General features: G+C 35.1%; 2 pseudogenes; both read right to left on the bottom strand.

Annotated features, from left to right (window-relative positions):
• Positions 1-90,343: 90,343 nt before the first annotated feature.
• Positions 90,344-241,991, bottom strand: LOC149533246 (G-type lectin S-receptor-like serine/threonine-protein kinase LECRK4; annotated as a pseudogene).
• Positions 241,992-242,645, bottom strand: LOC149533245 (G-type lectin S-receptor-like serine/threonine-protein kinase LECRK2; annotated as a pseudogene).
• Between the last annotated feature and the right edge of the window lie 45,713 nt (positions 242,646-288,358).

Here is a 288,358-nt window from a genome sequence, read left to right as displayed (position 1 = left end):
ATTGCTACATGCTACCTTGCATGAACAACAAAGAAGGGTTTCACAAGTCTGGGAACACAAATTTGTAATATGAATCACATATAATATCTACAACCCATGCTCTAACAATCACCAATAGATCAAACCTTCACTCTAATACTGCCTATTTTAGTGATATGCCAAGCGTATCTCCAAAGGAGATGACCTAACCCACAACAAAATATAAACAATAACACAAAGATTTAGATTTAAACAAAACCAATTCTCATAATAGAAGCATAAGATTTATATCCAAAATGTCTAGCTATAAGGCATTTTGACTTATGACAAATACAAAGAATAATACAACTAAATCCTCATATGAAGCTACATCTCCTAGCTATCATCACTCAAGATGCCCCTAGCTACTCCATACTCTAGCAATTCATCCCCAACCAATTAAATGAATCTAGACATTAGAAAAACCTCTAGCTATACTAAACCAAGCCACATGTCAACCTAGAAAGCTACATTTAATAAACACTCATATTAAATAATTACTCAAGACACAAGTTGGCCTAATAGATTACATAAAACTTTGGACATGCCCCAAGTTTACAATGCATAACTAACTCATAAGATAAAACAAGTCTACACAACCTTAGACATAGACCCACATGCCACCCAACAATCCACATCTAAGATAACATAAGATAAATCCCATATATCAAAGGTCACAAAAATAATCTCTAAAGTCCACCTAATAAATAAGGAACACATTACCAACAACCATCAAAAGAGGTCATCTAAATCCAATATGATCACTCTAATAATTATGCTCACATAGGACAAGGTCCACTAATATGCCTTGAATATAACCCTAACCACATGAAACATAGGGTCCACAAAATCCAAGCTCAATGCTCATGCATCACTTTATATGTGTAGTTCAATGCCAACATAATGGGACTGATAAAGGATTTGAATCCTGGTGAGCTTCTTCATGAGAAAAAGTGTTTTGATTGTTGTTCTAAATGTATCATCTTTAGCTAAAAAATAAATTTTATTTGAAGAAGAATGAAAAAACATTTTTAGTTTAAATGCAAGAAGTATTATTTTTTGAGAAAAACCAATAATTAATTTATTATAAATCTTTTCTTGTTACTTGTTTGAAAAAATTAATAAAATTGTATAAACAAACAATTCAATACTTTATTCTTCCTATAGTTGAAAATAAATACCATTTATAATAAAAATTTCATGATAAATCAAAAGGTAGTATTTACAATTTTTTTCACACATTTAAACTAGATATGTGTTTTTTTTTCTTGTTAGTCTTGCTTATATAGGTATAAACTTATGTTCTCACATCCCTTTTCACCAATCAATAGATGCTAGCATTACACCAATTAGTAGATGCTTTGAAATTGTACACTTTTCTTTTAATTTGTGGTCTCTTCTAAATTTATTATATTAATATTATTTTTAGACGCTTCTTTCTAATTTGTGATTGGCCACAATTATTTCAACTAGTGGTTTAATTAATTTTTAAGTGTATAAATTGTGATTTTTTTTTTTTGGTTGTTTAGATAGTTTTCATTGGTTTTTTAATTTTTCATTTAAAAAACATATGAATAAAATTTTAATTTTTATTAAAAAATTATCTCACTAAGAATGAATGTAGACATTTCAAAATCATTGTAGTCATAGATGTGTCTCATACATTGAACTCATTTTACCATTTGTGTAACTAGGCAACAAGTGTACAGGGCAGATGACATTCTTTTAGTCTTATGCTCAATTTTTGTTTTGCCCTCATTGTGATGGACTCTATGCTAGGTCTTATCTCCATTGATGTTAGAGTCTAACAATAATAGATTTTTTCAATCCTGATGTTGTAAGTTATATTCTCCTTTGGACAAGGCATTTTTTGAAATTGTATTAAATATATAAATTTAATTAGTTTTAATCTTCTATTCAATAGATAATACATATGGCTTTCACAATATTTGATGTTAATAATATGCACATAGGAAATCACAAAAGGAAAATGAGATTTTTTTATATTCCAATATAAAGGAAAACTAGATTGCAAATCTTATTATTGCACACTTTGATATATAAGGCATTCCTATATATAGATTTTGTAGCAACATAATTACTTAAAGAGTATTTTTTATTTACAATTCTTAATGCCAGCTCATAAATCATAAAGGAACCATTTAAATTTATAGAAAATATTTCCATAGAAATACTCTCTCTTTAGTGTAAGCTATCTTAGAGATGATGGTGTCACTGAGTTGTTTCATTTTTCAACATTTTCTCTTTAGTGTATTATCATTACAATGAAACATAGCTCCCCCTAGTCCCCTATTATGGAAGTCATGTTTCAAGATAAGTCATGTTTCAAGATTTGTGTAGTAAGCATTACTAGGGAGAATATCTCCCTATAGTCCAAGCTTGTTGCAGACATGTTGTATGAAAATTTCTAAATCCTATTCAACAAATAATATATGTATTCAAGACACAAAACTCATGGGAAAAGGGTATATGTGCAAAGATGGACATCTACCAAATATATTAAGCTATGTTAAAAGAAAAATATTTATGGTATGAAGGCATTAAAAAAGGAAAAAAATATAGAGCCCACGTTCCCATTAGGAAACTCCCAAATGAAACATTATAAGCAATAATTGAACATTTGAAAAAATTCATGCACATGATCACCTACAGATGTAATATAATAAAATTTTAGAAATATTCACAATGTGTATCATTAATACAAATATTTTGGAGAATCCTTTCAAAATGAATTTATTCCCTAGCATGTGATTATTACAATCCATGAGTTTACACATCTTGGCTGCAACTTTATTGAAAGGAAAATCTTATCCCTAGAGAGCCTGATAAAGGGATATGTGTGTCATGGTTATAAACAATAGTATGAGCTATTAGTTTAATTTTTCAAGTGATTCTTGCATTCCTTGTACAATATACACTTCTACATAGTAGTTAAGAATAACAACTATTCTCAAATCAATTTTTATTAATATTTTTCCTTCTATTTTGTTTATGGGTTAAATTCATTTGTTTAAATTTATCTATTTCTAAATAGTACAAGGATCCCCATTTTCATGTTTGATAGTGACCAAATAGTGGAATGGCTATTAGTAGACAAAATAGAGATTAATTTTAAATTTTTATATTAGTTTAATTGTTAAATAGAAAATAAATTTTTAATTATAACCATTATGCAATATTGATAGACATGACTAACCAAAATGTGGGATAAAAAATTTGAGTAGTTAGAAGAAAGTTCCATAAAAAGAATATGTAATCAAGTAATATAAATTCATTTCAATGCTATTTATAAGATTTAATTACATCTTATATCATTTTTTCATCTCATTATATTAAGGCGATTTAACTAACATAATTAAGAAAAAAAATTAGATTGTTAAGGTCAAGTTCTCTTTATTGATCCTATATTGAATTTACTTAAAAATATTAGGCAAATGAGTAAAAGGTAGAATGCACAAACCTATAGAAAAATTATATGATTTGAATAGGATGTTTTATAAATTGTAAACTAAAATATTTTCAAAATAAAAGATTATTATTTGACCATTTGAAGTAATTCAATAGTGATTATCTTGCAATGTAATGCTCAAGCTAAAAATGACTACGAAAAAGAGGTGGCTAAGTAAGAATCAGAATTTGGAAAAAAAAATGGGCAGACAACCCTACACATTTAGAGTTGACCTACAATAGGGAAGTGATATTTTTGAGGGAGATGACTAAATGTATTAAAATTGATGTAAATATGGGTACAACAAGGTCAAAATAGATGGCAATGTGCACATAATGATGATGAGAGTAGATAGAGATATCAACCAATAAGATGAGTAAAAAACATTCTCCACTTCTATTCAGCCATTCTATCCAAATGAACTCTATACTAAATGTTAATTGATATAGGGATATATATCTATGTGAAATAATGATTCAAGTAGAGAGAGATATCAACTAGTAAGCCAAGGATAACATGCATTTTTCACTTGTAAAAATGTGAATATTTTGAGTTGTTATATCCAAATGAACTCTAGACTAAAAGTTAATTGATATAAGGATGTATTGTGTTGTGATGTGGAGCCTAATCAGACTTGCAAGTTTATTCAACACGATTTCTCCCTAGATTATTTCTATAGGGGTTTTGGGGGCAATGCGATCTATTATTTTATGATATTGGTTATATTTGCATGTAACTATTATTTATGTTTGCAGTTAATCATAACAATTCCTATTGGAGCTAGGCTATTGGCATTTTCATTTTAGCTAGACCATCATTGTTGTTGTTTTTTTTCCTCTACAAGAGAGTCTCATAGTTGTGTGGGATGCTCAAGGTTGAGTGGGAGCAATGGAAGATGAGGGTAAGCTGAAGGTTGACATGTTTAATGGGTGAAACTTTCAGTTATGGAAAATGTAAATGGGAGATTATCTTTATCAGAAGGATTTATGGAAGACATTAGCAGGAAAATCGAAGAAATGGGGAACTATGATAGATGAGGACTGGGAGATTTTAGAAAAAAAGGAACTTGGAAGCATTTGATAATGTTTGGCACCATTAGTGACATTTAACATTACAAAAGTGAAGACAAAAAAACAATTGATGCAAACCCTAGAAACACTGTATGAAAATCCCTCTACTTCAAACACGGTATTTCTCATGAAGCATTTGTTTAATATGAAGATGATAGAAGGTGGACCTATTACACATATTTAAATGAGTTTAATATAGTTACTAGCCAATTATATTCTATGAATATTGATTTTGATGAACAAATTAGCGCTCTCTTGATTTTGTGTTCTTTGCCTAAAAGATGGAATGGCTATGAGTAAATTTGTGTCTAGATCTAATACCCTAAAATATGATGATGTGATTGGTGTTATTCTGAGTGAGGAAAATCATATGAAAACCTTAGGTGGATCTACATTAGGAAGTGATTCGAATGCACAAAGTAGAGGCAAAATGACTGAGAGAGGAAGTAATTCTAGAAATCATGAAAAATCAAGAGGACCGAGAGATTGCTAGTATTGTGGGAAACCAGGGCATAACAAGAAAGATTGTTGGACTCAAAAGAAAAATGAAGGAGATAAGACATATGATAATGAGGAAAATGTGGTAAGTAACAAATCTGAAAAGGATACTTTGTTTCATTCTTTAGAAACTGTTGATGATTCATGGGTTTTAGATTTTGGTGCTTCATTTCATGCTACACCCCATAGAGATTATTTTATTGATTATGTCCAAGGATATTTTGAGCTTGTTTATTTGGGGGATAATGAACCCTGTCAAATTGTTGGAAAGGGAAAAGTTAAGATTAAGATGCCAAATGGGAATCATTGGCCACTACATGAGGCAAGACATGTTCCAAGGTTGAGTAGGAATTTAATTTTAGTAGGACAAATTAGAGATGAGGGTTGTGTCATTTTTTTTAATGATAAAAATTGAAAAGTTTCAAAAGGTTCCCTTGTAGTAGCAAAAGGTGTGAAAGTAGGCACCTTATATCTTTGTACAGGTCATATTGTTCCTTCTACTTTAATTATTTCAAGAAATAATGAATGTTTAGGAATAGTTGCTACATTTGAGAAGGGAGAACAAATGATTGCCATAGATTCTTATATAACACTATGGCACAAAAAACTTGGGCACATGAGTGAGAAATGTAGAAATTACTTCATTCAAATAAAGTTTTATTAGGTCTAAAATGTGTTAATATGGATTTTGTGAAAGTTGTGTATATGGAAAACAAAACGTATGGGGACTAGCTTAGGTATCTTCCCTTGGTGTCTCTCGTTATTATGTTACATTCATTAATGATGCAACTAGAAGAGTATGGGTTTATTTACTTAGAAAAAAATTTGATGTATTTCAAACTTTTAAGAAATGGAAATGCTTGGTTGAAAATGAGACTAGTAAAAGATTAAAATGTCTCATATCAAATAATGGTTGTGAATATTGTAGAAAAGAATTTCAACATTACTACTTCACTAATGGTATTCATAAACAAAAAACTATTCCAAGGACTCTACAAGAAAATGGATTGGTTGCAAACATGAATAGGATAATCATGGAGTGTGCAAGGAGCATGAGGTTGCATGTTGGGCTTCCCTTAAACATATGGGTAGAGGTTGTCAATACTATTGTATATTTGATTAGTAGAGGTCTCTCTACTCCTTTGGACTATGGTATTCTAGAGGAAGCATGAACTGGATAGAAGGTGAGTTATTTTTTTCTTAGAACCTTTGTTTGTGAATCATTTGCACATGTTGATTCTAAAAATAGAACCAAGCTAGAAGCCAAGTCAAAGAAATGTGTATTTTTTGGATATGACATTGATGAACTTGGTTATAAGATTTTTGATTTTGAAAATCATAAAATTATAAGAAGCGGGGATGTCATATTCAATGAGAAAGTATTGTACAAATATTTGTTGCAACAACATGAGAAGAAATAAAATGATTATGTAGTGTTGGATGATACACCAAAAGATGACAGTCTAGTAGTTCCTCATGGTCTAAAACAACTACAACAACAAATACCACAAACCCAAGTGAATGTTGTCGAAGGAGTATGTTGAGAATAGATTGATACAACTATGATCAATATGTTTCAATCATTATTTTGTCACTGATGTTAAACTTGCTATTTGTTGGTAAGATAACTGCTCACAAGATTTAAGTACTATCACTTATTTGATTGATGAAGAGGATTTCATCGAAAGATGTAACAATAGCACCTAGAGGAAAGGTTGAGTTATGTTATGTAAAGGAGTACAAGAACTAGCCAAGACAGTGATTATGTGATGTGTTGATAATCTACTTAAGTTTACAAAGGCTAGTTCCACTAAGAAAGTTTAGAAGAACAAGTTAAACAAAGTTTGTCTTCCAAGCTTGACCAAGTGGATAGAAGGTTCTGAACAAGGTCAATGCAAGCTGAGCAAAAATTTAGTTGGAGCCAAGTAAAAGTCTATTCTAGTGTATTTTGAACAAAATAGTGGATACCAAGTAAAGTTTAGTTGATGTCGAGCACCAATAAACTTTAGTTCGTGTTGAATGATTTTACAAAGGATGTTGAGAAATACAGTATGTGCTAAGCATCATAAGCAAGTTGATGTCGAGTGGCTACATTATCTGAAAGATTATTAATTTGATGGATTTGAGCTAAAAATTTTGTTTTCTTGGATTGTGTGAACTAGGTGGAAGACAAGATTGATGAGCTGGCGGTACAAAATTCAAGGTAAATTATTTTGAGGCAAATTCAAAAAGGATTGAAGGAGAAGTTTCAAGAAGAAATATGAAATATGTGGTAGATTCATTGAATCCTACCTAAACTATCCTAACCCTAAATTAGACAATGGAGAATGAATAGAAAAAGGTCTTAATTTCCTATTTATAGGGATGACTAGTCAGAAGCAAGGGTTTTCATGTGTGAGAACCTAAGGAAGACAAGAAGTCAAGGGTTTTTCTTCATCAAGTGACCTAAGAGAAGAGTCTGCATTGGCATGTTAAGCAAGAAGGCTTAAGGGAATGAATGCTTGAAGGGTGAACAAGCTATCAGAGGTGAAATTTGTGAAGGCCAAGTAGAAAGGAGGACTGAAATAGAGATTTGTAATCTAAAAATGGAGTTTTAAGGTGTTATCATCTCAGGCCTTATTGTTACTCTCTAATAATTGTATCAATCTAGGGTAAATCCTTTGGATTAAGGTTGACCTAATAGTCATTTGCAAATCTTTTAATTGGCTGACATTCCAAGTGAATGGTCTAAAGTCCTCTAACAAGGATCACTCCTAACAGGGTGATTGAAATCCTTTAATAGGGACACATTTAAAAATGTGTATTGTAACCTTTAACAAGGTTGACCTTTCACAAAGCATCACTTTAAATTAGTGCAAAAGAGTAGCATGTTACTAGTGGTTTTTCCTAAATTGGGTTTCCACGTAAATCGTTGTGTCAAATGTGTTGTTGAATCCATTTTTTTTCATGTTTACATTTCTACAAATTGATTTGATAGTAACCTACAAAGTTTTAAGTGACTACATAATCTTATGGATGCTTGCATGATGATAAATGTTTTATGGGTTCACTAAGCTATGAAAAGTTTTATTTATACATCTAGACCTTGGATAACTAATTCACAACACACCCCGCCACGTCCCCCCCGCCCCAATTATTCTAAAGTATTCCAACAAATAGTATTAGAGTCATCTGCTTAAGAGGACTAGTTTGAAGGTACTAGAAGAACAAAGTTCAAGATGCCAAAATGAAAAGTACCCAAGCTTAATAAAGATAACTTTCCTTCATGAAAATTTTTGATGAAGCTACACCTTGGAGGACTTGGAGATCATGCACAATCTACCATTACTACTATGCATGTTGATCCTGCTAGAGGCCCAATAGTCAAGGATATGAAAAAGAAGAAAGAACACAACCATGCAATGTTGGAAATTGGCTCTACTCTAAGCTATGCCAAATTTGATGATATCAAAGGTCTTGACAGTGCAAAGAAAATGTGGGATGCATTAACCACCATCTATGGAGGAGACACTAATCTTCTAAGAGCCAAAGTTCAAAGACTTAGAGGTAAGTTTGATGATATGAGAATGGGAGAAGGTGAAAATATTTCTCAATATGTCTCAAGGAAAAAAGAAGTTGTTAATGCAATAAGAGGAGCTACTAGCACAATAGATGATGATACTATACTAAGAAAACTTTTAAGAATACTATTGCCCATATATGTTATTAAAGTTTCTACAATTCAAGAACTGAGATGTATACCAAGGAATAATCTATCACTTGAAGGTCTGGTAGGTAGGCTCACTACTTTTGAGCTATCTAACTTTAATAATTACAAACCTAAAAATATTGAATCCACTTTCAAAGCTAAGCTATCATTGAAGCAACCTAATGAGAGGAAGAAGAAGAAAAAGAAGAAGAAAAAGAAAAAGTATGTGTCTAGTGATAGTGATACAGATGAGGAGGATGTAGAACAACTTGAAGCACTATTGGCAAGAAGATTCCATAGAAGTAAAGGAAAGTTCAAAGGTAAATTACCTATCATTTGTTTCAATTGCAATGAGGTTGGCATATTGCTACTAGATGTCCAGAGAAGAAGAACTACAAAGGTGGTGACAAGTACAAAAGTAGAAGAGATGAAGACAACATGGACTACAAAGACAAAGGAAAAAATTCATGCTACATTGTTGAAGAGGAAATGAAAGATGAATATGATGAACATGATGATGAGGTGGTGTATGTTGCAATGAATGATGAATCTAATGAAGAAAAAGCAACTACACTTGCTTTTTGTGTGAACAAGAATGATAGACGGATCATTGACAGTGGGTGTTCACATCATAGTCTAGAGACAAAAGTAAGTTCATTACCTTGAATTTTTATGATGGAAATAGTGTAAGATGTGGTAATGATGCACCATGTTTAATAAAAGGAAAAGGTTCTATCATACTCACAGATAAGATTTTATGTGACAATGCTTACTATGTTAAAAGGACTTAACTATAATCTATTGAGTGTGTCAAAACTAAATAATTTAGGATGTAAGGTTGAGTTTGAAAGAAAGATTGCTAAAATATATGACACAAATGGAAAACTGATTGGAAAGGGTGATTAGACTAGGAGTAATCTATTCTACCTTGACATAAAGAATGCTACTTGTCTAATTGTAAAGTTTGATGATGTGTGGCTATGGCACAAGAGGTTATGTTAGATTAATTTCGATAACTTGGTTAGTATCAGTAATATGAGAAAAGTTAGAGGTTTTCCTAAGTTGAAGAAACCTGATAATATAATGTGCAAACAATGTTAGTTAGGAAAAATGATAAAGTCAAGTTTTAAGAGTAAAACTCATATCTCTAAAGAAATACTAGAGATTGTTCATACTAACTTGTGTGGACCAATTGAAGTGCAAAGCTACAAAGGAGATAAGTAAATTATGTTGCTTGTTGATGACTATTATAGAATGATGACACTTATGTTTCTAAAATAGAAATATGATCCTTTCCAAATGTTTAAGTGGTACTTAGCAAGAGTTGAGAAAGAAACAAGTAAAATTCTAAAATGTTTGAGATCTAATAGAGGAGGAGAATTTATGTCAAATGTGTTCGAGATATTCTATAATGATAGAGGAATCAAAAGATAGGCATCTGCCCCTAGAACCCCTCCACAAAATGGAATTTTTGAAAGGAGGAAAAAATATGTAATGGATTGTGTTAGGACACTAATGATGGAGAAAAATGTTTCTTTAAAATACTAGAGAGAAGCTGTAAGTACAGCTGTCTATATCTTGAACTATGTACAAGTCAAGAAAGGTACTCATTCAACACCTTTTGAACTATGGTATGGATTCTCACCCAATGTAAAATATTTTAAAGTATTTGGAAGCAAATGCTATATTCTCAAAGACTTTAGGAATGGTAAACTAGATTCAAAAAGTGAAGAAGGTATATTCCTAGGATATTCTACAAGAAGTAAAGCTTAGAAGTGTTTAAATACTAACACTAATAAAGTTGTAGAAAGTGCAAATGTAAAATTTGATGAATGTACAAAAGCATATGAGGCTGAATCTATGAAAGAGCTAGAAGAATAAAAATCATTTGTATACTTCTATGAGGGTATGTCTTCTGAAGAAGATGTTACAAATCAAGCTACAAACTAACAACAAGTTTCAGTGACTGTCGAGTCACATACTATGAATGCCAAGATACATTTAGGAAAGAAACTACATTCATATGTTGAGTTAAAAAATAAAGTGGAAGCACAATTTGATTCTAAAATTAGTGTACATGAGAGAGATGTTGAACTACCTGACAGAGATGTACATAGTCACTCTAAAATTGAAAGACCAAATGAAGAAACTAGAGCTGAACCAAGATTGTCTAAATATGTTAAGAGGCATCATCCTGCTACACAAATCATTGGAGATAAAGATGCTAGACCAATAACAAGAAATAGATTGAGAAATGATACATGTTTACTGAGCATGAAAGAAATTAAATCAGTGAGAGATGCCTTAGAAGATGTAGACTGGAGTAAAGCCATAGAAGAGAAATTGAACAAATTGAGAAAAATAAAACATGGACTCTAGTTCCTAGACCAGAAGACAAAAATATGATTAGGACCAAGTGGGTATTCAGAAATAAGCTAGATGAAAATGGTGAAATCATAAGGAACAAGGCAAGGTTAGTCTGAAAAGGATATGCACAAGAAGGAATTGACTATTTAGAAAAAAAATTCTCATGTTGCTAGATTCGAAGGAGTAAGAACTCTACTTGCTTATTCTGCATACAAAGGTTATAAAGTTTATGAAATGGATGTTAAATCTACATTTCTGAATGACATATTAGAGGAAGAAGTTTATATAGAATAGCCAAAATGATTTGTTGATGTTAACAATAAGAACATGGTATGTAGATTACACAAATCTCTATATGGTTTGAAACAAGCACCAAGAGCATGGTATGAGAGACTTCATAAGTATCTTGTGAAGATTGGATTTGAAAGGACTGATGATAACAACAATCTATACATAAAGACAAAAAAAGGAAAAGGTATTTTGTTATCTAATTTTATTTTTTATGATATCATATTTAGAGGTCAAGATGCTTTATGTAAGGCTTTTGCAAATGAAATGAAATAAGAATTTGAGATGTCTATGTTTGGAGAGATCAAGTTCTTTGTGGATTTGCAAGTATATCAGTTGAAATATGGTATATACATCAATTAGTCAAAGTATATCAAGGAAATGTTGATTTTTTTTGTATTGAGGGATTTCAAAGTAGTAAGTACACCTATGGTGATAGGACACAAATTGTTAAAGAATGATGATTCAGTTGAGGTGAATCAAACATTGTACAAGTCTGTGATTAGAAAATTACAATATGTAGTACATAGAAAACTTGACATTGCATTATCTATAGGGATAGTTGTAAGATTCTCTACTAATTCCAAGGAGAATAATATGATGGTTTTAAAGAGAATAATGAGATATCTAAAAGGAACAGAGGAGTATGGTCTATACTATAAGAAAATTGAGAAATTTGAATTAAGAGCTTATGCTAATGTTGATTGGGCTAGAAACATTGATGACAGAAAGAGCATCAATGGAGGAGCATTTTTCTTAGGCAAGAGGATAGTTACATGGACTAGCAAGAAAAAAAATTGCACTTCACAATCTACTGTTGAAGTTGAATACGTTGTTGCTACTGTAAATTGTACAAACATTGTATGGATCAAACAATTACTCAAAGGTATGAATGAAGAGATCACAGAACTAGTGACACTTTACTGTGACAATAAAAGTGCTATAAACATATCAAAGAATCCTATGATGCACACAAAGACTAAGCACATTGCAATCAATTAGCATTACTTGAGATAATTAGTTCAAGATAAAGAGGTGAGGATGGAATATTTTAACACAAAAGAAGAAAATGCTAATATCTTCACAAAACCACTACCTAAGGATGCTCATGAGTATCTAAGAGGTAAACTAGGGGTGATACCCCTATAAAAGGCTATCTAAGTAACAAAAGGAATTCCTTGCATCAAACAATTTGAATGTCATGTGTTACAAATCGATGCAATGGATCTTACTATAGGAACTGCCTAAAGTAATTATAGAACTAAAACTACAAATCAGTCACAAAGCAAGGTGATAGAGGGAGAAACTGAAGAACTTTATGTTGGAAATGAGAATAGAGTAACTGAGAGGGGGAGGGGGTGAATCAGTTATTCCAAAAACTTTCCACAGTCCCTAAGATATCTGAATATACCCTTGATCTGATTAATAAAATGCTGAAACTTGATAATGCAGCAAATGACAAATATTAAGAACTGATATGTTATCATGCACAAAGCAATTTAGCAACTAAGAATGCAGGAGACACAAGATTTAATGTGGAAACCCAATATGGGAAAAACCACCAATGTAACTAGGTACTATTTTTCACTCTTCTGAAGTGAGCCCTGTTAGGAGCCAACCCTGTTAAAGGTTACAAAAACACACTGTTAGGTGTGACCCTGTTAAAGGATTTAATCACCCTGTTAGGAGTGGCCTTGCTAGAGGTCTTTAGAAAAATTCAACTGAACTGTCACCTTGTTAGAGGATTTATTGAATGGCTGTTAAACCAACTCAGTTAAGAGATTTTGAATACATTGTTACAATGGTTAGAAAGCAACAATGAAGTGACCTGACATAAGGTACAACTTATCTTTGCTGATTGCAGATCTCTATTATGCTTGACTGAATCCTTACTGATCAAATACAACTTTGTAGCTCCTTCAACACATCTGATCCTTCATTAGACTTTTCTCAATATTCGCCTCTTCATACTATAATTTGCATTCATAAGTTCCCTTTTTTAATTTTTCAATCACACTCTTTAATTCATAACTTGAATGACCATATGTATCTTTCAGATTATCTTAGTCGGCTTAAATCATTGACTAAAATAAACAATTACAATAGTCGGCTAAAAGTAATTAATTAGCAAATCCCTATACTGGCTGACCCTGCATGGTGAACTTTGTTCAGAAAATAATTCCTGTGTTAACCAACTGAGCTCGGTTGATACAATGAACTTTGTGACAATCCTTCAATCGTTGGGAGAACTTGGTAAGTATTGAGTTTCCTGAGATAACCGAGTGAGCTTGGTTGAAAACTAACCTTTGGAGACCGAGTGAAGCTCGATTAACATTGACTTTTCCATGATTCATTTGATGACCGAGTGAGCTCGGTGGAAACTAACCTTTGGAGACCAAGTGAAGCTCGGTTAACACTGACTTTTCATATTTCCTTTGTTGGCCGAGTTAGCTCGGTTAACACTATTTTTCCACATTTCCTTCGATGACTGAGTGAGCTCAGTTGGAATTATAAATTGTATTGCAGACTGTCTGAGCTCGATGAACTTGAGACTAATGACTGATATGACATTTGTGTGACATTAAGGACAACATTATTCAACAATCTCCCTCTTTGGCATTGATGGCAACACAACATGTCATAACAGAAATGAAATTTTGAAAACAAGTTCATGAAAACAAGTTCAACAACATAACAGACTTCTCCCTCTTACAATAGTCTCCCTCTATTAAGGGACTTCATGGCAAACTTTTCAAAACTTCACAAATTTCAGAAGGATATGACAGTAAAATCTCTCCCTCTTTGACAACACATGCCAAAGACAATAGAAGTTATGTGATTTATAATGTGCCTTTAGTACTAATTCATATGCAATGATTTTTGATGAAAGTGCATCAACAGATAGATCTTCAATCTTGTATGCGTTGATGCATTACTAGAACTTATTTCTAGTGGACTTCAGATAGGGGATTGATCCCTAACTTACCTTTGAGATACAAAAATGCATCCTTAGGTAAAGGCTTTGTGAATATGTTAGCAATTTGTTCTTTTGTATGGACATATTCCAATCTGATCTCCTTGTCTTTTACCAACTCTTTGACAAACTGATATTTTATTGCAATATGCTTGGTCTTGGAATGCATCACTGGATTCTTAGATATGTTGATTGCACTAGTATTGTCACAGAACATGACGATTGGTTCATTGATTTCCATCTTCATTCCTTGCAATAACTGCTTAAACCAAACAATATTTGAACAATTTACTGACGCAGCAACATACTCTGCCTCTACTGTAGATTGGGATGTACAATTCTGCTTTTTGCTTGTCCAGGAAACCAATCTTTTTCCAAGAAAGAATGCTCCTCCACTTGTGCTTTTTCTGTCATCAAGGTTTCCTGCCCAATCAACATCAATAAAAACTTTCAAATCAAATTTATACCATAAGCCATAATCTTCAGTTCCTTTCAAATATCTCATTATTCTTTTGATTGCCATCAAGTGAGTTTCTCTTGGCTTTGCTGAAAATCTTGCAACAATACCACTTGCAAGGGCAATATCTGGCCTGATATGAACTACGTATTGCAATTTTCCAATCATAGATATATACAATGTTTGATCTACTTCTTTGGATTCATCATCTTTGGTAAGTTTCAATCCAGTACACATTGGAGTTCCAACAGGTTTATAGTCCTCCATACCAAACTTTTTCAATATCTCCTTGATGTATTTTGATTGAGTGATGTAGATGCCATTCTTATTTTGTTGAATTTGAAGACCAACAAAGAATTTTATTTCACCAAACATAGAAATTTCAAATTCCTTGTTCATTTGTTCTGAAAATTCTTTGCAAAGATCATCATGTCCTGTGAAAACAGTATCGTCTACAAATATTTCTGCTAGGACAATCTTATTATCTGGTCCTTCCTTTATATATAAGCTACTATTATCATTAGTTCTTTGAAAACCAATCTGAATAATATAGTTATGCAATCTTTCATACCATGCTCTAGGGGTGTTTTTCAGACCATAAAGTGCCTTGTGTAATTTGCAGACCATGTTCCTTTTATCTGGATCAACAAAGCCTACGGGTTGTTCAATGTAAACCTCTTCATCTTGTATTCCATTGAGGAATGCTGACTTGACATCCATCTGATAAACTTTGAATCCTTTGTGAGCAGCATATGCAAGTAAGGTTCTAACTCCTTCCAATCTTGCAACAGGAGAAAAGGTTTCTCCATAATCTATGCCTTCTTCTTGAGAGTATCCTTTGCATACTAATCTAGTTTTGTTTCTAGATACCTTACCATCTTCAATCATCTTGTTTCTAAATACCCACTTGGTTCCAATTACATTCTTATTTTTAGGCCTGGGTACAAGAGTCCATGTCTTGTTCTTCTCTATTTGTTCTATTTCCTCGTTCATTGCCTCAATCCAACTATCATTTGCCAATGCATATTTAGTGCTTCTAGGTTCAAAATCAGCAAGTAAACAAGTATTTTTCTTGCTTCTTGTCAAGGTTCCTTCAGATTTGTCTCCAATGATCTGATCTGGTGCATGATGTCTTCTGACATATTTGGCTAATACAGGTTCTTTTCCTCTTGAATGTGTTTCATTGCTATCTCCTTGTGTTTCAATTTCATGTTCAGGCTGTTCTGGCTTGGTAAGAATTGGCTCGGGTGCTTTAGACTCTGTAGACACTTGCTCGGTAATGTCTGAATGTTGTTGTGGCTCGGTTAGAACTTTTTGCAACTCGGTTACTGATGACTCGGGAGTTGAGGAGTCTTGAGTGAACTGTATGCTTGGTATAGTATCTGGTTCAATGTAAACAAATCTTCTGTAATTTTCAGGTACCTTTTTGCTTTCTTCCTCAGATTTTTCTGCAAACTCATCAACTTTTACATGTGCACTTTCTATGACTTTGTGAGTGGATAGATTTAAACATCTATATGCTTTGCTTTTGCACGAATATCTTAAAAATATTCCTTCATCACCTTTTACATCAAATTTTCCTTTTCTAGATTCTTTCAAAATATAACATTTACTTAAAAATATTTTCAGATAATTTACATTGGGCTTGTAGCCATACCATAATTCATAGGGAGTTTTGAATGAGTCCTTCTTCAACTGTACTCAGTTTAAGGTATGAACTGTTGTGCTAATGGCTTCCTTCCAGTATTTGATAGCAATGTTCTTTTCTATCATCAGGGTTCTTACACAATCCATGATGGATCTATTTCTTCTTTCAGCTATTCCATTTTGTTCAGGAGTTCCTGGTGCTGAGACTTGTCTTTTAATACCTTTAGTTTGGGTGCCCGATCCTATCAGCTTTTCTTGCTCATTCAACAGTCTTGCCTTTCCATGCATGAATTCCACCTTGAATCCAGTATTGAGTAACTGTGCCACACTTAGAAAATTATGTTTAAGACCTTCAACCCAATAGGCATTATTACATACAAGTTCTTTGGTTAGACAGATTCTTCCTCTTCCTTTTATGAAACAAGGTTCATTATTACCAAACCTTACACTGCCACCATCATAGTCTTGAAATTGATCAAAATTAGTTTTATCACTAGTCATATGATGTGAGCAACCACTGTCTATAATCCATGTATCATTCTTACTTATATGAGAGACAAGTGCCATTTTATCTTCCTCATCACTGTCAGAATCATCTTTAATAGCAATATAAACAATTTCATCCTCACTATTATCAGAATCTTTAGAATTTTCAGCCATGAAGCATGATTTCTTACCTTTGTTCTTGGATGATTTGAAGTCTTTCTTGCCATTCCATTTGTAATCTTTCTTTTCATCATTGTTTTGCTTGTTTGGACACCTTGCTGCAATATGACCAATTTCTTCACAAGAAAAATAGATTAGAGGAACTTTACCTTTGTATTTTCCTCTGCCTCTAGAATATTTCCTTGCTAGTAGAGCTTCAATCACTTCGAGGTCACTGTCTGAAATTTGGCTTGATTCATCTTCACTTTCTGACTGAGATTCCTTCTCCCTTTTGTTTTTCGCTTTGAGTGAGAGCTTGGCTTGAAATGTTGATTCAATGTTTTTGGAGGCTGGAACATAGTTATGAAAGTTATCTAGTTCAAATGTAGTTAGTCTTCCAACTATGGCCTCAAGATTTATCTGATGATTTGTTTCACACCTTCTTTCCTGAATTGCAGAAACTCTGATTGCATAAATAGGAAGTAAGGTTCTGAGAACTTTTCTTATAATTGTTTCTCCTTTGCTATCACCTCCAGATGCTCTGATTGCACTCACACATGCTTTAACTCTTTCAACATACCTTGCAATGTTTTCATCCTCTTTCATCCTCATTTGATCAAATTGTCCTCTTAGACTTTTTGCTTTTGCTCTTCTTACATTATCATCTCCTACATAGATCTCTTTTAGCTTGCTCCACATCTCAAAAGTAGTTGTGCAATCCTTAATGTCATCAAATTTTTCATAACTAAGAGCGGATGCTATGTCTATCATCATATTGTTGTGAGTCTTCTTTTCAGCAATGTCATTGACAGACAATGTGCCAGGAGGTTCTTCATATTTTTCTTCAAGGTATTTTAGTCTAGTATCACCAACAGTAGCTAGATGAAGTCTCATCAATCCTTTCCATGTGGAGAAGTTATCTCTGTTGAGTTTTGGAATTTCTCTTTTGTAAGACATCTTGATCTTTGACTTAGATCTTTGAAATCTTTTCTTGCAAGCACCAAAAGCTATGATACCAATTGTTGGAAATGAGAATAGAGTAATTGAGAGGGGGAGGGGGTGAATCAGTTATTCCAAAAACTTTCCACAGTCCCTAAGATGTCTGAATATACCCTTGATCTAATTAATAAAATGCTAAAACTTGATAATACAGCAAATGACAAATATTAAGAACTGATATGTTATCATGCACAAAGCAATTTAGCAATTAAGAACGCATGAGACACCAAATTTAACGTGAAAACCCAATATGGGAAAAACCACCAATGTAACTAGGTACTATTTTTCACTCTTCTGAAGTGAGCCCTATTAGGAGCCAACCCTGTTAAAGGTTACAAAAACACACTGTTAGGTGTGACCCTGTTAAAGGATTTAATCACCCTATTAGGAGTGGCTTTGCTAGAGGTCTTTAGAACAATTCAACTGAACTGTCACCTTGTTAGAGGATTTATTGAATGGCTGTTAAACCAACTCAGTTAAGATATTTTGAATACACTGTTACAATGGTTAGAAAGCAACAATGAAGTGACCTGACATAAGGTACAACTTATCTTTGCTGATTGCAAATCTCTGTTATGCTTGACTGAATCCTTACTAATCAAATACAACTTTGCATCTCCTTCAACACATCTGATCCTTCATTAGACTTTTCTCAATATTCGCCTCTTCATACTATAATTCACATTCATAACTTCCCTTTTTTTCTTTTTCAATCACACTCTTTAATTCATAACTTGAATGACCATATATACCTTTCAGATTATCTTAGTCTGCTTAAATCACTGACTAAAACAAACAATTACAATAGTCGGCTAAAAGTAAATAATTAGCAAATCCCTATACTAGCCGACCCTGCACGGTGAACTTTGTTCAAAAAATAATTCCTGTGTTAATCGACTAAGCTCGGTTGATACAGTGAACTTCATGACAATCCTTCAATCATCGGGAGAACTCGATAAGTACTAAGTTTCCTGAGATAACCGAGTGAGCTCAGTTGAAAACTAACCTTTGGAGACCGAGTGAAGCTCAATTAACACTGAATTTTCCATGATTCATTTGATGACCGAGTGAGCTTGGTGGAAACTAACCTTTGGAGACCGAGTGAAGCTCGGTTAAAACTGACTTTTCACATTTCCTTCGTTGACCAAGTTAGCTCGGTTAACACTATTTTTCCACATTTCCTTCGATGACCAAGTGAGCTCAGTTGGCACTGTAAATTGTATTGCAGACTATCTGAGCTCGGTGAGCTTGAGACTAATGACTGATATGACATTTGTGTGACATTAAGGACAACATTATTCAACAGTTTATATCTATATGTTAAGATGACAAGTCTTTGGCCTTGTTTTCAAAGAGGGAGAAATACAAGAATCAATTAAACTAATCCTAGAGGGAGAGATTTACTAAAAAATAACAAGAAAGAAATACAAGAGATTGGAGATTGAACAAAAAGGGAGATAATTGTAGAAGGGAAATATAAGAAGTAATTTAGAGGGAGTTATAAGGATGACACAAAGGAGTTTTGTATCCTATTTAGAAGATGAAAGTTGTTGATAGAGGGAGAGATTTCAATACAAGGAACTACTTTTTTTTTTGGTATTTTATTGGTCTTACTATTTTAACCTAGTTAGTTTGGTTGATCAGTTTGGTTTGCCATCAATGCCAAAGAGGGATATTGTTGAAGAAGGAGACTGTTGAGAACAAATTGATTCAAGTATGATCAATATGTTTCAATTATTGTTTTGTCACTAATGTCAAACCTACTATTTGTTGGTAAGACAATTGCTTACAAGATTTAAGTACTATGACTTATTTGATTGATGAAGAGGATTTGATCAAAAGATGTAACTATAGCACCTAGAGGAAAGGTTGAGTTATGCTATGTAAAGGAGTACAAGAATTAGCTAAGACAATGATAACATGATGTGTTGATAATCTATGTAAGGTTACAAAGGGTGGTTACACTAAGAAAGTTTAGAAGAATAAGTTAAACAAAGTTTGTCTACCAAGCTTGACCAAGTGGATAGAAGGTGTTGAGAAAAGTTAGTGCAAGCCAAGAAGAAATTCAGTTGGAGCTCAGTAAAAGACTTTTCTAGTGTATGCTAAGAAAAAATGTGGATGCCGAGTAAATTTTAGTTGATGTCAAGCAGCAGTAAACTTTAGTTCATGCCAAATGATTTTACAGAGGATGTTGAGCAACGTAGTATGTGTTGAGCATCAGAAGCAAGTTAATGCCAAGTAGCTACATTATTTGAAAGATCATGAATTTGATGGATCTGAGCTGACAAGTTTATTTTCTTGGATTGTGTGAACCAGGTGGAAGATAAGATTGATGAGTCGGTGGCACATAAATCAAGATAAACTATTTTGAGGCAACTTCAAAAAGGATTGAAGGAGAAGTTTTTAGAAGAAATATGAAATATGGGGTAGATTTATTGAATTCTACCTAATTTGACCTAACCTTAAATTGGATGATGGAGAATGAACAACAAAAAATCTTAATTTCCTATTTATAGAGATGGTTGGTCAGAAGCAAGGGTTGTCATGTGCAAGAATCTAAGGAAGAAAAGAACTCAAGGGTTTTGCTTCATCAAGTGACCTAAGAGAAGAGTCTTAATTGGCATGATAAGCAAGAAGGCTTAAGGGTATGAATGCTTAAAGGGTGAACAAGCTATCAAAGCTGAATGTGTCAAGGCCAAGTAGAAAAGAGGACTATAATAGAGATCTGTAATCTAAAAATGAAGTTGTAAGCTATTATCAGATCAAGCCTTACTATTACTCTCTAATAATTGTATCAGCCTAGGGTAAATCCTTTGGATTAAGGTTGACCTAACAATCATTTGTAAATCCTTTAACCGAGTGACATTCCAAGTGAATGATCTAAAGTCCTTTAACAAGGCTCACTCCTAACAGGGTGATTGAGATCCTTTAATAGGGTCACATTTAACAGTGTGTATTGTAACCTTTAATGGGGTTGGCCTTTCATAGGGCATCACTTTAAAAGAGTGAAAAAGAGTAGCATGTTACTAATGGTTTCTCCCAAATTGGGTTTCCACATAAATCATTGCGTCAAATGTGTTGCTGAATCTATTATGTTTCATGTTTACATTTTTGCAAATTGATTTTATAGTAACCTACAAAGTTTTAAGTGACTACATAATCTTATGGATGCATTCATGATGATAAATGTTTTATGGGTTCACTAAGCTATGAAAAGTTTTATTTATATATCTAGACCTTGGATAACTAATTCACCCCACCCCACACACCCCCCCCCCCCCCCCCCCCCCCCCCGCCCCCCCTCACCCCCCCTTGCCACTCTCAGTTATTCTAAAGTATTCCAACAAACGTTAGACAGTCAAAGAGACTAAGTAGACCTCCAAAAATATTTTCTCCTTCTTTGTATTCTATTTTAATTACTGATGTCGGTGAACCTAAATGTTATGATGAAGTTGTGCAGGTGGATACAAAGGTTCAGGAGTCTGCAATGAAAGAAGAAATGGACTCTTTGTTGAAAAATTAGACATGGGATTTATGCAAGTTGCCTGTAGGTAAAAGGGCTTTACAAAATAAATGGTTTTATAGGTTGAAAGAAGAGGATGGAGGTAAGAAAATATTTAAAGATAGATTAGTGGTAAAAGGATTTGCATAGAAAAAGGGTATTGATTTTGATGAGATATTTTCTCATATTGTTAAAATGACTTCTATCCATACTATTTTAAGTATTGTGGCTACTAAAGATTTGCATTTGGAGAAGTTTGATGTTCACACAACCTTTCTTCATGGTGATTTGGATGAAGAGATATATATGGCATAACCATATGGATTTGAGTTCAAAGGTAAGGAGAACTTAGTGTGTAGATTGTAGAAAAGTTTATATGGCTTGAAGCAAGAACCTCAGCAATGGTATCTAAAATTTGGCAATTTTATGCATGAGCATGGATATAGTAGGTGTCATTCAGATCATTATGTTTACTTTAAGAAGTTAGATGATAAAGTCTACATTATTTCATGCTTATATGTTGATGATATGCTTGAAGTTGGGTTTAACATGCATCACATTAAGGGGTTCAAAGAATAGTTAGTACATTAACTTGCTATTAAGGATTTGGGGGGAGAAAAAAAAATCCTTGTATGAAGATTTGTAGAGATAGAAAGAACCAAAAATTGATGTTATCTTAGGCTCATTATATTGTGAAGGTGTTGTAACATTTCACCATGGAGAATGCTAAAGCTATCAGCACACCTTTACCTAGTCATTTGAAGTTGACAAAGGAGATGTGTCGAAATACACAAGAAGAGGAGGATAAGATGACCAAGGTACCCTATGATTCAGCTGTAGGATGCTTGATGTATGCTATGTTATGTACTAGGCTCGATATTGCACATGCAATGGTAGTTGTTAGTAGGTATATGAGTCATCCAAGGCTTTATAAAATGAATGCAATCGAATGGATTCATAGATATTTGAGAGGAACATACAGTAAATATTTACATTTTGGGGGCTCTACTATTGATTTATAGGGCTATGTTGACTAAGATTCAGTAGGGTATATTGATATCAGGTGGAGTACTATAGGTTATGTATTTATTGTTGGTGGGATAATAGTGAGTTGGATTTCTTGGTTGTAGAAGGTTAATGCTTTATCCACTACAAAGGCAAAGTATGTAGCCAAGGAGATGATATGGCTTTAGTTCTTCATGGAAGAATTGGGACACCTAGACAAGGATAATTATTTGTTCACAGATAGCTAGAGTGTCATTCATCTTGTAAAGAATTATGCTCTACATTCAAAGACAAAACACATATAGTTGTGGTATCATTTCATTTGGTCAATTTTGGATGATGGACAGTTAAAGCTAGAGAATATACATATAGATGATAATCCAGTAGATATGTTTAACAAGGTAGTAATAACAAAGACACTAAATTCCTCTTTAGGTTTAGTTGGTCTTGTAGTCTAAATAGAATAAAAGAACAATAGAGTCCAAGGTGGGTTGATATTCCAGTGGGAGCTACAGGTTTAGCAATACTATGATCAATCTCCAAGTGAGAGATTTTTGTGATGTGGAGCCTAATTAGACTCGGAGGTTTATTTAGCATGGTTTCTCCCCAAATTATTTGTATGGGGGTTTGGGGGCAGTGCCTCCAAGATAAGGTCCTAGGGTAGCACCCTAGGTGTGCTCCCTATTGTAGTATAAGGTGGGGTTGAGGGGAATCACCCCCATGGGAGTTTTCAAGGGTACTGACCCCAAAGCCAAAAATGACTTTATATTGTTAAATGAATTGACTACTATTTTTCTACTATTTTAGCCCTTATTTTGTAAGTGACAAAAAGCTTGTATAAAAAGGCTTAGGGTTAGGGATTCGATAATGTAATGGTGACATTGTAGCTTCTTGTGGCAATATTTAGCTATAAGGGATTGTGGATTATAATCACTAGATAATAATAGCATTGGACTTCTTGTTGGTGGACGTAGCCTAGGGATTGGGTGAATTATGCTAAATCTTTGTGTCTTGTGTTCTCTTCTTTGCAATCTATTACTTTTTGGTATTGGTTATATTTGCATGTAATTGTTATTTATGTTTGTGGTTAATCCTAACATATTGCTTATTAATAATAAAAGAAAAATTAGTTTATGCTTAAGATTAAGGATCATTTGATATTATTTTTTGATAGTATACGATAATAATCTTAACAAAGTTGTGTGTGCATGTGTGTGTGTGTGTCATGACACCATATCCCACCTCTCCTAAGTTGACAAGAATACACTTGTCACAAATGAAAAATATATTTTATTAAAAAATAGAAATGGTTTACTATTCAAGTTTATTTGGATGCAAGTTGGTGGTGCAAGAGCACTTGGGTAAGGCTACATGGTAACCTAGGGTTCGTAGTCAAGTTTTGGCTTGTGTTGGCCTTAGCCAAGCCACAAGTGCAATAAGGGGGCTAGTGAGTCACTTACCTCATGTCATTATTTTTGTCATTCTAAGTCTTCATTAACCATCAAGGTTAAATCATTAGCCTCCATACTCTCTATCATAGGGGTACTCTCTTCCATTGTACCCTTCTCCTCACTCAAAGGACTCGTCATTATCCCAAATACCTCTAACTCATCATACTCAAGCCTCATAGGATTTGCTTCATTTCTATCCTCACTAGCACCTTTGTCTTCCAATCTACTTCAACAGCTTGAACCTCTTTACAACTAATTTTTTCATCTTCTTCACCATCCATCACTAAAACATCTTGAAACAACTCATTTTCATTTTTTTCGTCATTTTGTTGCTTCAATACCATCTTCCTCTCTATGGCATCAAGCCTCATTATCTATCTCTTTCTTAGTAGTATAGCTCTACCTCCTTTCTTCATACAATTTTTCCTCTTCTTGTCATGCTCTCTTTTCTTCTTTCCATTACTCAATGATCCCTTCAATTCTTTGTGTGCTTCAAACATATTTCTTTCTAATTTTATCAAACCCATATTTTTCTTTCCTAGACTTTCCTCTTAACTATCACCATCTTGCAAGGATCTAATCCCTTGCTCTAATTCCACCATGATGCAAATCATAGTGGTTCAACATAGTTTTCCCATGTACAAGGAAAAATTCTTTAATTATTCTAGTGAGGTACAACTTCTCACATCAAACATATAATCTTAAACCACTAAATTGATTAAACCAACACCAAGTCCCTTAACTAATCATCCAATTTCTTAATGACTCTATTAAGACCTATTAATGGTTAGAGCCTATTAAAAACAACTTCATCCTAGCACCATGCTCCACATATTGGTTTTCCATCAATCTTGATCACATCTAAGTACTGATCACGTAACAAGCTAGTTATTCTCACCCCTTGCTTCTTATCACAACTTCATCCTTCAAATGTGTCCTAATTCCACAAACTAGGACTCTAGGACCTTGACAATTATTTCTCTACAAACAAATATCATTCAGGGGCATTCGCCATGCTTTCATCCACAAACAAATATGATTTAGGTACTAACAGATCAACCATGTAAGAACCATTTTAAAGCATTGTTATATCATTCAAAACATATAAATATGCAAAAACTTGCCCTTAATTGATGCTCAAAACTCATTAGATCATTACTCTTATCATTAGGCTTTGACATCATTTATAGACCAATACAATCTACTGAAACCAACCTCCACCTTTGTAACTACCCTACAAACATAATGAACTGGTTTTGTTTCTTCATCCCTTACGTTGTGAATTTGACAAATTAAATCATTTTTTCAATTTTAACATGTATTTCTTATTCCATTATATCAAATAGCCCCTTATTACCCCATTTAGACTCAAACATAAATTGAACTCTAAATCTATCCTTGAACCCATCTATTAGCCCTTGTTAGACCTATTTTTCTCCTATTTGTAATCTTTAACATTTTGACATTTTTTTATATTCAAAATTCATTCAGATGGCTCTAATGGCCATGATTACTTTGTTTTATGACCTTAAAGTCCTTATCAACTTTCATGTTGCTTTTTGGAACACCTTGTGACCCTAGTGTTCCTCTGAACGCCCTGCACCAAACCTTCATACATATATGTCCTTAAATTTGACATATTGGAGTGTAAATATATCAATACCCTCTCAATCAATTGAAATTTGAACCATCTAGCCAATTAGAGAGGTATGTGATGAGATTTTTTAAGGAGATTGCATTTAGATGTTGATAATGTTATCAAGCAACATTGAAAACCTTTTGCATTTTGCAATGAATTACACCAAACCATTTTAAACCTCATACAGTAGGTGCAATATGACTTGGAAATTTTCCCAACAACAAAGAACACCAAATTCTACCCTTACCTCCTTGACCAATTTGACTCTGATGGATTATATATGCAACTCAAGCCAATGGTTTTACAATTTGGGTCATTATTACATATCACTTATTCCATAAACCTGTATTTTGGATTAAATCTATATTTTGGATTAATTTGTTTCATCTATCTTGGTTTCAAGAAATGCAGAAAGAGGCCCTAGTTCGATATGCAATCTCAATTGATATGCATAGGACATCAAGTGGAGCTGAAAAATTCAATATGTTTGTATTTTTGATATAGGTCATTAATGTAAATGTCGTGTGTTTTTTCATCTCCACCTATTATCAATGCATATGGAATGTTGTTGCACATGGATTTTTGATTCAAAGTGGTTGAAACTTATTTTTGATGGGAGGGAGAGAAACCAAAGACATATGGATGCTTAAGTGGCTATAGACAACGATTCTTCACTATTTGCATTGTAGTTATATCGCTGAGTTTCTATTTCTAACTATTGTTACATTCACCATTTTGATGTTATTAAAATTAATGTTTTGTTTCCTTTGTTGAAACATGTCATGCTTTCATTCACTAAAATTGATCTCTACTAATTGCAACCATATTGGTAACATGTTGATCTTATTCTTCTTAAAGTTATTTTTATAACACTAATTGATCATGATTTGATTGTATTTGGTTGTATGGTACTAAGCAGCAGAATTGAATGAGAAATTTAGGTTGTAGGGTAAACAAAGCATCTCTCCATCATTTGAGGGTAATTCTAGGTAAGGACTTAATCTATTTATGGTTTGAATTTAGAAGAAAAGTATAAATGATAATGTTTTTTTAAGATTCCTACATAATGTTGTTCTATTACACGTTTAGTGCTGAAAGAAGGATGTCAATTGATGATCTTCTCTTTCTTATTCAAATTGGATAGAATGTTATTAAGGCTACTCTAATTGTAGTAATTTGTAAAGATTAATATATGGCTGATCCCCCCTTGAAAAGAGTTTGAATCTCATCTTATATCTTGCAAGGATGCAAAGAGACAATATTTGATACTAAACCCCCAATAGCATCCTTAACTTTGGAAAACTTACGACAAACAACTGAACATCTAAAACATCACTCACCTATTAAACTAGAAAATGTATTCCCCTACTCTTAAATCAATAGGGACACTTACTCCCCATAGACTGATAATTTCCTTACCTTCGATCATCAAATAAATAGGATTCTTATACTCCTAATGCTACTAGCATGACAATCACCAATTACCTTGCATTACCAGAAAAATAGGATTCATATGAATTCTTATTTACTTAAAAAACTAGGCTTTTGTCAAAGTTTTGACAAATATTAGTCGATGTTTCCACACAACCTGTCGTTAATTGCATGGCAAAGTCATCGATAACAATCTCCTAACCATCGATGTCTAAATACAACCTATCATCAAGGGCATGGAAAACTCATTGATAACAATCTCCTAAACATCAAATTTTTGATGATGCTTTGGGATAAATTTTGATGGAGTTGTCTGTCGATATATTAATAGTCCTAGATTGTGTCAAAATTTTGATGAAATTATAGCAACAAATTTTTTTGACCATTTTCCATCAAAATATTGACCAACACTCATCAAAAATAAGGTCCAAATTTACTAGTGTTTAAAGGAAATCTCTTAGTTTTTCTAGTTAGGTACTATTCTTGGAATCAATTATTCAGTTGTATATTGTCATTGATGTTTACACAAATATCAATATTAACCAAACAATATAGAGTTTGTAGTAGTAACCTTGTATATCTTAGTATTGATTGAACAGTTAGTGTAGACACCTAAATCCTTTAGAAAATAAAGTATTTTTATTTTCTGAAATAATTCCTGATGACATCATCATTAATTAATTAATTAATTAATTTTTATGCTATTAAATCCCTTTATCTTAATTAAAAATATTAAATTAAGGAATCCCTCCCAAAAATGTTTAAATCTTATTTAAACATTATTTCCTCATTTATTAATTATTTAATTAATAAATTGACCAAAAAACCCAAAATAAATAAAAAATTTATTTTTTGCCCAAAACTTGGCCAATTTCCTTAAGACCACTAACCTCTTCCAAAATCTTCTAATCCTTCTTTAATTTTGATTAAAGGCTAATCCCATCATTTCCTACCCTTAATCCCAACTCAAAATATTTAATTAAGATTAAATATTAATCCTCATGTTTATTAAAAAAGTTGTAATAAATATCTCCTCAACCCAAACCCTTGAAATAAATAGAACTTTATTTATTTCCTAAAATCTATTTTTTCCTCATCCTAAGAAGTTCTAGACTCTTCTAGAAAGTCTTCATCCTCATCCGAGGAAGTTCTAGACTATTCTAAAAAGTCTTTATCCTCATCCAAAGTCTAGACTCTTCTAGAAGATGTCTTTAAACCTAATCCTAATCCCCTCCTAACCTTGTCACATTCCCTAAAAATGGGTTAAGACTTACTAACCCAAGCCAAAGTTAACAAATATCTCCTCCTTCACCCACCCTCATTAAATGCCATCCACTTGCCTATCCCTAAGCTAATCCTAAACCATCCTAATCCATCCTCTAATCATTTGCACAATCCTAAGCAAGCTTAAAACCTTCCTAATCAAGCCCAAGTCAAAATTCCTCTCATCTCCCTCAAAATATCCCAACCATAAAACTTTATGAAGCCCACTAGGCCATAAATGACTCTTCCAAAGCCCTTTCATTGCTCTTAAAAGCCATTATGAGGGTCTTTATGAAAATTTTATCCCTTGAGCCTCCTTTGTTGACTCATCCTTCCCCTTTCCTCCATCCTCTCACCCTATGATATGTGTCACTCCCTGATTGGCTGTAAGGAAGCACAATCTGTGTGCTCTCCTCTCACACAATTCGAGCCTTCCATAAGCTTTTTCCCATCCTTGCATCCTAGCCCTTGATCCCTCAAGCCCTTTGCCTATTTAAGGAATCCTCTCCCAAGCCATTTTAACACAATCCATGAAGTAAAGTCATAATGCCATTTTAAGAAGCCATTTTACATAAAAACCATACACTCACACCCAAATTCCAACTCTATTTGAAGCTCTTTTTGAAGCATAAGCTTGAGCATACATCCTATCTATTTAGATAAAGCCACTCAACAAGAGAGCTTCTCATTGAGAGAGCCCATTAATGGCTCATATTCTCAATTGAGATCTCATCTTAGTCTATCTTGAATTTTATGAATTTTATTTAGTTTGTAGAAGCTTTATTTAAATTTGGTTTCTATTAGCATACTAACATTGCTCATATACATTTTGGCATGCTCGGTGGGACCCCGCATGGGTCATCTTCATTAGCTTTTTTAGTCAAGTTTTGTATGTCATTTGCTAATTTTGGCTAATTTTGCTTGTTTTTTGTGATTGGCAGGATTGTATAAATTGGTTTTGTAGGTCCACATGAGCATGAAGAAGACAAAGGAACTCATAGTATATCTCATAGTGTTTGCATATTTTTCAAGCTTGTAGGTGGACAAAGCACTTGGAATTCTTCTTCCTCTTCTTGTCTATATTCTTCTTATTCCATCTATTGTTTGTAGATCTCTCAAAGCCAAGCAGATTCAAGAATTTATGTCAGAACAACCCAAACCCAAACAGAAGTTTCACAAAGCCAAACTCAAGCCATCTCAGGCATACCAAGAACTTTCAGCCAAGAGAAAGGAAATAACACCAAGCCCTCGAATTTCCAAACTCCAAAAAGTAGAGGACAAAGTTGCTGACGAAGCCCTTCAAGACGCCTAGTTAGATCACACTATCCAACTTAACTAACATCCAGGAGTTAACCCTGATTATGCATTACCAACTAGGCATGATTTCTATGATTAGACCCCCTTGTTTCTCCACATCTTCTTTCATAAGCTTCACTTTAGAGTCATCTTTGTAGGAAAGCCATCCATCTTTAGTCCTCCCCTTAAGCATTTTAGCTCATCCATCTCATTTAGAACCAAACCATCTAGCTAGCAATACAAAACTTCACATCCAAGCCTTCAAAATTGTTGTCACCTTGCCGAAAGTTTGCAATTCCTAACATCTTCCAAATCCACCAATCTCACCAAGGTTATCCCTTTGACAGAGCTTTTGTCTAGGGTAATCTAGCTTTGTCACTTGTTATCCCTCATTGCCTTGAGCTAAAGGTTGGGATCCACAAGTGGTCAATCTCATGTTCTTCCTAAAGGATCATCAATCTATCCTTAAGTTGACACAATCACCACCAAGGTTGCACATAGGAAAGCAGACCTTTCATGCTTTGACAACATATCTTTGAAGTTAGAATTCCCAACCCAATCCTCCTTAGGTTTTGTCATTTAGCTTTGCCTCAACCTAGGAAATCACTTGCATAGAAAAGCCTTCCCCTTTTGCATCCATTAGAATTGTTGCATCTCATCCCTAGGAACATTTTACATTTTCATGCCACCCGTCACTCACTTAGCCAAGAAAAAGAAGGAAACAATGGAGCCCTATCATTTGGATCAAACAGCTTTGCTCCCCTTGAGTACCCAACCATCCTTTAGCCTAGAGAAAGCTATATTATCACCTACTGACATTGAAGCTTTCATGAACCAACCAGGAAATGTAGTATTGGTGAATGCCATTATAGACAAGAACAAAGAAACAATCATGGATAAGTTCAAAGGGACAACATCGGAGCCTTCAACTTTGGAAGACCTCCTCCCTTATCAGATCAATCTCATCCCTTGTTTGAGAAACTCCCACCACCCCTAGACTCTTATGATTTGAATTATTCTCAATATGCACCAAAAGAAGAGCCTCAAGCCAATCCATATGATCCAACAAACCCAAACATACCATCCTCCACCCAAGTTGAAATCTCCATTCCGCAAGCTAATCCATCCACCACCACTCCACCATTGGTCCATACCACTCCATCCCAAACCCCCTTTGCCCAAAACACCTCACCATTCACTCTCTTTACTATTGCTTCTGCTGCTCTCCAATCTAGCCTTCCAAAACCACCCATCTCCCAAATCAGTGCTAGCATATTTGGCCAACCACAGTAATATACAACTGGGATGCCACCCATGGGGCCAAGTAATGAACCTTTTATCACCCCCAACCTATTTTCCTTAGCTTAGGACACAATTCCATCATTTCCACTAGGTCCTTTGAGCTCAGTGCCACCAACCACAAATCCACAAGCTACTACCCTCATTCCACAAAGCCATCAAACCCCACAAGCTATTACCAATGTCCTGCCAAGCTCTCAAGTGACCCAAGCTCCTGCCACCACTCTACCAAGCTTTCAAATCTAGCCACCAAGCTATCAAACCCCATCAGTTCCATTCCCAAGCTTTCAATTCCCACCACCTCCACCACCAACTAATCCATTACCTCTTATTACTAACTATTTTTCTATGCCACTTCTAGGAGGAAATCCACCACTACAAACCACCAATTACTTGGCCTCTTTTACTATGCAGATACCTTCCCAAATGGGGGCACAACCCACATATATTGGTCAAACTCCTCAAATCCAAAGTCAAGTTCCACAAGCTCTCTGATCCTTTCCCCAAGCTTCACACCCATCTTATACCTTACCTCCACAAAGAAATCCATTTATCCCATAGCTAGCTTATGTTTCTCAATCCCAACCTCAAATCCAATATCAGTAGCAAGCCTCACAACACATGCAGCAATATGTGCCACCTCCACCTCAGCAATCCATCATCCACCATTCAGTTGCCCAAGCCATGTACAATCCTTACCAGCCCATACCCCAAAGCCATCCATATTCCATTGCCCCATCTAGCACATACCTACCTTAGGGCACTCCTACATTGGGGGCACCCCAGCCATCACCCATTAGTTCAAAATGGGAAGCCATGAAGATAGCTTTGAAGAACATCCAGGAGGGAACGATCCAAAAAACTTCAAGTTTGAGAATGTGTGTCCTTACCCATTTGACAGAGTCATTACCATGACACCATTTCCCAAACACTTTGAGGTACCCAAGTTTGACAAATTTAGAGGAAAAGGAGACCCTGTCACACATATCAAAGAATTTTACATGCACTGCCAAGAAGTGGCATACAATGATGTCTTCCTCTTGCACCTTTTTCCCAAAAGCTTGGCCGGACCAGCTCTTGAATGGTTTTATAGAATCCCATATGGCACAATTAGAAACTTTGCTGAATTGTCTAAGGCATTTGTAGCCCAATATGCCCATCTTGTTGAAACAGAGCTATCAGTAGTTGATCTTGTCCACACTAAGCAAAAAGGTGGAGAAAGCCTTCTCGAATATCTGCAAAGATGGCAAACCCTTACCACCTACATATCTTGCACCTTGCCAGAGCACCATTTGGTGAAAATGTTTATTGATAATGCCCATCCCAGCTTGGCTCACCATATGACCATGAACTGTTTGTAGACCTACAAAGATATCAAATAGAAAGGAATGATCCTTGAACAAGGACTCATTAAAGATGGTGTGGTCAATATTTACAAGGAAGCCAACCAAAATCAAACACATTCAAATGAAAAGTCTAGTTATTGGAAAAAAAACAAGCACATTGCAACAGATGGCGTCACTAACACCAGACATGTGAATATTGTTGGTCCTTCTCAAAACTAGTCCAACCCACTTTATCAACCAAACAATCAACAAGCTATCAACTACCAATAATAGAATAACCAAAGCTATCAAAACCACAATCCAAGACCCAACTTTTAAGGGTCTAGCAATCAAGCTAATGCCATCAATGTAGCTGCAAGGTAAAAGCCCAGATTCCAACCTGCACCTAGAAACTATACACCCCTTGGTGAGCCACTGGATGTCATTTTTGAAAAATTAGTCAAGGAAAACCTCATCAAATTTCCTCCTACCCAAAAAATTGACCCAAGCCAATCCAAAGCTGCATGGTACAAAGACAATGAGTACTGCAAATTTCATAGGGTAAAAGGTCACACTACCCTCAGATGCATGAAACTGAAAGATTATGTGCAAGACCTCATTGATCAGAAAGAAATCACCATTGGTGCCCAAACCTCTCCTAATGTAGGCTTATAGATCTATCAAAATGCTTTTCCTCCTCACAAAAACCAAAATCTTGGAAAATAACCTATCCAAACTAACAACAACAACACCAACAACTGCCAGCCAAACCAACAGCATGGGAAGAACAATGACCACACTTCATCCTACATAGACTATGGTAGCCTCATTAGTTGTATATCTGAAAAAGAGCCTTCTATCAATGTTATCAATATCCAAGGACCAAACAATGAGTTTGCAGTCACTACTCAAAGAGCACGATTTAACATCACAGGCCCACCAGTTCCACCAGCACCATCAGCTCCATCAAAAAGCCAATACAATATCTTGGAACACCTTGGGAACATGCCAGTCCAAATCTCCATTTTAGACCTTCTCCACACCAGTCCTGCGTATAAAAGCATCCTTGACAATGCTCTCATAGAATCTCATGTCCCTTCAGATATCAATGCTACTAATTTTTGTAATCTTGTTGGACACCTTTCATCCTCATGTGTCTTATCTTTCAAACCCATCGACATACCCATGGTCAAGCTAGATCACACCCTTCCGCTTCGCATAGCCATCATGGTATCCAATTTTGCCATGAAAAGAGTAATGATAGATAATGGATCAGCCTTGAATATTTGCACCCTAAAATTCATAAAACAAGTTGGGTACATTGAAGCAGATATCATCAGTGAGGTTATCATCATCAAAGCTTATGACAACTTGGAAAGAACCACAGAAGCAATTATTTTGCTACCAATCAAGGTTGGGCCAGTCATCCAAGAAACACTCTGCCATGTTATTGATCTAAACCTACCATTTAACATCCTCCTCGATCGCCCATGGATTCATGCCATGAAAGCCATTCCATCCACTTACCATTAGTGCGTCAAATTTCTGCATTAGGGCACTGAGGTAACCATCCATGCCGATCTAAAACCCTTTGCTTACCGCAATGTGGTTGAAGCTTCATATGCAAACCATTGCCCTGGAATTGATATTAGCATAGCCATCGCTAGTTCATCCCATACTTGTAATGACCCAGAAACCATCCTTGCCTCCACCCTATATACCGTGAAGATCAATAACAAAGGCTATGGAGAGTATAGTCTGTCAGATACATTTGTTGTCGAGGCACTCCCACTTGATCCACATGCCCATGGACGATCGACATATCACAAAGCTAAGGAGACTCGTCCTCCTCGATACAAACAGTTTGGATCAACAACCTTTGTATCCTCAAAAATCCCTCTTCATGAGGAGCTCACTCCAGATATCAACAATTGGTTACATAAGGATGCACCTCCAAGAAATCAAGCATGCCTTGATCACTTTAGCCAGAAGTATCCTCAAGAACATAAGCTCATCACTGACAAATGGAACTATCAAGGTGGTGCTCTAGGACTAGAAGAAAGAGGCATGCAGTGCCCCATCGAAGCACACTAGTGGGAAACGAAGTCAGGTCTTGGCTTTGGCATACCCACAACTGGGGGCACCAATGAGAACGGTCACGCTTTTTTGAACATTCACTGTGACCTTGTTGAAATCAAAGACATTCCTAAGAAAGTTGAAAAGAGAGCCTACGACAATATTCCAAACCAAATCTCCCTAGGAGACTCTGTTCTCCAAGAACTATCCATCCATTTCATCGACCTACCACTTGCCCATCCACAACTCATAGATTGGGACCAACCAAGCATCATACACATTGATGAGTTCACATCAGAGGAAGCGCTTCTGAAATTCATGGGAGCCGAAACTCCTCACAAGAAAATAAAGCCAGATTCTGCCTATATCTATAAGCTAGATCCCAAGAGGTATTTTGGAGAAAATCCCCAACCTAGTTCTGATACACCCAAAACTGGAATAAAGGTGAATCTAGGACTAGCTAAGGAAGTGAAGAGAGCCCCTCAACAAGAAAATCTAGAGTCACAAGCAGAACATGAGGATTTAGCATTGCCTCCTTAAGATAATCGACCAGAGGTGTCTTCTATTCTAATTGAGGATACTAGAGAAGTCAACATCGGTTCTTCAAAGATCCCTAGACTTGTTCACATTGCTGCATCCCTATCACAAGACCAAGTTGATCTCCTCTTTGAGGTCTTAAGAGAGAACATTCACTGATTTGCATGGTCATATTAGGACATGCCAGGGCTGGATCCAAAGCTTGTAGTTCATCATCTTGCACTCGATCCAAAGATCAAGCCCATCAGACAAAAGCTTAGAAAAATGCACCCCAAGGTGGCTTTACTGGTCAAAGCTGAATTAGAAAGAATGTTAGCTGCTAAGGTTATCTAACCTATCGACTACTCAGAGTGGATCTCCAACATGGTCCCCATCACTAAACCTTCCGGTGACATCAAAATCTACACTGATTTCAGAGATCTTAACAAAGCTTGTCCAAAAGATGATTTTCCCTTGCCCAACATAGATATGATTGTAGATCTTATAGCTAGACATGAAATTTTTTCCCTCATGGATGGATTTTTTGGGTATAATCAAATCAAGATTGTAGAAGAGGATCAACATAAGACAACATTCACTACCCCTTGGGGAACCTTTTGTTACAACATGATGCCTTTTGGCCTAAAGAATGCAGGGGCTACCTATTAAAGAGCTATGACAACCATTTTCCATGATCTTATCCATAGCATTTTAGAGGATTATGTGGATGATATCTTGGTTAAATCTCACACCTTCATGGATCATCTTGCTAACCTAGAGAAATTCTTTGATAGGTTAGCCAAATATCATCTCATGCTAAATCCCAAGAAGTGTGTCTTTGGGGTCACATCTGGCAAGCTTCTAGGCTTTATAGTTTCCAAACGAGGTATAGAGATCAACCCCAAGAAGGGCAGGGCTATCTTAGACATGCCTCCTCCACAGACACTATGACAACTTCACTCTCTTTAGGGAAAGCTCCAATCTATTCTATGCTTCATCTCCCATCTTGCAGATAAGTGTACGCCATTTACACATTTACTAAAGAAGGATGAAAACTTCAAGTGGGATCCTTTATGTCAATGCGGCTTCGATCAGCTCAAGTAGTATCTCGCCAATCCCCCTATCTTGGTTCCACAAGTTCCTAGTCGTCCCTTGATCTTGTACATATCAGCAACGCCTACTGCTCTAGGGGCACTTCTAGCACAGCTCGATGACTATGGAGAGAAAGAGCCATCTACTACATCAGTAGAACCCTAGTTGGTTACGAACTCAATTATACTCCTATGGAAAAAGCTTTTTTGGCAGTTGTTTTCTCAACTCAAAAGCTTCGTCACTACATGCTAAGTCATACCATCCAACTAGTCTCCAAGATCGACCCTCTCAAGTATATGCTCTCCAAAATAGCACTTACAAGCTGTTTGGCCAAATGGGTTATGCTCCTTAGCAAATTTGACATCCAGTATGTGGATGGAAAGGCAATCAAAGGGCAAGCTATAGCAGATCACCTCGCTGATGCACCTCTAATAGAAGCATATCCTTTGATCACAGAATTTTGAGATGAGCATACTTGTTTAATTGAAGAACAACCCCCATAGAAACTTTATTTTGATGGCTCATACACATCTCATGGATCAGGGGCAAGAATATTGTTTGTCACACCTCAAGGAGATTACATTCCAAAAGCCTTCAAGCTACAATTCCGTAGCACCAACAATATAGCTAAATATGAGGCTCTCATAGCAGGATTAAAGATAGTCATAGAATGGAACATCACTGAGTTACAAATCTTTGGTGATTCTCAGCTCATCATCAAGCAAGCCCTAAATGAATATCAAACCAAAGATGAAAAGCTATTACCCTACAAAGAGCTAGTTGATCAACTAACCCAACATTTTACAATGCTTCAATTTACACAAGTGCCTCAAATGCAGAACAAAGCAGCAGATGCTATGGCTACTATTAGCTCACTCTTGGAAATTCCCCAAGTGGTTACACACTATGAGTTTTTAGTCAAGTAGCTCCTCACACCTGCCTATGCGAATGATGACTCAAACCATGTTTTTATCTTGGTTGGTCCCCAATCCCCTTGGTACCATGAGATTCACACTTACCTTAAAGATGGTATCATCTCCCCTCACCTCACATGTACCCAATTCCAAAACCTTATCCAAAAATCATACCACTATGTTATCATAGCCAATACCTTATATCATCGGGGTTATCACGATACTCTCTCTCGATGTTTAGATGAAAATAAGGCCACAATGGTGTTAAAAGAAGTACACTTTGAACTTTGCGGTGCCCACACGAGTGGCATTGTCTTAGCGTCTCAAATCCTTAAAGTAGGCTACTATTGGCCTATCATTGAAGAAGACTCCTATGACTTTGTTAGAAAATATCTCCCATGTCAGCAGCACGCAAATCTTGTGCACACTGCAGCACAGGATCTACAGCCTATTGCACCACCTTGGCCTTTTGCTTGTTGGGGCCTTGATCTTGTTGGAACTATCACACCTCTCTCATCTGATGGACATAAATGGATAATAACAGCTACAGACTATTTCACTAAGTGGGAGGAAGCAGTCCCCTTGGTCTTAACTATAGGAGTTCAGGTCTCCAAGTTCATCTTGTACCACATTGTTTGTCGCTTCAGCATCCCATCCACCATCTTCATCGACCATGGAGGTAACTTTGAAAATCTCAACATGGAAGAATTATGCACTTCCCTCCACATCCATCACCACTTTTCTAGCCCATATTTCCCACAAGGTAACGACCAGGTAGAGGCAACTAACAAAACTCTCCTCAAAATCCTAAAGAAAGTTGTCAATGATTCCGGCCGCGATTGGCATCTACAAATAAATCCATCCCTATGGGCCTATCGAACCTCCTTCCATACATCCACAAGCACAACTCCATACTCCCTAATCTATGATGCCAAAGTGGTACTACCCATCGAGGTTGAACTTCCCTCCTTGCGCATATCTTTGCAAGGGCAAATATCAAATGAAGAATACAGAGTAGCTCGACTCACCTAGCTAGATCTCTTAGACGAGAAGCGACAACAAGCCTATGATCATCTCATAGTCTATCAAAGTCATCTCAAAAGGAATTTCAACAAGAAGGTGCTTCCATGACACTTTCAATCGGGTGACATGGTCTTCAAAGAAAACATGAAAGTCCAAGCAGATCGAGAAAAGAAAGACAAGTTTGAACCTACCTGGCTTGGTCCTTATGTTGTCACTGCATCCTTTGGCTCTAGAGCCTATCATTTATCTACACCAGAAGGAGAACTCTTGAATGATTCTACAAACATCATTCATCTCAAGAAGTTCTATGCTTGAAGACCTTTGGTATACCCAGCTTTTGAAAAATACAAAAAAAAAATAGTAAAGAGAAATAAGCGTTCAATGGTGAAAACTTGGCAATTCAAGCACCTTGGATAGGTACCTTGGTGAAAACCTAATAATTTAGGTGCCTTGTGTACTAAGACTAATCCATTATCTATCACTATCCCATCCCTCATCCATTCACCCACCATCCCATAAAACACCTGCTTGTTCCCTTGGTGTTCCAACCAAATATCCAAAATCTAATGAAGCTTGTAAATACCTCCTGTACAGCTTGTAAATCCTATACCTCAGCTTGTAAATCTTGTACCTCAGCTTGTAAATCTTGTACCAAAGCTTGTAAATCTTGTATCATCCCTTATATCATAGCTTGTATATCCGAATCTTGTCCAAAGCTTGTATCTTAGTTTGTATCCTATCACATGCACACAAAGAACACCATTTTCACTTAAGCTTTTCGCAAACCATCTACCTATCCACCTATCAACTATTATAGACATCCCACCCTTCAAAAATATTTCCATCTCACAAAACCAAAACATGAAAAACCTTGTACATTTGTAACATATCTTGGTTTGTCAGCTTGTACATCCTCTTTAGCTTAGTACCATTGTATCTATCCAACTTTCGTGCTAGTTTCTCCTTAATCAGCATCTTGCACACATCGCACAATCCTTGGTTAGCTATTCCAATGCATCCTTTAGCTAGATCTCCTATCACCAAAGTGTTATCCTTCTTCGTTCAGCTTGCTGGGCACATCACTCATGCAGATCCATCAGTTTAGGTACTCTCTGATAGATCCTTGTAGGATATAGCTTTCCTCATGTTTAATCTTGGTCTGTTAGTACCTCATCCTACCCATCTCATTGGCAAATGGTTCTCTTTTGGATTTTTGCTTTCTTTTGATTTGGAATCTTCCCTTTTGGGTCTTGAAATATCTTTTCCAAGCAATCCTTTTGTTCCCTCCTCAAGGTTGCCACGATCTTCCATATCATGGCATACTGCGAATGGGGCAATCTAAGCGTAAGGTCTTGATTAGGTCTTTCATTTGTTTTTCTTTTCTGCTTGTGGGTTACCCAGTGTTGGTTCCACACTGCTTCCTATGGGATTCATGTGTGATGCTGGGGCAATCCTTGTGTGTTTGTTTTGAGTCAGTCCGTCAGTCCTCTGGACAGTTGGTGAAAAGGCCTTGATGTTCTTGGTAACCTTGGCAATTAACCAACAGTCCTATAGGAAATCTAGTGCTCAACTACATGCTGGTACTTCTCTTTGAAGTATCCCCCTGCTCAAAAAAAGCTTCAATGGTTTCCCTTCATCTCCATTATCCCCCATCCATATCTAGCATCTGTCTCTCCTACCCCAGCTTATGCATCAGTATCTCTTTGAATCAATCTACACTTTTAGCTTTAGGGATCCACAATCCTAGTCTTAGGGATCCACCAATCCAATCAATCCACCAAGCCTCATCTTTTGAGCTCCACAATCCTCATCCTAGGGATCTCCGAAACCCATCTTCCACCAATCTAACTCTTAGCTTTATCATCCCATCATCCATCTCCCTATCCTAGATTCCTTTTTATAGCGCTCCACTCCTTCATCCTCTGCAATCCCTAAGATCTTAAGCTTGCTTCCTCTTGTGCCTCTGATTCTCCCTTTATCATTCTCTCGTAGTGAGAGTTTGAGCTAACTAAACCTCTTCTCTTAAGCCAATCTAAGTCTCCTTGCTCATCTTGGATTCTTGTACTTTTCAAGAAGTCGTCAAGCCTCGCTTTCTCTCCCTGCCGCCTTCTTGATGGGGCATCTCGCAGTCCATTCTCTCCTCTTCTACTCTAGCCTTAGGCATCTTATTTTCTTACCTTTGATGCCATGCCACTTGCGGCATCACATCAAAGAGGGGAAAAATGTAGACACCTAAATCCTTTAGAAAATAAAGTATTTTTATTTTCTGAAAACATTCCTGATGACATCATCATTTATTAATTAATTAATTAATTTATTTATTTATTTATTTTTATGCCATTAAATCCCTTTATCTTAATTAAAAATATTTAATTAAGGAATCCCTCCCAAAAATGTTTAAATCTTATTGAAACATTATTTCCTCATTTATTAATTATTTAATTAATAAATTGACCAAAAAACCCAAAATAAATAAAAAATTTATTTTTAGCCCAAAACTTGGCCAATTTTCTTAAGACCACTAACCTCTTTCAAAATCTTCTAATCCTTCTTTAATTTTTATTAAAGGCTAATCCCATCATTTCCTACCCCTAATCCCAACTCAAAATATTTAATTAAGATTAAATATTAATCCTCATGTTTATTAAAAAAAGTTGTAATAAATATCTCCTCAACCCAAACCCTTGAAATAAATAAAACTTTATTTATTTTCTAAAATCTAATTTATCCTCATCCTAAGAAGTTGTAGACTCTTCTAGAAAGTCTTCATCCTCATCCTAGGAAGTTCTAGACTATTCTAGAAAGTCTTTATCCTCATCCAAAGTCTAGACTCTTCTAGAAGATGTCTTTAAACCTTATCCTAATCCCATCCTAACCTTGTCACATTCCCTAAAAATGGGTTAAGACTTACTAACCCAAGCCAAAGTTAACAAATATCTCCTCCTTCACCCACCCTCATTAAATGCCATCCACTTGCCTATCCCTAAGCTAATCCTAAACCATCCTAATCCATCCTCTAATCATTTTCACAATCCTAATCAAGCCCAAGTCGAAACTCCTCTCATCTCCCTCAAAATGTCCCAACCATAAAACTTTATGAAGCCCACTAGGCCATAAATGACTCTTCCAAAGCCCTTTCATTACTCTTACAAGCCATTATGAGGGTCTTTATGAAGATTTTATCCCTTGAGCCTCCTTTGTTGACTCATCCTTCCCTTTTCTTCCATCTTCTCACCCTGTGACATGTGTCACTCCCTAATTGGCTGTAAAGAAGCATAATCTGTGTGCTCTCCTCTCATGCAATCTGAGCCTTCCATAAGCTTTTTCCCATCCTTGCATCCTATCCCTTGATCCCTCAAGCCCTTTGCCTATTTAAGGAATCCTCTCCCAAGCCATTTTAACACAATCCATGAAGTAAAGTCATAATTCCATTTTAAGAAGCCATTTTACATCAAAACCATACACTCACACCCAAATTCCAACTCCATTTGAAGCCCTTTTTGAAGCATAAGCTTGAGCATACATCCTATCTATTTAGACAAAGCCACTCAACAAGAGAGCTTCTCATTGATAGAGCCCATTAATGGCTCATATTCTCAATTGAGAGCTCATTTTAGTCTATCTTGAAGTTTATGAATTTTCTTTAGTTTGTAGAAGCTTTATTTAAATTTGGTTTCTATTAGCATACTAGCATTGCTCATATACAGTTAGGTGATGAAGACTTTCCAATACTAACCAAGAAATTGGTTAATGAAAGGATTATTTCTTGTAGTATTGACCAAGTGGTTGGGCATTGAAAGAGTTCAGCATTGACTGAGTGATCAAGCAATGAATAAGTCACAGTGTCAACCAAGTTTTCAATTGTAGTGTTGACCAAGTGACATTGGATTGAAACTAAAAAATATTTGATTAAGTAAGGCTGACTATTTGGATGTCTATTGATATTTGAAAGGGTTTTCAAGCCAAATTTTCATAGCTTATGATATATAAGAAAGACCAAGTTGTGAGGACAAGATGAAGTCAAGTTGAATATGAAAAAGATGGATATGTGAGCAAAGGTAGGGTAGAAAAGGAAAGTGTGAAAGTTATGTTGCAAAGAAACATGTGATTGAGAAGTGTAAGGAAACTCAGGTGTGGAAATAGCTTCCCACACTAATCTCATAAGGAAAAGTATGGTGCAAATCCTTTTAAAATCTTTTACACTTATAGATTCAATATCATGTAAACAACAATATTATAGCCAACCATGCATACAGAAAATAGATAGAGAAAGAAACACATAACACAAAGATTTTCTGGTGGAGAAAAACCTTTCGGTAAAACAACCCCACCCCTCCAGAACTTGCACAATGTATTATCTTCAACACAAGGTTACAATACACTTGCAATGCAAGTTCAATAGCAACAATAGAAGACATGTGATTGAGAAGTGTAAGGAAACTCAGGTGTGGAAACGGCTTCCCACACTAATCTCATAAGGAAAGTATGGTGCAAATCCTTTTAAAATATTTTACACTTATAGATTCAATATCATGTAAACAACAATATTATAGCCAACCATGCATACAGAAAATAGATAGAGAAAGAAACACATAACACAAAGATTTGCCGGTGGAGAAAAACCTTTCGGTAAAACAACCCCACCCCTCCAGAACTTGCACAATGTATTATCTTCAACACAAGGTTACAATACACTTGCAATGCAAGTTCAATAGCAACAATAGAAGACTCCAGCAGCACCTCAGTACCTGCAAACTTTCATCTTCCTCTCTTTCTTGCAATACTCCTTTTATGAACATCTTAAGACCCAACAAAATGCCCATTGGGCATTTTTCATGGATCAACCACCAAGAAACATGCACAATGCCACATGTACATCCAATACCAAGAAAAGGGTGTCCATCCCTTGAATAGGCAATGACAGCTTGTCATAGAATCCGCCAAAAATAGCGGCCACAAGAGAAGTGTAAGAGAATCTGTCATACCAACCTATTTTTGGCATATTCTCTTACACACACCAACCACTCATTCTTGGGCACCCAAATAGGCCCCATGTCATAAGATGCTCTTACACTTGTCATAGCTCATTCCTTAAATAGCTCTTACACGTCATAGGAATCCATCATAACCATTTCAGCCATGATCTCCTTCATACACTTCAAGATGCTGACACATGTAAGTGATCAACATGCCAACTAGACATGTACACTCACATTTACATATTATTTTCAAAAATATATTTTACAAAACAAATAATAATAAGAATAGGAATTATACAAGGTTGAGACACCTTATTCCTAACAAGAAGGACCAAGAGGTCAAGCCAAAATAGAGATTTGAATTAGCAAAGCAAGTTGCATCTTAAATTAGGTCAAGTTATTATTTCTTTTTAACCATTGTAGTAGTAAAGAAATCCCTTACTAGAGTTGGTTTAACAAACATTTTGTAAATCATCTAACACTGTGACATTTGTAAATTGAAGTGTTTGAAGACCTCTAACTAGAACACTCCTATTAGGGTGAACTAAATCCTCTAACAAGGTCATACAAAACAATATGTTTTGTAACCTTTAATAGGGAGTGCTCCTAAAAGGGCTCACTTCATAAGAGTGAAAATTATTGTGACTAGTTGCAAGGTGATTTTTTCCAAATTGGGTTTCCACATTATATCTTGGTGCCATCTGTGTTCATGTTATTTACTTATGCTTTATATTTATGCAACTAAGTCACTAAAGGATTAAAAAAATTAATACATCTTAAGATTGCTTTGTTAATTGAGCTATTTAGTATTGTATGATAAGTGAAAGAATATATTGACATCTTAGGGATAGGGATTTGTTTTTTTGGTAACTGATTCACCCCTCCCCTCTTAGTTACTCCTCTTACATTTGCAACAACTATATGGTCTATTTCTACCTTTTTGTTGGTTTTAGGTTACTTTTTCCATTTTTTATCTTAAGGGTAGCATTTTTTTATTGGGCGTGGTTTTTTGCTTAACTCTAATTAGTGTGTACATTGATAATCTCTTATGCTCTTTTTGCTAAATGGTTTTAGGAATTTTCAAAACTTGACTTTAATAACATAAGTCAAATCAATGAAATTGTGTGAACTTGGACATGATATCATTGCAATTTAAGTCAAAATCACAACATAATAAGCACTATCTCATATAAGTACAAGTTTAAAAAGTAGAATATATCATTTAACATTTGAATGAAAAGATATGCACTCATAATATCTAATACCTACGACCTAAGAAAGTATGAAAACTAGAGTATAAGAGAGCACTCAATTGCCTGAAAACATAGTCATATAAATGTGAAATGTGAGAATTTATGTATAAAGCATTCATAAATGAAACAAATAGAGCTTTTTACAAAACTAAACTTACATACATGTTTAATGACCAATTTTAAATGCATAACTATTACCTAAAATTTTCTTATAGCAAAGTTTTCTTTTAGATCAATAAGAGGCCGAAGCCAAGATTAATTATTATGTATTATTATTAATTATTATTTTATTAAGCATGGGTAGATTCAAACCCAAGACCTCTTCAATAAGAGGCTCACAATTTACTGTTGTGTTGTAGGCTCTTGCCTTTCTTGTAACAAAGTTTGACTCACTATTTGAACCTTTTAAAAAAATAGTCATAATTCATAACTATTTAAACTAATTAGATATATCTAAATATTAATTATTGCTACAAAATAATTTTTATAAGTGTAGTCATGTATGTGTCAGCCCATCCCCTTATCCTACATAATATCAGCCTCCGTTCAACTCTTACTATTGCTTCCCAAAATTTCAAATGGGTTTCACTCAGTGGAGAATTCACCTTTGGATTTCACTCTATCACTCCTCTTTACTTAGTAGGTGTTTGGTTTGAAAACATATCAGACTTCAACTTTGCCAAGATAGATGACGAAGAGCTCTGAGTCGAAAAGGGGTCTACCCTGAACCTTTCTATGGTGGGGCTTCAAAATATTTTTGAATAAATTTTATGTAAGCTTTGATCAAAATGCACTACAATAGTTCAATTTCATAAACAAGTTAAAATGAAAATTGGAGTTAATTTTCTCTCGTAACATTAATGATACTAGCTATATTTCTAACACAAGAGTTGCTTGTGCAATAGTAGCCCATTCGTGACACACTTCTCTGATGATGCATCTTGATCACTACAAAATCAGTGCCTACCTAGCTCCAATGGGTGAAAACTAAAAGTAATGACACAAGTCTTAGGTGTGATACATTTCATACATATGGAACTTTCAAACCTTATTAAATTGTTCATCGCAAAATTAGTCACACATCCATTGAACATAATAATAAGACTCGTAAACTCCTTGGGATTTGTGTTGAGAAAAGGTTTGCGGTGGTCTTTTCTTAGAAGTCATCTCGTCATCCTTGACCCGACAAAAGTAGGTTGATGTAGACTTCACAATTCAATTGTAGTCAAAATGTTTTTTTTATTTAAAAAATTGTGATTTTCTCACGAGTTCTCTCGTATTTGGTGTCCTTTACATGGTGGAAGTAGGTCAGTATAGACTCTCTAAGACTAGTTGTTCAAGTTGCATTGTTATTTAAAGTCATTTTTTCAAAAGTCCATCCAATGCAAACCCCTCTACAAATCATATGCCCTTACCTTAGGATCAACACATTCATCACTATGACATATACAAACATTTGGCTAAATATTATTAGTCCCACCTATAATAGGCAAAGACTAGAGTTTTCATATCACTCTTATCTATTAATTCATTTCTTGGAATTTGTGCGCAATCCTTTTATCTTATTTTCTATAAAATACTTTATTAAAGTGAGATTTTGTTATTTAATCCTTATTTTCTAATTGGTTAGTGCTGATTTTCATGGTCTCTTTTTTTTTTTGTTGAGAAAAATAGAAAAATGTATTAAGAACATTTGTACATTTGTTTAACAATACACATAGTAGAAATTATTTACCAATTTTTTTAAAACAATTTGCATAGCCAAGTATCATGAGTAGGTGGTAACCTTGTAACACATCACATGGCTACCTTCTCTTTCACATTTTGCATGGCTTTACCATGAAAATCAATATTTTCTTTCAAGATTTCATACTTTCTTTGTCGTTTGTACTATTCTTATAGAAGCACCTGCTAAATTTCTTCTATTTTGCACTAGTTATTCTTGGCATAAATTTTCTCCTTAGCCCAAATCCAAGTTGTATGATCGACACTGACTGTAACATCAAAGATTTCCTCACTAGACATTACATCAATTCATATCATACATTTTTCCATTCTCTCAGTCATTGAACTCTATAGACAGTGTAGAACATTACAAATCCCCCTAAATTGGCAACATTCATAGAAATCTACATTCTTCCAAAGCACTGTGAAACATCAATCCCTCTATCTTGATTTGGTGTTGTCTTATGAATCCCTATTATCAAATAGGGTCATTCTTGTCAAGGCTTCTATACATGCATACTTAATTAGATACATTTATACCTAGCACAACATTTTCTAAGCATTATTTTTCTGCATTTTTATGTCTCAGAGAGCATAAAATTTAGTCTACTCATAAAATTGCATCTTCTTAATTCTATGAATTCCTCCTTGTAAAAAAAAATTTATTTCTTGTGTTGCTTCTTGTTGCATTCAAACCTTTACACTCCCTTATACTTCAATGACTTAATTTAGAGTAATGTTGTCTAAGGATAATTTATGGTTTTGAATAAAGTTGTATCATTATTAAAACCATCTTGTGAACATGTTGAATGTACAATGTTGACGTGCTCCTTCTCTTGGAGTATGCATATTCATTACTTAGGGAGGTGAATGAAGTTGTCTGTGTTCCAATATGTCCAAGACCAAACTATCAGTTTAGGAAACTTCATGGTCACTAAGCTTGTAGTCAACATATGCATTTAGGCATTGTCTATGATAATTTTGGTTCAAGTTTTTATATGACATAAACCTAATTGTTGGGCAAGGAGGATTCATAAATGATCTGGAATATGGATTGGTCTATCATAAGTTATTTTGTAGATTAATAGATTTAGAGTGACCCTTAGGTTTATGTGGGCTGAAAGATTCAAAGAAAACACACCATTCCCATATAAGGTTGAATGTAGACATATACCTAGTTAGGTGGAAAAATTGAACAAAAAATATAAAATTAAAAACTTATGAAAAAATTGAACATAAAATATAAACTATAAAACTAATTACAAAACATACTTTAAAAATACAACTCAAAAACTAGTTGAATAAATAATTTGAACTAAACCTATTTGTTTTTCATCTCTTTGCCACTTGTTTATTTCTAGAATTAATGCATCTCACTCCTATATAACCTATATAAAATCAAACCCCCATATAAACTTTACAAAATCTAAGATAATGCTCAATCACTAAAAACCCTAGATATTTATGATCAATTAATCATAAACTCTTGTAACTTACATGATATTCCTACACTTTATATGGAATTGTACCTATTCAAATTTAAAATATGATATTCTTAAAATATTTTTTAGGTTGTCTAATAAATGATTCATAGATAGTTATAAATATTATATTCATAACATCTTAACTAGAAAATAATCATACAAATATATATGGGACATTAATTACTAGCAAATAAAAATAAAATTGAAAAAAAGTTTTTTTTTGCAATGTCTAATCTCTTGCTAGAAGAAAATTACAGCAAACCACTTTTGCTAATACATGTACTTAATCACCTTTTTTAAATTTACATCCCTTATCTGTATATCAACTAGATGCATATTAATCGCTTATCTATAAATCAGTTGGATGCATATTAATTGCTTATCTATATCATCATCTATCTTTTCAATTAATACCAATCACGTAACTTAGCTAGAAGCATATTAAACAACTCTTCTTCTCATATTCACGTTTGTTGTTAGGTCTAATGGTCGGGCTCCTCTATTTGAATTCGCCTATCAATTTTGAAAGAGTTGATTGTAACTTCCTTCCATGAAATTCTTTCACATGTCATGATCTTTCACCAAGAGATTAACATACTAAGCTACAATAATCAGAAAGATTCTAATATCCATATTAAAATTTGAAAGTCACTTTAATCAAGCTCTAACCAAGAAATCTTCTTCAATCTTGCCAATTTCTCAAGATACCGGCAACCTCCTATGAAAATATGACATTTCTTCACTAGGTTGTATTTTCAAGATTGAGAAGCCCTAGTGGACATACTATTTGAAACAAACAACAAAACACTATGATCAAATGTAGGAATGCATCAAAATTTTGGAACTGCAAACCAAATGCATGAGATTATTTTAACAATGCCACTTGCCCAAAGATGCCTAGTGCTTAGCAATGCCTACATGTTTCAAATATATTTTTTAAAACTTTACTCACAATTAGGTCTAATCATCACACAATCACGATATGCAAGATTATAGAATTTCAATAATAATACAATTGAAAAGCATTCTATTTTACCATCAAAATTCATCGGATTAAAGTCAAAATCATTTGTAAACACTTATTTAATGACACCATTAAACTCCATGTGTTGTATTACCCAAGATTTTTGCTTTTCCCAATTGGATTATTCCTAAGGACCCCTCTACAATGTGAAGAACTTTCACTTGTTAGTAGAAGTTATTAGACTTTTATTTTAAGAAAGTTTAATTGATGAAACTCAACTCAGGGAAATAAGAATAGTTTTTTAGAAGGAAGATGTGTCAAATGGAACATATTCTATAATTTTTATTATTATTATACAATAATTGTGTTATAGTACAATAAATTGTGTCATAATAGTTCAACAATTAAAATTATCTAGAATTTAGAACTTTAACATTTTGACACGAGTACAAAAATAAACTTAATATGGTTTCTCTCCAACAATTCTCTGCACAAGGCTCTAAGCCTTTAGCTATAGTTCTCCTGGCATCCTACTAAAATATTTAATAAAAATATCATTTGGACCATGACATATTCTGCATGTAGGGCTAAATTTAAATCAATGTCAATCTCAAGCTTGGAATGCTTTTGGATATGGTGGCACTGATGAATATTTCATGACATAGACATTCTTTATCATCAATTTTTTTCCAACTTCTATAAACCTTGTTTTGACAACTTTGTTATAAATTTACTAAAACAAGAGGATTTTATTATGAACTTATTAAAACAAAAGTATATTAATGAAACATTGAATAATAGTGAAGTGCTTCTAATTGATCATTTTTCATAACTATTTATTATTTTGTGTACATCATAATAAAGTTAATAGTATGTAAATACACATCCCCATAGATTTATGCTAGTTATAAGTAGACAAAATTAGGTGATTCTCAATCTAAACTACCTTGTAGGATATTTTATGATGTCATTCTTAAAGTCAATATTGATTGGTTGATGAGTAATATTTATTAATCAATAGGTTATACTTTTAGACTCTCCCTTAAATTATGAATCAAATAGATATCAGGTCCTTATTTTACAATAGGTAGGACTTTAGCTACAGCAACGCAACTCTTGTTCTCATACAATTTTCTCATAACCAACTCTCATTATGTTATCTATTTGAATTTTTTCCATCATATCTTTATGTCATTCTAACATCCACCATCAAAAAGTTCAAAATTGTGTATGGATTCTCTTTTTTTCCTATTATATCATTTGTTTAGTGTTCTATGGCCACAATTATCCAAATTATGCTTATATAATATAAAATCCTCTGATTATTTTCTCTCAAATTTTAATATTTTTGGTGTTAGTGGCACTTAGAATAATGTCAAATACATCATATTTATTATCTCCTCCAAGTTAGACTAGAGTTCATGTGAACTTGACACTTGGACTATTATGAGTTATTAATGATCACAATCAACTTTACTACAATATTACTAAACATAACAATTTCCAAAATGTAAAGTATAATTGTGATAGGTTGTCTATCATTATTAATACTTTTCTTCCTTGCAAAAGATATCACACTATTATTACTATGTTCTAGTAAAACTATTATATTTCTATGAACAAAATAAGATAAAATAAATTGGTTTAATTTTAAAAATATATAATATTTAAAATTTTACCTTAACATCCAAAATGTCTCATAATTGTAATTTATATTCTAAATTATCAATCTTTATACCTTTATAATTTTATCTCTAAATACGATAAAAAAATTATTAACTTTATATGAAATTTTACAATATATTAAATATATTTTTAGGAAAAAAATCATAAACTAACAAGAGCTTTGAGTAGCATGAGTCCTTGCCTTATGCGATGGAATGCAATATAGGCAGAGGTGAAGAGTGTGATCTGAAATAGTAAACAAATAAATAGGTATTTGTTTGTAAAATGTAGTTAACTTGTTTTCATCATCAAATGCATTAATATATAGACTAGAACATGACATTTACACACAAGTGGAGGTTAAGTAAGTTAGTTCTTGCTAAATTGCAGAGTACCAACAAGGCATAGTAATTGTTTGGAATGCCTTAAGAGATTCAATGCCAAATTTGTAGCTTGAGAAACTTTCATTTTGTAGATTCATACCAAAACTTGACTTTTTACATTAATATTTGTGAAGGAGTGGCGAATGAAAAAATAACTTGAACAAACCTTTTTATTTTAAAGTAATTTGAACAAATCTAGTACATAAAGATTCTATGAAAGATCAAACAAAATTGCAAACTAGTTGTAGAATTTATAAGAATTTAGAAAATTTTGTTAGAATTTTAAGACTCTGTAAATATCAATAAGATTTCAACAAGTCACTATAAATAATGGAAATTTTATTTGATTTTTAAACAAATTTCCTTTTAAAATTTTAAAATTTTGCAAATAATTTCAGCATTTTAAAAGGCTCCAGAAATATCCCCAAAAGCTAGCTATTAACTTGCAATCATCAGTCTTCAAATTACTATAGAGATAAATCTGAATTTGTGCTAGTATTTGGTTCTCTTAATGGTATCTTAGCAGTTCATATAATTTTTATTTTCAAACTGGTAAATAATTAAAAGGCAAATGCAAGATAGTTAGAGCAACCACCACATATAATCCAATATAGATTTATGCTTAAACATAGTTCTCTTATAGCTTTAAGAATTCAATTATATGCAATATTTTTAAAAAAATAGTTATATACACAAATAAAATACAGAGGAAGAGATTGAGATAATTTGAATGTGTTCACACATTCATATTTATTGTATGTGATTTATTGAAAAATTAAGAACAAAGGATATAATCAAGACCTGGTGTAAGAAAAGAGTGCATCGTGATTTAGTAAATAAATTAGATTAAGGATCTACAAGCAACAATTTTATTTTATAGATTGTGAAGAATTGTCTTGAGAGGATTCAAAAGATAAATTATAGATTGAAAAAAAACTTAAATGATTATATATAAGAACTTGAATAAAATAAACCAGCATGGAGCTAAAGAAGATTTGAGTTAAAATAGTGTTTTTCTATAGATAGGAAAATATTAAATTGCATGTTTTAGATTACATGTTTTTGTTTATGTCTGAATATGAGAGACATATTTCCACTCGTGCAACATAATTCTATCTAAAATTTGTGTGCAAAATTTGTGTATTGGAAGTGGTGGACAACAAAAATATTATGCCTAATATAGCTACAGGTGAGTCAATGTATTCAGCCTAATGTTGTTGCTTATACCTATCTATATATACCAAAATTTTAGACTATAAGTGATGCATAAGGAAAATATTGTTGCCAGTACATCTGTAAGGTCTTCAATGTATTCAGCATGACATTATGGATTTAGGATTTCTAATGACAAAAAATATGAACTTTAGTCTAGCATGCTTAATTGATCTACAATACACCAAAAAATGGCTTTGTTAAGTGCACAAACTTAGAAGGAAAATCAATATTCATTAAAACAAAAGGAAAAGAAAGATGAATTAATTTTATCTTGCATTGCTGGTTTCTCCTATAATGGAGATGATATTGTCATTTATTGCAATGGAGAAAGTCCCTTGTATTTCAAATATTCATAGTAGGTAAATGATGGTTGACATATTCTTTTTGTAGGTCTCAAATGATATGTTTGTAAGTTGTGGCAAGCATTGTTCAAGCATTTTCCCACTCATGGTACATTCAAAAATTTTACTATCAGTTTCTATAGTGCACTATAAGAAAGGTCCATAAGCAAAGTTTGTGATTTTCCCACACATAATACATTGGCTATTTGTGGTGGTTGAGGATGGTGCCAATGAAGTTGGCTAGTTGCATTTTGTGTAGAGTAGCTAGTGTTGGTGTTTGAAAATGTTACCCATTTCCAATTACCCTGATGAGAACAAGATGCATCTAGGGGAAGCTAACTCCCATTATCAACACATCCATTCAAACACCAGGCCAACTATAAGGCTAGATCGTTCTTCTTCTTCAGGCTCTGCAAAACCTAGGCGGGTGGACCTATAGATTCTATATATGGTACCAGTTGTCAAAGCATACACTGAATCTAATACAAAGCAGATAGAAACCCTTATTTCTCCTAATAACTTATGAAATAACATATATCTACAGTAGCTAGATGCAAAACAATGAAATTCATAAGCTGAGTGAGGGCATTCTGTTTATAGCTCTTCAACATGAAAGGGAAATTCATTTGATTAAAGATGTTGATTCAACAAAACCTCAAAAATGCAATAGTATAACCAGTGATCCTATAACTGATCAGCGCTTAATCCATTGGGAAATTCCATGAATTCAAAACATACATCTGTGACATCAGGACATATCTCATATACCCAGACATCAGATCTATCCAACCATCTTGTGATTCAGACATCAGTGTTCATTCAGGTCTCATTCTCACGAAATATCCTTCTCAAACAACCAGTTACCTTGTTTAAACATATTGAGCATTTACTTGGCCCTTTGGTCCAACAACAAAATACATCAAACATAAAAACCTGAAAGGGATGCAAATGGGTCTCAAATATTTGTTCCAAAACCGCATAAGACTTACAGATTGCTGAGACAGGAGACAAGAACCAGAAAAAAACTAGTGAAATTATTGCTCATATGTATTCATTTCCTTGAAACTATACATTCAGATGCATAAAATTAAAACATGGAACAACCTAATATCTCAGAACTATCTATATTATCTCTACAATGCTGTTCACATGAGAGTTCTGCTGAAGAAAATGGTGTCACAGTCATGGAAACATGTCAAAATACTGGAACCAATGGTCTCACAATGCAAAAATTGGAATCCCTAATGGTATCATAGCAATGAACTTTTTCTTCCCAGAAACTGGAACCAAAAACTAGAACCAATAAATGACAGAAAGAAAGAAAGATATAGAAGAGAAAAATTTCTGGATCTGATCTTTACTTGACAATTGTCCAATTGAAATTCAATCTTTTGGCAACTGAAAACTTCGTCCTTCCTTCTCCATCTTGATCTGATTTGATTTCATCATTTCCTTGTAACTGATTTGCAAAATATCCCCAGCTGAATGATGAAATCCTTGATTTGCTAAACATCTGATTTGCATCAAAATGCTAATAAAACTTCATCTAACTAACTCAGAGATGCCCCTAGCTGAATTCTCCTTGTCTTTTATGCATTTTCAAGCTATTAACTTGCCAAAAATCACAACTGAACTTCCTAGTCTGAAAACGGTTGCAATTCAGGTACCTGATAGAAAACCTCGTGTAGCTCAAACAGACTAATACTTGTGCAAAAACTGACTGCAGAATCGGAAAGTTCATCTTCTCTCGATTTCGACGATATATAGCATCGCCTATTTTGCCTCTCGAAAACCTTCTAAAAGTCATTTTGAAAATGACTCCTCTGCTAGAAAGTTCAGGCTTACACTCAAGACATTTTCAAAAATTTAAAAGTTTCTAAAGTTTAAACTTTAGAAAAGAGCCTCATTTGAGTTTTAAAAAGATGCACGTCAAACTAGTCTTTTATAAAAATAATAATAAAATATTATTATTTTTCATTCTTTAATATTGCCCTCTCCTTCAATCTGGGTCAACCTTCAGTTGACTAGCTTTTCTGCCACGTGGCGACCTCTTATTGGTAGATTGGTACCACGTCAGCACTGCAGGGACCTAGTGCCACATGTCGCAATCCTGCTTTCTCGCATTATTTATCCCCCTCGCATCTCCATAATGCGGGATTACGCCAAACGTCAGATCGTGACACGTGTCACGATCTAACGCATCCTCACAAGTTGCACTTGATCTTCACCTCGCTGCCAGCTAGGACCCACTTGCCACATGTCCAAATTATGCTTTCCCGCATTTTTTAAATCGGGCGCAACTTCATATTGCGAGGAAGCGGGCACCCGTCGATTTCTGCCACATGGCATCATCTCGTGTGATCTTTGCCAAATTAGCGCGGATGTTAATTCATTTAAAATATTGTCTACGTCACCTAAGGCTATCTTCCACATTCAAGTTCGATACAGGGGCCCCACGCCTGCTCGCCTTCTCAAAAGGCCAGTCCCTTAAGACAAGTTAATGGGCACTTGAGATGGTATTTAAAGAATTTACGTTAATATTACCCAGTCAATGTGGGATTTTGCATTTTTCCTCTGCTCCGCAAATTGCTAGTGTGGCCCTCTTTCTTCATGCCTCCCCTTGTTGGCATCTACGACATTGAACCTGATGTTGATTACAGAGTTGGTTGCATGCTCAAAACTCTTATTAGCGTGATCTGCCCTAAGCTTCTTGGCTTGAAAGCCCCCCGCTATTTGATTGGTCTTTGCTCAGTCGGATTTGCTATATACATAGGCTAACTCTATTTAAAGCTACGTGGCTTGCTCTTTAAATGGTTCTCACATCTATCAACCTTTGTTCATAGTGTGGATTACTCTTGCCAGGCGTGGACTTCCTTTGTTTGGCATGGAAATCATTTTAAATGCGTGATCTTTTTACGTTTCCAGCAGCAGCTTCCTTTTGCCCAACTTGGAAGTCCTCCTATGGATATCTGCCTACTACATGTGTTTAACACTTCACAACTTCCTTGCTTCCACTCCCATTTCATAGGTGTGGAGTTTCTTTTGTAAGGTGTTGCAGGTTCTCTTGAGTGGTGCTTGCAGATTGTCATCTATGTGTTCAACTATTGATTTGTGTTTCTCATTAGCTATGTGCTCTCTTTTGTTGCATTGACTTTTTTGAATTGCGTTGGGATTTATTCCTTCACCTTCCCCATTTCTTCATTTGTTTGTGGGCTTCGCTTTGACTGCGTGAGGTTTTCTTAATGTTGGGAAGCTTCGCTATAACATGGGCGCATGTTCTGCCCCTTTTAAATGCGGAGTCTTTCCTGTTCAAACACAACGGCTTCTCTATCTTTTGCATCAGCTTTTGTCCATAGCTGCTTTGTTGCTACTACATATGGATAAGATTCCTCACACAACTTTTGCCTCAGTTTTCTTCAATGGCGTTGGTTTTTACTTGATGTGCCTGCAACTTCTTCCTTTCTTTACTATTGTATTCATGTAAGTCATAATATAATATTGATTTCTCCTCTTGAGAAAGTTTCTTAACAAATCATCAGAGGTCATAAATTTATGACTAGTTTCATAATGACCAAACTGTTCCAAGATTCGGGCAAAAATTATAAGCAGAAAGTACATATTTTTTAAATTTGAAATCTGGCGCCAAACGTGCTCATGTATACATTTTCTCCAACTCCATTTTCTTTATATCAATCCCGAAAATGTATATTTGTCACTACCACCTTCACCATATAGATTAGATTTTATGGGCAGATCAAGTCAATCACTTGATAACTAACTCGCATGTTGAGTAGATAACATTGACACATTGATCTGGCAGTAGGGGCATTGGGATATAGAGGAAAACTTATATCTTTAGGTTCTCTTTTTTAGCAACACCCAAAACATTATTATTAGCTTTTGAACTTATGTCACTTCCATTCTTGTTCCAATCAATCTACAGAAATTAGTTGGGCCCAAAGTGGGCCTGGCTAAAAAAAAATTTATTTTCGAATGACTAAACTGGCAAATTGACCCACTCATCATTTGATATTGATTGAAAACCAAGTTCGATCACTGAACCATCACTTGAAACTCATTTTTATCCCCTTTTTGCACCATGTCACTTTTGAATTCAAGAGGACTATTGACTACCTTTGAAAATTGACCCAAACACCTGATCAGGATCTGAAAATTTACATACTGAATCTTTGTTCCACATACTTTTAGCCTGTCGAATCTCGTCTCATGAAGAATTTGAGGTCAAAAGATATTGACCGTCAAAGTTGCCTTCTCAGATTCACCTGCAAGCAAACACGTCAGAAAGCAATAAACTGGGTTTGGAATTGGCCTGGAAAACTAGGCAAATGAGCACATGGGGAAATAAAAATTGGGGTGTTAATTCTCTGTCATGAGGACAGTATGAATATATGATTTGGGCTCATGAAAAATAACTGGGAAAATTTGGCAAGTGTCTGAAGTTTGCTACCTGGATTAGCAGGACAGTGATCATCAGTAAAACAACATTTTTTGCGAATGGAAAGACCCTGGAAAGGTATACAAACAGATTCGTCAAGATTTGAAAATTGGCACACTTGGAGTATTTTCAGTATAGAACACATGGAAACAAACCATTCAATCACACCTATCATAGATCAGGAGATATGACGTCTCGAACAAGGGTTACAATCAATCTGCAATTACTGACAACAGTTAAAACTTATAAATTGTGTTTGGAATCACGCTTGAAAATTGACCAAATAGATTCTTCATAAGCTGAAACTTGGAACATAACATGTATCTAATGTCTAAAATACAACACAAAAGGAATTTTCTCATTTGGGTCAACTGGTCAAAAGTTATTGCACGTCAAACAGGGCTTCCCAAAATTAGGTGCAAAGTGTAAAAGCATGAAAATAGTAACTGACCAACTTTGAGGGATTCAAAACCTATTCAAATGGACTTGAAATGACTCAAAAACTGAAACATAGGTTCTTAGATATGGATATTAGACACTCTCAAAGGGGTAAGTCATGACGCATTTCTTGGTGCGAGATATTCACTCACCCACAAGGCCTCTTATCGCTGTCTGACACGGGTGAAAAAGCAAGATTGACAATTGTTTAAAATAGGACTTCGTTGAATAGCTCAGAATGATGATTTGACCATATGGAATAGGTAGACAGGCTGAATGGAAGGTGTTAGAAACATTAAACACCTCTTAGGCCTCATACTGACAACCAGGTACATAGGCATATAAAAGCATTTATAGGGCTCAAATCTACTATGGTGCTCAAAATCAGGGCTGTGATTTTGAGTGCCAACAGTGGCTCTGTTTGGGGATGCATGCCCCTTGCGGGCATGGCAATATTTCAGATCTCTGGAAGAAGCAAACCACACATCTGAATAGAAAAACTTTCTCGAACAGCTTTATTGAAAGCAGGGAAACTACACTATTATGTACACACGATGACTCGAGCCACCGGAAAGTTTCAGAACTCCTTACCTCTGTCAAAAACCTGATTCTCATTTACATCCTTCTAAGGTAAACTAAAATTCTCATTATCATTTTGTTTCACCCAACGTATCAACATTTGCAATTAGCTCAATAGGCAAAACAAAAGTATCATCATCTTCATAGTGCGTATAAAAATCAGACATACTTTCTTCATCTTGCCCACTATGAAAAAATGGATCAGCAATTACCATAACAACTGATATCAAATTGAAACTGATCACTACTGATTGAATCATGGATTCTTTCAACTGGAAACACAAAGTGTTCATATTCAACTTTATTCAACAAGTTATATGGAGCAGATTGTAACTCACCTTGTGCCTCCGTAAATGAAGAGTATGTGAAATCTGATCGTTGCCTACTTGCAACCATGTTACTCATCAAATCAGATTTATCCTTTGCTGAAACCTCTTCACATTCAAATAACTGATTAGTCACCAAAATTGAAAACTCATTCTGACAGTACTGATCCAAACTATGTTGATCACTATCATCTTCTTCATCAAACTGAAAGTCAGAATACACCTGGAACTTATCTTCACAAGACTTATCAGTGCATGAAGAAAATCTATAACCGGATGGACAAAACTCACTATTTTCCACTTCATCATATGAAACATCAAAATAATGTTCAGCAAGATCAACATGAAAAGAATCTAAAACAACATTAAAATTCCCTTCATCAACATTCTCTACATCCAACAAATTGTCATGTGCAAAAACATTTGAAGTTTTGTTATATACACCTCCAAAGTCTAACAAAGACTGTTCAGATTCTACCTCTTTTTCCACATCAAACTTTGGGGAATTGATTTGACTGAATGAGAAAGTATTATGAGATAACATGTGAAGATCCTTAGAGATACATTCTTTTCAAACTCACGAGCCAACAAAATAGAACTCAAGAAGATTGCCTCACAAATCTTCTCCTGGTTGTGATTGTCATCTAGGTAACATGAAGAACTTGCAACAGGAAGATCATTAGTGTAACAATCTGGAAAATTAGAATTATTACAACATTCTTTCTTATCATGGCAATCACTGGATCTACTGTTGTTACAACTTTCTTCAACTTCATATGTACTGTAACTTAATTTATCTTCTCTTTTATATCTATCTTTTTCATGCTGATTGTTGTTACCTGATTCATTAACATTTGAACCCATCTCTTCACATTCGGAAGATGGATTATCTTGCTCTACGGATTCATTACATTCATTGCTACCTTGGCTTTCAGCACATTCATTATCATTAGAAGACATGTCATGAAATCTATAATCACCACTTTCCATCTCCTCAATGAATTTTTCAGTTTGCAAAATTATCTATAACCTTATAGGTGCTAGCCAATCAACTAAATTGGGTACTAGAACATCAAGGAAAACATTTGGCAGGGAAGATTCCTTAGGTCTACAATGAAAAGGCATCTTACTGATTACTGACTTAAGCCTTAAATAACATTGTTCGGCACTTAAACCTTTAGTATTTCCTACCTCAATCCTTATAAGAGTAAAAATCCTTTTGTAGACCATTGTATTCAACATAGTAATGTTATTACTCACAGTTTCTAAACTATCTGAATTTGGTAAACTAATCTCAGATCTGATATCTGACTCCATCTTACAACAAAATTTCTACCTCTTCTTACTAGTGCTAAAAATCACTGAATAGAGGCACTGATTCTAACATTTGACTTTCATGAAAAGAAAACATGAAAACCAAAATACATCAAGTGCTGATGGAAAACTTCAATCTATTGATCTAGCATAGGTGCAAGAATGAAAATCCTTTACACCACTGGTCAAAACTTTGTAGAGTCGCCACCTCTTTGCAAGAGGAATAAAATAACCACTGCTGAAATTGATTATTTTTTTACATTTCAATTTCTTTATAATAGTAGATTTCAAACAACACTTTAAAACTTATCAAGAATTTAAAAATTCTTTTCCAAGATCTATCAACAATTTCAGATCTACCCATACAACTGAAAGTCCTTCAAATTTTAGCAGTGAAATCAACTAAGAACAACTGGTACAAAGATTTGAGAGTCGCCACTCACACTTGGTGAGAAATAAAACATAATTTGTCACCTGACAAATCTGAACCAGACCTTCAATGTAGGAGAAACTTGCAGATCACTGACATCTTGAAAAGAAAATATACTTTATAAATGAATTCTTGACTCTGAAACTTTCTCAACAGTATTTGCAAAAACTGAACTGATTGAAGATAGACCCATGACAGTCATAGAACACAATTTTCATCTAGTTTCAACATACTGCTGATAATGAATAAAGCTTAACTGGGGAACATGAAACTTTAGCAAGGAAAAGGAACACATCTTGCTACATATTTTCTATATCCAATCTGTTTCATGGCAGAGATTTTTATTCTTTCTATATGCAACTCCCTAGCAGAGTCGCCATTTTGTTGGTGTTTGAAAATGTTACCCATTTCCAATTACCCTGATGAGAACAAGATGCATCTAGGGGCAGCTAACTCCCATTATTAACACATCCATTCAGACACCAGGCCAACTATAACTAGACCCTTCTTCTTCTTCAGGCTCTACAAAACCTAGGCGGGTGGACCTATAGATTCTATATATGGTACCAGTTGTCAAAGCATACACTGAATCTAATACAAAGTAGATAGAAACCCTTATTTCTCATAATAACTTATGAAATAACATATATCTGTAGTAGCTAGATGCAAAACAATGAAATTCATAAGCTGAGTGAGGGCATTCTATTTATAGCTCTTCAACATGAAAGGGAAATTCATTTGATTAAAGATGTCGATTCAACAAAACCTCAAAAATGCAACAGTATAACCAGTGATCCTATAACTGATCAGTGCCTAATCCATTGGGAAATTTCATGAATTCAAAACATACATCTGTGACATCAGGACATATCTCATATACCTAGACATCAAATCTATCCAACCACCTTGTGATTCAGACATTAGTGTTCATTTAGGTCTCATTCTCATGAAATATCCTTCTCAAACAACCAGTTGCCTTGTTTAAACATATTGAGCATTCACTTGGACCTTTGGTCCAACAACAAAATACATCAAACATACAACCTGAAAGGGATGCAAATGGGTCTCAAATCTTTGTTCCAAAACCGCATAAGACTTACAGATTGCTGAGACAGGAGACAAGAACCAGAACAAAACTAGTGAAATTATTGCTCATATGTATTCATTTCCTTGAAACTATACATTCAGATGCATAAAATTAAAACATGAAACAACCTAATATCTCAGAACTATCTATATTATCTCTACAATGTTGTTCACATGAGAGTTCTGCTGAAGAAAATGGTGTCACAGTCATGGAAACATGTCAAAATACTGGAACCAATGGACTTACAGTGCAAAAACTGGAATCCCTAATAGTATCACAGTAATGAACTTTTTCTTCCTAGAAACTAGAACCAAAAACTAGAACCAATAAATGATAGAAAGAAAGAAAGATATAGAAGAGAATTTTTTTTGGATCTAATCTTTACTTGACAAGTGTCCACTTGAAATTCAATCTTCTGGCGACTGAAAACTTCGTCCTTCCTTCTCCATCTTGATCTGATTTGATTTCATCATTGCCTTGTAAGTTATTTGCAAAATATCCCCAGCTGAATGATGAAATCCTTGATTTTCTAAACATCTTATTTGCATCAAAATGCTAATAAAACTTCATCTAACTGACTCAAAGATGCCCCTAGCTGAATTCTCCTTGTCTTTTACGCATTTTCAAGCTATTAACTTGCCAAAAATCACAACTGAACTTCCTGATCTGAAAACGGTTACAATTCAAGTACCTGATAGAAAACCTCATGTAGCTCAAACAGACTAATACTTGTGCAAAAATTGACTCCAGAATCGAAAATTTCATCTTCTCCCAATTCTGGCGATATATAACATCGCCTATCTGGCCTCTCGAAAACCTTTTGAAAGTCATTTTGAAAATGACTCCTCTGCTAGAAAGTTCAGGCTTGCACTCAAGACATTTTCAAAAATTTAAAAGTTTCTAAAGTTTAAACTTTAGAAAAGAGCATCATTGGAGTTTTAAAAAGATGCACGTCAAACTAGTCTTTTATAAAAATAATAATAAAATATTATTATTTTTTATTCTTTAATATTGCCCTCTCCTTCAATCTGGGTCAACCTTTAGTTGACCAGCCTTTCTGCCATGTGGCGGCCTTTGATTGGTCGACCGGTGCCACGTTAGCAACGCAGGGACCCAGTGCCACATGTTGCAATCCCGCTTTCCCGCATTATTTATCCCCCTCGCATCTCCATAATGTGGGATTATGCCCACCGTTGGATCGTGACATGTGTCACGATCTGACGCATCCTCACAAGTTGCACCTAATCGTCACCTCGCTGCCAGATGGGACCCACTTGCCACGTGTCCAAATTCTGCTTTCCTGCATTTTTTAAATCAGGCGCAACTTCATATTGTGGGGAAGCGGCCACCCATCGATTTCTGCCACATGGCGTCATCTCGTGCGATCTCTGCCAAATTAGTGCAGCTGTTAATTCATTTAAAATATTGTCTACGTCACCTAAGGCTATCTTCCACATTCAGGTTCGATACGGGGGCCCCACGCCTGCTCGTCTTCTCAAAAGGCCGGTCCCTTAAGACAACTTAATGGGTGCTTGAGATGGTATTTAAAGAATTTGCGTTAATATTACCAGGTCAATGTGGGATTTTGCATTTTTCCTCTGCTCCGCAAATTGCTAGTGTGGCCCTCTTTCTTCACGCCTCCCCTTGTTGGCATCTGTGGCATTGAACCTGATGTTGATTATAGAGCTGGCTGCGTGCTCAAAACTCTTATTTACGTGATCTGCCCTGAGCTTGTTGGCTTGAAACCCCCTTGCTATTTGACTGGTCTTTGCTCAGTTGGATTTTCTATATACATAGGCTAACTCTGTTTAAAGCTATGTGGCTTGCTCTTTAAATGGTTCTCACATCTATCAACCTTTGTTCGTAGTGTGGATTACTCCTGCCAGGCGTGGAGTTCCTTTGTTTGGCATGGAAATTATTTTAAATGTGTGATCTTTTTACATTTCCAGCAACAGCTTCCTTTTGCCCAACTTGGAAGTCCTCCTATGGATATCTGCCTACTACATGTGTTTAACACTTCACAACTTCCTTGCTTCCACTCCCATTTCATAAGTGTGGAGTTTCTTTTGTAAGGTGTTGCATGTTCTCTTGAGTCGTGCTTGCAGATTGTCATCTGCGTGTTCAACTATTGATTGGCGTTTCTCATTAGCTATGCGCTCTCTTTTGTTGCGTTGACTTTTTTGAACTGCCTTGCATTGCTCCTCTAAATGAATTGTGTTGGGATTTATTCCTTAACCTTCCCCATTTTTTCATTTGTTTGTGGGCTTCGCTTTGACTACGTGAGGTTTTCTTAATGTTGGGAAGCTTCGCTATAACATGGGCGCATGTTCTGCCCCTTTTAAATGTGGAGTCTTTCCTGTTCAAACACAATGGCTTCTCTATCTTTTGCATGAGATTTTTTCCATAGCTACTTTGTTGCTACTACATATGGATAAGATTCCTCACACAACTTTCGCCTCCATTTTCTTCAATGGCGCTGGTCTTTACTTGATGTGCCTGCGACTTCTTCCTTTCTTTATCGTTTAATTCATGTAAGTCATAATATAATATTGATTTCTCCTCTTTAGAAAGTTGCTTAACAAATCATCAGAGGTCATAAATTTATGACTAGTTTCATAATGACCAAACTGTTCCAAGATCCGGGCAAAAGTTATAAGCAGAAAGATACATATTTTTCAAATTTGAAATTTGGCGCCAAACGTGCTCATGTATACATTTTCTCCAACTCCATTTTCTTTATATCAATCCTGAAAATGTATATTTGTCACTACCACCTTCGCCATATAGATTAGATTTTATGGGCAGATCAAGTCAATCACTTGATAACTAACTCGCATGTTGAGTAGATAACACTGACACATTGATCTGGCAGTAGGGGCATTGGGATATAGAGGAAAACTTATATCTTTAGGTTCTCTTTTTTAGCAACACCCAAAACATTATTATTAGCTTTTGAACTTATGTCACTTCCAATCTTGTTCCAATCAATCTACAGAAATTAGTCGAGCCCAAAGTGGGCCCGGCTAAAAAAATTTTCATTTTCGAATGACTGAACTGGCAAATTGACCCACTCATCATCTGATATTGATTGAAAACCAAGTTCGATCACTAAACCATCACTTGAAACTCATTTTTATCCCCTTTTTGCACCATGTCACTTTTGAATTTAGGAGGATTGTTGACTACCTTTGAAAATTGACCCGAACACCTGATCAGGATCTGAAAACTGACACACTGAATCTCTGTTCCACATACTTTCAGCCTGTCGAATCTTGTCTCATGACGAATTTGAGGTCAAAAGATATTGACCGTCAAAGTTGCCTTCTCAGATTCACCTACAAGCAAACATGTTAGAAAGCAATAAACTGGGTTTGGAATTGGCTTGGAAAACTAGGCAAATGAGCACATGGGGAAATGAAAACTGGGGTGTTAATTCTTTGTCATGAGGACAGTATGAATATACAATCTGGGCTCATGATGAATAATTGGGCAAATTTGGCAAGTGTTTGAAGTTTTCTACCTGGATTAGCAGGACAGTGATCATCAGTAAAACAACATTTTTTGTGAATGGAAAGACCCTGGAAAAGTATACAAACGGATTCGTCAAGATTTTAAAACTGGCACACTTGGAGTATTTTTAGTATAGAACATAGGGAAACAAACCATTCAATCACACCTATCACAGATCAGGAGATATGACGTCCCAAATAGGGGTTACAATCAATCTGCAATTACTGACAACAGTTAAAACTTATAAATTGCGTTTGGAATCACGCTTGAAAACTAACCAAACGGATTCGTCATAATCTGAAACTTTGAACATAACAAGTCTCTAACATCTAAAATATAACGCAAAATGAATTTTCTCATTTGGATCAACTGGTCAAAAGTTATTGCATGTCAAACAGGGCTTCCCAGAATTAGGTGCAAAGTGCAAAAGCATGAAAACAGTAACTGGCCAACTTTGAGGGATTCAAAACCTATTCAAATGGACTCAAAACGACTCAAAATCTAAAACATAGGTTCTTAGGTATGGATATTAGACACTCTCAAAGGGGTAAGTAATGACGCATTTCTGGGTGTGAGATATTCACTCACATACAAGGCCTCTTATCGTTGTCAGACACTTGGGTGAGAAAGCAAGATTGACAATTATTTAAAATAGGACTTCGTCGAATAGCTCAGAATGATGATTTGACCATATGGAATAGGTAGACAGGCTGAATGGAAGGTGTTAGAAACATTAAACACCTCTTAGGCCTCATACTGACAGCCAGGTACATAGGCATATAAAAGCGTTTATAGGGCTCAAATCTACTACGGTGCTCAAAATCAGGGCTGCAATTTTGAGCACCAACAGCTAGTATGGTTGCAAATAAGCATTCTTTGGTCTCAAGGTACCAGTGACCTAGCATGTGAAAGAAGATTTAGTTATGAGTTTGGGATGTCTATTATCTAGAATATGATTGCACTTTAATTTGAGAGGTGTTATGGTTTTGTTGCTTACCTGGATATTGGAGGAGAGAATGTTTTGTAGAGCCTTCATTGTACTTTCATCATTAAGGCTATCAACATATGTTGATGGTGTTGTTTTAATGCTATTTTTTTGTCTTGGCCCTCAATAGACAACATTCTTGAGAAACAAGAGTGGTGTTGTGGTAGAATGTAGGATTTGATGTAGTGTTGTGTACGCTTGAGCATGGAATTTAGGAATGGTTACCTGCAAAGAAAATAAATGTGCCAGTCAATATAATAAGTAATTTTATTATGAGAAAAGCATCAATTCTAGAGTTAGATATGGAATGAGAGGATTACAATAGTTGTGTTTGATATAGAATCTCCATCCTTGACGTGGAGCCTATACTCCATTGGGGTTTGTTTGTGTGTTGCTACTATAACACCTAATGTGCCAATTGAATAATTATTAGAAGACTGGATAAGTTGACATATTCTTGTGTCAGGCATCAATTTTTGTTGGTTGTATAACTGGTCAATGGTTTCAATGGATGTTTTTATAGTGAATTGGATGTGATAATCTACATCGCCTCTTTCATACTATGTTTTTTTCTTGAGAAAGAAATATTTTATGCACACACTTGCACCAAGAAAAAGTTGTCATAAATTTGTCGATTAATTAGTTGGTAATGTTTGTTGTTATGGTCATGTAACCATCACTAGATCAACATGCACTATAGGAGCTTTTGTTGGGCTTGTCAGATTTTTTCTATAAGTGGCAAGGACATCACCTTCAAAAATAGTAGCCAATTGTAATCTATAGATATATGTGATGTTGGATACATTATTTTCCTCTATTGTGAGCTTGTGAAGAGAAGAGATTATTATTTTAGATTCTGAAATGATATGGAAATGAATTAAAATAGTTTAAGAAGTGTACAATATTTTATACCTTTTTTCTAGTTGTCTATCAGGAGAGTTGCACTGTTATCTTCCACAAGGTTTTTTTGTTGAGATGAGGATGTCAACAAAGCTCTTGAAAATGTATAGATTATATGTATGTTATATATGGAATTGGCTTGCAATGGAGGCCAAAGCTCTAAAGAGGCTAGCAGGTAATCCATTATAGGTTATGTTAATAAGTGATAACATTTCATTAAGTGAGTTTAAAGTGAATTAATAATATATTGGTACCATAGAAAGTCACTAGGTGGTCTAAAGTATTAAAAGACTACCAGGGCATCCTTAGAGCTAACTTGTTAGTATGCCTTATTTGTACGAAAGGATATTGATATCACATAGAGACACTATGGGGTCTAGAGTCTGTAGTGGTTACCAGGGAAACCTTAGAGTTGGCTTATGTGATGACACTTGCCCACTTACATAGTAGGTATCCTACATGTCTATATTGCCTCTGGGATTAGTAGATACTTGTGTCTTAGTATCCTTTGAGATAGTTTTCTTTCAGGTGATACCTTGAACCTAGATGTTAGTTTTGACTTTTGAGTTTGCTATCTTGTTTGGGACTTGAGACTATCTCCTCAATGTGGTGGGAGTCGACCCTTTTGGGTTTCACGAGGTCAGGTGGAAGTGCATTTTCTTATATCATTGAGATCTGACCATTGGATGTCATTGTTGGATGTGTTTTTGTAGATAATCCTTTCTCTATGATCTTGTATTTCTATGATGGATGGTTATATTCTAAGTGCATTTTATTTTATTTCATAGATCTTAAGAGATGTTGTAATATATTTTATGATGTATATTATTTCATGCTCTCATACCTTGTGACCTGTATAGTCGATGTTGTGCATTCTGGTTATTACCAAGTGATATCTTATATAATAGTATATTGTTTAAATGGATTGGTACTTGTGATTATTCTTTAATTTGGATGTTTTATATATTAGTTTTAGTATTAATTAAACTTAAATGTGATTCAACATCATAGAATGCTAAGGGATGTAATCTTCTTATGATGGTTGTTATGTATGTGAGTAAATGCTTCCACTATTATCTTATCTATTATTTTTATTGCTTCTTCTATGTTATCTATTGATGTTATTATCTTTTAAAAAAATGTTTGACAAACTTAGTGAAACTTTAGGTCAATTTCTTTTGAGTTCCCTGGCAGGGCATTATAGAATGTAGCATGTCAATGTTGAAGTCTTCAATAATAATGACTTTTTAATTTATTGGAAATGCTATAAAGATACTTAGTATTAGATTTGATATGTCATTGATGGGTGCACCTAGTGTAATATAAATGTTTGTGATGAGTAGAGTATGACCGATATGTAATATATCGATGGTGATTTATTCTAGACAGTCTATTTGAAAAGAATTGGTGTTTAGTACTGTAGTTGTTTTGGCACAACAAGTCAATATACCATGAATAACTAGTGAAGGATAGTAATTGTAGACTTCATTTAGCAAGGGGATGTGTGCATGTGTCTTGTCTCTTGTTTCTTATAATTATAGTACAGTTTCTTTGAGAAAATCATGGTCGTTGACAATTTCCTTTGCGTGCAATGGAATGATTTGAGTATTCAAAGAGCATATGATAATATAGACCATTGGTAGGAAAGGAAGGTTGTATTGAAGTTTCCATTATTCTTGATTTTGAAGTTGTTCCATTTCCTTGTTCACATTATGTGATACTTTGAAATTTTGATGTTGTAGTTTGTGCATCAAATATAATTTTTAAATAGTTTTTACATGAGATAGAGTTGTGTAGGTAAGACCATGCTGATATACTTTATGAGGATCAAATACAAGTCCATCCATTATCAAACCTTGTGCTCTACGAATAGTTCTTGTAGATGCTAGTTGAATAGGGAATTATTTTTGTGTAATAAATTTAGTAGTAGTTTTTATTTCCCTGGCCATTTTCATTATTGGGGTCCAAGAAGGTGGAATAGAACTTGTGTAAAAGATTTTTATTTTTTGGCATCATGATATGCCAATTGTAGGGTTATTGAATTAAATCCACACAATTTCTTCATGATGAGTTGTATGTAGTTTGAAGACTCCATCAGCACCATTGACTAGTTCATCTTGTCTGTTAAGGTTGCCAACTATTAGCTCAATTAGAATTCCTTGCTTTAGATAGATAACAATGAGCAATAATGATTTTTCAACTTGGTAGTGGACATTATCAACGTGTGAATTTATTTCATCGAGAGCTTCAAATACATAATCAGGAAAGAAGTCCAACATTCTTTTATTATGTTCAGCAATAGTTGAATTTTTGTGAAACAAGTATGGAGATTTTGGATTATTAGGAGGTGTCTTGTAACATTTTGTGTTCAAGTAGCTAAGTTCTTGATCATTTTGTTGACCAGTTCTTGCACAGTTTAGAACACAAATGAAGTATTTGTTTGTTTGTCTAATGACAATGTGTAATTGAAAGAACAACACATTTTCTATCCAAAATGTGTATGGTATTTTTTCACTATTTTCTATCCAAGTATTGCATACAAGTTGTGCTTGGTATAAGTCACCACAAAATATGATGTCAACATTGCAAAATAGTTTTATTGGTGTATGTTGGATTTGGCAAAGTCTTCTATCAATATAGTATAGCATTCTTGAACCAATTAATGACACCTCAACAATGAGCAAGACTTGCAGTTGATCCAATTTCTTTCTTAGATTGTCAAGAGTGTTTGAGTCCAATGGAAACATCTTTGAAGAGTTACATGGAAGTCTTAAAATACAATGTGTAGTGATACCACTTGCATTGAATGCAACTTTTCCTGTGGAAGCCACAATAATGCCTTTAGGCTTGTATGGGTCACTTTCTAGTTGCTTATCATAGATTTGAATCATCGCTTGAAAGAAGACATTTTTTGTAAAGGTTTAGTACCTCCTCTCAAGAACAAGTATAGTAGTTTGTCAAATGCAATCCTCTTTTTCATCAGAACATCTTTCACTATTGATTGTTTCTCTTCATTTAGCTATCTTCGCAAGCTAAAGTATTCCCAGTTGGTAAGAAGGAGTGGGTGGGAATTTTCTGAGAATAGTGAGGACCTAGTAACATGCATGTTTTTTAAGTTTTTTATATGTTTCATGTTAGTTATGATGTTGTGTTTCTCTATTTCATTCTCTTCTTCTTTTTGTGCATGGTCAGTATCAAGGTCTATTGTTGGGTGATTATCATTGTTAGCTTCTATTTCAGCTTGGTCAATGTCACCCCATCTACTATCTACTTGTGAAATAAACTTTTTTTTTAATTTTTGTGATTTGCACTTTTTGTGTTTCAAATGTTGCACTCCATGTTTCATGCCCTACCAATAACATGTTTTCACTATTTCTGAAAGGGATAAAAAGCATGAGTTTTTCTCTACAAAAAATTGCATAATCAATATGCAGATTTTATCTTACATAATGTATGACATGTGGTCTTGTTCTTTTTTGGGGCTTCGATGGGTTGTTTAAGTAGCAAGCTGTATATTCTGCTAGTGACAATTTGTCAAAGATTTTTTGCCATTATATATGTTTTTCTATTGTGAACACATACATGATGTTTTCAAAGTCATCTTTTCCTTTTTCTAATAGCTTAGAATTTCTTAGCATAAGAACTCTACTTTTTGGTGGTGAGGTATTGATGAAGATGGAACTTCTTAAGCTTTTTCATAATGGTAGAGACACAGCAATATGAAGTGCTTGATGGCTGGAAATTTGTTGGTAATTAAGCGATGCATTTCCTAGTTTTTGTATCAAATGTGACTTTTCATTGTAAGCATAAGTGCATTGTTTTTGTATCTGGTTAAATGCACGTGACAATGTTCTATCTTATTTTTTCATGTATAAACTATAGTATGATGTAGCAGCATATGCATCCAAGGTAAATTGTGTGTCTTTATTTCCATACTATAGTGTAAGCACTTTTCTAGCGAATGAATTTATCCATATGTTAGCTAGTTGCCTTTTTGGGAAGACAATTTTTCGGGTCAAAGTTGCTTGCAACATGGCAATGTAATCAGCTTCTTCAAGTTGGAATTCATAGAGGAAATTGTCAAATGTAACATCATTTGTGTAATTTTTACTTTCCAATTGTTTGAAAAAAAAAATTTCTCTATCCTTCATTGTTGTTTGTCTCATGGGAGGTAAGGGAAAGCTAAATCTGCAACTAGACATTCTATACTCTATGCATGTTTTCGTATGGCGGTATGTTTGCATTTTGACAAGATTTGGATCTAATTGTGTAGAGTCATAGGAAATGTATTTGTCAATGAAGTCATCTTTGTAATGTTTGAACATAGGTGCATCCATGATCCATAGCATGAAGTGTACATGGTTATTGCCTCGGTTTTGGAATTCTGTACCAAAAAAAAATTAGATACTTTTCTAAATAGCTCATCATTTTTTAGCATCATTTTCCTGAATGCATTGACCCTATGATTAAAATAGACGCTGTAAAGTATTGGATTTTTTCTAATTTCAAAGTCCAAGTCTTTATCCTCTAAAGTTTCATTTTGTCTGGGTTGTTGAGTGTTCGAAATATGTTGCAATGCAATGCATAATGGCTCCCAAAACTATTCACCAGTTGTTAGAGTCAAAAAAAAAGCTAGATGTTCGAGTTGATGAATCATTGCAAATATTTATTTTTTGTATTCTATAAGTAATCAGGAGATGTGCGAATACTCTTGAGTGACCTAAAACCTAATGGAGATTTCAATATGTTTTCTAGGTTTGTAGGGTTACACATGTCCTTTGCATATAGTTTTTTGTCTTTTAGTTTAGCTTTCCTTATACAGACCCATACTACTAACGATATTTTTTGGATAATTATTTTTATAGCCTTGAAAAATATGTTTGTTATATGTGTTGAAAAGTCATTGTCTTTATGCCCGAGCTCGCACTTAATTATTTTTTGGTAGGTAATTTTTTTTGTGATTTCTTCTACTCATGGGGATCCAAAAAACAATGTTGGGAAGTCCATTTCTTTTGAGTAAGTATCTTGGAAAATGCCAAGAGGTTTGAAGCCTTCAGCTAGTGTAATTTCAATAATTTTTGTACTAAGATCATTGATTGAATGTGATTCATTAAACCAATGTATGAGTGATTTAGCTTCAGGTTCCTCTTCATCTTCAAAAATACTATCATGTGCATCTATGACAGTATCTATGTCACTATTTATTTTCTATTGTGCTTTTTAATTTTCAAATAGAAGTTGCCAATCTTTATTTATCAAGATTTTTTCCTTTGTATACATTTATTAAATCAAGGAGCTTTCCATGCACAATGGCATCTACACAGTGTTTACAAATTAGTTGGCCTATTGCAATTATTATTTTTACTTGTTTCAATAGAAGGAAAAGGGAAATCATGGATAAATGCATTAGTGAGTTTGTAGATGTGTTTTTTCAAGCATGAAATTTTAGAGATTGTACATGCTTGAGTTGGTGTATCTTTGATTTCTTGTAGATATTATCTAATTGATTTCTGGTGTGTGTTGTTTAGTGTAGTTTGATATGGATAACTTGTAGCATGGTGTATTGTTTGTGGCTTGTGGAAAACATATATTTTTCTAAAAGATGTAGATTTTCCCTTCTTTGGTAACATTGTTAGTTTCAATTGATTGATTACTGGCCATGTTTGTTGAACATTTTTGTCCATTGCAAATTGTTGCTTTCAGATATCTTAGTGAACAATGAGTCTTTAAGCTTTTTGCAGGAATAGTTGTAATATTTTTAGGGTCTGAGATTTTGAAAAGAGACAGTCTTATTTTTTTTGTTGTAGTTGCAATTTCTTTATCTTGCAACAAATTGTGTTCATTTCTTTTGATTTGATTGAACATTCTTTCCTCTAGTTGGAGCAGCTTATAATGGTAATGACCTACAGCATTTTTGAAACAAATCAAGTTAATGTTTGTTCTTGGTTCAACGCTATTGCAATAGATGTCAACTTTAGATAATGGATCTAGTTGCCATATGTTTATAGCTATATGGAAATGTATGAAAGCCATAGAAAGAAAAATTCATAGCCTTCCAAGTTGCTTTTAGTATATTGTATTCCAACCTTGCTAATTAGTGTATGTGCTTGTAAGAGGAGTACATTATTTGACATTACAAATTGCCTGTACATATGGAAGAAATGCAATGCAAATTTATTATTTACTTTAAATACACTAGCCAATGACTAGGCAATAAACAATTGCAAGGTAGATCGATCAAATCATTGTCAACCAAGAAGGCAACAGTTGTGAACATGCTTTCACCACATGGAGAAGTAAATGCAGGCAATTGTTTTAGACCAACCTGGGCTAATTCTTCTTCAATTATGTCTAGAATATTTGTTATAGTGGAGGGGAAATTTGGTATTTATTGTTGCATAGTTTGTATTGTATTGTATATACTTATTCTTGAGAAGATAGGTCATAGTGCTTGACCAATAGGTTAGCATCATGGAAAGAATTGATATAGTAGGATGAGATACATCTTTTTTGAAATGGAGGTATGGTTTTTTCTATATGAATGACCAAATGCATATGGGTATGTTTATCTAGAGAGACAATGAATACAAAATGTACGTATCACCTCAAGGACCTAATTCACCTAGCATGTTGATTTTAGTTGTTGAGAGTCATGTTCTTCACAAGTATGTGGCCTTGTTAGTTACTCTATGCAAATCATAAAGCAATGAAGGGTGAAGTTCATGTTGAAAAGAGGTTGAAGCTACATCAGAAACATGGTGGAGGGAGTAGAAGAAATGGTCAACAAGTCCATTGTGGAGTTCATTAGATGTATAGAGAGAATGGAGTAACACTTGTATTGCATCAAATAAACAATCACCAACATTGAAGTTAAATGAGTTGATTCAAAAGCAATGCACATTTTCAAGAGCATCATCAATTGATTTATTCTAAAATGTGTCATTCAATTTGTATGTGTCTACTATTATTGGATGTTCTGAAGATTGGCCTAATGTACTTGATACAGCTAAAAATGTGTTTGTCATTTGATGAATGAAGCAAAAATGAAGTAGCAGTGGGTTCAAGATAAGTATAGGATACATTTCAGCAGTTGATTCTAGTCACAACCACTTTGGAAGTGCAAAGTGAAGTTGAAAGTAGATATCATCAATATTTGAGATTTTGTAAAAGTAAGATGTATTGATTACAGTAGACCTTTAATAGAAGAGATGAGAGAGTTCTTAGATTAAGTCATCATACTCAACCCCTATAAGATAGTGGACAAAACATATTGCAAACTCTAACAATGAAAGAACATCATGCAATGCAATGAATCAAAGATTTTTATCAAGGTAATATGTTGAATATTATCAACATCTTTTAAAGAAAATTGTTTTGGTGTTATTTTTTAGATAGTTCTTAGTCACTTTTATTATCAACAACAAAGTATAGAAATATTAATGCGAAACCTATTTTGGTTACATTAGCTATCTATAAAACTAGAAAGGAATATATTCCTAGTCAAAAGTCATAAGGCATTTAAAGGATGATTTGAATCAATACTAGTGGCTATAAATTGAATATGGGCATTGCGTATAAATTCAAATTTTCTCTTGGTTATATATTCTATAATAGGTCAGATTTAGAGGCATATGATTTATGGGAAAATAATTCTTTACAGCTACAAGCCAGCTATTTGACACTATGTCTAGAAACAATAAATGAATGGAATACTAAATAAAAGACACATATTTTATGTTAAAAGGTGTTCATAGCGAGACATGGTTTGAAGATTTTCATTTGAATAGAAGAAGATACATCAATCATATGCATTGGGAATAAACATATCAGAGGCTGTAAAATATGCTAGCCTCCAAGCCATATTTCATAAGTACTTATGGAAATCAAAATATATCTACCTTTATTAAAAAAATTGAAGTACAAATATATCCACGGTATATAGTTGAATTGCATTCCATACCACTAGGCTATGGTCATATGGCCATTTAGTTGTTAATTTTGCGTACTATGTTCATCCTAACTTTGTTGGAAGCAAGGTTTTTAAAGTTTTACTTGCACTAATTTTTTACCTTCAACATAGGTGTTAATTGTAAAGATATATGATATAAGTGTAATATGGTCTAATACTAGTGAGAAAACTATTAGACAATTTAATGCACAATGTTTTCATATGTATTTCGCACACTGTTTAAAGAATGCAAGAAATATTGGTAAGAGCTTAATAGGATGAAATAATTTAATAAGAACCTATCCATGTGAAGATGGTCTAAAAGGTATGCAAGACATATTTTTTCCAATGTAAAATTGATATATAATTTTAGTCCTTGCTACTTGTCTATAAGTGAAAATATTCAAATAATGAAAGAACTACAGAGATGGAAAAGATGGAATACGTTCAATTCAAATTAGAAGTTCATCACTTATGTGCTCTTTCTCTTTTCTTTTTTATTAAATATAGCTCTCTGATCTGTTCAACATACACAATTACATAATTTTGCTCAATTTTTATAAGATTGCATTAGTACTATCTACGAGAACCCTAAAATAAATGACTTGCTTCTTACATATGGTAATTAATAGACAAGTCTTTTTTATTACAAGATTGGAAAACCAAGGTTTGTATGGGAAAAGAAAATTATGAGCGAGAGACTAATGAAAAATTTATTTTGAAGATAGAAGACATTAACAAAAATAAAGCCAAATTTTCTTTTGCCTACCCATTGAGTACATGAAGAAACAAAGATGCAAACCTAATGAGTCCACCTACAATGTAATTGTAGATGGATTTTGTAAAGAAGGTATCCTCCATAGTTCTAAGTGTTAAGCATGCTAAAGTCTAAGTAATGAAGGGTCCTCCCCTTAATACCATAAACCATAATAGAAACAAAGAAACAACAACAAATACGAGAACAAAATATGGACTTCTTATTTGTGCCGCAAATACAAAATTACAAAATTTGAAAGTACAATATGCTAACCCACATGGGTGCCTTCATTACAATAATCTGCAAGACAATGTTGTGAACTATCACCCAAAGCTATCCTAGACAATGTTTGGGCCTTTCTTAAATAGGCAATTTTATGCTGCCTGGGAAGGTTCTAGACATTGAAACTCAATACCTAGGACTAAAAACCTCTAACAATACATATAGAGTTAGCCAAATATGTCTTTGATAATTATTTTAGATATTTTGGGTAGCCCAACTTTGAAAGACCATAACTCACAAACCTTTTCTCCAATTTTCTATTATAACCACTTTTTAGAAATGCTAGTTCCTGATCTATAGGCTAGAAATAGTGCAAGTGCCCTTCCAACAAGTTTTTGGACCTCCTCTGGGCACTCTAACACCTCCAACAATGAGCCTGAAGATTTTTCTACAAATTTTACCACTGAAAATCCACAATAACTTCTCATATACTTAAGTTGGAGAAATGACATTTTTATGGTAGGCTTATAACTCTAAAATGAACCTTCATGTAGAAAATGAGAACATTATGAGCTCGTATGAAAAACTCACTAAAAATAAAAAGTTCCCATAAATAGTAGCCATCTTGTCTACTAGTCCTTATTAAAATAGAAAAGACTAAAATTAAAATATTTTTTGGTGATCCAAGATTGCTCTTACACCCAGGATGCTCCTGCATTAGACAACTAGGGTTATTTGAGAAGTGACCTTATCATGTCTCAAGTGTTTAGAGGAAAACCAAGATGGTTAACCTCCTCCTTTGCTATCCATGATGAATCCTTTAATGGTCTCCCTTTCCATTTGAATAGATATTCTTCATAAGCTCTATTCTTGGTACTTTTCCCAACATGACTATCCAGTATCTCCTCAATCTCCTTTGTAGCTAAACTAGCTGCTAGAATACTCCACAGTGCTTTTGTAACTTCATCTCCATCACCTCCTTTATAATACTCTATCAAATCCAAAATATTAAATACTAGTGAAATATTCAATTTAGTAGGTAACTCCACTTCATAGGCATTTCTAGAATCATGCCTTTCACTATCTTGCACAATCCAAACTTCTTCATCTTCAGCTTATTATATGTACCCACTAGAAAACACTCCTTTCTCAAATGAACCATGACTTCATCTCCAATTTAAAATTTCTTATACCTAATTTTCACATCTATCTTAGCCTTATACTACGTATTCATCTTGATGATGTGCTTCCTTACATCCTCATGGATGTTCTTCAAATGTTCATCAAATTCTTTTGCTTCAGCACTACTTATCTCTCCATTATCTAACTACCTCAATTCAAAAGAATTTCTCGAACTACTCTTGTATACAATTTGGAATGGTGATTTACTAGTACTTTTATTGACAAAATTATTATATGCAAATTATGCCTATGGGAAAATCATATCTCATCATTTTGGTTTATCTCCAACCAAGCATCTTAGCAAGTTTCCCAAACTACGATTCACAACTTATGTCTATCCATTAGTTTGTGAATGATGTGATGAACTAAACTTAAAATCTATCTTTAACTTCTTCCACAATGTATGCTAGAAATACCCAAAAAAATTCTATCTCGATCTAAAACTATACTCTTTGAAAGGCCATATAGTCTCACCACTTCTCTGAAAAATAACTCTGCCACATGAACAACATCACTAGTCTTCTTGCAAGGAATAAAATGTGTCATCTTTGAAAACCTGTCAACCACCACAAAATAGAATCATGCCCATGCTAAGTCCTCGATAATCCAAGAACAAAATCCATGCTGACATCCTCCCACATCTTCTCTGGTACAAGCAATGGCTGATACAACCCTGCATCCTTCTTTACTCCTTTCACCATATGACATACTCTGCAACTTTGTACAAATTTCTTCACATCTTGCTACAATTGTGGCCAATAATAATTCTCAGCAATCAAAGCTATGGTTTTATCTCTACCAAAATGTCTAGCCAACCCTCCACTATGCTTCTCCTTGATGAGATTCTCTCTCATTAAAATTCTAGGAATCGACAATTAGGTTCCTTTAAACAACATACTATCCTAGATCATGAAATCCAACCACTTTTTCTTGTCAAGTGTAACAAGTTTTGTACAACCCTTCCATGCTTCACCAAAATCAAGATCATCTAGATACAAAGCACTGAGTTCCTTGAACCCAAACACCTCTATTTATATTTCTGTCAGCAAAATTTGTCTTCTACTAAGAGCATCTGCAACTTTATTAGACTTCCCACTCTTGTGTTTCAAAAAAAATGTATAACTCTACAAAAAACTCAACCCACTTCAAATGCCTTTGATTCAATTTTCCTTGACTATTCAAATATTCCAAGGCTTGATGATTAGTATACAAAACAAACTCCTTAGGAAGAAGATAGTGTCTCCACTTCTTCAATGCTTGAACTATAACATAAATTTTTTTATCATAAACATAATATTTTCTTTTTGCATCATTCAACTTCTTGCTAAAATAAGCAATAGGTCTACCTTCTTGATTCATAATAGCTCTTATTATAGTACCACTAGCATCAGAGTCTACTTGAAACACCTTGTTAAAATTAGGAAGTGCTAAAATAGGTTGCTCAATAACTTTCTATTTCAATGGATTAAAACTCTTATCTGCTCCTATAGTTCACTTAAATTCTTTCCTATCCCCTCTCATTGTTTCAGTTAGGGTTCCACAAATACTACTAAAACCTCTTAGAAACTTTTTGTAAAGTCTAGCCAATCCATGAAAATATCGTACCTTTGTCATAGTCCTTAGAGTAGGCCATTCAAGGATAGCCTTCACTTTCTCTAGGACCATTTTCAAACCTTATGTTGAGATTACAAATCCCAGCTACACCAACTCCTTTTTTACAAAACTGCACTTCTTCAGGTTTATCAGCAACTTTTCTTCCCTCAACTTATCAAACACCTTCTGAATACATATGCTCATGCTTCATACCTTTGAGAAACTGTTTTCCATCACCAAAACATATTCTAGTAGCACTACATACCTTTTCTTCTTTCTCCTTCAATGGCTTCAACTTATGTTTCACCCCTTCCTTGGTTAGAGTGTATGTATTTTCTCACCCATCATGTACATCATGTCTATCAAACTACCATGGCCTACCCAATAACATATGAGATATTTCCACGGGTATGATATCACATAGTAACTCATCATGTTAGCTTCCAATCTTGAACTTCACTGAGCACTACTCATTGACCATGACCTTGTGGTCATCTTGCACCCAAGAAACATGGTATGGACACGAGTATTTCTATCTCTTCATTTCCAACTTGGTTACCATCATTTCTGACACCAAATTATTAGTACATCCACCATCAATGATCACATCACAACACTTATCTTCACATTTGCACCTTGTGCAAAACAAGCTCCTTATTTGATTAGGTTCATTCTCACCACTCAGTAGGACTCTTCTATTAATTAGGACTTCTCCTCTTTCAACATCTTCTAAATTTGAAGATCTAACATCTTCATCAACATGTCTAACTCTATCCTAGCCTTTTTTTCTTTGATCTATCATTCATTGGCACTAGGTATATTCAAATGCTCTATGTCCTTCTTCTCTATAGTGAAAACATTTCCCACGAAAGCCTCCTCTTCCAAATCCTTGTCCTCTACCTCTTTCTCTTCGATCTCTATTTTTCTAATCATGTAAGTGATTGGAATTATTTCACATCTAGTTCTGACAACCACTCCAAGTCTCATCCATATTCTTCTGATCATCATTATAGACACCATAAGATCTTCCTCTGCATCTTCCACCATGACCTCTTCCACTATTCTTTTTGTCAAACTTCTTGCCCAATTTTTCTTTAACTCTTAAGGAAAAATAGTATACCTCCTTAATACTATTCATTCGAACTAGACTTAGCTCATCTTGAATACTTGGCCTTAATCCATCAAGATAATGGGCTACTTTCTCTTTATCAGCTTATGTGTGGTTGGTTCTAATGGGAACTCGGTAGAACTCTTCGGTATACTCTTGAACAAATTTTCTTGCTTGCTTCAACCCTTGCATCTTCTTCAACTAATCAAGCTCATAATCTACTGGAATGAATTATTGCTTTGGTTTACCTATCATTTGCTCCCATCTAATGATTTTTTTCCTTTCCCTTTCTATTTCACTCCAACTGAACCTCCTACCACCAAATCTTCACATTTTTCTTTAGTTTTGCCTTTGCAAACTTGACCTTATTAGGATCCTCAATATCTTCATACTCAAAGTACTCCTCCAGTTTATTGATCCAATTGATCAACTCCTCTAGGTTAAGATTTCTCAAAAATGTGGGAACCTCAAACTTAGGTATTTTTCCAATCTTGGAGATGGCCCTAAAAAGCCTCTCTTCCTCTGGGTTTAGAACTACCTCTACTTTGGCCTTTTCTTCTACTTCATCCTCATCATCGCTTTCATCTCTTATGGGAAGATTTATTCCTCTATGCATTTTTTTCTTCCAATGCTTTCATTTGTCCTTGGAGGGCTCTAAAATGCTCAGGTGTAACACCTACAACTCTTCCACCATGCTATTTTTGTGGAAGCATTTTTTGCATTGTCACTGAAACCCTAATGCAAACTACCTCAGAATTGGCAATTTGTTTACATTCTCAGCCCAAACCACAGTCCTAGTGTGAACTGCCTCACAATCATTGATCTGTCTACACACTCAAGAACTCTAGCTCTAATACCACTTGATGAAGGGTGCCCCCTTAATACCATAAACCATAACAGAAAAAAAGAAACAACAAAAAATGAAAGAGAAAAATATGGACTTCTTATTTGTGCCACAAATGTGGAATTAAAAATTCATAAGTACAATATGCTAACCCACATAGGTACCTTCATTGCATTAATTTGCAAGACAATGTTGTGAACTATCACCCAGAGCTATCCTAGATAATGTTTGGGCCTTTCTGAAATTGGCAATTTTATGATGCCCAAGAAGGTTCTAGACATTGAAACTTAATACCTAGGGCTAACAGACCCTAACAACACATATAGAGTCAACCAAATACATCTTTGACAATTATTTTAGATATTTTGGGTAGCCCAACTTTGAAAGACCATAACTCACAAACCATTGCTCTAATTGACTATTATAACCACTTTTTGGAAATGCCAACTCTTGATCTACATGCTTGAAACAATGCACGCACCCTTCCATCATATTTTTGGACCTCATCCAGGCACTCTAAGGCCTCCAACAGTGAGCCTAAAGATTTTTTTTGCAAATATTTCCATCAAAAATCTGCAATTACTTCTCTAATACTTAAATTGGAGAGTGAGATTTTTATGGTAGGCTTATAACTCTAAAATAAACCTTCATATAGAAAATGAGAATAATCCAAGCTTGTCTGAAAAACATATAAAAAATAGAAAGTTCACATAAATAGTAACCACCTTGTCTACTAGTCCTTATTAAAATAGAAAAGACTAAAATGAAAATATTTTTGGGTGATGCAAGATTTCTCTTATAGCTAGGATGCTCTTGCATCACTAAGCATAACACAAGTTCAAATTTTGTTTCTTATATTTTGTATTATATTTGAATATAAATGCCTATCCACAAGGTCACTGAAGTGTTTTCTCTTTCATATAAGAATGAAAATATTTAATTTTCCCTCTAGTTTATCTATCAACTTCAAAAAGGGAGGGAGGGGAATATTGTAATGAAAAACTAGTACATGCGATGGGTCAAGGTGGTACAAAAATAGTTGCAGATGGAAAAGGACCTAATAGTATGTTGCTTGTCGAGGCTAATGTTGAGGTTGTTGGATAGGAAAACACAAGTCCTAGAAACCTATAGAATGGCATCAATCTATTTGCATATTCATAAACAAATGGCATCAATGTGGAGTGAATCTAAAATGAACAAGACTTTGGTAGATTTCTAGATTTTTCTTTCAAACTAAAGAATCGAAGGCTATAGAATTCTTTGACAAAAGCCAAGGTTGCACAACATTTTTCTTACCTTGAATAGAAATTTTACTCTATGCATATCCTCCATAGTTCTAGGCATTAAGCATGCCAAAGTCTAGGCGTAACACAACATGTTTAGATTTCATTTCTTAGAATTTACATTATATTTGAATATAATTTTTTGTCACTAGGGTTGCTGAAGTGTTTTCTCTTTCATATAAGAATGAAAAATAATAATTTTCCCCCTTTTTAATCTATCAACTTCAAATAGGGAGGGAGGGGAATATTGTTTAAATAAAATGGTAGATGCAATTCAAGGTGGTACAAAAATAGCTATAGATGGAAGAGGACCTTCTCCAACAATTGGTTGTGAGGGAAGTGAAAATAATTTATTGGTAGAGCATAGTAGAAGAGGATTTCTAGAGAAAGCTAGCTGACCTTAAACTTGAAGAACTCCACATTTCATAGCACCCGAGTAAAATAACAGGTATATAAAATGCTCAGAATTAGTTATTTACTAAATAAATAAAAATAGTAATTAAAAAGGGTTATAATAGTTTAGATGCTAGCTAGCAATTGAAAATACATATAATTTCCAATATATGACTTAAGGCTTACATTAATCTAACAATTTTAGGTGCAATATATTTCTAAAATTGGTTTTAGTTTAGAAATTGTGTGAAGTTCCTGATTTCAAAACCCTTGCACTTTGTATCTAGTATTTTTATTTGATTAGTTATCATTTTTACTTTAAATTTAGTTGCTAATGTTAAGGATAGATCATCATTGGTAGCTTCTTAGTATCTTCCTGTGGTAAGGAGCTTCTAAAGATTTCTCTTTTAAATTTTGTCATTGAAAGTGCTACCAGTTTGTTTGACCAAATGGGAAGGGAAAGTCTACTTTATTAAAGCTCTTAGCATGGAGAAAGATCCTTGTGACAAAAAATATTGATATACTACTAGTTGAGCAAGAGGTTATTAGCGACACTATATTTTCCTTGGAGACTGTATTTTTTTTTTCAAACAAGGAATTGGTAGATCTGCAACTATAGGTTTAGATGTCAAGAAACTTGTCTTTGGAAGATAGGGTGGGTGATGATGATGATAGTAGTGAAAAATTGGCAAATTTGTATGAAATATTGTAAGTGGTAGAATATGATGTAGTACAAGCACAGGCGTCAAAGATCTTTTCTGGTTTAGATTTCAAAAAAGATATGCTAATCTATCCTACCAAATCTTAGTGGAGGATGGTGTATGAGAATCTCTTTGGAAAGAGCTTTGTTTGTTCAACCTACCCATCTTTTACTTGATGAACCTACCAATCATTTGGATTTTAAAGTTGTTCTCTAGTTAGAAGAATACAAGGTAGGTGATGATTAATAATATCATTATGGGAAAATAACATGATAGATGAGAGTTAACAATATGCATTGGTCACTGCCACTACTACTACCCTAGCTGTGAAGGTCACTGTCGCTGCCCTGGCTATGGCCCAGGTTGGCTCTCGTAGCCCTTGCGATGGCCACTGGCCCATTTTGCATGCTCTTCACTAGTTTGAGATTGTAGGATGCTTCTGTCACTAGTCACTAGTTGGTTTCCTTTGTGCTTGTGATCCAGTACACCTGGGTGCTTCACCTCTCTATGTCGTGGCCACTGGTTGTTGGTTGCTACACGTTGGTTGATGTTCTAGATGTGGGAGTTCTATGCCTTCTACTATTGTTACTAGTTCTGGCTCAGCTTCTCCTATGCCTTCAGGGGGTAGATCTACCTCCTATGCCGATGTGGCCGCATTTGAGGTGGGTCTTCATGGTGCTACTCGAGTTGCTCATTTTGAACCTTCTTGTCCCCATTGAGCTTCCCTTATATTTGTTTAAAACCCTATAAGCGTACTCTTGAACTTTGAAATAGTTAATAATATTTTAGGTATGGTAGATGAGCTCTCTTCCTTTACTGCTATCTTTAGATTTTAGGGTTTTTGGACCTCACTTTCTAATCTTCATGCTTGAATTTATAAGCATTGGGAGCCAATTTTAGATAGTTAGATGCACATTTTTTCGGTGGCTAAAGGATTTTTCATAGTAAATTTTAATTTTGTTAAAGATAGGAATACTATTTTGTACAATAGCAATTTTTCATTGGAGGACATATATCCTCTTATGGCCAAACTGTGCCATATGGATTTCCATCTGCTTACTGAATCCTTTAGCAAGGTTCCTATCTGGGTCTAGATTCTAAATCTCCTGATGCATCTCTAGCTAGATTTAGTTTATGAAGCTATTGGGGCTGCCATTGGTGATTTTTTATATGTGGACTCAAACACTTTAGATAACTTTCATTCGATATATGCTCAATTTCTTGTAGAGATGGATATTTCTAAGGGTCTTCCTAAGAAGGTTTGTTTGGATTCCTCAAGAGGCTCTTGGACCCAAGTATTGGATTATGAAGGTATCCCTTTTTCACTGTAGAAAATTTCATAAGACCGGTCACATTGCTGCTCATTGTGTTGTTGTGAAGAGTAAATCTAGATGACCATCTTCTTGGTGGTCAGGGGCCTCTTTGAACACTATATGGTGGTTAAGTCTAGGGATGCACCTTTGGATTCAGTGATTGTATCTATGAATGATTCCTCTATTGATGATTTTTTGGTGCCGGTGTTAGAGGAGGTTATCCTTGTTCCTTCTCCTACCCCTGTGCTATATTTTCTTCTTGATCTTGTTGGGGGCCAGGACCTTCCTGTCCCTGCCCCTAGTTTGAACCTACCTCCTAGTTTTGTGGGGGGCTAGTTAGCTTCGGACTCTTCTATGAAAATTCTTGGTGTTTAGGATTTCCCTGGGCTTCATTATTCTATTTCTTCTGGGGATTGGATTGCTAAGGTAGCTAAGGTGGAGGATGGTTGGACTGTAGTAAAAAGAAAGAATACAAGACCATCTGCTCCTCCTTTAGAAATGCACCTTTTATTGTGCAAGGGAGGCTTTAAATCAAAGGGAAAATCATGAAATATCTAGCTCTTCCCCCTTGTTGGATCTTTACTTTTGGTTGGTGATAAGCTTTTTGTCACCTAGGTTACCCTTTGTTTGGGGGGTGACCAGTTCTACTTTTGTTTTCTATATTTTTGTTTCTACACTTATTGAAAATATTTAGAGTTGTACATGGTTTTAGGAACCCTTCAAAATCTATTATTCTTAATCAAAAACAATATGATTATGGAAAGTTAAATAATCTAAGAACTAAAAACATCAAAATTGTGCAAGAGACAAAGAAGAAAAGGAAAAAAAGAACTATAGCTCTTGTCAACAAGTGATATAATATGGCTCATAAAAGAGTGAAAATAATATAGAAATAAATAAAAAAATTATTTTTATAATGGAAGAATCATCAGATGACAAAGCATTGAAGTCTTGGCAACTAGTGATACACAATGATGACATGTAAAGAAATTATAACAATAAATATGTGAGAACCTAAGAGAGAATTGAAAATACAATCTTATAATGCAACTAGGAATGACAACTAGTCAATACATTCCACTTTGGACATACTATGAACAACTATAAATACCAATACAATAATAGAGAAGAATATAAGTCATAAATGAATATAAATACATATTAGCCAATAAAAAAACATATTCATTCATCCTACATGACACATATAGTGGGAAAAAAATAGATATTATATCACTAAAGTGTTGGAAGAGGCATTAAGTCAACAAGGAAGGAAAATATATAATGTTTACTATACTAACTATAATATATTAAAAAAATAGATATTTGTAATTGTAGTGGTATACATGGATTAGACAACTAATAACTGATAAAAATATACAAATCTATGAAAAAAGTATAGATAAGTAAACTCAGTCACCATATAAAATGCATATAAATCTATCATCACCAATGTGAGTCATACAAACATGAAGTGAAAATTGATACCCATTTTAAAGAACTATGCAATCTGAAGGTCTAATGTTCAAAGTTGGCAAGATGATACCTTACCTATAACAATTAGAATATTAATTGCAGATTCAAGTTTTTGAGTCTAGTGAGTCAAAAGTTACAAAAATATATATAAGTCACTCATCATTTAGTCTAGATAAGGATAATGACCGCTATATTATTCTAAAACTCTACTTTGTACTAGAAATTACATAAATTGAAGGCAATCTACACAAAGGGCTCACACTTGATTCATTTTCTTGAGAAATTGATAGCTATTGTATGGAATGAGGTATTGGTGGTAGAGGTATGTTTAAGAAAAGGTCATAGTACAGATCATAGATCTGCATGTATTGGAAGCTAATGAAAAAAAACATCCTAGCCAAATCACTCAACCATCATCAATAGTCTATCTCCAAACAATGTTTTTTCCTAATCAACAGAATTGTAATGTTTTTGAAACTCTTTTCTAAGAACTTCCAAGAAAATTCAAGAATTATAAAAACCCTAAAATGTGTTTTCTATGTGTGGCTGCATGGGAGAGTCGGTGGCCAGGATACAAAATACTTTTTTAGGACATGAACTCGATTTGTATATTATTTTTACACTTCATGGAAAACTTGATTTGTAGAGATTGTGTTAGATATTGTGTACAAATCTATATGAAAAACCCCTGTTAGGTTTTTGTGCAGATGAGATTTAGAGGCAATACATGGTGTTGATGATATCATGTCAATCGGAACATGGGTTATTGTCAAAAGACCAGACCAAAGACAAATAGTCGGATTGTTTATTATATTCTTTTTTTTTTCAAATTCTTAAAGATGGGAAAACAAATTTCAAAGAGCTATTTTTGGATCAATTTCTTTCAATCTTTTTTTCACCTAATTTCACCTATTTTTTCCTTGCCATCTTGACAAGTGGGTTGATTTTTTGTATTTGTCTATTTAATTCTAAAAAATTCTCTTATCAAAATGTCAGCAAAGATGAACTCAATCTTAATGATCCAAGTATATGAAGGGAAAAAATAGATATATGCTTAGTTATATAAAATACAAAAACAAAATTCAGTACGATTTGAGGAATACTATAGAAAGAAAATCTGTGAAAAAATGGTATGTGCACCCATTGTAAGCACAAAGGACTCTATGCAAAAATACATCAATTATGTCCTAGGAACATTGTAACCCTTATCACATTTTAGATGCACAATTTGTGCCTCCAATCTTTTCAGAATTTCTTCCTACTAGCACTAAGTTGGAGAAAAAATCCAACCCCCTAGCCCATTTGTACAACATGCCTATTCCATGACATTCACATATTTATTTAGTATATCCTCTAACCCTAAATCACAATCCATCTACATTTTACCCAACTCTACCCATTTTGTAAGCAAGTAACAAAAAGAAGAAAAAAAGGTTTTAGAAATTCCAAATTAGAAGCAACAAAGAATTGTAACGTGTAGGGTAATTATTGATCGTGGGCATTTATTGTTCTATTGAAATCAAGCAGGCCCTTTTTCCAAACATTTGTATCTAGAAAAATCCTAAATTTGAGGGCATTCATAAGGATTATTTATGAGGACATCCATTTGGAAAAAGTGCTAAATTCGAAGCCCTTTTCTCAACATTATCAACTAGATAATATGAGTTCAACTTTAACACCCGACTGAGTGCACAACAATGGTTGGTGTAGCCATGGACTAGAGCATATGAAAGAGGTTGAAGAGAGCTGACGGAGGTGTTTAGTCCCATTTATATATCTTTTTCAAATATATCTATATTGTACATGTACAATTTTACATGGTGTACAAGCCTTATTGAAGAATGCTTCTCAATGCATAGGTGGTTGGAGAGACTTTCTACAAAATACAATTCTTGTTAGCCTGTGTCCAAGCAATGGCAGAAGATTTGACAAAGAATGAAATATTTATACAACCTAATAATGTAAAACTAAAGCCAACAATTCCTAAATAATGCCTTAATTTTCAGATAAAATCAATCTATAGTTACCTCTATAACCAAAAAATTTGTAGGAAACAAAATTTAAGAAAAGAGAGCTCGAATTGGAAAATCTATACTGTACAATGAATGAGTTTGATTGTTTTATGAGGAGAAGCTTTGAAGGATTTTGGAAAACCAATTTCTTAGCTTCCAACTCCCACAAATAGAAATGCCCCTATTTTAAGAGAACACCATAGTGAAACTTGAACAAGTTAAAATTTTGCACTGTCTATTTTGAAAATTTAAAAGCTTGAAAAGTTTACAAATCTGCACAGTTTGCTCTAGAATTTGCAAATAGGAATTGAACCTAGTTGTATTATTTTATTCTTTCTTTAACATTACACTCACCCAAGACAATTGTAGGTTTTAATGCAACATTTAACATTAATAATAATAATAAATAGTTAAGTGTGTAAGTTGTCAACTATCCAAAATGTGCTCAATGCTCCTATTTGCATATGATATTAGGAAAAAGTTTGGAACTATTTTAATTTTTGAAATATTTGCTCCTAGTTGGCCATTAATTAATTTTTTATTTAATAGAAACAAGACTAATAAAACCACTAGGAAAATCAGAGCAAACAAATAGGAAAATAGTGAAAATTGAATAAAATAGAAATTAGAAATATTAAAGTAGTATGAACCATAGGATTTTTTTTCTATGATTGGAGAAGTTTGAAAGCAAGATTAATGGTTTTTAATTGATATGAAAACATTAGCCTCTGACTTTAAAAGATAGGGACTAATAATTGAACATAAAACTGCAAATTCCATCTAATTCTAAGTTTAAATAACTATCTTAATAACTTAATACATTACATCTTTATTTGAAAATTGGGATGAAAATAAACTAAATCCACCAATCTAAGAAGAAAGCATATTCAAAATTTTCCTTGCCATCTTGATAGGTGGGTAGATTTTTTGTATTTGTCTATTTAATTTTGAACAATTCTCTTATAAAAAATTCAGCAAAGATGAACTCAATCTTAATGATCCAAGTATATAAAGGGAAAAAATACATATATGCTTAGTTATATAAAATTCAAAAAAAAAATTTAGTACGATTTGAGGAATACTATAGAAAGAAAATCTGTGAAAAAGTGGTATGTGCACCCCTTGTAAGCACAAAGGACTCTGTACAAAAATACATCAATTATGTCGTAAGAACATTGTAACCCTTATCGCATTTTAGATGCACAATTTGTGCCTCCAATATTTTTAGAATGTCTTCCTACCAACACTAAGTTGGAGAAATAATCCAACCCCCTAGCCCATTTGTACAAAATGCCTATTCCATGAAATTCACATATTTATTTAGTATATACTCTAACCCTAAATTATAAGCCATCTACATTTTACCCAACTCTACCCATTCAGAAAGAAAGTAACAAAAAGAAGAAAAAGCGTTCTAGAAATTGCAAATTAGAAGCAATAAAGAATTGTAGTTTGTAGGGTAATTATTGATTGTGGCATTTATTGTTAAATTGAAAGCAAGTAGGGCATTTTTCCAAACATTTGTATTTGGAAAACTCCTAAATTTGAGGGCATTCATAAGGATTATTTACAAGGGCGTGCATCTGGAAAAAGCCCTAAATTCAAAGCCCTTTTCTTAACATTATCAGCTAGATAATATGAGTTCAAAATATGGAATTTTAACACCTAACTTAGTGCTCAACAATGGTTGGTGTAGCCATTGATTAGAGCATATGAAAGAGGTTGAAGAGAATCGATAGAGGTGTATAGTCCCATTTATATATCTTTTTCTAATATATCTATATTGTACATGTACAATTTTACATGGTGTGCGAGCCTCAGATGAAGAATGCTTAGCAATGCATAGGTGGTTGGAGAGGCTTGCTACAAAATGCAATTCTTGTTAGCCTATGTCCAAACAATGGTAGAAGATTTGACAAAGAATGAAATATTTGTACAACCTAATAATGGAAAACTAAAGCCAATAATGCCTAAATAATTCCTTAATTTGTAGATAACATCAATATGTAGTTACCTCTATAACCAAAAAATTTGTAGGAAACAAAATTTAAGAAAAGAGAGGTTGAATTGGAAAATCTATACTATACAATGAATGAGTTTAATTGTTTTAATAGGAGAGGCTTTGAAGGATTTTGGCAAACCAATTTCTTAGCTTCCAACTCTCACAAATGGAAATGCCCCTCTTTTTAGAGAGCACCATAGTGAAACTTGAACAGATTAAATCTACACTGTCTATTTTGAATATTTAAAAGCTTGAAAAGTATACAAATTTGTACAATTTTCTCTAGAAACTGCAAACACGAATTGAACCTAGTTGTATTATTTTATTCTTGCTTTAACATTGCACTCTCCCGATCCAATTGTAGGGTTTAATGCAACATTTAACATTAATAATAACAATACTAAATATTTAAGCATGTAAGTTGTCAACTATCCAAAACGTGCTCAACGCTTCTCTTCACATATGATATTAGGAAAAAGGTTGGAACTATTTTAAGTTTTGAAATAGTCACTCTTGGTTGGCCATTAATTATTATTTTTATTTAATAGAAACAAGACTAATAAAACCACCAGGAAAATCAAAGCAGACGAATAGGAAAATAGTGAAATTTGAATAAAATAGAAATTAGAAATATTAAAATAGTATGAATCATAGGAGTTTTTTTCTATGATTGAAGAAGTTTGAAAGCAAGATTAATGGTTTTTAATTGATATGAAAACATTAGTCTCTAAGTTTAAAAGATAGGGATTAATAATTGAACATAAAACTGCAAATTCCATCTAATTCTAAATTTAAATAACTATCTTAATAACTTAACACATTACATCTTTATTTGAAAATTGGGATGAAAATAAACTAAATCCACCAATTTAAGAAGAAAACGTATTCAAAATTGGGATAAAATTAATATTAAATTATTGATGTTAAGAAGAGCTAGCAAAATAGCATGTTGAACATGGTAGTTAAGAAAAGCTATTTATCGCATACTCTACTACTACTTGTATAGTTGATGAATGGACACTTCTAATATTACTTTTGAGAAGAAAGAGGGAGGGCTCAAGTATTGCAAGCAAAAAAATCAATCTTTATACTTTATAATTTTATCTATAAATATGATCAACTTTTATTAACTTTATAAAACTATTTATAATATATTAAATATTTTTTTTAAGTCTAAATTCATAAATTAATAATTGAACATACAACTACAAAATTCCATCTAATGATAAATTTAAATAACTATCTCAATAACTTAATACATTACATCTTTATTTGAAATTTGGGATGAAAATAAACTAAATCCCGTTATGTAAGAAGAAAGTATATTCAAAACTAGGACAAAATTAATATTAAATTATAGATGTTAAGAAGAGCTATCAAAATTGCACGCTGAGCTAAGAAACCCTATTTATCCAATACTCAAATACTACTACGTACAATAGTTGATGAATGGACACAAATGCTATTACTTTTGAGAAGAAAGAGAGAGGGCTCAAATATCTCAGGGCAAATAGTTTAATAAGTAATCAGAATAAACTAATGAAATATTGTAGAGAAGGTGGTAGTGCAATCTGAATTGTTCCTTCCAACATCTGAGCAACCTTCTTTATTGATGGCCTCTATAATGGGTTCTCTTGAATAAACTGAAGACCCACCAAAACCATTTTTTCTAGCTAATAGGAATCAATTATGGTTGCCCCTGATCACTGCTTCTCTACTAATTTCTCAAGCAAGTTGTGTTTCAAGCAATCATAAACCCACTAAAAAAAGAAACATTTCTTTTTTGGGGCATCTAACTTGATGGTTTTCCTAGAATAAATGATTTACAATAACATCATACCAAAGTTGTAGACATCCACTTTGATAGTGATTGCCATGTTTTTGTGCCACTTTGACGCTATGTAGCCCTTTGATCCCCAACCTCCTATAAACATTTGTGTCTACTCCACCTTCATCAATTACACCAACCCAAAATTTGCATCTTTAGATTGATGTTGTTGTCCAACAAGATGTTCTTGGGCTTTATATCATAGTGCACAATTTTTGTTGTGCATTCTTTGTGTAGATACAGGATGCCCTACATTGTCCCATTGGTGACTTTGTTGATATGTTGAAAGTCAATGGTCATTATTTGTTTTCCCTCTAATTATGTGTCTCTTGGTTTTATGAGACCTTTCATATGTAATTTAATTGGATCTTATTTATATGTTGCTCCTATTCATTTGTAAACATACAATGATACATTTAATACAATACTTTGTGGTCTAGACATAGCAACTATTGTGGTGAAATAGGATCTAGATATTGTGTTATTTTTTCTTCTAATCTATTCTACTTATATTTGTTGTTCTCTTTTCATATTCAAAATTTTCAATTGCTATCAGAGCATAAGTTGTGCAGATTGGAAATCAATGTTTAACTTCCAGGAAAATGGAGTATGCAAAAATAGAGAAATTCATAGGCAAAAACTTTAGCCTGTAGAAAGTGTAGATGTGATTCTTGTTGATCAAGCAAGACCTATCAATTATAATTGAAGGGAAAAGTAAGAAACCAACTTCAATGATGGATAAAGATTGGATAAAGGCTATTGAGAAAGTGATGGCATTGATCTTTCTCTCACTATCACAAAATATCTTGTTCAATATTTTGAATGAAAAACAACAAAAGAAATTTGGGATGAACTTCAAAACATGTATGAGATGACATCAGCTACAAAAAAAAATTCATTATGAAGAAGCTCTACCAGCTGAAAATGAAGGAAGGGACTTAAATGTCAAATCATATAAATGATTTGAATGCTTTATTATGTCAAGAAACTTCAATTGGTATGACTCAAGGTGATGAAGCCAAAGTCATCATCTTGTTGTGTTTCTTACCTAACACTTGGGATCCCATAGTTACAATAGTAAGCACTTCAAACTCCACAAAGAGAAAGTTGGTCTATGAATTTTTTGCCACTTTACTTAGTGAAGACATGAGAATGAGTAACAAATAATTCTCATCCATTTATGCTCTTACCATGGTCAACACCAAGCGAAGGGGAAGAAGCCATCATGTTGGGTGATGCGACGCGCTCCCGTGCCCACAGGTGGTTAAAATATGTGGTGTTCCATGTTCACTAACAGTCATGGTTTTTGGTGCAACGGTAAATGGGCCCTACGATAATGGGTGTTGCACACATTGCATAATATTGTTATATTTTATTATTTTATTTTATTATGTAATGTTGTACCTAGATGGACGTGCAACATGTAAAGATTTCCATGGAATATTCTTGATGAGTTGTATTGTAACATTGTGATAATATTTTATATAATTATTTAATATTGGGGAAAAGAATTAAATGCCCAATATTAAATGTGAGGTCAGTGGGTTAGGTAGCACATGGTTTTAGCACATAGTTTATGTAATACCACTTGGTGATTTTGTGGGACTTGCTACTATATTAGCAGCCACAAGGGTAGTTGTTGTAGAAAGAGAGAGACAAGAAGAAGACAAAAGGCAAGAGTTGAGCGGGACAAGGCTTGACAGGTTAGCCAAGGGAGCATTTGTGAAGGTTGAAAGCATGACATGGGATGTGTGGATTCATGCTTGTTCACATAGTTTTCTCGGTTGTGGCTATGGCCATGAAGGCTTCCATGGTTGTATGGCAATGGTATTTTTTGCTGAATAATACATGGTGATGGATGCTTTTGGAGGCTGGGTTTTTCCCTCAATGAGGGTTTCCCAAGGTATATCTTGTGTCACATTTTGTGGGTATGTTGTCTATTCTCTTGCATGTGGATTTTAATTCTGTATTTATTTCAGATCTATTATGGGTTATGTGGAAACGGTTATATTCTTTGTTGCCAAGTTTCCTTACAAGTGGTATCAGAGCTATGGTTTTATTATTGTAACCCTAGATTGAATCCATGGGAATGCATGAGAGGATAAAAGAAAAGGGCAAGATATATGAATGATTTATTGCAGATCTGAGGGTTTTGGGTTTGCTATTATGATGGGATGTTAAAAGATTTGAGCATGAGAAATTGTTGGACAAAAAGATTTTTTTGGATGTTTCATTTAAATGAGGGTTTTGGGGGGTAGCTTGCAGAAATGACCTCCTGGGTAAAAATAGACCTCACCATTGGATCTGGGTCGACATTTCCATAAAATTTGATATATAATATGCCCTAGTTTGGCCATGTTCAGAGGAAATGAAAGAGTTTTTTGGTTTCAGCCCATGATGGCCGTCAAATTTAATCCCATCGGAATTTTCGTCACTGAAAAAATTAAAAATGAAAAAATCGTACTAAAAATGGTAAAAAGACTATCTTAGTAAAATGGCCATAACTTTCTCTCAGTATATCAGATTTCAAAGTTCTTATAGGCGTTGGAAAGGTAATTCAGAGAACTACAACATGGTGTAGGTTTGGTTCTATGATTTTGATATTTTTTTAGGTTTTAAGAGCCCTAAAGTCAGATGTTATTTATTTTGAGCACGGATTAGGGCATAACTTGGGCATACAGAGTCAAATTTTGGACTTCGAGTAGTCAACGAAAAGCTCTTGGAGAGCTCTACACAATGGTTCAGATTTGGTGCAGGTTTGCCATGATTTATTTGTTGATATATTGATCTGAATAGTTTATGGTATATATTTTGACTATGGTAACATTGTGAGTTTATGGCATTGGAGATTTAAGATTTTGATGTCATTGTATACTCAAGTTTGGTCTCATGATGATATGGTTATCAGTGTTTGGTTTGGATATGCATGATGACTTGTTGGATCTACAAGTTGTGTAGTGTTGTAAGCAGTCTATACTTACAGGTTGCATTTATAGCTTGGTTATGGGTTGTCTTTGCCCATTGATCTTTCATTATTGATGCATATTCAGATTGGTGGCTTGGATTTGGGTTGTCTATGCCCTAAGTCACATGATTTACTATTTTCTTCATGTAGAAGGGATGAGATGTTGTTACCAGGTACAGTCATGGTGGAGGATTGTGGTTGACTATTTTATGCTGACAGGTTGGATACTTTGAGAGCCAGATGCTCGGTTCATGGATGTGATCAAGGTGTCATGGATTTTGGCATGACATGATTGGTTATACAGGTACATCCTTGATGTTTATTAGCTTGGATTTTTTGATTCAGTTATGGTGGTATATCTTCTTGGTTGAGGAACATGGTTATTTGGTTTCTTTTGAGGAGCTCATGATGTGCACTTTGAGTTCTTTGATGGTTTGATGCCTTGGTTGATTCTCATGGTTAGAAGATGGTTTTTCATCATGATGTCATGGATAGCTCGGATACATGGTTTAGTGGGAGCTTGTGACAGCGATGGGGTGACAGTGTAGGATTAGTTCCTAGTTTGGTTTATATCTTCTTGGTTTGGAGAGGATGGATTTTATGGTGCCATAGGTGACTTGGTACCACGGTTGAGTGGGAGTTGTTGGCATTGATATATTTATTGAGTGTTTGCAGATGTTGGACGTTTGTCTTAGATCCTATTGTTGCAGAAGCGTCTTTGACATTTGCATGGTGCACTTGTTATCTTCATGGTGTATGAAGATGGTTAGATCTTGAGGACTCATGGAGTTCTTGGTTATCTTCATGGTATGTGGAGATGGTTCTTCCTGGTATGTGGAGATGGTTTTCTTCATGGTGTATGGAGATGGTTACATCTTGAGGACTTATAGGGTTCTTGGTAAAGGTGTGGTTTATGCTTTTATTTGGCATGTTATCCTTGATGTGAGGATGGTTTCATTATTATGTCATGGTATACTCTTGATACACATTTAGAGTTGTGACATATTATGGTATGTTCATATGGAGCATGTTATCTCTTTAGTTGAGATGGTAAGATCATGTTGTCATGTTTATGTTCCTGAGGCCATGGTTGGAACTTTGACATTGATCTTGGTTTAGTTTCTTGGTATTGAGTACACTGATCATAAGTTGGATACTTCATGATATTGCTATGTTGCATTTGGAGTTGGCATGGATTGATTGGTTACATGTGCTCATGGATACTTAGAGACGGTGGTGATGCTGATTTCTCTTAGATTAGAGAAGTATTTGTTGGGATGGTTGATGGTTTCAGCAGGAAGTCCGAGGGGCAGTCACCTGATATGGACTTGAGAGGAGATTTTTCTTAGATGAGTCTTGGTTGGAGACTTGGGTATCTTGATGAGCATTCTCATTCCCCACTCTTGGTCTACTCGGCGGTTTGCTACTTGAGAGGTATAGCCCATTGTTTCTCTCAGTTGCATTATATTTATTCTTGTCTTTCATGGATATGGATCTTGAGCTATGGTACATGAGTTAGTTCTGGAGGGTTCATTTAAGAGATGGTTTTAGCATTGGTTATCTCCATGCGCATATGTTTTTATGCTGGTTGAGTTTGGGAGATGGTTTTATATTGGGCATTTTCCTTGGATTAGGAATGGTTATTCCTTGGTTTAGGAATGGTTTATTGATTTTGATCTTCTTGTGAGAGGCTTACATCCATAATTAGTTATATGGTACGGTTTGGGTGTTGTTGAGGCTTCTTGTTGGGGTTTTATGGAGGAGATCATACTTGCACAGTTTACATCTAGAGGTGTGTGTAGAAGGACATGACACAGGTTATGATTTGCATGGTTTCTCTAGTCTTGGTTATCTTCCTAGATGTTCAGTTTTGACTACATTGGATTTGAGATTGGTTGGAGATTGTGATCACTGGTTTGTGCTCATGTATGTCATGTGAGAGATGACATGGTTATTCCTTTATCTCTTTCCTCTATTAGTTGTGGAGAATTTGGGAGACTATTGGAGACTTGTTATGAGAGTTGTTCTTGCAAGATATTGGATTATGTATTGTGGATGTCCTTGATACTACATGGATTCACTTCTTTGAGATGTGGTGAGTGGATTGGTTATAGATTTGACATTATCTTTTGCAGTGGGAGCTTCTTGGTATATATGTGGCAGGTATTGCTCTTGAGGCTTGTGATTGCAGGTTGCAGATTGGATATGTCGGTGATATGAGATTCACTTGTTATACCTTTGAGGTATGGATAGTTGGATGGGTTTGGCACTTGTTGTGGGTGCTATTTCAGCTATGGATATTTTGACAACTATGGATACATGTGATTACCTTTGGATCAGGTTATTTGTGCTTGGAATTTCAGTTGGTATAGGATTTTATGATCTTCTAATGCGACAGGTTGGGTGGTTTTCTCTTTGGATGGCTTCTATGTATGTCCAATGGGAGTGGCATAATAGGAGGTGAGATCATTCATGTTTGAGATGCTGGATACTTTGATTTTGTTGCGGGTACCAGGATGGAGCACTTGGTGTATTTTGATCCATGATGGTGGATGTGTTGGGAGGGATTGTTCCCTTGTTCATTTATGTGGCTACGGATTGACCCTATGCAATGTATACAACAAGTGGGAGATTGTTGAGATAATGGGTGTTGCACACATTGCATAATATTGTTATATTTTATTATTTTATTTTATTATGTAATGTTGTACCTAGATGGACGTGCAACATGTAAAGATTCCCATGGAATATTCTTGATGAGTTGTATTGTAACATTGTGATAATATTTTATGTAATTATTTAATATTGGGGAAAAGAATTAAATGCCCAATATTAAATGTGGGGTCAGTGGGTTAGGTAGCACATAGTTTTAGCACATAGTTTATGTAATACCACTTGGTGGTTTTGTGGGACTTGCTACTATATTAGCAGCCACAAGGGTAGTTGTTGTAGAAAGAGAGAGACAAGAAGAAGACAAAAGGCAAGAGTCGAGCAGGACAAGGCTTGATAGGTTAGCCAAGGGAGCATTTGTGAAGGTTGAAAGCATGGCATGGGATGTGTGGATTCATGCTTGTTCACATAGTTTGCTCGGTTGTGGCTATGGCCATGAAGGCTTCCATGGTTGTATGGCAATGGTATTTTTTGCTGAATAATACATGGTGATGGATGCTTTTGGAGGCTAGGATTTTCCCTCAATGAGGGTTTCCCAGGGTATATCTTGTGTCACATTTTGTGAGTATGTTGTCTATTCTCTTGCATGTGGATTTTAATTCCGTATTTATTTCAAATCTATTATGGGTTATGTGGAAATGGTTATATTCTTTGTTGCCAAGTTTCCTTACACATCATAGAGGTAACAATCATTACAATAAAAGGAAAGCTAGATCACCTAATCAATCAAAGTCAAGATGTAGGAATGGAGAGTGTTGGTTTTGTGGTAAGCTTGGCCACTCAAAGAAAAATTGTCAGGATTACAAGAAATCACAAGAAAAAGTAAGGAATATTGAAGCAAATACAACCTATGAGAAAGATGAAATTGTTTTAATTCTTAATACAAGTGACACAAAATTAAATTCTAGGGTGATAGATTTAGGAACCTCCTTTCATGCTACTTCATGTATGGATTGCTTCAAAAATTACCATGAATGAAAATTTGAAGAAGTATTTCTTGGAGACAATAAATCTTGTGAAATAGTTGGTGCAATGGTTACATTATTTTACAATTGGGAGATAGAGGCCAATGGTTGTTAAAGGATGTTCATCATGTCCCCACATTGAGATGAAATTTGATTTATGTTAGTTAGCTTGTTGCATAAGTATATAATCCATTGTTTCATCCGGATACTTGGAAAGTCACCAAGGGTTCAAGGATCATTGCCAATGGAAATAAAGTTGGTAGGACCTTTATCTCTTTGAAAAGCCTACCAAAGTAGGTGTTGTTCTAGAAGTCATGGATGATGATGTCACACTTTGGCATCAAAGATTAGGCCACATGAGGAAGAAAGACCTTAAGGTAATTCTCAAAAGGGATCAAGTACTAGATCCCCAATTAGTAAACTTCAAGTTTTGTGAAAATTGTCTTTACAGAAAGAAAAAGAAAGTCAACTTCTTGAAAGATGGGCATCACATAAAGATGAGTCCATAGGAACCTATGCACTTGGATGTCTTTGGTGCTACTGAGGTAAGTTATTTAGGAGGTGCAGATTTTTTGGTTAGTTTCCTTAATGATTGTACTAGGAAAAATTCAATATATATATATATATATATATATATATATATATATATATATATATATATATATATATATATATATATATATATATATATATATATATATATATATATATATATATATATATATATATATATATATATATATATATATATGATGACTAATAAATATGAAGTCTTTTCTCAATTCAAAGTTTTCAAAGCTCTTGTTGAAAACCAAAGAGGCCACAAGATTAAATGTTTGAAAATAGATAATGGAGGTGAGTTTTATTTGCTGGAGTCTGATAGCTCTTGTGTAGATAATGGTATTCTAAGGGTGAAATTTGTTCCCTAGACCTATCAAGAAAATGGTGTAGCAGAAAGGCTCAATAGGACTATATTTGAGAAAGCTCGATGTATGATTTCAAATGTACATTTGGGAAAAGATTTTTGGGCTGAATTATGTAATACAATAGTGTATCTAATTAATCAAAGTCCTTCTTCAAGGTTGAATTTCAGAATTCAGGAAGAGGAATGGCAAGGAAGAAGAGTTTCATACTCTCATCTTTGGGTCTTTGGATGTGAAGCCTATGTGCATGTGCCCAAAGAAAACAGAACCAAGTTGGATTTCAAATCACAAAAGGAAATTTTTGTTGGTCACAAGGAGGACTGATTTGGGTTTAGAATTTGGGATCTAGTGGAGGAGAAGGTTATTCAAAGCAAGGACAATGTTTTCAATGAGAAAACATTCCCAGCTTTGCATACACAAGAAATATCATAAAAAGAACTTGTGCCAATTTCTGCACAAAATAATATTGGAATGAACCTATAGAGAGTTTCTAATATGATTTCCTACAGTCCTAGCAACATTCTAGCTCCAATACCCTCAATGTCATCTTCCTCATTTACCTCTATAATTCACATGAAAATAGCATATGACATGAGACACTCATAGAATCCATATTTGATTAATAAGATAATGCATACTCTGCAAGAATAGACCACACTATCAAAAATAATGCCTCTTATGGAGGTCAATCAGATTTTTCACACACTACATATGACTGGAAGTGTGCTATAGTCATATCCAGATATAGTGAACCCCAAGCTCAAACCAACATAGACTATTCTCCAACGCACCATGTCAAAGCTACTAAAATGCAAACTAACACTTCATCATGTAATGCCCCACCATGTGACACAAAAGAAGTTAGCCTAAAATTTTACTAGGTTTTCCAAACTTTTTTTTAAAGATAAAGATAATAACTTAACAACAGATATAAATATAGTAAAAGCAATAATATACATTCATACACAAGCAACACATAAACATATTGCGTTCCTTAAAGATCCCATGACATTGAATCACATTTAAATTTAATTAATATTAAATCCAATATATAACACATCTATACTAAATAATAACTACAAGTACAAATTCTATTTAAATAATATACAATTGTATATGATGCCACTTGGCAATAAATAGAATGCACAGTCATCCATTGTATAGGTCATAGGGTATGAAAGGCTAAAATAATATACATCAGTAAATAAATTGCATCATCTTGTAAGATCTATGAAATCAAATACAATGCACTAAGTCTAACCATCCATCATATAAATACAGGAATAGATAGAAAGGAACATCTACACAAACACATTTAGCAATGGCATCTGATAGTTGAATCTCAATGGTATAAGGGAAAGCACTACCACCTGACCTCATGGAACCTAAAAAGACCCACTCCCACCACACTGAGGAGATAAACTCAAGTCCCAAATAGGATAACAAACTCAAGAGTCAAAAACCAACATCTAGGTTCAAGGAATCACCTAAAGAAAACTATCTAAAAGGGTACCAAGACAGTAAGACACAAGTATCAACTAATCCTAGAGGCAATATAAAAAAATAGGAAATCTATTATGCATGTGGGAAAGTGTCATTACATGAACCAACTCTAGGGTTATCCAGCTAGTCTTTCAATCCTCTACCCCCCTAGTGACTCTATGTGGCACTAGTATCCTTTTATACTGACAAGGCATACTAATGAGTCAGCTCTAAGGTTACTTGGCTAGTCTTTTAATCTTCCACCCCCCTAGTGACTTTCTATAGTACCAATATCTTATTAATTCATTTTAAACCCATTTAATGAAATGTTATCACTTATTAAACAACCTACAATGAGTTACCCATTAGCCTCTTTAGGGCCTCAGCCTCCATTGCAAGCCACTTCCCAACATGACATACCAATAACCTATCCTAAGCTTAGTAAAATCAAAATATCTCAAAAGACCACATATCATACATCAATTCTTAAACAAGCAACTAATAAGTACCAAAAATCACTGATCATAATCATGGATTCCACCAAAATGATCATTCTAATAAGATTGATCCCAAAAATTATACAAACACCTCAATCCTATACAAGTGACTGGAAAGAAATCCATATGCAACTGATCGAAGACTCAAAGGTTATGTCAAATAGGTCACACCATCATCTCAATTTCACACAAGAGCATTGGAAAGCAACAATAATCAATAGATCAAAACACCTCATAGAGCATACAAGACACATTACCATGGTTGAGTATAAAAGATTGTATATAATGCATCATCGTGACCACAAACAAAACTCCCAAGCCTCTGGTAAACATCGTGATTGGTCAAAGCTAAGTCAACCCAACACCCAATAGTAAAATCACACATCATAAAAAAAGTGCATACAAAAGTGAATTTCATAATTCATTAGGTTTTGAAAACCTTAAAGTTCAATATTTACTAAAGGTTTTTAGATTAAATCACAAACAATTCTATAATGGAAATCAATTTTCTCAGATAAGGGTTTCAACCTAGAGAAATTTTGAAAATAGAAACACAACAAACATGGAGAAGATAGGAATTTGATGAACGAGCAACTACTACATAAACCCACAATATCCTACTTGGATCTTATTCTAAAACAATAAATGCACAAACATGCAAGAATCTTCCTTTTCCTTCAAAAACCCTCTTTTCAAAAATTGGTTCTTCCAAACCTGTGTGTCTAGAAATGAGCTCTAATTTCTTTAATAAAGAGTTTTTTTCCCCCTCCCAAATAAGTGCTTTGATCAATAAATCATGTGAAAAGTCTTTATCTTTAATTATTATATTTTAATTTTCATGCACACACTTTATCAATTTAATTAAAATAAACTTTATTAAATTAAAGCTTTCTCTCCCTTATTAATTTTTGAAGAATTTTTAATAATCTATTTATTAATTTAATTAATAACATTATTTAGAATTTATTATTAAAATAAAACTTCTAAATAATTATCATTAAATTAAATAAATATAACTACGCCATAATTAGAACCATAACTTTATCTTTAAATTTTCATTCTTTTATTTAAATAAATTTACGAGACATTTTTTTACTAATATATTTATTAACTCAATTAATAACATTATTTAGATTTTAGTATTAAAATAAACCCCTAAATAATTATCGTTAAATTAAATAAATATAAATATGTCAAAAATAGAACTTTAATATAGTCTTTTAAATTTAATTTTTTCATGCACATTTAAAGAACTTTTTAATTAAAATATTCTTTTATATTTTATTTTCCTCCACTTTATTAATTAGTACAAGCACTATTTAAAGCATAGCTTAGTATTTAAATTAATAAGAATATTAAAGCTCATTTTTTAAATGCAACTCTAATCTAATAATTGTTAATTAAACAATCATAATAAAACAATACTAAATCTTTAATCTTTTAATCTTTTAATTCTATTTTTATTCAACTCCTTAAATTAGACTTTTAAAATAAATATTTTAAAGTGAAGTACATATTTAATAATGTAATTAAATAACATCATATTCTAATCTTTCTTTAACAAATTTTATAAATTTAGACTTCCAAATTTAGACCTCTAATTTTAGACCTCTAATTTTATACTTCTGATTTTAGACTTTTTATTTAAAGCATAAATTTAATTAGTTTTTAATTATTCAAATATTCACATATTTTAATATTTTCTTTTTAATCAAATAATATTTATTACTCAACTAATATTATTATTTAATGTTTTATTAAAATAAAACTCTTAAATAATAATTAATAAATTAAATAAATATAAATTTATTAAAATTATAACTTTAATTAAATTTTTTAAATTTAATTCTTTGATTTTATTAATTTATCAATTAATTAAATATTAAATTTTCTTTATAAAATTTTCATTAAATTATCTTTTAATTTGATTTAATTAAAATAGAAAAACATCATAGACCCACAAAACAGAAAATGACAACTAAACTGAAGACAAAGGACAATATCAATTCTAGGGTTAAAATCATGAATTCATGTCACTTGATGAATTTGAAAAGGTGAAACTAACTTAGATACTTGTCCTATTTTCTAGGACAATTGGCTTAGGTTAGGATTTGGACTCAAGAGTTATCTCCCCATTTATACCATTGAAATACTACAATAGGGTATGCTGATCCTGGCAATTTAGGAAAGTTGATACTTGGTACCTATAAAATCCATGCATGTACAAAGACAATATTCTAAACTAAATAGGCAATGGTAGGAAGTGGTGCATTGTGTAGATCTTGACTAGTAGGTGACTACAACTCCCTTCCTCAACCACATTAGAAACATCAAACATAAAGAAAACATACACGCACATCATACACATACAAGTATGGGGTAAGTATCCATAAAAATCACATAAAAAATCATTAGTCTAACTAACATCATTAAATAACTAAAAGTCACTAAATGAACATATATATCATCATTGAAACAATCATGAAATAACTAAAATACCTAGTACTAAAGTAACTCAACACATATATTAATTGAATATGAAATACAATTAATCAATTCTGGTAACCCAACATTGCTAAAAATAAAATGAAATTAGAAAACTAGCCTAAAAGAATTTGATCACAACAAATCATAAAAGTCAAGTAGGGGTAGGCATTACACATCGTGGTTCAAACTTTGAAGTATTTGGGTTCTCATATCAATGGATTAATTTAATATAAAAATGTATCTCAACATGTAAAACATCCTTACTTATTAATGAGACCTGTGAAGGTTTATTCAATATATCAAGAGGTATTAGGAAAGTGAACCCAATCTCATCTTTTCTTTTAATAATCTTGGCGAAAGTCTTTGTTAAAGATATTAAATTCCATAATTAACTAGAAATTTTAAAGGAATCCTAATCACTAAGGGAATTCTGAGTATTACTCATCAACAATTCATAGAAGATACAATCCTTCCAAGGTAAAGCACTTTGGAAAAGGCCCAAAACTTCAAATAAGTAAATAAAACCTACATGGAAGCTTTAGGACAAAAAGGAAACATAGCCTGATCAAAAAAATTATTTCTTAATACACCCCATAAATTAGAAAATAACATTTGTAATTTAATAGGATATAGAAAAGGATCATTTCCTTGTAGATACATTTGTATCCAATAAAAAAATGGTATTCGTAATAGATTCTTAGAATCCAATCACAAACAAAATAGACAAAAAAAAGTGAGAGTTGGAAAGGAAAATGGTAAATCCACTATGATAAAGGAAGTATTAACTACTATACCCACATTTCACTTCCTAAAGGATTTAAAAGTAAGCTATACAAAAAACTAAGAAACCTTTTTTGGAAAGGTACAATAGAAAAGAAGAAACAAGCCTTAATTAAATGGGATCAGATTTGTAGAAAAACAAACTTTGAGGATTAGGAATCAAAATTTTGAGTTAGAAAATAAAGGTTTTAGGAGCTAAATTAATATGGAGAATATACCAAGAAAGTGAAAGCGAATAAGCTAAAGCCTTATTTCATAAATATTTTAAGAGCATTAATCCCTTCTCCTTCTTTCAAACAAGGAATCCTCCAAATTGATCCAAAATTTGGAACTTTATGATGAATTGTTTCCCTCTTATAACACATAATCTTAGTTGGAACATTGGATTAGGCAAGGAGGCATTATTTTGGGAAAATTCTTGAGATGGACTCCCTCCCTCAGATAGATTTAACCTACTAGCTAACATTAAAGATATCCTAAAAATTTCTTGGGGGACAAGAGTCAAATATTATAAATTTAAATTGGATGACCTTTAGTACAAATGTTGTTAGTAGAAATCCATGGAAGATGCTCCCCTTTCAAATGTAGAAAGGTGTATGTTTGAACAATTTATAGGAAAAAGGTTTTTCAATCATAAGGAAAGAGAGGGTAAGCTAATTTGGGAAGCCTCAAAATGGGATAAGATTAGTGTCCGCCTTAACTCAAGTGTTGGAATTCAATTCGTTTCCCAAAATTTTGTATCTTTCTCTGGTTGGCCCTTTAGAAGAGAATCTCAATTGTGGATCAATTTACCAAAACGGGTTTTGAGGGACCATCTAGGTGCTCCCTCTATAAAAACATATCTATCACTTATTATTTAAATGTACTTTTTCTCAGCAATGTTGGTATTGGTTATGCCAAAAACTGGATTGGAAAACAACACTACTTGATAACCTTTTGGATTTTTTCAAAGGCAAGCCTAAAAATTGGAACTCTATGGTTTGCAACAATCTTTAGAAAATCTCCCCATCTATTCTATTATGGGGATTACAAAAAGAAAGTAATGGAAGAATTTTTAAAACTAAAAGATTAAAAATCCACCCATTTCTAAATAAATTAGATGTATTGTACAAGTAGCCTACAATAATCTTAGAAACTCATACAATGAAGAAGGATCCTTTTTAGAATGAGATTCTAAAATGCGCAATAACTAGCATAGTTTATTTAACTAACCCTTAGATGAATTACCCAAAATCAAACGAAGTGGCCTAAGTAGCATGCAGATGGATATCACCTCAAGGAGGTTGGGCAAAGCTAAACTTTGATGGGGCTCCTAGAGGTAACCCCAACCAATAAGATCTAGGGCATAGAATTTGTACCGATAAAGAAATTTCATCATTATAAGAGTTAATCCATTAGGGGTAATATCTAATAATTTAGCAAAACTATAGGCCTTAATAGAAGGATTAAGTCTTATCCTTGAAATGGGCATCAGAAAGTTAGTTATTGAAGGAGATTCACAAATAATATTGAATGCACTTAGGAAAATAAGTACTCCAAATCCATAGTTTTAAACTCCAAACTTGAGTATGCATTAACATTATTAGATGAATTTGAAGAAACCTCCATTACTCACATCTATTGTGAAGCCAACAAAGGTGTTTATGGGAAAATAATCTTAGAATGTTTTATTTAATATTATCACCTTCTCAATTATATAACACTTTAAAACCATTCAACTCTTTAGGACCTAGATCCCCTTAGTTCTACAAATCCTATTAGAAGACTTTAGTTATAGTATAAACTCAGTAGCTTGTGATTCTCACTTTTTTCATGCTACCATTTTCTTTTCTTTTTTTCCCCCTTATTTGTTTAGTCCTTGGTTATAGCTTGGTCTCCCTTAATTTATTTTTTCTTTTTAATTTTCTTTATTCCTCATCCCTCCTAGCTTTTGTTCATTTATAGTTTTTATATTTCTTGTGTTTTCCTTTCTCCCTATTTGGGTTTGTTTGTTTGGCCCTCTTATTTTTATTATGTGTTCAACCTTCCCTCAATAATTGTCTAGTATTCAGGTTCTCTCTTCTCTCATATTGTAGCCATGTTTCATCATTATCTTTTTTCAAGCTCTCATTTTTTTCACTCATCTTTGCTAGCTCTTTCTATATTTTTTGAGATCCCGCTTCCCCTCCTTTATCTAGCTATGCAAATTTTACTCTCTGGTCTCTTCCTATGTGTTCATGGTGTTTCCTTAATTACATATTTCTATATGTTGTGCCCTTATTTATGTCCCCATGGAATCAAATGTGATCCCTTATCATGAGATGGAAGATAGAAATATGTCTTTTAGAGGTTCTATCAAACCTCAAGAGGTGGAGTAAGATTCTTAGGAATGTTGACAACCTCACTAGATTAGTTCTTGAGAGAGATTTGGGTGAAAACTACTTTGATTATGAGTTTACCTAGATAACCAATAGCAATGTCATCGAAACTCTTATAACTTTTCTTATTAGGGCTAAGATTTCATATTGGGATATATTTCATATCTATACCAATATTTTTTATGGAATTTGGATGAAAAGGCTTCATCAACTAGTTCTTAACATTAATTAGAATGCAGATATTCCTTAACTAGAAGAATACATTAAATCCCATGTTGGTAGTTTGTTTTATAAGAAGAGATGTTGGAGACCCACAATGAGGATTGGAGATTAGGTTCATTTTGATAAAATTTGGCCAGAAATGGAATAAAATATTCACTTCCTACTATGTTATGGTATCATCATTGACCCTAGTCACGAATGGTTAGAAGCCTACTTCAATTCCTCTAGCTATTGGATCTCATCACATTTGAATCTCAATGATTTATATGACGTTACCTTCATATGCCTTAACTTGAAGAAATTTAGCAAAAGGAAGACAACCATGTTAGAGTGGAGTTTACATTATACCAAAAGACTAATCTATAAATGCTTAATACAACCACTCAACTTATAGTATAGAGGAGGCTATTAAGCCACTTTCAAGAATCCTAAGATGAGCATTGAATTTTTTTCCAAAAATCTCTCCCTCGACATTACCTAAGGGTCTAAGGATTCAAACTTGTGACCAAGCTCTGGTATCACTTATTAGAGTCGGGTTGTTGTTGTACAAAAAAACTGATCTGTTAATGTCTGATACAACCATTCAACTTATAGTATAAATGAGGTGGTTATGCCCTTGTCATGAATCTTGAGGGGACCGTTGAACAAATTTCCAACAAGTCATTCTCTAGTATTTTGATTAGGAATATGCAAGTGCTATAGACCTTAAAGATGAATTCAAAGGTGGTATAATAGTAGGATGCCTATCGTCAGGAGGTTTGAATTACAAATATTTTGTTTGCCCACTATCTTTATATTACTTATTTTTTAGTGTGTATTTCTCTAGGTAGTCCATCTCTATAATTTATATCACTAGTAGCTTGTGCTCAAATTTAGTTCAAATTTTGGTATATAGAAGGCACAAAGATCTTGTCAAAAATACAAAAGGTGTAGTATGTAGTCAGCTTCATTTAGTTTCATGCTTTAAGTTCTCTAAGAATAGTCCAAGTGTAGGTTTTCAGATAACCAATTTTGAATGAAATGTAATCTCTATGTACAACTTATTATATACTTATGGTTGAAATCCTTCTCTTACATAAAATAAAGATAATATCATTATATATGAATGTAAATGAGTAATAAAATATTTTTTTGAATTCTATTACATTATTATTTTGGTAATGATTATTTGAAAATCAATCAATTGTAAAGTCAAATGTAAAAATTAAAAGGATATATTGGTTATCAAATATAGATAGAGTTAGATTGATAGCCAAGGCAATTGGAAACCTTGACAGAAGTATAAATTATTTAATCATTTAAAAAAACTATTGCCTCCATATAGCTTTAATTAAATGTTAAATAACCTTGTTATATTCAAAATTCTTGTTTAAATAGGGGAAATCAATTGTTAGGTTTTGTTTGAAACATCACTAACAGATTGCATTCTCTATTATAGTCAATGATTTCTATGACCTTACCTTCACATGCACTAACTTGAAGAAATTTAGAAAAAGGAAGGCAATCACATTAGAGTGGGGTTTTCATTGCACCAAAAGACTAATCTATAAATGCTTGATACAACCACTCAAAATATAGTATAGAGGAGGCTATTGAGCCCTTTTAGGAATCTTGAGATGAGCATTGAAATAATTTCCAACAATCTCTCCCTCAGCGTTACCTGAGGGTCTAAGGATTTAAATCTGTGACCAATCTCTAGTATCACTTGTGAGAGTGGGGTTGTTATTGTACCAAAAGACTAATCTATCAATGTCTGATACAATCACTCAACTTATAGTACATAGGAGGCAGTTAATCCCTTGTCACAAATCCTAAGGAGGGCACTAAACAAATTTTCAACAAGTCATTCTCTAGTATTTTGATTAGAAATACACAAGAGCTATAGCCTTAACGATGAATTCAAAGGTGATATAATAGTAGCATGCCTTCCACCAAGAGGTTTGAATTACAAATATTTAGGTTTCCCACTATCTTTATATTACTTATTTTGTAGTATGTCTTTCTCTAGACAGTCTATCTCTATATTTTATATCACTAGTAGCTAGTGCTCAAATTTAGTTGAAATTTTGGTATATAGAAGGCACAAAGATCTTGTCAAAATACAAAATGTGTAGTATGTAGTTAGCTTCATTTAGTTTCATGCTCTAAGTTCTCTGAGATTAGTCCAAGTGTAGATTTTCAGATTACCAATTTTGAATGAAATGTAAACTATATACAACTTATTATACAATTATGGTTGAAATCCTTCTCTTACATAAAACAAAGATAATATTATTGTATATAAATATAAACGAGTAATAAAATATTGGGTTAAACTATATTATATTATTGTTTGTATTTTTTATTATTTGAAAATTAATAAATTAAAAGGTGAGGAATGGCATGCGATGGGCATCTAAGATGCTTCTCGAGCTAGGGCACCTATGCCCTAGCTCTGTTTGGTCTCTTCTTGCACTGTGGAGGTGGGTGATTTGTGGTGGCAGGTTTTGAAGTGGGTGGATCTGCTATCGGGTCGTGGATTGGGCCAGATTTCCAATGGTCGACCATTCATTTTGGTGCGGGTGGAGTTTCGTGCATGTTGGTTTTTTCCTATTTCATGCTGTGTGTAGAAAGGTCAGTCTGTGGCATGGTGATCTGTTGGGCCAAGGCATTGGTCTGCTCTCCTTTGCATTGTTTGGGTGGATTGCTAGTGCGGGTGGATTTAGGGTGGGTGAAGGACCTTTCCCCATTCTTTCTTTGTAAGAATGGAGGATGCCAAGGGTGAGATGGCTAGGAGAAGCTCCCAATTGGATTTTCAGGTGGCTATAGGCCCTAAGGTTTCAAATCAAGGGATGAAGACCTTTGACAACAATCTGTTTGTTTCAAAATATGGTACTACTAATTTTGGGGTATCGAATACCTCAAGGATTACAAAGACTAATGTATGCCTTGAGAGGTGTGAAGAGAATCTGAAGCTAGTTATTCCAGTTGAAATGATTGTTGAAGATGTGGAGTATTATTCACAATACTCCTTATACTGTAAGATTTTGGGGATGAGAGTCTCTTTGCAATTTTTGGAGGTTTGGGCTCGAAGGACTTGGGAGCTGGAAGGGGAAACAGAGATAATTTTGTTGGCAAATAGCTATTTCATGGTTACTTTTAATTGCATAGAAGATCGCAACTAGGTATTTGAGGGAGGCCCTTATTTTCATAATAAGGTCAGGTTGTTTATTAAGCCATGGCATGATGGTTTCAATCCCATAGAGGAGCTTCCAAATTGTGTCCCAGTGTGGGTTCACTTGCCGATATTTCTAGTAGAATGCTTTTGAGAGGATGTGCTACACCTTTTGGCCTCAGTGCTTGGAAATCATGTCGGGACTTCATCCCAGACCTTGGGTAAAATGGTAATGCCTTTCACATGCATTTGTGTTGAAATTGACCTAAGTAGGCCTTTACCAAATGCAATAGAGATGTGTGTGGGTTCTTATTCTTGGGTGCAACATTTATACTATGAAACTTTTCCTTTTCACTGTCGATTGTGTTGAGAATATGGTCATTTGCAGAGGTGATGCCCGAGAAACATGCCTCGGGAATCCTAGCCTTCACAACCTGTGAGAAACCCTCCTAAGATAGATAAATGAAAGCATATTTCTCATGATGAGGTAGGTACTTCTAATGGATTTGCTCCGATTAGGGCTCACAATAGGAATAGGGGTCAAAAGAGGTCATTTAAAGAAAGGCAAGAGGATAATACCTTCAATAGATTTGAGATTTTGGATGAGCTTAGCCAATAGGAAGTTAACCCAAGTTTGGTCAATTTGGATCAAGGGCTGGTGGACTTAACCCAAGAGGATCTTGTTCTTAATTCCTCTATGGATCCACTGGGGGAGGATTGTTGGCAATGGTAGTAGATCAAAAAAAGGGGATTTTTGAGGTGTAGGAACCCTTGGCCATTGTTTCTACAGTTGGAGTTGATTCCCCATCTATTGGGTAGAATAGTGGATCAGATTTGGTAGCAAAGCCTAAGCCTCCTCCCAAATTGGGCATTTTGCAAAAAGATATCAAGAAGGGGGGGGCAGAGAAATTTGTTAAACCTGGCAAGTAAAAGGATATGGAAAAGATTAAATTGGCTGGTGAAAATTTTTTGGAGTCAGGGGTAGTCAAACCTCTGGATTCTATTTTTTCAAGCCCCTTGAAATGATTGTTATATCCTAGAATGTACGAGGCTTGAACAGTGGCCCTAGAAAAAAAGCTATTCTTGAGTTAATTAGAAGGCAAGGTCCTGATGTTGTATTTTTACAGGAAACTAAGTTATCTATTGAGAGTATGCAAGGTTTGATGCCTAGGTTTTGGAGCAATGGGGAGTGTCAGTGCATTGGAGCTCTAGGAGCTTCGGGGGGGCTGGCATGCTTATGGAATCCTCAAAAAATCTAGCCTCTTTGATGGATTTCCTCTAAAGCCTCTATGTCTATGATTGCTACTTGCCTAGAGATAGGGGACGTCATATTATTTTCCAATATTTATGCTCCTACATATCTTCAAGGTAAACAAGTTTTGTGGTCTCACATCAGGTTGATCCATAGCATGTTGACTTTTCATCCTTGGATTTTGGCTGGAGATTTCAATGCTATTTGTGAGTTAGCTGAGAAGCACAGAGGAACTAGGAGGTTGGATCCTTCTGCACTATTTTTTGAGATAATATCAATGCCTTGAATCTTGTGGATGTCAAACCTAACAATGGTTAGTTTACCTAGAAAAATCATCGGGTTGGAGATTTTTATGTTGTAGAAAGGTTAGATCGATTTTTAGTCTCTTGTTACTGGATTGGAGGAATGTGGACTTCTTACTCTGAAATCCTTGATTGGAGAGGTTTAGATCATTGGCCTATTAAATTCTTTATGAAGTCATCTTAGATGCTTCAGAAACCTTCTTTTAGGTTCTAGATTATGTGGTTATGGGACTCATCTTTGTAGGACTTGGTCTCTGAGTGGTGGAAGAAAGGTAGACCAGCTTACAAAACCTCAATTTATGTCTTTGCTAAGCTACTTCAATATGTTAAATTTGATCTCAAATAGTGGAATCGTTTACATTTTGGGAATATCTTCTATGAAAAGGCTTTGGCTCAAGCAGATTTGGATGGTGTCATGAGAAGGATAAGGGAGGAAGGGCTAATAGTTGAATTGCTTCAAGATGAGGCTTAGGCTAACAAACTATTAGAAGATTGGGAGCTATGAGAGGAATTGTATTGGAAATAGAAGGAACGTATTGAATAGCTTCAAGAGAGGGACAAAAACACATCTTTCTTCACCAACTTTGTGAAAGCCAGGCACCATGGTAACTCTATCTCTGGATTGGTGAATGATAGGGGAGATCATCTTTCTTCCTTTTCAAATATGTCTAGGGAAGCGGTTTAGTACTTTGAATCTCTCTTTCAAGAGGATTCACAGGGGGGGTCTCCTAAGGAAGTGCAGATTCTTTCTTGTATCTAAAGATTTGAATTAGCAACTCATGAGAGATATCTCACTGGAAGAGCTTGAAGGGGTTGTGTTTAATATAAAGAAATGGAAAGCGCTACGGTCAGATGATTTCCCAATAGAGTTTTTTCAAGAATTTTGGGATATAATCAAACTTGATCTTCTAGCCCTTATTCCCAAGAATGAGGGGGTTGATAAGTTAAGCCAATTTTGGCCCATCTCTTTATGCAATGTCATCTATTAAATTATTGCTAAAATTATAGTAGATAGGTTGAAGAAGGGGCTTGTGGAATTGATCTGTGAAGAGCAAGGTGGTTTTGTTGCAGGTAGGCAAATTCTGGATGGAATTTTTATTACAACTGAGGTTATCCATTCTATGGCTAATTCAAAAGAAAAAGTGATGTTTATCAAGCTTGACATGGCTAAGGCTTATGACAGGGTGAGGTGATCCTTCCTTCAGCAGATTTTGAGTGCTTTTGGCTTTACAGAGCAATGGATTTAGTGGGTTTGGAACTGTGTAACTTTAGTATCCTTTTCGATGCTTATTAATGGAAGCCATTCTAAGATTTTTGGAGCTTTTAGAGGGCTTCATTAAGGAGATCCTCTTTCCCCTTATTTGTTCATTCTTTTGGCAAAAGGCTTGGGGAGATGGATTAAGCAAAATGTGGAGGATGGTTTCATTCAAGGTTGGAGATGGGGTGGCACCTTACCTACGCAAACCCATCTACAATTTGTAGATGATACTCCTTTGATGAGGATGGCTACTATGCAGGAGGCCTTTAAGCTACAAAGGGTCTTGGATGCTTATTTGGTTGCTTCTAGGCAGCAGGTTAATGAAGGAAAATCTTCCATCTTTTTTAATACTCTTGGCCACATTCAGGAAAGGAGTGAAAGTACTCTAAGATTTTAGATCAACAACCTCCCTTTGACTTACCTTGGTATTCTCATCTCGGTGAGGAGACTTCCCAAGGAGTCTTGGCAGATAAGTTTGGATAAGTTTCAGGCTAAATTTAATCATTGGACTCATTGTTGGCTATCCTTTGATGGTCGGGTCCAGTTGATTAAGTCAATTGTGCAGGATTTTCCAATTTATAGATGCATGCTTCAGGTTTCCCTTGTAGGATTCCTAAAAGATTTTGATTATGTGGTAAGACAATTTTTATGGGCGGGTTGCTTGGAGTCTTCCAAATGGAGCTTGGTAAGATGGGAAGTTGTCTATAGCCTGAAACAATATGGTGGATTAGGTCTGAGGCAATCAGTTCTGATTGGGGAGGCCTTGGTTGTTAAACTATACTAGAGGTGGTGTAATGAGCGAGATAAGGGTTGGTCCAAGATTCTCTCCCAGAAGTATCTCCCAGGGATCCCTCAACTTGAAATTTTTAGGTACCCCATTGTAGGTAAGGGATCTGTGATATGGGATACCCTTAAGAAAGGGGCTATTCTTATTAAGGATAGATTATTCTGGATCTATAAGAGGGGGTCAGAGGCCCAATTCTGGTTTGATTCTTGGGATGGTTTTCCTCCCATTATCTCTCAGTTTCCCAACTTAGAGGCTCTTTGTTAGAGATTCCTGGAGGCTAGTTTGTCACAGGTGAGCGACTTCAAATCTTTTGTCCCCTTGTGGTTAGTTGGTGTTGGCTAGTTGGAAGTCCCAGGATGAGTGGCTGGTTGGAGGTTTGTAGGAGGAATGTGCTATGTTGTAGAACATCCTCTCCAATAGAAGATGTTGCTCTCTCACAGAAGATGATGTGCTTGCCTGGTCCCCCAATCCCAAGGGGATCTATACTTTAACATCTAGCTATGATAGTTTATTATCTTAGAAGTTGGTTGGGCCTAAAATTCAGTGGTGGAAGAAGGTATGGAACAAGCTTTCTTGGCCAAAATGTAATTATTTTGCTTGGATGTTGGCTTGGAATAAGTGTTTGACTTGGGATAATATTTAGAAGAGATGATTTCTTAGGCCTTCTATTTGTGTTATGTGTAAGGCTAGTGAGGAGGATTCTTCTCATTTGTTCTTCCATTGCTCCTTTTCCCTACAACTTTGGCATTTTTGGTGGGATGTTTGGATAGTGCCTTGTGTTCATGCTTCTTCATTGATTGAGTTTTGGTAGGGGATGGGCTAAACTCCTTCTATAGCACCTTTTTTGTAGGAGGTTTGGTTTGCGGGTCATATTTTCCTATTGTGGCAAATTTGGCTAGAATGTAACCAAAGGATTTTCCAAGGAGAATAAAGACTAGTGTAGAAAATTTGGTAGAGGTTATTAGGTATGGTTCAAGAGACAGTGGGAGCTAGATGGAAAGTGGACTTCCCTTTGGGGAAAAGGGACATAGAGTTGGTGGAGAGATTAGGGATTATGGGGTCTTCCTTGGCCTTGTCTAGTGCTAAGAGAAGGGGTTGGGAGAAACAAAATATTGATAGGAATGGTAAATGGAAACTTCCTCCCTATGGCATTTTGAAGATCAATAATGATGGTTCTTCTAAGGGCAATCTGGGTTCAGCTGGTACTAGTGGGATAGGTAGGGATTCCTTGGGCTCAGTGATCTTTCTCTTTTTGATATATGAAGGAATACAGACTATCAACCTAGTGGAAGGGTTGGCTATCTTGATCGCTCTTGAGAGAGCTCATACTTTGGGGTGGTAGAGAGTTTTTTGTGAATCTGCTTCATAGGTTTTGATCAATTTTCTTATTGAGTAGAAAGTAGCTAATGTGAGCTGGCAGTTGGCTAGTGTGGTGCAACAAATTTTATAGGTTAGTTCTTTCATGTAAATGGTGACATTTGTCCATATCCCTAGATAATGGAATAGGGCAGCTGATTGTTTGGCAAAATGGGCTTCAGAGCATGCTGAGGGTTGGAGAGTTGAGGAGTGAGAATTGGTTCCCTAGGAGGTCTGCCTAGATTTAATGAATATTCTTGATGAAGGTAAGGTTGTGAATGGAAACAGTTGATGTTGTAGGTCTTTTGCTTTCACTTTTATTTGGGACCTCTGTCCCTTGCTATTTTTGTAATGTTGTTCTCTGATCTTCAATAAAGTTTTTACCCCTTTTCTCAAAAAATCAATAAATTATAAAGTAAAGCCAAATGTAGAAAATTAAAAGGACATATCAGTTATTAAATATAGATAAAGTTAGATCGATAGCCAAGGAAATTGGAAACCTCAGTAGAAGTATAAATTATTTAATGAATTTTAAAAAAGATTGCCTCCATATAGCTTTAGTTAAATTTTAAATAAGCTCATTATATTCAAGATTATTTTTTAAACATGGGACATCAATTTTTAGTTGTTGTTTGAAACATCACTAACACATTTCATTCTTTAATATAGTCACTCTCTAAGATTTTCATTTTTCTCATCTCTTTATACCATATTTTAATTAGATTGTTTCATTTTGTAGTTTTGCATATAGGAATTGCTTGGTAAGGAAATTTTAGGCCTTTCTTTCGCTTGCTCTGTTGGATCCCATTTGATCTCTTTCAAATCCACCCTCTTGGTCTCTTTCAAATCTACCCTTTCATAAATATATATTCTTGTGAGTGTAGGGGAAAGCTAAGAATGGTTTATATTAGTTGGATAAACACTTTGTATTGAAAATCAATCACTTATTTCTCTATTTATGTTCATACTAATGCAATTGTGCTACATTATTAACCATAAGAGGAAAGCCATCTTATTACATTTATAATCTTAGGAGTAATGATATTTCCAAAAAATTTGATCTATCTTGAATCGGTATATCCAATTAGCTAGAAAGGGTCAAAATTAAACTATTTGCAAATTCATTGAGAGTAATCAAGGAAATAAGAAATGATTATGGATTAACAAACTAACCACATTTCTATTGTTTAAAAATATCAAATTAACCAAGGTGTCCAAATGGATATAAATCTACCTAGGCATAGAATTTGTTTTAAGTTCACATTATCATCTTAAGATTCAATTGATTTGGATAAGTAGAAGTTTAATTACCCTGTTAATACTTTTGAAGGCTCAAACTTGGTTGATGGAATCACATAAATAGATCCATAGTTTGCAACAAGAGTTTATCCAAGGCAAGAATAAAATAGGATTGTCACAAAATATCAACAAATCAGTTTATAAACATAAGTTACAAACCACAAGATCACTTTAAAGCTAACACTTTTGACAACATACAAATTTCTAAGTAAAAAGGTAAATGGATATAACTTTGAAGATACACATATTTCACAAGTTTCTATAAACAACTATGCATACTTTCTAATCACCCTTAAATATCATGCACTAAGGAAAAAACTAGGCTTGAAAAAATAAGTTAACTTTGACTATTTAACATTTTTAGCCTAGGAATGAAGCTTTAGTTTGTGATGTTTAAGTTGTCCAATACTTTCCATCCTCAAAAAATTTCTGTGTAACATCATTAAAAGAGCCCCATGAAGATGCAAGGACAACCAAGAGTACTTAAAGTTAGAATAACATATATTTACATCTCAATGTAAATGATCAAATTATTAGGTTATCAATTTTTCTAGAAGGATCAGTTAATTAGTTACTCTAAACTAAAGCTAACAATTTTCAAAACTAATATTAATATTACACTTACAATATATTCTTGATTGCACAAATCATTATTTTCCAATAATCATCTATACGATTCACCTCGCTGAATCCAAATTTATAAAGTTAATCTATAGTGTTATATCATAACATCTAGATAGGTTCTCACAATTTAGTGTTGATTGAATACAATAGAAAGGTTTAGATTAATGATCAACTTACTCATTTGTAATGTTTATGAAATATAATAGTTAAAACAAACTAATTTTTGGGATTAGATTATACTCCATTTATCAATATGTTGGTTTATATGGCATAGGAAGATAAAGTGTTAATATCCAATTTTTCATTGTTTAATCCTAACAAGAATCTTGGTCAAGAAGTAATTTTATGTATACTGTACAAAATAGAATTCAAACAAGGAGGCAAAGTGACAAGAAGAACATTTAGTGAAAGGAAACTATAGGAAGTGTCAAAAGAAGAAAGATCAAGATTTTGATTTTTTTGTAAATTGAGGAATAACCCTTACAATTTCACTATTTCTAAATAGGGGTAATACCCCTATATTATTGTATGTATCTTTAGTGAATGCAAGTCTTCGGGCAAGACTAGAGGTTTTCTTGACCCTATTCTTTCCTACCAGTGCCAGTTTGAACAAAGGAACCTTGCAAAACATTATTAATTAATCAATATTAAGTATTGGCTTTGTCATTTTACTTATTAAATAATAATAATAATAATTAACCAACTCAAAATGAATTTGTACATTGACATGCTTTTTTCATATTGTAGGTAGTTAGATACAAATGGTATACTTTTTTAAAAGAACTTAATATTTGTTTTAAAACTAGGCCAGGTTCTACAATAGAAGGTAAATTGTGTTGGGTTTGAGTCTAGTCAAGACTCATAAATAATAGTATTAATTAATCACAAAAGTATGAAAACAAAAGTTTATGAGCAAAACTCTTATTATTGTCTAAATTTAAATTTTATATTATAAGAATAAATTTAAGAATTGTCAAAGCCCAAATATACATTTTCTAAACTAAACAAGAGACACAATGTGTCATAGTTCCTGCCTAATGCATAATGGTTGTAGAGGTGCAGATGAGTGAGAATTTAAATTAACATTGTGAATGCATTAATTTTTGCCTAGAAATACACTTGTGATCTAATAGGATTGCTCATATTTTGTTGTTAAATTCTTGTCTTAGAAATGCACTTGTGATCTAATATGATGACTCATATTTTTTTGTTAAGTTCTCGTGCTACATTATTATATCTTTGGGCATTTAAGCCCAAGAATAAGAGGCCAAAGTCCCCAATATGGCTCTAAGTACTTAATATCATACTATGATCAATACATATGCTTTAGACAAATTTGCACCTTCTACATGACAACTTAAATTATGTGTAACAAGGAAAGTTATCCATATCAATATTTGAATTATAGAACTTGAAGAAGTGATGAAGCATTTGGAGTATCACATTATATATTTAAGCATACCATGCATGCTACTAGAGAACCATAAGTCGTTGGAAAAACTCCCCCAACTATGTATTATTATCATCTTGATTATCAAATGGAACTCACACTATTTTTAATCATTAGCACTGGAAAAAAACTAGGATAGAGATATAGATAGAGATAAATAGTAGTATAGAGCAATAACAACATAAACATATATGCAAAGGAAAAAATGATAGATAATATAGAGGAGGAAGAGGAAGAGAGATAAAATAGTAAGATAGAGTGATACCAACATAAGTTGTGTGTTTGAGAGAGAAAGAGAATTAAATATAATTATTTTTCTTAATAAAACAAATAGTCAAAATAAAATCATGGTTATAATAAATAATTAAAATATAATATATTTTAATTAATGAAACTAAGAATTTAATTTTTATATTAAAAGTCACATTTCTATAAGAAAAAATGAAATGTATCAAAATATAAAAATATTTTATAAGTAAAACTAATTGTTTAATTTTACACAATTAGAGAAGGTTTACTATTTAATGTTTTGTATTTCCAATTTTTTCATAAAATTAAGTAATTTTTAATTATGAAATAATATCTATATAATTTAATATATACATTTCTAAATAACAAATAGAATACATATAAATTTGATGTTAATGAATAAATATGATGTAATAAATTAAAAATAGAATATAACTATTTAATTTTAATACATAGTTTATAAAAACTTAATAATAATTTATATATCTTTTAGAATTGAATTATTTCTTTTTTGTGGTTATTTCTTAGTATGTTTTTTTTATATAAACTATAATTATTAATTTAATATTAAAATATATATTTAAGTTTTAAATTTATTTAAACTAAATGATAAATTGTTTAAATAAAAAATAATAATAATAATAAATGATATAAATTTTAAATTGTAACACTTATCAATTATGCATATTAAAAACACTATTATAAAATATAATTAAAAAATAATATTTTTTAATTTATTTTTATAAAAGTAAAATAATAGTAATAATTTAACTACTTTTATTAAAAAAGAAAAGTTTTTAAAAAAAAAATTCAAATACAAAGATCTAACATATTGAAATTATAGTATTCCTCTTCAAAATAATTTGTGGGATCTTTTTCAAGCTTGGCCAGTCCTTTATCCCAAATCATTATTTGCAAACCTTTGGAAATGTATCCCGACATTGGTTGTTTGGGCTATTTGGTGGGAACATAAGAAACACATTTTTAGAAAAGAGAGTCATACCTTAGAAATTGTTTTGGAGGGAATTGAAAGATCTATCTCAAAGGTGACAAATTCAAGTTTGAAAAAGACAAAATTTAATCCTATTGTTACTTCTTGGGACTCTCAAATTATTCAAAGATGGAAACATTTATTCATTCTAGATGGTGGGAAAATTGGTAATTCTTCCACTTCTTCATTATCCCGTAAGCAAACAGGATGGAGGCCACCAAATGAGGGATATTGGAAATTGAATCTTGATGGTGCATCAAGAGGTAATCCTGGCCCTTCTGGTTTTGGTGCATGTATCAGAAATTTAGATGGAGATGTTGTGGCAATTACAGTATCCTCTTTGCCTATTAATACAAATAACATGATAGAGGCACAAGCTCTGTTAGCTGGTCTTATTTTAGCAAAACAAGGTAATTTTTGGTTGCTACATATTGAAGGGGACTCCTTTGTCATTATTAATGCCTGTATTCATAGGACTATCTTCTCTTGGAAGTTAAAATATACTCTTATTCAAATTTGGAGGCTCCTAGATGAGTGCTTGGATGTTTGTATTACACATACCTATAGGGAAGGAAACCATGTTGCCGATATTCTTTCGAATTTGGGTTGTGATGGGCTGTTGGTTTCATCACTTCACCCTTTATCCATAATTGAGAAACATGTTGCCCTCAAAAAATTAATTTAGGAAGATAAGTTTGTTGGATCGTGCTCACGTATACCAGTTTGAAGGAATGTGATATTCAATTCTAGATATACTGATGGGTGGTACTTGATTCACCCTTTGTAATTATTTGTTCAAAATATCTAAAACTATGTATACATTAGGGACGATGTTAGGTTTTCTTCACTGATTCTTTCCCAATTGACCTCGTTGAATCAGATTAATAAAATATTACAGTGGCTTGTCACTTTTGCCTGAAGAAAAAAAAACGTATTGAAATTATATTAAAAAGACATTTGTGTGTGTGTGTGTGTGTGTGTGTGTGTGTGTGTGTGTGTGTGTGTGAGAGAGAGAGAGAGAGAGAGAGGTATAATTTGAATCTATGCATTACATGAAGTTTTAGAGACAAGTCATATCAAGTAGTCAAAAATAAACATCAATGTAAAACTAATAATAAATATATTTAAAATAAGAAATTAAAAATATTTAATAGATTGTGATAATTAATATTGATTAGAACATTGTGTGAGGTGGAAGATAAAATGATTGAAAAAAAAATCTTATCAACTTGTCACAAATGTGGAAAAGATAAAGTTGTAATTAATACATTCATTAATACAAGATGAAGTTGTTTGAAAATATTTGTATTTTTTGTGGAAGAAAAATAATTTTCTTCCCCACCAAAATAGTATGGACTAATAAAATAGATAAAAAATGTGATTTATAAAATAATGGAAAATTAGAAAAAGATATAAACATTTGAAATTTCATATAATCTTTTAAATTTTTTGATTTGACCGGTTAGTGTTAATGTCATATTAGCATTGAAATGAATGTATAAATATTCTACCATGGGCAGGAACTAAAAATCCACTCACTTTTTAAATAAAAATACATCTTCAAAGATTCTTTTAAATATATTTTACCTACATCTAAAACAACCAAAATACTTATAGAATGTTTAATTTCAATATCATAGATGTTCCCCATCCTCCCACTCAAATCATTGATTAAAAAGAATTTTCCCCATCTTCCCACTCAAATCATTGATTAAAAATTATAGAAGGTTGCTTAAAAGTATAATAGAAAAGTCAGATGACTCGGATGATGCGTCATCTTCTGCATCTTGATCGATTCCAGATGATCACTACTTGGCCAGAATGGGTGAAAACTAAAAGCAATGACACGACTCTTAGGTGAGATACATTTCATAACCTTATTAATTGTTCATCCGTGGAATATAATAATAAGACTCGTAGACTCCATGGGATTTGTGTTGAGCAAAGATTTGCGGTGGTCTTTTCTCAGAAGTCATCTCGTCGTCCTTGACCCGGCGAAAGTAGGTTGATGTCGACTTTACAATTCAATCGTTCCACTTACGTTGGAATTTTACTAATTTTTTAAGCCCGTCCAACATGAAGGAAACATCCCCGCAATTCATAACGAAGACTTGGACCCGCCATATGAGTGTTGTCGAATGTAGTTTTTGTTGTAGTTTGTAGTCTGTGAATGGTAGTTTAGGTGTGACTGATGTTTTAAAAGATGACTGATAGTTCTAGATTAATTATGGCTATATAACATGAGATAAATAGATGTCATTATCAAAAATTTGTGTTAGGTTTGATTTGTTAGTTTATAAATAAAAAAATTGTGTTGGGTTTGATTTATTAGTTTATAAATAATGTTATTTGTTGATAGATAAAGTGGGAGAGGTATATATGTAAGGAGATGGAATAATAATAAATATGCAAAGAGTTAAAGAGAGACTACAATTCACTTGTACACTATAGTAGATGATGTATGATCTTACTTCGCTTATATGTTGTTTTAGAATCAACACATTCATCACTGTGACATATATAAACATTTAGATAAATTTTTTTCTCACTCAATTTTCTCATAACCATTTCTGATCATTATGTTATCTATTCGAAATTTGTCCTATCATATCTTTACATGACGCTCACATCAACCATCAAAAAGTTTAAAATTGTGTATGATTTTTTCTTTCTTTCTATTGTATAATTTGTTTAATGTTATATGGACACAATTACCCAAATTATTCTTATATAATATAAACTCTTTAATTATTTTCTCTTAATCCTTTTGGTGTTGGTGGCACTACATCATATTTATTATCTCCTCCATGTTAGGCTAGAGCTCATTTGAATTTGACACTTGGACTACTATGAGTTATTAATGATCACAATCAACTTTACTACAATATCACTAAACAAAACAATTTCCAAATCATAAAGTAGAATCGTTATAGGTTGTCAACCATTATTAATACATTTCTTCCTTGCAAATAATAAAATACTAGATACTATTGTGAAAAAATATCACACTATTGACACTATGTCCTAGTAAAACTATTGTATTTATATGAAAAAATAAGATAAAATGAATCGGTTTAATTTTAAAACTATTTAAGATTTAAACTTCTTCATTAATATCCCAAATGTGTCATAATTATAATTTATATTCTAAACTATCAATCTTTATACTTTATAATTTTATCTGTAAATACAATAAAGTTTTTATTAACTTCATACAAATATTTACAATATATTAAAAAATTAAAGTTTAAATTCATAAATTAATAATTGAACATAAAACTATAGAATTCCATCTAATTCTAAATTTAAATAACTATCTCAATAACTTAATACATTACATCTTTATTTGAAAATTGGGATGAAAATAAACTAAATCCCCTTATGTAAGAAGAAATCATATTCAAAACTAGGACAAAATTAATATTAAATTATAGATGTTAAGAAGAGCTACAAAATTGCATGTTGAGCTAGGAAACCTTATTTATCCCATACTCAAATACTACTACTTACAACAATTGACGAATGGACACTAATGATATTACTTTTGAGAAAAAATTGGGAGGGCTCAAATATCTCAGGGAAAATAGTTTAATAAGTAATCACAATAAGCTGATGAAAGATTCTAGAGAAGACAACATTGCAATTTGAATTGTTCCTTCCAACATCTGAACAACCTTCTTTATTGATGGCCTCAATGATGGGTTCTCTTGAATACACAAAAGATGATGCAGGAGCATCCTAGTCTTTCTTGCAATCTTGTATGTTGGAGCCGAGTGCCAGTGGTTTCCAATTTTTTGTTCCTGTCAAGCTATTTAGTGGATGTTGAATTATTATAGCTTATAGTGGAGGTCGAGTTACTATAGCTCCTAGTGGGTGTTGAGTTACTGTAACTCTTAGTGGATGTCAAATTATTGTAGCTCCTAGTGGATGCCAAGTTACTCTAGATCCTAGTGGGCGTTGAGTTACTGTAGCTCCTAGTGGATGCCGAGTTACTCTAGCTCTTAGTGGATGCTGAGTGAAGCTATTGGTACCAAGTGTTCCTATTGGTGTCGAGTGTTCTTGTATGTGTTGAGTGCTAGTATTGGTTGTCGTTATGTTCATGACAAGTTGTCTGTGAGTCAAATTTTGGAATTTAATGTATGTATGGGTATTTAATTTGTGTTGTGGTCGACTTGTGGCTCAACATATATTTAATGTGCATGATTTAATTTAGTTTGTAATGAACTAGGCCAACTTGTGGCTTAGTTGGGTATAAGTAAAGGATTTTGCGAAGTCTTTAGCATAGCTAGAGAATTCATTCATTTAGAGGAGTGAAGGGGATTGTGTAGGTGCGAATTTTGAAGAGCTAGGGATGTAACTTGAGAACTAGGGGATTTTATTAGTGGACTTGAGGGTACAAGTGTGAATTTTCCTAGTTTTCTTATCCAGTTGTGGATTTGGACTAGGTGGAATAGATTTTGTAAGAGGGTCTTTTTGGGTCTTGTAGAGCTGATATTGTAATGATTGTTTGTAACTAGCCCTAACCTAGAAGGCCTTACAACCAGGCATATTGCATGTAATCAGTTATACCTATAAATAAAGAGTTTTGATTTGGTATCATATCTTGCATTATTGTTGTTTTGTTGTTATATTTCTATTTTGTGTTGGTTTGTTGGATTTTAGATCACCTCATTTTTGTGGTACATCCAGATTCACACTGCAACAAGTGGTATCAGAGCCAAGATTTTTTTGAGTGTGTAGATAGATCATTGAAGCTGTGGCAGTTTGCACTATATTTTCAGAGAAGGTTGATCTTGTGGAGCTAATTGATCTTCTACATTAGTAGATCTATTGTTGAGGGTTTGCAAAATTTTGGAAGTTGCCTCCAAGAAGATTGGACCCTAGGAAAATTTATGATCTTAGTGATGCTATGGAAGAAAGGATCTCAAAGAAGATTAGAGAATAATTCATATCTAAGATTGCATTGATGAAGAGTGACATGATTGCTGAAATTGTAAGTGCTTTAGGTGTTGTACCTAGGCGTGTGAGTACTAAAGGTAGTTATGAGGTGTTGGAAATATAAGAGTAACTAAGAGAGGAGGAGTGAATCAACTACCACAAAATAAATCCCAGATCCCTTAGATGTCGGTACAAAATAAATTTTGAAAACTGAACTCTACTGATACTCAAGAAACACATAGAAAAGTGTTGTAACTTAGTAAACACTAAAATAGCTTGAAAAATACTTAACATGAAAATCTTAAGATATTATTGGTGATTACTATTACTTTAATTTAGGTGCAAACACATAAGAGAAATAGCATGAACACATTTGAATCCAAGATTTAATGTGGAAACCCAATTTTGGAAAAACCAAAAATTGCAACTAGTTACTGATTTTCACTCTTCTAAAGTGAGCCCTATTGGGAGCCAACCTTGTTAAAGGTTACAAAACACACTGTTAGGTGTGACCCTGTTAAAGGATTTAATCACCCTGTTAGGAGTGTTATTGTTAGAGGTCTTTAGACAATTCAACAGAAATGCCACCTTTTTAGAGGATTTACATATAGCTATTAAGCCAACTCTGTTAAGAGATTTAGATCACTTCTATAGTGGTTAGAGAGTAATAATGACATGGCTTGATTTGGATACAACTAAATTGCTTATTACAGATCTTAATTCTGGCTTACATATACTTGATCCTTCTTGATCACTAATATCTTTTTAGTTCTACAAGGATATTTTTCTTATCCTTCTGATTTGCTTCCTCTTAGCATCATCAAATCTTCAATTATCTTCCAAGCATTCACACTTTCTAAATCTCAACTTTATCTTATATTTATATCTCTCCTATCGTCAAGTCAGCTAGAATATAACTTAGAATAATTAATATTTATCTCCTTAGTCAGATAGAACCAACACATAAATCAATTTGAACTTAATATGCCAAAACAAGAAAATCCTTCATTAGTCAACCATGCTTGGTAGACACTTTGTCATAAATAATTTTCCTGTGTTAACCAAGTGAACTTGGTCAACACTACATACTCACAAAGTTCCTTTGGAAACTAAGTGAGCTCGGTTAACATTGGTTCCATCCAACATTTTCTTCATTAACCGAGTGAGATTGGTTAACACTCAACTTCTGCAAACTTTTCTTTGGTGCCCGAGTGAACTTGGTAGATACTGTCTTCTGAACTAGGCAAACTATCGAATGCTCAATAGACGCAGAAAACTATCTTCAATGCCCAAATGAGCTCAGCATACACTGACTGGTAATAATATGACATTTTGTGTAACATTAAAGATAATACATAATTAATCAATTATTTCAACAATCTCCCTCTTTGGAATTGATGGAAACACATATTATAATACAATGAAATTTTTAGAGCAAGAATAAAGTAAGGAATTATCAGGTTAGTTTCATTTTGATTCTCATCTGTGAGAACTCTCTCTATCAATGTGGAATCTTTCTACCTTTAGTTTCTCCCTTTGTCAGAAAACTTCTATATGTTATAGCTTCTTTTGATAGCAAACTTTGCCTTTGATATTAGACCAAGTTCATTCTTCCTTTATATATATCTTTCTCTTTTTGTTAACAAAATGTTTATGAGATATTCACAATAAACTTCTCCCTCTTTAACATCTCATGCCAAAGACAATGTTTAGTGAATATCAATGTCCCTCAAGTATAGATTCATTTGTAATATGCCCTTGTCAATATTGCACCAATTGATCGATCTTCAACATGTTCTAGTTAATGCATTACTAAACTTTATTTAGTGAGCTTCAGATAGGGGAATGACCCCTAGCTCACCTCTTAGATATAGAAATGTATCCTTAGGTAATGGCTTGGTGAATATGTCTACAATTTATTCTTTTGTATTCACATATTCCAATCTGACTTCTTTATCTTGTACCAACTGTCTCAAGAAATGATATTTTATAGCAATGTGTTTTGTTTTGGTATGCATCACTAGATTCTTTGATATATTTATTACACTAGTGTTATCATAGTATATGACTACTAGATCCTTGATCTCTATCTTCATACCTACCAACAATTGTTTGAACCAAACAATATTAGAGAAATTGACTAATGCTACCACATATTCTACCTTTGTTGTGGACTGAGAGATACAATGTGTTTCTTACTTGTCCAAGACACTAGTCTTTTACCAAGAAAGAATGCTCCACCATTGGTGTTTTTTCTATCATCAATACTTCCTGCCCAATTAGTATATGTGAATACTTTTAAATCTAAATTGCCTCTTATTTTGTACCATAAACCATATTCTTCAATACCTTTCAGATATCTCATGATTCTTTTGACTGCCATCATGTGATTTTATTTGGGATTTGCTAAGAATCTTGTCACCATACTAATTACTAATGCAATATCAAGCCTTATATGCACTACATACTACAATTTTCCATTCATTGATCTATATGTAGTCTAATTTACCTCTTTGGAATCATCATTCTTGTAAATTTTATGTCCAGTAAACATAGGGGTTCTAATTGGTCTTGAGTCTTCCATTCAAAATTTCTTTGTTATATTTAGATTAAGTAATATAGATACCATCTTTCTTCTGCTGGATCGATAATCCTAAAAAGAATTTTATATCTCCAAACATGGACATTTCAAGTTCTTTACTCATTTCTTCTAAAAATACCTTGCACATGTCATCATTTCCTATGAATAAAGTATCATCAACAAATATTTATGCCAACACAATCTTCGTGTCTAGTCCTTCCTTGATATATAGATTATTGTTATCATTTCTTCTTTGAAAACCAATTTGTACCAAGTAGTTATGAAGTCTTTCATACTAATCTCTGGGAGCTTTCTTGAGACCATTTAATGCCTTGTGTAATTTGCAAACCATGTCTCTTTTGCTAGGATCTAGAAAATCTTCAAGTTATTCAATGTAGACTTCCTCGTCAAGAATTCCATTCAAGAATGCAGATTTTACATCCATTTGATAAACTTTAAATCCTCTATGTGCTACGCATTTTAGTAAAGTTCTAACACCTTCTAATCTTGTAATAGGACAAAAAGTTTCACCATAATCAATACCTTCTTCTTGAGAATAGCCTTTAAATACTAACCTTGCTTTGATTCTGGAAACTTCTCCATCTTTATTAGCTTACCTCTGAATACCCACTTTGTGCCAATTAAAATTTTGTCCCTAGGTTTAGGAACAAGAGTCTAGGTTTTGTTCTTCTCTAACTATATTATTTCTTTATACATTGCTTCAATCCAACTTTCATTATCCAAAGAATCTTTAACATTTCTAGGTTCAAATTCAACAAGTAAACATGTACCTTTCAATTTGTTTCTTGTCATTATTCCATTTGATTTGTCTCCAATGATCTGATTAGGTGCATGATGCCTTTTGACATATCTTGCTAACACAGGTTCTTTGGATTTAGAGTGTGTTTCACTGATTTCATCATGAACTTTAGTATTAAGCTTGAGTTCCACTATCTATGACTTGGGTCTATTAGACTCGGTTTTCTCTTGTAGTAGCTTAGTAGCTTCTAACTATGACTCAGGTCCTTCAGACCGGGACTCAAGTTGCATGTCTACAATTCAGTAGCTATTGGAGATTTTGGGGACTCAGGAGGTGAAGCCTCCCATCTTCTAGATAGATTTGGTAGGGTATCAAGTTTGTAGTAAACAAATCTTCTATAATCCTCTAGCTCTTTGTTGCTTTCTTCTTCACATTTTTTTGCAAACTCATCAATTCTCACATGTGCACTTTCTATGATTTTATGAGTAGACAAATTCAAATATTTGTATGCTTTACTTCTGCAGGAGTATCCTAGGAATGTTCCTTCATCACCTTTGACATCAAATTTACCTTTCCTAGATTCTTTCAGGATATAATATTTTTTGCTAAATATTTTCAAGTAACTTACATTAGGTTTGTAGCCATAAAATAGTTCATAAGGAGTTTGATTTGAGTTTTTCTTCAGCTATACTCTATTCAAGGTATGTATTGCAGTGTTGATTGCTTCCTTCCAGTATTTGATTACAACATTCTATTCTATCATCAATGTTCTTGTACAATCCATGATGGATCTGTTCCTTCTTTTAGCTATACCATTTTGCTTAGGTGTACCAGGGGCTGATACTTGTCTTTTAATTCCTTTTTCAATGCAAAATTCATTGAATTCATTGGAGATTAATTCACCACCTCTATCTAATCTTAAGCATTTCAAATTCTTTCCAATTTCTTTTTCTACTCTTGCTAGATATCACTTGAATTTTTGAAAAGCTTCTAATTTTTCTTTTAGATACATTACAATCATCATTCTAGAATAAGCATCAACGAAAAGAATGAAAAACTTATTTCCAATGTAACTCTTTATTCCAATAGGAATTTTGAATGATGGTGAGTGGAGTGGAGCAAGGAGGAATTTCAAATTAGAAATCAGGTGGGAACACGGTCAAGCTAGGGAATGGCGATCAAATTGTAGGAATTGAGCAAGACAAGGATAGGAAAGATGCATATGCTACATAGGATGGGGACCCACATTATCTATAGCCACACCCAAGAGAAAAGAATATCATTGTTCCATTACCTAGGTCTTCAGGGGGAGGGACCCATAGGGCCTGGGGGTGGTGGATGAATCTCTTTGGGGTCAAACCTTTAAGTAAGTCAACATTTCCCAAAATCATCGATAAATCTGATAAGGAAAGGGGGATTTTTTCCTTAGAAGTTCCCTCTAAAATTATCGACCACAACATCCTAGGTATGGCAGCCACCTTGGTGGGGAAATTTACTGGCCGTAAACCAAATATTGATCTAGTAAGGATTTTTGCAAGAAACAAATGGGAGCTAAAAGGGCAGGTTGGGGTTATGACCATGACCAAAGGATTTATGTCTTTTGAGTTCCCCTAGATAGATGATTACTCCAAAATTTTGTGCACAGGAAACTAGATGATGCGTAAGTCTACACTCATCCTTCAAAAGTGGACTTCTAACCTAGACTTGAATAATGACTTCCTAATCCAGGCTCTAGTCTGGATTAGGTTGTCAAAGATGCCCTTAGAATACTAGCATGAAGATTTTTTTCATTGCATTACCAATTCCTTTGGAGAACTATTATCAATCGATCCTATTATGACTACCAAGAAAAGACTTATGTATGCTAGAATATGTGTTGGGGTGGTTGAGGACCAGGCTATGCCTCAAGTGATTGAGTTTTAGTCTTTCCTAGGAAGAAGGGTGCAACATATTGACTATGAGAATGTTCCTTTTTCCTACTTTCATTCTAAAAAAGTAGGACACAAAGCAAAAAGCTGCCCAATCTTCAGCAAGAAGGAAACGATTAGTAAAGCTCAAAAAAAATAAGGTAAGAACAAGGTAGGAGGACCCAGAAAGGTGTGGAAGGAAAAAGCTTTAGAGGTAAAGAACCTATGGGGTGAAGTAAAGGAAGGAAATGATAAGGAGGAACTCCCAAATGAAAAGAATAGGCTGGTAGTTACTAATGAACTTGACAAGATGGAACAACAAATGAGCCTTTCAACTAATAGTGTCAAGGTCTTGATTACTATTCAAAGTTCAAATGGCCCTTAAGGTGGGAAGGATGGGATATCTTCTCCTGAGAAGCAACATAAATGTGCTATTATGGATACTACAAAGATGTATTCCTACATTCTAGATTCTTAAAATGGGCCTATTGGAGAGTTTTTGGACCAACCTCTTTCTTAGGAATCAAACTCTAGCCCTAACAAAGGGGTCTCGCCTAAAACTATGAATAGGATCCTAGAAAGGTTCTCAGCTACGACCCCTAAGCACCTCTCCCTATTAAAGGCTCTCTTTGATAGTTGCAAGGAGTCTAATGATGCTCCTTGGATTTCTGTCAAGAAGAAAAAGAAGTATAGCAAGGATCCTTCCTCGGTCTCTCTAGCTACCACTAGGAGCAAGGTGAAAGTTGATATTGGAAACAAATCCATTACCCTAGGAAGAAAAAATAAAAGCCAAATTAGAAAGGAAGAAACAAGGAGGAATTTTCTAGATGGGATGCAAAGAACCATCCAAGAATCATGCAATACAAATAAAGCATGAAGATCATTTCCTAGAACATTTGTGGACTCAATGGAATCCACAAATAGGAAATTGTTAAGAATATGGTTAGGAACCATACACCAAATGTTCTTTTAATCTAGGAAACTAAAATGAAGAAGGAGAAGGTTGAGAATATTTTCTTTGGGAAAAGTATGAAGAATAGGGCTACAGACTTGGATGGTGCATCGAGTGGTTTGCTAACCATATGGAAGGATTCTAAGCATTTTTACACCTAGGAAAAACAACAAAAAAAGTTAAAAAAAATTTCCATTCTAAGTATTTTTATGCCTAGGAAAAACAACAAAAGAACTTAAATTTTTTTTTCCATAGTTAAGCTTTCATTTTGGAAGATTTTGGGTGACTAATCAATTTTCTTTTTTTTGTCTTATTGCAGGTTGGAGCAATAGATTTAATCATATTTTTTAGGTTTTTCGTGGAATGAACTTGAATGGTTAAACACATTTTTCTTTGAATGTATTTTGTTCAAAACACACTCTTGAATGCCATGGATTAAAATCAATTTTCCTTGGAATGCATGCTTAAAACAAACAACTCAATTTTGAATGCAAAAGATCAATTAACCATTGCAATATCTCACACTTCAACTTTTGGTGCATTAAAAAGAACAAACAAATCTCTCCTTTGCATGCAACTTAGACAAAGTTAATTTTTGAACACTTAAAAAATTTGTTAAGTTAAAAACAAATCATCAAAAATAAAATTTAGTCGTTTCTTCATTGGACTCACCCTCTTTAATCACCCATCAATTTAACCATTGGTTGCAATCTCAGCGCCATCTATGGGGATGGGTCCACCTAAGAGAGTGTTAAGTGTTCCATTATTAGATTCTACTTAATTCTCTTTTTGAGAGTTTGTCTTAAACTTATAAGATTTCTTCAATGTCCAAAAATCTAGATTAAATCAATCACACTTCAAGTTTGGGCACTAAAATTGAACAACTATTGACGTGGAGGGCCTCCGGGTGTGCGGGTTTACTTTTTTGTTGACCCTAACTCTTCTTCTTGTTCACATTCTTCGATCAATTTTTCTTTGTTGGTGCATTTCAAAGTTGGAATTGAACATTTGCATCTTAAACATGAGTTCTTGCAAAGTCTAGATTAGCACACATAAGAGTCAGTTGGAAAAGGAACAAGCGTGTTTTCTAGCCCAAGGTCATCCAAGTCTTCTCTCCCCTTGTCATCTTTCAAGGCCCTCTTGGGTGCATAAGATTAGGATCCAAAACCTTGTTTCTCTTTTTAGGAGGCCTACTTGGCGATTTCATCACCCCTTGGGATGACCTCAACTCCAACATTCCAATGGAGTATAAAGATCGGGAGGTGAATCCAAAGACACCTCTCTTGGAATCAAGATTTTGTTGCTCAGGCTAAGCCTCAAGGAACTTTATACCCTTGAGAAGTGAAAGAGGAGAAGTGAGTTACCGCTCGTCTTAGCTGTGTGACATCTTTTTGGTTTCATCTATGGATTTGGGCCTCACGTACCTTGGGTATATCGAGGACTCCCTAGCTAAACCAACTGTCAGCCTTGTAGACAACCATCTAGGATGTTAATGTGTTTGAAGTCACTGATTGAAACATTTGTAGAACATACACACTCCTTGGCGCAAGTATCACATTCTGAGAATCAAAAACTTCTATCTGGTTGTTTCTATCTATTGCTTTATTTTTTATTTTTTGAATGAATATTTGCCAAACTTGGTCAATCCTAGCTTAGGGCATACTTAGCTTAGTCACTGCCTATTCTAAAAGTTGAACAAGTTGAAGAAAAACAATTGAGATCTCTCAAAGCCAAGGAGATTCAAGAATTCATGTCAGAACAACCCAAACCCAAACAAAAGTTTCACAAAGTTAAACTCAAGCCATCTCAGGCATACCAAGAACTTTCAGCCAAGAGAAAGGAACTAACACCAAGCCCTCACATTGCCAAACTCCACAAAGTAGAAGACAAAGTTGCTGACAAAGCCCTTCAATATGCCTAATTAGATCGCACCATCCAACTTAACCAACATCCAGGAGTTAACAATGCTTATGCCTTACCAACTAGGCATGATTTCTATGATTAGACCCCCTTGTTTCTCCATATCTTCTTGCATAAGCTTAACTTTAGAGTCATCTTTGTAGGAAAGCCAGCCATTCTAGGTCATCCCCTTAAGCATTTTAGCTCATCCATCTCATTTAGAACCAAACCATCTAGCCAGTAATCCAAAAACTTCACATCCAAGCCTTCAAAATTGTTGTCACTTTGCCAAAAGTTTTCCATTCCTAACATCTTCCAAATCCACCAGCCTCACCAAGGTTATCCCTTTGATAGAGCTTTGTCTTGGGTAATCTAGCTTTGTCACTTGTTATCCCTCATCACCTTGAGCTAAAGGTTGGGATCCACAAGTGGTCAATCTCGTGTTCTTCCTAAAGGATCATCAGTCTATCCTTAAGTTGACACAATCAACACCAAGTTTGCACATAGGAAAGCAGACCTTTCATGCTTTGGCAACATATCTTTGAAGTTAGCATCCCCAACCCAATCCTCCTTAGGTTTTGTCATATAGCTTTGCCTCAACCTAGGAAATCATTTGCATAGAAGAGCCTTCCTCTTTTGCATCCATCAGCATTGTTGCATCTCATCCCTAGGAAACATTCTGCATTTTCATGCCACCCGTCACTCACTTAGGCAAGAAGAAGAAGGATACAATGGAGCCCTATCATTTGGATCCAACAGCATCGCTCCCCTTGAGAACTCAACCATCCTTCAGGCCAGAGAACACTATACCATCACCTACTAACATTGAAGCATTCATGAACCAACCAGGAAATGCAGTATTGGTGAATGCCATTATAGACAAAAACAAGGAAACAATCATGGCTAACTTTCGAAGGGACAACATTGGAGCCTTCGACTTTGGAAGACCTCCCCCCTTATCAGATCCGTCTTACCCCTTGCTTGAGCAACTCCCACCACCCACAGGCTCTTATGATTCGAATTATCCTCAATATGTGCCAAAAGAAGAGCCTCAACCCACCCCATATGATCCAACAGACCCAAACATACCAGCCTCCACTCAAGTTGAAATCTCCCTCCCATAAGCCAATCCAACCACCACTACTCCACCATTGGTCCATACCACTCCATCCCAAACCCCCTTTTCCCAAAACACCTCACCATTCACTCCCTTCACTATTGTTGCTGTTGCTCCCCAACTCAGCCTTCCAAATCCACCCATCTCCCAAAATAGTGCTAGTATCTTTGGCCAAACTCAGCAATACACAATCGGGATGCCACCCATGGGGCCAAGTAATTAACCCTTCATCACCCCCAGCTTGTTTACCTCAGCTTAGAATATAATTCCATCATTTTCACTAGGTCCTTGGAGCTTAGTGCCATCAGCCACAAATCCACAAGCTACTACCAATGTTCTGCCCAACTCTCAAGTGACCCAAGCTCCTGCCAGCACTCTACCAAGCTTTCAAATCCAACCACCAAGCTATCAAACTCCATCAGTTCCATTTCCAAGCTTTCAATTCCCACCACCTCCATCACCAACCAATCCATTACCTCATATTACCAACTATTTTTCTATGCCACTTCTAGGAGGAAATCTACCACCACCCACCACCAATTACTTGGCCTCTTTTGCCATGCAGACACCTTCCCAAATGGGGGCACAGTCTACATATATTGGCCAAATTCCTCAAATCCAAAGTCAAGTTCCACAAGCCCCCTGATCCTTTCCCCAAGCTTCACAACCATCTTATACCTTACCTCCACAAAGCAATCTGTTTATCCCACAACCAGCTTATGTTCCTCAATCCCACCCTCAAATCCAATATTAGTAGTAAGCCTCACCACACGTGCAGTAATATGTGCCCCCTCCACCTCAGTAACCCATCATCCACCATTCAATTGCCCAAGCCATGTACAATCCCTACCAGCCCATACCTCAAAGCCATCCATATTCCACTGCCCCATCTAGCACATATCTACCTTAGGGCACTCCTACATTGGGGCAACCCTAGCCATCACCCATTAATTCAGAATGGGAAGCCATGAAGATAGCTTTGAAGAACATCCAGGAGGGAAATGATCCAAAAACCTTCAAGTTTGAGAATGTGTGTCCTTACCCATTTGACAGAGCCATTACCATGACACCATTTTCCAAACATTTTGAGACACCCAAGTTTGACAAATTTAGAGGCAAAGGAGATCCTGTCACACATATCAAAAAATTTGACATGCACTGCCAAGAAGTGGCATACGATGACATCTTCCTCTTGCGTCTCTTTCCCAAAAGCTTGGCCGAACTAGCTCTGGAATGGTTTTATAGAATCCCCTATGGCACAATTAAAAATTTTGCTGAATTGTCTGAGGCATTTGTAGCCCAATACACCCATCTTGTTGAAAAAGAGCTATCAGTAGTTGATCTTGTCCACACTAAGCAAAAAGGTGGAGAAAGCCTTCCTAAATATCTGCAAAGATGGCAAACCCTTACCACCAGCATATCTTGCACCTTGCCAGAGCACCATTTGGTGAAAATGTTTATTGATAATGCCCATCCCAGCTTGGCTCACCACATGACCATGAACTGTTTGCAGACCTATAAAGATATCAAGAAAGGAATGATCCTTGAGCAAGGAATCATTAAAGATGGTGTGGTCAAGATTTATAAGGAAGCCAACCAAAATCAATCACATTCCAATGACAAGTCTAGGTATTGGAACAAAAACAAGCATGTTGCAACAGATGGCGTCACTGACACCGAACATGTGAATATTGTTGGTCCTTCTCAAAACCAGTCCAACCCACCATATCAACCAAACAATCAGCAAGCTATCAACTACCAACAGTAGAATAACCAAAGCTATCAAAACCACAATCCAAGACCCAACTTCCAAGGGTCTAGCAATCAAGCTAATGCCATCAATGTAGCTGTAGGACAAAAGCCTAGATTCCAACCTGCACCTAGAAATTATACACCCCTTGGTGAACCTTTGGATGTCATCTTTGAGAAATTAGTCAAGGAAAACCTCATCAAATTTCCTCCTACCCAGAAAATCGACCCAAGCCAATCCAAAGCTACATGGTACAAAGATAATGAGTACTGCAAATTTCATAGTGTAAAAGGTCACACCACCCTCAGATGCATGAAACTGAAAGATTATGTGCAGGACCTCATTGATTGGAAGGAAATCACTGTTGGTGCCCAAACCTCTCCTAATGCAGGCTTACAGATCTATCAAAATGCTTTTCCTCCTCACAACAACCAAAATCTTGGAAAAGCACCTATCTAAGCCAACAACAACAACACCAACAACCGCCAGCCAAACCAACATGGGAGGAACAATGACCACACTTCATCCTATATAGACTATGGTAGCCTCATAGGTTGTATATCTGAGAAAGGGCCTTTTGTCAATGTTATCAATATCCAAGGACCAAACAATAAGTGTGCAGTCACCACTAGAGGAGTGCGATTTAAAATCGCAAGCCCACCAGTTCCACCAGCACCATCAGCTCCATCAAAAAGCCAGTACAATATCTTGGAACACCTTGGGAACATGCCAGCCCAAATCTCCATTTTAGACCTTCTTCGCACCAGTCCTATGTAAAAGAACATCCTTGACAGTGCTCTTATAGAATCTCGTGTCCCTTCAGATATCAATGCTACTGTTTTTTGTAATCTTGTTGGACATCTATCCTCCTCATGTGCCCTATCATTCAAACCCACCGACATACCCGTGGTCGAGCCAGATCACACCCTTCCACTTCACATAGCCATCATGGTATCCAATTTTGCCATGAAAAGAGTAGTGATAGATAATGGATCAGCCTTGAATATTTGCACCCAACAAGCCAATCAAGGTTGGGCCAGTCATACAAGAGACACTTTGCCATGTTATTGATCTAAACCTACCATTTAACATCCTCCTCAGTCGCCCATGGATTCATGCCACGAAATTCGTTCCATCCACTTACCATCAATGCATCAAATTTCCACATCAAGGCACTAAGGTAACCATCCACGCCGATCCAGAACCCTTTGCTTACTGCAATGCGGTTGAAGCCTCATATACAAACCATTGCCCCAAAATTGATATCGGCACATCCATCGCCAGCTCATCCCACACTTGTAATGATCTAGAAACCATCCTTGCCTCCACCCTATCTATCATGAAAATCAATAACAAAGGCTGTGGAGAGTATAGTCTGTTAGATGCATTTGTTGTCGGGGCACTCCCACTTGATCCACATGCCCATGGACAACTGACAAATCACAAAGCCAAGGATATTCCACCTCCTCGATACAAATAGTTTATCCTCAAAAATCCCTCTTCATGAGGAGCTCACTCCAGATATCAACAATTGGTTACATAAGGATGCACCTCAAAGAAATCAAGCACGCCTTGATCACTTTAGCTAGAAGTATCCCCAAGAACATAAGCTCATCACTGACAAATGGAACTATCAAGGTGGTGGTCTAGGACCAGAAGAAAGAGGCATGCAATGCCCCATCGATGCACACAAGTGGGAATCAAAGTCAGGTTTTGGCTTTGGCATACCCAAAACTGGGGGCACCAATATGGACGGTCGCACTTTTTCAAACATTCACCACGACCTTGTCAAAATCGAAGGCATTCCTGAGAAAGTTGAAAAGAGAGCCTACGACGATATCCTAGACCAAATCTCCCTAGGAGACTCTGTTCTCCAAGAACTATCTATCCATTTCATTAACCTACCACTTTCCCATACACAACTCATAGATTGGGACCAACCAAGCATCATACACATTGATGAGTTCACATCAGAGGAAGCACTTCTAAGATTCATGGGAGTTGAAACTCCTCACAAGCAAACAAAGCCAGATTTTGCCTATATCTATAAGCTGGATCCCAAGGGGTATTTTGGAGAAAATCCCCAACCTAGTTTCGATACACCCAAAATTGGAACTAAGGTGAATTTGAGACTAGCTAAGTCAGCGAAGAGAACCCCTCAGCAAGAAAATCCAGAGCCACAAGTGGAACATGAGGATTTAGCATTGCCTCCTCAAGATAATCGACCAGAGGTGTCTTCTATTCTAATTGAGGATACTCGAGAAGTCAACATCGGTTCTATAGAGATCCCTAGACTTGTTCACATTGTTGCATCCCTATCACAAGACCAAGCTGACCTCCTCTTTGAGGTCTTAAGAGAGAACATTGGCCAATTTGCATGGTCATATCAGGACATGCGAGGACTTGATCCAAAGCTTGTAGTTCATCATCTTGCAGTCGATCCAAAGATCAAGCCCGTAAGACAAAAGCTTAGAAAAATACACCCTAAGGTGGCATTACTGGTCAAAGTTGAATTAGAAAGAATGTTAGCTGCTAAGGTTATCCAACCTATCGACTACTCAGAGTGGATCTCCAACATGTTCCCCCTCGCTAAACCCTCTGGTGACATCAGAATCTGCACTGATTTTAGATATCTTAACAAAGCTTGTCCAAAAGATGATTTTCCCTTGCCCAACATAGATATGATTGTAGATCTTACAGCTGGACATGAAATTTTGTCCCTCATGGATGGATTTTTTGGGTATAATCAAGTCAAGATTGCAGAAGAGGATCAACATAAGACAACATTCACTACCCCTTGGGGAACCTTTTGCTACAACATGATGCCTTTTGGCCTAAAAAATGCTGGGGATACCTATCAGAGAGCTATGATAGCCATTTTTCATGATCTCATCCATAGCATTTTGGAGGATTATGTGGATGATATCTTGGCCAAATCTCATACCTTCATGGATCATCTTGCTGACCTAGAGAAAGTCTTTGATAGATTAGCCAAATATCATCTCATGCTGAATCCCAAGAAGTGTGTCTTTGGGGTCACATCTGGCAACCTTCTAGGCTTTATAGTTTCTAAACGAGGTATAGAGATTGACCCCAAGAAGGTCAAGGCTATCTTAGACATGCCTCCTCCCCAAACACTACGACAATTTTGCTCTCTTCAGGGAAAGCTTCAATCTATTCGGCGCTTCATCTCCTAGCTTGCAGATAAGTGTACACCATTTTCACATTTACTAAAGAAGGATGAGAACTTCAAGTGGGATCCTTTATGTCAGTGTAGCTTCGATCAAATCAAGCAGTATCTCACCAATTCCCTTATCTTGGTTCCACCAGTTCCTAGTCATCCCCTAATTTGGTACATATCAACAATGCCTACTGCTCTAGGGGCACTTCTAGCACAGGTTGATGACTACAGCAGAGAAAGAGCTATCTACTACATCAGTAGAACCCTAGTTGGTTATTAACTCAATTATACTCCTATGGAAAAAGCTTGTTTGGCAGTTGTTTTCTCAACTCAAAAGCTTCACCAATACATGCTAAGTCATACCATCCAACTAGTCTCCAAGATTGACCCTCTCAAGTATATGCTCTCTAGAATATCACTTAAAGGCTGTTTGGCCAAATGGGTTATGCTCCTTAGCGAATTTGACATCCAGTATGTGGATAGAAAGGCAATCAAAGGGAAAGCTATAGAAGATCACCTAGTTGATGCACCTCTAATAGATTCATATCCTTTGATCACAAGATTTCTAGATAAGTATATTTTTCTAATTGAAGAACAGCCCCCATGGAAACTTTATTTTGATGGCTCATACACATCTCATGGATCAGGGGCAGGAATATTGTTGGTCACACCTCAAGGAGATTACATTCCAAAAGCCTTCAAGCTACAATTCCCTAGCACCAACAATATAGTTGAATATGAGGCCCTCATAGTAGGATTAAAGATAGCTGCAGAATGGAACATTGTTGAGTTACAAATATTTGGTGATTCTCAGTTCATCATCAAGCAAGCCCTAAATGAATATCAAACCAAAGATGAAAAGCTATTACCCTATAAAGAGCTAGTTGATCAGCTAATCCAGCATTTTACAAAGCTTCAGTTTACACAAGTACCTCAAATACAGAACAAAGCAACAGATGCTATGGCTACTATCGGCTCGCTCTTGGAAATTCCCCAAGCAGCTACATAGTATGAGTTTTTAGTTGAGCAGCTCCTCACACCCACCTATGCGAATGAGGATTCAAATCATGTTTGTATCTTGGTTGGTCCCCAATCCCCTTGGTACCATGAGATTCATGCTTACCTTAATGATGGTATCATATCCCCTCACCTCACACGTACCCAATGCCAGAACCTCATTCGAAAATCATCCTGCTATGTTATCATAGTGAATACCCTATATCATCGGGGTTATCATGATACTCTCTCTCGATGTTTAGACCAAAACAAGGCCGTGATGGTGTTAAAATAAGTACACTTCGGACTTTGCAGTGCCCACACGAGTGGTATTGTCCTACCATGACAAATCCTTAGAGCAGGCTACTATTGGCCTACCATTGAAGAAGACTCCTATGACTTTGTCAGAAAGTCTCTCCCATGTTAGCAGCATGAAAATCTTGTGCATGCTCCAGCACAAGATCTACAGCCTATTGCACCACCTTGGCCTTTCGCTTGTTGGGGCCTTGATCTAGTTGGAACTATCACACCTCTCTCATCTGATGGACATAAATGGATAATAACAGCTACAGACTATTTCACTAAATGGGTGGAAGCAGTCCTCCTAGTCTCAGCTACAGGAGTTCAGGTCTCCAAGTTCATCTTGTACCACATTGTTTGCCGCTTTGGCATCCCATCCACCATCTTCACTGACCACGGAGGCAACTTTAAAAATCTCAACATGGAAGAATTATGCACTTCCCTCCGCATCCATCACCGCTTTTCTTGCCCATATTTCCCACAAGGTAAAGGCCAGGCAGAGGCAACTAACAAAACCCTCCTCAAAATCCTAAAGAAAGTTGTCAATGATTCCGGCCGCGATTGGTACCTACAAATAAATCTAGTCCTATGGGCCTATCGAACTTCCTTCCATACATCCACAGGCACAACTCCATACTCCCTAGTCTATGGTGCTGAAGTGGTACTACCTATAGAGGTTGAACTTCCCTCCTTGCGCATATCTTTGCAAGGAAAAATATCAGATGAAGAATACAGAGTCGCCAGACTCACCCAACTAGATCTCTTAGACGAGAAGTGACAACAAGCCTATGATCATCTCACAGTCTATCAAATTCATCTCAAAATGAATTTCAACAAGAAGGTGCTTCCATGACACTTTCAGCCAGGTGACATGGTCCTCAAAGAAAACATGAAAGTCCAAGTAGATTGAGAAAAGAAAGGCAAGTTTGAACCTACATGGCTTGGTCCTTATATTGTCATTGCATCCTTTGGCTCCAGAGCCTATCAGCTATCTACACTAGAAGGAGAACTCTTGAATGATCCTACTAATATCATTCATCTCAAGAGGTTCTATGCTCCAAGACCCTTGGTATACCTAGCTTTTGAAAAATACAAAAAAATTAAAAAAATAGTAAAGAGAAATAAGCGTCCAATGGTGAAAACTTGGCAATTCAAGCGCCTTGGATAGGTATCTTGGTGAAAACCTGGTAATTCAGGTGCCTTGTGTACTAAGACTAATCCATTATCTATCACTATCCTATCCCTCATCCATTTACCCACCATCCCATAAAACACCTTCTTGTTCCTTTGGTGTTCCAACCAAATATCCAAAATCTGATGAAGCTTGTAAATACCTCCTGTACCTCAGCTTGTAAATCTTGTACCTTAGCTTGTAAATCTTGTATCAAAGCTTGTATTATACCTTTTAAATCTTGTATCATCTCTTGTATATTCGAATCTTGTCCAAAGCTTGTATCATATTCCAGCTTGTAAATAAGCTTGTACTCTAGCTTGTATCCTATCACATGCACACAAAGACTCCCATTTTCACTTAAGATTTTCGCAAACCATCTACCTATCCATCTATCAACTATTGCAGACATCCCACCCTTCACAAACATTTCCATCTCACAAAACCCAAACATGAACAACCTTTTACATTTGTAACATCTCTTGGTCAGCTTCAGCTTGTAAATATCTTGGTCCATTAGCTTGTACATCCTCTTTAGCTTAGTACCATTGTATCTATCCAACTTTCGTGCCAGTTCCTCCTTGATCAACATCTTGCACACATCGTACAACCCTTGGTTAGCTCTTCCAATGCATCCTTTAGCTAGTTCTGCTATCACCAAAGTGTTATCCTTCTTAGTTCAACTTCCCAAATGCATCACTCATCCAGATCCATTAGCTTAGGTGCTCTCCAATAGATCCTTGCAGGATATAGCTTTCCTCATGTCTAATCTTGGTCTGTTAGTACTTCATCCTACCCATCTCGTTTCCAAATGGTTCTCTTTTGGACTTTCACTTTCTTTTGATTTAGAATCTTCCCTTTTGGGTCTTGAAGTATCTTTTCCAAACAATCTTTTTGTTCCCTCCTCAAAGTTGCCATGATCTTCCATATCATGGTATGTTGTGAATGGGGCAATCTGGGTGTAAGGTCTTGATCAAGTCTTTTGTTTGTTTTTCTTTTCTACTTGTGGGTTACCTAGTGTTGGTTCCACTTTGATTCTTTCGAGATTCATGTGTGATGCTGGAGAAATCCTTGCGTGTTTGTTTTGAGTCAGTCCGTTAGTCCTCTAGACGGTTGGTGAAAAGGCCTTGATTTTCTTGGTAACCTTGGCAATTAACCAAAATTCCTATAGCAAATCTAGTGCTCAACTACATGGTGGTACTTCTCTTTGAAGTATCCCCTCGTTCAAAAAGCTTTAATGGATTGCCTTCATCTCCATTATCCCCCATCCATCTCCAGCATCTGTCGCTCCTCCCCCAGCTTATGCATCAGTATCTCTTTGAATCACTCCTCACCTTTAGCTTTAGGGATCCACCAATCCAAATCAATCCACCAAGCCTCATCTTTCGAGATCCACAATCCTAGTCCTAGGGATCTCCAAAACCCATCTTCCACCAATCTGACTCTTTAAAATCCTATTGCATTAGCTTTATAATCCCCTCATCCACTTCCCTATCCTAGATTCCTTTTTATAGTGCTCTGCTCCTTCATCCTCCCCCCAATCCTGAAAGTCTTAAGCTTGCTTCCTCTTGTGCCTCTGATTCTCCCTTTATCATTCTCCCGTAGTGAGAGTTTGAGCTAATTTAGCCTCTTCTCTTAAGCCACTCTTCGTCCTCCCATCTCTGATTCTTGTATTTTTCAAGAAGTCGTCGAGCCTCATTTTCTCTCCCTGCCGCCTTCTTGAGGGGGCATCTCTACATCTAGTCTCTCCTTTTCTTATTCGAGACTAGGGCAACCTTGTTGCTAAAACATCTTCTTCGTGTCTACTTCATTTGAACTTCTTTGAAATAGTGTTGTCTCAACACTATGTCAAAGAGGGGCAAAATGTAGACACCTAAATTTGATTACACCGCTTTGGTAATTCTATTTAGTTATCTCTAAAGGCATCATTAATTAAATTCCTATTTAATTAATCCTTTGCCATCCCCTAGCTGATTAATTTAATTAATCATCTATAGTCCTAATTGATAAATCAAATAACCTATTATTTATCAACTAATCCTATTCTTCTATCTAATTCCAAAATCCTCATTTATTAAATAAATCTATTTTATAAATAAAGCCCTCAAATCTAATAACCCCTAAACTATCCTAAAACCCCCTTTTTTAGCCTAATCCACCCCATCCACCCATACTAACCAAGCTTAGCCACTAACTAACCCACCCTCATGAATGCCATCCACTTGCAAATCTCTAACAAGCTTAGTCTAATCCTAAATCACTCCTAATCCCCCCCTAACCTTGTCACATTCCCTAAGTAAGCTTAAAACTTTCCTAAGCCAAGCAAAGTCAACAATCTCAACTCCCTCCAAAATATCCCAACCACCAAGCCATGAATGCTCTTACAAAAGCCATAAAGACTCTTACAAGCCCATTCATTGCTCTTACAAGCCATTATGAAGTGTCTTTATGAAGATATTACCCCTTGAGCCTCCTTTGTTGACTCATCCTTGCCCTTTCCTCCACCCACTCACCCTGTGACACGTGTCACTCCTTGATTGGCTGTAAGGAAGCACAATCCATGTGCTCTCCTCTCATGCAATCTCAACCCTCCTTAACCATTTCCCCATCCTTACATCTTAACCCTCCATACTTCAAGCCCTTAGCCTATAAATTGAATCCCCTCCCAAGCCATTTCATCACAACTTTTGAGCTAAAGTTATAATGCCATTTTAAGACCAAGTTTTATACCAATCTCATACATCCACACCAAAAATCCCAAAAATCTCCATTGAAGCTAGTTTGAAGCTTGAGCATACATCCCAATCCTTAGACTCATCTACCAAGCAAAGAGCTAAATCCTATTGGGAGAGTCCATTCATTTGGCTCACATTTCCAATTGGGGTTTCCTCTTTAGTCTCTCATTTATGTTATGGTATTTTAGTTTGTAAATGCTTTTGATTTCTTAATTTAGTGTTTCTAACATACTAATATAGCATATACAGAAAATAGGTGTAAGAAAATGAGGAGAGCCAAAGGTTTGCTATTTTTGAAGGGATTTGATATTAGATATATAGATTGCATAGAGTAGGACACCATGGTTGGGGAAAGACATAGGAGGGAACCAGAGGATGAAACCTAGAAGTGGAGACAATGTTCCAAGGTGTGGAACATACTAAAGAAAGAAGAAATTATGAATTTTATTGAACACCTCCATGCCTAGAAACCCTCGATAACCAAAATTATGGTCAAGAGCTAGAATGAGAGCATGGTCAAAATTGATGAGGTGGAGTTCATTGTTACGGAAGAAGTCATCTCCAATTGAGCCTGCTACCACATGGCACTTGCCCGCATTCCTGCACTTTTTAAAAGTAACGTAACTTAATATTGTGGGCTTGTGCCCATCGCTAGATCCAGACATGTGGCAACATCTCAAGCCTCCCTGCCACATCATCGCATGTGCATCCTCTTTCAAAATTTATCTGACATCATTATCCAACTGGACACCGATGGGGCCCTTACGCAAGCCATGCTTCTCAAAAAAATTTATCATTCAAGACAAGTCAATGGTTGTGGAATGTTATATTTAAACACTTAAAATCCCCACCCCGTGGTGAATGTGGGATATAAAATTTCAATGGCCTTTTCCTCTACATTTTCTATGATTGCTTGCATATTTTTTTAATACGCTAATTTCTTTTCTTTAAGCATGCACTATCTACTATTTTACTGGGTGTGGCTTGATTCCATTTCGCAGGCTCATAGTCTCTCTACCCTTGTTTGGAGATGGCTTAGACCTCTTCTTTTAAAATTTGGGGCCTCCTCTTTGCACAGGTTCCTCCTTCTTATTCAGAAGTGTGAGCTTTATTCATAGGCCCCTGCGTGCTCCTTTGAAGAGGAAGATGGCTCTTGTCCCTTTTCTCTAATGTGTGGAGGTTCCTTTATTGTTTAGTTCTTTGCTCTAAAGTGGACAACACCCCTTTATTGCATGAATGCTCCTTTGAAATGGTGTGAAGAGCTTCATTTTGATCGATGGCTGCTTTGCTCCTATGCGTGTTCCATATGCATGACTCCCTTTTATATTGACCTAGGTGGGTACTCTGACAGGCGTAGGTTCTTTATGCTTTTTATGGCTTTCCCTTTCAATGTGGAGTTGATTTTAAGGTGTGCTCTATTTGCTTAGTCTTCTAAAGCTATGTGATTGTTTTAATCTTTGATTGACTAGCGACACTCTATTATTCAGGCGAGGGTTACCTTTTAAAAGTGTGACGATCCTTTGAAACTATCAGTTCCATACTTGTTGGGTCTCTCCTTCACATGAGACACCCCTATTCAAAAGAAAGTATAGGTTCCCCTTTTTAATAACTTCCTCTTATTAAGTCTGTCGCTGGATTTCAAAGCATGATTTCCTTCATTTGATTTAAGCTGAGGGTTGATCTCCTTTGATTTGCTTTGGCATGGAGTGTGTTCTTCAAAACTTTTGAAGCTTCCCTTTTGTCAAACTATGGGCTCTTTTCCTTAACATGAACACCCCCTTTGTCGCATCTCTTTTATTAACTTATCTCCATCGCCATCAAATGTAATACTCCCTACAGGAGAATCTAAGGTAAACTTAGATCAATTTCGTTCATGCAGAAGCATATAAGTGTTTTGCATATAAGAAATGTTAGGTTTATCATATTCTTGTGGAGCATTTGTTTTGAGGATGTTATCATACACATCCATGGTATACTTTCCTCCAAAACAATCCCTTTCTAAATTTCTCATATCATATGGTTGTACTTGCTTATCACCAAATGACATCCACACTAATAGCTGCAAATGCTTCTTCTTTCTCACTTTTATGAGGACATCCATGATAGATCATTTTTTGATTGGCAAACAAAGCACTCTAATATCTATGGTATTAAATTGATCTGATGAAATCAGTCGGACCCCAAAGTGAGTTCGGCTAAATAAAAATTCATTTCTGAACGATTGACTTATCATATTGATCCAATGATCACCTTGAAATGTTTGAAATTGATTTCAAGCATTAACTTGATCATTAAAAACTCATTTACCCACTTTTTGCAAACTATGAATTTGGTGCCAAGAAGTATATTGACTGGCCTTAAAAACTGACCAAATCACCTGATTAGGCTCTAAAAACTAGCACACTAACTCTCTGTTCTACAAACTTTCACCCTATCGAATCTCGTCTCATGAGGAATTTGGGGTCAAAAGATATTGACCATCAAAGTTTCCTTCTCATAATTACCTGCAAGAAAACATGTCAGAAAGCAATAAACTGGGTTCAGAATTGGCTTTGAAATCTAGGCAAATGAATACTTAGGAAGAAAAAAACTAGGGCATTGGTTTTCTATCATGAGGACAATATGGATTTGTGATTTGGGCTCATGAAAAATAACAGGGCACAAATGGTGAGCGTTCAAAATGTGTTACTCAAATTTTGCAAATCGAAACAATGGCAAGAAAGTGATTTTGGCAAACAGAATTGACCTGGAAAAGTGTGCAAATAGGTTTTTCATGACTTAAAAACTAACACACTTGAAGTATTTTTAGTGGAAAACATAGTGGTACAATCCATTCAATCCAGCCAATCATGGGTTTCAAGATATAACATCAAGAACAGGGCTCCCGACAAATCTGAAAATGCTGACACCAGTAAAACTTTAGAAATTGTGTTTGGAATCATGTTTGAAAACTAATCAAATGGATTCATCATAAGCTGAAACTTGAAACATAACAAGTCTCTAACATCTACAATGCAACACAAAAGGAATTTTAGCATTTTGGTCAACTAGGTCAAATTTATAACTCGTCAAATAGGGCCTCCTAGAATTATGTGCAATGTGCATCAACATGAAAACATTAAATGACCAACATTGAGGGATTCAAAACCTAGTCAAACAGACTCAAAATGACTCAAAATTTGAAACATAGGTTCTTGGATATGGACACTAGATACTCCCAAAGTGGAAAGTCATGAAACATTTTTGGGTACAAGTTATTTGATTGCAAACATAGGCTCCTGTCATAAACTGACACTTAGGGTAAAATGCAGAGTTGACATTTGCTCAAAATGAGACTCCATGAAATGACTTAGAATAATAATTTATCATCATGAAACAAGTAGGCAATTTTGAGCACCAACAGTGGCTCTATCTAGGGATGCATGCCCCTTGCAGGCATGGCAAGATTTTAGATCTTTTGAAGAAGCAGACCACATACCTGATAGCAAAACTTCTCTTGGACAACTTTATTGAAAACAAGAAACTACCGCTAAAATTATGCACAAACGCTGGCCCCGAGCCAGCGAACTTCAACACAATTTTTTACATCTATCATAAACTTGATTCTCATCTGAACTTGTATGAGGTAAAGTGGAAATATTTCTTCTATCAATTTCACCAATCAAATTAGCATCATGAATCAACTCTTTTGGTAAAACTGAATCTACAACTTAACTTTCATAATGCATACAACAACTAGCTTCATTTTCTACAACTTGTTCATTATGAAAGTACTAATCAGCATGCTCAAACATGTCAGACTGAAACTGAAATTCTTCTTTATCAAATGAATCATGCATGGTACCAGTCTCGAATATGAAGGATTCATATTCAACATGGGGAAAGGGATCACACATACCTTGCAAATGTGTATCCTTATGCATAACCAGATGGTTTTTAAATGAGCAATCTGACTTGTATTCACAAATATCATCAATATCATAATTTGAAACTAATCCAGAATCATTTAATGATTCTTCATAATTAGCAAATGAATCAATCATATTAAAACATTCATCATAAAAATCCTTGCAAGGTGCAGGTAGATTTTTAATAACTATCTCATCAAACACCTTGTTATCATAATCAAATGCAACATCATGATCACATTCACTATCATATTCAGAAGAAAAATAGTTTGACCTCTTATAGCAGTAAGACAAGGTATCATCATCCAACTCATTCTCAACTAAATCTGAATTGTCCATGTGCTCTTCGAAAAGAGGATTGATAATTCCATGCAGGGATCCTTTTTAAACATTTGGACAAAAGATGGGTCATTCATCATCAGGATCTTCATCATATAAAGCATTAGTATATACTTTAAAACCACTTCCCATCTCATCTTCATGGAGACTTTCAACATTTGAAGAAAAACTAGAATCATCACCTGAAGACAAACCATTGACTCCATCAACAAAGCATGTAGAATATAAATCAAAGTTACTTTCATTATCTTCATGTAGGTGATTCAAATGTCTTGCAATAAAATCATCATTTATCTTACCAATAGGTGCTGAAGCATTAATCTTAGAATCAATTATATGTTGATTATCACTGCACGCATGCTCAAGACATTCATCTACACAATTAGGTAATCCATTCTTATCGATAATCCCTTTGTCTTCATAGTGTGTAGACAAGTTTTCTTCACAACTTTCAACTTCAAGCTGATTTATATAACTTTGAAATGAAACTTCCCTTTCAAATTTATAATTAGAACTCATACCTGTACTGACATAAGAATACTCACTCCCGTCATTTCTTTCTTCTTCCCAATTTGCATCTGATTCACATGAAGACAAACATGTACTAGCATTGTCCTCTTTTTGACTTGAGAAACCACTCCCATCATTGTCTTCACATGAGGCTTCTTCACAATACATTGAATCAGAAACTTCATTATCACTTGGAAGATAACTTTCAGCTTCTTCATACTCATATTGATATGACTGTCTTTCAACTTCAACCTTTATAACGTTCTCAACATAATGCATTCTCTCAATAAAAGAATTCATTTCTTGCATATCTGACTGGTTAAGTGAATCCACCTTACCATCTACTGCTAAAACATTACAAACATGTGTGCTTTGTTCTTCTGACTGTGACTGAGATAAGTGTGATTCATAGTCTCCATCTTCTATTGTCTCTCCATAACATATCAAATTAGCAACATCAAGTTCGTGATTAGAGAGATAACTTCCAGCCTTCTCACTTACATAAGACTAAGATTTAGGTGCAGCATCCTCAAAATTTGAAGCATTAGTTACATCATTATACATATAATTATCATGAGAAGAACTTACCACTGTAACTAAACCTTGATTCGTAAAATCAACACAATGCTGAACCTTATCAATGTCTGAAATATTTCTTAATACTATAACACCAGGAACATCTGTGTCTTCATTTACAATAGACTCACTCTTCTCTACACACACACTCTGATTTGGAATTTCAATCTGATTATTCATTACAGTAGGGGCATTGATAAGCTTATTTGAAGTTGAAGCATCTACACCACATTCATCCTTTCTTTCAAACACATTATACTGGAAATCATTCATAGAAAAATGACCTCTAATCAATCCATACTTCATATTATTTTCAATATCCCTAGCGGTCATAAAAGCCTGATATAATGTTTGTGGTTCCTTATCCCTTAGTAGATAGTTCATTTTCTTGTTAAATGCATCAAATTAAATAGATAAACACATTTGATCATCAGGTCTATAACTCTCAAGGATTTCATTCAAAAATTTTGCAAATTAGATGTTAAATTGAGGAACAAGTTCATTACATTCAATACGGATCTTCGAGATCTTATCATAAGAATTAGATATGCTTACCCATTCTCCAGATTGCTCCACGAAGGCAGAATGCAACTCACCCCAAGATGAAATGAAACATGCTAGTAGAAAAGCAAACCAATCTCTAGCATCACCTTCTAGGATTTGAACAAATAGTTTCATGTGAACATCTTCATGAGCGATCTCATAGTCACCCATCAAATCAGTAAACAACTTAATATGATGACTAGCTGAAACAAGATGGTTCCCACTAAACTTAGGCAAACTTTTTCTAACATCATTAGGAATGACATTTGGAAAACCATGAATACCATCAAAACATAATGGCATATACCTCTTGGTAGAAATAGGTCTAGAAACTTTATTGACAGGCTGCATCCTAGATGAAATAAAACTTTAAATTCTTCAAAAATACGAAACTCATTCACCAATAATTCTAATTTGAAATTTGCAATAGATCTATACAACCTTCTACCAATTTCACCTCTTCAAATACACTTCACAACTTAAACACAACAAGCTAAAACTTAATCAATGAAGTGTATGAAACTTTTCAAACTATTCTCCTCCTCTTAGTGCTGAAAATCACTTGATGGAGAACACATATGTAGAACTCACTTTCATGGAAAAGGAATCACATGAAAATATAAAATTCCTTTAGTGTTTTTGTTGAAATATTTGACCTGTTGTTTTGGCACTGGTGTTGGAGTAGATAGAATCCTTATAGAGTCACCATCTCCTTGAGGAAAACTAAATGAAATCACTGATGTAATTCATTTTTTCATTCAAAAAATCTTATGAAAATAGATCAAACAACACTTTAAAACTCATTAGTCAAGAATTTATATAGATCTCTCTTCTTACTTGAAACTTCACCTAACTTTCAGATCTATCTGATTCAACTGAAAACTCTTTGAAAGCATTTATACATAACTGATCTACACTGGTATAGAGATCCCTTAGAGATTTGCCACTCACAATCATGAGAAAGATTTAAAACATGATTCATAACATGAAAAATCTGAACTAGATTGTCAACTTGTACGATGTACAAATCTTTTAAAACTTTGAAGAGAGAAATCACTTTAAAATAATTCTGACTCTAAATTTTGAGCATTATTATGAAAACCACAACTAGTTGAATTGACTAGAAATAAAACTTAGTAACACAATCTATATTCAACCTTGAAATTACTACTACATGATGGCACTCAAAACTAGATTCCCATTTTGAGTGCCTATTCCAATTTTTGAATCACTTTAAGCCCCTATGAACACATTTTCATGCTTGTAGCTGGCTATTGTATTAGTGCCTAAGTGGTTTTTTATGTTTCTAACACCCTTCATTTAACCTATGCATGTGTTTTGTAATGATAAACTGACATTTTGGCCCATTCTACGAAGTCCCATTTTGAGTTGTGTCAACTCTGCATTTTCTGCCTGAAGTGTCAAACAGTGATCAAAGGGCATGTTTGAATTTGAATATCTTTTACCCAGTTATGATTCATGACCTATCACTTTGAGGATATTTAGGATGCATATCAAAGAACCTATGTTCCAAGTTTCAAGTCGTTTCAAATTCGTTTGACTAGGTTTCGAACCGCTCAAAGTTGGCCAGTTACCTCTGTTATAAATCTACACATTGTTCAGAATTTTGGGTAGCCCTATTTGACAGACTATAAATTTTGACTAGTTGACCCAAATAAGAAAATTTCTTTTGCATCATATTCTAGGGGTCAAAGGATTTCCAGATTTGAGCTTATGACGAATCTGTTTAATCAATTTTCAAACGCGATTCCATTTGTAATTTTTAAAGTTTCACTGGTAATCAGAAGTGCAGATTGATCGGGAGCCCTATTCGAGATGTCATATCTTTGAGCCTTTGATTGGTGGGATCAAATGGTTTTTTACCTTGTGTTCTATACTAAAGATACTACAAGTGTGTCAGTTTTGAAGTCTTGAGGAATTCGTCTGTACACTTTTCTAGGGCTATTCCATTCACAAAAAATGTTATTTTATTGATGTTCCCTATCCTGCAAATCTAGGTAGCCAACTTCAAATCTTTGCCAAATGCATCCTGTGATTGGTCATGAGTCCAAATCATAGAAGTACACTCTCCTCATGAAAAATATCAATGCCCTCATTTTCAGAATCTCAATTGCCCATTCGCCTAGTTTTCAAGGCCAAAACCAAATGCAATTTCCAGCTTTCTGACATGTTTAATTGTAGGTAATTTTAAGTGGGCAACTTTGGAGGTCAATATATTTTAACCTTGATGTCATCATGCGATGATATTTGGCAAGCTTGTTGAATATGTTAGAGAGATAATGTATCCTAAGTTTCGAGGTTTAATCAGATGTTTGAATCAGTTTTTAAGGCCAGCCAACAAGCCCTATCATCAGAAAATTACTCTTTGCAAAGAACAGTTATAAATGAGTTTTCAGTGATGATTTAGTGAACAATTTGGGTTCCAATCAGTTCAAGAGGGTTGATGGATCACTTTCTCATGTCAATTGTTTGAAAATAAAAAAAATTTAGCCGAACCCACTTTGGGGTCCGACTAATTCCATCAAGCTGATAAAGATTGTGTGTGAGTTGAAGATTTTAAGGATGAAATGATGATGATCTAATGTTATGATGTTTCATCACGTGTGTTGGCATCTTTTGATGTTCAAATAAATATGTTGAATTAGACACTGTGAATTGTAAGGGAATCCAATGGGAGCAAGGGACCTTTTGCCGGAATGTACAATGTTCAAAATGGATAATAGGGTAAACATGAATGGTTTCTATTTTGAGTTCATGTCAGATGTTTTAAAAATATATATACATAATTTTTTGATTATGGAGATGCATAATGATATTGACATAAGGATAAATAGGGAGCCTCATGCTTTCAAGTTCGGGTGGTAGTTTGAAAGAAGAGCCTTGCATAAACAGGGGCAGTCAACATTTTAACTATGGAGCATAATAAGAAAAGCCCCACACTTCCACATAGAGGCCACAACATAGAGAGCAGTCCTATGCTTTTTGAAGAGGGGCATATGAGAACTAAGTGTAGAAGATTTGCATGCATAGCAGGGATGGGAAAATGAGCATCACATTGGAAGCCGTCCATGCTTTGGAACAGGATTTCCATGGTGTCATGGTCATAATTCCGCATACAGAATAGAGTTCTTCACATGCAGGGGGTAGCTTCAACTCCAAAGACCACATGGATAGTGGGGCAAATGAGTGCATGGGTTTTGATCTCACATAGACTGTGGCAAATGTTTTGTATTTATTTTTATACCCACATACTCAGTAAGAGAAATGCCTAAGGCATGGGTCTGTTTTGAGACCAGGTACATGTTGAGGGCCCTCCATCCAGTGGTCAACGCAGTTTTGACAGCCCAGTCACATGATCGGGGGATGTGGTTTGAACCCGCGCGTTGTCACAACAATGTTGTACGTTCGGGGGTCTATTCTTGGTGATGTGCAATATTTTGACACTCCCATGTTGTCATAGGTGGGAATATAAAGGTCCCCGATCCTACAACTTGGTCATATGATTGGGGCAAAATTTTTGATGTCGTAAGATAGGGAAGCTCGGGAGGAATGTGTGTGATGTTGCGATGATCTTGCCATTTTTGTATGATCGAAAGGGTCAATTTGTGGTGTGATGATGTCATGAAAATGAAGATAAAAGAGGGAGTATTATATTAATATTTTAATCATATATTAATTTGAAGATGTTTCAAATGTGTGGATTTGTAATGAAAAAGATGAAATTCATAACATCATTGTGGGATCAGGATCTCTTAAGATGTGAGCTACGATATTACGATATATCGTAGACTCGTTATATTTTCAAATTTCACACGCTCAAATGGAGATATGGGGGGGGGGCGGGGGGGCGCGCGCGGGTGGGGGGGGGCGGGCGGGGGCACTCAGCGAATAAAAATCAACATGTGGACTTGGCAAGGAAAGAAGAGAGAAGGAAGAATGATTTATAAAATCAAATCCCATTTGATTTCAACACATGGAGTTTCAATTTGAAAAATTTGAAATATTTTAAAGTTTATATAGTTCATACTATGTAAATTTTTAAATTTAATTACTCTGTTCAGTCATGAAGGCCAGATTTTCAGAATGCTCTCAAGGGGGCAATTTTTATCTAAAATGTGAAGTGTAATATACCCTTGAAATTAGAAAAGAATGAACTCTTCATTTTTGCAGTCAAATTTTGTGCAGGTCTTAGCTGGTAGTAGCTACAGGAGGTTTTTTGATTTCGAGGGCTTCTCAGTGAAAAGTGAAAATTTAATGTTGCAGATGAAATTGCAATCAGATATAGAGATATTTTCATCATGTATGACTTCTCCAGCAATTTTAAAGGTGATTTGATTGTCTTTGGTGTAGTTGGGAGCAATTAAATATTTTTGGAAACAACACAAGTTGCATTTCACGGCAAAGCAGAAGTGACATGTTGAAATCAAATTTTTGGAGCCTCAGTATAGTTGGATGATTTCTTGATATTGCTCCATGAGATATTTGCATATTTTAAGTGGAGATATATCAGATATTTTGGGATCATTTATGGTTTTCAAGTGCAGGTAGATGAGGAAGTTCAGTTTTAGCAACTTCAGATTAAAGACTCTTTTAGTGGGACACATGTCAAATTTAGAATATAGACCCAGAAAGATCTTCTTTCCTATATATCTTCCTCTTCTGCTTATTATAGGGGTTCCAATTTTTATGACGAAAAGGTTGGCTCCAATTTTTAGAGTTGTGATACCATTTTCCCAATGTTTTCTTTGATATGAACATCAATATTGTATGTCTTGTGAAGCATTTTCATATTACATAGTCATTCTTTGTGTATTTTCTAAGTTTTGATATACAGATGATGTATTGGTTTCAAGGAAATTATGCAAGAGCTTCATTTCTTTTAGTTTCATTTTGATTCTCGTCTCCTTCTTCTATTATTTGCAATCTTTTGTGTTTGAGAATAAAGAGCTTGAACTCAGTTGCAATCTTTTCAGATTGTATGTTAGGATAAACTTGTTGTTGGAACAAAGAAGCCAAGTAAATGCTTATTTATACTGACATGATTGTGGGTTACACCAGCAGGATATCACCATAAGTATGAGAGTTGTTATGAAGATTGATGTCTTTTTGCAAGTCAAATAAATAAATCAGATATCTAAATATATGAGTATACTTTAGGTATCCATCTATATGTGAAGGTTTAGTTGGTGCCCAATGGATAAAGGACTGGTCAGTTTGAAGGATACATGTTCTCTGTTGTTGCATACCCGGGTTATGCTGAGAGATCAAAATCTTTAAATGAATATCAATTTCCCATTTTATGTATTCAAGAGCTAGAATTGTGGGTCATGTCTTATTTGTTGTTACTTTCCTTGGTTGTAATTAGTTACTGCAATCAAGAAGTTTATTAGCAAATTAAAGAAGGATATTGACCATTTCTGCTATAGAGGGTAGTCTTGCAGAGAAAAGTAACAAGTTATAAGACAAATCTCTTAGGTTTTCCCACCTTTTCTTAGCAGAGCCTAAAGTGAAGTGAGTCCTGATGACTCTGTTAATTGGTCTAGAACTAAGAGTTAGCCTTGCTGAACATAGGATTTAGCTCATCCTTAGGCTTGTCCCTGGTCTTTGTTTCTTGGTATCAGGTTTAATCTACCTGATATGTTCTTGATAGGAAAGAACTCCAACAAAATGGTGACTCGGTTGGGGACTTACATTTAGCGTTGCCATAAATAGTGAATTATCAGATATCTTTGTCCCCTTGGGTAGAGTTGCAAGTATTCCATGAAAGGATTTCTGTGGGTCTAAAGGTTGTTTACATTTTTCTTAAGACTACTAAGTGGAGTAATTATAATTAGCCACCCAACAAATTTATTCTCGTTCTGATAGGGTGGGTGGCAACTCAAACGGTTAACCAGTGTCAAGATTTAGAAGTTTTTTGTCTCAAAACCATGGAAAATAAAAGAAATACATGGGAAAATGTGTGGAAAAACCTAGGAATCAAATTACAAACTGATCTCCCTCCTAGAGGAAGGTAGAATTGGGCTGTGAAGGGAAATCAGATGCAGAAAGGAGGCTATCCATAGGAGCAAGTAGTAGGGAAAGACAATACTCACCATTCTTCTGTTGGAGAGGTGCTTTACTCCAAAGGTCTAAGATCTCATCCAATTTTTTCTGATGATGATTTCTATAATACCCCTGAAATGATATGTTAGGAAAAGGTTGTGCAACCACATGTAGTTAGTGTTGAGGATAGGACTAGTAACAATCTTTTTCAGTGTAGTACAAACCCTTTCATGTCAGATTATTACCCTGAAGAGGTCAAACCTAGACACTTAGAACTTGAAAGTTTTAATGATGAGAAAATGTCTGGGTCTGAATTCACTATCTTGGATCCTGATGAGAATGAAATTATGAGAGCATAGCTTGCTGAGCAGGAAGCTATTAATAGGAGATTTAGGAAAGAAAGGGAAGAAAAGGTCATGAAGGCTTATGAAGAAAAACAAGAATTACTTAGGCGAATTTCTACCTTAAAGAAGGCAAATGAGATGGCAGCTAATTCTGGGTAGCCTGAAATGGTGGAACAAGTTGAACAGCTTAAGAGGCAAGAGCAAATTTTTTTGGAAACTCAAAAAATGAATGTAGAGGGACCTGTAATATAGCAAGTCAAGAACTATGCTGCTTTAGAAGTTGATAACAATAGAGTAAAAAATGTGGAACCTGTTGTAGGTGCTAAGAGCAAAGGAAAACAAAAGGAGATTGGTATTAAGATCAATGAGCTAGTGAAGATAGTTTAGGTCCATGATTCCATGTCACTTTCTGATATTGAATTGGAGAAGAGAAGAAAAGAAAGGGATGCTTTAGCCAAGAGATTGGAGATTGCATAGAGTGAGGCTGCTATAGCTAAGATTAAACTTAAGATCAAATTCCTGGAAATTACCAAGAAACGGTCTGTAGCTACACCTAAAGATGATGATGGATGTAATGATGCGAATAAAATTACTACTAAGGTACCTATTTCTTTCTTGTCTTCATCTTCATAGAATAGATTTTAACAAATCTGTTGGTAATGCCAGCACTAGTGATACTATGAGTAATACTAAGAAAGAAAATGCTAATCACCCCAAGATTGATTTAAAAAGAAGACATGTTCAATTAGAAGGCTATAGGAAAATATGTTTTGATGGAATCCCTAGTTTTCCAAATCCTATCCCACAAGAAATGATGAAAAGATTTCCTAAATTTGATAGAAATAATGCTATCTCTTGTGAAGACCGTTTAAGGAGTTTTCTTGATATGATGAGTGATTATGAGGTTGAAGCTAAAGATGTCATTATGAAGTTGTTTGTGTAGTCATTAGTTGAAGATGCTAGAGAATGGTTTAAGAGACTTTTTGAATCATCTATTGTTGATTGGAAAGATATTGAGTATTGTTTCAAAGAGCAATATGGTGACAAGAAAAATCAGAGCTATATCTTGAGTGAATTTAATAATATTAAGAGGTTGCCTAATGAATCTATCACTCAATTTAACACTAGATTTTAGAAAAGGATGTACAAGCTAATGCAAGCCATGCGAATTGATGACAAGGTATGTCTGATCACTTATTTGAATGCTTTTGATGGTAAAATGGTATACCAACTTAGGGATAAGGAGCCTAGGACCTTAAGAGATGCTTTTAGGATTGCTATTAATATAGAAAATAATTTAAGGATTTTAGGGAGATTAGAAAGCAAAAGAGATGATCCTAGATTATTTGGGAATAAGGGGAACAGAAAGGAAGAAAATAAAGCCATAGGAGGAAAAATGCAAGAGCCTAGTGAAATGAGTCAGATTCTAAATGCTATAAAAGGTATTAATCTTCCTCAAATGAAGAATGATAGGAAACCCACTGATAATAGGGTCCCTTATCAATCAAATTTCAATAGAAAAAATAGGCTACAAAATTTCCCTTATAACACTACTTGGAAGGATGGTCAGCCTAGTGTCCCCCCTCCCAAGAACAACAACAACAAGGTGACTCCTAATATGCTGTCAAATTTTTTTGTAAATTTGGTAGATGATCCTGAGTTTGTTGTTGAACCTGCATGGTGCTTTGCATGCCAATTACCTCATTCTCCTAAATCTTGTGTAGTAGCATTGTCTTTCCCAGGAAATCAAGATGTAGTAGAAAACTGTCATGAGAATGAAGAAAATAACGATGATGTAGGATGCAATATGTTTGAATCACATTATTCTGACTGTGAAGATTATGACAGAGATGTATATGACCAAAGATACTTTCAAAATGTCATACAACAACAAGTATTTTCTAATGAGAGTGATCTGGAAGACAATGTGTGTAACATGATAAATGCAAAGGAAGGAGTAACAATAAGAAAACCTTCTAGGGAAGAGATTGATCAAATTACTGCCAGTATGATAGCACAAGTTCAGACTAGAAACATGGCTCAAAAAGATAAAAGTAATAATGTAGCTAGTATCTTCATAAAGGGGGTTGATCCTAAAAAAGGGGAAATTGTGAAACCCAAAGAAGCTCCCTCTGTGAAGGCCAAAATTACTAATAGAAGGCGAGAACAAAAGAAAGGAGGAAATCCTAAAGATGTGGAGTTTCCAAATAGTGTCCCCATAAAAATAGATGAGAAGGTATCAAAGATCATCCCAAAACATGATAAGAATCATCAAAATGCTCTAAACATTATGGATAAACAAGATGAGAAAAGGAATTCAACTAATGATAATACTTCTAATTCTTCTATAGATATGCTTACTATTTTATCTCAAATTACTATTAAGGTTCTATTGTCTGAATTGCTAAGAATCCCTAAACATTAAAATAAAGCTATAGCATGGTTGGCGAATACTGATGTAAAGGTAAGTTAGGATTGTAATGAAAATCATAGTCCCAAAGAAAGTAGTAAAGAAAAGGTAAAGGACAATGAAGCTAAAGTAGTTGTCTCTCAAATTCCTCAAATGTTTTTGGATGATTCTGTAAACTAGTGTTTGGGAAATGTTGAACCATTTTTCTTGAGCATTGTAGTAAATGGTAAAACATTGAAAAATTGCATGATTAATTCTGGTGCTTCTAACACTATGATGCCTTTTGAAATAATGAAGGAATTAGGCTTGAGATTGGATACAACCCAAGGAAGATGTTGTGCTATGGATAAAAGAGAAGTGATAGTCATAGGCACTATAAACTCTTTGCCATATAGATTAATAGCTTGCCTAGATAAGGAACTTACTATGAGTGTATTGGTTGTTGATATTCCACCTCAATATGACATGTTGTTATCAAGAAAGTGGAGTGTTGCTATGGGTGGGAGTTTATAGTGTGATTTATCATTTGCAACTTTTGATATTGAGGGAAATTTGATAAAAGTCAATAGGGAACCTAAGAGTATATACATGATAGAAGAAGATGACAACATGACAAATTTTGTGGATATAGACATTAATGCATTCAGAGCTGAGGTTTTGACTTTTAAGAAATCCAAGCATAAGTCTCAAATGGAAATGGTAGCTGACACAAAAATAGACAAGGGTGATCTATGGACTATGTCTTTTGATGGTGCATGCTACAAAGATGGATCTGGTGCATGCATTTTGTTGATATCTCTAGCAAGGGTAACATACAAATTCTCCTTTACTTTAAGTTTCCCTTGTACTAACAATATAGTAGAATATGAGGCTTTGTTATTAGGTCTTAGATTAGCTCATAAGCATTGGGATAAAGTGTTTACATGTTGTAGGAGATTCTAAATTGGTGATATCCCAAGTAAGAAATGCTTATGTGTCAAAGAATAAAAGATTAAAATAGTATAGAAATGCAGTGTGGGATATGATTGAATGTTTTGATGCATTTGGGATAATTTGGAAAGATAGGAAAAATAATAAAATGGCAGATTTATTGGCAAACATAGCAATAAAACCTTATGATATCACATTTTCTGGTGTGTCTAAAATTGATATTCAAACTAGACCTTCTGTCCCCGATAATGTTCAGAATTGGCAAGTGTTTGAAGATGATAAGGATATTCTGAGATTTTTGAATTGTGAACATATGTTGTCAGGACAATAAATTGATTGTGCAGCTTATGCAGAAAATGTAGATGGAAAAGATATTGTTTTTGGGCAGGAAGTTGTGCAATTGAAGACAAATAATATCCCAAAGGGTCTAGTTGTTTTAGAGACTATTTTTAACAAATAGGATAGGTAACAAATGGACACTAATGGATATAATGCCAAGGATTTAGAAGAGGTGAACTTGGGAACTCAGGAAACACCTAAAAAGGTATATATTGGTAAGAAGTTGCCTCCTAAAATTAGGAAAGATCTAATATACCTACTAATGAAGTATAGACATGTGTTTGCATGGTCTTACGATGATCTAAAGGCCTATAGAGAAGATCTCTTTCAACATGAAGTCCCTTTGAAACCAGATGCTAAGCCTTTCAAACCAAAAAAAAGGCTAATAAACCCAACCTTGGCTCCCAAAATGCATGAAGAATTGATCAAGTTAAGAGATGATGGGATTATAAAGCCTATTAGGCATTCCTCTTGGGTATCCAATTTAGTTCCTAGGAAGAAAAATGGAGATATAAGGTTATGTGTTGATTTCAGGAATTTAAATATATCTTCCTTGAAAGATAATTATAGTTTACCCAATATGGAGGTCGTGTTGCAAAGAGTCACTAGTTCAGAATTGATGTCCATGAGCGATGGGTTTTTAGGATATAATCAAGTAGTTTTCAAAGAATCTGAATAGTTTAAGATTGCTTTGACTACTCCATGGGGTACTTATGTTTATGTCAGGATGCCATTTGGGCTTACTAATGTTGGAGCTACTTTTCAAAGGACCATGGATGTAGCTTTTGCTAATATTATTAACAAATTTTTGGTTGTGTATCAAGATGACCTTACTACTTACTCCAAGGATGAGAATGGTCATTGCGTGCACCTAGAAAAGGTATTTATCAGAGCCCTTAAATATGGAATATCTTTAAATCCAAGAAAATGCAACTTTGGTGTTACTAAAGGGAAGTTATTAGGACATCTAGTTGGCAAGCATGGAGTAAGAATTGACCCTGAAAGGGTAGAATCAATAGATAGGATTCAGAAACCCAAGAGTGTTAAAGGCATTCAGTCATTCTTTGGACAGATCAATTTTCTTAGGAGATTTGTGACAAATTTTGCAAAGATTAGTAGGCCTATATCAAGAATGCTGAAGAAAGGATCTGAGATAAAATGGGATGGTGAACCTAGTATTGCATTTCAAAAAATTAAACAAGCTATTAAAGATTCCCCTATTGTCAGAGCTCCAGATTATGACAAACCAATGCAAATGTTTTATTTTGCCTTATTTAACACTATTGCTGCAGTATTGTTGCAGAAAAATGAGGAGGGTTATGAGCAACCTATTGCATTCTTCAGCAAGTCTTTGCAAGTAGCAGAACTCAAGTATGACATCAATGAGAAACAAGCATATGCATTGGTGAAAGGAGTTAAGGCTTTTAGATTTTATTTAATGGGAGCTACTGTCATTGCTTTTGTTCATACTGCTGCTGTGAAAGACATTTTTTCATAGCAAGAGGTATCTAGTAGGAGATGTAGATGGATTAATAGGATACAAGATTTTAACATTGATATTCAAATTACTAAACTAGTTAGGGGTCAAGGTTTGGCCAAGTTGATGACAGAAGCTAATCTAGAGGCAAACCAAATCAATCAACTTGATGATAGTTGCAGAGATAATCTTTGTGATATGGGTATATCTAATTGGTACAAAGATGTAATTTATTATTTGCAAAATATAAAATCTCCACCAGGGCTACTAGATAACCAGAAAAGATCCCTCAAGTTTCAGGCTATAAGGTATGTTATAGTGAAGGGTCAATTATGGTGGAGAAATATGGAGGGGGTACTTTTGAAATGTGTAGATGAAAATGAATCTAAAAGAATTTTGAAAGACATGCATGAAGGTGTGTGTGGAGGTCATTATATGGCTAAAACCACTGCTCATAAAATTCTTAGGGCTGGTTTTTGGTGGCCTACACTTTTCAGAGATACTCATGAGTTTGTAAAGGTTTGTGATGCTTTTCAAAGGTTTAGTGGAAAATTAAAGTTCTTTGGTAATTTTCCATTAAGACTAGTTGAAGTGCAGGCACCTTTTCAACAATGGAGAATTGATTTTATAATTGAAATCACAAATAAGTCTAGTGGTGGTCACTCATGGATCTTGGTAGCCACTGATTATTTCACCAAGTGGGTTGAGGCAGTCCCTACTAAGAATGCAACAAGTAAGCTGGTGATTAGTTTCATTTTAAATAATATTGTGACCAGATTTGGATGCCCACAGAGGATTGTAACAGATAATGCTATGTGTTTCAGATCAGAGGAATATAAATTTTTTTGCAAGAAATATGGCATTACAGAGTACACATTGTTACCTTATCATCCTCAAGGGAATGCTTATGTAGAATCAAGCAATAAGAATATACTAAAGGTTATCAAAAGAATTTTAAGACAAAACAAGAAGGCGTGGGATTCAAAGTTGCCATTAGCTCTATGGGCTGATAGGGTTACTATGAAAAAGTCCATTGGATGTGCCCCATTTAATCTAGTTTATGGTATATAGGCTAGACTTCCACAAAATAACCTGAAGGAGAGATGTATAAATTTGTTCAACTATATGAAGATGACATCATTGATGAGATGCAACTTAGAATGGATGATATCTTGCAATTAGAAGAGGTAAGGAGAGAATCTTCTATTAAAAATGCCAAGTTACAATCACAAATGAAGCATTTGTATGACAAAAGAACTAGTGACAGGAAATTTGAAATAGGTGACATGGTATTGATGTGGAATGCTAGACTGGAAGATAAAGGAAAGCATGGTAAATTTTACCCAATCTGACTTGGCCCATATAACATTTGTGATAAAAATAGAGAAGATTCATATTTTTTGAAGGATTTAATTGGAGGTATTTTTTAATTGCCAATTCATGGACAATTCTTGAAGAGGTACTTTTCTTAAAGCATTTGTTTTCCATGAACAATAGTTTTACAGTTCTTGGTTTTATGCACATTCTATATATTTTGTAAATCCCTGTAAATATCCTTGTGTAGTCTAGTTTCTTGTTCTTGCGCGTGCTCAATGCTCTCTGAAGAAGTTGTCCTTTTTAAAAGTCAAGTTTTTGGTCTGCTCTTCCAGAGATCTAAATTCTTGCATCCCCAGACAGAGCCACTGATGGAACTCAAAACTGCATTCCCATTTTGAGTGCCTATTCCAATTTTTGAATCACTTTGAGCCCCTATGAACACATTTTCATGCTTGTACCCGACTATTGTATTAGTGCCTAAGTGGTTTTTTATGTTTCTAACACCCTTCATTCAACCTATTCATGTGTTTTATAATGATAAATTGACATTTCAGCCCATTCGGCGAAGTCCCATTTTGAGTTATGTCAACTCTAAGTGTCAAATAGTGATAGAAGGGCATGTTTGAATTTGAATATCTTTTACCCAGTTATGATTCATGAGCCGTCACTTTGAGAATATTTAGGATGCATATCAAAGAACCTATTTTCCAAGTTTCAAGTCATTTTGAATCCATTTGAATAGGTTTCAAACCCCTCAAAGTTGGTCAATTACCTCTGTTATAAATCTGCACATTGTTCATAATTCTAGGTAGCCATCTTTGACAGACTATAACTTTTGACCAGTTGAACCAAATAAGAAAATTCCTTTTGAATCATATTCTAGGGCTCAGAGACTTTCCACATTCTATATTTGAGCTTATGAAAAATCCTTTTAATTAGTTTTCAAATGCGATTCCATTTGTAATTTTTAAAGTTTCACTTGTAATCAGAAGTGCAGATTGATCGGGAGCCCTATTTGAGATGTCATATCTTTGAGCCTGTGATTGGTGAGATAAAATGGTTTTTTCCCTTGTGTTCTACACTAAAGATACTACAAGTGTGCCAGTTTTCAAGTCTTGAGGAATCCATCTGTACACTTTTCCAGGGCTATTCCATTCGCAAAAAATGTTATTTTACTGATGTTCCCTGTCCTGCAAATCCAGGTAGCCAACTTCAGATCTTCGCCAAATGCATCCCATGATTATTCATGAGTCCAAATCATAGAAGTACACTCTCCTCATGAAAAATATCAATGCCCCTATTTTCAGAATCTCAATTGCATGTTTGCCTAGTTTTCAAGGCTAAAGCCAAATGCAATTTCCAGCTTTCTGACATGTTTAATTGCAGGTAATTTTAAGTGGGAAACTTCGAAGGTTGATATCTTTTGAACTTGATGGCTTCATTCAAATTGCAGGTAATTCAAATTTCACACGTTCAAATGGAGATATGGGGGGGGGGGGGGGGGGGGGGGGCACTTAGCAAATAAAAATCAACACATGGACTTGGCAAGGAAAGAAGAGAGAACGAAGAATGATTTATAAAATCAAATCCCATTTGATTTTAATGTACAGAGTTTCAATTTGAAACATTTGAAATATTTTAAAGTTTATATAATTCATACTATATAATTTTTTTAATTTAATTGCTCTGTTCAGTCATGGAGGCCAGATTTTCAGAATGCTCTCAAGGTGGCAATTTTTGTCTGAAATATACAATGTAATATACCGTTGGAACTAGAAAAGAATGAACTCTTCATTTTTGCAGTCAGATTTTGTGTAGTTTTTAGCCGGTAGCAGCTACATGAGGTTTTATGATTTTGAGGGCTTCTAAGTGAAAAGTGGAAATTTAATGTTGCAGATGAAATTGCAATCAGATATAGAGATATTTTCATCATGTATGACTTCTCCAGCAATTTTAAAGGTGATTTGATTGTATTTGGTGCAGTTGGGAGCAATTAAATGTTTTTGGCAACAACACAAGTTGCATTTCATGGCAAAGGAGAAGTGACATGTTGAAATCATATTTTTGGAGCCTCAGTATAGTTGGATAATTTCTTGATATTGCTCCATGAGATATTTGCATATTTTAAGTGGAGATATATCAGATATTTTGGGATCATTTATGGTTTTCAAGTGCAGGTAGATGAGGAAGTTCAATTTTAGCAACTTCAGATTGAAGACTCTTTTAGTGGGTCACAACTCAAATTTAGATTATAGACCCAGAAAGATCTTCTTTCCTATATATCTTCCTCTTCTGCTTATTATAGGGGTTCCAATTTTTATGACCTATAGAACCACAAGGTTGGCTCTAGTTTTTAGAGTTGTGATACCATTTTCCTAGTGTTTTCTCTGATATGAACATCAGTATTGTATGTCTTGTCAAGCATTTTCATATTACACAGTCATTCTTTGTGTATTTTCTAAGTTTTGATATACAGATGATGTATTGGTTTCAAGGAAATTAATGCAAGAGCTTCATTTCTTTTAGTTTCATTCTGATTCTCATCTCCTTCTTCTATTATTTACAATTTTTTGTGTTTGAGAACAAAGAGCTTGAACTTAGTTGTAATCCTTTCAGATTTTATGTTAGGATAAACTTGTTGTCCGAAAAAAGAAGCTAAGTAAATGCTTTTTTATACTGACAGGATTGTGGGTTACACCAGCAGGATATCACCATAAGTATAAGAGTTGTTCTAAAAATTGATGTTTGTTTGCAAGTCAAATAGATAGATCAAATATCTAAATATATGAGTATACTTTAGGTATCCATCTGTATGTGAAGGTTTAGTTGGTACCCAATGGATAAGGGACTGGTCAGCTTAAAGGATGCATATTCTCTATTGTTGCATACCCGAGTTATGCTGAGAGATCAAAATCTTTAAATGAATATCAATTTCCCATTTTATGTACTGAAGAGGTAGAATTGTGGGTCATGGCTTATTTATTGTTACTTTCCTTGGCAATGATTTTTTTGGTGGCGAATCTTCACCAAATGGCTATTCGACCTCTTTGGGAAATCGCAATTTGGTGAATAAAACCTACATACAGGGTCAAATGGGTCACCAAGATATTAATTTATTTGTGTCCAAATCCCATGCTAATTGTTGATTAGTTTACCCATAATTGGTCCCAAATCCTAGTTCAATCACCAATGTAATATACATTTAGGACATATTTATTTTAAACTATTCACCAGCCTTTACCTAATTTCTTCTTATTGTAAAATGTTATTTTATCGTGACAATAAAATAATATATTCCCTAGGGTTGTGCGTCACCTACCATTTTACTGACACATGTCTCCAACTACCCTAGTTTAGCAAACTATTTTATATTTTGGATTTTTGGACATGTGTCTTGATTTCAGGAAGATTTAGAGTTTATGTTATAACACTTAAAATTAGGCCCGAAATAGAGTTTAGGTCATTGATCTATCTAAGATCTTACATCAATGGTCTACATCAATTTCTGAATCCTTTCATAATAACAATGATAACATGAAAAGTGACATTGACCAAGTTGGTAATAAGAAATGACACATTATTAATTTAATCTTAATGGAATGATAGACTACAAGTACATTGGGGATTGTACACTTGGCATATGGGTCATGGCCCACCTTTTGACTCTATAAATTTACTATAAAATTAAATAATCTCTCTATAGCAACTAGCAAATTAGCCAACTATATTAATATTTTGCGTAATATAAAACAATTAATTCACCTATTACATTACAAAAATATTTATGACCAAAAAAAATTGCCTACATTTATTTGCATGCAAATAAAATAAAAATTATTTCGCCACAATTATTATTAAATTTTGATATGGAAAGGAAATTTTCGGCAATAGAAAATAATTTTTTGCTTCGCTTTGAACAAAAAAATTGCCCTGAATATGAAAAGTTTCCTTCGTATTGAATGTTGAATTCGCCTGCATTTTACATATTTTTCTGGGGAGGGGTTTCTTAAAGTTATCCCTGTTCCTTGGTTGTAATTACCTACTACAATCAGGAAGTTTATTAGCAAATTGAAGAAGGATATTGACCATTTCTGCTATAGAGGGTAGTTTTGCATAGAAAAGTAACAAGTTATAAGACAAATCCCTTAGGTTTTCCCACCTTGGCTTAGCAAAGCCTAAAGTGAAGTGAGTCATGATGACTCTATTAATTGGTCTAGAACTGAGATTTAGCCTTGCCAAACATAGGATTTGAAATATCCCCGACAGGATATTTGCCTCTTAAACACCAAAAATACTAAAACTTCAATGATTAGTCATTTTTGTCAAACACTTGGATGACGTAATATCCAGAATTTACATTTATTCTCTAGAGAAATTCCATCAAACACTTGGCATACTCTCTTTGATTTACAAGCAGTCACTGTCCTTTTATGGGAATCATCTGGTTAGCTGTTTACTAAATTGATGAAGGAAGAATAACAGTGGATTTTTCTGCTATCTAGGATTGCTTCAGATTTACTTATAATCAGATTTACAAATGCATCATATAAATTTGTAGACAAGTGAGAGAAAATTCATCACACGTGACACAGACTAATTCTGTTAACAGAGATTTGCCTTAAAATGCAAAATACTTTTAAGGAACTTAGTTCAAGGTGTGCATACACCAATACACTCATTCCGAACCTCTATTCAGTACTGAACCAAGAGAAATAGTTCTGACCTTTTTCATAGGTACGAGCAAACTCTGTTCATTCGTGTCTGAAGGAAACCAACTACAACTTCCAATAAATCTGGAGTATAAGGATGATATGTAGGCCTTATCGATTCCCAGCTCATCAGATACTCAGACCCTATTCGAACTGCATGGACGCTTCATTTTTACAATGCAGATGTCGCTTAAGTGACTCCTAGGTTTCAGTTCTCACTCCAAATGATCGCACGGAATGCCAAAGGTTGGTGAGGGAATAGGATCCCTGAATGATCAGCACCAAGAACAGCATCTAGAACTTACCCTGTAATGAATATGAGAAGCCACACTGGGTAAAAAATAGCAAGCACCAGAGACGAGTATTTGCACCAATATAATCACAAGCTCCCAAAGGTAGGAATCACGGAAAATAGCATTAATCGGCTCATTATGTTATCCATGCAAACTCACAAACCCAGCACATCAACTTCTCAGGGCAACAATATTCAATACAGGTCCAATTTTGCACAAGTGTGACTTGTCGCAAATCCACTCACAGGAAGATTGGACTTCCATTCGGCTTGCTGCGGGAGAGCAGATTCTAAACAGTGGTGGGAACGGTGTCTAGACTTAATTGCCGGCCCATACAAATGCACCCCGACCCCCTTGCTCGGGCCTGAAATCTCCTTTGTTCCCTCCGCAAGGAAACAACACATCCAATGACTGAAATGTATGAAAAGTAAGGCGCCAAATGACAAGGGAACTCACGCTGATTAGCAGATTAATGGATCAACCAATATATATATATACGTTTAAGTACAGCAAACTTCGATGTGATGACAGGAGTTCATCAACCAAACAAAATCATCAATCCTACGATATCTAGATCTGTTGACCACAATCGGATTCTTGTCTTTTAACTCTCTTCCCGGCTCCTCTCCGTCTTTCCACTCAATACTGCAATAGTTTGTCTAAGTGACAATTAATTCCGCTCTAGCTAACCTTCCAATAATCACTGATCCTCAGATTTGACCTTAGGCCACAGATTTGTCCCTGATGAAATGACTGAAACGTCACCTCCAATCTGCAATAATTCGGATGATATTTCACACCCTCAAAATTGCGAACCAATTGAGAGTTATCGTTCTCAATGGCCAACTGTGTCAATTGTAGAAACCCTAGGTTCCACAATGCACCCGTGATGGAATCACAATCTAAAAACAAAGAGAGAGATAATCAACCGCCTGATTCGAATGGAGCCCCGGGGTGCCTATTTATTCTTTTCCCTCCATCCTCTCCAGAGACTTCTAAAACCCTTTTGATCTTATCCCTCAAGTGACTTTATTAAATACTCCAAGTAACTTTATTAAATACTAAAGTCACTTTATTAAATACAAGGTCATCTTTTAATATTTATTTATTTAATTAAAATAACTAATTAGTCATCCTTGGACAACCATTAATTAAATTAATTAAATCGAACTGTCACCAAAAAATTGGGGACATGACAGTCCGCCCTTCCTGAAATTGCTTGTCCCCAAGCAATGGCTGAACCATGAACCAATCAGTCTGCCTGGATCCCAAATGTAAATCTGTGTATCATCCCAATCCTCATCATACTTCTGTGGGGAAATCATCAATACCAGAAGCTGAGAAACTGTACTCAACATCCAAACAACTAACAACTCTGATGAAATCATCTATAAACCAACTGTAGCTGGCGATAGAAGAACCCTCCCTGTAGATCTCAACCCAACTGAAACATCAACTCCATCAAAATTGTCAAAATGACACCTGCACCTAACTGCACTGTAGATGTGACAACAGCCATAGGTACCTGAAACACTGCCATCAAATCCAATCTCCAAAAAACTGTTCCGGGTGTGTCGATGCTGCAGGCTGAGTAACTTGCTACTACCAATTTTATTTTCAAAAGATGGTGCCAATCTATCCCCTAATGGATGGTAAGAAACTGGAGCCAATCTACATCTGTGTGAAATAAAATCTTCTATCTCTGTGTCAAAAGAAAAATGATGAGCGTACCCTACCGTATAATACCGGTAAGAACCTCCAAATTCTGCTGCTAGCTCATCATCACTGAACTGGTAATCAACATATGGCTCCAATCTCTGACTCCTAGTGACTGCAGGTCATATAGGTCCCTGTGCATTCTGCTCAACAAACCCCTCCTCGAGATCCCTGTGAGGTAGCATAGTAGAAAGGACCCCTATAATCTTTTCAACCAATCTGCAAATAACACTAGTATCATGGATGAGAACACCTTCTGTCACTTTATACGGGTCCAAATGAACACATGCACTATCCAGCAAATATTCCATGAACGGTTCAGTGCAGTAAAAATTATATGAGGAAACATTAACATACTCCCCTTTACACCACAATTGGTCCTCCTGTAAGGGTGGCATACCCCATTATACCACACTATCAACTAACTGAGAAGAATCAATCTGGAAACTTGACTCTACCGGTATCCCGAACTCATTAAGACCAACTTCTTCCAAACCCTGAACATGTATGTCAGTCTCAACAATAAGCTCCTCAAAAGCAACTGTAGGAGTGTACTTACCGTCATCTACCTCAAAAGACAAATGAACTGAGTCTGGGGCTAGTTTTGACCGCAAATGCTCCAACTCCACGGTCACCTCCTTCAACTGAAACTGCGACTTCTGTAGATCTCGTTGTGTGTCCTCTAATGCCTCAGTAGTCGCTATGAGCTTTTGGGAAAGCTCACTCACCTCCTCTTCATGATACAAGAGTGCCTCATAGGCTGTACTCCCCCACTCAACCAAGTGATCACGGTCGGCTACCAATCGTAAATAATCCTGCTTCAAAATCCGGACAGCTTCACGCAAGGCATGAATCTCTGCCAAAGAAAAGTAACCGCTGCTGGACTCATCTGTCATAGAAGAACCCCAACCAGTAACAGCCAACAATTAACGAGCAGTATCAAAATGCTCACAAGTGATAGCAATGTCTCGCTCACTAACTTTCAACTGGCTAACCACATGATGGCTCTGGCTAGACTGTCTTCTATAAACTCCTTCTGACACATTGTCTGGAGGAATGTCTTCAAAGATACTAGTCTCTGGATTATTACCATCTATATTTTTCGAATCAACTTCAAAACTCATATCAACATCCAAAGTATCAAAATCTGTAGTCCTGCTGTCAAGCTCTTCTGTACCTAAAGAATCTATCAAGGAAGTTGAATCTTCAAAACTGTCCATTTCATCCTCCCGGATGTCATCAAGGTCAAAACGATCCTGGGACTCATCTGTACATGCTTCCAAATATGAAAGACCTTCAACACCTTTTAGCAAGGATGGTCGACTGGAAATATGAACCAAACCCAACAACGGTGCATAAAAACTAATACCAACATCGGATGTTCTGCTGGCACAAGGAAAGATAACACCATATATTCTGCTAATCAAATCCATGATAGTACTCAAACAATCATGGCTATCATAAAGTGCTAAAGATCTTCGGTTGACTGAATCCCAAATGCTGCTGAAACATTCCCGAATCCATATGCAAGAAACAACTGGTAACTCAAGCAAACTACTTACCTGAGTAATGTGACCAATACCAGCTAACTTCACATACCTGTCTGCCATTTTCCTTGTATCCTGGATGTGAATGCAAGATGAACTCGTAACATTATCAGCTACCATATATGATCCGTCAAATGTAGCAAGTTGAGTGTTAGATGTACCAGATGAAATTAAACTTAGCTCCATGCCATGCTCATTCTCATGTCTCTCCCAGTCTTGTAATGCCAAAGTTGCTCGAGTGTCCTCAAGCTCGCAAGAAAGCTTGACAACTTCCTCCTCCTTCCTCCTCAAGGCATCTGAATAATCTTTGGTAAGGCTTAGAAGATGGTCACGATCTGATAGAAGATGCAAATAGCTCAACTTCGTCGTTCCCATTCCTTCACCAATTGCATGTAAGTCACAACAAGAAGAATTCGCCTGAACTCCCTTATGTCTTCCTTGTAACTGAATCATCTGGATGTGTTCTTCTAACATCTCCCACATCCTGTCATGATGAGATAAAGAAGCCACAATACTATCTTTGCTTACCTTCAGCTGGCTGGAAAAATCATGTGAAGTACTGCCATTCTCATCCTCATGTGACGAAGCATCTAACTGAGCCTGGTACTCTCTGTCAGCAAAATCATAAATGCTCGATGTTTGCTCATTTTCACCAGGTATCTCATCACCATGCACAATGACATCTTCATCATCATCTGAACTCACTTCACTGTAATCATTGCTTGTCGGAACCAAACTACCCTGAGTACATGAGACATCACCTTTGGGAAACTCGTATTCAACTGTCTCAACTTGAGTGTCAAGTTGACAGTTACTATCCATCAGCGTAATATCCTTCACCACTTCTTCCTGTGACCAAACTGAAGCCTCTGACTGGTTGCAAACTTTTTTCTCGAACTCCTCATTAAGGTTCCTAGTAGCATCTCTCATTGTATCAGTCAACGCTTTGTGAGAAGATTTGTCAAAATGAAATCCAGTTGATTTATTCACCTTAGCTGGGACGGACAGCCTGTCAAGCATACGGTGGTGTTTAACCAACAGTTCAGACATGTTATGTTTGATTTTTCTGAGCTCATCCTGAATACCTGAATAGTCCTCCTTTCCACAATTCTGACTCTGAATACTGCGTCTATTACTTGTCCGAGATTGTGTCCTTGGAGACTTTGTGCTGTATCTGTCCATCTTGGTTGAAGTAGAGTGCTGATCACTCATGTAATTCGGTTCTCACCCCACAGGATGGCAAGAAAATTGCTCTGATACCACTAAAATATCCCCGACAGGATATTTGCCTCTTAAACACCAAAAATACTAAAACTTCAATGATTAGTCATTTTTGTCAAACACTTGGATGACGTAATATCCAGAATTTACATTTATTCTCCAGAGAAATTCCATCAAACACTTGGCATACTCTCTTTGATTTACAAGCAGTCACTGTCCTTTTATGTGAATCATCTGGTTAGCTGTTTACTAAATTGATGAAGGAAGAATAACAGTGGATTTTTCTGCTATCTAGGATTGCTTCAGATTTACTTATAATCATATTTACAAATGCATCATATAAATTTGTAGACAAGTGAGAGAAAATTCATCACACGTGACACAGACTAATTCTGTTAACAGAGATTTTCCTTAAAATGCAAAATACTTTTAAGGAACTTAGTTCAAGGTGTGCATATACCAATACACTCATTCCGAACCTCTATTCAGTACTGAACCAAGAGAAATAGTTCTGACCTTTTTCATAGGTACGAGCAAACTCTGTTCATTCGTGTCTGAAGGAAACCAACTACAACTTCCAATAAATCTGGAGTATAAGGATGATATGTAGGCCTTATCGATTCCTAGCTCATCAGATACTCAGACCCTATTCGAACTGCATGGACGCTTCATTTTTACAATGCAGATGTCGCTTAAGTGACTCCTAGGTTTCAGTTCTCACTCCAAATGATCGCATGGAATGCCAAAGGTCGGTGAGGGAATAGGATCCTTGAATGATCAGCACCAAGAACAGCATCTAGAACTTACCCTGTAATGAATATGAGAAGCCACACTGGGTAAAAAATAGCAAGCACTAGAGACGAGTATTTGCACCAATATAATCACAAGCTCCCAAAGGTAGGAATCACGAAAAATAGCATTAATCGGCTCATTATGTTATCCATGCAAACTCACAAACCCAGCACATCAACTTCTCAGGGCAACAATATTCAATACAGGTCCAATTTTGCACAAGTGTGACTTGTCGCAGATCCACTCACAGGAAGATTGGACTTCCATTCGGCTTGCTGCGGGAGAGCAGATTCTAAACAGTGGTGGGAACGGTGTCTGGACTTAATTGCCGGCCCATACAAATGCACCCCGACCCCCTTGCTCGAGCCTGAAATCTCCTTTGTTCCCTCCGCAAGGAAACAACACATCCAATGACTGAAATGTATGAAAAGTAAGGCGCCAAATGACAAGGGAACTCACGCCGATTAGCAGATTAATGGATCAACCAATATATATATACGTTTAAGTACGGAAAACTTCGATGTGATGACAGGAGTTCATCAACCAAACCAAATCATCAATCCTATGATATCTGGATCTGTTGACCACAATCGGATTCTTGTCTTTTAACTCTCTTCCCGGCTCCTCTTCGTCTTTCCACTCAATACTGCAATAGTTTGTCTAAGTGACAATTAATTCCGCTCTAGCTAACCTTCCAATAATCACTGATCCTTAGATTTGACCTTAGGCCACAAATTTGTCCCTAATGAAATGACTGAAACGTCACCTCCAATCTGCAATAATTCGGATGATATTTCACACCCTCAAAATTGCGAACCAATTGAGAGTTATCGTTCTCAATGGCCAACTGTGTCAATTGTAGAAACCCTAGGTTCCACAATGCACCCGTGATGGAATCACAATCTGAAAACAAAGAGAGAGATAATCAACCACCTGATTCGAATGGAGCCCCGGGGTGCCTATTTATTCTTTTCCCTCCATCCTCTCCAGAGACTTCTAAAACCCTTTTGATCTTATCCCTCAAGTGACTTTATTAAATACTCCAAGTAACTTTATTAAATACTAAAGTCACTTTATTAAATACAAGGTCATCTTTTAATATTTATTTATTTAATTAAAATAACTAATTAGTCGTCCTTGGACAACCATTAATTAAATTAATTAAATCGAACTGTCACCAGAAAATTGGGGACATGACAGGATTTATCTCATCCTTAGGCTTGTCCCTGGTCTTTGTTTCTTGGTATCAGGTTTAAATCTACCTGATATGTTCTTCACAGGAAAGAACTCCAACACTGCAAATGGATAAAAACTTACTGGAGTGCATGAAATTTCAGCAAGGAAATAAGAAACACCTCACAACCTCACTACTGTAGCAACACTTTTCTGATGTATTGAATCTTCTTTAAATTCTCAAGGTTTGTCTATCACATAGATTCAATACACTCCCTAGCGGAGTCACCATTTTGTTGGCTCCTGATTTAACAGTTTTGAAAACAACCAGGAAACCAGAAAAATGCATCTAAGGTTAGCAAATTCCTATGATGAAAGCACCTAACCACAGTCTTGGGCCGACTATAAGGCTTGACCCTTCTTCACTTCAGGCTCTGCAAAACCTAGGTGGGTGGACCTATAGATTCTTTATATGGTACCAGTTATCAAAGCATATACTGAATCTAATATAAAGTAGATAAAACTCTTATTTCTCCTATTAACTCATGCAATAACATAGATCTACAGTAAAAAATTGCAACTCTATGATATTCACAAGCTTAATGAGGGTTAAAATGTTCTAACTCTTCAACATAAAATGTAAAAATGATTTGAATTTGATTTGATTGTATGCGGGTGGGGAAAGTGAATGAAGACTAGGTATGAACAACAAACTTATGATCCTATAGCTTATCAGTGCCTGATTTATTGCGCAATTCATGAATCTCCCTTATGCATTTTGGATATCTGATACTTATTCATATATTCAGATATATGATCTATCCATTCACCTTGTAAATAGACATCAATGTTTGATCTAAATCTCATTCTTACCTGATATCCTCCTTAATAAACCTGCAACCCTATTGAATCTCTAAAGAATTTACACAATTCCTTGAATTACAAGAAACAATGAAGCAACATATAGCCTTAAGGGATTGCACTTATGATCTAGGCTCTTTGTTCAAAGACCATAAAACATCATAGCTCAACTGAGAAAGGAGACAGGATTTAACCTAAAACTAAACACTTGTTGTTCCTTGTATTGATTTCCTTGAAATAATACATAAAAATGCATGAAATTAACTCACAAAGAACCTAATAAACTAGAGTATTCAATGAACAAATGTTGTCATACAAGAGAGAAAATGGTGGGAATGAGAAACTGATGGGATGGAAATTATCATGTTTTACTGATCCTCTAACTAGATTTTCAATTTTTACCAATTCCACTGAGAAGGCCCCAAATTTCACGTTTCTGGCTATAACTCAAACCAATGAGCACTTGTGCAAAAATGAACTCCATAATCGAAAAGTTTGTCTTCTCACGATTCCGGTGATATATAATTTTGCATATTTTTCCTTCCAGAAACCCATTAAAACTCAGTTTGAAAAATGCCCTTCTATTATGAAACTCTGGCTTGCAATTTTAAAATTCAAAAATTTTAAACAACTTCTAAAGTTTCAACTTTAAAATAAAAAGCCTTTGAATTTAAAACTTCTGAACGTGCAAGCATTTTATTTTGGCATTTAAAAACATTTTATTTTTTACCCACCCGCTTCAAAATCAAGATCAGGCTGGTTTGACCAATTTTTTCTACCACATGGTAGCCTTTGATTAGCCCACCAACTCGCCACATCATCACCTATACAACACTTGCTTCATCACTGCCAAGTCATCATCCAAGTGGGGCCTGCTAATATGTGTTAGCTTTTTGCATTTCTGCATTTTTTATCCAGTGTGCATCTTCATTTTGTGAAATTGTGCTCACCATTGGATCTGCCACGTGGTAGCATCCTGTGCATCGAACCTGAACCTGCTTCTATGGCACCATTTTAACACCAACTAGGACCTGCTACCACATCGCGACATCTCACATACCTGCTTTCCTTATCTCGTGGGCACTTCCATCTTGTGGTATTACGCAAACCATCGATCTTGACACGTGTCATCACCTAGATACATCTCATCTAAACTTGCATCTCTCTACGACATCACTGCCAGTCAGGCTCACTACCATATGGCACTTGCCCACATTCCTGCTATTTTTAACAGTTGCGCAACTTAATATTGAGGGCTTGCGCCCACCGTTGGATCTAGACACATGGCAACATCTCAACCCTCCCTGCCACATCATCGCACATGCATCCTCTTTCAAAAAAAATTTGACGGCATCATCCAACTAGACATCGGTGGGGCCCTTGCATAAGCCAGGCTTCTCAAAAAGTGCTATCTTTCAAGACAAGTCAATGGTTGTGGAATGTTACATTTAAACACTTAAAATCCCCACCCCATTGTGAATGTGGAATATAACATTTCAATGGCCTTTTCCTCTATGTTTCCTATGATTGCTTGTGTGTGTGTTTTTTTTATATGCTGATTGCTCTTCTTTAAGCATGCACTATCTACTATTTCATTGAGTGTGGCCTGATTCCATGCCACGGGCTCATAATCTCTCTACCCCTATTTGGAGATGGCTTGGGCCTCTTCTTTTAAAATTTGGGGCCTCCTCTTTGCATGGGTTCCTCCTTCTTTTGCATAGGTATGAGCTTTATTCACAGGCCCCTGCATGCTCCTTTGAAGAGCAAGATGGCTCTTGTGCCTTTTCTCTAATGCGTGGAGGTTCCTTTGTTGTTTAGTTCTTTTCTCTGGAGTGGAGAACACCCCTTTATACATGAATGCTCCTTTGAAATGGCATGAGGAGCTTCATTTTGATCACTGGCTGCTATGCTCCTATGTGTGTTCCATATGCAGGACTCCCTTTTATATTGACCTGTGTGGGTACTCTGCTAGGCGTAGGTTCTCTATGCTATTTATGGCTTTCCCTTTCAACATGGAGTTGATTTTAAGGTGTGCTCTATTTGCTCAGTCTTCTAATGCAATGTGATTGTTTTAATCTTTGATTGACTCTATTATTCAAGCAGGGGTTACCTTTTAAAAGTGTGAGGATTCTTTGAAACTACTGGCTCCATACTTGTTGGCTATCTCCTTCACATGAGATGCCCTTGTTCAAAAGAAAGCATAGGTTCCCCTTTTGTCAAACCGTGGGCTCTTTCCGTTAACATGAACGCCCCCTTTGCTACATCTCTTTTATTAACTTATCTCCATCACCATCAAATGTAATGCTCCCTATAGGAGAATGCAAGGTAACCTTATATCAATTTCATTCATGCAAAAGCATATAAGCATTCTACATATAAGTGCTGTTAAGTTTATCATATTCTTGTGGAGCATTTGTTTTGAGAAAGTTATCATACACATCCATGGTATACTTTCCTCCAAAACAATCCCTTTCTAAATTTCTTAGATCATATGGTTGTACTTTCTTATCATCAAATGGCATCCACACTAATAGCTGCAAATGCTTCTTATTTCTCACTTTTATGAGGACATCCACGACAGATCATCTGCTGATTGGCAAACAGAGCACTCTGATATCTATGGTATTAAATTGATCTAATGGAATCAGTCGGACCCCAAAGTGGGTCTAGCTAAAAAAATTCTATTTTTGAACAACTAACTTATCAGATTGATCCAATGATCACCTTGAAATGTCTAAAATTGATTTTGAACATTAACTTGATCATTAAAAACTCGTTTACCCACTTTTTGCAAACTTTCAATTTGGTGTTAGGAGATCTATTGATTGGCCTTAAAAATTGACCAAATCACCTAATCAGGCTCTGAAAACAGGCACATCGACTCTCTGTTATGCACACTTTCACCCTGTCAAATCTCGTCTCATGAGAAATTCAAGGTGAAAATATATTGACCATCAAAATTTCCTTCTCTGAATTACCTACAAGAAAACATGTCAAAAAGCAATAAACTGGGTTCGGAATTGGCTTCAAAAACTAGGCAAATGAATACTTGGGAAGACGAAAACTAGGGCATTGGTTCTCTATCATGAGGACAATATGGATTTGTGATTGGGCTCATGACAAATAACAAGGTGCAAATGGCGAGCGTTCAAAATGTGCTACTCGAATTTTGCAAATTGAAGCAATGGTAGGAAAGTGATTTTGGCAAATGAAATTGACCTGGAAAAGTGTGCAAACGGATTTTTCATGACTTAAAAATTGACACACTTGAAATATTTTTAGTGAACAACACAGTGGTACAATCCATTTGATCTAGACAATCATGGGTTTCAAGATATAACATCATGAACAAGGCTCCTGACAAATCTACAAATGCTAACACCAGTAGAACTTTAGAAATTGTGTTTGGAATTATGTTTGAAAACTAATCAAATGGATTCATCATAAGCTGAAACTTGAAACATAACAAGTCTCTGACATCTACAATGCAATGAAAAATGAATTTTATCATTTTAGTCAACTAGGTCAAAGTTATAACTCGTCAAATAGGCCTCCCAGAATTATGTGCAATGTGCATTAGCATGAAAACATGAAATAACCAACTTTGAGGGATTCAAAACCTAGTCAAACAGACTTGAAATGACTCAAAATTTGAAACATAAGTTCTTGGATATGGACATTAGATACTCCCAAAGTGGCAAGTCATGAAACATTTCTGGGTGCAATTTATTCGATTGCAAACATAGGCTCCTATCACAAACTGACACTTAGGGTAAAATGCAGATTTGACATTTGCTCAAAATGGGACTTCACGAAATGACTCAGAATTATAATTTATCATCATGAAACAAATAGGCATACTAAATGAAAGGTGCTAGAAGCATTAAACACCTCTTATGCCTCAAACTGATAGCCGGGTACATGCACATTTATAGGCATTCATAGGGCTTGATTTGACTCAAAATTTGAAAAAGTTGCTCAAAATGGGAACGCAATTTTGAGTGCCAACAGTTGGAAAGAAATTCTATGAGGACCATAAAATATCAAGGCAACCAATGGTGGAATTCACAAAGGACTAAGAGGGAAAAAAAAGGTGTTGGTGAAGAGAGGAACTCATTATATTTTGAGCTCCATCAAGCCTCTATGGAGGTTTGTGCTCTAGGCTATAATAAAATATATTTCTCTCGACACTAGGTTTGATTGACTATGCACTCACCACTTTGTGTTGCTCAACCACTTTAGGTATGGGGAAAAAATCTATATCCCTTTCTACCTTTACTCTTCCATGAATGAAAGCATTAATTATTATCAAGAAAAGCATACTAGGAATCTGGCGCTCCATGGCGGGTTTCTATTGTTAATTTATGAATACTTCAAAGCTAGGGCTATGGGCAAAAAAATGAAGGATAGGAAAGAGGGAAAGAAAGGAAAAGGGGAATCCAAAGAGTCTAATGAGATTGATTTTCCCTTAGATACTGAGGAAAGCCTAGAGATGCATACAAATTTGGAGGGGTTTGACTCCCTGTAGCGCGGCTAGGGGAAAAAAAACCCTCAAAGTAGATAGAAAGGAGAAAAAAGTGATCTTCGAGCCCAAATAGGACATAGACATATCCTCATATAGGGATTACAATGAAAGGGCTGAAGGGATGGATATGGGAGAGGATAGTGCAGAGGAGGAGAATATTAGGGAAGGGGAAGGCAGGAAGAAAAATAAGAGTAAGAGAACCATCAACATCAAAATATCAACAAGCAAATAGGAGGAGGTCACGACTTCTAGGAGCCAAAAAAGGAAAATCCTAGATGACAAGAAAGAAAAATAGGGGGAGGAGATTGAGGAGGTAGAACAGGTCTCAATCCAAGGTGAAAGGGAGGGACCCAAATATGACTTTGAGGAATTTGTCACTACCACTTACAACTACTTGGTCTCAAGGAAGGATAGAAAGGTGGTGTGGCAGAACTTTGACTCAGTTTCAGCTAAAATGGGAATTAAATGGGAGTTTATTAAAACATAGGTCAAAGAAAATGATGAGGGAAAAATCCAAATGGAGGAGTTGATCAACCCTTCACTAGTGATCTTCAGTGACACCACTAAGGAGTACCCAGATATGGACGTCCTCAACAATGCAAAAAACAACAAACTAGATAGCTTTCATACCACAATGTGGCTCTTCCACAAAATTATTTAGCTCAAACATAGGGTGAGCATTTTGGAAAGGGAGACCTATAGCTTAAAGAATAGGGTTATGGACAATGAACAGAGCATGGAAAATAGAGTAGATGAAGTCAAAAATAGGGTCCATGCGATGGAAAGGTCAATACAGAGCATAGTTTAATGAGCTCTAATATCCTCAACGACAATGAGAACATCAGAAGGTTCATAAACTATACAAACAACCAAATACAAACAACCAAAGCATTAGCAAGGAGGAGGACCCTTGTAGCCACAACATAAAAGATAGGACCCTGGATGAAAACTCAAGGAAGTAGACAAGATCCAACACTAGAAAAAAAGACACCCTAGCTCTTGACTAGGATCAATTTGAGATGAAGGAGGTAGCTAGTAAGCTATTGGAGCTAGAGATTAGCACAACAGAAATGCTGAGAGAAATTGCTTGAGTGCCTTGGCTTTTTTTGTGGTCCTAGTTTATTGGCATCTCTCCCTAGCTTTATTTATGTTTTAATCCTTTTTTAGGGAGATGTTCTTTCTTTCTACTTTTTGGCTCTGTTCGAGGCCTTAAGTGTACTATTCTTGACTGTACTTTGTTATGTTCAAGTTTCAGGGCCCTTTTAAAGCCTATTTTACATAATCAAAAACTCTCTATTCTAGTAGGTCCACATAAGTTTGTATGAACAAGCTCTAAGATTTCTTTAGAATTATAGTTCTTTCTTTTGAAACTAGTCTTTCCCATCTTACCAATTTGATAGTTTTTGCATAGACCCATATCAAGTTTCCTCAAGTTAGGAATACCTCTTACTCTTTTTTGTTTGCTTATCTTAACTAGGTTATCAAAGTTTACATGACATAATATTTTGTTCCATAACCAACTTTCTTCTACTTGAGTAATAAAACATAAACTTTTACTAAAATCAAGATAGAATAGGTTACCTTTTGTTTGTTTTCAAAATCCAACTAGATTTCCTTTTCCATCTAGCAATTTGGCATTCCCATTCATAAATTCTACCTTGAATCCAATGTTATTCAACTATGCCGAACTCAGTGAATTGTGCTTTAGTCCTTCAACCCAATAAGCATTATTACATGTAAGTTCATTGATCAAAGAGATACATCCTTTTCCTTTTATGCAACAAGGTTCATTGTTTTCAAATCTCACACTACCACCATTATAATATTCCATGTGCTCAAACTTTGCTTTGTCTCTAGTAATACAATGTGAGTAGCCACTATCAATAATCCATGTATCATTTTTCCTAACATGAGAGATAAGTGCCATCTTATCTCCTTCATCATCAGATTCATCTTTTACAACAATATTTACCATTTCATCTTCATTGTTATCAGAATCTTTAGCCATAAAACAAGATTTATTACCTTTGTCCTTGTAGTCCTTGCAGTTTTTGAATTCCTTCTTGCCTTTGTACTTATTGTTTTTCTTTTCATCTTTGTTTTCTCTATTTAGGCACTTTGCAAAAATGTGAGTAACTTCTTCACAAAAAAGCATATTAGAGGAATCTTACCTTTGTACTTTCCTCTACCTTTTGAATATTTCTTTGTAAGTAGGGCTTCAATAACTTCAAGATCACTATCAAAACTTTCTTCTTCTTCTTCACTTCCTAATTGATTGGCCTTTGATTTCTTACTCTTTTTCTTGAGTGAGAATTTGGCTTCAAATGCAGACTCAATACTTTTGGAACTAGGAACATAGTTGTCATAGTTATCCAATTCAAAAGCTGTCAATCTTCCAATTAGAGCATTGAAAGTTATTTTGCTATTTGGATCACATCTCATTTCTTAAATATCAAATACTCTAATTGCATAGATAGGAAGAAGGGTTCTAAGTACCTTTCTCACAACTATTTTGTCATCAATATCTCCTCCAGATGCTTTGATTGCACTCACACTTGCTTTGGTTCTCTCAACATATTTTGTAATGTTTTCATCTTCTCTCATCTTCATCTAATCAAATTGTCCTCAGAGACTTTCAGGTTTAGCTCTTCATACATTATCATCTCCTTCATAGATTTATTTCAATTTAATCCACATATCATAAGCTATAGTATAGCTTTTGAATTCATAAAATTCAACATCATTAGGAGTAGATGCAATGTCAATCATCATAATGTTATGATTTTTCTTTTCAACAATATCTTCAACTGATAATGTTTCAATGAGAGTTTTATATTTAGTATCAAGGGTCTTACATCTTGAATCATTGATAGTTGCTAGATGTAACCTCATAAGTCCTTGCCATGCTACAAATTATCTCGATTCAACTTGGGAATCTCTCTTCTATAAGACATCCTGATCTTTAGTTGAGGTCCTTGAAACCTTCTCTGCAAGCAACAAATGCTCTGATACCAATTATTGGAAATATAAGAGGAGTAACTGAGAGGGGAGGGGTGAATCAATTATCAAAAAATAAATCCCAAATCCCTTAGATGTTAGTAAAAAATAAATTCTAAAAATAGAACTCTACTGATGCTCGACAAACACACAAAAAAGTGTTGTAACTCGGTAAACACTGAAATAGCTCAACAAATACTTAATATGAAAATATTAATATATTATCCATGATTAATATTAGTTTAATTTAGGTGCAAACACATAAGAGAAATAGAATTGACACATTTGACACCAAGATTTAACGTGGAAACCTAATTTGGGAAAAACCACCAATTGCAACTAGTTACTAATTTTTACTCTTGTGAAGTGAGCCTTGTTGGGAGCCAACCCTGTTAAAGGTTACAAAACACACTATTAGGTGTGACCCTATTAGAGGATTTAATCACCCTGTTAGGAGTGGCCTTGTTAAATGTCTTTGGACAATTCAATAGAAATGCCACCATATAAGAGGATTTACAAATAGTTGTTAAGCCAACTCTGTTAAGAGATTTAGATCACAGCTACAATGGTTAGAGACTAATAATGACATGACTTGAATTAGATGCAACTAAATTGCTGATTATAGATCTCAATTACGTCTTGCATACTTGATCCTTCTTGATCGAATAAATATTTTCAGCTCCACAAGGATATTCTACTTATCCTTCTGATTCACTTCCTCTTAGCATCATTAAATCTTCAATTATCTTCCATGCATTCACACTTTCTGAGTCTCAATTTGACCTTATATGACATTTTGTGTAACATCAAATACAATACACAATTAATCAATTGTTTCAAGAATGAGAAAGTTGTTGAAGACTTTGAAGTTACTAGATCTAGTGGTAAGGATAGAACTGATCGTATGGAGAGACCTATTGGAACTAGGGCTGGTCACTTTGTTAGACCTAGATCTCAGTTCAAGTTAAAGCATAAGATGGAGGTTTCTATTTTCTTAGGTACTTGATTCTTGAAGACCTAATTGATTAGATTGGTGAACTAGAAGACTATTTTGAGCTTGAGGATATTGAGGATCTGCTCAAAGTGAGGTTGGCACAAATTAAGTTAAAAGGACATGCTACTCTTTGGTGGAAAGAATTGCAAAGAGATAGAGGAGAAGAGGAAGGTGAAATGAAGATCACTAGATGGAGGTTGATGGTGACTAAGTTTAAGGCTAAGTTCATTCCTATAGAATTTGAAGTAGAAAGATATGTCTATGAAGGATTATATCGAGGAGTTCTACAAGTTGACTATTTGGTCTGGTCATAGAGAATTATCAAAGGAAAAGTTAGCTTGGTACATCAATGGTTTGAGATTAAATATTTTAGATGAGGTTGGTATGTTGAATATTTCTTCTACTGAGGATCCTTATGAGTATGCTTTGAAGGTAGAAGATAAGTTGAAAAGGAAAAGTCAAGGTAATGCTAGAGGGAAGGAGAAGTAGGATAGCTTGGCACAAGCTAAATTGAGTGTTGAAGGTGAACCAAAGCCTGGTAATCAGAAAAGGAGGGTAGGTAGAGGTGAGTTTAAAGGTAATTTTTTCATATGTGGGAAATAATGACATAAATATTTTGATTGTCCACTTAGTAGGACAACTGCTATTGTGAATGAGGCTGTATTTCAAGACAGTCAGCCTAAGCAAGGAGAAATTTTGTTGGCTCAGTGACTACTAGTTGGTGAGAGGACACTAGATTCTTGTCAGAGGACTAGTTTGTTCAGGACTTGTTGTAAGTCTAGTGGTAAAGTATGCAAGGTGATTTTGGATGGTGGTAGTACTAATAACATTTTTGCTAAGGAGATGGTTTAGAAACTTGGTTTGAAGAAAGTAAGGAATTCTTATCCTAATAGGATTGTCCAATTACAAGGTGAGCATGCTTTGGAAGTGAGGGAGCAATGCCTTGTTGATTTCTAGATTGGGAAATATAAGGATAAAGTGTTATGTGATATTGTGGACATGAAAAATTGGCATGTGTTGCTTGGTAGACCTTGGCAGTATCATTGCAAGGATGTGCATGATTGTGTCGAGAATGTGTTTACCATTGAGAAAGATGGCAAGAAGTTTTTCCTGATTCCTTTGGAGAATGAAGAACATGGTAGGAGGAACCTGAGTAGTAGCAGTTTAGTTGAGTTGGCAGATTCTAAGAAGGTTGGAGATTAGTCTCGAAAGTAGACTTGGAGCACACCAAAGATGGATGTGAAGAAGTAGAAGAAGAACAAGGGAAAGACTGTACAAGTTCAAGATTTGGAGGATATGTATGTGAAGATCCATTTTGGGATTTATGAGCTAAATCCTAGAAGATGATCTTCTAGTTACTAGAACATATTTTTTAACTTGGGGTGTCTAATGCAGGAGCATCCTAGGCTTTGTTGTAATCCTGCATGTTGGAGCCAAGTTCTAGCGGTTTCCAATTTTCTAATTCTGCCAAGCTATTTAGTGGATGTCAATTTACTATATTTCACAGTGGACGTCAAGTTACTGTAGCTCCTAGTGGATGTCAAGTTACTATAGATCCTAGTGGGTTCTAAGTTACTATAGCTCCTAGTGGATGCTGAGTTTTTGTAGCTTCTAGTGGATGTTGAGTTAACCTATTAGTGTTGAGTGTTCTTGTTGGTGTCGAGTGTTCCTGTATGTGTCAAGTGCTAGTATTGGTTCTAGTCCTATTCATGACAAGTTGTCTGTGAGCCAACTTTTAGAATTTAATTTATGTATGGGTATTTAATTTGTGTTGTTGCTAACTTGTGGCTGAACATATATTTAATGTGAGGGATTTTGTAATGAACTAGGCTGACCTGTGGCTTAGTTGGGTATAAGTAAAGGGTTTTTCGGAGTCTTTAGCATAGCTAGAGAATTTATTCATTTGGAGGAGTGAAGAGGATTGTGTAGATGAAAATTTTGAAGAGCTAGGGTTGTAGATTGAGAACCAAGGGATTTTCTTGGTGGATTTGTGGGTACAAGTGTTAATTTTCTCAGTGTTCTTGTTTAGTTGTGGATCTGCACTAGGTGGAATTGAGTTTGTAAGTGGATCTATTTGGGTCTTGTAGAACTAATATTGTAATTATTGTTTGTAATTTTCCCTAGCCTAGAAGGCCTTATAGTCAAGCATATTGCATGTAATTAGTTATATCTATAAATAAAGAGTTTTAATTTGGTATTCTATCTTGCATTATTGTTGTTTTGTTGTTATATTTCTGTTGTGTGTTGGTTTGCTGGATTCTAGATCACCTCATTTTGAGGCACATCCAAATTCCTACTACATCAAAAGATGCACCAAACCATTCTTTACAACTGATAGGAATCAATTAGGATTGCCTTTGATCATTTCTTCTCTACTAATTTCACAAGCGAGTTGTCTTTTAAGAAATTGTTAACCCATTCAGAAAAGAAACATTTCTTTTTTCGGGGCATCTAACTTGATGGTTTTCCTAAAATAAATGATTTCCAATAACATCACACCAAAGTTGTAGACATCCGCTTTGATAGTGATTGCCATGTGTTTGTGTTGTTGAAATTATAGATGGAGTAACTGAGGGGGCGAGGGTGAATCAGTTACCACAAAATAAATCCACAGATCCCTTAGATGTCTTAAAACTCAATTACTATTGTTACTCGGTAACTACACAGAAAGATGTTGTAACTTGGTAGATTAAATTGTTACTGATCTTTAAGCATTCATAATTATTAACATGCATGTAGAAGAAAATAACCTGAACATAGGAGACACCAAATTTAATGTGGGAACCCAATATGGGGAAAACCACCAAGTAACTAGCTACCAATTTTCACTCTTCTGAAGTGAGCCCTGTTAGGAGCCAACCCTGTTAAAGGTTACAAAACACACTATTAGGTGTGACCTGGTTAGAGGATTTAATCACCCTATTAGGAGTGGCCTTGCTAGAGGACTTAAGAAAAATTTAGTTGAACTATCCACCTTGTTAGAGGATTTACAAAATGGCTATTAGACCAACTATGTTAAGAGATTTAGGAATTATTGCTACAATGGTGAGAAAGTAACAATAAGTAACTTGAATGAGATGCAACTAAACTTTGCTAATACATATCTCTATTCTACTTCAATAGATCTCGACTAATCGAATACAACTCTGCTACTCTTCAAGGATAGCTGATCTTTCTTCAAAATTTTGTCACACTTATTCTTTACAATCAAATCACTTGCATATTCGCTCATTCATACATCCATTCATACATTTGAAAACACAACTTGACCTTTTATTTATACATCACAGATTGTCAAGTCAATGTAATTACAAGTTACATTTACCAATAAACCATGCATTAGTCAGCTACAAACATTGCATTAAAAAAATAAACTTTATTTCCTAAAATAGTAAAATCCTTCATTAGCCAACCTCACTCAATAAACACTGCTCTAGAAATTATTTCCATGTTAACCAAGTGAAGCTTGGTAAACACTGTGAATTCTGCAAAATCCTTTGGAGACTGAGTCAACTTGGTAAGAACTAATTTTCCTTTGCTGACCTTGTGAGCTCGATTATAATTGATTTCTGCCATAGAAGCCTTTAGCGCTCGAGTGAGCTTGGTAGATAGTAACTTCATAGTGTAACCTCCATAAATGCTTAGTAAACTCTATAATTATCTTTGCTAACCAATTGAGCTCGGTAGACTTTGTCTTTTGCCTTGCTGACCAATTGAGCTTGGTAGACTCTGTCTTTTTCCTTGCTGACCAACTGAGCTCAGTAGACTCTGACTGATAACTGATATGACATTTGTGTAACATCAAAGACAACACATAATTGAATAATTGTATCCAACAATCTCCCTATTTGGCATTGATGGCAACAAAACATGTTATAGTAGAATGAAATTTGAAAACAAGTCTTTTCTGATAGAATATTTCTCGCTCTTACATTTCATTCCTCAAACTCCTCAAATATAGTAATTTCCCTCTGTGAAGGAATTACATAACTTCTTTACAAACATCAAATTTTAGAAAGATATGACAGTATACTCTCCCTCTTTGACAACACATGCCAAAGATAACACAAACTAGATGAATAGCAATGTACCTTATGTACTAATTCGTTTGCAATATTTTATGATTATTTTGCATCTACTGAAAGATTTTCAACTTGATACTTGTAGATGTAGTACTAAATATTTATTTTAGTGAGCTTTAGATAGGGGAATGACCCCTAACTTACCTCTTAGGCACAAAAATGCATCCTTAGGTAAAGGTTTTGTGAATATGTTAGCAATTTGTTCCTTTGTATGGACATATTCCAATCTGATCTCCTTATCCTACACCAATTCTCTAACAAAGTGATACTTTATTGCAATGTGTTTGGTTTTTTAATGCATCATTGGATTTTTGGATATGTTGATTGCACTTGTATTGTCACAAAACATAACAACAAGTTCTCTGATTTCTTCTTTTATACCTTCCAATAAATGTTTGAACCAAACAATATTAGAATAGTTTACTACAGTTGCAACATACGTTGCTTTTGCTATGGATTGGGACGTACAATTTTTCTTTTTAATTGTCCAAGAAACCAACCTCTTTCCAAGAAAGAAAGCTCATCCACTTGTACTCTTTCTGTCATCAACATTTCCTACCCAATCTACATTAGTAAACACTTTCAAATCCAAATTGCCTCCAAATTTATACCATAATACATATTCTTCAGTTCCTTTCAAATATATCATGATCCTTTTGATTGCCATGATGTGATTTTCTCTTGGGTTTGTTGAAAATCTTGCTACAATACCAACTGCAAGGGCAATATCTGGCCTTGTATGCACTACATACTGCAACTTTCCAACCATAGTTCTATACAATATATGATCCACTTCTTTTGATTCATCATCCTTGGTAAGTTTCAATCTAGTACATATAGGAGTCCCAAATGGTTTGCAGTTTTCCATACCAAATTTTTTTAGTATTTTCTTGATATATTTAGATTGAGTGATATAGATGTCATTCTTACTTTGTTGAATTTGAAGACCAACAAAGAATTTGATCTCACCAAACATTGATATCTCAAATTCCTTGTTCATTTGTTCTAAAAATTCTTTGCAAAGATCATCATTCCCTATGAACAAAGTATCATCCACAAAATTTTCTACCAAAACAATATTATTATCTAGTCCTTCCTTGATATACAAGCTACTATTATTATTAGTTCTCTGAAAACTAATCTAAATAAGATAGTTATGCAATCTTTCATACCATGCTCTAAGGGCTTATTTCAGACTGTACAATGCTTTCTGTAATTTGCAAATCATGTCCTTCTTATCTGGATCAACAAAACCTTCAGGCTGCTCAATGTACACCTCCTCATCTAGTATACCATTGAGAAATGCTGACTTGACATTCATCTAATAAACCTTAAATCCTTTATATGCAGCATATTCCAGTAAGGTCCTGACACCTTCCAATCTTGCAATAGGAGCAAAAGTCTCTCCATAGTCTATTCCTTCTTCTTGAGAGTATCCTTTGCATACCATTGTAGCTTTCTTCCTTGACATCTTACCATATTCATTCAACTTATTTTTGAATACCCGCTTAGTTCCAATCACATTTTTGTCTTTAGGCCTAGGTACAAGAGTCCATGTTTTGTTTTTCTCTATCTACTCTATCTCTTCATTCATAGCCTCAATCCAAATTTCATTTTCTAATGCATCTTTTAAACTTTTAGGTTCAAAATCAGCAAGTAAACAAGTACCTCTCAACTTACTTCTTGTCATAGTTCCTTCAAATTTGTCTCTAATGATCTGATCTAGTGTATGATGTCTTCTAACATACTTAGCTAATACATGTTCGTTGCCTTTTGAACACTTTGTATTTTCATCCTCTTGTGCTTCAGCTTCAAATTTTGGTTGTTTTGTCTATTGCTCAAGTTCTTCAAACTTGGTAGGCATTGGCTCGGTAGCATTAGAATGTGACTCAGGTTCCTGTAACTCAGTTTGAACTTCCTGCAACTCAATTACTAAAGACTTGAGAGTAGAAGATTTCTAACTGACAGGTGGATCTAGCGCCATATCAAGTTCAATGAAAAGAAATCTCTTGTAATCTTTTGGTTCCCTTTTTCTTTCTTCTTCAATTCTTTCTACAAACTCATCAACTTTCACATGTGCACTTTCTATGACATTGTGAGTAAACAAGTTCAAACATCTATATGTTTTACTTTTGCAAGAATATCCCAAAAATATTCCTTCATCACCTTTCATATCAAATTTACCTTTTCTAGATTCTTTCAAAATGTAACATTTGCTTCCAAATACCTTTAGATAGCTTACATTAGGTTTATAGCCATACCATAACTCATAGGGGGTTTTGAATGAGTCTTTCTTCACTGTACTCAGTTCAAAGTATGAATTGTAGTGTTGATAGCTTCCTTCCAATATTTGATAGCAATGTTCTTTTCAATCATTAAGGTTCTTGCACAGTCCATGATAGATCTATTCCTTCTTTTAGCTATTCCATTTTGCTCAGGAGTTCTAGGGGCTGATACCTATCTTTTGATCCCTCTTTCAATGCAAAAGTTATTGAACTCATGTGAAATGAATTCACCACCTTTGTCTAACCTCAAACATTTCAGTCTTTTGCATGTTTCCTTCTCAACTTTGGCCAAATACCATTTAAACTTCTCAAATGATTTTGGTTTCTCTCTTAGGTACATGACAGTCATTATTCTTGAGTAATCATCAACAAAAATAATGAAGAACTTTTCACTAGTATAGCTTTTAATTCCAATAGGTCCACACAAATTAGTATGCAAAATTTCTAAAACTTCTTCAGACTAATGGTTCTTACTTTTGAAGTTAGTCTTTCCCATCTTACCAATTTGACAATTCTTCCATAGACCAAACTCAAGTTTCTTTATTTTAGGAATGCTTCTTACTTTCCTGAATTTACTAGGTTATCAAAGTTCACATGGCACATCCTCCTATGCCATAACCAAATTTCTTCAACTTGAGCAATAAAACATGAACATTCACCAAGTTCAAGATAGAACAAATTACCTTTTTTTTGAGAGCCTGATCTAATCAGCTTTCCTTTGTCATCCTACAGTCTTTCTTTTCCATCCATGAATTCCACTTTGAATCCATTATTGAGTAGCTATGCTACACTCAACAGATTATGTTTTAGTCCTTCTACCCAATATGCATTATCACATAGAAACTCTTTGGTTAGTGAGATTCCTCCTCTTCCTTTTATGCAATAAGGTTCATTATTATCAAACCTCACACTACCACCATCATAGTTTTCAAAATGTTCAAACTTAGTTTTATCACCAGTCATATGATGAGAGGAACTACCATCTATAATCCATGTATCATTTTTGCTCACATGAGAGATAAGTGTCATTTCCTCATCATTGTCAAACTCATCTTTTCCATCTTCTTCATCATCAAAATCATTAGAATCCTTAGCCATGAAACATGTTTTCTTACCTTTTTCCTTGAATGATTTGAAGTCTTTCTTGCCATTGCACTTGTGACCTTTCTTATCATCCTTGTTTTGCTTATTTGGGCACCTAGCAGCAATATGTCCAATTTTCTCATATGAAAAATAGATTAGGGGAACCTTACCTTTGTATTTCCCTTTGCCTCTAGAATATTTCCTTGCTAGTAGGGCTTCAACCACCTCAAGATCAATGTTAGAACTCTATTTTGATTCTTCTTCACTTTCTGACTGAGAATCCTTTATCTTCTTGCCTTTCTCCTTGAGTGAAAGATTGGCTTCTGATTCAATGTTCTTGATAGCTGGAACATAGTTATCATAGTTGTCTAGCTCAATTGTAGTCAATCTTCCAACTATGGCCTCTAAATTTATCTTATAATTTTCTTCACATCTTCTTTCTTGAATTGTAGAAACTCTAATTGCATAAATGGGAAGTAATGTTCTAATAAATTTACTTATGACTATTTCCTCCATGATATCTACTCCAAAAGCTTTGATTGCATTAACACTTGCTTCGACTCTTTCAACATATTTTGCAATGTTTTCATCATCTCTCATCCTCATCTAACCAAATTGTCCTCTTAAACATTTTGTGTTGGTTCTTCTTACATTATCATCTTCTCCATAGATTTCTTTCAACTTCTTCCACATTTCAAAGGTAGTTTTGTAGTCCTTGACATCATCAAATTCTTCATAGCTTAGGGCAGATGCAATGTCTATCATCATGATTTTGTGAGTCTTTTTTTCAATAATGTCATTAGCAGATAATGTACCCGAAGGAGTTACATTTTCTTCATCCAAATATTTCAATCTTGTACCTCCAATAGAAGCCAGATGGAATCTCATGAGACCTTGCCATGCTGAAAAGTTGTCCTGTGAAGCCTTGGAATTTCCCTCTTGTAAGACATCCTAATCTTTAGCTTAGATCTTTGAAATCTTTCATGCAAGCACCAAAAGCTCTGATACCAATTGTTAGAATTATAGATGGAGTATCTAAGAGGGGAGGGTGAATTAGTTACCACAAAATAAATCCACAAATCCCTTAGATGTCTTAAAATTCAATTACTTTTGTTACTTGGTAACTACACAAAAAGATGTTGTAACTCGGTAGATTAACTTGTTACTGATCTTTAAGCATTCATAATTATTAACATACATGCAAAAGAAAATAACATGAACATGGGAGACACCAGATTTAACATGGAAATCTAATATGGGAAAACTACCAAGTAACTAGCTACCAATTTTCACTTTTCTAAAGTGATCCATGTTAGGAGCCAACCTTGTTAAAGGTTACAAAACACACTGTTAGGTGTGACCTGGTTAGAGGATTTAATCACCCTATTAGGAGTGGCCTTGATAGAGGACTTTAGAACAATTTAGTTGAACTGTCCACCTTGTTAGAGGATTTACAAAATAGCTACTAGACCAACTCTATTAAGAGATTTAGAATTTACTGCTACAATGGTGAGAAAGTAACAATAAGTAACCTGAATGAGATGCAACTGAACTTTGCTGATACAGATCTCTTTTCTGCTTCAATAGATCCTAACTGATCATACACAACTCTACTACTCCTCAAGGATATCTAATCCTTCTTCAAAATTTGCTCACACTTATTCTTTACAATCAACTCACTTGGATACTTGCTCATTCATACATCCATTCATACATTTGAAAACACAACTTGACCATTTTATTTATACATTACATATTATCAAGTTGGCTTAATTACAAGTTATATTTACCAATAAACCATGCATCAGTCAGCTACAAACATTACATTAAACAAATAAACTTTATTTCCGAAAATAATGAAATCCTTCATTGGCCGACCCAACTCGATAAACATTGCTCTAGAAATGATTTCTAGTGTTGACCAAGTGAAGCTTGATAAACACTACAAATTTTGCAAAATCCTTTGGAGACCAAGTTAGTTTGGCAAGAATTGATTTTCTTTTGCTAACCTTGTGAGCTCAATAGAAACTAATTTCTACCACAAAAGCCTTCAGCACCCAAGTGAGCTTGGTGGATACTGACTTCATAATGTAACCTCCAAAAATACTCGATAGACTCTATAATTCTCTTTTCCAACCAAATGAGACCGATAAACTCTATCTTTTGCCTTACTAAACAACTAAGCTTAGTAGACTCTATCTTTGGCCTTGCTAACCAATTGAGCTTGGTAGACTCTGATTGATAACTTATGTGACATTTGTGTAACATAAAAGACAACAAACAATTGAATAATTGTATCCAACATGTGTCACTTTGGCACTATGTAGCCCTTTGTTCACTAACCTCCTGTAAATGTTCATGTTTGTTTTGCCTTCATCAATTTTGTCAACCCAAAATTTGAATCTTTGGATTGAAGTTTTCGACCAACAAGATGTTCTCAAGATTTATATCACATTGCACAATTTGTGTTGTGCATTCTTTGTATAGATACGAAATGCACTATATTTTCCCATTGGTGACTTTGTTGATATCTTGAAGGCCAATGACTATTTATTATTTTCCCTCCAATTTTGTGTCTCTTGGTTTTATGAGACCTTTCATATGTAATGTAATTGGATCTTATTTATATGTTGTTCCTACTCATTTTTAAACCTCTTTTGATACATTTAATATAATAATCTATGGTCTAAACATAGCCACTATTGTGGTGAACCAGGATAAATATTGTGTTGTATTTTCTTCTCATCTATTCTACTTGTATTTGTTGTTTTCATTTCACATTCAAAACTTTCAATTGGTATCAGAGCACAAGTTGTACAAATTGGAAATCAATGTTGAATTTCTAGGAAAATGGAGGATGCAAAAATAGAGAAACTCATAGGAAAAAACTTTAGCCTATAGAAAGGGTAGATGAGCTCCTTGTTGATCAAGCAAGACCTATCAATTGCAATTGAAGGGAAAAGTAAGAAACCAACTTTAATAATAGTTGAAGATTGGAAAAAGACTGTTGAGAAAGTGATCAAATCAATCTTTCTCAATATTTCTCTCACTATCACAAAATATATTGTTCAATTTTTTGAATGAAAATACAACAAAAGATGTTTGGGATAAACTTCAAGCATTTATGAGACAACATCGACTACAAAAAAAATCTTCATTGTGAAGAATCTCTACAAGCTTAAAATGAAGGAAGGGACTTCGATGTCAAATCATATAAATGATTTGAACACTTTATTATGTCAAGCAACTTCAGTTGGTATGACTCAAGGTGACGAAGCCAATCCATCATCTTGTTGTGTTCCTTACCTGATAGTTGGGATCCTATAGTTATTGTAGTAAGAACTTCAAACTCCATGAAGACAAAGCTAGTCTATGATGAAGTTGTTGCCACTTTACTTGGTGAAGCCATGAGAACGAGTAACAAATAATTCTCATATGTTTATGCTCTCACTTGGTCAACACTGAGTGAAGTGGAAGAAGCCATCATAGAGGTAACAATCATTACAATAGAAGGAAACCTAGATCACCTAATTGATCAAAGTCAAGAGGTAGGAATGGAGAGTGTTGGTTTTGTGGTAAGCCTATCCACTCAAAGAAAAATTGTTAGGCTTACAAGAAAGCACAAGAAAAGGTAGGGAATATTGAAGAAAATATAGCCTATGAGAAAGATGAAACTATTTTAATTCTTAATACAAGTGACACACAATTAGATTCTTGGGTGATAGATTTAGGAGCCTCCTTTCATGCCACTTCATGTACAGATTGCTTCACAAATTATAATGAAGGGCAATTTAGAGAAGTATTTCTTGGAGACAATGAATCTTGTGAAATAGTTGGCAAAGGTTACATTATGTTGCAGTTGGAAGATAGAGGCCAATGGTTGTTAAAGGATGGTCACCATTTTCCCAAGTTGAGATGAAATTTGAATTTTTTTAGTTAGCTTGTTGCACAAGGATATCATCCATTGTCTCATCCGGATACTTGGAAAGTCACCAAGGGTTTGAGGATCATTGGCAATGGAAATAAAGTTGGTATTTTTTATCTCTTTGAAAAGACTACTGAAGTAGGTGTTGTTATGGAAGTCGTGGGCAATGATGTGACATGAGTAAGAAATCCTTGAGGTAATTCTTGAAAGGGATCAACTAATGTGTTTCCAATCAGTAAACTTGGAGTTTTTTGAACATTGTCTATACAAAAAGAAAAAGTGAGTCAGCTTCTTGGAAGATGGGCATGACATATGTCTTCAGTCCTATCGAGGTAAGTTATTTAGAAGGTGCAAAGTTTTAAGTTACTCTCCTTGATGATTGTACTAGGTTTGGATATATATATATATATGGCCAATAAATATGAAGTATTTTCTAAATTCAAAGTTTTCAAAGCTCTTGTTGAGAACCAAAGAGGTCACAAGATTAAATGTTTGAAAATGGATAATAGAGGTGAGTTTCGTTTGTTGGAGTCTAATAATTATTGTGTAGATAATGTTATTCTAAGGGTGAAATTTGTTCCCTATACCCCTCAAGAAAATGGTGCAGTGGTGTTAGTAAATAGATTTGTCCTTCCAAAATTAAATACAAAGAATGACTCAAAATGCCTGAATAGAAGAACAACTACCACTACCAGTTGGAAATAATATCATGCGATTGATAGCTTTCCTCTAAATTGAGAGGTACTGCTCCCTCTTAGAAAGATATTCAAAGAATTTAAATAGCTGGTTATGTCTTTTACTAGAAGACACAAAATCTTTCTAGCATTTACCCATCATAATGAGAGAAATGAGATTATAAGATTTATAAATTGGACAATGAGGAAATAAAAATGAACAAACAACTGCATGACCATCTATCTAGTTTTTCATATTATAAGGGAAGTGCAAAGAAACATTATTTTATTCTACTAACTATGATTGATAATGCACAACTACACTTGAAACATGAAAGAAAAGACTATATAACCATTTTCAATCCAAGAAAATTATATTCAAACTTTAGAATCTAATATATGAAACCCTCTTTTATTTTAGATGCATAACAAAATAATAACAATATCATTTTATCCCCTTCATTACAGTCAAGTTGTAGAAAAATAAAAATAAAACTTCTATTCCTCATCCCTGTTATAATCACTACCCATAAAAATGTATTCTATCCTTCCTATAGCTATAGAACTACTGGTGAAGAGAAGAACCCCCACTACATCTGAAACTTGCAATAAATAACATCTTTGGGTTGTGTTTCATTTTCTATAATCGTTTCTTGAAAATCATTTTAATCATTCTTGTGAATAAAATTCTTCTTATCACTTTAGAATATTTAATAGTTGAGCCATTTTAAAGTTTCATAAATTATAAAAAATATATTTACAAAATTTAAAATGAATCTCATGTGCATTCTTGGACAGGTGGCATATGTTGGTAACAAATTTATGTCATGATCTTGTGATTGTCATTGGTAATTTATATACTCCTGCACTTAAACAATCATAATTTTTGATCCGTGATGAATTTTACAAAAAGAATTGGAGAGAATTTAGATAATTAGGTTTCCTCAACATATCCAAAATTCAGCTCAATCCAATAGTCAAATTAAAATCTATGGCCCCTTCAACATGACTATTTTTCTGACTACAACACATTTGTATTTGTTGGTATGTTGATAGACCAGCATACAGTCCATTATAATTTTTGAACTTGGCCAAATTTTGAAGATCTATCCAATGAAGATTTAGAAAACTTGATTTTGGACAGCATATCCAAAATTCAATAAGATCCAACTGTGGAGCTAGAGTTATGCCCCCCACATTGTGACTATTATTTTTTTATGCTGATAGAAATCTGTGGTTATAGGTTGTATTAAAACTAAAACAATATATACACCAATACCTGCACATGAATTCAATGTTGGATTTTCCTTGATATACATCTCATTGTCCACCACCATCTTCTAGCCTTAGATCTTGGACTCTTGAGCAGCTTATAACATCACATCTACTTTGTATTTTATGGATAACAAAGTGACCTTTCAAACTCTGAAATTGAACTTGAACTTGAACTTGAACTAACCCTAAGGTTCAACTTCAACTTCAACTTTTCCATATGAAAATATAAAGTTTGACAACTAGGAGAATGACTGGCCTACTTTTAACATTTCGTTCTAGTGACAAAACTTGAACTTGAACTTGAATTGACTTGAAGATTCAACTTCAAGTTTAGCCTAGGCACTCTGAAGACTTAAACAATTGACTTTAAGGGTGAAGAAAAATACAAGTGTAACAAGCAAAAAGGTTCAATAGGAATATACTTGAGAAAGCTCAATGTATGCTTTCAAATGTGCATTTGGGAAAAGATTTTTGAGCTAAATTATGTAATATAGTCATGTATTTGATCAATCAAAGTCATTTGAGGTTAAATTTTAGAATTCCAGAAGAGGAATGGCAAGGAAGAAGAGTTTCATACTCTCATCTTTAGGTCTTTGGGTGTGAAGTCTATGTAAATGTGACCAAAGAAAAGAGAACCAAGTTGGATTTAAAATCATAATATGGAATTTTTGTTGGTTATGGGAAGGACCAATTTGGGTTTTGAATTTGGAATCCACTAGAGAAGAATGTTATTTGAAGCAAGGACACTGTTTTCAATGAGAAAAAATTCCTAGCTTTTCATACACAAGAAATATCAGAAAAAGAATTTGTGCCAATTTCTACACAAAATAATATTGGAATGAACCTACATAGATTCCTAATATGATTTCCTACAATCCCACCACCATTCTAGCTCCAATAGCCTTAATGTAATCTTCCTCATTTACCTCTACAATTCACATGAAAATGCCATAATCTATGAGCCACTCATAGAATCTATATTTGATAAAGAAGATAATGCATACTCTGAAAAAATAGTCCGGAACCTCCAAAATATTGCTTCTTCTAGTTGTCAATCAGAAATTCTACACACTGCATATGACTAGAAGTGTACTATAGTCATATCTAACTATAGTGAACCCCAAGCTTGAACCAACATAGACTATTCTCTAATGCACCATGTCAAAGTTGCTAAAATAGAAACCAACACTTCATCGCCGCTCAACCTTTTTTGTACACATTGCAGACTCACAACTCCATGTGGCATGACTGATAGTCATGAGCATCATAACATTCCTTGGCCCAAATCTTGTGCAACCAAAGTCATGGAAACATCTCACACTCATCCATCTTTCCTTGGTACAAGGCCATATGAAGTGGACAATGCAAGTGGATTTGGTCATTCACAATCTTTTGATTATGGCACTGCAAATGTCCCATATAACCTTATTCTTTCTGATCATAGTAGAGATGTTCAAAAATTCTTCATCATGAATCCAAATACTGAGTCTTCTTTGCAACATCTTCATACCTCTACATCACATGAGACCCACCCTCATATCACTAATTTGGCTCACATCCCAAATCGTAGTATAGAAAATTCTCCTCCCTTGGCAATGGAAAATGACTTTAGTCTCATATTCATCAATGCAACACATATTGGTTTGGGAAACACTAACTCATATGTCATTGGAACTTGGAAGACATCACATTCTAGCTTGGAGAATACTATGATTAAATAGGATGACTGTGATGCATCCTACAAACATCAGAGACTGTAGTAATCAAGTACAAAAATAGAGTGCTATGATTTATATTCCCAAAAGTAAAATAGTTACTTAAAATTCTCATGGAAGAACCATAGTGATAGACTCTCCATTCCAATTAATTCAAACTTAAACAAAGAATGTAGAACCTTAGTTAAGAAGATCTACTAGAGTTAGGAAAATACCTCCAAAATTCTCTAATTATGCTCTTATTTTTGCAGAAGAGGTAGAACCATCATTTACTAGTTTAAAAATTCTCAGAACCAACCATTTATAAGTATTCCCTCAAAGATGTAAACAATGATAAATGGAAAAAAAATATGCATGATGAAATAGACTCTTTAATCAAGAATCAAAATTGGGATTTGGTTACTCTTCCACCAAATTGAAGACCACTTAGAAATAAGTGAGTATATTAACTAAAAGAAGAAAAGGAAGGAAAAAAATTCTTCAAGGAAAGATTAGTGGTAAAGGGGTTTGATCAAGAAAAAAGGATAGACTTTAGTGAGATCTTCTCACTGGTTGTTAAAATGATAACCATCCAGACTATTTTGGGATAAGCAGTAGTGTGGGATCTTTAGTTGGAACAGCTTGATGTCAAGAACACATTCCTACATGGTGATATAGGAGAAGAATTTTACATGGACCAGCCTCAAGGATTCGTCAAGAAGGGACAAGAGCATCTTTATTACAAATTAAATTGGAGCTTGTATGGCCTCAAGAAGGCCCCTAAACAATGGTACTTAAAATTTGATCGATTCATGGTTGAATAGAAGTTCACAATATGTGAATCATATCCATGTGTCTACTTCAAGAAAATTCCTAATGTTGAATTTTCTATACTCCTTCTTTATGTTGATGATGTAATGCCCACCTGTAGTTTTCTTTATATTATATATGTTGAACTTATTTAGGCCTATTTCATACATGTTTTAGTTTTAGAGATATATGGTATGATATTATTTCATGACTTCAAAAGATCATTTATGATTACATAGTTGATTATATTTCACATGTTTTCTAATGATTATGATTACTTACATGTTAATGAATGCTTTAATGATACTTAGCAAATGTTATTGCTCTCATAATGATGTCAGATGATATATCTTTAATGATGATTGTTTTACATTTATAGTAATGCATTTTTGCATCTGAGCATTTGATGAGTTGACTTGTAATTCATTATGGTACTTACCCCATACTTTCATGTGTATGGTGTGTGTGTCTATTTTACTTTTTTACCTAACATGTCTAATGTGGTAAAGGAAGGGAGTCATAGTCACCTGTTAATTAGGATCCAGACGGTGTACCACTCCCTTCCACTGTCTGTCTAGTTTAGCTATATATATACATATATATATATACATATACATATATATATATACATATATATATGTATATATACATATATATGTATATGTATATATATATATATATATACATACATATATACATATACATATATATATATACATATACATATATATATGTATATATACATATATATATATATGTATATATACATATATATATGTATATGTATATATATATATGTATATGTATATATGTATGTATATATATATATATATACATATACATATATATATATATATATATGTATATATATATATATATATATGTATATATATGTATATATACATATATATATATATATACATATATATATATGTATATGTATATATATATATATATGTTTATGTGCATACTTGTCTTTTATGTAGGTTATAGGTACCATTCATCGACTTCTTTGAATTGTCAGGATGAGCATGCCCTATCACAATAACATAATGGTAAGAATGGGAAGATAATGATTAGATCCAATCCCTGCCATAGCCTAAACACTTGTCCTACAAGGAGAACTCGTATCTAACTCTCTACCTATTTTTTAACCCATAAGTTTATCTTTGCATGTGTTGCTTGAGTTTAGGTTTTGAATGGTTTTGCTTATGTGGATTTGACTATGTTACTTATTTGGTAAAAGGTTTAATTATGATATTTAGATCAATTACATAATATTGGAATTATTAAATATAATTTAAATAGAAGAAAGAATTATAATATCAAGATATTTAATTAATTGGAAAATTAAATTAATTAATTATTTGTTTCTAATTTAAAATACTTGATTTAAAAAGTCTAAATGTGAAAGTTACAAAATGGATAAATTAAAATATTAAAGACTTTAATAGTGATTTTTAATAAATATTTAATCAATCATAATAAAATTAGAGTTTCACATAATTAGTGGGCTTTAATTATTATTAATTATTGAACTAATTATATGCAAATTAATTAATTTAATTAAACTAATATTTTTGAGTGGGGAATAAGTTATTTAACTTAAATCGAAGAATATTTATTCATTTTATTATAAAAAGATAAATCTATTTTGTGAAAAGAAAGTAAATAAATAAAGAATATTTATATATTTAATATCAAAATAAAAGGGAAAAAAGTCGAAATTATGTATTTCTTTTCATAAAAAATAAATAAAGTGATTTTATTTATTTTTAAAATTATAAGAAAACAAAGAAAAACTATTACTTTATTTTAGTTGAGTTACCTTCTTTCGTAAGTTTACTCAATTAAGTTTTATTAGTTTTATTAGTTTTATTTATTTATTTATTTATTTATTTATTTTTCTTTATTAAGAGGTCCTTTTGGTCATTTTGAGGGAGAAGATTTTAGGAGAATAATAAGATAATTTAGAATAGAGATTTTAGAAGACAAGTGTGTTGGAAACTTACAATTGGAACAATTGTTATTTTGTCATTAATGTCAAATCTATGGATGAGACATATTACTACCTAATCTAAATGTCATATATGTTTGATTGATGAACAAGATTTGAGAAGTTACTCATAACTATAGGACCTAGAGGAAAGGTTGAAGTTATGACAAGAAAGCTACAATGGACATTTGATTAGATAGACTTTGATAGAGCAAAGTAATTGTTTATATCAAGAAAGATAAGCTTAGTCAAGAAAAAGAGTAAAATACTAAGGAGAGTCAAGTAATGCTAAGTGTCAACCAAGCTATAGTTAGTGCCAAGAAAATATAATTTTGACTAAGCATTAGCATCAACCGAGAAAGTTTTTTTTATGTCGAGCCAAGAAGCTTTACAACAACCAAGTATTTTAGTGTTGACTGAGTATTAGAATTTAGATATTTTCGAGTGATAGTAAGAGAACAAAATTCAAAGAAATCATAAGATCAAGTTGACTCAGTTGATTTCTTGGGAGATGTAAAATATTTTAAAGATAAGATTTATGAATTAGATTATTAAATTCAAGGAGGTGATTAGGAAAAGAATTAACAGATGGATTTGAGAGAAGTTTCTAGAAGATGATCAAGAAAATGAACAGATACATTGTATTAAATTTATTCTTATCATAAACCCTAAGATCTACGATGGATGTAGAAAATGGTCAAGCATGAATTTCCTATTTAAAGAGATACAAAACCAAACTTTTCGTGTCATGTCTAGTCAAGCCTAGTCAAGACCAACCAAGAGAGAAGTTCCTAAGCTTAACAAAGACAACTTCACTGCATGGAAAAGTCAGATGAAATTGCACCTTGGATCAATAGGTGATATAAAAAATCCTCAATTGGAATAGAACATGTAGACCTAGCTGGACCTCTTACTGCAGATGATTTGAACAAAAGGAAGGAGCACAATTAGGCAATGTTGGAGATTGTCTCTGCACTTAGTTATGCTAAATTTGATGATATCAAAGAATGTGATACTAAATTCAAGATGTGAAAGCCCTTATAGATATCTATGAAGGAGATCAAAATGTTCAAAGAGCAAAGAGATAAATCCTTAGAGGAAAGTTTGATGACATGAAAATAGAGGAACGTGAAAATGTTGCTCAATACGGCAGTAGAATGAAAGAAGTGGTAAGTACAATAAGAAGTCTAGGTGGTCAATTGGAAGAAGAGACTATCAACAATAAATACTTGAGTATCTACTCCCTATCTATGCCATTAGAGTTTTAGCAATCCAAGAGCTAAGGTGTGTACAAGGAAACACACTATCCTTTGAAGGAATTGTGGGAAGACTTACTACATTTGAATTGTCCAACTTTGACAATTATGGACCTAAGAACCTTGAATCTACTTTCAAGGCCAAGCCGACCTTGAAGGACACTAAGAAGGTGACATCAAACAAGAAGAGAAGAAAAGGAAATCATGCATCTAGTGATAGTAACATACATAAGAAAGATGTGGAACAGTTAGAAGCACTACTAGCTAGGAGACTCTATAGAGGCAAAGGTAAATTCAAGGGTAAGTTGCCTATCATTTGTTTCAATTTCAATGAAGTAGGTCACATTGCTATAAGATGTACACAAAAGAAGAGTTACAAAGAAGGAAACAAGTACAAGCACACAAGAGAAGATGATAGTAGAGATTACAAGGACAAAGGAAAAAGATGCTACATTGTTGAAGAAGATTCTGATGAGAATGATGATGAAGTAGTTTATGTAGCCATGAAGGATGAATTAGATGAAGATGAAGCTCCAACATTGGTAATCTATGTGAACAAGAATGACAACTGGATCATAGGCAATGGTTGCTCACATCACATGACAGGAGACAAAAGTAAGTTTATTACCTTTACTCAATATGATGGAATTAGTGTTAGACTTGGTAATGATGCTCCATGTCAAATAAAAGGAAATGGCTCAATTAAACTTATAGAGAAAATTTCATGTGATAATGCATGCTATGTTGAAGAACTGAATTATAATTTGTTGAGCGTATCACAGTTAGGAAATGTAGGTTGCAAAGTAGAATTTGGAAACAAACTGCCAAACTCTATGACACTGATGCAAATCTAATAGGAAAAGGTGAAAAAACAAGAAGTAACTTGTTTTACCTACATATGGAAGATGCAACTTGTCTTGTTGTTAGATTTGATAATGTGTGGTTATGGCATAAAATATTGTGTCATGTTAACTTTGATAATCTAATTAGCATTAGCAAAAAGAAGAAAGTTAGAGGTTTTTCCAAACTGAAGAAACTTGAAAATACAATGTACAAACAATATCAACTTTAAGGAAGATGACTAAATCTAGTTTCAAAAGCAAAACATGCACTTTCAAAGAAGCACTAGAGTAAGTCCATATAGACTTATGTGATCCAATAGAGGTGCAAAGCCACCTAGGAGATAGATACATAATGCTATTTGTAGATGACTATTCTAGGATGATGACTGCTATGTTTTTAAAGAAAAAAGCTGATGCATTTCAAATGTTCAAGTGGTATTTGGCTAGAGTTGAGAAGGAAACAGGTAAGAGTATGAAATGCCTAAGATCCAATAGAGGAGAAGAGTTTACATCAAAGGAATTTGAGATATTCTGCAATGACAAAGGTATCAAAAGGCAAACATTAGCACCAAGAACTCCACCATAGAATGGTATTGCTGAAAGAAGAAATAGATCAGTAATAGACTATGTGTGAGACCTCGCCCTGACCCATCGTAGCATAGTGGTACATTACCCTTATTTTTTTATTCACGACTCGAGATGTCGAGACATTATCTAATGCTTAGAACATATTTTATTATTTCATGTTGTGTGATGTTATTTCCAGATATATTTGATGATTGTCATTTAATGTTCATGTATATGTATGTTGACGAAATCAGTAGATGTAGGATTGAGATTTGATTTAAGATATTTCAAATGGTTAAGAATTATGAAGGGAGAAGAAACTTTATTAATGTATGTTTTAAATTATGAAAATTTTTGATACATATACGTTTATATACATGTGATTTTATGGGACTACTGATGTGTGCAATGAGTGTGCAGATATTTAGCCAAGAAACCCTATGGAGGAACAAAACTGATCTCCATGTGCTAAAATTTGGAAACCCTATTGTTCGTAATTATGCTTTTTCAGTGTCGCTTGACACTCGTAAAATGTTTATGTGCTTAATTTGCTAGTTAGAGTTGTTAGAGGGACCTATTTTATTCCTAGATTTTATTTTGTCTCTAAACCTCTTTCCTAAGGCTTTTAAAATGTTTTTTTTCTAACCTATGGGTGTGGGTATGGGTTAGGGGTCTTTTCCAACCCCTAAGCCCCTAGCTTTGACTTTTGAGGGCACTCAAAGAGTCCCTTTTTGCCTTTGTGCGAAAATTGCAAGTGGTTGTCATAAGTTGTCTTATCCCACCTCCTTTTAGGGTTTAACCATGGTGTAGGTTGAGTTAGGAGTTTCTAGAGTGGCTAGTGGATGGAAATAGTTATTGCTCCTTTTTGGGTGGTTGAGTTGAAGGCTTATTTAGAGGCCTTCCTTGGTCTAGTGGTTTGGTTACCAAATCTCTACATTTAGAGAAGATTTCTTGAAGATTGAAGGAAGGAGGGATACTCTACTCAAATTTGTTCATTGCCATTACCTCTTTGAGAAGGTAGGAAACTCCCATCTCCCTTATTTAGTTTTTATGTTTTGTTTCATGTTCTTGTTACCTTGTTGTTGTTTTACTGTTGTATGGTTGTGGGTATGTTGGGAAGATTTGCAAACCATGTCTTCTTTTTGGTTGTTTTCCTTTCTTTTTTATGTTTGAAATTTTGAGTTTTCCTTGCATGGGTGTTTTGGTATTACTCACCCTAGGAGAGGGCAGAAGTGACCAATTTTGGGAGAGGTCTGTTTAGTTGGACTCCAACCTGTGTAGAGTCTCTTCTCAGGATGAGAAGAGGGATAAAGGATAGGGTGTTATGGGCCCCTACCCATCAGCACAAACTTAGTATGAGTATGGCAAGTTAAATGGAAGAACGGAAGTTCTTGGTTATTGGCCCCGATTGGGCATTTGATTTGGTGTTGTGTTGACTTCTCCAGTTGGAAGAATCCACCTCTCCCTAGTCTTGATTCACTATGAATCTCATTGTGTAAACAGAGGGACTCGGAGGAGGCAGTCCCAGAGTCAGAGAGAGGACTAGGAGTCCCCCACTGAGACAGATAGAGGGTCAGGGTGAACACGAGGAAGAGTCCATACACCAGAGAGGACCCCCTTTTGATAGACCTCCTAGACATGTAGGAGATGACATCAGGGAATTGATTCGACTTGGACCACCATTGTTTACCGGTACCACTGAGGGTTCAGTAGCAGAGGCATGGTTGTAGAGCTTACAGCGATGCTTTGGGTTATGCCCTTATCGAAGTAATCTAAAAGCATGACTTGCAGTTCATCAGTTGAGAGGGGATGCCTCCAACTGGTGGCATCAGGAGGAGATCATTGGTGGAGTAAGGATGGACACTCTCACATGGGAATCTTTCCTAGAAAGATTTCGAGAGAGATACTTGTCAGAACATTTCTAGAAGAAGCAGATAGAGGAGTTCCATTCTCTTTATTAGAGGGGCCTTACAGTGGCTCAGTACGAGAGTAGGTTTCTCGAGCTCCTTCCCTATGTGGAATACATGAAGGACGAGAAACTACGGGTGCATCACTTTATCATGGGACTGAATTTCTCTCTTCAGGGCCCAGTTTGGATGGCCTTCCCTACAAATTTCAGATAGGCAGTGGAGATAGCACTAGTTGCTAAGGATACTCGAGGGAGGCAGGAGTCACGGGATCGGCCTCAGAACCGAAACTCCTTTCAGCAGAAACCCCCTTGGAAAGGGAATCAGAATTATACAGCAGGGTCCTCTAGGGGCCAGCAGTCTCAGCAGCCAAAACCCTAGCAGCAGCAGCAGAAACCTTCTCATGGTTATCAGGGCTCTAAGCCCAAGCAGCGGCAGTCACAGGGTCCTAGGCAGGAGCAGAAAGTACAAGTTCCACAGTCTCAGTCAGTGAAGACTCAGCAGTTTTCTAGGGGAGGATTCAGCGGCTCTAGCAGATCAGGAGGCTCACAGCAGTCTGGGTCACAGGGCACACGATCTTATTCTCGTGGACCATGCTACACTTGTGGTGGCATGGGTCACATAGCTAGGGAGTGTCCGCAGGGACAGGCATCCAGTGGTCAGAGCAGGGCTTTTCCAAAGCCAACAGTTGGTGACATGGGTAGATCCCATAGATTTTTTGCAGCGGTTGACAACCGCCAGGTTGAGCATCAGGCCACAGTTATCGAGGCTAAAGGTATTATACAGGGCCATATGGTTGCAGTTTTATTTGATTCCAGAGCTACTGACTCTTTTATATCTCCATTTGTAGTGGAGCATTGCGGGCTAGTGGTAGTTAGACAGGATGTTAGTTGGGAGGTAGAGTTAGCCTCAGGAGCCAGAGTGTCAGTTAGTTCCATGGTGCGGAGTTGTCAGATGCAGATTGGAGACATGTCCACTAGGACTGACCTACGCATTACCCCTCTAGGTTCTTATGATGTTGTCCTTGGCATGGATTGGCTTTGTGCCCACAGCGCCAAGGTGGATTGTCGACAGAAGAGGGTGGAATGTGTGGATGATGATGGTATCTCTAGGGAGATCTTCGAAGTGAAGAGGCCAGTGTCCCTTCGTATGATTTCCGCTATGCAGCTTAGACGGTGCATGCGAAAGGGTTGTTAGTTATTTGCTATAACTATCAGTGACTGAGAGGAAGATTCAGAAAGGGAGCCATCCCTTGATGAGTTTCCAATCCTTCAGGAGTTTGCAGATGTGTTTCCTTCAAAGCTTCCTGGTATGCCTACACCGCGGGCAGTGGATTTCCACATAGACCTAGTGCCAAGAGCTGAGCCAGTTTCGAGACCACCTTATAGGATGACTACTCATGAACTTAGTGAGCTAAAGGCTCAGTTGGAGGAACTCTCAGAGAAGGGGCATATTCAACCTAGTGTGTCACCTTGGGGTGCACCGGTGATTTTCGTCAAGAAGAAGGATGGATCACTAAGGTTGTGTATCGATTATCGGCAATTGAACAAGGTGACCATCAAGAACCGATATCCTCTTCCCAGAATTAATGATCTCTTTGACCAGTTGTAGGGTGCCCGAGTATTTTCAAAGATTGACCTAAAGTCGGGTTACCATCAGTTGAGGATTGTGGATAGTGATATCCCCAAAACAGCTTTTCGTACTAGGTATGGCCACTACGAGTTCACCGTGGTACCTTTTGGCCTTACGAACGCTCCAGCTGTATTCATGAGCCTCATGAATGGAGTATTTCGTACCTTTTTGGATAAGTTTGTGGTTGTGTTTCTTGATGACATTCTGATTTATTCTCATGATGAGAGAGAGCATGAAGAACACCTAAGACAGGTATTGCAGAGGCTGAGAGAGAATCAGTTGTTTGGCAGCTTGTCGAAGTGTGCATTCTTCAGACTCGAGATACATTATTTGGGTCATGTTATATCGGGTGATGGTGTCTCAGTAGACCCATCAAAGATCAGGGCTATCATGGATTGGCCAACACCCACCAGTGTTACCGAAGTGAGGAGCTTTATGGGGCTAGAAGGTTACTACCAACGCTTCATTTCAGGATTCTCTAGGTTGGCACACCCCATCACTTCTCTTCAGAGGAAGGGGAAGAAGTACGAGTGGATGGAGAAGTGTGGTAGAGCTTTTGAAGCGCTCAAGAGAGCCCTCACGAGTGCACCAATTCTTGCAGTACTAGATCCTGTCGCATATTTTTTGGTGTGCACCGATGCATCTTTAGATGGTTTAGGAGCAGTCCTTATGCAGGAAGGACGACCTGTTTCCTTTGAGTCTATGAAGTTGAAGACTCATGAACTCAATTATCCTACTCATGACCTAGAACTAGCGGCAGTGGTTCATGCCTTGGTGAGATGGCGACATTTCCTTCTGGGTCATAGATTCGAGCTTCATTCCGATCACCAGAGCTTGCAGTACATATTTTCTCAGCCGAACCTTAATGCTAGGCAAAGAAGGTGGATGGAGTTGCTCTGTGAGTGCGATTTTGATGTTCACTATATCAAGGGAAAAGAGAATGTGGTTGCAGATGCCTTAAGCAGAAGGCACCATGAAGTTTCATCTGTGACTACTTGCACTGACTTGAGAGAGCGGATCTTGCAGCATTTACTAGCTGATGAGCTTTATGCAGAAGTAAGTCAGTTAGTACATTCTCATAGACCCTTGGAAGGAAAGTTTGTAGAGTATTCCTTGGATTCAGATGGACTTTTGCGGCATAGGGGACGTATGTATGTACCTTCCATTGGGGGTTTGTGCGAGCTCATTGTACTTGAGGCTCACAGAGCACCTTATGCAGTGCACCCCAGTGTTAAGAAGTTACATGCAGATTTGAGGCAGTTGTATCATTGGCCAGGCATGAGAGTGCAGATTGCTAGCATAGTTGCGAGATGCCTTGAGTGCCAGAGGGTGAAGGCAGAGCACCATCATCCTGGCGGGCTTCTCCAACCACATGAGATTGTAGTGTGGAAATGGGACACTATATCTATGGATTTTTTTGTTGGTCTTCCTATGTCATCTCGTCGCCATGATGCCATTTTGGTGATAGTCGACACATTGACCAAGGTTGCCCATTTCTCACCCATGCGTACTACATTAACAGCACGAGACATAGCTCAGGTGTTCTTGCGAGACATTGTTAGACTTCATGATGTTCCCCGTAAGATCATATCTGACAGAGACTCTTTGTTCACTTCTTCATTTTGGAGAGAGTTGCAGTCGGCTTTGGGCACTAGGCTCAATTTTAGTACAGCATACCATCCTCAGACCGATGGCCAGACTGAGTGAGTGAATCAGGTTTTGGAGGACATGCTACGTATGTACATGATGGATCATCAGGTCAAATGGGAGAAATACCTTCATCTTGTCGAGTTTGCCTATAACAATGGGCATCATTCTTCCATAGGTATGCCGCCATATGAGGCTTTGTATGGGAGACCATGTAGGACACCCTTGAGTTGGGATAGGATCGAGGATCGAGTATCTATTGGGCCCCAGTTGGTAAAGGAGATGGAGCAGCAGGTGACCCTGATTAGACAACGCCTGAAAGAGGCACAGGATAGGCAGAAGAAGTATGCAGATGCGAAGAGGACAGATCGAGAGTATCAGGTTGGTGATTGAGTTTTCTTGAGGGTACGACCACACAAGAGTCCGATTCGTTTCGGAAAGGGCTCTAAGTTGGCACCCCGGTTTGTTGGGCTGTTCGAGATCCTTGAGAGGATAGGACCTGTTGCATACCATTTAGCTTTGTCACCTAGCCTGTCACGCATCCACGATGTGTTTCATATTTCAGTACTTAGAGGATACATTTATGACGAGTCTCATATTATTGATTGGGATGCTTTACAGGTGGAGTCAGATGGGCAGCTAGCACTGGAGCCTATCTGCATTATTGCCCGACAGACCCTAGCACTTCGAGGCCGAGAGCTGGACCAGGTTAGGGTCCAATGGGATTGTTACGATGAGGTCACAGCTTCATGGGAGGATGCAGTGCAGATGCAATCTCAGTACCCGTACCTTTTTTATGAACTCCAAGAGGAAGTTCATGCCTAGTGGGGGAGGATGTGAGACCTCACCCCGACCCATCGTAGCATAGTGGTACATTACCCTTATTTTGTTATTCACGACTCGAGATGTCGAGACATTATCTGATGCTTAGAACATATTTTATTATTTCATGTTGTGTGATGTTATTTCCAGATATATTTGATGATTGTCATTTAATGTTCATGTATATGTATGTTGACGAAATCAGTAGATGTAGGATTGAGATTTGATTTAAGATATTTCAAATGGTTAAGAATTATGAAGGGAGAAGAAACTTTATTAATGTATGTTTTAAATTATGAAAAAATTTGATACATATATGTTTATATACATGTGATTTTACGGGACTACTGATGTGTGCAATGAGTGTGCAGATATTTAGCCAAGAAACCCTACGGAGGAACAAAACTGATCTCCATGTGCTAAAATTTGGAAACCCTATTGTTCGTAATTATGCTTTTTCAGTGTCGCTTGACACTCGTAAAATGTTTATGTGCTTAATTTGCTAGTTAGAGTTGTTAGAGGGACCTATTTTATTCCTAGATTTTATTTTGTCTCTAAACCTCTTTCCTAAGGCTTTTAACATGTTTTTTTTCTAACCTATGGGTGTGGGTATGGGTTAGGGGTCTTTTCCAACCCCTAAGCCCCTAGCTTTGACTTTTGAGGGCACTCAAAGAGTCCCTTTTTGCCTTTGTGCGAAAATTGCAAGTGGTTGTCATGAGTTGTCTTACCCCACCTCCTTTTAGGGTTTAACCATGGTGTAGGTTGAGTTAGGAGTTTCTAGAGTGGCTAGTGGATGGAAATAGTTATTGCTCCTTTTTGGGTGGTTGAGTTGGAGGCTTATTTAGAGGCCTTCCTTGGTCTAGTGGTTTGGTTACCCAATCTCTACATTTAGAGAAGATTTCTTGAAGCTTGAAGGAAGGAGGGATACTCTACTCAAATTTTTTCATTTCCATTACCTCTTTGAGAAGGTAGGAAACTCCCATCTCCCTTATTCAGTTTTTATGTTTTGGTTCATGTTCTTGTTACCTTGTTGTTGTTATACTGTTGTATGGTTGTGGGTATGTTTGGGCATGACACTATGCTAGAACCTTGTGTAGACACCTAAAAATCTTTTAGAAAATAAAATATTTTTATTTTCTAAAAAAAGTTTCTGATGACATCATCATTTATTAATTAATTAATTGTTTTATTTATTTATTTATTTTTATGCCATTAAATCCCTTTATCTTAATTAAAAATATTTAATTAAGGAATCCCTCCCAAAAATGTTTAAATCTTATTTAAACATTATTTCCTTATTTAATTAATAAATTGATCGAAAATCCTAAAATAAATTATTTATTTATTTTTTGCCCAAAACTTGGCCAATTTCCTTAAGACCACTAACCTCTTCCAAAATCTTCTAATCCTTCTTTATTTTTTATTAAAGGCTAATCCCATCATTTCCTATCCCTTATCCCAACTCAAAATATTTAATTAAAATTAAATATTAATCTTCATGTTTATTAAAAATATTTTAATAAATATCTCCTCAACCCAAACCCTTGAAATAAATAAAACTTTATTTATTTTCTAAAAAACCTTTTTTATTCTCATCCTAGGAGGTTCTAGACTCTTCTAGAAAGTCTTCATCTTCATCCAAAGCCTAGACTCTTCTAGAAGATGTCAATCCTTATCTTTAATCCTAATCCTAATCCCCTCCTAACCTTGTCACATTCCCTAAACATGGTTTAAGACTTGCTAACCCAAGCCAAAGTTAACAAATATCTCCTCCTTCACCCACCCTCATTTATTGTCATCCACTTGCCTATCCCTAAGCTAATCCTAAACCATCCTAATCCATCCTCTAATCATTTGCACAATCCTAAGCAAGCTTAAAAACTTCCTAATCCAACCCAAGTCAAAATTTCTCACCCTCCAACATAAATGACCCTCAAATATCTCTTACACTCTCCTTCAATGCTCTTACAAAGCACTTATGAAGGGTCTTGATGAAGATATTATCCCTTGAGCCTCCTTTGTTGACTCATCCTTGCCGTTTCCTCCATCCTCTCACCCTGTGACATGTGTCACTCCCTGATTGGCTGTAAGGAAGCACAATCCATGTGCTCTCCTATCATTCAATCTGAGCCCTCCATAAGCTTTTTCCTTTCCTTCCATCTTAGCCCTCCATCCCTCAAGCCTCTTGCCTATAAATTGGATCCTTCCCCTTTGCAAAAATAACACAATCTAGAAAGTAAAGCCATAATGTCATTTTGAAAAGCCATTTTTTTACATCAAATCCATTCACCAAAATCTATCAAAAATCTTTCATTAAATCCCATTTGAGCATTTGAGCATACATACATAATCAAGCCATCTTAGCTATTAGACACACCTCTACATCAAGTGATATCCTCATTGAGAGAGCCTATCCATGGCTCATATTCTCATTTGAGGACTTCACTTTGTCTCTCATGAAGTTATGTTAAATTAGTATGCAAATACTTTTTGATTGTTTTAATTTATTGTTTCTACCATACTAAAGTAGCATATACATTTTGGCATGCCCGGTGGGACCCCGCATGGATCATCTTCATTATCTTTTTAAGTCAAGTTTTGTATGTCATTTCCTAATTTTGGCTAATTTTGCTTATTTTTGTGATTGGTAGGATTGTATAAATTGGTTTTGCAGGTCCACACGAGCATGAAGAAGACAAAGGAACTCATAGTCTATCTCATAGTGTTTGCAAATTTTTCAAACTTACAGGTGGACGGAGCACTTGGAATTCTTCTTCCTCTTCTTGTCTATATTCTTCTTCTATTCTGTCTTGAGGGATCTTGGCCTTTTTGAAGAAAAATCATACACACTTTTTTTTTTTTAAGTGCTTAAAGTGAACCCCCAAATCATACTTAAATCCATTAAAAACTAAAAATTTGCAAAAAAAAAAAAAAAATCTTTTAACAAGTGAAACTAAACCAATCTAATCATTTGCATCCTTGCAACATCAAGGTTTTAGATGCATTCATGCAAAGTTAGGAACACTTCATTTTTGAGAATTTGAAAAGAACTTCAAGTTTCCATTTCAAAAGGTTCAAAATCAACACTAAGTGCACACTAAAATCTAAATCAAACTCAAAGCATCAATCAAGGATAAATGAACCTCATTTGAAAATATTTTAAAGTTCTTTTAAAAATCTCATGAAAACTAAGAGTCCTAAATGGTTGCCAAAATTGTCCTAAAAAGCTTTGTTATTTGTTCCAAACAAATGTCTTGTTGCAAAATTTTGAATGTTTCTTAGGTTTTTCATGCATCAAAACAATCTAGGAATATCATTTTTTTAGGCTTAAAAGATGCAAACTAGAACACAAAATCTTGAATGAAAACCAAAGTCCAAAGAATCATTTTCACTTTTGAGTCCAAAACAATCTTGAATGATCTAAGGTTTAAAAAAAGCACTTCAAAGTTCTTAAAACAACATGCAAAATCTCAATCTTGAATGTTCAAAGGAAAAAACTTGAATGTTTAATCACTTGTCTTTGAATGCATGTTGCTAAAATCACTCTTGAGTGCCATGGATTAAAATCAAGTTTTTTATTTTATTTTTTATGAATGCATGATTAAAACAAAAAATCCAATCTTGAATGACATAGATAAAATAATCATCTTTTGGGGCATAAAAAGAATTCACATTTTAGAAACTTTCTAAGTTATAAAAACAAATAAAGACACTTTGAGTGAATTTATTGTTGGACTCACCCTCTTTAATCATCCATCATTCTAACCATTGGTTGCAATATCAGTGCCATATATGGGGATGGGTCTACCTAAGAAGGTGTTAAGTGCTCCACAAAAATCAAATTCCACTCACTTGAGTTTTTATTGGTTTTTCTAAGATAGAAAATTTCTTGAATGCACATTAGTCTCGCTAACACTTCATTTGAGCGTCAAAATTGAACAAATCTTGACGTGGAGGGCCTCTGGGCACGCGCTTGAAATTGAGCTTTACACACATCTTTGTTTTGGGCTTAAAAAAAACTCACACTCAATCTTGAATGCCTTAAATAAAATCAATTGATACTTGGCGTGGAGGGCCTCTGGGCACGCGAGTTTACTTTTTGTTGACCCTAAATCTTCTTGGTGTATTCATTCTTCGATCACTTCTCTTTTGTTGGCACATTTCAAATTAGAATTGAACCTTTGCATCTTAAATCACGTGTGTTTTCAAAAGGTCTACATCAGAAAACTTAAAGCTTTAGTTGGAAAAGAACTCTATCTTTTAGCCCAAGATCATCCAAGTCTTCTCTCCCCTTGTCGTCTTTTGAGGCCATCTTGGGTGCATAAGATTAGGATCCAAAATCTTGTCTTAGCTTTTAGGAGGCCTTCTTGGGGATTTCATCACCCCTTGGGACGACCTCAACTCCAGCATTCTGGCAGAGTATAAAAATTGGGAGGTGAATCCAAAAACACCTCTCTTGGGATCAAAATTTTGTCACTTAGGCTAAGCTTCAAGAAACTTTATACCCTTGAGAAGTGAAAGAGGAGAAGTGGGTTACCGCTCCTCTTGGCTATGTGACATTGTTTTGATTTCATCTATGGATTTGGGCCTCATGTACCTTGGGTATATCGAGGACTCCCTAGCTAAACCAAATGTCAACCTTGTAGACAACCATCTAGGATGTTAATGTGTTTGAAGTGACTGATCAAAAAATTTGTAGAATATACACACTCCATGGCGTAGTTGCTGTCTTCTGAGAATCAAAACTTCTATCTAGTTGTTCCTATCTATTGCTTGATGTTTTACTTGTTGAATGAATGTTTTCCAAACTCGGTCAATCCTAGCTTAGGGCACACTTAGCGTAATCACTACCTGTTTCAGAAGTTGAACAAAGTTGAAGCAAAACAACCACGATCTCTCAAAGCCAAATAGATTCAGGAATTTATGTCAGAACAACCCAAACCCAAACAGAAGTTTCACAAAGCCAAACTCAAGCCATCTCAGGTATACCAAGAAATTTTAGCCAAGAGAAAGGAAGTAACACCAAGCCCTTGAATTACCAAACTCCACAAAGTAGAAGACAAAGCTGCCGACAAAGCCCTTCAAGACACTTGGTTAGATCGCACTATCAGATTTAGCAAACATCCAGGAGTTAATCATGCTTATGTCTTACCAACTAGGCATGATTTCTATGATTAGGCCCCCTTGTTTCTCCACATCTTCTTGGATAAGTTTCACTTTATAGTCATCTTTGTAGGAAAGCCAACCATTCTAGGTTATCCCTTTAAGAATTTTAGCTCATCCATCTCATCTAGTTCCTTGCTTTAGAACCAAACCATCTAGCCAGCAATCAAAAAGTTCACATCCAAGCCTACGAAATTGTTGTCACATTGTCAGAACTTGCTTTTCCTATCATCTTGCAAATCCGCTAGTCTCACCAAGGTTATCCCTCTGATAGAGATTTCTCTAGGGTAATCTAGCCTTGTCACTTGTCATCCCTCATCACCTTGAGCTAAAGGTTGGGATCCACAAGTGGTCAATCTCATGTTTTTCCTAAGGGATCATCCATCTATCCTTAAGTTGACACAATCACCACCAAGCTTGCACATAGGAAAGCAGACCTTTCATGCTTTGGCAACATATCTTTGAAGTTAGAATCCCCAACCTAGTCTTCCTTAGGTTTGTCATATAGCTTTTCCTTAGCCTAGAAAATCATTTGCATAGAAAAGCATCCCCCCTTTTGCATCCATCAAAATTTGTTGCACCTCATCCCTAGGAACATTTCATGCCACCCGTCACTCACTTAACCAAGAAGAAGAAGGAAAAAATGGAGCCCTCTCATTTGGATCAGACGGCATCGCTCCCCTTGAGCACTCAACCATCCTTCAGCCTAGAGAATGCTATACCATCACCTACTGACATTGAAGCTTTCATGAACCAACTAGGAAATGCAGTATTGGTGAACACCATTATAGAAAAGAACAAAGAAACAATCATGGTAAACTTTCAGAGGGACAATGTAGGAGCCTATGATTTTGGAAGACCTCCTCCCTTATTAGATCCTTCTCACCCTCTGTTTGGGTAGTTGCCACCACCTATAGGCTCTTACAATCCAAATCATCCTTTGTATATACCAAAAGAAGAGCCTCAACCCACCTCATATGATCCAACAGACCCAAACATACTAGCCTCCACTCAAGTTTAAATCTCTATTCTGCAAGCCAATCCAGCTACCACCACTCCATCATTGGTCCATACCACTCAATCCCAAACCCCCTTCGCCCAAAACACCTCATCATTCACTCCCTTCACTATTGATGTTGCTGCTCTCCAACCCAGCCTTCGAAATCCACCCATCTCCCAAATTAGTGCTAGCATCTTTGGCCAACCTCAGCAATATACAACTGGGATGCCACCCATGGGGCCAAGTAATCAACCTTTCATCACCCCAAGCTTGTTTACCTCAGCTCAAAGCACAATTCCATCATTTCCACTAAGTCCTTGAAGCTCAGTGCCATTAGCCACAAATCTACAAGCTACTACCCTCACTCCACAAAGCTATCAAACTCCACAAGCTACTACCAATGTTCTAACAAGCTCTCAAGTGACCCAAGCTCCTACCATCACTCTACCAAGCTTTCAAATCTAGCCACCAAGCTATCAAACCCCATCAGTTTCATTTCCAAGCTTTCAATTCCTACCACCTCCACCACCAACTAATCCATTACCTCCTATTACTAACTATTTTTCTATGCCACTTCTAGGAGGAAATCCACCACCACCAACCACCAATTACTTGGTCTCTTTTGCCATGTAGATACCCTCCCAAATGGGGGTACAACCCACATATATTGGTCAAACTCCTCAAATCCAAATTCAAGTTCCACAAGCTCCCCGATCCTATCCCCAAGCTTCACAACCATCTTATACCTTACCTCTACAAAGCAATCCATTTATCACACAGCCAACTCATGTTCCTCAATCCCAACCTCAAATCCAATATCAACAGCAAGCCTCACAACACATGCAGCAATATGTGCCACCTCTACCTCAGCAACCCATCATCCACCATTCAGTTGCCCAAGCCATGTACAATCCCTACTAGCCCATACCTCAAAGCCATCCATATTCAATTACACCATTTAGCATATATCTCCCTCAGAGTGCTCCTACAATGGAGGCACCACAGCCATCACCCATCAATTCAGAATGGGAAGCCATGAAGAAAGCTTTGAAGAACATCCAGGAGGGAAATGACCCAAAAACCTTCAAGTTTGAGAATGTGTGTCCTTACCCATTTGACAGAGCCATTACCATGACACCATTTCCCATACACTTTGAGATACCCAAGTTTGACAAATTTAGAGGAAAAGGAGACCCTGTCACACATATCAAATAATTTTACATGCACTGCCAAGAAGTGGCATACAGTGATGTCTTCCTTTTGCACCTCTTCCCCAAAAGTTTGGCTAGACCAGCTCTTGAATGGTTTTATAGAATCCCATATGGCACAATCAAAAACTTTGTTGAATTGTCTGAGGCATTTGTAACCCAATATGCCCATCTTGTTGAGACATAATTATCAGTGGTTGATCTTGTCCACACCAAGAAAAAAGGCAGAGAAAGTCTTGGTGAATATCTACAAATATGGAAAACCCTTACCACCCGCATATCTTGCACCCTGCCAGAGTGCCATTTGGTGAAAATGTTTATTGATAATGCCCATCCCAACTTAGCTCACCACATGACCATTAATTATTTGTAGACCTACAAAGATATCAAAGAAAAAGGAATGATCCTTGAGCAATGACTCATTAAAGATGGTGTGGTCAAGATTTACAAGGAAGCCAACCAAAATCAAACACATTCAAATGACAAGTCTAGTTATTGGAACAAAAACAAGCATGTTGCAACAAATGGGGTCACTGACACCAGACATGTGAATATTGTTGGTCCTTCCCAAAATTAGTCCAACCCACCTTATCAACCAAACAATCAACAAGCTATCAACAATCAACAGTAGAATCAGCAAAGCTTTCAAAGCCACAATCCAAAGCCCAACTTTCAAGGGTCTAACAATCAAGCTAATGCCATCAATGTAGCTGCAGGACCAAAGCCCAAGTTCCAACTTGCACCTTGAAACTATAGACCCCTTGGTGAGCCATTGGATGTCATTTTTGAGAAATTGGTCAAGGAAAACCTCATCAAATTTCCTCCTACCCAGAAAATTGACCCAGGCCAATCCAAAGCTACATGGTATAGAGACAATGAGTATTGCAAGTTTCATAGGGTGAAAGGGCACACCACCGTCAGATGCATGAAGCTGAAAGATTATGTGTAGGACCTCATTTATCGGAAAGAAATCATAGTTGGAACACAAACCTCTCCCAATGTAGGCTTGCAAATCTATCAAAATGTTTTTCGTCCTCACAACAAAAAAAATTCTGGGAAAGCACCCATCCAAACTAATAACAACAACACCAACAACCGCCAACCAAACCAATAGCATGCGAAGAACAATGACCACACTTCATCCTACATAGACTATGGTAGCCTCATAGGTTGTATATCTGAGAAAGAGCCTTCTATCAATGTTATCAATATCCAAGGCCCAAATAATGAGTGTGTAGTCACCACTCAAAGAGCACAATCGAACATCATAGCCCCATCAGTCCCATTAGCACTATCAACCCCAGCAACATCATCAGCTCCATCAAAAAGCTAGTACAATATCTTGGAACACCTTGGGAACATGCCAGCCCAAATCTCCATTTTAGACCTTCTACGCACTAGTCCTATGTACAAAGACATCCTTGATAGTGCTCTCATAGAGTCCCATGTCCCTTTGGATATCAATGCGACTGATTTTCATAATCTTGTTGGACACCTTTCATCCTTATGTGCCTTATCATTCAAGCCCACTAACATACCCGTGGTCGATCCAAATCACACCCTTCCACTTCAGATAGCCATTATGGTATCCAATTTCATCGTAAAATGAGTAATGATAGATAATGGATCAGCCTTGAATATTTGCCCCCTAAAATTCATAAAACAAGCTCGGTATACTGAGGCAAATATCATCAATCAGGTTATCACCATTAAAGCTTATGATAATCTAGAGAGAACCACAGAGGGAACAATTTTTCTACCCATCAAGGTTGGGCCGGTCATCCAAGAAACAATTTTCCATGTTGTTGATCTAAACCTACCATTTAACATCCTCCTTGGACACCCATGGATCCATGCCATGAAGGCCGTTCCATCCACATATCATCAGTGCCTCAAATTTCTACATCAGAGCACTGAAGTGACCATCCATGCTGATCCAGAACCCTTTGCTTATTGCAATGTAGTTGAAGCCTCATATGCAAACCATTTCCCTGGCATCAAAATTGGCCAATCCATCGCCAGTTCATTCAACACCTGTAATGACCCAGAAACCATGCTTGCCTCCACCCTATCTACCCTAAAGATCAACAACAAAGGTTGTGGAGAGTATAGCCTGACTGATGCATTTGTAGTTGGTGCATTGCCACTTGATCCACACACCCATGGATGACCCACATATCATAGAGCCAAGGAGACTCCACCTCCTCGATACACACAACTTGGCCCAACAACCTTTGTATCCCTGAGAATCCCTCTTCATGAGGAGCTCACTCTAGATATCAACAATTGGTTACGTAAGGATGCACCTCCAAGAAATCAAGCACGCCTTGATCACTTCAGCCAAAAGTATCCCCAAGCACATAAGATCATCACTGAAAAATGGAACAATCAAGGTGGTGGTCTAGGACTAGAGGAAAGAGGCATGCAGTGTCCCATCGAAGCACACAAATGGGAAAAGAAGTTAGGTCTAGGCTTTGGAATACCCACAACTATGGGCACCAATACAAACGGTCATGCTTTTTTGAACATCGACCGTGACCTTATAGAAATTGAAGACATTCTAGAGGAAGTTGAAAAGAGAGCCTACGATGATATCCCAGACCAAATCTCCCTGGGAGACTCTATTCTCCAAGAACTATCCATCCATTTCATCGACCTACCACTCGCTCACCCTGAACTCATAGATTGGGACAAACCAAGCGTCATACACATTGATGAGTTCACATCAGAGGAATTTCTTTTGAGATTCATGGGAGCTGAAACTCCTCACCAGAAAACAATGCTATATTCTGCCTATATCTATAAGCTAGATCCCAAGGGGTATTTTGGAGAAAATCCCCAACCTAGTTTCGATACACCCAAAACTAGAACTAAGGAGAATCTGAGACTAGATAAGGTAGTGAAGAGAGCCCATCAGCAAGAAAATCCAAAGTCACAAGCAGAACAAGATAATTGACCAGAGGTTTCTTCTATTCTAATTGAGGATTCTAGAGAAGTCAACATCGGTTCTTTAGAGATCCCCAGACTTGTTCACATTGTTGCATCCCTATCACAAGACCAAGTTGACCTCCTCTTTGAGGTCTTAAGAGAGAACATCGGCCAATTTGCATGCTCATATCAAGACATGCTAGGACTTGATCCAAAGCTTGTAGTTCATCATCTTGTAGTCGATCCAATGATCAAGCCCGTCAAACAAAAGCTTAGAAAAATGCACCCCAAGGTGGCATTACTAGTCAAAGCAGAATTAGAAAGAATGTTAGCTGCTAAGGTTATTTGACCTATCGACTACTCAGAGTGGATCTCCAACATGGTCCCCATTACTAAACCTTCTATTGACATCAAAATCTACACTGATTTCAGAGATCTTAACAAAGCTTTTCCAAAAGATGATTTTCCCTTACCCAACATAGATATGATTGTAGACCTTATAGCTGCACATGAAATTCTGTCCCTCATGGATGGATCTTCTGGGTATAATCAAATCAAGATTGCAGAAGAGGATCAGCATAAGATAGCATTCACTACCCCTTGGGGAACCTTTTGCTACAACATGATGCCTTGTGGCCTAAAAAATGCTAGGACTACCTATCAAAGAGCTATGACAACCATTTTCCATGATCTTATCCATAGTATTTTGGAGGATTATGTGAATGATATCTTGGTTAAATCTCACATCTTCATGGATCATCTTGGTGACCTGGAGAAAGTCTTTGATAGGTTAGCCAAATATCATCTCATGCTGAATCCCAAGAAATGTGTCTTTGGGGTCACATTTGGCAAGCTTCTAGGCTTTATAGTTTCTAAATGAGGTATAGAGATCAACCCCAAGAAGGTCAAGGATATCTTAGACATGCCTTCTCCCTAGACACTATGACAGCTTTGTACTCTTCAGGGAAAGCTTCAATCCATCTAGCGCTTCATCTCCCAGCTTGCAGATAAGTGTACACCATTTGCACATCTACTAAAGAAAGATGAGAACTTCAAGTGGGATTCTTTATGTCAATGCAGCTTTGATCAGCTCAAGCAGTATCTTGCCAATCCCCCTATCTTGGTTCCACCAGTTCTTGGTCATCCCTTCATCTTGTACATATTAGCAACACCTATTGCTCTAGGGGCACTTCTAGCACAACATGATGACTACGACAGAGAAAGAGCCATCTACTATATCAGTAGAACCCTAGTTGGTTATGAACTCAATTACACTCCTATGGGAAAAGTTTGTTTGGCAGTTGTCTTCTCAACCCAAAAGCTTTGCCACTACATGTTGATTCATACCATCCAACTAGTCTCCAAGATTGACCCTCTCAAGTATATGCTCTCAAGAACAGCAATCATAGGTCGCTTAGTGAAATGGGTCATGCTACTAAGTGAGTTTGACATTCCAGTATGTTGATAGAAAGGCAATTAAAGGACAAGCTATAGCAGATCACCTAGTTGATGCACCCCTAGTAGATGCATATCCTTTGATCATAGAATTTCTAGATGAGAATATCTATCTAATTGAAGAAAAACCCCCATGGAAACTTTATTTCAATGGCTCATACACATCTCATGGGTTAGGGGCAGGAATATTGTTGGTCACACCTCAGGGAGATTTCATTCCAAAAGCTTTTAAGCTATAATTCCCTAGCACCAACAATATAGCTAACTATGAGGCTCTCATATCAGGATTAAAGATTGCCACAAAATGGAACATTACTGAGTTACAAATCTTTGGTGATCCTCAACTCATCATCAAGCAAGTCCTAAATGAATATCAAACCAAAGATGAAAAGCTATTACCCTACAAAGAGCTTGTTGATAAGCTGACTCAACATTTTACAAAGCTTCAGTTTACACAAATGCCTCGAATGTAGAACAAGGTAGCAAATGCTATGGCTACTATCGGCTCACTCTTGGAAATTCCCCAAGAGGCTACGCAGTATGAGTTTTTAGTCGAGCAGCTCCTCACACCTGCATATGCAAATGAGGATTCAAATCGTGTTTGCATCTTGGTTGGTCCCCAATCCCCTTGGTACCATGAAATCCATGCTTACCTTAAAGATGGTATCATATCCCCTCACCTCACATGAACCCAACGCCAAAACCTCATCTGAAAATCATCTCGCTATGTCATCATAGCCAATACCCTATATCATTGGGGTTATCACGATACTCCCTCTAGGTGTTTAGACAAAAATGAGGCCTCGATGGCGTTAAAAGAAGTACACTCCAAACTTTGCGATGCCCACATGAGTGGTATTGTCCTAGCACGAAAAATCCTTAGAGCAGGCTACTATTGGCCTACCATCGAATAAGACCCCTATGACTTTGTCAAAAAATGTCTCCCATGTCAGCAGCATGCCAATCTTGTGCACACTCCAGCACAAGATCTACAGCCTATTGCAACACCTTGGCCCTTTGCATGTTGGGGCCTTGATCTAGTTGGAACTATCATACCTCTCTCATTTGATGGACATAAATGGATAATAACAGCTACAGACTATTTCACTAAATGGGTGGAAGCAGTCCCCCTAGTCTTAGCTACAGGAGTTCAAGTCTCCAAGTTCATCTTGTACCACATTGTTTGCCACTTTGGCATCCCATCCACCATCTTCACCGACCACGGAGGTAACTTTGAAAATCTCAACATGGAAGAATTATGCACTTCCCCCCACATCCATCACCACTTTTCTAGCCCATATTTCCCACAAGGTAATGACCAGGCAGAGGCAACTAACAAAACCCTCCTCAAAATCCTAAAGAAAGTTGTCAATGATTCCAGCCGCAATTGGCACCTACAAATAAATCCAGCCCTATGGGCCTATCGAACCTCCTTCCGTACATCCATAGGAATAACTCCATACTCCCTAGTCTATGGTGCCAAAGTGGTACTAACCATAGAGGTTGAACTTCCCTCCTTGCGCATATCTTTGCGAGGGCAAATATCAGATGAAGAATACAGAGTAGTTCGGCTCACCCAGCTAGATCTCCTAGACAAGAAGTGACAATACGCCTATGATCACCTCACTGTCTATCAATCTCATCTCAAAAGGAACTTCAATAAGAAGGCACTTCCCCTATACTTTCAGCCGGGCGACATGGTCCTCAAAGAAAATATGAAAGTCCAAGCTAATCGAGAAAAGAAAGTCAAGTTTGAACCTACATGGCTTGGTCCTTATGTTGTCACTACCTCCTTTGGCTCCAGAGCCTATCAACTATTTACACCGAAATGAGAACTCTTGAATGATCCTACTAACATCATTCATCTCAAGGAGTTCTATGCTTGAAGATCCTTGGTATATCCAGCTTTTTAAAAATACAAAAAAAAGAATAAAGAGAAATAAGTGTCCAATGGTGAAAACTTGGCAATTCAAGTGCCTTGGATAGGGACCTTGGTGAAAACTTGGTAATTCAGGTGCCTTGTGTACTAAGACTAATCCATTATCTATCACTATCCTATCCCTCATCCATCCACTCACAAATCCCATAAAGCACCTGCTTGTTCCCTTGGTGTTCCAACCAAATATCCAACATCTAATAAAGCTTGTAAATACCTCCTATATAGCTTGTAAATCTTGTGCCTCAACTTGTAAATCTTATACCAAAGCTTGTATCATACCTTGTAAATCTTGTACCATACCTTGTACATCCAAATCTTATCCAAAACTTGTACCATATTCCAGCTTGTATTATATGCCAAAGCTTGTATCCTAGTTTGTACCCTATCACGTGCACACAAAAATCCTACTTCACTTAAGCTTTTCACACAACCCTCAAATTATCCAACTATCCATCTATCACACATTGCAAACATCCAACACACTCTAAAACATTTCCGTCTCATAAACCCAAAACATTAACAACCTCGTACATTTGTAACATATCTTGGTTTGTCAGCTTGTACATCCTCTTTAGCTTAGTACTATTGTATCTATCCATCTTTCGTGTCAGTTCATCCTTGATCAGTATCTTGCACACATTGTACAAATCTTGGTTAGATATTCCAATGCATCCTTTAGCCAGATCTCCTATCATCAAAGTGTTATCCTTCTTAGTTCAGCTTGCCCAGTGCATCACTCATCCAAATCCACCAGCTTAGGTGGTCTCCGATAAATCCTTGTAGGATATAGCTTTCCTCATGTCTGATCTTGGTCTGTTAGTACCTCGTCCTACCCATCTCATTGGCAAACAGTTCTCTTTTGGATTTTTTTTTTCTTTTGATTTGGAATCTTCCCTTTTGGGTCTTGAAGTATCTTTTCCAAGCAATATTTTTGTTCCCTCCTCAAGGTTTCCATGATCTTCCATATCATGGTCTGCTATGAATGGAACACTCTGAGAGTACGATTTTGATCAAGTCTTTCATTTGTTTCTTTTTTTCTTGTGGGTTACCCAGTGTCAATTCCATGCTGTTTCCTCTGGGTTTCATGTGTGATGCTGGGGCAATCCTTGTGTGTTTTTTTGAGTCAGTCCATCAGTCCTCTAAATGGTTGGTGACACGACCTTGATGTTCTTGGTAACCTTGGCAATTAACTAATAGTCCTATAGCAAATATAGTGCTCAACTACATGGTGGTACTTCTCTTTGAAGTATCCCCCTGCTCAAAAAGCTTCAATGGATTCCCTTTATCTCCATATCCCGCATCCGTCTCTCCTACCCCAACTTGTGCAACCGTATCTCTTAGAATCAATCATCACTCTTAGCTTTAGGGATCCACAATCCTAGTCCTAGGATCCACCAATCAAATCAATCCACCAAGCCTCATCTTTCGAGATCCACAATCCTAGTCCTAAGGATCTTCGAAACCCATCTCTTACCAATCTAGCTCTTTGAAATCTTGTTGCCTCAGCTTTATCTCATCCCATCATCCCTTCCCTTATCCTAGATTCCTTTTTATGGTGCTATGCTCCTTCATCCTCCATCTCCCATAAAGTCTTAAGCTTATTTACTCTTGTGCCTTTGATTCTCTCTTTCTCATTCTCCCGTAGTGAGAGTTTGAGCTAACTAAACCTCTTCTTTTAAGCCACTCTTTGTCCTCTCACCCGCCAAGATTCTTGTACTTTTCAAGAAGCCATCGAGCCTCACTTTCTCTCCCCGCTGCCTTCTTGAGGGGGCATCTCGCAGTCCATTCTCTCCTCTTCTGCTCTAGCCTTGGGCATCTTATTTTCTTATCTTTGATGTCATGCCACTTGCGGCATCACATCAAAGAGGGGCAAAATGTAGTCACCTAAAAATCCTTTAGAAAATAAAATATTTTTATTTTTTGAAAAAAGTCCCTGATGACATCATGATTTATTAATTAATTAAATATTTAATTTATTTATTTATTTTTATGCCATTAAATCCCTTTATCTTAATTAAAAAATTTTAATTAAGGAATCCCTCCCAAAAATGTTTAAATCTTATTTAAACATTATTTCCTTATTTAATTAATAAATTGACCAAAAATCCTAAAATAAATAATTTATTTATTTTTTGCCCAAAACTTGGCCAATTTCCTTAAGACCACTAACCTCTTCCAAAATCTTCTAATCCTTCCTTATTTTCGATTAAAGGCTAATCTCATCATTTCCTATCCGTTATCCCAACTCAAAATATTTAATTAAGATTAAATATTAATCTTCATGTTTATTAAAAATATTTTAATAAATATCTCCTCAACCCAAACCCTTGAAATAAATAAAACTTTATTTATTTTCTAAAAAACCTTTTTTATCCTCATCCTAGGAGGTTCTAGACTCTTCTAGAAAGTCTTCATCTTCATCCAAAGCCTAGACTCTTCTAGAAGATGTCAATCCTTATCTTTAATCCTAATCCTAATCCCCTCCTAACCTTGTCACATTCCCTAAACATGGGTTAAGACTTGCTAACCCAAGCCAAAGTTAACAAATATCTCCTCCTTCACCCACCCTCATTTATTGTCATCCACTTTCCTATCCCTAAGCTAATCCTAAACCATCCTAATCCATCCTCTAATCATTTGCACAATCCTAAGCAAGCTTAAAAACTTCCTAATCCAACCCAAGTCAAAATTCCTCACCCTCCAACATAAATGACCCTCAAATATCTCTTACACTCTCCTTCAATGCTCCTACAAAGCACTTATGAAGGGTCTTTATGAAGATATTATCCCTTGAGCCTCCTTTGTTGACTCATCCTTGCCCTTTCCTCCATCCTCTCACCCTGTGACATGTGTCACTCCCTGATTGGCTGTAAGGAAGCACAATCCATGTGCTCTCCTCTCATTCAATCTGAGCCCTCCATAAGCTTTTTTATTTCCTTCCATCTTAGCCCTCCATCCCTCAAGCCTCTTGCCTATAAATTGGATCCTTCCCCTCTGCAAAAACAACACAATCTAGAAAGTAAAGCCATAATGCCATTTTGAGAAACCATTTTTTTACATCAAATCCATTCACCAAAATATATCAAAAATCCTCCATTGAAGCCCATTTGAGCATTTGAGCATACATACATAATCAAGCCATCTTAGCTATTAGACACACCTCTACATCAAGTGATCATCCTCATTGAGAGAGCCTATCCATGGCTCATATTCTCATTTGAGGACTTCACTTTGTCTCTCATGAAGTTATGTTAAATTAGTATGCAAATGCTTTTTGATTGTTTTAATTTAGTGTTTCTAACATACTACAGTAGCATATACACCTTGATGATGGAGAAAAATGTTGCGCTACAGTATTGTAGAGAAGTTGTAAGCACTGTTGTTTACACCATGAATAGAGTTCATGTCAAGAAAGGTACAAATGCAACATTGTTTGAACTATGGCATGGTCACTCACCCAATGTAAAACATTTCAAAATCTTTGGTTGTAGATGCTATATTCTTAAAGATACTAAATATCGCAAGTTTGATGCAAAAAATGGTGAAGGCATATTCTTTGGATACTCCACTAGAAGCAAAGCATATAAGTGTTTGTATACCAACACTAACAAAATTGTGAAAAGTGCAAATGTAAATTTTTGATGAGCATGTAGAAGTACAAGTTGATAAGTCCAAGCATTCCAAGGATTATAGATCCTTTGTATATTTCTATGAAGGAATGACTATTGAAGATAATGTTGCAAATCAAGTTGGGAATTGGCAACAAATCTTAGTATCAATCGAGTCACAACTAGTGAATGCAAAGCTACATTCAAAAGCCGAATTATAGAATGAAGAAAATGTACATTCTGACTCTAAAAATAGTGTACATGAAAGGAATGATGAAGCACCAGATGAAGAAGAGAAAAATAACTCTGAAGCTAAAGGATGAAACATGGAAAGAAGAATAGAACCAAGGTTATGACAAGGATGCCAGTCCAATGACAAGAATAGACTAAGAAATGAATCATGTTTGCTGAGCAAGGTTGAGCTTAAAATAGTGAAAGATGCACTACAAGATGATGATTGGTATAAAGCTATGGAAGAGGAGATCGATTAGATTGAGAAGAACAAAACATGAACCCTAGTTCCTAGACCAGCTGATAAGAATGTAATTGATACCAAATGGGCATTTAGGAACAAACTTGATGAGAATGGTGAGATAACAAGAAACAAATCTAGACTAGTTTGCAAAGGCTATGCACAAGAAGAAGGATTGGATTATGGGGAAACATTTGCCCCTATTGGAAGAATGGAAGGAGTAAGAACATTACTTGCATATGCTTCTTACAAAGGTTTCAAAGTCTACCAAATGGATGTGAAGTCTACTTTTTTGAATGGTATACTGGAACTAGAAGTCTAAATAGAACAACCAAAGGGATTTTTTGATGACAACAACAAGGATATGGTTTGCAAATTGCTTAAGGCACTTTATGATTTGAAACAAGCACCAAGAGCATGGTATGAGAGACTACACAAATATCTTGTGAAGATTGTATTTGAGAGAATAGATAACAAAAACAACTTGTACATCAAGGCAAAAAAAGATAAAGACATTTTGATATCTAAAATCTTTGTTGATGATATAATATTTGGAGGAAAAGATGTTCTATGAAAAGATTTTGCTAATCAAATGAAGCATTAGTTTGAGATGTCAATGTTTGGAGAAATCAAATTCTTTGTTGGATTACAAGTACATCAATTGAAACATGGCATATTTGTGACCCAATCAAAATACAACAAGAAGCTACTCAAGACATTTGGACTAGAAGAGTCAAAACTAGTCGGCACACCAATGGCAATATGACACAAGTTATCAAACAATAATGATGAAGTGAATTAGGCATTGTATAGATCAATGATTGGAAAACTGTAGTATGTTGTACATAATAGGCTAGACATTGCATTAGCTATTGGAATAGTAGCAAGATTTTTTGCAAATCCAAGATAAAAGCATCTAATGGCAGTAAAGAGAATACTGAGATATCTAAAGGGTACTAATGACTTTGGTTTGTACTACAAAAAAAGTGAAATGTTTAAGCTAAGAGCCTACACTAATGAAAATTGGGGAGCTAACATTGATTAAAGAAAAAACACCAATGGAGGAGCACTTTTTTTAGGAAAAAGATTGATTACATCGACCAGCAAAAAGCAAAGTTGTACCTCACAGCCTACTGTTGAAGCTGAATATGTTGCAATTTCTATAAATTGCACCAATATTGTATGGATCAAAAATCTATTTCAAAGTATGAAGGAAGAAGTGAATGAGCTTGTGATACTTTATTGTGATAATACAAGTGCTATCAACATATCAAAGAATCTTGTAGTGCATGCCAAAATGAAGCACATTGCAAGCAAGTATTACTATGTAAGAGAATTGGTGGAAGACAAAAAAGTGAAGATGGAATATGTTAGCTCAAAGGTACAGATTGTTGAAATCTTCACAAAAGCACTACCTAAAGATGCTTTTGAGTATATTAGAGGTAAGTTGGGGGTGATACCCTTAGCCAAGCCTACTTGAAGCAAAAGCAAGACTCCCCTACATAAAATGAGCTAATTGTTGAAATATTACATATTGATGCAGAGGATATTTACTTTAGGATTACGCTTGAAGTAATTGAAGTGATGAAGTTCCAAATCAGTCATAAGTAAGGTGATAGAGGAAGAAATTGAGAGAACCTGCAAAAGCCACATTTACATATTAAGATGTTGAACTATAGGTCTTTGGCATTATTGTCAAAGAGGGAGAAATGTCAAGAAACTAATCAAATGAAGATTAAGGGAGAAATAGCAAAACTAATCAACAATTGAGGAAGAAGAATGAAGAAGCTTATTAGAACAAAGAGAAATCATAGAAGGTAAGAAATGCATACAGAGGGAGAGAAGAAAAGAAAAAGGATACAGTAGCTAAGAAGGAGAAGCAAAAATGAAGCAATCACGATAGTAGATCAAAAGAAGGAGATATGAAAATTGATGATAATACAATTTTCTTTTTGGCATTTGACTTACTTTTCTAACCTATTTAGCATGTGGTTGAATAGTCTAGTCTAATGGTTGATCAGTTTGGTTTGTCATCAATGCCAAAGAGGGAGATTGTTGGAAATCTAATTGAAAAGATCATTAATGAAGAAGATTGAAGATCAAAGAGGGAGATTGTTGCAAAGAAGGAAGTTGGTTGTTAAAAGAATGTTTTCAATCATTGTTTTATTATTGATGTCAAACCTGCTATTTGTAGGAATGACATTTTCTTATAAGATCCAAGTACTATCACTTAGTTGATTGACGAAGAGGATTTGATCAACAAGATGTAACAAGAGCACCTAAGGGAAAGGCTAAGTTATGGTTTTGTAATGAAATGTAAGGATAAATTAAGACAATAGTCAAACGATGTATTGATAACATACTTGAAGATATAGAGGTTGGCCACACTTAGAAACATTGGAGGAATAAGTTGGAACAAGGCTGACTGCAAAGCTTAAACTAAGTTCATTAGTGGGTGTCGAGCAAGCTAGTTGAAGCTGAGCAAATCTTCAATAGTGCCGAGCTGCTGCATTATTGGAAATGACAAAGATTCCTTAAATCTGAGCTAACAAAGTTGTTACCTTGAATTTTTTGAACCAGTTGGAGGATAAGGATGATGGGATGGTGGCACAAAATTCTATGTAAACCATTTTTTAGCGAATTCAAGTGGATTCTTCATGATGTTTCTAGAAGAAACATAATATGGGTTAGATTCAATGTATCCTACCTAATCCATGTGGATTGAAACTAAAGGAGGGAAGAATTGAGCAAGAAAAGGAGTTCCAGATTCCTATTTAAGGAGTCACTAACCAAGAAGCAAGAGCTACTAGTATGCCAAATTGTGAAAGTGGTTAGAAGGTTGTCAAGGAGAAGACATCTAGGTGAAGGAAGAATAGAGTACAGTGACTCTACTTTGACAAGTGATTAGAGAGAGATGATTGCACTAGTAAAATGAGCATGAAGACTCAAGGAGACTAAGCTTGAAAGGAGGGAAAGCTGTTAGAGTTGTAGAGACTGAAAGCCAAGCAATGTTATGAGCTAAGAAGTTATTTCAGATCTGCAAGTTGAGTTGTAAGATGTAATCAGGTCTAAACCCTTTATTGTTACTCTCTAGCAATTGTATTAGTTAGGGTAAAGGAAAATCCTATGGACTTAGGTTGGTTTAATAGCCATTTGTAAATCTTTTAACAAGGTGGCATTCCAAATGAATACTCTAAAGTCCTCTAACCAGGTCCACTTCTAATAGGGTGGTTAAATCTTTAACCAGGTCACATTTAACAGTGTATTGTAAGCCTTTAACAAGGAATGCCTTTCACAGGGCATCACTTAAGAAGAGTGAGAATTGAGTAGCATGTTACCGGTGGTTTTTCCCAAATTGGGTTTCCATGTAAATCATTGTGTTATTTGGTAATTTGCTTATGTGTTATGCTTGCATATTGATTTACAGTAACTTGCTAAATAAGAAAGTTAAAGCTTGGATGAATGAATAGTTCGATGGACACAATTTACTTGATGAAAAGCTTGAATAGGACATGTTGGACCTTGAATAACTTATTCACCCCCCCTCTTAGTTATTTTAAGCCATTTCTAACAAAGTCTACAATTGTGTTTTCTTCTTCTTCTTAACAAATAAAGTTGGTGTTTAAAGGTAGGGGATTTCAAATCTCTTCGCAATTTTTGTTGGAAATTTTGTATTCTCCATGATTTCTTTATTATCAATAAATTTGTTTGCAATTACTTGTGTGTCGGATTGATGGTTTGAAAAATGTGATTTTTCTATAACTTTTATTTAATATATTTTATCAAAAATATAAAGATACTTTTAGATACCAATTTGGACTTTATTTAACATATATAAAAATAATATATGATCTTTTTGTACGAGCATGGTCAAATATTGACTGTCATGCTAAAACTAGGCATATTTGAGCTTGATTTTTCAAATAGAGACACATGAAAAATCACTTATAACTTTTGAAAAATATATGTTTAGGAAAATTTCTTCTTTGTGATTGTAAATAAGTCTATTATGAATAATTTTCTTGATTTTCATGAAGATCCAACAGTTCAAACAAAACTTATATGCCCTTTCTTCTAAACCAGTAACCTTAAAATCTGAATAGTGTTGCTCAAAAAAATCATATTTTATGCCATTCAAATGAACTTTTCTTTAGGATTGGTAATAATGAAAAATGTGTGATATTAAATTATCTTTCCATCAATATAGATTGCAGATCCGAATCATTCCATATGAGATTATAATATTTAAATTACCAACTGATTTACATAAAGAAAATGCATTAAAACTCAATGTTACAAACTTTGAAAATGTTTTATCTTTATTGTTAAATGTTATTTATTTAACATATAAGAATTAACTATAAAATTATTAGATAATTAACATACTAAATTTATCTACACTTTTATAACCTTTATATAATCAAACAAAACTTCTAAAAATAATATAATTCAAATTATTCGATGGAATATTGTATTATTTGATGTGTGTTTATTTGAGGTTCGGTGGTTTTTGTTTTGTGATGGGTTTTAAAAAAATTAATGTGATGTTTTATTTTGTGATGACTTTTATGTGACCTAGTTAGCTAGCCAGACTAGGATGTGCACCGAAGGCATCTTTTAAGATTTCTTTTATGATGGTTATTTGACTAGATGTCAGGATGTACTTTATGATTCAAAATTTAGGCTTATGTTTATGAGATTTATTTGGTGAGCATATATGATGACTTGGATTTTGGGAACCAAATTATTTTTGGGTTGCTTGTTAAGGAACCGAGTTCTATCATTATAGGTGTTGTAGTATGGGACACATTTGTGGTTTATGTCCTTAGGGGAGGTTTTCTAGGTATGTGTCTTTGGGAGTGACTAGCAATAGGAGTCTGAGACCCAAAGTGGTCAGTACCAGGGTAACCTAATGTAAGTTGTGTAATAAGTGATAATATAGTAACTAAAATATCTTGCCTCACCCTTTTCATTGAGATACATAAAAAAGATAAGTTAGAGATGTACCTCGCCCATGCTTTGAGTTCTTGTATAGGCTAAGGATGGGAATGGGATGATACCTAGTGAGAGGTATGACTAGTTTTCCTCATCTCCATCAGAGGGTATTATGGTTCCACATGTGTTACATTGAGGGTTTAGGGTCTAGATTGACCATTCCAGGGTAACTCAACACTTGAGGGTCTAGGGTCTAATGAGAGACTAGTCTAGGGTAACTCAAGTAGTTTGACCATGTGATGGTACTCCCTAATATGTAGCCTTACTCTCCTCCATAGATTTTGTATTTTCATCTAGTGGTGCAGTTTGTTGGTGTTGTACTTATTGTTGGATGTATTTATTGTTGGTTTTTACTTTCATTGATGGTGATTGGATGTATTTACTTTCATTGATGGTGATTGGTGATTGGTGATGATTGTACTTTTGACACATATCTTTGATGTAACACTACCACTAACAAAAAGAAAAAATAAATTTGAAACCAGTAACAAGTACAATGAATGCAATAATTTTTTTATTTAATTCAACTTATTACAAGATCAAGTACAAAGATTGAACCACTCTCAATCTGGAAACCTCAAAATGAAAGATGATATCATCCAAATATGTTTCCATTAATATGCTTATACATAAAGAGTTCAGTACAATAATGAAGTACAACATCATTCTTAAACACCTATGTCCAACATAGGGACCCTAAATGTTGTTTCAAAAAGTAACTTCAACAGACGTCCTTAGCTACTTGCTAAACAACTTGAAGCACCTAGAAAAACACACATAAATGCAACACAACACAAAAGGGGGCTCAGTACACACTGAGTTGAAAAGCATAATCCAATTGCATACACGTTAGAACAAACATATAAATAACCATAATGCAGATATCTGATTCACTTTAACATAGTGCAGTTTCATAATTAATATGCAAGAAGTAAACATATACTTAACAATGCAAAATTAAACTCGCACTAAGAATAATCCATAAATGAATCATATATATACTGAGGTGTCATCGTTATGGCACTAAGATTTTGCATCCATGTATGGTATGCTCATAGTCAACACATAACTGTATTCTCTATTATACTTGTCAATGACAGAATAGAGATATGCCTTGTTCTCTGTACTTAACCATATAGGTTTAAGTCATAGGTAAGGCCAATTATCTTTTTTAAATGTAATTAATCCACCCAATTCACTTAAAGTTATCGCTGAATTAATTAACTGAATAAGATATACCAAATTCAGCCACCTCGATATATGTTCATCATAGCTATTCTTAAAATACACATCAAACAAATTTACAAAAGAATGTACATGCAATAGATATAAAATCAATATACAAAATGATACTACATCCTTTAATCCATTCGTAATACATCTTATTCTGGCAATTTCAAAAGTAACCTAGTTTACTATAACAACAGGAACAAAACTTTAATATTAAGATCTCATAAATATAATTAACTGACATATCACCTTAACAATATTCACCAAATCTTAATACTACACAATTGAACCTTGCTATCGTAATAAACTAGATTAATCTTCAAAATGACTAAGATAATAGAATTAGAGTAAATATGATATTCCTGTTTTAAATGACTTTCATCAAACAAATATCATAAAACTAACTTTATTTGAAAAAAATTTCCAACTCAATATTAGATGGAAAAAAAACAAAACTTCATCAGAATAATAAATCCAATTCATATATATATATATTTATTCCATATGGTTAATATTTCAAACCCATTCAGTTCCAGTATATAATGGTGTTTATTTCAACCTCTGTTGACTTATATTTACTGTTAAAAAATATCACCTACTATTCCATATAATAGTTTCCTACAGCATTCTAATAAAAAATTGTTCAATCATTACAAATATAACTTAATCAATAATGCTAAGCTTTTATTTATCTTATTTCAAAATCCCAAATTGCAAATTCTATGTACGGTCAGCTTACAGACTTTAACCAATTTTCACTAATACATAAACATGTTCGACATAACTACTGCCCAGTTCCAATTTACCAAATAGCATAAGATAACTAAAATCCCAACAACATAAGAAATTCCAAAACATATCATATCAAAATGCCTGATTACACATGGTATCGGTTGTTCCCCTACCAACTCCTTATATGTTAATAACCATAATAACTATGTTGACAAAATAGAAACTCAACTATGTTTTAAATTGCAAACAAATTCTACAATCATAATTTCTAAGACTGGTGTCAGATAACAGCAACCATCTAATTTTCCAAATATCATATGAACACCATAACAATCGACAAGTCATTCAATCCACGACCTTTTCTCATAAACATCCATTTAAATTACCTCACATTTCCACAAGTTTGCTAAGTTAGAGAAATAGATCCGAACCAGTGATAGCTCATAATCCCAAGTGTTTTTCAATAGATATCAACTAAGTGACAATATTACAATCACATCATAACATTCTATAGTTACATGCTAATTAACATAATTTAGATTTCATGCTAACTGTTCGATAAAATGCCTCGACTCTTGACTACTATCATGAGCTCAAAATTTTAATGAATTCGAAACTGAGGTTGAGCCTCTCACACCTTTATCATATAAGAGAGTTTTGATTCATTGGTGCTCACAGAGCTCGATGGAAGTTTTAAACATAAGTGTTATTACACAATCCGCGAGCATGCTAATTGTCGTGAGCAAGTATTTCTCACATAGCTCGACTCTAAGGAATACACAAGTATGTTTATATTTGTATATATAAATTATTTTACCCAAAGACCGAGCTCAAAAAAAACCTATTCTTATTTTAACTGTGTCCCATCTCGTATGCTATGTGTATGACAAAATATCAACAACATACATGAAAACAAAACACACAAAGAACAACAGAATTTTAAAAACTAAAAATGGAAACCCAGATATTAAACATTAACTAAACCCAGATGCAAACAAAAAAGCATGCAAATATATGTATTACCCATAGCCAAATATGAATATATACAGAACTCAGCAAATCAATTGCCCAATCCTGCATACACCCATACTTGGGTATCGATAAGCATATTTTAACCACAGATTTCTTATTTTCTTCAACAAACTAACTCTACAAGAACAGTAAAGGATTTAAGTTAGAAAATGCCCCCTACCTTAAATCACAGTAGGCAGAAAACCCAAAATAAACTTGATACAAAAGCTTGAAATGTCCAACTGAAAGCAATCTTCATAGAGCTACCACACAAAACTCGCAACTGACCTCCACAATGAAAGATAACAGCGAAAAATCAAACATCAAATAGCAAATAACTCCCCCTAAGAAATCTCCTTGCTCGACTTCATAAGCAAGTATTTCATTCCAACCAAAACCCTTCATGATGTCGATACTCTAGTAATAGAACACAAATGTTATGCATATGCAGAGCAATGAGGCCAAATTATCGGCATTGCTTCCACAGAGCCAATGCTTGAAAAAGTATGGCGATAAAACCTCCAATGCCATTAAAACCTCATTTACTTGCATTTAATCCATTTGTGACACATCACAGACTGAGTACATATGACAGACCCATTACCACTGCCATATTTTGGCTTTCAAAACAATGAACATATTACCATAAAACATAGCATTCGACACCCACTTAGGGTTACTTGATAATAAGAGGTAATAAAAAAAAATTAAATAAGAAAATTGAAAAATGTTTTTGCCAATCTCAATTTAGGGTATTTAAACCCTTTCAAAAACAAGTATATCTATAAGCAATGCCAACTGCAGTTAGTAATGACAAGTCAATATAAGTCAGATAATCAAAACCAAAGCGATAATTCAACTCCCTCTCAGTCACACATATGAAAATATAGTGACAAATTCAAACACATAGAGCATATGAACACACAATAGTATTTGCACTAACAAGTTGAACATACAACTAAAACTTTCTTTCTAATATCTATTCAACTCAGAATGCAGTTTACATCAAGTTTGAAACATAATAAACATAATCCATACCCAAACAGCATGCAATTATAGTTTCACATCGTAACATCCTAAGCAACCTTCAAAACTAAACAATTAGTTCTGAACAGAAAATACGTTCATTATAAGTCTCGAGTTCCAAATGACTCAAAATATAACCAAGTTCTATAATGAAAGACAACATATCTATAGAAATGAACTCTAAACAGAAAGGTCTAAAATGCTGATGAACAGAAGTAGTGGTCAAGCATGACATTAGACTTAACATGAATATTTTTTATGGACTTTATCTCGTGATTTTAGTATCCAATATATACTTGGTATATGTATGTTGACTTGGTATGTGGTGTTGGTATTGGATGCGTGTCCTTTCAACTTTGGTTATATTTTCTTCTTGAGCAGTTTGTGTTAACTTTGAGGTAGATTTGGCTATTAGGACTCCTTGCCTAAGAATATTTTATGGTTTTATTAGTTTTATGTGAATTGTTCATTAACTTGCCTGCAGGGTGGGAGTGGAAGCCTAACTAGGTAAACACACAATTGGAGGTAGTGACTTCTTACCATTTGGGTCCCTCTCAGATTTATAAATGTTGGAAGGTCAATAATGTAGTTGTACCTTTATCATATTTATCTATATCTTGAAGAATTCAATTTAGTTGATGTATTTATATGTTATCATGTATCTTATATTTTGATGTACTTGTATCTGTTCTTGCATACCTTCTGACATGTGCAATGGATTATATCAATTAGATGTATTTCTTTGTATTAGTCGTATTCATGCATTTTCTTATAAGATTAATATGTTATATCTTTATGTTTATGGACATTGTACATAAGAATTAAATAATTAATATAAAAATCTTAAACGTGACTCAACATGAAGGAACCCTTGAGGAATGAAATCTATATTATAATTGCATGTGTAAATGTTTTGTTTGTATAGTGATCCCACAATAATGGGTTCCACTTTTTTACCAATTTTGACATTGAAATCAATATTTTTGTAACAAATGTCACATTCAACTAACTATATCTCAAAAACTATAAATAATTTCAAGATGGCATAAACTAATGATTTTGAGTACTCTGTTGCTACTTTGTAACCATATTTTTTAATCTGAAAAAAAAAAATTTATTTAGGTCAATTTTTTCATCTCCTTCGAAAAGTAGTACATAATAAAATTCAATATTTTTAAAGAGTGACAGTCTGTTTGACACACATAACTTTTTTTCTAGAAATGATAATGATGTAATTCTTTTGGTGTTAGATTTGTAACATCAATATCCAGAGGATGCATTTGGTTTGATTCATTTTGGTTGAATATTGTATAGTTTATGAAATTTTGAAGTGACATGAATCATAATTCAGACATACATTCTATTTTATATAGATAATTTGAAGTCAATTTATCAAAAACCCTTCTTTTTTTTTTTTGAATAGAAAGGTATCTCAATAAGCTAGTTCCTACATATTTTTCAAAAAAAATTTGACCTAATTTACTAATTTTCCCGAGGTTTCAAAGTCAGTTGATGCTGAATCAGTAATGAACCTATAATGAGTTAAACTCGTATTTGAAAGTCTTAATGAATATAATATGTAGTACAATTATAGTCGTTGGAAATTTTTCTTCGAGTAGCACAAATTGGCATTTTTTATTTTATAGTAGGAGACCATTCAATCTCAATTTTAGGGGTCAAAAGAGCCAATTTCATTTTTTCTCCAGAAAACAACACCAAAAATTTGTAATTTAAGATGTTGGCCCGAACACTATGTTCGCACAAACTTGTCTAATATGTTTGTGCGAACACATATGAGAAAAATAATTTTTCAGCCGAAAACTTAATTTAATGTGTTCACATGAACATTTATAATACTTTTTGTTTGCATGAACATACAAAAAAAGAAAATTTATCAAGATCTCAAATGGAAAAGTGGAATTTTAATCGCAAAATCGTCGTTTAAACTAATATGTTCACACGAACATATTAACAAGGTATGTTCACGCGAACATACCTTATTTAAACTCAATATATTCACACAGACATGGAATGCTAATATGTTCATGTGAACATAGTTAGCACGTTCGGGCAAACATACGTAAAATTCTATATGCGAATTTTTCATCATATCGTGATTTCCTTCGTCCTCTAAAACTGGTACCCAGTATTGTGGGTTCACCGTATTACTTCCACATGGTTACTTTGATGTTGTATAAACTTTAGAAGAAGAAAAAGAAGTTCAGTAAACTTTGTAACATATTGGGTTTATTGATGTCAGAAAATTTAGAGGAGTTGGTGGAAAAATATGAAGAGTTGGTGGTTGAGTTGGGTGGCGGTATGAGACCAATGATCATATTGAAACTGTGGGAGTGGAGGAGTACATTCGCAAGAGAGAAGTGACCACTATTTATCTATGGGAGGGTAGCCTGTTACACTTTATGGAAGGGATGATAAAATATGAGGAAAACATCTCTATGTAGTACTTCAATTCGTGGAATGATGGAGAGTGACCATTAATGGGAGGAGTTTTGAAATCATTGTGGATCTTACTACTAGGGTTTGTGGGTTTCCCATGGGTGGCAAGAACTAGCACAAAAAAACTCATGTGAATGATGAAACCAGCTTGCAAAAATTCTTCAAGCTTAAAGATAGTATTTTCAAGGCTAGGAGAAAGAAGGAGGGAAAACCCTTTTACCTCATCCACTAGGGTTTCATGAATAAGTTGTATACCCATCACCTTGCCCAAAACCCACCACTCCTAGTTAGCCCTCTGGCCACTGCTACCCCACAAGTCTCTCTTGACCTTGATATTGGTCCTAGCCATAAAAAACTCAAGAAAACCCCCAATCTTGAGACTAAAATCAGTCTCATTAACTCTAATATGGACACTAAGAAGAGAAAATAGAGTGCTCGAAGAACTAGAAAACACCTCCAATTGGAGAAGTTTAAGTCCCCTCCCAAATAGGTCTTCAGCTTGGTGTCTACTAAAAGTGACATTAAACCCCCTAAGAGGAAGAAACCCCACTAGGACATTGGCAAGAAAGCTAGTTCCAATCCTCCTAGCCCCTCCCATAGTTTTGACACCCTAGAGACTTACCCTTCCCCAACTAAAAATAGTGGTGAGGAAATTGCCTCCACCATGAAGGGCACACCTAAAGCAGGGGGTAAAAAAGGAAATCATAGCCATGACTGGAGTCATTACAAGGCTTGGCTTCATAGGCTCAAACAATCAATGAAGGATTTGGTAGATTATCATACTAGAATCTGCCAAAGATTTGAAACCTTGGTTGGGTTCTCTACTAAAGTGATGCATTTTGCAGAAACCACCCTTTACTTTCTAAAGGTGAATAAGGCTATAAAGGACCTAGGCAAGGAGTGTAAGACTCCTACTCCATATACGAATTCCTAATGGAGGACTAGATGAAGACCCTCCTAGACAAACCTCTCAAGGAGAAGGGGGTTACTATGGACAGGGATGGGTCTAAGGTGAAGGATGTTGAAGAACTGGATAAGGAGGGCAGTTAGCTCTATTTGCTATTTTTCTTTTTTCTTTAATGATATCATTTAATCGTAACTTGATTTCCTATAGGGCTTTTTGAACTATTTGTATAAGTTTAATTATTGCACTGTTAGTAGTAATATGTTGTTTTACTACTAGAATACTTTTCCTATTTATCGACTTAATTGCAGTAGGACTGATCTTGTTGGGGTTGTTCTGGATCATGTTAGTTTTTTGAAGTATAAAACTAGTATTGGTTAGATGATAGGGAGGGAACCTCCAGCTATTCTTTTAGCCTTTTTGTACTTCAGGGTCAGCCTCATGTCTCTCTTGGTTGCTATCTATATACTCCAAAAACATATTAGGTTTATTTTGGGTTCTCAAGTGGGGCATTAAAGATGACATGTTAGTTTCTGGCACAAGTAAGAAAATAGTTCATGAACTAAAGGAGAAATTGGTAAGAAAGTTTTCCATGAAATATTTAGGGGAAAGAGGAAGACTCTTGGCATGACAATCACAAGAGATAGGAAAAAGAGGGAAATCGCTTTGTCTCAAAAAAAATACATTGGCAAAGTTGTTGAGAGATTTGGCATGGCTAATGCAAAAGTTTCTCCTACTCCACTTGTTGGTCATTTCTAGTTAAGTTCCAAATTGTGCCCAAAAATACAAGAAGAAAATGAATTCATGGAGAAAATTTCTTATAAATCAGCATTTGGTAGCATTATGTATGCCATGGTTTCTACCCATCCCAACATTTCTCATGTAGTGGAAGTTGTGAGCAGGTTCATGAGCAATCCTAGAAAAGCTCATTGGCAAGTTGTCAAATGGATACTAAGGTATCTAAAAGGCACTTAAGATTATGCATTATGTTTTGGAGGAGATAAGGTTTAGCTACAAGGTTACATAGATTCTAATCTTGTGGAGACTTGCATAAACAAAGCTCTACCACTAGTTATAGCTTCATGTTTGTTGGAGTTGCGATCAGTTTGGCTTCATGGTTGTAACATTGCATTCCTCTTTCTTCAATTGAGGCTGAATAGTTAGCCCTTTCTGAAGGTGCAAGGGACATTATTTGGCTTCATGAATTGATAGGTGACTTGAAATTTCATCAAAGAAAATATAATTTGTTTTGTGATAGTTGGAGCATGATTTTCATGACACATAATCATTCATTACAATGTTGCTCCAAGCACATTGACACACATGCTCACTTTGTTTGTCATGCAATTGAAGAAGGCGAGTTGAAAGTTGTTAAGATTGACACCAAGATAAATCTGGTTGATATATTCATGAAAGTTGTCACCAAAGAGAAGTTTGAATGTGCTAGGACTTCTCTTGGACTTTTAAAGAAAAGGTAAATTAGTATTTAAGTAAGATATTGGGTGATCAGTTGCAGCATTGGTTGTCCTTTAGGTGGGAGTTTGTTGATATGTTGAAGGCCAATGGTCATTATTTGTTTTCTCTCCAATTGTGTGTCTCTTGGTTTTATGATACCTTTCATATGTAATGTAATTGGGGCTTATTTATATTCTTCTCCTACTCATTTGTAAACATTTTTTGATACATTTAATACAATACTATGAGTCTAGACATAGCCATTATTGTGGTGAACTAGGATAAATAATGTATTTTTTTTTATTCTTATCTATTCTACTTATATCTATTGTTTTATTTCTATATTCAAACCTTTTAGAATTGAACACATGGCCTCCAAATGAGAAATATTCTTTCTACAAATAGAACTCTATCTAGAGAACCATTTTAAATGTATTCGTAGAAAAGAAGCTAGTGAGAGTATTGATAACAAAAGCCAAAAATATGATGAAGATTCTTGTGATGGCTCATGCCAATCACGCTGATCTCTATCCTAAATTGCTTCTCCACTAGACTATTAGGGAGCATTTTATCCAAATTCTTCATGGCAATCTCACTATCATCAAGCATGGTGCCTTTATAGAATTTTCCAAAGGTGCCAGTTCCTAACTCTTCTCTAAAACCTCCAATAGATATTTGTAGTGACAGTGGATGAGGGGGTAGAAATCCCTATAAGAAAATGCAAAAAAACCCTCATCATCTGCATCCTCAAGTTTTAGATGACTGCACCAGCACAACCAAATAATGAGCATGAATGCTTCCACTAGTGTAGAGGAGCAGCCCATGAGGCTTATTCCTATCATCATCAAACATTGCTCCTGCATTGCCTTGCTCTCCTTTTTTGGTAGGTGAGGAAGAGGCACTTCACTAGATATGGGAGGATATAACTAAGGCTCTTCCCTTACTTTCATGAATGTTTTGATTGTTACTCTTGAAACTTGATTGTCATCAATTAGAGACAGAAATTTCTCGTGACACATTTGACCTTGAAAGGTGACTATCGTGCACATATAGTCATGTAAATAGGCCTCCTTTCATTTTATCTCAGTAACATTATCTAGCACCATGTAGTCATAGCTCAAGTTTGTTGTGTGGACGAAGCCTGTCTTCGAGTAGCTCTAACCCAGGGGTGATTCAAGCAAGCATCCCCTGAAGTGGTCATAATTCTTAGTGAAATGGAAGCTGGGAGGATAGATGTAGATGGGTTGATTCATGTTATTCACACGACATACGCCATTACACCTACAATGACCCTTCACCTCATAGCACAGATCATCAACAACTTTTCATTCAAAATATTGATAAGTGTTGGAAGACTAATAAGCCCCATGTTGCTCTCCCATGCACTCCACTAGATAGAGGACCAAATTTTCGTCCTCTTGTAGGACCAACTTGAAATGTCCCGATGAATAGTTTTTAGCAGAAACCTTGGAATACATGATAGACTTCCACTTGAACATCTGACTCGACAAGAGGGTATTTGTAGGAAAATCAAAGCTCTGCCAGACGTGCGTAGTTGTGTGATCAAGCTCCATGAAATTGCTAGTGTTAAGCAAAGTTTCCTTAGATACATTTATAGTAGTAGGGGGACTTGTGAACTATAGTGGCATCCTTTTGGAATCAAAGATCTGAAGACCCACTGTAGAAAGAAGAAGTGTAGACCCCTCTTCAATTGTCATCCCTCTGTCATCCAGTTTGGTCATCCATGCCAGATTTTTGTCAGAGATGTTATCAAACCAGATGCCTGCTATGTAGATAGTAGGAGAGATGAGATAGAATCCAAATGCAAAATCTCCATTATATGAAACCCATTTAGAATTTGAGGAATTGGCAGTAAGAATTGATCCAATAGGAATATTATTTTTCTCAAGTGCCTAAGCTAAAGCAAGTATGCACATCAACAGACAAATGGAAATAACATGTAGTGGGTTTAAAGCCATCAAAATGTAGGATTTACTATGCCAAGAGACCAAAAGTGTAGCCATGAATGAAAAGAAAAAATTGAAATAAGTAGATATAATGTTGGGGTATTTCCACGGCAGAGGCTACATTTATAAATTTGGTTGTTGTTGAGGAGTTGACATTTCTAGGAAAATGAAGAGTCTCAAAGCTGGGAATAGCAGTTTTAATTAAGGTTGAAAATTCTTGTGCTGGGGAAGAAAAGGAGAGAAATTAATTTGAAATGGATGGCAACTTATTACTCTTTGACAAGTCAAGCCATTCATGAAGCCATGGAATTGGTTCATAGCCACAGGTCAATAAATGCATTATTAAATGCATGGAATTTATCGTAGAGAAGATTCATAGAAGCCATGCGAATAAAGAGATTAGTGATAGTCTTCTCATCATCCTCCCTCCCTATTCCCGAATCAACATGTCAACTTACTTTTGTAGTCTATGTAGAGAAAAAGGAAAATTGGGTGGGCTAGATTCTCAATCAATCAATACGTTAGTTCCATTGCATTGTTTTAATGCACTCTCATTATGTCAAGAGGCATTATATACAATGGTAGCACAAATGCGTAGCACAAAAATATGTCAAGATTCCTCATCAATAAAAAAGAAAAGGAAGTAGTTACAAACTTTTATATTAAACAAAAAAAATCCCAAAATAATAGATGGTGGAAATAAGAGGAAGCCAAATAGACCTCGAAAAAATAGGCACCTAAAAATTATATATATATATAATAAAACAATACAAAATTTTTAAGAAATTTTTTTAAAAATTAAAATTAAAATAAATAAATCATGAAAAAAAATTAAAATAATTTTTTTTTAAAAATTAAAAAAACAAAAAATAAACAAAATAAACAAAAAAAAAAAAAAAAAAATTAAATCAAATTAAAATAAAAATATAAAAATATAAAAATGAACTTAAAGCTGCAAAAGCCCACGTGACAATTGCTACCAAGGTAAGTGCACATGGGGTGTGGCCCATCACCTTCATAATTTTTTTTTTTTTTTAATTTTACTAATAACATCCAAATGTTATTAAATCTTTTTTCTAATTTCATTTTATAATAACGTCTTGTTGGCATTTTTAAATTTTATTTTTTAAAATTTTGAATTTGAATGGAGAGTGAGAGAGTGGGAATTGAAGGGTCTTTTAGTGGAAATTGAAGGGTCTATTAGTGGACAATGAAGAGACTTTTCATGGGAGACGAAGAGTTGTTTCTCTCATTATAAAACACTCATCTCCTTTCATTTTTGCTTTGCATTTGTAGAAGAGTAGATTTGCAAAGAAAGACAAAAGTTTTGAGAGTAAAGTTTTGATTTCTTTTGAGAGGTAGAATAACCTTTTCTAGGAAGAAGAGAGGAAGATAAATAATTTGGAGAAGCATTGCAAATCTGAAGATCAACAAGGAGATCAAAGAGCAAAGTAAGCTTCTTCTTAATGTTTCCTTTTTTCTATTTAGTTTTATTTTGCATTTAGATTACTATCCACATTTAGAATAGTAGTTACACTATTTAGATTTAGTTATATTTTATTTTTTAAATGAGATTTGTTAATTTTTACGTTGTTGTATTCAAAATTACATTTGCATGTTTCATGCATTAATTATATATAGTTGAATGTTATATATTTAGATATGATTTGCATATATTATTGTTCTTTCATATTTTGCAATGTATTTTTTAGATTAATGTTATTTTTTTTGGTGATATTTCATATGGATGGCAATGCCACCATATAAATAATTTTTTTGAAAATAGTGATCTATAAATTTAATGATTACTGTTTTGATTTACAAAAGTAGTTTTATTTATAATAGTATTTTGATTAAGATTAGTATATTTATTTAGATTACTACTTTATTTATAATAGTTTTGTAATTTACATTTAGATTAAAATTAATCTTTACATATTAATATTTGAAAAGTGGATGAAAATGCTGTCATTTTCCAAATATTTTATTAAAGTACCAATTTATTTAATTTTTAAATAAGAAAAATGAAATTTATACTTTTAATTTTGTTACTTGAAAATTAGAGTAAACGTATATTTATTTTAATTTGTGCTTATTTTTATATGTCATTTTAAAAGAATAAATATTAATGTTTAGGCATCAATCTTTGAAAAGTGGATGGCAATGCCGCCATATATTTTTATTAAAGTATCAATTTATTTGTTTCTAAATAAGAAAAATTAAATTTATACTTTTAATTTGGTTATATTAAAATTAAAGTAACCATATATTTATTTTAATTTATGTTTATTTTTTATATACAATTTTAAAAGAATAAATATTAGTTTTTAGACATCAATCTTTGAAAAGTGGAAGGCAATGCCACCATTTTTTAAATATTATAATAGTAAGAAATTTATTATAATGTTAGCTATAACTCAAAATATTTGTAATGTTTCAAAAGTGGATGACAATACCACCATATTTGAAACATTAGTTGATGTAAATATTTGACAGAATAATAAATATTACTTTATTTACATCTATGTAACCATATGCATTTTATTATAAGCATTTTAGAAATATTTAACTTTGTATTGAGGATTGATTTATATGTTTATAATAAAATAATTAAATACTTCTTTTTCATTGTGTTAATGGTAAAGGTATAAATAAAACATGAACTTCAATTATGGGATGAAAGTTGAAGTTTGTTCTAATGAGGATGGTTTCCAGGGAGCATGGTTCCCTGGTACTATTATTGGACATGTGGCCAACACTCCCGGGCCTAATTTTTTCATTCAATATGATAATTTTATAACTAATGAGTTCACACAAGAACCTCTTGTAGAGGAGCTTTTTCCAAAGGATATTAGACCTAGACCTCAAATTATTTCTCTTCCACAATACATCCCATTGGATTTGACGGTAGACATCTTCGAGAATGATTCTTGGTAGTCAGGCATTGTTGTTGATAAATTTAAGTCTCCACTTGCTCGATGACAATTTTACAAAGTTTACTTTCCGCATACTGAAACTCTTCAACCCTATTCTCAAGCGCAATTATGTCGATCTCATGAATGGGTTAACAAAAGGTGGATACTAACACAATGGTATTGAATATGTTATTGGGTTTTTAGTAGAGGTCGACATCTTTTTTGAGTATTAGTCTATTGTATTGGAAAATGGGAAATCACTATCTCATAAAGTGGATTGCCTATTATTTTTGGTATTGGCATTTTGTATTACAAAGTTTGACATCATGTATACATGTTTTTTGCAATAAAAGCTCTTTTAGACCATTCTTTTTAAAAATAATGTATCTAAGGTTTTCATAAATAAAATAATTTATTTACATGATGTATCCAATGTTTTCATAAATAACAAATCATTATATATCTTCATGTTTGTATATTTCTTTAACAAAATGCATTTTCATAATCTTTTAATGTATTCTCTTATTTATTGTTCATACTTCCTTCATTTCTTCTTAATTAATATATTTTTCAACAATCTTTAAATCTTTAAATTGTTTGTCTTCATTCACGAATACTTTGATTTTACTCATTTTAAATGTTAATTTTCTTCATTCATGCAAACATTATAGATAAATTTAACTACTTATATAGTAATCTTCATTGCTATAAAAATTTTCATGTCTACTAAATAGAGTATCCCTTAAATAAATCATATATACATTCTAATAAATGAATTTTACTAATTTATATGATAAACTATTTAGTTTCATGAAATAAATATTTTAATTCAATAATAAGATTTTTGTACTAACTATGGTGAAACCTAGGTTAAATTTTGAATCAGAGGAGACAAGAAGAGAATACCAAAGGCAATATCAAAGAGAATATCATAGACGTCAATGACAACAGTAGACAAAAAATGAAAGAGAACAACAAAGAATAACATTAAATCAAGGAAATAGGCAAAGTTATGGTACAAGAAGGTCTAAAGTATTAGTTCCACACTAGAAACTAATGAAAGAGAGCACACAAATGTACAGAGAAACAATCATTAGCGTACTTCTGAGAGGGTCCTTCTAGATGCACAAAGGTGTGAAGTACAACATGTTGAGGTGCAACCAAGTGACATACATGAGCAACCTACAAATGCAAGCTATCAACTATAAGTGGATATGCTCAATGCAACATGATAACCATATTATTTGCACATTTTAATGGTTGCAAGTACCATAAGGCTGAAATTTCATTATTCTAATTCTCTAATTTGTAAATTTAACTATGATCATCAATTGGGCCCTCAAATTAAGGTAGGTATAACATTAATTCAAATTATAAAGACCTTCTTCGATTGAAATAAATCATAATGATTCTACTTTATCACTTTCAACCAATACATTGCTACTCAATATTTGAAAAGTATGTTTGTCTATTCTTCACTATCCATGAATGGTCATAATATTACCATTTTTGCATACCCAAAATTTCATTACAAATTTTAATACAATTTGGTTTTTATATTCATTTTCTCCACACTTGATTATACTGAGTGACCTATTATGTTTTTTTCAAAATCATTATTGATTTAAAATTTATATCCTTCTAATAAAGCATACATTTTTTCTACTTTTTTATTTGTGCTAATGCTTTCTAAATTGTTTTCCATGATTTGTTTCAGGCATGGTAGCCTCTGATAGATAGTCAAGCATTGTCGACATGAGCCCAACTTCTTCTATAGGATCAAATTCTTCTTTTGAGATAGTTTTAGAACTATGCATGAATAATTAAACAATGTTGTACAACTATGGTAAAAGCACTTGAGAATGCAACTTTACCAATTGATCATGTACAAGAGATAGAGGTAATGGAGATAGAAGATGTTGCCAAATATGTATGCAACACATCTGCAAAAGTAGATGCATTTCCACCCATGATGAAAGAGGTCTATGATGATCATATTATGAAAAAACATTGTAATACTATTTTAATCTCTAAAGAATATGTGATGTACTTACATCATTATGGAGAACTGTACACGTGATCCATATGATGATTTCACACCTTTAAATTTTTCACTTATTACTTGAACATCTAAATAATTGTACTAGGAGATATAGTTCTCCTTTCACCTATGTATCAGAATAATAAATAAATGATTTAACTTTTTAGATCAAATTCTTCTCAACTATACTTGCAAATATTTGAATTTTTTTTCCTTGACATTTGTGTTTGTAATAATAAAGCTTTTACATGAGATATATCATTAATATGTTGATCATTAAATTATGTATAAAATTGATGTGCTATTTCTAACTATTAACCTACTCTAAAGCATAATATTCATTTTATACTCATTTTAAGTTTCATCATTACCTCAATAACATTTAGTAGCCCTTCATTGTATACTATTCATGCTAAGCATGATTAACATTAACCAATGGTCTATTAATAAATATAACTAATAAAATTATAAAACTACTTAAAGAATATTGTAATCCTTATATTGCTCTATTATGCTAAGAGGCATGTGTAACAAGAACAAGTTGCCCTCCTAAATGTAACTTTAAATGTAACACTAATTGTAACTCTAACCATGGTCCTACTTTTTCCCCTAACCATAATTATAATGTTTTTTCTACCCCTGACTCAAACTATAACCCTAATTGTAACTTAGACTCTAATCCTAACTCATATACTAACCCAAAACTTAACCCTAACCCTGACACTAACCCTAACCCTTTTTCTACCCCTATCTCTAACCCTAATTGTAATCCTAACATTAACCTTTACCCTATCTCTAACCCTAACCCTAACCCTAACCCTAATCCTAACCTTAACACTAATTCTAACCCTAGCTCTAACCCTAATCCTAAACCTAACCCTTTTTCTATCCCTATATGTAACCCTAACTCTAATCCTAACCTCAAACCTAACCCTATCTCTAACCCTAACCCTAACCTTAACCCTAAACCTTTCTCTAACCCTAACCCTGTCCCTAATCCTAACCCTTTCTCTAACCCTATCTATAACCCTAACCCTAACTCTAATCCTAACCTTAACCCTAATTTAATCCTAACATTGACCTTAACCCTACTCGTACCCCTAACTCTAACCATAAATTGAGCTCAGCCATAATTAGACTCTAACTCTAATCTTAACCCTAAATCTAACCTCAATGATAACTCAAACCTTTACGCTAATCTTAACCATGATGATAACTCCATATATAACCTTAACTCTAAATATAAATGTAACCCTAATAATAAACTTAAGACTAAACCTTTCTCTAACTCTAACCCTAACCCTGACTATAACTATAACCCTACCCCTACCTCTAATTGTAGCCCTAAATCTAACTCTACCATAATTGGACTTTAACCCTAATTGTAATGGTAACCCTTGTTGATACAATTGTTCAATTGTGTATTGTCTTTGATGTTACACAAAATGTCATATCATTATTAGTCAATATATGCTGAGCCTACTCAGGCATTGAAGACAATGTTCTATCTACTAAGCATTCCAGAGTTTGTTTAGTTTAGAAGGCAATGTCTACTGAGTTCACTTAGGTATCAAAGGAAAGTTTGTAGAAGTTAAGTGTTAACCAAGCTCACTCAGTTAATGAAAAAATGTTGGATGGAACCAGTGCTAACCAAACTCACTTGTTTACCAATGGAACTTTGTGAGTATGCAGTGTTAACTGAGTTCACTTGGTTAACATAGGAAAATCAATTCTAAGTTAGTGTCTACCGAGCTGGGTCGGCTAACAAAGGATTTTCTTGTTTCGACATATTAAGTTCAATTGATATATCTGTTGGTTCTAGCTGACTAAGAAGATGAATATTAATTATTCTAAGTTATATTTGAGCTAACTTGACAATATTAAATATATAAATAAAAGGTCAAGTTCATAATTAGAAGTGTGTGAAGTGTATGAATGCATGGAAGATATTTGAAGATCTAATGATGCTTAGAGAAAGCAAATCAGAAGGATAAGCACAATATCCTTGTGGAGCCGAAATGATATATTTGATGAGGAAGGATCAAATATACAAGCCAGAATTGAGATCTATAATCAACAATTTAGTTGCATTTAAATCAGGTCATGTCATTGTTACTCTCTAACCATTGTAGCAATGATCTAAATCTCTTAATAAGTTGGCTTAATAGCTATTTATAAATCCTCTAACAAGATGGCAGTTCTATTGAAATGTCTAAAGACAAGGCCACTCCTAACAGGGTGATTAAATCCTCTAATAGGGTCACACCTAATAGTGTGTTTTGTAACCTTTAATAGGGTTGGCTCCTAATAGGGCTCACTTCAAAAGAGTGAAAAATAGTAACTAGTCGCAATTGGTGATTTTTTCAAAATTGAGTTTCCACGTTAAATCTATTTTCTTTTATGTGTTTGCAACTAAGTTAAAGTAATGGTAATCAAAGATAACATCTAAAGTTTTCATATTAAATTTTTGCTGAGTAATTTTAGTATTTATCGAGTTACAACATTTTTAGTGTGTTTATCGAGTATCAACATAATTCAATTTTTAGAGATTATTTTGTACTGATATCTTTTGTATTGATATCTAAGGGATCTAGGATTTATTTTAGTAGTAATTGATTCACTCCTCCCCTCTCAATTACTCATCTTATATTTCTAGCAATTGGTATTAGAGCTTTTGGTGCTTGCAGAGAAGGTTTCAAAGACCTAAGCTAAAGATCAGGATGTCTTACAGAAGAGAGATTCCCAAGTGGAACTGAGACAACTTTGCTACATGGCAAGGACTTATGAGATTACATCTAGTAACTATCAGTGATTCAGGTTGTAAGTATCTTGATATTGAATACAAGACTCCTTCTAGAATATTATAAATTGAAGACATTGCTAAAAAGAATAATCATAACATCATGATGATTGATATTGCATCTGTTCTTAGTTATGTTGAATTTGATAGAGTAAAAGACTGTAAAATAGCTCATGAAATTTGGATCAAACTAAAAGACATTTATGGAGGAGATGACAATATAAGAGGAGATAAAGCAGAAAGTCTTAGAGGTTATTTTGATCAAATGAAAATGAGAGAAGAAAAAAACATTGCAAAATACGTGGAAAGAATCAAAACAATTGTGATTACAATCAAAGCATTTCGAGGAGACATTGATGACAAAATAGTTGTAAGAAAGGTACTCAGAAATCTTCTTCCTATCTATGCAATTAGAGTGTTTGATATTAAAGAAATGAGATGTGATCCAAACAAAAAAATATCTTTAGATGCTCTAGTTGGAAGATTGACAACTTTTGGGTTGGATAACTATGATAACTATGTTCCTAGTTCCTAAGGTATTGAGTCTGCATTTGAAGCCAAACTCTCACTCAAGAAAAAGAGTAAGAAATCAAATTTCAATCAATTAGGAAGTGAAGAAAAAACAAAACATAGTTTTGATAGTGATCTTGAAGTTGTTGAAACCCTACTTGCAAAGAAATACTCCAAAGGTAGAGGAAAGTACAAAGGTAAAATTCCTTTATTTTGTTTTTCTTGTGAAGAAGTTGGTCACATTGCTACTAAGTGCCCAAACAGAGAAAACAAGGATGAGAAGAAAAGCAATAAATACAAAGGCAAAAAAGAATTCAAGAACTAGAAGGACAAAGGTAAGAAATCTTGTTTTCTAGCTAAATATTCTAATAACAGTGAAGATGAAATGGTATATATTATTGTAAAAGATTAATTTGATGATCAAAGAGATGAGATGACACTTATCTCTCATGTTAGCAAAAATTATACATGGATTATTGATAGTGGCTACTCACATCATATGACTAGAGATAAAATAAAGTTTGAGCACATGGAATATTATGATGGTGGTAGTGTACGACTTGGAAATAATTAACCTTGATGTATAAAAGGAAGAGGATGTATCTCTTTGACCAAAGAAATTATATGTGATAATGCTTATTGGGTTGAAGGACTAAAGCATAATCTACGAAGTGCGGCATAGTTGAATAACATTGGATTCAAGGTAGAATTCATGGATGGAAAGGCTAAACTATTGGATAGAAAAGGAAATCTAGTTGGATCTGGCAAGTAAACAAAAGGTAATCTATTTTACCTTGATCTCAGTGAAAGTTCATGTTTTATTGCTCAAGTAGAAGAAACTTGGTTATGGCACAAAATATTATGTCATGTAAACTTTGATAATCTATTTAAGATAAGAAGACACAAAAGAGTAAGAGGTATTCCTAGTTTGAGGAAACCTTATATGGGTCTATGCAAAAATTGCCAAATTGTTAAGATGGGAAAAACTTGTTTCAAAAGGAAGAACTTTCATTCTAAAGAAGTCATAGAGCTTGTCCATACAGACTTATATGGACCTATTGGAATAGAGAGTTATAGTGGAGATAATTTTTTCATTCTTTTTGTTGATGACTATTCTACAATTATGACTATAATGTATCTAAAATAAAAATTAGAAGCTTTTCAAAAATTCAAGTGGTATTTAGCAAGAGTAGAAAAATAAATTGGAAAGAAGTTAAAATGTTTGAGATCAGACAGAGGTGGTGAATTCATCTCCAATGAATTTTGCATAAAAAAAGGAACTAAAACACAAGTATCAACTCCTAGGACACCTAAGCACAATGGCATAGCTGAAAGAAGGTACATATCCATCATGGATTGTGCAAGAACATTGATAATAGAAAAGAATGTTGCAATCAAATACTAGAAAGAAGCTATCAGCACTACAATTCATACCTTGAACAGAGTATAGCTGAAGAAAGACTCAAATCAAACTCCTTATGAAGTATGGTATGGCTGAAAACCTAATGTAAGTTACTTGAAAATATTTGGTAGTAAATGTTATATCTTGAAGGGATCTAGGAGAGGAAAAATTGATGTCAAGGGTGATGAAGGCATATTCCTAGGATATTCCTATAGAAGTAAAGCATACAAGTGTTTGAATTTGTCCACTCATAAAATCGTAGAAATTGCACATGTAAGAATTGATGAGTTTGCATAAAAGAGTGAAGAAGAAAGCAACAAAGAGCTAGAGGATTACAAAATATTTGTTTACTATGAACATGATACCCTTCCAAATCTATTTGAGAGAAAGGAGGCTTCACCTCTCAAGTCCCCAAAATCTCCAATAGTTACCATGTTGCAGACAATGCAACCCAAGTCAGTTTGAAGGACCTGAGTCACGATCAGAGGCTACTAAGCTAGAGAAAACTGAGTTTGATGGACCCAAGTCATAGAAAATGGGACTCAAGCTTGACACTAAAGTTCATGATGGAATTAGTGAAACTCATTCCAAATCCAACGAACCTATGTTAGCAAGATATGTCAGAAGGCATCATGCACTTGATTAGATCATTGGAGACAAATTAGATGGAACAATGACAAGAAGCAAATTGAAAGGTACATGATTACTTTTTGAATTGGAACCTAGAAATGTTAAAGATGCATTGGATAATGAAAGTTGGATTGAAGCAATTAATGAGGAAATAGAATAGATAGAGAAGAACAAAACTTAGACTCTTGTTCCTAGACCCAAGGATAAAAATGCAATTTGCACAAAGTGGGTGTTCAGAAACAAGTTGAATAAAGATGGAAAAGTTTTCAAAAATAAAGCGAGGTTGGTATGTAACTATTCTCAAGAAGAAGGTATTGATTATGGTGAAACTTTTTCTCCAGTTGCAAGATTAGAAGGTGTTAGAACTTTACTAGCTTATGCAACTCACAAATGATTTAAATTTTATCAAATGGATGTAAAATCTGCATTCTTGAATGAAACTCTTGATGAGGAAGTCTACATTGAATAGCCTAAAGGTTTTGTAGATCCTAGGAAAAAGGACATGGTCTACAAATTACACAAGGCATTATATGGACTTGAGCAAGCTCCCAAAGCTTGTTATGAAAGACTTCATAACTACTTGATACAGATTGGTTTTTAAAGAACAAATGATAATAGTAGCTTGTAGATCAAAGAAGGACTAGACAATAAGATTTTGTTGGCGGAAATATTTGTTGATGATAATCTATTCATAGGAAATGATGACTTATGCAAGGCATTTTTAGAACAAATGAGTAAAGAATTTGAGATTTCTATGTTTGGTGAGATAAAATTCTTTTTTGGATTGTACATTCAATAGAAGAAATATGGTATCTACATTACTCAATCTAAATATATCAAGGAAATACTAAAGAAATTTGGAATGGAGGATTCAAGACCAGTTGGAACCCTTGTATCTATTGGACATAAGCTTTCCATAAATGATTATTCCAAAGAGGTAGATTAGACCACATAAAGATCAATGATTGTAAAATTGCAGTATGTAGTGCAAATAAGGCCTAATATTGCATTAACAGTCGGTATGGTGGCAAGATTCTCAACAAATCCTAAAGAAAATCACATGATGGCAGTTAAAGGAATCATGAGATATTTGAAAGGTACTGAAGAATATGGTTTATGGTACAAAATAGGAGGCAATTTGGACTTAAAAGTATTTACAGATGCTAATTGGGCAAGAAGTATTGATGATAGAAAAAAACACTAGTGGTGGAGCATTCTTTCTTGGTAAAAGACTAGTGTGTTGGAAAAGAAAGAAATAAAATTGTATCTCTCAGTCCATAATGGAGGCAAAATATGTGGCAGCAGTAGTCAATTGTTCCAATATTATTTGGTTCAAACAATGTATGACAAGTATGAAGATAGAGATTACAGATCTAGTAGTTATATACTACGATAACACTAGTGCAATCAATATATCAAAGAATCTAGTGATGCATACCAAAACAAAGCATATTGCTATAAAATATCATTTCTAAAGAGAATTGGTGCAAGATAAGGAATTCATATTGGAATATGTAAATACAAAAGAACAAATTACAGATATATTCACCAAGCCATTACCTAAGGATGCATTTATGTATCTAAGAGGTAAGTTAGGGTTCATTCCCCTATCTGAAGCTCACTAAATGAAGTTTAGTGATGCATCAACTAGAGTATTATTGAAGATCAATTAGTTGATGCAATATTGACAAGGCCATATTGCAAATGAATCATTACTTGAGGTACATTGATAGTAATTGAACATTATCTTTAGCATAAGATGTTAAAGAGGGAGAAGTATACTGTCATACCTCATAGAAATTTTTTTTTGAAAAGAGGGAGAAGTTTTTTGTCATAATTTTTTTAATGAAGAGATGTCAAAGAGGAAGAGAAGAATTGTCAAAGATTGAGAATGAACTTAGTAGAAGTTATAATAGACATAATTTTTCTGACAAAGGGAGAAACTAAAGCCAGGAAATAGTTCACACTAATAGAGGGATTTCTAATGGATGAGAATTAGAATAAAACTAAGGATATGTTCCTTACTTTATTCTTGCTCCAAAATTTCATTATTTTATGACATGTTTTGTTGCCATCAATGCCAAAGATGGAGATTATTGATACAATTGATTAATTGTGTATTATCTTTGATGTTATACAAAATGTCATATCATTATTAGTTAGTGTATTTGAGCTCACCTAGGCATTGCAGATAGTTTTTTGTGTCTATCGAGCATTCTAGAGTTTGTTTAGTTTATAATACAATATCTATCGAGTTCACTCAAGCATCAAAGGAAAGTTTGCAGAAGTTGAGTGTTAACCGAGCCCACTCAGTTAATGAATAAAATGTTGGATGAAACCAGTGCTAACTGAGCTCACTCGTTTACCAAAGGAACTTTGTGAGTATGAAGTGTTAACCAAGTTCACTTGATTAACATAGGAAAATCATTTCTGAGTTAGTGTCTACTGAGTTGGGTCAACTAACGAAGTATTTTCTTATTTTGGCATATTAAGTTAAATTGATTTATCTATTGGTTCTAGCTGACTGAGAAGATGAATATTAATTACTCTAATTTATATTTGAGCCAACTTGACAATATGAAATATATAAATAAAAGGTCAAGTTGATAATTAGAAGAGTGTGAAGTGTGTGAATGCATGGAAGATATTTGAAGATCTAATTATGCTTAGAGGAAGTGAATTAGAAGGATAAACTAGATATATCCTTGTGGAGCTAAAAGGATATATTTGATGAGGAAGGATCAAATATACAAGCTAGAATTGAGATCTATAATTAGCAATTCAGTTGCATTCGAATCAGGTCATGTCATTGTAACTCTCTAACCATTGTAGCAGTGATCTAAATCTCTTAACAGAGTTGGCTTAACAACTATTTATAAATCCTCTAACAAGGCCACTCTTAATAGGGTGATTAAATCCTCTAATAGGGTCACACCTAATAGTGTGTTTTTTAACCTTTCACAAGGTTGGCTCCTAATAGGGCTCACTTCAAAAGAGTGAAAAATAGTAACTAGTTGCAATTGGTGGGTTTTCCTAAATTGGGTTTCAATGTTAAATCTTGGTTTCAAATGTGTGTATGCTATTTTCTTTTATGTGTTTTCAACTAAGTTAAAGAAATGGTAATCACAGATAACATCTAAAGTTTTCATATTAATTGTTTACCAAGCAATTTTATTATTTATCGAGTTACAACATTTTTAGTGTGTTTACCAAGCATTAGTACAATTCAATTTTTAGAGAGTATTTTGTACTGACATCTAAGGGATCTAGGATTTATTTTAGTAGGAATTTATTCCCCCCTCCCTTCTCAGTTACTTCTCTTATATTTCCAGCAAACCTTAACCCTAACTCTAACTTTAACCCTAACTCAAAACTCTAATCCTAACCCTAAGTCAAACTCAAACCCTAAATCTAACCCTAATCCTAACCATAATTCATTTGTTCAGTCTACCCCTAACTCAAACTATAACCCTAAACCTAACTTATATTTTAACCATAAACCTAATCCTAACCTTTATAACCCTAACCCTAACTTCAATCCTAAACTTCACCCTAACTCCAATCCTAACACTAACCCTAACCCTAACCATAATCCTACCCCTAACTCTAACCCTAAATCTAACTCTACCATAATTAGACTCTAATCCTAACCCTAACCCTTAGTTTAATCTTTATTAAAACCAAAATCCTAACCCTAACTCTAACCTTAACCTTGACTCAAAACTCTAACCCTAACCTTAACCCTTACTTTAATCTAGACTAAAACCCTACCCCTAAACCTATACCTAACCTTAACCCTACCCCTTTCTTTACCCTTATCTCTAACCCTAACCCTAAGCCTAACCATAACCCTAACTCTAATCCTAACCTTAACCCTAACTCTAATCCTAACACTAACCTTAACCCTACTCTTACGCCAAACTCCAATTGCAAATCTAACTATACCATAATTAGACTCTAACTCTAATCCTAACCCTAACTCTAACCTTAACACTAACTCAAACCCTTATGCTAACTTTAACCTTGATGTTAACTCTATATATAACTCTAACTCTATATATAAACATAATCCTAACCCTTTCTCTAACTCCAAACCTAACCCAAACTATAACTGTAACCCTACCCCTACCTCTAACTGTAGCCCTAAATCTAACTCTACCATAATTGGATTTTAACCCTAATTATAATGGTAACCCTAACCCTAACTCTAACCTTAATCTTGACTCAAAACTCTAATCCTAACCCTATCTCAAACCCTAACTCAAACTTAAACCCTAAATCTAACCCTAATCTTAACCATAATTCCTATGCTCTGTCTACCCCTAACTCAAATTATAACCCTAATCCTAACTCATATTTTAACCCTAAACCTAACCCTAACCCTAATCTTAACCCTAACCCTAACCCTAACCCTAATCCTACCCCTAACTCTAACCCTAAATCTAACTCTAACTATAAATCTAACTCTACCATAATTAGACTCTAATCCTATCCCAGCCCTTAGTTTAATCTTGACTAAAACTAAATCCCTAACCCTAACTCTAACCTTAACCCTAGCTCAAAACTCTAAGCCTAACCTTAACCTTTACTTTAATCTAGACTAAAACCCTGATCCTAAACCTAAATCTAACCTTAACCCTAACCCTTTCTTTACCCCTAACCCTAACCCTAGCCCTAATCCTAACCCTTTCTTTACCCCTATCTATAACCCTAACCCTAACTCTAACTCTAATCCTAATCTTAACCCTAACTCTAATCGTAACACTAACCTTAACCCTACTCCTATCCCTAACTCTAACCATAAATCTCACTACCATAATTAGACTCTAACTCTAACCTTCACCCTAACTCTAACCCTTATGCTAACCTTAACCTTGATACTAACTCTATATATAATCCCAACTCTAAATATAAATGTAATCCCAACAATAACCTTAAGCCTAACTCTTTCTCTAACTCCAACCCTAACACTAACTATAATTATAATCCTACCCCTACCTCTAACTGTAGCACTAAATCTAACTCTACCATAATTGGACTTTAATCCTAATTGTAATGGTAACCCTAACCCTAACTCTAACCTTAACATTGACTCAAAACTCTAATCCTAACCCTAACTCAAACCCTAATTCAAACTCAAACCCTAAATCTAACCCTAATCCTAACCATAATTTATATTCTCTATCTACCCCTAACTCAAACTATAACCCTAACCCTAACTCATATTTTAACCCTAAACCTAACCCTAACCCTTTCTCTATACCTATCTCTAACCCTAACCCTAACTCCAATCCTAAACATCACCCTAACTCTAATCCTAACACTAACCCTGACCCTAACCCTAACCATAATCCTACCCCTAACTCTAACCCTAAATCTAACTTTAACTGTAAATCTAACTCTACCATAATTAGACTATAATCCAAAACCTAATCCTTAGTTTAATCTTGACTAAAACCCTAAGCCTAACTCTAACCTTAACCTTGACTCAAAACCCTAAACCTAACTCTAACCTTAACCCTAACTCAAACCCTTACCCTAACCTTAACCTTGATGTTACTCTATATACCATGCTAACTCTAAATATAAACCTAACCTTAACCATAACCCTAAATCTAACCCTTTCTCTAACTCTAACTGTAAATCTGATTCTAACCCTAACCCTAATCCTAATTTTAAACCTAATTATAACCCTAACTATAACACTAACTTCAACTCTAACTCCAACCCTTATTCTAACTTTAATTCTACCTCTAGCTCTACCTCAAATCCTAACTCTAGTTCTAACCCTAACCCTAACTATATTTGTAACCTAAACCCTAATTCTTACCCTTGTCCTTACCCTAACCCTAACCCTAACTCTAATTCTAACCTTAACTATATTTGTAATGCTGATTCTAACCCTAACCCTAATAGTAACTCTAACTCTAATTCTAAACCTAACCCTAACTCTAACGCTAACAATAGATGTAATCCTTAAAATAGCCCTAGCCCTAACCCTAACCCTAACCCTAACCCTAACCCTAACTCTAACTATAACTCTAATATTGACCCTAACTTTAGCTCTAATTGTAACCCTATCCCTAATATAAATCTTAATGCCAACCCTAACTCTAGATAATTCTAACCCTAACCATAACCATAACTCTACTCTTGAATATAACATTTTACGTAACAATATCCTTAAAATAAAAGTGAATTAAAGTTGTGCAAATAAACACCATATATAGAATTGAAAAATAAAATGTTGAAGAATAATTTTATAGTAAGTTTATACTACTACAATTTTGTAGTAAGTTTATACTACTACAATTTTGTAGTAAGTTTATACAACTATATTTAAAAAGAAATAAATAATTCAATACCAGCCCTATCAAAAATAGAAAAAAATAAAAATACTTGTCCTATTGCACCACGACTGCCACTAGCTTATATATATCTATTTATATTATGCCAACAGTAATCATTCTCGAGGCAACTATTTTCATGAATCCCAATTGAGAAAAAAATAATCCTGGGATTTAATGAAAATAGGTGCCTCAAGAATGATTACTCTCGGCATTATATATATATATATATATATATATATATATATATATATATATATATATATATATATATATATATATATATATATATATATATATATATATATATATATATATATATATAAGCTAGTTAATTTTCAATTACTTTAGGGAATGTTTGCTTAAGCACACTTATAATTTTGTTGATTAAACTTTATTTATTGACATTTTGTCTATAAAAGCATAGTTTTTCTTATAGAATTTATTTGTCAAAAGTATTATAGTTAAAGTTTATTATAATATATTTTATTGTAGTGATTTTTTTTTATAGTTAATAGTTTCATCATCTTTCAAATGGTTAAGATGTTTGGCTAATAATTATATAAATTTAATCATTTCTATTGAAGCTTATAAAATTATTAATTTTATTAATTGATTTAAGTGTAAGTAAATTATATTTTTATATCAAATTAGTTCATTAGTTGAAGTAAGTCAAGTGTAAGTGAGGGAACACATTTCAACTTACTTGAAATGAAAATGATCATTAGATTACTTTATTGCAAAGTATCCTTAATTTTAATATAAAAACTTAAAAGTTTGTGGCACTTGTATTTTTAATCATATAATATCCTATTGAAGTAAGATTGATAGACAAAGCATAAAATTGGGTTTTTAACTAACTACAATAATTTATGAAATAAAAGAATTTGAAAAATTCACATATTAACTTCAAATGCTCTCTACAACAGTTAGGTTTCTCAACATAAAGTTTCATTACAACTATACCTTATCCCTTCTTTCCATGCTCATATACAAGCATTGATGATGCATGTTCTAAATGATGTAAGGTTTTCACCTTGACATTGATATGTGTCATGGTCCCTTGCAAGGTAATATTATTTCATATAGTAAGCTTTTTTCTTCCCTAATTGATGTTCTTGTTGTTTCCTATGAGGCCTCCTTTGGAGGAAGGGTATGTGCAAGATCATGGTGTGCCAAAAAGTGGCGATGTGAAAAAAATAGAGTTTGAAGACATCTAAAAGTGCTTCAAAATATGCTCTGACTTTTTTCCACCTATCCAGGTACCAAACCTAGAAGGTAAGGCCGAGCCTTACAGGATATCTGATTACAGATCGGATATCCAATATTATCGGATATTCGAAAACATATCAAAAATCTGATATGCCAAGGAGCCTAATATAATAATAATATAAAAATATTAATTATAATAGTATAATATAATATAATATTATATTATATTAATTATAATAGTATAATATAATATAATATTATATTATATTATATTATAATTAAATACATTATAATATTATATTATATTATATTATAATACATTATGTATTATAATATAATATAATATTCTTATTATACTATAATAATAATAATAATATATTATAACAATATTATATTATAAGATATTATATTATAATAATATAATATAATATTTAATATTATAATATATAGTAATAATATATATTATATATATATATATATATATAATAATAGTAATAAAGTAATATATTATAATATAATATATAATAAAAAGTATAATATATTATAAATTATAATAATATAATATAATATAATACATTATAATAATATAATATAATATTATTATTATTATATTATATAATAAATATAAATATATAATATAATATAATATAATATATAATAATAATAAAGTAATATATTATAATATAATATATAATAAAAAAGTAATATATAATATAATATATAAATTATAATAATATGATATAATATAATAATATTACTATATTATAATAATATAATAATATAACATAATGTAAAATATAATATAATGTAATATAAAATATCATATGTTATGTAAAATGGTTTGCATTATAAAATATGAGATTTGTGTTATAAAATATCATATCCAATATATTGGATATCTGATATTATATCAGATATCCGATATTGAATCGGATATCGGATATCCAATCCCTACCATCACATATATTAAAAAAAAAAAAAAAAAAAAACCACAAACCCGCGGCCTTGTATTTTTTGGATTTTGAGGCCAGGCACGATCGATATCAGGTTCTACATTGGATATCAGATTCTATATTGGATATCAGATATCCAAGTAAGTTTTTTTTGTTTTTTTAATTCATTTTTAATCTAAATTGATAGATTTTAGCATAATTTTGTTTGTTTTAGTTGAATCTAGGGTTTTTTTTGAAAAAATGGGTTAAAATTGAGGTTTTTTTTTTAATATATATTACGTTTTGCAATTCAATAAGAATGGTTGATTAGAATGATGACACTAAGGCATAGAATAATATTCCTCATAACCCCCCACCAAACGATCCAGTACCCCCACAAAATCGTCCACCAAATGATCCTCTACCCCCTCAAAACCCTCCTCGAATTGAGGATTTGATAAATGAGAATCTCACCGAGTTGAGAGGTTTGCATAGAACATATAATAATGTACCCGCATTAGCTCCTACGTTATCCATGTTAAACACCATAGTGGATAACATTGAAACCCTTACAAACCAACAAAATGCCGCTCTTCATTGGCATGATGAAATGCATGCGATGTTTAATGATGGTTTGGACTATGATGAGATTGCGGCCCTCAACATAACCAAAGAAGTTTTGGCTAGCCTTTTTGCAAACCCAAAAATAGGTTTACCGATCGACCCAAAAAAATCCAAACTATCAATTAAATGGTGCACAAATGATGCCATACGTGAAAAATTTTGGGATCATTGGTGGATGGTCTTTGATATCCCTCCACATGGAAATTTAGACATACCATTTTATTTCCTTAGAAAATTATATGCAAAATTTGTGTTGAAACTTAAAGTGAACTATTGGAGCATGAAGCCCAACATGGGCTTAGGACTAGGAGCTCCTCAAGATAGACCCTCTTCCCAGTGGAAGAAAGCTGACACTTTTGTCCCTCCCACTGATATCTCCCCTCCTCCTTGAGTGCAGCATCCAGATATTATGACAGAGGCTAGCTCTCAGACCATTAGAGCCATTCATAGGCTAAGTAGCCTAATGATATCTCAGGCTAGGTTAGTCATGCCTCCTCGTGTTGATGATGTTGGTACTAGCTCATCATCAGCTAGCTCATCACATGTTTGTGTGCCTCACACTTGCATTACATGCAAGAATATTTTCCTGGGTCCCATAGGTGATCTTTTTGAGTATCATTTTGTATTAGGCGAGGATATACCAAACACACATGCAAAGGCTACAGACCCTAATGCGAGAGAGGAGGGGAATGCAGAGGCATGGACTCCTTCAGTGTCGGTACTTTTTATGACATATGCAATTTAAAGTTAATTTTTATAATAGATTAATTTTAATTTTTAAGCCATATTGACTTTTATATGTATGTGATCCTCATTCATGTTTAGTTGATGACCGAGGAGGAGCTCAGACAAATTGATGATGCCATGCTCTCGGCCATTTCATTTGGCCTTGAGACATCTATGATACATTATGTTGTGTTCGCATTTTATTTTTTGATATTGTAGCATATATGGTTGCTAAACTTTCTTTTATCTTGCAGGTAATAGTTGTCCTGGGGGGACAAAGTGTAGAGGGTGAGCTAGCGCACATTGAAAAAGGAAAGGTAATTAGGTGCTTTCTATTTGATTAAATATCGATGCATTCTTGTAGCATGTTTGTGGTAATCTCATTTAATTACATTCTTTATTGTATATAGGGTGTGGCTACTGGCGATGAGCATGTAAAGATTTCGCATTGTAGACCATCAAGGATTTCCATTCGCACTGAGAGCCCCACTGTATGTATAAGTATCATTTATTTTTTATTATCCTTATCTTCATAAATAAATTCAAAACTGATTTCCATGATATTAACAACTACTATTTTGTATCTCATAGGAGACTCCTAGTGCACATGAGGTCCGATGAGAGAGTTATGTAGATTTGATGATGCAGGCACTCTCTCCTAAGGAGGAGCCTACAATAGTAAGTTGTAGTTTGAATTCATAACTAAATATTTTATAAATTTAGCATGCTATGAATTATAATTTTATAGTTTAAATTGTAGATTCATTTGACAAATGTATAATTTGAACATATACAACCCACAATCAGAGAGGTAGAAGCATTGCCAAGGGCATAAGAGAGGACTCTTGACCGGAGTAGGAGGTCGACGAGAGAGGTATTTATTATGAAAATTTGATAGTATAAATTTTTATTACATAAAAGATCATTATGCATTTGAGTAATTCAATGTTTGATACAAAGAATCATATAAATTTAGTAGTCTAACTTTGAGTTTTTCATTTTTGTTTATGTAGGAGGCATCCGATCCACCTAGTGCAATGAAGAGGCTGCATTTTGATCATCCACCAGCACCCTAGGATAGTATAGTTATTGTAGGATGCATCATGAGACATTTTGAGATGGCATATGCCACATTGTATATAGAAACATTGATATTATACACATTTTGATGGCATGATCAGCCACACTTTGTATATGGATCCATGTATTTTGATATATATTTGAGTTCTTTGTCTATGGATATGCTAGTCTATTTCGATATGTTGATTATTAATAAATGGTATATTATAGTTCAAAATTTTATTATTGATTCATATTATATGAATAATGGTTTGTAAATATTATATAATTCATATTATTGATGCCCATATTTCAAGGATTTATTTGAAAATCTTAGCAAGTGGAGAAATTGAAAGTTTGAATATATGAGACGATTTAGTTGAACATTAAAAACAAAACTCCTAAGATTAACTAAAGTAGTAGGAATGAATGTTCATTTATTCCCAAATCTGAGAGATCTTCATCACTATGAATGTGGGTAAGATTTTTTCCCTTTATCGTTCATAAAATTCTTATAGTGAGTATTCCTCAATTCATATTCCTTTAATCATTCTTCAATGCATATTAGTACTAATTTAAGAGCTTTCTAAAAATAATCATATAAGAAGTAAGCCAAAACAATGACACAATGAATTAAATAACTTCCAATTATACACAACACATTCCATATGAATTCAATATTTATTCTCAACGTCCCTGGCACTGGAAAAGTCTTATTCTGAGTGGTTGAGCTAATCAAATGCTTTTAACATATATTTTGTCTTTTAAACATAAACTTTAATAACATAAAAAAAGATATGTGACTTATACAGATAATAATAGGAACAAAAGATGTATAAGTACCTCGAAAGATCAACCTCAAAATGCACTTAGAGCACCTTGGAGACTCCTTGGTATGGGGTGGCTGCGGATGATGGATGGTCTCCGTGGCTAGAATAAGGTTGTGACTAGGGTTCACCCACCCACCTAGAGCTAATGGTGCTGATGATTCAATGCCAAGATCAGCGGTTTCAAATTTACGCTGTGGTGCACCTATGAATTGAGGCACACTGTGAGTTTTGGCATCGAGCGAGATTGTTGTGCCGAATCCAAGCAGAATGTGATCTCTCAAAAATGAGATAGGTTATTTTAGGCTTCAACATCATCATCTTGTAGCATTTGATAGTTCATTGATAGCCCTCACGAGTTTCAAGTTATGACCCTCAGAAGATCAACCTCAAAATGCACTTAGAGAACCTTGGGGACTCCTTGGTACGGAGTGGCCATGAATGATGGATGGTCTCCGTGGCTGGAACAAGAGTGTGACTAGAGTTCACCCACCCACCCAGAGCTAATGGCGCTAACGATTCGATGCCAAGATCAGCAGTTTCAAAGTTGCGTTGTGGTGCACCTATGAACTAAGGCACACTGCAAGTTTTGGCATTGAGAAAGATCGTTGTGTCGAATCCAAATAGAATGTGATCTCTCAAAAATGAGATAGGTCATTTTAGGTCTTAGCATCACCGACCTGTAGCATTCGATAGTTCATTGATAGTCCTCACGAGCTCCCAGTTATGACCCTCAGAAGATCGACCTTGAAATGCACTTAGAGCACCTTGGAGACTCCTTGGTACGGGGTGGCCGTGGATGATGGATGGTCTCCATGGCTGGAACAAGGTATGACTAGGGTTTACCAACCCACTCAAAGCTAATGGCACTGACGATTCAATGCTAAGATCAACAGTTTCAAAGTTACACTCTGGTGCACCTATGAACTGAGGCACACTGCGACTTTTGGCATTGACCGAGATCGTTGTGCCGAATCCAAATGGAATGTGATCTCTCAAAAATGAGATAGTTTATTTTAGGCCTCAACATCACCCTCCTTTAGCATTCAATAGTTCATCAATATCCTTTACGAGCTCTGAGTTATGACCTTCGAAAGATCGACCTCAAAATGCACTTAAAGAACCTTGGGGACTCCTCGATATGGGGTGGCCGCAGACGATGGATTGTCTTCATGGTCGGAAGAAGGGTGTCACTAGGGTTCACCCACCCACCCAAAGCTAATGGCATTGATGATTTGATGCCAAGATTAGTGGTTTCAAAGTTGCGTTGTGGTGCACCTATGAACTGATGCACATTGCGAGTTTTGGCATCAAGCGAGATCATTGTGCCGAATCCAAACGAAATATGATCTCTCAAAAATGAGATAGGTAATTTTAGGTCTCAGCATCACCATCCTATAGCATTCAACAATTCATCAATAGTCCTCACGAGCTCCCAGTTATGACCCTTGGAAGATCAACCTTGAAATGCACTTAGAGCACCTTGGAGACTCCTTGGTACGGGGTGGTTGCAAATGATGGATGGTCTCTGTGGCTAGAACAAGGGTATGAATAGGGTTCACCTACCTACTTGGAGCTAATGGCACTGACAATTCGATGCCAAGATCAGCGGTTTCAAAGTTACACTGTGGTGCACCTATGAACTGTGGCACACTGTGAGTTTTGGCATTGAGCGAGATCACTATGCCGAATCCAAATGGAATGTGATCTCTTGAAAATGAGATAGTTTATCTTAGGCCTCAACATCACCATCTTGTAGCATTTGAAAATTCATCGATAGCCCTCACGATCTTCGAGTTGTGACCCTCAAAAGATTGACCTCAAAATACACTTAGAGAACCTTGGGGGCTCCTCAGTACGGGGTGGCCATGGACGATGGATGGTCTCCGTGGCTGAAAAAAGGGTGTCACTAGGGTTCACCTACCCACTTAGAGCTAATGGCACTAACGATTCAATGCCAAGATCAACAGTTTCAAAGTTGCGATGTGGTGCACCTATGAACTGAGGCACACTGCAAGTTTTGGCATCGAGCGAGATCATTGTGCTGAATCCAAATGAAATGTGATCTCTCAAAAATGAGATATATAATTTTAGGTCTCAACATCACCATCCTATAGCATGTGATAGTTCATTGATAGTCCTCATGAGCTCCAAGTTATGACCCTTGTAAGATCGACCTTGAAATGCACTTAGAGCCCCTTGGAGACTCCTTGGTACGGGGTGGCCGCGAATGACGGATGGTTCTCTGTGGCTGGAACAAGGGTGTGACTAGGGTTCACCCACCCACTTGGAGCTAATGGCACTGATGATTTGATGCCAAGATCAGTGGTTTCAAAGTTATGTTGTGGTGCACCTATGAATTGAGGCACACTATGAGTTTTGGCATCGAGCGAGATCGCTATGTTGAATCCAAATGGAATGTGATCTCTTGAAAATGTCATAGGTTATTTTAGGCCTTAACATCACTGTCCTGTAGCATTTGACAGTTCATCGATAGCCCTCACGAGCTCCGAGTTATGACCCTCGAAATATCGACCTCAAAACACACTTAGAGAACCTTGGGGACTCCTCGTTATGGGGTGGCCATGGACGATGGATGGTCTCCATGGATGGAACAAGGGTGTCACTAGGGTTCACCCGCCCACCCAGAGCTAATGGAATTGATGATTCAATACCAAGATCAATAGTTTCAAAGTTGCGTTGTGGTGCACCTATGAACTAAGGCACACTGCGAGTTTTGGCATTGAGCGAGATCATTATGCCGAATCCAAAGGAAATGTGATCTCTCAAAAATGAGATAGGTAATTTTAGGTCTCAACATCACCATCTTGTAGCATTCAATAGTTCATCAATAGTCCTCATAAGCTCCAAGTTATGACCCTCAGAAGATCGACCTTGAAATGCACTTAGAGCACCTTGGAGACTCCTTGGTACAGGGTGGCCACGGATGATGGATGGTCTCCGTGGCTAGAACAAGGGCATGACTAGGGTTCACCAACCCACCCAGAGCTAATGGCACTGATGATTTGATGCCAAGATCAACGGTTTCAAAGTTATGTTGTGGTGCACCTATGAACTGGGGCACACTATGAGTTTTGGCATTGAGCGAGATCACTGTGTTGAATCCAAACGGAATGTGATCTCTTAAAAATGAGATAGGTTATTTTAGGCCTCAACATTACTGCCTTGTAGCATTCAATAGTTAATCGATAGCCCTCACGAGCTCCAAGTTATGACCCTTGGAAGATCGACCTCAAAACGCACTTAGAGAACCTTGGGACTCCTCGGTACGGGGTGGCTGCGGACGATGGATGGTCTCCATGGCTAGAACAAGGGTCTCACTAGGGTTCATCCACCCACCCGGAGCTAATGGAACTAATGATTTGAATAGTTCTAGCAGTTAGAAGTTAGATTTTGAAAAGTTGTCAAGAAATTTGCAAAAGTTGCTAAGCAACTTTTTGCAATTTTTGTGCTAAGACAAGTTTTATTGCAAATTTGATTACAAATGGACTCTACAAACTCCTAGGTACCCTAATAATGTTATAAACATCTAGAATTACCTAAAAAATATTAAATTTACCAAAAATCCACTTTATTGGACCAATTGATGGCCAAGGCTTACAGTTGCACCATGGGGTCTTGTGTCCATTACAAATGTGGATGGTTATAGGGAGATCATTAGATCTATCCCTAGACCTTATTACATCAAGAAAAGAAAAATTATTAGGTGCTTTGCATTAGTATTTCTTGTATTCCATTAATGTTTGACTAATTCAAAATTCAAACATCTATGTTTTATCAGCATAAACATGAATCAACTCACAAACATTGCCCTCTTTAAGGAAAATCAAGGATAGCCACAAGGAAGAGAATGAAGCAAGGTGAAACAGGAGTTCAAGCTCAAGGCCAAGGAAAGAAATGAAAGGGGACTCATCAAAATCATTTGAGTTCAAAGGAAAATACTTCAAGATAATACACTTTGAAAGTGGAGCAAAGGAAAAAAAAATCAAGGATCAAGCTGAAGGAATTATCCCAAGACCAAACCTTCACTAGTCAAAAACATGGGACAAGTTTGGATTTAAAGAGGTCAATGGACAAGTTCAAGGATTCAATTCATAGGCATTCATGTGTCCCAATGCAAGTCAACTTTACACTTGGTCAAAAACTTAAATGTTTGAAGAACAAAAACTATCTTACAAGGAGATCAACTTGTCTCTATTTACATCAATTTTCTATAAGGATCAAACAAGTACACCAAGAATATTCAAGGATCTACCATGAAAGTGAGCTTAGGAGCATGAACAAGGACATAAAGTAAATTTTGAGGTTGAGGGCACAAAAGAATGCAAAGATAAGATTCCCATCAACAGAGTGATCCCGATGATGATCAAGTTGTGCAAGGAAATGGATTTAATATGCCATGGAAGATGTTAATGCATGCAAGGGATTGCTCCAAGGATCAAACCCAAAGATGAAGATGAAAAAAAAGAATTACAAACGATGAAGGTAGAAATATCAAGGATTCAAGCATTGTGAAGTCCACCTATCCAAAAGAAAGAAGTCCTAGAATGATAACAAATTCCTAAGAGCTATTTTTGGTTCCCCTAATTAGAGCTTGTAATGGATTAATCTAGATCATTGTTTTCAAATCAATCTTGTTAGTTTATTGTAATTGGGGCTCCTATTTAAATCCCCAGCCCTCTCATTTGTAAACCAAGGCTGTTGGAGAATTGTTGTCAATTAAATGCCAAATTTGCTCTACTTTTTATTGTTGTGTATTGCATGGAAAATTGTTGTGATCAAGTTTTGACACAAGGTAGGATGGGTGAATGATTTTGTTGGAGCACTCACCAACCACCTTGCTAGAATGTAGGATTGCCAAAGAACCCAAGATGCCATGCATCAAGTTTGCATTATTGCATAATGATCCTTATTTCCTCACTTAGCTTTAAATTTCATTTCATGTTGTTTAGTATTAGTTTTGTTGGATAAAAGAATTATGGATGCACTTGCTCAATTCGAATATAAACTAGATCATTAGCCTCTTGTTCATGGTAGGAGTGCCTTGTGTGGTGAGTTAGTGAAAGTACTCAACTCAATAGTGTAAGTCACCCAAGTGATTACTAGAAAATCACATTATTTCACTAAGTGAAGATCCACAATTAAAGGAACCTTAAAATCATTTCATGATCTTACTTAGCAATCTTAGCATGAGAGATAACCTTATATCAAGAGAGTATTGAATGTTTGGTGTCATACATGTCATGGACATGGTCATTTCAATAAGGCCCAAAAAACTATGGACAATTGCAGTAATGAATCTTTTTCGAATTAAATTTGGGAAGAATTACATCAAATTTTTTAAAAAATCAAATCACATAATATTCTAATTGTTCATCCTTACTTTCTAGATTTTTCTTATTTGATTAGTTTGATAAAAATAATTTTAATAATCATAATGTCAGCTTTATGTCAAATAAGGAAAAAGCCAAACTTGTAATAAGATAGTCACAAGAAATTATCTTTGATATAGTTATAAATGCTCTTAAAATTGTCCTTATAGCCTTGTATCACATGCAAATATGATTTGCAAGAACTTGTTCAATATCGTCCTCTTATAATTCCTTACAAAGAACCTACCAAAATACAAATTAGAATGTGCAACTAATCTAACCTGTCTTTTTCATTATTACAAAAACCATATATACAAAAAAATTTCACATTTTACATTATAATACATCATAAATCTTCGAAATTCTGCCCAATACCACCCCCCTCCAACTCTTCATGATGTACCTACATTCCAATATCATAAAAAAATTAGTCACTTATTGTATTAAACAAGATAATCATCAATTCATTAGATCATTATGAAGAAAATAACATAAGAAGTAAATATACCTAGTCGAGTGTTCCAATAGGGTCCTCTCTCTATTTTAGGGTCTCCAAGAGGGCTTCATGATCAGCATTAGCAATAGTAAAAAGTTCTTTTACTTTTGGTCTTCTTTGATGCTTCAATAACTTTACATTTGTTTCTATAATAAGATGCGAATATATGAGAATTATTTTGTGCTTCTGATAGTCTTCAAATGCAGGAATTTCGTTCCTTCTAAGCATGTATGTCTCTAGCCATGTTCTAGCAACAATCACTAAACCAGTAGGATATGTGAATCCATCATCATCTGTGATCGGTTGTGAAAGGTTTTGTTTACCTCTTACATAACATGCTAACCAATAATCGGATTTCTCATCATTCTCCTGTGGTGCAACCAATGCAAAGACATGTCTTGGCTGAAGTAGATCTGATAGATGGTTATGCTCAAGTGAACTTTCCATGTCATTATTTTTTATATAGTGTATGATAGACAATGGAGTAAGATAATTTGGAGCCCATGTGTCCACCCACTCACTTGACTCACAGTGATCCCAATCACATTGAAAATAACTAGGACAAAAACAAGCTAGCTATCATGTCCAAATGGTCCATGTACTAGAATCAGAGCTCCGAAATGAATGCATTTTTAATGAGTCTCTCACTATAGCACAATCTGATCTATCAACTATGGACCCTTAACCAACCAAAAGAACCTGCATACCACTGAATTAAGAGCCTTCCCTATGATAATGCTAAACTACACCAATCAACAATGCTACGAGCATCAATAAGCTCTGTTGTTGAAATCTTCAGTTGCTTCTTAACTAGAGCTCTCTTCACACATGCCCTTGCTCCATCATGTTCCCCTTTTCCATGGCCAAACTCAAAAAAACTTCAAATATGAGGCACCCCTCTCTCTACATGCATCCTACACAACCAATAAAACATGCGAGTACTCTTGAATTGACCTGTATAGTTATCTGACCAAATGATATGTCTATCCATAGCAATTGCATGCTCATGTAAGAAATCAAAATAATTCTTAAAACAATGTTGCACAAACACATGAGAGTGAGATCTATCATCACTCATATAAAAATAATACTCTCTAATAATCTTTCGATTATCTTTCGCACTATCAGGGGCATGTCTATATGTTAGGTGAACAAAAATAGCAATCTGAATGGAGTTGTAACATTGAGATTGTGTCTCATTTTGAGGTTGCAATGTGCAGTTCTCAGCAAAATCAACAACTAATATAATAGTGCCAATGGGAAAAGTCTTCTTACACATTCTAAATTGTTGATCCAACCACTGATACCTATGACTATGTCTTGCATACTTGTAAAAAAGATTCGCCTTGAAATCTGAAATAAAACTAGCCACACTAATATCTTTTCCAACCAATTCACATCTAGAGCTCTCACCCCCACTCTTCAATGTGTATTTCACCGTTTCATATACTTTTTTTTTCACTATTGTCTTTCCAAGATCTTGTTCGCACCCTTCATGGAAACATGTGTCAAACTTGGATAAACCACCACATTCTGAACACTTCTCATTTAAGCAAGCATTTTTATAAAAGGAACAACCATCAACTCTACGACATAAGAGTTGATCTAGCAAGTCTCTTGATGATTTTGGAAGCCCACTAGCCCCATGATCCTCCAACATTTTTTTACTATGCAAAGTAGAACGGATGGAGCGTAATAGTTTATGGTGCATAGAAAACTCAACATGATATTTGCAACAACATGTATTTCAAATTTTGAGTGGCACAAAATAAAATGGCTTCAAAGATTCAAAAGCCCTTTGTGATATATGAAGACTTGGATGACTCTCTATAAATTGTTTGAACAACATAGTTTGACTTACCTCCAAATATTGTTTAGGATGTGGCGTGCAATCTCTGATGCCAATTCTCAACTTTAACACGTCTTTAGCATTGGGTGATACTCGTGAGTTAGAGTGCCAAAATTGTGTAATTTCTTCCTTCACATCGTTGGATAGCTGCTTATGAAAACGTGAAAGTCTCCTACCAAATGCCCATGTTTCATTTTGAAGAGGATCATCAATTTTTTCTCGTCGACTAAGTGCTCTTCTCAAAGTAGTACGATTTAGATTCAAATCAATACAAGTTTGTCTTATATATCTACCCTTTCTCAAATGATGACTTACCAAAGAGGTTGTAATAACCCTTCGAGCAGCTCTGTTATCCTTCTCTCTGCTATTTTTCCCAATGCTATTGAGAGCACTGTAAAAGACTCTTCACAATAATGGCATTTCTTTCCAACTTTTTATTGACATGAATCTTCAATTTGGAAAGCATAGGTCTCATCTTTTGCATCTTTAATAAGTGCATGAAAAGCTGACATTGCTCTACCACTATCTTGTTGCCAAAAAATATCTGATATAGTCTTGAAGCCCATAATCGAATGGTTCTTTCTAATTTTTTTCCTTCCAAACTAGTAATAATCATTTCATCAGTTTCAATTATCCATTTTGGTGTTTTAGAACCTTCAAGTCGATTATAATTAGGAGATATGTAAGGTTCTTGTGCATTAGGTTCTTGTGCATTTTCATGTCCGACATGGTCAATTATGCAATTTGGATTATGACTTGGTAGCATTTCGTCTTCAAAATTTTCATTCTCTAAATTTTTAATTTCGGCATTATAATTTTCAATCGATACATTTTAATTTCCCAACTGTACATATTCATTATCTGACTCTATGATTTCACCTTTGATTAATTCATCTTCAACTTGACTGATATTTAACATACCTTGTCTTTTTCTTCAGTGTTCCATTTTGTCACTTTCCCTATATGCCGCAATGTCTTCATTGGATATCTTCCTTTTGTGTTTATCCTTTCGACGACTGCTCCTCCCCATTCAGATGACAAATTCGAAGACCTAAGGTTATATTTTTAAAAAAATTGATTGGTTGGGCCAAAAAACATGACTTTTTGCAAAACCTGTGAAAAAAGAACTGAAAAAGTGATATTGTCGGGTCTGTACGGACAGGGATATATTGGAAATTAGTGCCAATAAAATCGGATATCCGATTTCAAATTGGATATTCGATTTTCTAAAATGACTTTTGGTGAAAAAATTTTGCTATAGTTTCCCTCCTTTGCTATAATAATATTAATATTATAAAACTCATTGGAAGGAAACCGACTTTGGTTTATTAGTACTAATAGTATAATAGTATTAATATATAGTATCAATAGTATTAATATATAGTAGTATTAATATATAATAGTATTAATAGATAATAGTATTAAAATATAGTAATAATATATAATAGTATTAATATATATATTACTATTATAGCTATAGTATTAATATATAGTATCAATATTATTATTATACCTATAATAATATTAATATTATTACTATAGATATAATAGTATAAATATTTAGTGTTTATTTATATTATTATTATTATTAAGCTACAATAGTATTATTATTACTATAGATATAATAATATTAATATTTAGTGTTTATTTATATTATAATTATTATTATCCTAGAATGGTATATATATATATATATATATATATATATATATATATATATATATATATATATATATATATATATATATATATATATATATATATATCCTTTATTTTTTTAACCATTATTAACAATTCTAATATGTCCCTATGGGTCCTAAGACCCCTAGGGACATATGTCATCATTTAATGAGTCGTGGAGGTTATAGGTCAACCTATGACCCCCTTCGATCCATATTAACAATTCTAATATGTCCCTAGGGATCCTAGCATCCCTAAGGACATATGTCATCAATTAATGGGTCAAAGGGGGTCATAGGTCCCCCTATGACACCCTTTGACCAATATTAACCATTCTAATATGTCCCTAAGGGTCCTAAGACCCCTAGGGACATATGTTGTCATTTCATGGGTCAAAGGTGATCATAGGTCAACTTATGACCCCCTTTCAAACATATTAACCATTCTAATATCTCGTCGCCATTTAATGGGTCGAAGGGGGTCATAGGTCACCCTATGACCCCCTTTGACCCATATATACCATTCTAATATGTCCCTAGGGGTCTTAGGACCCCTAGGGACATATGTCGTAATATAATGGGTCAAAGGAGGTCATAGGCCACCCTATGACCCCCTTTGACCCATATTAACCATTCCAATATGGCCCTAGGGGTCCTAGGACCCTTAGGGACATATGTCATCATTTAATGGGTCGTGGGGGGTCATAGGTCACCCTATGACCTCTTTTCACACATATTAACTACTATAATATGTCCCTAGAGGTCCTAGGACCCCTAGGGACATATGTCATCATTTAATGGGTCAAAGGGGGTCATAGGTCAACCTATGACCCTCTTTGACCCATATTAACCATTCTAATATGTCCTTAGGGGTCTTCAGACCCCTAGGGACATATCTCGTCATTTAATGGGTCATGGGGGGTCATAGGTCAACCTATGACCCCCTTTGACCCATATTAACCATTCTAATATGTCTGAACATATCTCGGCATTTAATGGGTTGTGGAGGTTCATAGGTCAACATATGACACCCTTTCACACATATTAACCATTCTAATATGTCACTAGGGGTCCTAGCACCCCTAAGGACATATCTCGTCATTTCATGGATCATGGGGGGTCAAAGGTCAACCTATGACACCCTTTCACACATATTAACCACTCTAATATGTCCCTAGAGGTCCTAGGACCCCTAAGGACATATGTCATCATTTAATGGATTGAAGGGGGTCATAGGTCACCCTATGACCCCCTTCGACCCATATATACTATTCTAATATGTCCTTAGGGCTCCTCAGACCCATAGGGACATATGTTGTCATTTAATGAGTCAAAGGGGGTCATAGGTCAATCTATAACCCCCTTTGACACACATTAACCATTCTAATATTTCTCTAGGGGTCCTAGGACCCCTAGTGACGTATGTCATCATTTAATGGGTCAAAGGGCTCTTTGATTTATATTAACCATTCTAATATGCCCCTAGGGGTCATATGACCTCTAGGGACATATATCATCATTTAATGGGTCAAAGGAGGTCATAGGTCACCCTATGACCCCCTTTGACCCATATATACCATTCTAATATGGCCCTAGGGGACCAAGGACCCCTAGGGACATATCTCATCATTTAATGGGCCGTTGGAGGTCATAGTTCAACCTATGACCCCCTTTCACACATATTAACGATTCTAATATGTCCCCAGGGGTCCTAAGAGCCCTAAGGACGTATTAGAATGGTTAACAACGACCCATAGGGATATATGTCATCATTTAATACATCAAAAGAGGTCATAGGTCACCCTTTGACACATATATACCATTCTAATATGTCTCTAGGGGTCCTAAGACCCCTAGGGACATATCTGGTCATTTAATGGGTCGACCCCCTTTCACACATATTAACCATTTTAATATGTCCCTAGGGGTCCTAGGACCCCTAGGGACATATGTCATCATTTAATGGTTCAAAGGGGGTCATAGGTCAACCTATGACCCCCTTCGACCTATATTAACCATTCTAATATGTCCATAGGGGTCCTAGGACCCCTAGGGACATATGTCATCATTTAATGGGTCAAAGGGGGTCATAGGTCAACCTATGACCCTCATTGACCCATATTAACCATTCTAATATGTGTCTAGGGGTCCTAGGACCCCTAGGGACATATGTCATCATTTCATGAGTCAAAGCGGTTCATAGGTCACCCTATGACCCCCTTTGACCCATATTAACAATTCTAATATGTCCCTAGGGGTCCTAGGACATCTAGAGACATATGTCATCATTTAATGAGTCAAAGGGGGTCATAGGTTACCCTATGACCCCCTTTGACCCATATTAAACATTCTAATATGTCCCTAGGGGTCCTAGGACCCCTGAGGACATATGTCGTCATTTAATGGGTCAACCTATGATCCCCTTTCACACATATTAACCATTATAATATGTCCCTAGAGGTGTTAGGACCCCTATGTACATATGTCATCATTTAATAGGTCAAAGGAGGTCATAGGTCAACCTATGACCCCCTTTGACCCATATTAACCATTATAATATGTTCCTAGGGGTCCTCGGACCCCTAGGGACATATCTCGTCATTTAATAAGTCATGGGGGGTCATAGCTCAACCTATGACCCTTTTTACCCATATTAACCATTCTAAGGACATGTCTCGTCATTTAATGGATCATGGAGGTTCATAGGTCAACCTATGACACCCTTTCACACATATTAACCATTCTAATATGTCCTTAGGGGTCATAGGACCCCTACGAATATATCTCATCATTTAATGGGTCGTGGACCTGTGACCCCCTTTCACACATATTAACTATTCTAATATGTCCCTAGAGGTCCTAGGTCTCCTAGGGATATATGTCATCATTTAATGGGTCGAAGGGGGTTATAGGTCACCCTATGACCCCCATCGACCAATATATAGCATTTTAATATGTCCTTAGGGGTCCTAGGACCCCTAGGGACATATGTTATCATTTCATGGGTCAAAGGGGGTCATAGGTGTACCTATGACCCCCTTTGACACATATTAATCATTCTAATGTGTCCCTAGGGGTCTTAGGACCCCTAGGGACATATGTCACCATTTAATTTGTCAAAGGGAGTCATAGGTCACTTTATGACACTCTTTGACCCATATTAACCATTCTAGTATGTCCCTAGGGGTCCTAGGACTTCTAGGGACATATGTCATCATTTAATAGGTCAAAGGGGGTCATAGGTCACCCTATGACCCTCTTTAACTCATATATACCATTCTAATATGGGCCTAGGGGTCCTAGGGCTAGGACCCCTAGGGACATATCTCACCATTTAATGGGTCGTGGGGGGTCATAGGTTAACCTATGACCCCCTTTCACACACATTAACCATTCTAATATATCCCTAGGGGTCCTATGACCCCTAGAGACATATTAGAATAGTTAACTATGACTCCTAAAGACATATGTCGTCATTTAATGGGTCAAAAGAGGTCATAAGTCGCCCTATGACCCTTTTTGACCCATATTTACCATTCTAATATGTCCCTAGGGGACCTATGACCCTTAGGGACATATCTCATCATTTAATGGGTCGTGGAGGGTCATAGGTGAACCTATGACCCCTTTTCACACATATGAACAATTCTAATATGCCCCTAGGGGTCCTAGGGACATATGCAATCATTTAATGGGTCAAAGTGGGTCATAGGTCAACCTATGACCCTCTTTGACCCATATTAACCATTCTAATATGTCCCTAGGGGTCCTAGGACCCCTAGGAACATATGTCATCATTTAATGGGTCAAAGTGGGTCATAGGTCAACTTTTGACCCACTTTGACCCTTATTAACCATTCTAATATGTCCTTAGGGGTCTTAGGACCCCTAGGGACATATGTCGTCATTTCATGGGTCAAAAGGGGTCATAGGTCACCCTATGACCCCATTTGACGCATATGAACAATTCTAATATGTCCCTAGGGGTCCTAGGAACATATGTTGTCATTTAATGGTTCAAAGGGGGTCATAGGTTACATTATGATACCCTTTGACCCATATTAACTATTCTAATATGTCCTTAGGGTTCTTAAGACCCCTAAGGACATATGTCATCATTTAAAGGGTTGAAGGGGGTCATAGGTAACCCTATGACACCCTTTTACCTATATTGACCATTCTAATATATCCCTAGGGGTCCTAGGACCCCTAGGGACATATGTCATCATTTAATGGGTCGAAGGGGGTCATAGGTCACCCTCTGACCCCCTTTGTCATAGTAACCATTCTAATATGTCCTTAGGGGTCCTAGGACCCCTAGGGACATATGTCATCCTTTAATGGGTCGAAGGGGTTCATAGGTCACCCTATGACACCTTTTGACCCATATTAACCATTCTAATATATCCCTAGGGGTCCTATGACCCCTAGGGACATATGTCGTCATTTAATGGGTCGAAGAGGTTCATAGGTCAACCTATGACACCCTTTGACCCATATTAACCATTCTAATATGTCCCTAAGGGTCCTAGGACCCCTAGGGACATATGTCATCATTTAATGGATTGAAGGGGTTCATAGTTCACCCTATGATAGCCTTTGACCCTTATTAACCATTCTAATATGTCCCTAATGGTCCTAGGATCCCTAGGGACATATGTTGTCATTTAATGGGTCGAAAGGGTTCATAGGTCACCATATGACACCCTTTGACTCATGTTAAATATTCTAATATGTCCCTAGGGGTCCTAAGACCCCTAGGGACATATGTGATCATTTAATGGGTTGAAAGGGGTTTATAGGTCACCCTATGACACCCTTTGACCCATATTAGCCATTATAATATGTCCCTAGGGGTCCTAGGACCCCTAGGGACATATATCGTCATTACCTATGACCTCCTTTGACCCATATATTATTCTAATATGTCCTTAGGGGTCCCAAGACCCTTAGGGACATATGTCGTCATTTAATGGGTCGAAAGGGGTCATAGGGTGACCTATGACCTCCTTTGACCCATATATACCATTCTAATATGTCCCTAGAGGTCCTAGGACCTCTAGGGACATATGTCATCATTTAATGGGTCGAAGGGGGTCATAGGTCACCCTATGACCCCTTTTGACCCATATATACCATTATAATATGTCCCTAGGGGTCCTAGGACCCCTAGGAACATATGTCGTCATTTAATGGGTTAAAGGGGGTCATAAGTTTGACACATATTAAAAATTCTAATATGTCCCTAGGAGTCCTAGGACCCCTAGGGACATATGTCGTCATTTAACGGGTCAAAGGACCTATGACCCTCTTTGATGCATATTAACCATTCTAATATGTCCCTAACAGTCCTAAGACCCCTAGGGGCATATGTCATCATTTAATGGGGCAAAGGGGGTCATAGGTCACCCTATGATCCCCTTTGATCCATATACACCATTCTAATATGTCCCTAGGGGTCCTAAGACCCCTAGGGACATATGTTGTCATTTAATGGGTCAAAGGACCTATGACCCTCTTTGACCCATATTAACCATTCTAATATATCCCTAGCAATCCTAGGACCCCTAGGGGCATATGTCATCATTTAATAGGTCAAAGGGGGTCATAGGTCACCCTATGATCCCCTTTGATCCATATATACCTTTCTAATATGTCCCTAGGGGTCCTATGACCCCTAGGGAATTATCTCATCATTTAATGGGTCGTGGGGCGTATTAGGTTGAACTATGACACCCTTTCAGACATACTACCATTCCAATATGTCCTTATGGATCCTAGGACCCCTAGGGACATATGTCGTCATTTAATGGGTCAAAGGACCCTATAACCCCCTTTGACCTATATAAAAAATTCTTATATGTCCTTAGGGGTACTAAGACCCCTAGGGACATATGTCGTCATTGAATGTGTCAAAGGAGGTCATAGGTCACCCTATGACTCCCTTTGACCCATATGAATTATTCTAATATGTCCCTACGGGTCCTAGGATCCATAGGGACATATCTCATTATTTAATGGATCAAAGGGGATCTTAGGTCAATCTATTACCCCCTTTGACACATATTAATCATTCTAATATGTCCTTAGGGGTCCTAGGACCCCTAGGGACATGTGTCATCATTTAATGGGTCAAAAGGGATCATAGGTCACCCTATGACCCCCTTTGATCTATATTAACCATTCTAATATGTCCTTAAGGGTCCTAGGGCCCCTAGGGACATATGTCGTTATTTCATGGGTCAAAGGTGGTCGTAGGTCAACCTATGACCCCCTTTCAAACATATTAACCATTCTAATATCTCTTTAGGTGTCCTAAGACCCCTAGGGATATATGTCGTCATTTAATGGGTCAAAGGGGGTCATAGGTCACCCTATGACCCCCTTTGACCCATATATATCATTCTAATAAGACCCCTAAGGACATATGTCATAATTTAATGGGTCAAAGGGGGTCATAGGCCACCCTATTACCCCCTTTGACCCATATTAAGCATAGCAATATGGCCCTAAGGGTCCTAGGACCCCTAGGGACATATGTTGTCATTTAATGGGTCGCGGGGGTCATAGGTCACCCTATGACACCCTTTCACACATATTAACCATTATAATATTTTCTTAGAGGTCCTAGGAACCCTAGGGACATATGTCATCATTTAATGGGTCAAAGGGAGTGATAGGTCAACCTATGACCCCCTTTGACCCATATTAACCATTCTAATATGTTCCTAGGGGTCGTCAAACCCTTAGGGACATATCTCGTCATTTAATGGGTCATGGGAGGTCATAGGTCAACCTATGACCCCTTTTGATCCATATTAACCATTCTAATATGTCCCTAGGGGTCCTAGGACCCCTAGGGACATATCTTGTTATTTAATGGGTCGTGGGAGTTTATAGGTCAACATATGACACCCTTTCACACATATTAACCATTCTAATATGTCACTAGGGGTCCTTGGACCTCTAGGGACATATCTCATCATTTAATGAGTCGTGGGGGGTCATAGGTCAACCTATGACCCCCTTTCACACATATTAACCATTCTAATATGTTCCTAGAGGTCTTAAGAACCCTAGGGACATGTCAAAATTTAATGGGTTGAAGGAGGTCATAAGTCAATCTATGACCCCATTCGACCCATGTATACCATTCTAATATGTTCTTAGGGGTCATATGTTATCATTTAATGAGTCAAAGGGGGTCATAGGTCAAGCTATCACCCCCTTTTACACATATTAACCATTCTAATATGTCCCTAGGGGTCTTAGGACCTCTAGTAACATATGTCATCATTTAATTGGTCAAAGGGGGTCATACATCATATTATGACCCTCTTTGAATTATATTAACCATTATAATATGTCCCTAGGGGTCCTAGGACCTCTAGAGATATATGTCGTCATTTAATGGGTCAAAGGGGGTCATAGGTCACCCTATGACCCTCTTTGACCTATATATACCATTCTAATATGGCCCTAGGGGTCCTAGGACCTCTAGGGACATATCTCAACATTTAATAGGTCGTGGAGGGTCATAGGTCAACCTATGACCCCCTTTCACACATATTAACTATTCTAATATGTCCCTAGGGGTCCTATATTAGAATGGTTAACTAGGATCCATAGAGACATATGTCATCATTTAATACGTCAAAGGAGGTCATAGGTCACCCTATGACCCCCTTCGACCCATATATACCATTCTAATATGTCTCTAGAGGTTCTAAGACCCCTAGGGATATATTCCGTCATTTAATGGGACATTGGGGTCATAGGTCAACCTATGACCCCCTTTCACACATATTAACCATTCTAATATGTCCTTAGGGGTCCTAAGACTGCTAGGGACATATGTCGTCATTTAATGGGTGTCGTCATATTAACCATTCTAATATGTCCATAGGGGTCCTAGGACTCTTAGAAAAATATCTCGTTATTTAATGGGTCATGGGGGGTCATAGGTCAACCTATGACCCCCTTTCACACATATTAATCATTCTAATATGTCCCTAAAGGTCCTAGGACTCCTAAGGACATATGTCATCATTTAATGGGTTGAAGGGGGTCATAGGTCACCCTATGACCCCCTTCGACCCATATATATACCATTTTAATATGTCCCTAGGGGTCCTAAGACTCTTAGGGACATATGTTGTCATTTAATGGGTCAAAGGGGGTCATAGGTCAACCTATAACCCCCTTTGACACATATTAACCATTCTAATATGTCCCTAGGTTTCTTAGGACCCCTAGTGACATATGTCATCATTTAATGGGTCAAAAGAGGTCATAGATCAGCCTATGACCCTCTTTGGTTTATATTAACCATTCTAATATGTCTCTAGGGGTCCTAGGACCTCTAGAGACATATGTCATCATTTAATCGGTCAAACGGGGTCATAGGTCACCCTATTGACCCCCTTTGACCCATATATACCATTCTAATATGGCCCTAGGGTTCCTAGGAGCCCTACGGACATATCTCATCATTTAATAGGTAATGGGGTGTCATAGGTCAACCTATGACCCCCTTTCACACATATTAACCATTCTAATATGTCCCTAGGGGTCCTAGGACCCTTAGGGACATATTAGAATGGTTAACTAGGACCCATAGGAACATATGTCATCATTTAATGTGTCAAAAGAGGTCATAGGTCACCCTATGACCCTCTTTGACCCATATATACCATTCTAATATGTCTCTAGTTGTCCTAGGACCCCTAGGGACATATCCCGTCATTTAATGGGACATGGGGGGTGACCCCCTTTCACACATATTAACCATTCTAATATGTCCTTAGGGGTCCTAGGACCCCTAGGGACATATGTCATCATTTAATGGGTCAAAGGGAGTCATAGGTCAACCTATGACCCCCTTCGACCCATATTAACCATTCTAATATGTCCATAGGGGTCCTAGGACTCTTAGGGACATATGTCATCATTTAATTTGTCAAAGGGGGTCATAGGTCAACCTATGACCCTCTTTGACCTATATTAACCATTCTAATATGTCACTAGGAGTCCTAGGACCCCTAGAGACATATGTTGTCATTTCATGGGTCAAAGGGGGTCATAGGTCACCCTATGATCCCTTTTGATCTATTTTTACCATTCTAATATGTCCCTAAGGGTCCTACGACACCTAGGGACATATGTTGTCATTTAATGGGTGAAAAGGGGTCATAGGTTGAAATGTCTCTTTTTTTATTTTACATGATATTTCAAGCCTCAAATTAGATTTTTAAAACCAAACACCCAATATTACAAAGATCCACCAATTTCTCAAATAAACCCAAATCGGGTATGTCCGAAATAGTGCCAAAAAACTTCACAACTTCACAAATTATTAATAAATCTGAAAATGGATATTTTTACAGAAATTTTAGCAGCATAATAGCCTACAAAATGACATTTCCAAATCTGTATAGCCTTTACACAACAGCTCACAAATGTAGGACAAAAACTATGCTCATCAGGCTCCCGAAATTAACACAAAAATGCTCGAAAACACCACAAAAACACTAATAATCTATCTCAGAAGTTTAATCACGTCCCAATACATATATTTAGCTCTATTTTAACATCTTAAAGTCTGAAATACAGCAGCAACCCAAACTGATATGAAATACTCAACTGAAAACACCAAACTCATATCAAAAACGACTCCAAAAACTCACAAATCTGCACTATTCAGCACAAAGGAAAACTCTGTATGAGCATGCACATGGAATGGATTCAAACTCCCATCCTTAGCCTTACTAGAAACCTGAAAAATTCTGTTCTTGGGTCTCTTTTTCCATAGATTTGGCAGCCTCTGAAAAACAACAAAGAAATGAACAAAAATCAAGTTCTGGAATGAGCCCAAAATGCCTCCAAACCCCTTAAAAGAGGGCATAACCCTAACTCGCGTCCAAGAGGGATTAATAAAATATAATTTAATAATAATTTTTATTTATTAGTCCATTGGTTTCTAAAGATTAGCCCCTTTTTCTGAAACTTCACTTTTTTGGAGCCTGCCTGCCTTAGCAAAGTTTATTATTTTTAATTATTTTGAAAAGGGGACATGACAAGTCCTCCCCTTCCAAATATTGCTTGTCCTCAAGAAATGAAGGTTGGAATTCTCAAGAATATGTGCTCCTTCCCAAGTTGCATCCTCTAGTGGTAATCCTTTCCATTTGACCAAATGCTCTATGACGCTCCTATTTCACAATCTTTTCTCTCTTGTATCCAAAATCTCTTTTGGTATCAAAACTAATTTCTCTTCATCATCAAGAGGCGGTAATTCTATAGATACCATGGTTTTCTGGCCTAGAACTTTCTTTAGGAAAGATACATGGAAAATATTATGTATTTTGCTATTTGGTGGGAGCTCCAATTCATAAGCTACCTCTCCTACCTTCTTGATGATCTTATAAGGCCCATAGAACCTTGGCTTGAGTTTCTCTGCTCCATTCTTCTTCAAGGTGCTTTGCTTATATGGCTGCAACCTAACAAATACCGAATCTCCCACCTCAAAAGATCTTTCAATCCTTTTCCTATCAGCATATAACTTTTGTTGGTTCTGTGCATGTTGTAGATTATCCTTGAGGGACCTTATTATGTCTTGGCTTTGCTTGATGAAATCACTTGCTGCAGGTACTCTGCTATCAGAAAGTATTTGATCAACAAAGGGAAGGGCATCATAACCATAAAGAGCACGAAAAGGAGGCATACCAATAGACATGTGATGAGATGTATTGTAGCAATACTCCCCTAGGTGTAACCATTTCACCCGAGCATGTTGTTGATTTGAAACATAGTTCCTCAAATATCCCTCTATCCATTTATTAATTATCTCTGTTTGTCCATCTGTTTGAGGGTGATAGCTAGTACTGGGAGTGAGTTCAGTTCCTGCCAAATCAAAGAGCTCCTTCCAAAAAGAGCTGAGGAATCTACTGTCCCGGTCACTAACAATATTTCTAGGCAAGCCATGTAATCTAAAAATTTTCTTGAAGAACAATTCGGCCACTTGTGATGCCTTGAAATCAGATGTGATAGGAAAGAAATGTGCATACTTAGTTAGTCTATCTACCACCACATATATGCAATCCTTACCTTGAACCTTGGGTAACCCAGTGATGAAGTCCATGAAAATACTTTCCCATTTTTGTTTAGGAATAGGAAGTGGCTGCAACAACCCTGTAGAAAAATTTTGCTCACTCTTGCTTTGTTGGCATACCATATATTCTTTAATGTGTTTAAGGACATCCTCCTTCATACCCTTCCATGAAAACCGCTCTCAAATTTTCCTGTATGTCTTTAAATATCCCTGATGACCAGCCAAAGGTGTGTCATGAAAGGCCCTCAATATCCTCTCCTTAGTTTTTGATCCTGGCACTAAGAAGATCCTGTTCTTGTAATAAATCAATTCATCAACAACCTTGTACCTGTTATCATCCACTAACTTATCCAAAATCTTGGTGGCAAAGGAATCTTTAGCATACTCTAAAATTATGGAGACTTTCCAATCAGCAGAGATAGATGATAAGGAACACAAAGTGGGCTTTCTTGAGAGAGCATCAGCAACCACATTATTTTTTCCTTTCATATATTCAATATCAAAATCACAAGTGTGCAATTTGCTTACCCATTTTTGTTGATGATCATTCAAATCCCTTTGGTTCAAGAAGAACTTGAGGCTATTATGGTCTGTCTTTACAATGAATCTCCCACATACCAAATATTGTCTAATCTTATGAAGTGCATGCATGATTGCCAACATTTCTTTATCATAGATGGAGTAACCTTTCTCTGATTGATTTAATTTTCTACTCTCAAATGCTATTGGATGTCCCCTTTGAGTTAGGACAGCCCCTATACCTTCTCCAGAAGCATCACATTCAACAACAAAAGGTAAAGAGAAATTTGGAATTGCAAGCACAAGGCATGAACTCATTACCTCCTTAAGCTTATCAAATGTTTTTTGTGCCTCTTCTGTCCAAAAAAAAGCTCCTTTCTTTGTCAAATCAGTCAAGGGGGCAGCAAGCTGAGAAAATCCCTTGGTAAATCTCCTATAGTAGCTACACAACCTGAAGAAACCTCTCAACTATGTAAGATTAGTGGGTGGAGGCCAATCCAAAATTGCCTGGATTTTTTGTTGATCAACCTGTACTCCTTTAGAACTTATAATATGTCCTAAATATAGGATCTTTGTCAAACCAAACTCACATTTAGATAGCTTAGCATAGAAGGATTGCTGCTCCAAGATTTCCAAAATAGTGTCTATGTGCTTTAGATGCTCTTCCCATGTTTTACTGTAAATCAAGATATCATCAAAAAATACCAAAACAAATTTTTAAAGATGCTGGTTGAATACCTTATTCATACAAGATTGGGATGTTGCAGGTGCATTAGTGAGGCCAAATGGCATAACAAGAAATTCAAAGTGCCCAAAGTGACATCTGAAAGCAGTCTTTTCCACATCTTCACTCCTCATTCGGATTTGATGGTACCCTGATCTTAAGTCAATTTTTGAGAAGTATACAGCACCATGTAACTCATCAATGAGTTCATCTATGCGTGGTATGGGATACCTATTTTTTATGGTCTTCTTGTTTAGAGCCCTGTAGTCTATACACATTCTCATTGTACCATCCTTTTTCTTGACAAGTACCACAGATGATGCAAATGGACTAGAGCTAGGCGTTATGAATCCCCTGTCCAAGAGTTCTTGAATAGTTTTCTCAATTTCTTCCTTATAACCTCTTGGATGGCAATATGGGGTTGTTATAACTGGTTTGGCGCCCTGTTCTAACTCTATAACATGCTCAAAACCTCTATCTGGTGGTAATCCTGGAGGCAAGTCATTGAAAACTATACTATGCTTATCAAGAATATTTTGAATTTCAAAATGGAAATTACCTTGATTCTTTGGAGAGCTTGTTGGATAGATTATGACTCTTGCTACCCGTGCTACTTGTTCTCTTCGAAAAGTCCTCTCCAACCTCTTTGCAGAGACTGCCTTAGGTGCTCCATTCGATAAACCTCTCAATATGACTTCTTTCCCATTGGAATGAAATTTAAACTCCATAGTTTGATGGTTCATGTAATAGCCTCCAATAGAGTGCAACCATTGAACACCCAATACAAGATCTGTCTCCCCAATACCAACCACATAAAAGTCATCACATAACTCATAATCTCCTAAGGTCATCTTGAGTTCTTTCACCACCCGTGTGCAAGGCATAGTGAATCCATCAGCTACAGTAACATTGAATCCCTCAAAATATTTTGCTTTAAACCCTCTTTTCATGACAAATCCCTCATCAATAAAATTGTGAGTTGTAGCACTATAAAGAAGAACTGTCAACCTTTGCCCTACTAGTACCCCTCGAATTCAAAAGGGATGGTATCTTGGGACTCCTGATAATGTTTCTAAAGTGCCATCCTTGCTGATTTGTTTTTCTTTCTCATCTTCTACCTCCTCCTTTGTATCATGAAATTCCTCATGCTCATCTGGATCAGATTCTGAAGCAACTTCAATATAGTGCACTTGACCTTTCCCCAAACATCTGTGTCTTGGAACCCATGGTTCTCTACAAGTAAAACAAAGCTTTTCCCTTCGTAATTCACTCCTAGTCTCTTCATCTACCTTCTTTTTTGCCACATTTATCACATCTTTTGGTGGTAGTGTTGGGAAATTCTTTTTTTTTAAATTTCCCTTATGTTGCCAAAGATTTGGAGATTTTTGATTAGTGACTGATTTTATAGGCACACAAGTTTCAAGTTGCAAGCTTCTTTTGATAGCTTCCTGTAAGGTTGAGGGTGAGAAAGCCTTAACCAAACCTTTAACAAAATCTTCTAAACCATCAAGAAAAAGATAAACAATCCTCTTTTCACTCATATCAGGTACCATAACAGCCACTTTTTGAAATTCTTGTATATACTCATTAACTGATTTGGTTTGCTTCAACTTTGACAATTCTTTAAAGTACTCTTCATCATCCTTGAGATCAAATATATCTCACTCTTTGACTGAAATCATCAAATGTAGTTACCTGATCATGACCTTGAGTAGTCATTCCATGATACCACCAATCATAGGCTGCATCTTCCAAGTGTAGACTTGCAAATTGAACAGCATCAATCTCCTTCACGGGGTTAAGTGTGAAGAAAGTCTGTAATTTTTATAGCCATGCTCTAGCTGAAATTTTATTTGTTCCATCAAAAGTAGGTGCTGTAAACTTGCTTATTTTATTTTTGAGCTCTCTTCCACTTATGTCATGCTCCCTCCTG

The sequence above is a fragment of the Cupressus sempervirens genome, chromosome 10, assembly GCF_028749045.1.
Source record: "Cupressus sempervirens isolate cs-2001-9-10 chromosome 10, ASM2874904v1, whole genome shotgun sequence".
Classification (NCBI taxonomy): Eukaryota; Viridiplantae; Streptophyta; class Pinopsida; order Cupressales; family Cupressaceae; genus Cupressus; species Cupressus sempervirens.
The sequence above is the reverse complement of the archived record's forward strand: the minus strand, read 5'-3'. Positions and strand labels throughout refer to the sequence as shown.